At 44.0% G+C, this 288,358-nt stretch overlaps 2 protein-coding genes and 1 non-coding gene across 6 annotated transcripts; 1 reads left to right on the top strand and 2 right to left on the bottom strand.

Moving 5' to 3' along the window:
* Window positions 1–36,549: 36,549 nt before the first annotated feature.
* kcnk5a (potassium channel, subfamily K, member 5a) lies at window positions 36,550–63,818 on the bottom strand. The gene is made up of 5 exons (XM_007910410.2): window positions 63,599–63,818; window positions 47,935–48,046; window positions 45,859–46,025; window positions 45,538–45,706; window positions 36,550–39,783 (listed from the first exon to the last, which is right to left on the bottom strand). Exons 1-5 carry the CDS (start codon window positions 63,782–63,784, stop codon window positions 38,963–38,965), a joined length of 1,455 nt encoding a protein of 484 aa, XP_007908601.2. The 5' UTR covers window positions 63,785–63,818; the 3' UTR covers window positions 36,550–38,962.
* A 26,941-nt stretch (window positions 63,819–90,759) lies between these two features.
* kif6 (kinesin family member 6) lies at window positions 90,760–281,112 on the bottom strand. Of its 4 annotated transcripts, XM_007910407.2 has the most exons (22): window positions 280,967–281,112; window positions 280,130–280,239; window positions 277,323–277,397; window positions 261,404–261,551; window positions 259,471–259,580; window positions 246,845–246,974; window positions 237,403–237,609; window positions 237,057–237,200; window positions 236,234–236,320; window positions 220,600–220,703; window positions 197,663–197,768; window positions 196,726–196,888; window positions 195,413–195,619; window positions 164,708–164,810; window positions 161,223–161,278; window positions 130,322–130,372; window positions 121,158–121,242; window positions 112,070–112,205; window positions 103,576–103,670; window positions 96,497–96,577; window positions 94,965–95,071; window positions 90,760–91,785 (listed from the first exon to the last, which is right to left on the bottom strand). In XM_007910407.2, exons 1-22 carry the CDS (start codon window positions 281,024–281,026, stop codon window positions 91,769–91,771), a joined length of 2,382 nt encoding a protein of 793 aa, XP_007908598.1. In that variant the 5' UTR covers window positions 281,027–281,112; the 3' UTR covers window positions 90,760–91,768. The 4 variants fall into 4 exon arrangements, with proteins under 4 accessions (XP_007908598.1, XP_007908600.1, XP_042188995.1 ...); XM_007910409.2 differs by lacking the exon at window positions 280,130–280,239 and having other exon boundaries at window positions 280,967–280,995; XM_042333061.1 differs by lacking the exons at window positions 277,323–277,397; window positions 280,130–280,239 and having other exon boundaries at window positions 280,967–280,995.
* On the top strand, window positions 109,658–109,729 carry trnaa-ugc. The gene has a single exon. It is a non-coding gene; the product is annotated as a tRNA-Ala (tRNA).
* Window positions 281,113–288,358: the final 7,246 nt, after the last annotated feature.

Genomic DNA, 288,358 nt, shown 5'->3' with positions numbered 1-288,358 from the left:
AAACACTTCCAAAAGAAAACAATGTGGTCACTCAATCCACGACTCTTTGTGGGACACTGTTGTGCGCAATTGGCTGCCGCATTTCACCTAGAAAATATACTGTAAATTCACTTTACAATATATTTGTGAAGCGCTTTGCGATGTCTCGAAGATGTGATAAGGGGCTATATCAAGTTCAAGAATGATTATTATTATATTATTATAAATTGGTTTCTTACAGGTTTTCACCATCAGGAGGTGCGACTAGGGGGGGATCAGAGGCTCTGTTCAAGCCACTGAGAACAGATAAATCTTCATTAAGGAATGCTGGTGTAATTAAGTAATATAAAGCAATTTTCAAATATTCTTTCACAAATAACAAAATAATAATTCTTGCATTTGATATAGCGCCTTTCACATCTTCTAGATTGAAAATGACCAATTTATTATTGTTTTGGAGGGATTATTATTAGGTGTGTGGAATAAGGAAATTTGCCCAAGGTTTCACCCTGCCTGGAATTGAACCCAGATGTCTTGCTTGCAAGGCGAGTGCTCTAAACCACTGAGCTACAGGACTCCACAAAATAGGATAGGTATTTTACCACTATGTTTCTCTGATTGCACAGGAAAAGTGACCAACTAAGAAATCCTGGAGTGTGCCATGCTACTCACAGCACAATTGCGTTTTCAGAATGGAGGACACCAGACTGTTAAAACAGATCTTAACAATTAGCTAAGTTAGCTAAAGTTAGCTCAAACATTGCGAATTAAGAAAGAATGCAGAATTGGTATAAGAACAAGTATACAGAAATATTATCAGCCCGGCTCATTTGGTTGCACTCTTGCCTTTGGGGTGAGAAGGTTCTGGGTTCAAGGGACATATTGGGACTTGAGTTCCAGTCTGTGCTGGAGTGCAGTACTGGAGGAGAAAACGATTGTCAGAGGCTCGACTGGTTCTTCAGATGAGATGTTAAAGTGAGGTCTCGTCTGCATGGTTTTCAGGTCGATGTTAAAGATCCTATGGCACTATGAAAAAGAGAATTACTTCTATGTATCCATTTTCCTTTAAGTCATGGGTAAGCTAATGTCTATGCAGTGTAAGACACAATTACAACCTGAAGGTTATATATAACCTATTGCATCATTCATTGCTCAGGCAATTGAAAATCAACAAACTCTGATTCCACTGAACATCTAGCTTCTATTTTAATAATAATAATAATCCTTGCATTTGATATAGAGCTTTTCACGTCTCTAGACGTCTCAAAGCGCTTCACAGAATAAAGTGAATTGACTGTATATTTGTGGGTGAAACGCGGCAGCCAATTGCGCACATCAGTGTCCCACCAACAGCCGTGGATTGAAAATGACCAATTTATTATTGTTTTGTTTTTTTGGAGGGATTATTATTAGGCGTGTGGAGTAAGGAAACTCGCCCAAGGTTTCGCCCTGCCTGGAATTAAATCCAGATGTCTCACTTGCAAGGTGAGTTCTCTAACCAATGAGCTACAGGACTCCTATTTCTATTTACTCAGAGGACAATATCCAAATAAAATATTCCTTTTAAAATCTAAACATCTTATTTTTCTATAGAACCCTCACAATATCACCACATCATTTGGAATGATCTATGGGAGTTTACTAACTTCCAACACGTGCACTGTTTATGCAAAACAGCTATTGTATGCCCAATCTAAAAAAGAGGTACAGCTGTCCATAAGTCTGATCCACCACCTATAACATAGACATAACATGTATTTAGAGATGAATATTCTTCAGAGAACATTCCAGAGATTCTCCCAGCTGGCCCTTAACACACAGGCTTTGAAACAGCTTTTGAATAACAACTTTCTCTTCAGAAAACAGCTTAATGTGAACACGATACAGGGTGAAAATGCTATAATACAAGGGCAGTCTCCTATGCTACTGCAAAACTTCTGCTAGCAATCAACAACAACAACAAGATTACAGTTGTATAGCGCCTTCACGTCGGGAGGTCATCCCAAGGCGCAATAATGCCTTTAGTTCAGTAATGCCACAACAGAAACTCAAAGCCTCTGCCTTTTAGCTACCAATGTGTTAGGATATGTGCAAATATGTCAATCGGTGCAGACACAGGTGCTATCAAAGAAATAAATTGAAATATTTTAATAAGGAAAAGGAGTTAAAACAGATATATTTTCTTGACCTGGGCTTTTCCCAGTTTCGTCAGCAATCTATCCAGAGATTGGGGGACATGAATGCAGAAAACATACAGAACGTAGTACAATCAGAACTGCACTTCTCAAGGATGAATACTTGCATTTTAACAATACCAGATAACAGCTTTTTGATACAGAGATCAGAGTATTATTCCAGCAGTAGTGAATTTGTGGAATAGGCTCAGAGTCGGGGGTCAGTGGGGAGGAAGTGAAAGGGCTAATCGATGCCATTCAGAGTTCTAAAATGTCCCTTGTTCCCCCCAGATTGGCAAGGAAACAAAAAACAGCCATTGTTCTTGCTGCTGATTGCTACTGTGAAGTTTGTTTATCTGTAGGCATTTAGTGCCACTCTTCTAGAAAACCCGCCCAACTGTCCTCCCAGTATCGCATCAAGTGAAAGAAAGTGGTTTGCAACAGCTACAAGGTAAATGATGAATTAATCTGGGAGATTGTTAGAAAAGCCGTTAGAGGGAGCTCCCGCTTGTTTATTTCATCCATGTCATGGAATCTTCAGCATTCCCCTGAAAACAAGCAGAGAAGATTTCTGTTTAATGTTTCATCGAAATGTGCTCACCCCTGACAATGCAGTGCTCCCCAAATACTTCTCTGGAGTGTTAATATAATACAGAGCTAAGAGTGATTTCAAGGCTGAAATCTTAATGAGGGTTTTGAATGATGCTGCAGAGCAAGCATGGGAGGTTAAGATTACATTGTGTGCTGTCACCCCACCGCAATGTTAGCAATGGATAATAATCCATACCAAGGCTCTAGCATCAGCAGAATGAATGTCAGTACTACTATGGAGTTAAATGACACTTCAGCTCATCAAATCCCTGACTGTCCAGCACCTTGGGACGTGAAAAGCACAGTACAAATATTGTCAAATATTTATTTGATATAGCGCCTTATTAACTCTCTCCTCGCCGCCTTCCCGGCACCTCCCTCCACAAGCTGCAGGTCATTCAGAACTCTGCAGCTCGTGTACTGTCCCGTACCAGGCTTCGGGACCACATCACTCCCACCCTCGCTCGCCTCCACTGGCTCCCCATCCCCCAGAGGATTGATTTCAAGATCCTCATCCTCACCTATAAGGCCATCCACGGCCTTGCTCCCTCCTACCTCTCCAACCTACTATCCCCCTACCTACCTGCCCGTAACCTCCGTTCCTCCGGCTCCGGTCTGCTCCACGTCCCCCGCCCCAATCGCCCTACCATCGGTCGTCGGGCCTTCAGTCTCTCAGCCCCGAGGCTCTGGAACTCCATCTCCCAGTGTCTTCTCCTTGCTTCCTCCCTCTCCTCCTTCAAGGCCGGTCTCAAGACCTTTCTCTTTGACCGTGCCTTCAGCTCCCCTCTCGACTCTCTTCCCCCTCCTCGCTCCCTCCCTTCCCTCCCCTCACCCTGACCATCTCCGCCCTCCTCGCTCCCTCCCTTCCCTCCCCTCACCCTGACCATTTCCCCCCTCCTCGCTCCCTCCCTTCCCTCCCCTCACCCTGACCATTTCCCCCTGCTCGGGTCCTGACTCAACTGTGCAGCGCCTTGGGACGTCCTCCTGACGTGAAAGGCACTTTATAAATGGAATCTTGTTGTTGTTGTATGTCTTTGAGACATCTCAAAACTCTTCACAGAATACAATGTAAAGTGACTATATATTTTGTGGGCGAAATGCAGCAGCCAATTGGCAAGGGAACAAAAATATATGGTGTACAACAGTGTTCGACAAACAGTTGTGGATTGAGTGACCAAATTATTATTATTTTTTGAAACGATTATTACTCTCAAAAAAGCGATCCACCAATCAACTAACAACCTAGGTAAACAGCTTGTGTGGAATAAGGAAACTTGCCCAACGCTTTGTCCTGCTGGGAATTGAGCCTGTGTCCTCTCGCTTGCGAGGCGAGTGCTCTAACCACTGAGCTACAGGACTCCACAAAGTGTAAGGGAAATAGAACTGGAGCTACGCTAATCATGGTATCAGCACTGATGACAGAATAGCAATGCCAAACTGGATTTAACACTGTCAAATCTGTTAGTATTCAGGTAAGGGTACAGACCTGAAGCAGTACTTGTGTCATGTTAAATGTACTAAGCTTGAAGCAACACAAGGTTCTTGACTTGTAGCAGAACTTGTATCGGTGATAACCTTTTGATATTCTAAACTAGTCATTCATTTCTAATGATGTTGCGGGTCGTAATGTTCTGAACATGTGAACAATGACCTATTTGTTTTACCACTGAACACAGTATACAATAGTGTGAACGTACGGCATAGCAAGGCTGGTTACATTATTACAGAGATATTTCATAAAAACTACAAAGCTTAGTACAATGTGTATGAGTAGACCAAGTACACAGAGATGGACCAGCTGGTGTGAGATAAATATGCACCATCAGACTGGAATCTGGAATGTTGCTCACAAACATTTTATCGGGGTCCACATATTTGTCAACCACTGTCTGAAAGCTCTTGTTCATTGTAATGCAGAGTGGGGAGATGTTTGATTCCCAAGCAAGGAGAAACCTTAGGCAAGTTTCCGTACTCCACACGCCTTTGTTTACCTAGCAGGAAGTAGGAATCCGGTCATCAGTTGATTGGCGGATTACTTTTCTGAGGGTAATAATCCCTTTTTTTAAAAAAAATTTGGACGCACAGTCCACGACTGCTTGTGGGACACTTCTGTTGCCAATTGGCTGCTGCATTTTGACCACAAAATGTACAGTGAATTCACTTTACAGTTTATACTTCACTTTCTGTAAAGCGCTTTGATACATCTTGAAGACGTGATAAGGCGCTATATAAAATGCAAGGATTATTATTATTATATGTACCTCCCAGCTTGTCCGCCACTCTCTGAAGGTTTTGGAGTGGTGATGCAGAATGCTGGGTTATTGCTTCATATCTAAGCATAGTGAGACCCTGATCTCAGTAAACGCCATCCTCCTCCACCGCCTTTCCTCCATCATCCACCTCAGTGGGACCGCACTCGCCTGGTTCGAGTCCTACCTCACGAACCGCCAGCAGTACATCTACACAAACGGCTTCTCCTCCCGCTCTCACCTGGTTACTTGCGGGGTACCCTAAAGATCCATTCTTGTCCCCCTCCTCTTCCTAATCTATATGCTCCCACTTGGGGATGTCATCCGCAGACATAGGGTATACTTCCACATGTATGCGGATGACACCCAACTCTATTTTTCCACCTCACTTTGCGACCCCCAGTCCCCTGATGCCTGTCAGACATCAGGAGCTGGATGAGCACGAATTTCCTTCAGCTAAATGTTGACAAGACGGAAGCCATACTCTTTGGCTCTCGTCAACATCTTAAATCGCATGGTTCTCACCTCCTCCACAAACCCGACCTCTTCCTAAAACTCTCCGAACCCGTACGCAACCTAGGCATCAGGTTCGACCCCCAATTATCCTTTCTCCCCCACAGCCGGTCCCTCACCAGCACCGCTTTTTTCCGCCTCCGACACATCGCCCGTCTCCGCCAATAACTCACCCCAAAACCCTGGTCCATGCCTTTGTCACCTCTTGGCTGGACTGTTCAAATGCCCTCCTTGCCGGTCTCCCCTCCACTACCATCCACAAAATCCACGTCATCCAGAACTCTGCCGCCCGCATTGTTATCCGCACCAAACTCCGCTCCCCAATTACCCCAGACTGCACTGGCTGCCTGTCCTAGAGAGGATCGACTTCAAGATCCTCACTCTTGTCTTCAAATCCCTCCAGTGCACTGCACCCCCCACCTCTCTGACCTCCTCTCTCCTCACAACAGTGCCTTCGCTCCACCGGTTCTGGCCTCCTCCTTGTCCCCCAAATCCTCCGCTCCACCCTCGGCGGCCGTGCCTTCAGTCACTACGCCCCGAGGCTCTGAACTCCATTCCTCACTCCCTTCGCCTCTTCCTATTTTCAGGTCTCGGCTGAGGACCGTTCTTTTCGACTGTGCCTTTGGTCACCTCCCCCTGGCTTGGCCCCGGGATCCGTTACTGTGAAGCGCTCTGAGACGCTGTCCGGCGTGGAGGGCGCTGTATAAATCCAAGTTGTTGTTGTAACTCTCTCTGTTGTATATTTCTATGAGTATATATTTCCTTATGTGTGAGATCAGTCGATCATTTTGAGTCTTGAGATCTGGGATCCCCAATCCATCTATTGTACAAAGTTAGAATTTGCTAAGATTGTTGTGAATAACATAAAATAAACACAGTTCAAAAAATGTTTAAGGAAGATTATCCCTTTAAACGAGTGACCTTTGTAGCTTCCTAAAGTATGAGACAGTTAAATATGTGGAGTCCTGTAGCTCAGTGGTTAGAGCACTCGCTTTGCAAGTGAGAGACCTGAGTTCAATTCCAGGCGGAGGGCGAAACCTTGGGCAAGTTTCCTTACTCCACACAGAGCCTAATAATAATCCTCCAAAACCAAAACAATAATAAATTGGTCATTTTCAACCTACGACTGTTTGTGGGACATTGCTGTGCGCAATTGGCTGCCGCGTTCGCCCACAAATATACAGTCAATTCACTTTACAGTGTGTTCTGTGAAGCGCTTTGGGGCGTCCTCCCGACATGAAAAGCACAATATCAAATGCAAGGATTATTATTATTATTATGTGACTTTTAAAAAGGAGAAATAGAAGAATTGCATGTCCCAGAATTGTTTGGTTTGGTGGAAAAGTAGACTTCCCAGGACTTGTGTCTAAAAGTAAAGGTGTTGTGTTTTGTTTGTTGTGTTTTCATGAAATACAGGATAATAAAGAACATTTCTATTCCATGCCCACCTCCATTCTTCTTTTTCCTCTTTGTTACTTCTCTCCCCTCTCCTACCCTCGAGCTGTCTGACCATTTTCATTTCTACTGGGGTAAGATTCTGCTGGTCACTCATTGGTATCTTACCTGATTGGACATTGTTGATGTATGAGATCTTGAGCAGTGCATTTTGACCAAGGCTGGGGGTGGGCTTGTGAGGAAAGGGATCATGCACTAAACCCAATCCTGTCCTCGCATAATATCCACACACATAGACCTTCAATCAGGGGCTTCTAAGTAGCAGCTAGGAGCAGATACCATGGATAGTTTTGTAATACAACAACAATGACAAAATTACATTTGTATAGCACCTTTCATGTTGGGAGGACGTCCCAAGGCGCTTACTTACCAATGTTCCAACAGCTGTCCTAACTGAGATTGGCTAACTCAGCACAGACTGGGATTCCAACCAGCCTTGTATTCACCGGCCATCTGACTGATCGGGGGGAAATCCTAGGAATATTCAAGTGTTAAATGTAACTTATCCAAATCCTAAAGAAAATTCCCTGAATATTTAATGCTTTGATCTATGCAAAGACGAGGTGAATGGATTAAAGTTTAAATCAAAAGTAGAGAAAACAATCAGCTGATTAAAGTCCCTAGTATAGGGTCAGTTTGTACTCACAGTAAAACATGTACTTGCACTGCCAGCTTTATAATCTGATTTATAGTACGCGCAGTAAATTTAATCATGGTTGATTACAGCACAGTGTTGAAGTCTCTCCCTGGTTACACAAAATTGTCCAGCAATAAATTTTGCTTCTTTCAATGCAAGGTGATATCTTGGTCATGTACTGAACCAAACACAGTCTGAGAACTAATTCTTACTTGTCAGCACATGCAAGTAACAAGAGTTGCTTGCATGTGCTGACAAGTAAGAATTGCATTCAATATAGTATCTTATCACATCAAACTGCTTCACACAGTGAAGTTCAACAGAAGTTCAAGATGTGGTGTAGAGCTTCAACCCACGATCTTCATGATCAGAAACAAGTGAGCGACTAACTGATCTAGACAGGCACGCTCACTGGAATGTTGGATACAAGATACCAAACTAATCATTGGATGGTATTTGACAGTGAGATAGGAAGGAGGGTCATGTTTTGACCATCGGTAAATTTACTGACCTTGGTGGGTGAGCGTATCAGGTTCTCCTCAAGTCGGCAAATTTACCACAATCAAAAAATACTCCAACTTCATGCATTAGATTTTGCTTGTTTGCTTGTGGTCTTAACTATTCAGCTAAAGTCTCAGACTGAGCATCATTTTGGAAGTCAGTCTTTTTCACAAATGGAAACCAAACCAGGCTTCAGAATTTATGAATTCTCCACATTAAATTTTAAAGTCTTATGCTGAGACCATCAGAAATTTGGGGCCAATATCTGATTTTTTTAATTTGAGATTTTTAACAGTTTTGTAAACAATATGAACAGAAACTGAAATAACAACATAGTTTCAGGGTTTTTTTAACATTCATAAAGGTGAGACTGGGTGCTTGAGACGTTGTTCACTCCCCTGGCATTAAAATCCCTCACTTTGAGGGGAAGTATATACAAAATAGCAGAACTTGTAGAAAATCTGCTTTTTTAAATGTTGTTTCATTCAATTAAAAGAAATCTTTCAACGTTGGAAAAATGCCAAAAGAAGCCCTCAAAAGAATGCATGTTCAACAGAAATCTAATGAACAAATGAAACTCCACTCTACTTGTGTCAAATCTCTGGATTTACTTAACATTTAACCAATTTTTATGAAATAATTTATTTTTCATGTTATAGTAATAACAATCCTTGCATTTGATGTGAAGTGTAGTGACTATGTATTTTATAGGTGAATGCTGTAGCCAATTTGCACACAGCAACGTCCCATAACCAGCCATAGAGTCAATTTTATTCGGGGGATTGTTGACCAGGACACTAAGAGGAACTCCCTATTCTTTTCAAATAGTACATAAGATCTTCAAAGTCCAGCTGAACAGACAGAAGGGATCTTTGTAAATCAAATCTGTATTTTGAGATCTTCATGCAAGGGTACCTTCAGTATGTATCAGAAAGGGGCTAATATCAGAGATCAGATCTGTGTTGATTCACTCACGACTTATTCATGATGTTGAGAAGCTTCACCATTTCTCCAGTCGTAAAGGGAACTGAGCTGATCTGAGCTTGATCTCCTGATCTGGTAATAATCAAATCTATTTCATAATTTACCATTGAACTGATTTTGCTGTGAAATGGAGTAACTGTGTATTTGTAGGCAAAAGCAGCAGCTATTTTTTGCATGACAAGTCCTAGAATTGCCCATGAAGTGAATGACCAATTTTATTTGAGGGATTGGCCAGAACACTGGGAGAAACTCCCTCTTAACTTTTATTTATTTTGATTACATTTTTTGGTAAGTGCCATCTCCTCAGAGCTGAATTGGCTCTAAGGTGACATGCTTGGCAAAGAAATATTAGAATCAAGACAGCCCTCTGTGGCGGTCTTGGTAGTCTGGTTCCTGAGCCAGGCAGGTAAGAAAATTAAAATGTCTCACCATGGGGTTGTTCTGAGGATGAGGTTGAGCATAACTGTTGGGAGCAGAATATAGCAAGTCTTTTTTTGCAACTGTCTCACGCAGATTATGACCTAAAAGGGCTGGATACAAGATGCTGACACTCTTAGGGGGTCATCCTTCCTCATAAGGACAAACCAAAACAATAAAATGTATCAGGAATTTGAAGCATTGGGTCAAAGAAAGGTCTAATGGAATGGATATTTGTTTTGTTTATCCCTTTTGTGCCAGAAAATAAATAACAAATTTGGGACACTTGATCTTTCTGAGAAACTAAAGGAGGAGACAGCAATTCCTTCTGAATATTGAAAAGATGGCAAGGCTAAAATGACCTGGGAGCACTTCCTACTATGCTTGCACTGAAGGGGCAAGAACATTTTATTCTGTAGTGTGATTGTTTCGAGGTTTTGATGAGCAAAGAACAAACAAGTTGAATGTTAATCACTGTAAGCTTCAATGAATGTCAATATTGTCTAAACCAAGAAAGGTGAGGGAAAGTGGGATTAGTTAATTACTGTCTAGTGGATGAGGAGTTAATTTGGGACCTTTAATGCTTCCCGTCAAAACAAGTAAAGCACAATGTTTATTAAAGATTTTTAAATGCTCAATTTTTTTAATTCCCCTTTAAAATATCTACCACATGTCATCAAAGTTTCCTCTTTCCAAAGAAACAAGCCCAACTTTCTTAACCTCTCCTGATAACATAGATTTCTATAAACCAATAACTGAAAGGGCTCTACTTTCACAACAGTGGCGGTTAGAGTTATGTATTAACTTTCAAAGCTGAAATTGTCAATATGTGTGGGTCTAGTTTTATATTTACTTTTAGACCTTTTGTAGCATTGTAGTTGTTCCTCAGTTTTAATGAGGACACGTGTGGAATTGCAGAGCTGGGGCTGAATGCATGCACTCAACTTCCTTGCAGAAACTTATCACTGTCTCTCAAACTAATTTACAGTAAGGCATTGCCTTATAACTATGTATTGTATATTCATAGAATCATAGAATCGTACAGCACAAAAAGAGACCATTCGGTCCATCAAGTCTGTGCCGGCATATTGGTACATGGATATTCATAACTATATTATTTAATTAACATAGAGTTCCCCCAATTCACACTATCCTCTAAATAAATTCATGCATGCACTATTTTTGAAAACGTGTATTTATTTCACTTACAAATACACAAGTGTGAATCTATACTTTTCAATAATTCCTGTGAAGAGCTTCGAGACACCTTGATGATGAGATAAGGAACTACATCAAATGCAAGAATTATTATTAATTATAGAAATTATATTTTACATGCACATCAACAATTAATGCTCTGTGCTACTGAGTTCCAAACAAAGAGAAGTTGAGAGCCATTTTTAAATAAAAATTTCCCTGGTCATAACTGATTAACTGTCCAACTTTGCTCTCAACATTTAATGCAGATTGCTTGGCACTTGCCATACAAGTGACAAGTAGTGGCACTTTTACACCAAAAATGTTTAAAAGTTTAGGAAAGGAAACAGAAGATTTGAATAATAAGCAACCAAAAAAAAAGAACAGGGAAAGATTGTGTGCTCTAATGTGGTGACCATGTGGAACTATTCCATTTTACACACATTTGATTCTGAATAGATCCTATCATTATACTGAGCCATCTGTATAGGAGTCTGTGTGTCAGAATGTTCATCCAGTATTGTTAACAAAGAGAACCTTGTTGAGATGTATTCCATTATTATCAGGTCTTCTTAGGCAAAAGTTGCTCAAAGGGAGGCGATTTGCCTGTCAACCCAACCACATAAACTGTAGCAAAGGCAAAGAAAGCAGTTTAACACCAATAAATAAGAAATATTTGTATTTTTAAACAAGTTACAATGCTTGTGAAGCATCTTTTTAATCTCTTAAATTAACAATTTGTGCTTCCTTTGGCTAGCATAGCTTGGGAAGGAGGAGAGTTGGAGGGGTCATTTTCCATAATTTATCAGAAAAAGAATAGTACACAACACTTTGTTCATCTACCTCTCCCTTCAGTTATTTCCTCTCTTTTCCTGAAGATATTACTTGACGCATGTTCTCCAGTCATATTACCCAAACGGCCACACTTCATGTGTAAGCTTGGGCAAGGCGTACTGACAGATCACTGGGAGGAATCATTAGGAGGCAGTGTCTTCTTATCTAGGCAGAAACAAGTGAGGCAATCTGCCCACACTGCCATGCACATTCTGCTCCTGGCGATATCTGTCAATTAACAATCCTCCTCCTCTGGGCCCAGGCAAGACCAGTACTGGGCAAGTCTGGTCTTCAACAACAGATCCATGAGGGTATCCTTGGGATCTGGAGGGAATGTTGCATGGAGTTGGTGTCTGACCCAACAGGCCAGAGCAGAGAGCCATCTGCATCTAGGCTGGAAGAACCCACGAAAGATGTTGGTCAAATTGAAGGCCTTATTGACACTCCCCACCCCATCCCCCTGCTGGGAGGCTGTGGTGGCAATGGCAAGGCAGCTGGTGTGGCATCGATACTGAATTCCTAAAAGCTGCTCTGAGGAAGGAGATGGAGAGCGGAGAGGAGCTTACAGGCCCAAACCAGGAGCCCCCAACTTGTCTTCAAGCTGCCCTCATAGCGCTGGTCATTAGGACTCTCTCTGAGGCATGGGTCAATGTTCTAGAGTGCAATTGTGGTTTCTATCCCAAGAAGGATGACCCCGGTGAAACTGCCGCCTACAGATTTCAGTGCCTCTTAAAGTGTTGCTTTGGGTCATCACTGCACGCGTATCACACGCTGTGCAGGCTTACAGTGTGATCAGGAAGGAGCAGACTAGCTTCTGTTCTCATGAGAAATGTGTGGGACAGGTTGTCGCTCTGTATGAGATCGCTCTGTATCAGATCACCGTAAGGCTGAGGGGAAACCCACCTAAGGTGCGTTCATCGACTTTTGCAAGACGTTTAATCTAGGGCCTCATGATAAAACTGGAAACCATGGGAGTACATGGCCAAATCCTGGATTTATCTGGATTGTTTATTCCAGCTCTAAGATCCATATAAGGGTCAACAGTGGATTCACTGAGCCCATCCTTCCAGAAAGTGGGGGGTAAGGCAAGGCTGCATTGTCACCCACCCTGTTTGAGGTGTTCATCGGTGACTCGTTGGATGGCATCAAGGGGGAAGGACATGTTGTATCTGTTCCAGGCCTCTCTGACAGGATTGTGTCTTCTGTTTGCAGATGATATTGCACTGCTGGCGGACTCACTGAAGGATTTTATGTGCTGCACCCGCCATCTTGAACACTGGCCAACTGGTGGGATATAGTGATAGGTGCTCCAAAGTGCGGAATCCTGGTTCTGCACAGCCCAAGCGAAGTCATCGAGGCAAGTGATTGGAAGATACAAGACATCAGGTCCAATCATTGACTCTTATCGGTACCTCGGGATCATGGTGGACACCAATCTCAGCCTGGACATAAATCTGAAAGACCGCGCTGAGAAGGGGTGAAGGGCACTCTGGTCATGCTCATTGCCTGGCAATGGAATGTCGGAATCGAGCCAGCCCTCTGTGGGGATCGTGGTAGTTCTGTTCCTGAGCCAAGTGGGTTTGCAGTATTCAGGGCATTGCTGATGACAGCACAGGACCTGCCAGCTCATCAGCAGGACCTGGAAGGGCAGACTCAGCTCCTGTTAACTCTGCAAACCAAAGCCCTAACAGGTAGGGTGGTCCTAACTGGACAAGCAGCAGGAAATCTTGCTCGACAGCAATATCAATGGCAAGCTATGCTTTTTAGCTGGTTAGACTCCAGCAGTTACCTCAACACACACTCTGGAGATCGCAAGCCTTGGCTCTTGCCAACCTGCGCCTAATAATTTCTGGAATTAGGTAAGCAGGATGCATCCTTCCAGGGAGAGAGTGTGCATTCCATTCCTACAATCTAACCTTGGGATTTCCATGTGCAGATGGGATGCATGGAAATCTCAGCTTGCTTTGGATACTCAAGCATGGTAATGGGTTTCCGCACATGTCTGACACCCGGTTGAGCAAAAAAAAATTGACAATCTTCCCCCTCCCCGGAACATTCTTCACATAGTGAAATTTGATTATGGCAGCCATTGAGATAAGTCTCAGCACCTTTGAGCTTGTCACCCTGCAGTCTGCAGAATTTCAGGGATAGTTCAGCAAATACTGGCATAACTGAACAGAGAAGTTTTGTTCCACTTAAGTTGGGAGTGTTGACAACTAACTGTAGCAACCCAACTGTTGCCTAGGCTCAAATGAGGGAAACTCAGCGCAAATCAGTGAAATCAGCACTTGGGGAAGTTGTGCTGGGATTTATCCACTTGGCTATCAGGATGGCGAGGTCCTTTCAGAGGAAGTATCTATAAACAATAATGTAAAACAAAGACAAAACAAGAAGACCACCAATGAAATTCCAGGTCACAGCGCCAATTATTTTATCCACTAATCTGTCAATTATGAGCTATTGCGGTGACCCTAGAAAAGCTAAGCAACACAAAAAACACTCTCCTATCATCTTTCAAAGCAAATTATTTGTTAGTCAGCCTGACGCAGTGGAAATCCATCACTGTGCTTAAGAGTATCCAAACCAAATTGAGAGTTCCACACATCCCGCCTGGACATAGAAATCCCAGAGATAGATTGTTGGAATGGAATACGCACCCTCTTCCTCCCTGGAGGAATGCATGCTGCTTATCTAATTCTGGAAAGTTTTAGGCGCCGGTTGGCAAGAACCAAGGCTGAGTGTGCACTGCGAACTGCTGGAGTCTAACCAGCTAAAACCGTTAGCTTGCCAGCTAACTAATAACAACAATCTACTCACCACAGTGTTAATCAGATAAGTTCCATTTTACCAGGAGCAGGTCTGACCATAGTGAAACCCAGAAGCTCAGCAGAGATATATGGTGATTTTTATTGTGTTATTTATCTCAGGCGATTTTCTCCTCTCCAGTCCCGAACGCATTAGATTCCTATTTTCCTTCTAAGGAGTACAGTTCTATAGACACCTTCCTCATAACTCACCCAAGTAGCCTTTGCCCATGTGCGAACCTTCGTGGAAAGGGGGAATATCTTAGCAGCAAAGCTGAATCCTCACACAATCCACGTACTCACCTCTGAATAGTGTTCAGGAGAGGCAACATTCACTCGTTTTCCCCCTCTCTAACCTGGGCAAAGGTCTATTGCATCTCCTGCCGTGGCTGCATTCAGCAACCTCAGGACAGACAGGGATCATATCTGCGACCCAACTCTGCCCTGTATGGTTGCCGATCCACAGAATAAACTATCTGAGCCATTGGTAGAGCTCACTGCACTGAAATTATGCAGAGAAATGTTTTCAAATTCATTACCAGAGAGAGAAGTTCAGCTGTGGGATTAATTGAACCCAGCCCTGCACAGGTCGTAGAAATTATCATAAATTAGCTTTAACATGAAAAAAAAACCGAATAGGAAGACCAAAATGATACAAAATAGAGAGTGATAATCATCTGCAAATGTCACAAGTGGAGGGGGCCTGCAGTACTCATATCAACCATATGAGGGCACTGTGTGCATGTGTGTATTTATTTAATAACTTTTTTTTCTCTTGTTTTCCCTGGGCTTTCTCTGGGCACAGGACGATGCCTAACCTTCCCCTGTCAATGTCACTCCGGGTTAGGGAAAATTCTACTACCTTGTTCCACTCCGTGGTGCCAAGTGTCATCACTTCAAAGTGCTTGGTGTGATGTGTCAAGGTCATTGATCTTTATCACTGGTGGTAATTAGCTCTTTACCATAAATTACATTTAAACCAGTTGAAAATTAACAGTAAGCCTGAATCAAAGAAAGTATCATTGGAACACAATGATCTGCAAGATCAAAAAATGGGTGCTGTTAGCGGCTTCACGACAGAAAGCTTTGGGCCGATTTCTGGCTAAACCGTTGCGCCAAAGTCAGTGTAGACACCTGTGGACCAGTCGATAAACACCGAATGGTTTGACAACAAACAAATAACAACAAAGTACATTTACATAGCGCCTTTCAAGTCTTGAGGAGGATCCAAGGCACTGAATTTCTGTGATTTCAACTCTAATTTTCAGTGTTATGATTAGCATGGATGACAATTGTCACATCACAGACACCAAGGGAAAAATCTACTTGCCATCACAATCAAATTGCCCACTTAGCTGCAGAGAATTTCATTTCAACCTACACAGCCTTCTTGTAGTTTCTTCACAATGACATGGGGAGACAAACAACATAGACAAGAATAACCAAATACCCCACAAATCATGCTGGTTCCTATGTTTCTGGGTCAACATCATCTGTGGAAAATGATTGCTTAGAGTTGAAAAACACTGATCGCAAGACCCGGAGAAGAAATAGACATGATAGTCTTATTTTTAACATCAAATTCAAAATATTTTCCTTCAGGCAAAAGACCAATTTCTCAGTCCAACTGAAAGTCAATGGATCCTTTGATTGCTACCCTTTAGTTCTGCCTGAAGACATAAATCTTTGTATAGATACATTCAGCATGTATCAATTGATAAATATATCAATTTATACGCATCCTACTTACCTAATTCTGGAAAGTATTAGGTACAGGTTGGCAGGATCCCAGAGTGTGCATTTGTGTAACTGCTGGAGTCTAACCAGCTAAAAACTGCATAGCTTGCCATCGATATTGCTGTCCTGTAAAGTTTCCCTGCTGCTTGTCCAGCTAGGACCACTCTATTCATTAGGGCTTTAGCTTGCAGGGTTAACAGGAGCTGAATGGGATGACTCCCTGCCCCCAGTGATTGGTCTGCCCTTACAGATCCTGCCAAGGAGCCAGGCTGGATGTGCTGTCATCAACAGTGCCCTGGAATACTGCGGACCCACCACGCTCAGGAACCGAACTAAAGACCATCACTGGATCAATTCCAAATTGTTTTTGCCAGGCATATCACCTTGGAGCCAGTTCAGCTTGAAAGGAGACTGTGCTTATCTAATGAATGTTAAAAATAGAAATCAACAAGAATAAAGGGGAGAACATTGGTAAATGGGAGTGAGAAAAGAATATAATAATAATAATTCTTGCATTTGATTTAACGCCTCTCCCTTCAGCAGGACACCTCAAAGTTCTTTTATTGTAGTTACTGCAATGTATACCAATTGCACTTTTTAGGCGACCGTGGCAGCCAATTTGCAATGTCCCACAAACACCCATGAAGTGAATAACCAATTTTATCTGGGGGACTGTTGAGAACACTGATAGAAACCACACTAAGTAAGATTTTTAAAAAATGCAACTGTACAGATCTATAAAGTCATTTGTTTCCACTGATTGCTCTTTCGTAGTTTCAACACAATGAATTCCATTTCCTTTCACTATTTGGCTCAGTATCTGATTCCAGCCAGTTCATTTAATCATCTTGTCTCCATTGACCGTCAATCAAAAAAAAACTTTTGATTAACGATCAGAAGAAAGAACAAAAAAATTAATAATATTAATTCTTTGCAACTGTTACAAACTGTTGACCATAGTGACATGGCACACAGTCAGGCCACCCATAGTCAGGCTGGCTTTTTTAATGCTTTGATCCAAAGGCAGAATCTGAAACAGAACATCCAAAAGACAATGCCTCCACTGGTCTAACTGTATTTTCTAGTGTAGAGAATAGAGAAGAAAAGAGCTTTTATATTTTTAACACTATCAGGTAGTAATATTTCAAAGGTGGTTGCTGACACCAATAATTGCAGCAAGGTCCTGCAAGTTATGAGGTGAAGTGAATGCCAATTTAACTAGATATGGTTGGCCAATTCAAAGGGAGAAATATCCTTCACTTTTTGAATAGTCCCTTTCCATCTTTAACAACCAACTGAACAGGCATGGGGTTCCCCATCTTAAATTGTGGTCCAAAGGACAATGTGACAATGCAGCACTTTCTGATTACTGCACAGGAAAGCAGCCATCTCATGTGGCACTCAAAATTGGTGATCTCACTCCAAACGGGAAATGTGAATGCCATACCAGTTATAATAATAGTAATCTTTGTATTTGATATCACGTCTTCGAGACATCTCAAAGCACTTATACAGTATACTCTAAAGTGTAGTGACTGTGTATTTTGTGGGCGAAACAATAGGAGGTACTCCTCTGAGGATGAGGATCAGACACATTGTGATCAAATCACACAACGATCAGTAACCCCTTGTGATCATCCTGTTTATAATGGGAAATACTAGCATAAAAATGGAAGGCAAAACAATGTGACAGATATTAAGGAATGGTAAAGGAAGACATTAACTCTCGGTCAATACTGCAATGCTCTCCATACACTTGGTTTGACCTGCAGCTGATTGATTCTGACATCATGCAGAAGTTTCCATTCCCCAGTTCTAAAATTCCCGTTAATAAGCTTAACATTTTTCAAAATTTAAAAAAATTGTATTACATTTAGAATATCTATGATCGAAAACAGCAGCCAAATGGATTGCATTTTATTTTACATATTTGCCTTGGGGGCATTATAAACTATGTATTTTATTTTACAAGAAGAACTTGCTTCGATCTAATCTTTTTTGAAGTAAATTAGTGTGTAACTTCACAGTCATTACCCCTAACATGGTAATCGTGTAGGAACATACAGTTCCCAATGTGAATCAGGTGTTAAAACATGAGACAATAGCCAAGTTCGAGCAGTTCTGTTCCAAAATGAGGTGATTAATCTACTTTGATGTGTGTGCATGCACTATTTATCTTTTCCTTTCTCTCTTTTTCTCCCAAAGGTGGTGTATGGACGCCAGCAGCTGTCTGCACCATTACCCCTACGTAATCCTTGATAGTAAGTGTTGGCAGAGCATTCTTGCATGGGGACCATCATAGTTGAATCAGTCCCTATTGTCACCCAATATTCATACCCATACACACACTTTCTGACAGAGGTGCAATATCAATATAAAATTATTCTTGTTTGTTGAGGTTATTGGATCTGGTGACTAAAATTCCAATTGTTCTTCTGAATAGCGGCACCGACAATGTCGTCAACTACATTAACAACTGTACATTGTCAAGTCATATTAGATGTATCGGTGAACAAATTTCAGTCCTGAGTAGCAAGTTTTTGTCTCTCTTTCCGTAGCCTTGGGTTTGATGTTAATTTTAGTTCACTTCATATTCGGTCACGAGTGGGAGCTGATTCAATAAAGGTAGGCAAAGGAGGTGGGGGGTGCGGGGGTGGGGGGGTGGGGTCAATTTAGTGATTCAGCTCCTCTTCACTGCTGTAAACCTTACGAAGGGAATAAATCATCCGACTATTTTTAGAAGATTGGAAATCAAATCATTTAAAATACTTAAAATGTCCCTCATTGTTTATGTAATTTTATAACTTTAGGAACACTGGAATATACAGAATTGTAAATAAACATTGTGGTTCATCTGTTTCCCCAACATAGCTGTACATTATTCTTTTCCTATACTCCTAAATTGAATTACTTCCAATTGAAGGGAGAGGAAGGGAGAAGGGGTGAATGAGTGGCGAGCAACAACATTCATGTGTATACTGTGTGGAGTCTTGGAGCGGTTAGAGCACTTGCCTCTCAAGCGAGAGATCTGGTTTGATTCCCAGTAGGGAAAAACCTTGGAGTTTCCTTACTCCACACGCCTGATAATAATCGCTCAAGAAAAAAATCAATAATAAATTGATCACTTCAATCCACGACTGTTTGTGGGACATTGGCTGCCACATTTCGCCCACAAATATACAGTCGGTTCACTTTATAGTATATTCTGTGAAGCGCTTTGAGATGTCTAGATGATGTGAAAAGCGCTATATCAAATGCAAGGATTATTATTATCAGTTTTTTTGTGGAATGGGAGCATTTTCTGGGAGTGGACTTAATGGGCCACTGCGCCTTGTTTTTGCTCTTTCCTCTCCAAGTAAAATCTATCAAATAAGGGTCAACATGCGTAAGATTCAGATGTACAGTATCTTTATTGGGGGAGTTAGGTCAAAATGGGGGGAGATATGACATGGGTTCTGTACTGGGACCCCTCCTCTTCCTTGTATATTATTAATGACCTGGATTCAAAACCCAGTGTTAAGGTTGTTACATTTGCAGATGAAATTTGGGGGGGCCATGTGCAATCAGAGGTCTTAAAAGAGAGCATGATCTTGTATGCACGTGGGCTGATAACTGGTAAATGAGTTTAATACAGATAAATGCAGGGCATAACATATAGGTTTCAAGAATAGGAAACGTGTACTCCATGGATGGGATAGAACTCTCCAAGAGATCTAAAAGTGTTGATTGATTCATTACTCACTATCACTCAACCTCTCCTCCAACTACAACTGTGAGGAGATGCTGGATATCCTCAAGACCAAAATTGAGGGGATCCATTCAGCCCCCTCCGCCCACCCAACTGTGACCCCCTCCCCTTCTCTCCCTCACACTTTGGCCCCTGCCCATCCCTACATCCACACCTTCGAACCTGCCTACCCCTCCTCTCTCACCACCAATAAAACCCATATGAAGCCCACCACCTGCTCCCTCGACTCCATCCCCACCCCTCTTCTTACCTCCCAGCTCCACCTCCTCACCTGTTTACTCTCAGACCTGGTCAACCTCTTCCTTTTAACTGGTACTGTTCCCAACCCCCTAAAACCAGCTGTCTTCAACCCTATCCTAAAAGAACCTTCCCTAGACCAATCCCTGCAACCTCCATTTCCTTTCCAAGGTCCTTGAAAGAGTTGTTGCTTCCCAGTTTCGCTCTTTCCTCTCCCGCTATTCCCTCTTTGAACTCTTCCAACCTTAATTGCTACCTACAGCACGGAAACAGCCTTGGTCAAGGTAACAAATAATGTCCTGGCCATCTGCAACCAGAGCTCCCTGTCTCTTCATCCTCCTTGACCTCTCTGCTGCGTTCGACACTCTATCCTCTCCTTCACTGCCTCTCCTCTCACCTTAAACTTCAAAGTTCTGTCCTTGAATGGTTCAGATCCTATCTCTCACACTGGCTCCACTTTGTCTCCACAAATTCTTCTCCTCCAGCTCCCGCACCGTCTAATGCGATGTTCCTCAGGGCTTTGTCCTCGGTCCTCTCCTCTTCCAACTGTACATGCTCCATCTTGGTGATATCATCCACAGACACATGGGTGACACTCAACTCTATGTCTCTGCCACCACCATCAACCCCAGGGTTACTGCTGTCCTGACAGACTGCCTGTCAAACATCAAGTTCTGGATGAAAGCCAACTTTCCACAGTTGAACATCAGCAAGACTTAGGCTTTCCTGATTGGTCATGCCAGCGCCTCCGCACCTCAGGCACTGGCAGCATCAGCATCCAAGGATGCACACTACACCTCACAAAGCCAGTCAAGAACCTTGGCATCTTGTTCAACCCTCAATTGTCCTTTCTCCCCCACATCTGTGCGATGACCTGCTCTGCCTTCCCTCACCTCCACAACATTGCCAGACTCTGCCATTGCCTCACCCTTCAGGCTGCCGAAACTCTCATACATGCCTTCATTACAACCAGGCTCGGCAATGGCTATGCCCTGCTTTTCAGCCTAACAAAACTCTTCCCTCCACAAACTGCAGATCGTCCAGAACGCTCAAGCTCATGTCCTCTTCGACACCAGGCTCTGTGACCCCATCACACCCACCCTCGCCCAACTTTATCTACTTCCCATCCCTCAGTGGATTCAGATCAAAATTCTCACCTTTAAGTCCCTCCATGGGTTTTCCCTTCCTATTTCTCCAACCTATTTGGTCTCCAACCTATCAATCTATCTGCTCCCTCTGCTCAGTATATCCCCCGCCCAGCCCGCCCCACCATTGGCGGTCAGGTCTTGAGCCTCTCTGCCTCCACCTTCTGGAACTCCATCCCACATTCCCTTTGCCTCGTTCCCTCCCTTGCCTCCTTCAAGACACACCTTAAGACCCTCCTCTTTGACAATGACTTTGGTCACATCCTACCCTCTCTGCCCTCCAACATTCCCTGATTTCAACCACCGCCCACTTGGATCCTAATCCCTGACTGTTCAGCGATTTAGGATATCCTCCTGGCATGAAAGGAGCTATACAAATGTAGTTTTGGATTGTATGTCAAAACAGTATGTGTCAGCAATAAACAAGGCAAACAGGATAGTGGGCTTCATTGCTTAAATCAGTTGAGTTTAGATCCCCAGACTTGATACTCAAGCTAGATAGTGCTCTGCTCAGGCCACACATGCATGCAGTTATGGTCACCATGACATCAGGACACTGGACTCATTCAAAAAACAGTTTGGTGATGGTAGGGTGGGTATTCAGGAAGGATTAGATCAGAAGCATCAAAGAGCCTTCTGCATCCAAACTAATCTTGTGATCTTGCGAAGTAACTACAATTGGTGTTAACATCCGCAGGTTAGGGAGGGAGAAATTCAGCCAGGGTTCCTGCTTCTGATTGATATTCAAAATCTCCCTGTGGAAAGACATGGAGTATGTGGAGATAGGGTATAGACAGGATTGGGGCTCAGTTGTGGTCCTCACACACTTGAGATCCTGTCAGTATTCACTGTCAATGGTCATACAGGAAAACCAAGGTGCTTGTGGAAATGTACCCCAGCATGAGAATGAGAGTAGAGGCTAGCAGAATATTGGCAAAAAACATATTTTTAAATGTCTCCAAAGCAACCCTTGTCCAGGTAATAGATTCGCTGCTAATGTTTACACAGCAGCCTGAACACAATCCAAAGATAGTGGTGATCTCCGTACACTTTCTTCCTATCAGACTTTCAGACTGCAACCTAATATTCATTTATAAAATACTAGGAATTATTACCACCAGAAGTGATCCGTCAATCAACTAACAACCAGGTTCCTACTTACTGCAAGGTAAACAGAGGTATGTGGAGTAAGGAAACTTACTCAATGTTTCACCCTGCTGGGAATCGAACCCAGGTCTCTCGCTGGCGAGTGCTCTTACCACTGAGCAACAGGACTCCACTAGGATTGCACCAGCCAGCCATGACACACTGCTCAGAGAACGAACTTGCATTTTTATAGCACCTATAATTCACCAATTATGGCATCAAATATCTTCTAGAGACTGTTTTTGGATACTTTCAAAGTCCCACGAACAACTGATTAAACTGATTAAACTGCTGGCAAGGACACTGGAGAAATTCCCATTCTTTTTGATTTTTAACATTTACCCAAGACAGAGAGCTAACCTCACTTTAACATCATGTCTGAAGGGCAGCTAGTTGATACCTCAGACAATACACTCCGCTCATACATTGCTGGAGTCAGTCTAGGCAAGCAGCTCAAGTCTCAATTGGGAGGAAGTGACCTTGAACCCACATCTTTCTCACCCAGAGGCAACAATACTACTCAGTGAGCCAAGCTAACCTCCAATGCCTGCATTAAAAATCCTGGTGAGATATTGAGTGAAGATACATTTCTAATGAAGTAGCTCCCGTGCTCAATCGACAGAGTTCTCCTCCTGTTCCTGAACTAAGTGACCCAAGCACAAAGCGTGGGAAAGATTCTGTTGTTCCTAACACGATGTTCAGTCTTTGATTAAGAACAAGAACTTGAACCTTATAATCATACCCTGTGTGCGCGGCCGTGTGCCAGGAAAGTTTATTAACTTCACTGGAATTAGGGTGCAGTGTACTGTACTCTTGCAGGGTGATAAATATACACCATGTAACAGGTACAAAGTAGATAGCATTGAAAGGTCTTGGCAAAGAAGAATATTCTTGAAGGTTGGCGAATGACATGCACATAACTGAACAACAATTTCACTTAACACTTTTCACATTGGGAGAACATCTGAAAGAGCTTTACAAAATGGGAGCCCAAGCTGGGAGGGAGCAGTGGTGGTGGTGAGGGAGTGGGGCTAAAAATGCAGTAATAAGGTAGGGCTTTGATGCATTCTGAAAAGAAAAGGAAGGCGTGAGGAAGTGTAATTTCGATGGAGGTTTCAAGGGGACGGGGTTCAAAGTGGCTCACAATTTATCCACCAATTATGGGTGAAGCAGGCCAAAGTTTCCAGAGAAGATGATAGGTTGGGTGGGGCAAGGACATTGAGGCATTTGAAGGTAAGGAGAAGGAAATTAATGTCAGTGTAAATAAAGCAACAGAGATGCCAGCTTGGTTTATTTGCACTCTCACCTCTGGATCATAGGATTGTGGGTTCAAACCTCATGTTAGTTTGATTAACAACAACAACAACAAAATGCCTTTCAAGTTAGGAGGATGTCCCAAAGTGCTGGACAGTCAGTGTTTCCGACACGAGCTGGAGGTCGGCATTGGGGGGGGTGGAGGGCAGGGGGGAAGCAGGGTGATTATGGTTGAAGAGGAGGGTCTTGAGATGGGTCTTGAAGGAGGCAAGGGAAAGAGCGAGGTGGAGGACTGCGGGATGGAGTTCCAGAGGGTGGGGGCAGAGTGGCAAAAGGCCCACCCCCCACAATGGTGGGGCGGGTGAGGCAGGTGACGTGAAGCAAGCCAGAGCCCGCTGAGCGAAGGAAGTGGGCAGGAAAGTAGGGGCTTAGGTGGTTGCAGAGGTAGGGGGGAGCAAGGCCATGGAAGGCTTTGAAGGTGAGGACCAGGATCTTGAACTGTATGCTCTGTGTGATGGGAAGCCAGTGGAGTCGGGCGAGGATAAGGGTGATAGGGTCACTCAGCAACTGAGTGGAACTCCTCAACTTTGGATTTGAGGAAGTCCAGCATCGCCTCACAGTGGATATGAGGATGGGCGAGGCATGAGAGGGTGGGCAGATAAGTTGGTTGGTGACGAAGAAGAGGAGCCTGGGGTTATCCTTGGCCTCCAAGATTGTCTTGGAGTAGAACAACAATTTAGCGGAGGTGACGGCGGTGTGGTAAGATTTGATATGGTCCAGCCAGATCTGCCGATGGACCGTTAAGTTCAATTTAAGTAGTATGCACCTGTGCTTCAAGGGAGTGGCGGTGGTGCTGTATCATGGTAACTTACGTGAGTAGGAGATGGTTTGGAACGTGAGGGGAGCAAAGGAATCGAGAGTGGTGGAGATGGAGTGTGGAGAAGAGGGACTGAGAAGGATAAGTCATTGCGGGAGGAAGCCTAGAGGGGAAGGAGTTCAGATGACTCTACGGCAGCAGAGAGGAAGGGGGGGGAAGATTTTTGTCTAAGGGTGGTAGGAAATGAAGGTGGATTGAGTGGCAGTGGGGAGAGAGATTGAGGAGTTAAGGAAGATGAAGTGATGGTCCGAGATTGCTTTGTTGATGAAGGTGAGGTTCGAAATGGTGAGGCTCCGAGTGATCACCAGGTCGAGGGAGTAACCAGGTCGAGGGAGTGGATGTGGAGGGAGATGTTGAAGGAGGAGATAAGAGACAAGAAGTCAGCAGAGGTAGAGCAGGAGGGGGTGAAGTGAAGGTTGAAGTCGCTGACGTTCCAATGCAACACTGGGGAAGTGCTGCAATGTCAGATGTGCTATCGTTTGGATGAAACATTCCTATTTGTCTGTTCATTTGGATGTTGAAGCTAATAAAAATAATAATAACAATAATAATAAGCCTTACGTTTGATATAGTACCTTTCAGGTAGGGAGATTGTCTCAAAGTGTTCACAGGATATACATCAAAGTCCATCAAACAGTCATGAAGTGAATAATCTATTTTATTTGGGGGTTGCTGGCCAAACAACTCCCTTCTCTTTTCGAGCTTCGCCATGGGATCTTTAACATTCACCTGAACAGGCAGATCGGACTTCAGTTTAAATTCTCATCTGAAGCTTGCACCTCCAACAATGCAGCACCCACCCCTCCCCACACACAGCAATAGAATATCAGCCAAGATCGCTGTTCAAAACAACAACAACAACAAGATTCCATTTATAAAGCGCCTTTCACGTCAGGAGGACGTCCCAAGGCGCTGCACAGTTGGGTCATGACCCGAGCAGGGGGTAAATGGTCAGGGTGAGGGGAGGGAAGGGAGGGAGCGAGGAGGGGGGAAATGGTCAGGGTGAGGGGAGGGAAGGGAGGGAGCGAGGAGGGGGAAGAGAGTCGAGAGGGGAGCTGAAGGCTCGGTCAAAGAGAAAACGCCAAGGGAGTTTGACCCATTGCCCTGTCAAATATTTGAGCAGGTTGAAACATCCTTTTCCTTACTTCACATGCCTCTTAAGTAAGTAGGAATCCAGTTGTTAGCCGATTGGCGGATCGCTTTTCCAAAGTATTGAAGTGCAGTGGCTGAAAGTGCGGCCACCGATGATGGAACAGAGGGGACGAGAGACATGAAGGAGGCTGGAGCCAGTCAAGCGGAAGCAGTGGGTTATGGCTAGGTCAGAGAGGTCTCTACATCTCCAGGGCATGAATTGATTTGAAGTGAGGTGCCAGGGCATGAAGTGATTTGAAGACGAGTGTGAGGATCTTGAAATTGATCCATAGGGCAATAGGGAGCCAGTGGAGCTTGGCTAGAACTGGTGAGATGATGTGACAAGAAAAACAAATTGTATTTACCGCCTTTCATGTCGTGAAGACGTCCTACGGTGTTGGACAATAAGGGTTTGCAATTAGGTAAGCAGGAGGGTTTCTTCCAGGGAGAGTGCTGTCACGGACACCTTGTTTTTATTAATGCTCTATCTTGTTCCAATGATATTTGCTGTAGATAGTCTGTGTATAGAGAGTTTGGGTTAAAATAAGCCGCATGCTTTAAGCGCAATTATGGTTCAGAGACCGAAACTATAATTTAAAGCGGTACTACCTTGAAGACACAAAGTCTGTGACCTGGGTGAGCCCTGCACCAAAAACGGTAGGAAAATGTATCGAGAAATACATTGCATGGGGAGGAGTTAAAATCATATAAAAAGAGGGGCTCATTAGACTAGGAGTCACTCTTCACCTTTAGTGTCATCAAGGAGGTACGTGCCTGACCTGACAGCCTTGTCTCCAGGTCACGATTGTTTTTTCTTTGTTTACTAACTTTCGGTAAAGCTGCTCGTGTCAGGGTTATAGTGTCAGGGTTTTTCTATTTCTTAACGTTGCGACTGTTTAATGTATTATCGGGCAGCGTAAGTTCGGCTTGTTAGGACCAATAAAATACAGTTGTGTTTTCTAAAAGGTGCATCTCGAGTCTCTGTTAAATTCAGGAGGGAGGGAGCTACAGAAGCAGGTTATCGCTGAAGTCAGTAGTCTGGTAGTGCAAAGTATACTGATTGAAGCATTACCACTGTTACGCTATAGAACATTGGGACTACCTGAGGTTGTGTTAATTCTCACATAGTGAAGTTTTATAGAGAGAGGGAACTTGCACGTCACTGAGAAGAATCCATACAGAGGCCACCTAGTACAACAAGAACAAAAACAACAAAATTACATTTGTATAGTGCCTTTCACTTAGGCAGGATGTCACAAATCACCTGGACAATTAGTGTTTCGGACCCAAGCTTGGGGTCGGGATCGGGGTAGACTGAACTCTTTACATAACGCAGGTATAAATTTAGGGGTGAGAACCATCGCACTTGGTAGCCAACGTGGGCTTGAGAGCCCTAAGCAGACCAACTGAAAATTTATTACTACTTATACATAGGGAGAAGATAATGCAGGACACAGCAAGTGACCGTGATAAAATACTAATACACCATATTCCTAAATCCGCACTAAAGTGGGACGAACTCAGTGGGAAGACACAATTTCAATAGGGAAGTGGCTATGCAAACAGGGTATGCTAGTTTAAGACAAAGAAAGCAAAGAAAGGGATTTAAGAGAAATGAGTCGGATTTTAAAAGAAATGCATTTTGAGTACCGAAATTATGATTGACAGAGTATCAGAATGGAGGTAATTGAGGAGATCAAAAAGTTGTAGTTAGCCGAAAGAGTCAATTTAAACACACAAACAAGAGATAATGGGGAAGTTAATACCTCAATCCTGCAGCAGGAAACTGAGGCAATTAGAGGCTAGCCGACCTAACTAGAGAAATTAAAAGAAAGCAGAAAAGAAAAATTAAAAAATAATCTACCAGGGTGAATAGTGTGGGGTCGACCATACCTGGCTCACTGTACCTGAGTGTAGATTTAGAGAATAGGGCACCCTCGGATCACAAGCACCAAACGGTCTTTTACGGGATGGACTGACTGGTCTTGGGATACCGCGTGGGGTTCAGCAAGAGATGAGTTTTTGGGGTTCAAGCGAAGTAATAAATGTACCGACAGCAAACAGGAGAGTGAGGGTTCAAGGCCAGTCAGATGCGGGGAAAATGTCACAATACGGAATTGGGAGGGAAATCACCAAGGAACTCTCAACCAATTCAGGACTTGGGGAAAGAACCTTAGTAAGGCGACTGAGGGGCGAATGATTGTAGACAAAGTTCCCAACACAAGAGTAGATCCATCTCAACAACAAGGCCACCCTTCTCCAGAAGGGAAAAACAGAAGCAGCCATTTTGGCTCTTGCAGCTAGAGTGCTGGCTGGGTTACAGGCCACTAAGAAGTATTGGGACCAAGTAAAAACCCTTGTTAGAGAAACAAAGCTAGAAACTTATATTCAGTTCGATAGATAAGAGAAAATTGTTAATGAAATGAATATATCACTTAGAGAAGCACAGGCAGAGGTAGAAAGGCTGAAAAAGTAGCTTTTATGATCAGAAGGTATAATAGGGCAGCTTAGCCTAAAAAATAGAGCAGCAAGGTTAAATAACAGATTTGAAAAATGAAATCTTAAGAGAACTCACTAACAGGGAACACACAGCGTAGTTAGACATTGCAGCTAAACCTGGTAATTGCACACGGGAAAAAATTCACGCTGTAAGTAAAGACGAAATGCAGGAGAATATTAATACCACAGTGAAAGCATGTTAGGTTTGAAATCTCTAACAGGTGTGATGCCTGATATGAAAGATGCAGAGGGATAGCTGAGTTCCACTCTTGTAATCGCAAACTTAGTTATTTTACCAAATAAAGCTGTAGTCCAAATTTACCTACCATCTGTCATAAATAGACATTGGAAAGATTTAATAAATCCTGAATGGGATAACTTAGTGGTAGAGTTGAACGAGATTAAAAAGAATTATCCGGAAAAAAGGGCTTCCTGAAAAATTGGATCAGGTTAAGGCTTTAGGTAAGCGGCACTCCAGGGTCTTAGCTTTCAAGGCCACTCAGTTATTTTCCAAAGAGTTATGGGGAGAGATGTTCCTTATGACAACGATTCCTGAGCGCAGAGTGCTTGCATCAGAAGTAGATCCCTTGGAACCAGAACAGTGGGAACTGATAGTGAAGTGTGCTGAGAAGCATTATTGGTATTACTATACCCAAAACTTATTTGAGGAAGAGGATAGATGTCAGGATAGTAAAGAAAATAGAAATAAACCATTTAACACAATGGGACCACCATCTATGCGTACACAAGGGTTTAAAATGAAATAATTTAGTGCGGGGCTGCGGCCATTTGGCACTTCTAATGAGGACAATAATCCCCAAACTGGATTTAGATCCAATGGGGCAGAAAAGACTAACGGACAGGCAGGGAGCTCAAATCAAACTGCAAGTCAGTGCTAGGACAGGGGCAATCTCTCGCGAGAAGTAAACTTTGCCAGCAGGCTCTGAATTCCTGTGGTAATAAAGGGTAAAAATATAATGTTCTAGTGGAAATGTGTGCTCAGGTAACAACAACAAAATTACATTTGTAAAGTGCCTGCCATGTCGGGAGGACATCCCAAGGCGGTGAACAGTCGGGGATTGGGACCCGAGTGTGGGGGGACATTGTTGGGATGAGGGAGGGCAGAGAGGTAGGAGGGTGGCAGAAGGCATGGTCAAAAAGGAGGGACTTGAGTCGTAACAGTCTTAAGTAAAAATGTAGCGGGGGGAGAGCCAAAAAATCAGGGAAAGAAACAGTTTGTTGTTCAAGGAGTAGGGGGCTATTTAAGCCTAATATATGAGCAGACAGTGGAGATTGATGATGTAGAACATGCTGAACTAGTCAATAATAATAATAATAATAATCCTTGCATTTGATATAGCACTTTTCGCGTCGGGAGGACGTCCCAAAGCGCTTCACAGAACACACTGTAAAGTGAATTGACTGTATATTTGTGGGCGAACGCGGCAGCCAATTGCGCACAGCAATGTCCCACAAACAGTTGTAGATTGAAAATGATCAATTTATTATTGTTTTTGGTTTTGGAGGGATTATTATTAGGCTCTGTGTGGAGTAAGGAAACTTGCCCAAGGTTTCGCCCTCTGCCTGGAAATGAACTCAGGTCTCTCACTTGCAAAGCGAGTGCTCTAACCACTGAGCTACAGGACTCCACAATGAGGGTTGGTATCAATTCCAAAGAAGCTTCAGAGGAGGTAATTTTCAAGTGCAATTTCCTACAGGTGTAAGTGCAACATTAAAGTATATAGTCTGCACGTGGATGTAAATGCTGCGGAGCAAAAGCAATTAACACACACAATTAAACGCTGATGCTTTACTGAGGTGTTACAAAGCTTTGGAGCCAGCATGGCTAACCATAGGGTTTAATTCAGCACGAGGTTAGGATCCGCGGACATAAACATGACTCCTTTACCTAGTGACTCGATATCAGACCTTAAACTCAACACCTTCCTCTTCGACCGTGTCTTCGATCATCCTCCTACCCCTACCCTCCCTGCCCTCCACACCTTCTGATCCCAACCACCAGTTCAGATTCCTGACTGTCCAGCGCCTTGGGATGACGTGAAAGGCACTATATAAATGTAATTTGTTTTTGTTGTTGATTGCTTCAATTCACATTATATACCAAACACCAATTGCGGTCTCTTGCAGCAAGATCTTTGAAGATCACAGGATGAAGACAAGGGAAATGATACAGATCACAGATTGTCAGTGAATAGAATCACTATCGCTAGGGCTATGGCCAGTTCAGTTAAATGAACGTGCACCAAGCTGCCATTAGCTTGCATTGTCTTCTTCGAGACAAGCTCTAACAGAAAGATTCACATACATTTGTCGGTGTCGGGAACCAATGAAAGTGTGCACACAGCATACAAACACACTAAACTCTGAATGGACAAACAAGTGCGAGTACAGACACGGACATGAAAAGGAAGTAAAAATATTAGAAATCATGAAATGAACAATCCATCAAGTACATTTGTTCCACACATAATTGGTTTGATAGATTACCCTGTGCTTTTAATCCCCAGAGAGAAACCACAACTTGCACTGCTATTACGCTTTTTGTGTAGGGTAAATATCTATGAGTGTTTAACATATATGAGTATCGGGTTGATGTAATCCGTTGTTTAGGAGGATATGATGGCAAGCGGAGAGAAAGTTAGAGGTAGAGATTTTGGAAGAGAGTTCTAGAGGACTGTGTCGTTATTGAAGGCTTGATCACTGTTGCTGAGATAGAGGGAGTAAGGAATAAGCAATAGACCAGAATTGGAGAAATATTCTACATACATTTTTCCAGTGTTCAAAGCTTTGAACAAATAACTAAACAAAGTTTCAAAAAAGAACTGAATGAATCCTGGCAATCAAAAGAATTCAGAATTTTTCAACAATGTGTTGGGAAGTTAAATGAAAGCTAGATGGAACTATGATTATCATGCAACACCACAGGATAATATGGTAATATTATCCTCCCATCTCCACCATTCGACCTAGTCCTTTTCCATTGAGGAAACATACTTCCCAGCACAGAAGTTATGGTACCCTATTATAGGATCATAGGTTGTAAAAACCCCATTAAAAAGCTTCGGAAGATAAGGGCACATTGTTAATATTTTAGATTAATTGGGCTTTATGTCATTTTAAAAACATTTCAAATGATATTTACTTTTGATAATCAATTAGTAATGCATGTGTTACTGTTAAGTAACCTTGATGATACATGATACTCCAACTGCTCAGCACAAACAGAGAGATGTTTTGTTTGATATTTATCAAAACTAGATTGGAACGAGTCACACAGAAATTAATGAAAACATGTCACATGGTGACCATGGTTTTGAATGTCAACATTATTATGGGCGGCTATTAACGATTGTAGCTGTGACCAATACACAATGATTCACGAAATATGTAGTGGAAATTTGTATCTGACGAGTAAAATAGTGGGATGAACATGCAGGGGAACCGCTGTGGGGCAGTACAGACACTGATAACCGTGGAGGCTTGACTTATAACTCAAAAGGCAGGGTTAGGACAACCGTGTGAATTATCCATCACCAGCTAATATTGCTGCATTGAAATGTCAAAGCAGTGGTCAATCTACCTACAGAAATCTTTAAAGCTTAAAGCAATGCTATTTCATAAACGCCAACACATTTGAGGACCAGGAACATGTAATTTTGGTTATAAGAATCTAGAGTTCTTTGAGACATCTTCCCGACATGAAAGGCGCCATATAAATGCGAATTGCATTGCAATCATATATGGCCCAGCGTTGACCAGAGATAGAAGATATAAAAGACATTTAAAACCAACTTGGGAAGTTAAAGTGGATCTGTGGAGAGTGAAGTAAAAGAGAGAGGCTGAAGATTGAAGTGTACAGAGTTAGCAGGCTGTCCTTTCAATTCTATAACGACAACTTGCATTTATATAGCGCCCCTCATCAGGGCAGTGTCCCAGAGCATCTGACAGTGGCAGAGTACGACACAGAGCTAGGGGGAGGGAGAGGTGACCATCGGCACAGTCGAATAGGAAGGTCTTCAGGGCGCGACATGAAGATGGAGAAGGAAGGGGCAAGATGGAGGGATAGAGGAAGAATATTCTAGAGTTTTGGGGCATAGTGGCTGAAAGCGAGGCCGCCAATGGTGGAATGGAGGGCACAAGGACATGCATTTCATTCTACCATCTGGGCTCCAGAAGATGAAGGGCTCCTCTCTCTGAATAAAATGTGACATTAAGAAAGAATAAGAGAGATGGATCTCAGCGGTGCTAGAAGGATCACTTATTCTATGAGCTATTTCCTGTATCAAGAGAGATGCTATAATAGCACTGGTAAATGTGGCTGCAGTATAGAAGTTTTGAATGAACTTGATCTATTAAGAGCAACCTCAATGGCATTTGACTCTTGTAATAAATCATAATAATCCTTGCATTTGATATAGCGCCTTATATTTAGACATTAAGACAGCAATAACAACAAATTACATTTATACAGCTCCTTTCACATCGGGAGGACATCCCAAGGAGCTAAACAGTCAGGGATCTGGACCCAAGCATGGCTTTGGAATTGGTGGGGGGGGGGGGGAGGGTGTGGAGGGCAGGGAGGGTATGGATAGGAGAGTGGCCGAATGCGCAGTTGAAGAAGAGAATCTTGAGATGGGTCTTGAAGGAGGCAAGGGAGGAGCGAGGCAAAAGGATTGTGGGATGGAGTTTCAAAGGGTGGGGGCAGAGAAGCTGAATGCCCGACGGCCGATGGTCGGGCGGGGGACGTGTAGCAGAGGGGAGCCCACTGAGTTGAGGGAGGGGACAGGTTGATTTGGGGTTAGCAGGTCACAGAGGTAGAAAGGAGCAAAGCCTTGAAGGTGAGGACAAGGATTTCGAACTCTATCCTCTGGGGGATGGGGAGCCAGTGAAGCCTGGCGAGGGTGGGTGTAATAGGGTCACGGAGCCTGGTGTGGAAGAGGATATAAGCTGCAGAGTTCTGGATGATCTGCAGTTTGTGGATTGAAGTGTTGGGTAGGCCGACAAGCAGAGTGGCAATAGTCGAGCCTAGGTGTAATAAATGATGAGAGTTTCAGTGGCCTGAGGGGAGAGGCAGTGATGGAGCCTGGCGAAGTCGTGGAGGTGGGGGAAGGCAGAGTGGGTCATGGCACAGATATGGCAAGACAAGGCAAGGCATCTCAAAGCGCTTCACAGGTTACACTGTAAAGTGGATTAACTGAAATTTGTGGTAGAATTTAGTCAACAATTAGTTAACACATTTAATAGGCTGAATGAGTTGTTCAGTGATGGTACAGTGTATTATTCTGTAAACGTTGCTGTGGAAAAGGAATAGATTGTATGACATTCAGCAAAGCCGCATTGGGGGGTTTTACACCAACATGGAAATGTGTCCTATAGCGATTGTGGCAATCAACTTTAAAAACATCACACTGAGTTGTTATAATTGAAGCTGGGACAGAGAAGTTCAGTGTACAAATGTACAAATTCATAGTGATATGGAGTGGAAATGCAGACATGATGGGTGACATAGTCTAATGAACACGCATACTTCCTAATTTGAGACGACAGTACTGAGGCAGACCTGTAACCCATGTAATTATCTAATTACTTATTATGTCCACAGTTATCCTGTGTATAGCGAAAATGAGGAGACCAAATATATTTAGAAGAATTGTTCATTCTAAATTTAATAAGTTAGCTAATAATAATTTGTTCTGTAACTGTAGAAGAGACAAAATTGTAACAATCTCAGAATTAATGTATGGCCAATATTATCCTTGCATTTTATATAGCGCCTTATCATGTCATTGAGTGTCTCAAAGAAGTTTGAGGGATTTACTGTAAGGTCTAATGACTATGTATTTGTTGGTGCACACAACAATCAGATTGTGACAGCAAACAGCTGTGTAGTGAACAAACGTTTTTGTCTTGGGGTTGTTGTCCTGGACATTAGAAGAAACTCCCTTCTTTTTTAGAATAGGTCTGTGGGATATTTCACATTTATCTGAGCAGGTACACTGCCTTAACTGAAGGACAACATCTCAGACAACCCAGCACTCTCCCAGAAATGCATTGGGTTAGCAGCCTGCACTTTGAACTTAAAGCCTCAACCTTCTGACTCAGATCAAATCATTTTTGCTAGCACCTCAATAATAATCTTAGCAGATCTGTTCCATAGAGTTAAACTGTTGTATAATGTTGTTTTTAACATGTTCTACATTTGTACGTTACATCTTGTGGAGCAATCAATCAGCTGGAGCAGTTGGCATTTCTGCAAGCTGTCTCTATGTCACAAGATATGTGGCTACAATTACAATCTACATTTATATGGAGTCTTTCACGTTGGTAAGACATCTCAATACACTTTGCACAGCCTGAGTTACTGAGAGATGGCGGTGAGGGTGGGGGGGGGGGGGGGGGGGGAGCAATGTGTATGTCCCATTGTTACACCTTGCAGTGGTAGCAGAATATTAATGGACAGAATGCCTGGTGAGATTAGCTGCTGAAATGGATGTAATGAATGCGCCATTTTCAATAGTAATGAGATTTGAAGCAAAATGTGTTTTGCTGATCGCCACTGAGGGAAGTTTCAATTTAGCATGGTGGTATCCATTGGGGAGCAAAACAAGTTGCACTTAAAAGTTCACTTCGGCTGCCGAATGTTCCTGATGTGAACCTTAAGACCAAAATGTAAGGTTGTGCTGACGCCAATTTCATTTGAAGAATTTTTTTTCTTTTGTTTTAGGAAACCAGACTTCCAAAGTTATATGGAATTTAAGATTCCAAAATTCTGCACAAACTACAATTTTAAAACAACGGTCCCAATAATAATCTTTGCATTAGATGTAGCACCTTAGCTCGGAGGTGAGACGTCTCAAACTGCTTCACAGAATATACTGTAAAGTGAATTGACTGTATAAGTTGTTGGCTAAACACGGCAGCCAATTGCACACACACAGCAGTGTCCCACAAACAGTTGTGGATTGAGTGACAATTTTTTTAAATTGAGGGATTATTACCCTCGGTTAGCGATCTGCCAATTGACTAACAACCGGATTCCTACTTACTGCTAGGTAAACAGAGGCATTTCGAGTAAGGAAACCTGCCTAAGGTTTCGCCCCACCTGGGAATTGAACCCGGGTCCACTCGCTTGTGAGGCGAGCGCTCTAACCAATATGCTGCAGGACTCACAAGTCATTTCGGGCCCCTAAAAGAAGAGACTTGAGCAATGTTTGCTGTTGTTACCTTGATAGGTTTACAGTATTGTACCATGAGTTTAGCAGAAATAATAATAATTGTAACATAATAATCCTTTCCATTTGATATAGCGCTTTATCACGTTGTTAAGACGTCTCAACGCACTTCACAGAATATATTGTAAGGTGGATCAACTGTATATTTTGTGGGCGTAAAGGAACATCGCAAAGCTTCAACATTTCCAACTGCAAACATTAGTTTTATTTCTATTCAATTATTAACTTTGGATTCAAAGGGGAGCCTGTTTAATAACTAACTCATAATTCAAATTCTCTGCCAACTTTTCTTAACCCACAAAACAGACAAGTCATCTTATAATATTCCACATTGTCACCAGCCAGGAGGATATCAGTGACTGTATATTCAGGGAAGGCTGACACCATTCTAGTAACTTTGAAAGCTTAGCTTTAGAAACAAACAACTTATATTTTTATAGCACCTTATCATGGCAAAATGTTAAAGCACTTCAGTGGTAATTACTCTCAAGTGAGCGGACATATTTGTAGGCAAACATGGCAGCCATTTTTGAACCATTATAGTGCCACATCTTACAAGGTGAATGACAATTAACTTGCAGTGAGTTGGGCTGCATATACAGAAAACATCTATTCCCCTTTCCAACATGATATGGGAACTTTAACATCCACCTCAACAACAGATAGACAGGCTATTTGAGGCCCTAATGTTAACACTGAAGCCTTGATTGCGAGCTCAAGGGCTTGAAAAACCACAAACTTCTAGCTACTCAGCTAAACTAATACAAACAGTGAATGCCAAGAGCCTGAGTTAACCCAACCTCTGAGATGCTTCCTCTCTGTAGGAAGCCTCCATGTGTCAGATGAGGTAACATCAAGGATCTTGTAAGAACTATCACCTAACTGTGCTCTAGTGAAAATCCCACCCATCCATACCTCACATGAAGGCAGAAAATGTCATTATTGTTATACAGTATACTATTTACTAATCCTGTTGTCTTTACCTTCATCAGTACAAGATTGTACCCAACGTGAAGCACAGAATATAATTGCAAGTTGCTGTAACCAACAACACACTCACACAAACCTTTGTTTTCCAGGTAAACTGCCTACTAAATCTACTGCCCATTCTGAGATGAGCCACTTTACTTGTCTTTTTATAGACACAAAAATTAACTTGGATATTCATAGAAAAAACACAAACATTCTTTGGCATTACGTAAAAAAATGTATTTACATTCTGAATGAACATTCTAATAAATTAAGGCCACAATTCAGAGAACCACAAGGATAGATATTCATCACAAGATATTCCAGCAATAAATACAAAGCATATCACACTGAATTACTTATTACATGGAGTGACAGAAAAGAACGTCCATCAACCCTTTAACCTTAGGAGTTCAGCATTCTATCAGTCCAACCTTTCGTTCAAGAGGACACTTTTTCATCCCCTTTGAGTACATAGTGTATAAAATACTAGTGCCATTCACTTAGAATCTCATATTTCATACCATTTAACAGTTACCAGTAACTACATTGAATTAATCTTGCACATTTTACCCCTATGTAGATAAGGAATAGCAGTGAGTGTCTAGTAGTGAGTTTAAGGCAAGTCACTGAGTCTCTGTGTTCTTGGTTTACTCCTCCCCTGGTGTTTTGGGATTCCTTGCCAGATACGGTACTGTGTTGTACATAGTTATACTTAGGCTGCTCTTTAACAAATGCACGGCTTTCCTGGGCCTACATTTCTGGGAATGTCTTCACTTCAAATATTAAAGCATTCCAAATGAATAAACATTTGAAGAACACAAAGGAGTACACGAAAAAAGAGCAGGGAATTGAGACGAGAGTTAGGTCAGCGATGCATCATCTGAGGCGCGATGTGTCAACAGAGATTCTTCTGGATGCAAAGGTTTTGGTAAAAGGCAAAACATTTAACTTTCTGCGACCCTTAAATAAATGATCTTTCCTGCGAATAAGTGTATCCCCCTCCGCCCAGGATAAACACATTCTCTAACTGTTGTAATATAGTGGGGTTTGGAAACATTTTCAAGTGACTTGTCCTTGAATGAAGTCAACAAAAAAAAATGGGAGTGTGTCACATTGATTTGAATGCCTAGAAAAACTTGAGTCAGTGAAAAACAATTAAAGACTAAAAAAAAATTCTTCACTAACTCCGTGAATTATCTAAAATCTCCTACAAATTAAACTTCAATGAAAAAGAAACAATTTAAAAACACAATTGCTTAAATATTCCCATACCTTAACTCAACTGAATGCAAACGTGATGCCATGGTATATGCTTTCACGATTGCCGAATTTTCTTGAAGGAAAATTCTTGTGCCACAGTTTTACACAGTAGCCAGAGATACACTTTTATGCTGGTGAAAGTGTCTTATTTCAAGTCAGTGAAAACGTTACCCTCTCAGTTCTGCAATATCCTTTTCCTCAGGTCACTTCGTATCTTTGTGTTAAAAATGGTAAAGGTCACCAGTGTGAATTCCTGCTCTGAGTTTCCAAAAATTATAGCTAGAAAGCTCGCTCCCCCATGAACATCCAGTATAATCAGTATAATTGGAAATAATTGTGACTTGGAAATACTTGGGAGCTCAGCAATGGGCAACAGGCACTGGCACGTGGCTAAACCCTCACATCTCTTCTTTCCTGCACAGGGTGTTACTGCCAGCCAACCCTGTGCTTGAATGAGTACAGACCAATAAGAACAATGATCACAGTGCAACCACAGAATACGGGAAAAAAATAATCCTATCATAATCCAACTAGAAAACCACTCTTATATATTAAAAAAAATAATTGGGCAATAACTTCTGCAATCACCACCAGCAACAAAAAAAAACTTTTCAAAAACATTATTTATGTGAAATATGGCAGTCATCTGATTTTTAAGTGCATTAGTCAACTGCCCTATTTGTTTAAAACAATACATCATTTACAGCTTTTCTGTATTCTTCTGCAAATTCTCTTTAGGCCTTTACTGCAAGTGACTGAGGGCAATGCCACAGCTGGGCAAACTTCTAACTTCAGCTTTGTTGAAAAGGTTTGACCGTAAAGAAATGAAACAAACGCATACAAAAGTCACTTATAAAGTGAATGTCCATGAGATCATCACATTATGAGTTTCTCCATCTCTTCCTCCAAAAACACAGCGAAATTTCTGTGCTGTCTTCGCACATTGTTCAATCCAGGTCCGAGCAGAACTTTGGTGACAAAGTGGCCTGGAGCCAAGCAGCTGTCTCAATAGAACCCATCATTGCTTCTTCTACTGTTCCTGGCTCAGAAGAGCGTTTAACAACATTCATCACCAGACATAAAAAAACACAAAAAGGAACCATTTTTTACTTTTTAAAAAAAGTTCCTCATTGATGTAGGTCATAGTTTACAATGCCAGTCAATCATTGGTAGGAGACTCTGCTCCTCTCCCAGCTTTGCGAAGCAGCTCTTTCGCCAAAAAGGAATCCAATAAACAATTATACTCATGGCTTGGAGGTATTTCGAATTGTACAGTCCTTTTGAGACTAGTCAGCATTTTCTTTAGTAATTAGCCTCTCATAAAAGGAAAAGGCGTCTTCTCGAATGCCTTTGCAAAGGGCAGCCCAGTTATGTCACCGCCTCAGTGTTGTGCACCTTGTTGTATCTGTTCATCAGCTGTTCGTATTCAAGCGATGACCTGCTGAACCTGCGGATGTTGTAGTCAGAATCATTGGAGTTTGGCGTGGGTGGCAGGATGTCACTGTCTCCGTCATCTGTCACGTTTTCATCGCGGGACAGCTCCACCTTCTCTTTGTCGCTGAGATTCAGCTCATCTGTGAAGGTGATATTGATGTTCTCGAAAAACAGCAGCGGGTGCCTGTGCCCTTCCCAGATTGAATTGTCCTCTCCCCCAGCTCTGTCCAGCTGATTCTCTCTCACTGCCCCATCAGCAAGGTTACCCAGATCTTTTTTACTATTTAGTGGCATTCTGGTGTCATGGTCATGGACAGCTGACAGGTTGGTCGTCTCATAGCAAAATCTCTTCAGTCCTATTTTTCTACACTCATTGGGCACAGGTGTTTCTTCTCTGACCATTTGCTCAGCCAGTGCATCAACTCCCAGGGTTTTACTGCCGTGAGCCTTCAGGGCCTGGGAGCCAATCTGCTGGATGAGGTCATTGTAGCCTTCTTGTTTCTTGGTCAGAAATTGGAAGATGTTGACCTCTTTGGAGTCACGGGGCATTTTGGAACCAAGAGGTTTTTCCTGGTTCGGTTCCAGTTCGAAGGATCCCCTCCTCCGCTTCCTCCGCTTCTTGATGGCCTTGTGAACCTGTACAAACATGCTGACCTTCCAGTTGATGAAGAGGGACAGCCACGCCAAGCCCAGGTAGATCCACAGCTCCACAAAATATCTGTAGAGGACGTGGTAGTTTGCATTTGGGTCAATACCTGTGAATGAAGGACAGAATTAAAGGTTTGTGAACCTGAGTAGAGAATGCAGAGTTACATAGAAAAAAAGCAGATGACATGGACCACAAGCTTTTTGAATGGTGTCTGGGCTCTTTAAATCCACCTGGACACCCAGTCAGACCTTTAATGGACAGTACCTCCATCAATGCAGCGCTATCCCAGCCACTGCACTGAAACATTAGCCTACACTATATGAGTTCAAAGCCCCAATGTGGGGCCTTTTGGCTCAAAGGCTACTAATTGAACCAGACTGACATCAGTTCCTCAATGTTTGAATCTAAGATACTTTCACCCCTCACACCATCACTCGTGACTGCAGCCTCTAATGGGCCTGAGCTCTCACCAAACAGTGAATGACTCACTTACTAGTAAGTTAAGATAATAATAATAATAATAATCCTTGCATTTGATATTGTGCTTTACCACATCTTAGAGACTTCTCAAAGCATCTTATAGAATACACTGTATGACAGCATATTTTGTTGGCAAAACACAGCAACCAATTGCGCAGAGCAATATCCCACAAACAGTCGTGGATTGAAGTGACCAATTAATTACTATTATTTTTTGAAGGAATTATTACCCCCGGATTGGCGCCAATCGACTAACAACCGCCAATCGACTAACAACCAGGTTCCCACTTACTGCGTAGTAAGCATGTGGAATAAGGAAACTTGTCCAACATTTCGCTCTGCCCGGGAATTTACTTGCATTAGTCAGAACAACAACAACAACTTGGATTTATATAGCGCACTCCACGCCAGACGGCGTCTCAGAGCGCTTCACAGTAATAGATCACGGGCCAAGCCAAGGGGAGGGGGAGTAAGTTGACCAAAGGCGCGGTTGAAAGGTCTTCAGCTGAGACCTGAAACTAGGAAGAGAGGGGGTGAGGTGAAAGGAGTGAGGAAGGGAGTTCCAGAGCTTTGGGGCGTAGTGGCTGAAGGCACGGCTGCCAATGGTGGAGCGAAGGACTCGGGGTACGAGGAGGAGGCCAGACCCGGTGGAGCGAAGGCAACGGGCACTGTTGTGAGGAGAGAGGAGGTCAGAAAGGTAGGGTGTTGCATTTGAAGACAAGGATGAGGATCTTGGAAGTTGATCCTCTCTGGGACAGGCAGCCAGTGCAGTCTGGCAAGACTGGGGTTATCAGGGAGCGGAGTTTAGTGCGGGTGAGAATGCGGGCGGCAGAGTTTTGGATGACTTAGATTTTGTAAATGGTAGTGGAGGGGAGACCGGCGAGGACAGCATTTGAATAGTCCAGCCGAGAGGTGACAAAGGCATGGACCAGGGTTTCAGTGGCTTTTGGATTGAGGTATGGCAGAGACGGGTGATGCGTTGGAGGTGGATGAAAGCAGTGCTGGTGAGGGACCGGATGTGGTGGAGGAAGGATAATTAGGGGTTGAACCTGACGCGTAGGTTGCGTACGGGTTCGGAGAGTTTTAGGGGGAGGTCGGGTAGGTGGAGGAGGTGAGAACCATGTGATTTTAGACGTTGACGAGAGCCATAGAGTATGGCTTGTCATATTCAGCTGAAGGAAATTCGCTCTCATCCAGCTCCTGATGTCAGACAGGCAGGCTGACAGAACATCAGGGGACTGGGGGTCACAATGTGAGGTGGAAAAATAGAATTGGGTGTCATCTGCATACATGTGGAAGTGTACTCCATGTCTGCGGATGACATCCCCAAGAGACAGCATGTCGATCAGAAAGGATGGGGTACCCCACAGGTAACCAGGTGAGAATGGGAGGAAAAGCCGTTTGTGCAGATGTACTGCTGACGGTTCGTGAGGTATAACTCGAACCAGGCGAGTGCAGTCCCACTGAGGTGGATGATGGAGGAAAGGCGGTGGAGGAGGATGGCGTGATTGACTGTGTCGAAAGGGGCAGAGAGGTGCACGAGGACAAGGAGGCAGAGGGAGCTCTGGTCACAGATAGAGAGGATGTCGTTTGAGACTTTCACAAGCGCAGTCTCTGTACTGTGGCAGGGTGGAAACCGGACTGGAGGGGTTCGAAGAGGGAGTGGGAGGAGAGGTGTGCGCGAAGCTGATGGGCAACAACGCGTTCTAGGACTTTTGCGAGGAAGGGCAGGTTTGAAATAGGGCAGTAGTGGCTGGGTTTGAGGGATCTAGGGAAGGTTTTTTGAGGAGGGGAGTGATGACAGCAGTTTTGAGGGGGGCAGGGACTGATCCAGGAGAGGGACTGGTTAATGACATCAGCCAACAGTGGGCAGAGGAGGGGGAACTGCAAACAACTCCCCCTCACATGTGCAGTACCTCACATGCAAACAAACTATCAGTTAGGCGCAAGCAAATCCACAGCCAATAAGAGAGAGTGGGGGAGGTGGGGGGGGGGGGGCGAAGGAAAAAAAGAGATAGATAATATTTGCCACCTGTGGTATTGCTTTAGTGGAAAAGTTTATAGTTGTTGAGAATTCAACTTGGGACAGGATTTTCCCTTTATAGCCATTGCTCCAGAAAGTACAAGATATACCTAGAGAACGAGCTCAATAACAGGTGTTATCAACAGCACTTGTTCATGCAACGGGTTAGCTGCTGAATCTTACTAAGAAAACAGTAATTCACTCTAAAAGTGCAAGTACATCAGGAATTTATGCATGAATGAGGTCGAAACTGCAATTACATTGCTTCAATTGTTTAAAATATTAATCAGTTTTGACGCATTTAAAAGAAGCTATTTTGAGTTTTGAGTACAAGATTGAAAGAAAAATAGTAATATTAAATATTCAAATATTAAATGTTCCTTATCTTTTGTCAATAAAGTGCACTCACACAGATCTGTTTTTCTCCTCCCCTAGTTTTATAATAATATTAATAATAATCCTTGCATTTGATATGCATTTACATCTTCGACATGATTGAGTCGTGGAGTGTGTCGTGGACGAGATGATATAGTTGTGGATTGAGTGATCAAGTTATTATTCTTTTTATTGTTTATGAAGGGATTATCTTTCATTATCAGCTCATGTAGCTTTCATTATCAGCTCGTGTACTGTCCCGCACCAGGCTTCGGGACCACATCACTCCCACCCTCGCTCGCCTCCACTGGCTCCCCATCCCCCAGAGGATCGATTTCAAGATCCTCATCCTCACCTACAAGGCCATTCACGGCCTCGCTCCCTCCTACCTCTCCAACCTACTATCCCCCTACCTACCCGCCCGTACCCTCCGTTCCTCTGGTTCCGGTCTGCTCCACATCCCCCGCCCCAACCGCCCTACCATCGGTGGCCGGGCCTTCAGCCTCTCAGCCCAGAGGCTCTGGAACTCTATCCCCCAGTGCCTTCGCCGCCTCCTCCCTTTCCTCCTTCAAGGCCGGTCTCAAGACCTTTCTCTTTGACTGTGCCTTCAGCTCCCCTCTCAACTCTCTACCCCCTCCTCGCTCCCTCCCTTCCCTCACCCTGACCATTTTCCCCCTGCTCAGGTCCTGACCTAACTGTACAGCGCCTTGGGACGTCCTCCCGACGTGAAAGGCGCTCAATAAATGGAATCTTGTTGTTGTTGTTGTAGCTTTCAATGGGAGTGTACGCAGGTGTCTAATTTTGTAAATTTTGTAAAAGCTTTCACAAGTCCTGCAGAGTTCTGAATGCATCTCACACCAATTCGCTGGAACTGCCAGCAGGCGTTGATCTGCTGCCAAGGCCTAAGAGTACCTATTGGCTAGTAAATTCACAGGAGTCAGGAATGAGATTAGTTTCTGAGCAGAGTTCCAGCGGGTTGGCATGACACATCTGGGCACGTGCAGAATGTAATAATGCAAACCGTTTCACAACTTCCCGCAAATTAAACCTCCATCCCCAACCTCCATCCCCAACCTGGAGCAACAAGTGGCACTTGTTGCCTCCAATGATGCCAGCAAATAAATCAAATGATAATGAAGGTGGTTACAGAGATCCCATGACATTCCCTATGTGTCAGGGAAGCTGCATATCAGCCTCTTGAGGTTCCCTCCCCTCTAAAATGAAACCCAAGAAGGTGGCCAAATTCTTTCAACAACAAACAACAACTTGCATTTATATAGCGCCCTTCACACGGGGCAGCATCCCGGAACGCTTCACAGTGGCGGAGTCTGACAATGGGCCAGAGGGAGTTGGGCGGTCACCGTAAGCACGATTAAAAAGGAAGGTCTTTAGGCAGGATTTGAAGGTGGGGAGGCAAGGGGCAAAGCTGAGGAATTTAAGGAGAGAGTTTCAGAGTTTTAGGGCATAGTGGCTGAAGGCACAGCCACCTACCAGTGGAACGGAGGGCATGAGGGACAAATAAGAGGCCTGATCCAGCCGAGCAGAGGCAGCGGATGGTGGAGTGGGTGGTAAGGAAGTGTGGGGTAGGGAAGTGCGAGGGAATTAAATGATTTGAAAACGAGTGAAAGGATTTTGAAGTTCGGTGATTGGGAGCCAGTGGAAGCTGGCAAGGACTGGTGTGATGGGGGATGGATTTTCGTGATGGGGATAGATTTTTGTGCAGGTGAGTATGGAGCTGGGGAGACCAGGAGAAGGACATTGGAATAGTGCAGCCGGGAAGTGACAAAGGTGTGGACAAGGGTTTCAGCTGCAGGTACAGACGGGGGCAGACAACGTGGTGGAGGAAGGCAATGTGGTGGAGGAAAAAAGTGGTCCTGGTCAGGGAACGGATGTGGAGTAGAAAGGAACGCTGAGGATCAAACCTGACTCCTAAGTTGCGCATGGGGTCAGAGAATTTGAGGGAGAGTCCAGGGAGCTTGATGAGTTCAAACCCAACCAGAAGAAAAAAAATGGATATGAGGTGAGGATTGCAAGAGAAGATTGTTAGCACAAAGGGAAGTTGAAGTCACAGGAATGGAGGTCAGATCGCCCCCATCTTGCTGCAACTTGTAGCTAATGTGAGGAAATCAGGGCAAGGTGCCAGTAGCTAACATGAGGAAATCAGATCATGGTGCCAAAGTGCATAAATGGGCATAAATCAGTACAGAAAGTTTTGAATATGACTGTGCTGTGTTCTAGCAAGCGTCAGTGTTGGATAAAAAGTACACACTTCACTTTTAAAGAAATTCTCTGGTGGTAAAGAACATTAATACTAAAATACTTAAAATACTCAGAATATGCATGTGGGAGGGGAGAAAGAAAAAGTAAATTTTAACCCAAGATTTACATTTCTCTCCAAGTTCCTGATCCGAAAAATAATTTAAAAGAACAACCTGAACGATGTGGGAAACTCACACATTCTTTTATAAAGCTTGGTTTTGATGAAATCAGGAATATTACCAGGATTCGATTTAATAGACCTGGCATTTGGTAAAGGACGTTTTCACGTCAGGAAGACATCTCAAAGTGATTCACAGGATTTACTGTAAAGTGCAGGTGATTTGGAGGGAAAGAGGGGTTTGTGAAAAGGTAGGTAAGAAGGAAGACACATGTCAGTGTCTGCCTTCCTCCCCACCCCACCACCCCACACACACACTCTCTCTCTTGTTTGGTTGCTGGGTATTTGTTCGCAGCCTGAACTAATAGTTTGTTTTTGTGTGGAGTTCCTAATGAATTAATAGCTTATTCTCCACAATTGTTTTCAACAGCCATTTTCTTCTTCTAAACAAATCGTCAATATTAGAATACAGATATGAAAAAGATATTCATAGCAAGTGTGGATACAAGCAACTCCTGTACTCTTGTACAGCTTCGAACCCAAAATCACAAAAAGAAAACAGTCAGCAGATTCGCATAGAGCTGGAGAGGGAAGAGATTGCTTACCAGCTACAAAGTCTCCGAATCCAATGGTGGAGATGGTGATGAATGAGAAATACAAGCCTTCGATATACGACCAGCCTTCAGTCACCATAAAGACAAGCGGTGGCATCAGCAGATGAAGCAGAACGCCCCAAAGGATGAAAATGGCAGTGCAGGTAATCTGTGCCTTCCGCTGTTAATTCAATGTGAAAAGTGTTAGCATGAGAAGTGAGAAACTAAATAAACTAAACACAAACTTTTATTTTTAGGCAGGAAGCAAGTTTTCACCCACAGATCTGACCCGAACTTTCTTAAAACTTCAAACATCAAGAGTCAGTTTCTTACCGGACTCACGCCTTTTCGGGTTAACGCTTTGCCCAGCTTCTTGGCACGACCCCCAAAGAATTTTCCTAATGCAGTTATCCAGGAAAGACACAGTGGCACGCCAAACAGCCCATAGAAAATGCAGAAGAGACGGCCCGGTGAGGTTTTGGGAGCGATGTTTCCATATCCTACAATGAATCGCAGACAATGAAAAGAAAGGCTCACACACACACACACACAAAAAGCACACAACCAGAAAAATATCAACTAAACACCCAAGCAGAAAATATAGTTTCATCTAAAAAAGCCTCACGAGAGACTTGGAGAATAAAAGAGATTTTTATTCACTGAGGTAGTGGTGTTTCAGTTAGATGCCTCACTCCTTCAATAAGGACCTGTATAAGAATAGGGTTATGGAATTGGAGAATAGGGAATAGGATTGGAGGTTTATAGTGATGGGTATAGAACAATGTTTCTTTTAGCATCAAGTTAGATGTTAGTCTGGCTCATTTGGAAGCACTTTCAGTCAGAAGGTTGTCAAGACCTTCCTCTTCGACCATGCCTTCCACCCACCCTGATCCTGACGCCCAGCTCATGTCCGAAACACTGATTGTCCTCCCAAAGTGTAATTTTGTTGTTGTTGTTGTTATGGTTTCAAGTCCTACATTGGGATTTTGGACTCAGATAGTTTAGGCTGACATTCTAGTGCAGTGGTGGGATGGTGCTGCATTGTTGGAAGTGGTGAGATATTAAGCCAAGGTAACATCTGCCTGTTCGGGTGGGCTCAAGGATTAAATGTCCAACTGCTGTTCCTATATTTCTTGGTGGTGGCCTCTATATTTTTATTCCAGACTCTCATATATTTTAGGTCCTTATGTAAGACCTATCTTTTTCATTCAGATGCTGGTTGGCCTTGCTCTATTTTATCTTGTTCTGTTTTCACACTGTGTTCTCACTGTCTCGTGCGGTGTCCCTCAGGGCTCTGTCCTCGGTCCCCTCCTCTTCACCCTCTATATGCTCCCCCTTGGTGACATCGTCCACAGACATGGGGTTAACTTGCACATGTATGCGAATGACACCCAACTCTACCTTTCCTCCTCTACCCTCAACTCCACGACCACCGATGTCCTGACAGCTGCCTGTCCGACATCGAGTCCTGGACGAGAGACAACTTTCTTCAGCTCAACGTGTGTAAAACTGAGGCCCTCCTGATTGGCTCACGTCAGCGCCTCCGCACCTCAGGCGCTGACACCATCAGCATCCAAGGCTGCACTCTCCACCTCTCAAAGCAGTCAGGAACCTCGGTGTTCTGTTCGACCCTGAGCTGTCCTTTCTCCCTCATATCCGCGCCACAACTGGCACCGCCTTCCATCACCTCCGGAATATCGCCAGACTACGGCACTACCTCACCCCTCACGCTGCTGAAACCCTGGTCCACGCCTTTATCACCTCAAGGCTGGACTATGGGAACTCTCTCCTTGCCGGCCTTCCCGCCACCTCCCTCCACAAGCTGCAGGTCATTCAGAACTCTGCAGCTCGTGTACTGTCCCGCACCAGGCTTCGGGAACACATCACTCCCACCCTCGCTTGCCTCCACTGGCTCCCCATCCCCCAGAGGATCGAATTCAAGATCCTCATCCTCACCTACAAGGCCATTCACGGCCTCGCTCCCTCCTACCTCTCCGACCTACTATCCCCCTACCTACCTGCCCGTACCCTCCGTTCCTCTGACTCCGGTCTGCTCCACATCCCCCGTCCCAACCGCCCTACCATCGGTGGCCGGGCCTTCAGCCTCTCAGCCTTAGGCTCTGGAACTCTATCCCCCAGTGCCTTCGCCGCCTCCTCCCTTTCCTCCTTCAAGGCCGGTCTCAAGACCTTTCTCTTTGACCGTGCCTTCAGCTCCCCTCTCGACTCTCTACCCCCTCCTTGCTCCCTCCCTTCCCTCCCCTCACCCTGACCATTTCCCCCCTGCTCGGGTCCTGACCCAACTGTACAGCGCCTTGGGACGTCCTCCCGACGTGAAAGGCGCTCTATAAATGGAATCTTGTTGTTGTTGTTCCCTTGCAGTCTGGAAATCTGCACTTGGGGTGGCCTTACCAATTGTGGTGATCACAGTTGCAGCAAAAATAACAGCATTGGGCCAGTTCCAGTTATTGAAAGTCTTGTTGCCCGTGATAGTGACGCCTTGGCCGGCAGCCTTTTCAACATCCTGAGAAGCAAAAGATTACAAACTTTTATATCCTTGTTTTATTTTTATTTTGGTACCTTAATGAGTGTGACTGAAAAGTGATTAAACATGCGGTTGAATTAATAATAATAATCCTTGCATTTGATATTGCAATTATCACGTCTTCGAGACGTCTCAAAGCACTTCATAGTAAACACTGTAAATTGATTTGACTGTGTATTTTTGTGGGCGAAATGTGGCAGCCAATTGCCCACAGCAGTGTCCCACAGTCGTGGATTGAGTGGGAAAATTATTATTCTCTCCCCACCCCAACTTCTGAATACGATTGCTCAAAACAGGATGATAAACAAAATCACTGGGCATTGTCATCTTGAAATTCTACTGAACGGAGTTTATTTGTTAAAACAATGATAGGGAATGGGATTGGAGGTTTATAGTGATGGGGATATATAAATCATCTCGGTTTGTTCCCAGACAACTCGCACTATGTTTGAACAATATCCCCTGAGGAGGCTCAAAAAAGGTTATTTTTGCTGCAACTGTTCAAAAATTATCCCTGATCAACTGGACTCCAGGCCAGTAAGACCAGCATTTTGCAAACAGGTTTGGACACCGTCGCAATTCATAAGTAACGTCACTCATAGCATAACTTAACCTCATTGCTTAAAAAAAGGAATAGGATACATTTAGGAATACCCCAATTTTGACCCCATCATCTGCAATAGGATACATTGGACTCATGATGAGCATCTGGGTTTCGGTGCGGAAGATCAATGATATGTCTGCACCTCCAGATATACCATCTCCACCTTGGGTTAACTGTGGACCTGCTTGGTTTGTCTGATATCTCTCCTCACAGCCAGCTCCATCCCAGGGAGACCCCACTTACGCTTTCTCCCCCCACCCCAATATCTCTCCCCCATGATCCCCCCCCATGTCCCGCCCCTTCTCCCCCTCCCCCTCCCCAAGCTCTCTGACATGAGCTTTTTTTTTACATTTCTTGGCATTAAATGGGGAGAATGAAAGGCTCCTCCAATAGTAAACTGTTAATTCCTTTTGTTTTTTTTATAAATAAGGACTTAATACATCCCTTCTTGACGCATGCATTTAGCTATACAGTGCCCAGTGCATTGGAGACAAGGGCACAATGTAGTGGTTGGTGGTGGTGTGTGTGTGTGTAGAGAGGGGTTGTGGTGGGGGGGAACGACAGGAACAAGAACTGATCACAAGGATCAACATTGCAGAGGAAGCTACAAGACAGATGATGTTCATCTTGAAAAATGTTGCTAAAAGCACACACTATAAAAGGGCAATGTACACTTCCTACAGGAATCAAAAAAGGGCAATGAGGAAATGCACACCCCACAGAGTCAATAGGGAATTGATTTACAAACTTCAAATCCTAAAATTTTAAATTCATTTTTGTCAAATGTGTGCTGCTGTGGCCTCAGACGCAGAGACCAAGGTAGAATAGCAGAGATGGTGCAAGCGTCGATGAGATAGCAAGGATCTTTTGCAATTTGAACAATTGACAACTCCTAGGCTTATGGGGCTAGAAAATGCTTGATATGCAGAATTAGGCCCTAGATTTGGGCCAGAGTTTATACTCTATTCAAGCATCCAATTACATTGTATAATACAGGTCTTCTCATTTGAGGGCTCCCCACTGCAATGTTTACCTGCAGAATTTTCAAAGAATGAAAAATTTATAGCACATTTAACATTGAAACATTTCAGAAGCACTTCACAAGTATTTACTGGCAAGTGTATCGTGACTTTTTAAAAAAAAAACGGAAACCTAGCAGCAATGTCCCACAAATAGCCACAAGTTGAATGACCATCAGCCAGGACACTAGCAGAAACTTCCTTCTCTTTTTGAACAATGTTGTGGAATCTCTAACATTCACCTGAATGGGCAGATGGGATCTGAGTTTAACATCTTATCTGAAGGACTGCACCTCCACCAATGCAGCTCTTCCCCCACAGCGTTTGAATTCAAAAACAAAGTCAAAGATGCTGACATTGCAAATTTTCCTGCTGCAAACCCTGCTGTCACATTCCAATTATACCATTTGAGTGTTCATCTGGTGGGACCCGCACACACCCTACCATTTATTAGGTGCCAAGGAAAGTCCCTGACTGCTGACAGCCAACATACCACAGCATCCTCACCACAAAATGGATTATATTAAAACAAACTTCATAACATTCCTTTAATCCCTAGCAGAAATTGATTACAACTCCTTGGGTTAACATTGCATCCATGCAATATTTAGCACAGCATGTGGGTGGGAGGGCGAGACCAAATTGCTCCCCCACCCCGCCCGCACCTCCACACCATAGAGCCGAAAGCACCAACAGTGAAAGCAGTAGTTCTGCCAAGGTGTACATGTGATCCAGGAGAAGGAGCCATGTTACTTTCTTGGAAAACTTATGGGGTGCAGCACACTTAAGTTTCTCTCTCTCTTTCCCCCTCCTTTCTCTCTTCCCCCGCCTCCACTCTCCCCCTCGCATCTCTGCCCCCCGCCTCGCCTCTCTCACCCGCAGCCCCTGCCTCCCTCTCCCACCTCCTCCTCTCTCCCTCTCCCCCACCCCACTCTGTTGTTCCGCTTGCTTAAGAAATTTCACTTGCTAAATCCACTGCCCCCCCCCCAACCATGTAGAGAAGGCTTATTTCAAACGGAGCAGTGTGCACACATCCTTCATTGCGATGTTATGAGTTAGATGATTTGCAGGGGATTTTGCAGGTATTTGGGCCCAACTGTTACAATTTAGCTGTTCATTGGCTTGTGCAAAGAAATCCAAATGGTTTTGGGGAGAAAATTGAATGGAATTCTGGTGTAGGTATAACAATACAATTTATAAAGAGATGACTCGTGCACATTGTATTCCAACACCTACAACCTCCAAAAAAGCCACCAGCAATCCAAGCGCTCGTTTCAGTGTCAGTAACAGAGATCCATCCACTCAGACTACTAAACACCAGATGAACTTCCACAGCAAGTGGGGGGAAGAGGAGGGGGAGTTAGAGGGAAGGAAGTGGGGGAGAGAAGGAGGGGGTAAAGAGGTGAAGGAGATGGGGGAAGAGGTGAAGGAGGGGGTTGTGGAAGAGGTGGAGGAGGGGGTTGGTGGAGGAGGGGAGGGAGAGAGAGAGAGGGAGAGGGGAAGGAGGTGGGCAAGGAGGGGGGAAGAAGATGAGGGGGAGAAGAGGATCAGGAGGAGGGGGAAGAGGAGGAGAAGAAGGAGGGTGGTGAGAGGAGGAGGGGGGAAGAGAAGGAGGTGGGGGGAGGAGGGAGGGAAGAGGAGGAGGGAGGGGAAGAGGAGGAGGGAGGGATGAGGAGGATGGGAGGAGGGAGGGGATGAGGAGGATGGGAGGAGGGGGAAGAGGAGGATGGGAGGAGGGGGAAGAGGATGAGGAGGGGAGTAGAGGAGGGGAGGAGGGGGAAGAGAGGAGGGGGAGGAGCGGAGGGGGAGGAGAGGAGGGGGGTTGTGGAGGAGAGGAGTAGAGGAGCCTGGGAGGGGATTGCGGAGGAGGGGAAGAGGGGCAGGAGGGCGGGGAGAGGGCAGGAGGGCGGGGAGAGACTGGTGAGGGGGGACGAAGACGAGGAGGGGTGATGAGGAGGGGGGAAGAGGAGGGGGGAAGAGGAGGAGGATGGGAGGAAGGGGAACAGGAGAAGGAGGATGGGAGGAGGGGGAAGAGGAGGAGGAAGGGGGAGAAGAGGAGGAGGAGGGGTGAAAGAGGAGGAGGAGGGGGAAGAGGAGGAGGGGGGCGAAAGAGGTGGGGTGGAAGAGAAGGAGGGAGGGAAGGAGGAGGGAGAGTTGGGTGGGAGAGGAGGAGGAGGAGGGGGGGAAAGGGGAGGGGGGAAGAGGAGGAGGAGGGGGGAAGATGAGGAGGAGGGGAGCAAAAGAGGTGGGGGCGGAAGAGGAGGAGGAGGCAAAAAAGGTGGGGGGGAGAGGAGGATGAGGGGGAGGGAAGGAGAAGGGCGAGAGGAGTTGGGGGGGAGAGGAGGAGAAGGAGGAGGGGGAGGAAGAGGTGGAGGGGGTAGGTGGAGGAGGAGGGGGGAAAGAAGTGGAGGAGTGGGGGAAAGAGGTGGATGAGGAGGGGGTGAAAGAGGTGGATGAGGAGGGCAAGAGGAAGACGGGGGGAAGAGGAGGAAGAGGAGGAGAATGAGGAGGAGGGGAGGATGGGAGGAGGGGAAGAGGAGGATGGGAGGAGGGTGGGGAGGAGAAGGAGGAGGAGAGCGTGGAGAGGGGCAGGAGGGCGGTGAGAGGGGGAGCAGAGCGGGGAGAGAGTTGGGAAGGGGAGGTGGGGAAGAGGGGTGGGTGGGTGGAGAGGATGGGAGGAGGGAGCGGTGGCAGGGGAGGAGGAGGAGGAGGAGGGCGGGGAGAGGGGTAGGAGGACGGGGAGAGAGGGAGGACAGAGGGGGGAGCAGGAGGAGGGAGGGAGGTGGGTAAAGTAGGGGGGTGGAGGGGGAGGGGGGAGAGGAGGAGGGGTTAGGGGGGAGAATGTAGCCAACTTTCAGTGGGTTAAAAGCTAAAACTTTGCAACAGCAAATCAGCCTAGTTCACGAGTTGCAAAGGATCATCATTAAAACAACAAAGGAGCTCAAGATTTTTTTTAACACTGCAGTGTTAAGCACATGGAAACAGTCTGAAGGAGAATCTATAATAGCTTTTAAAAGGATAATTCAATAAATACTTGCAAGGGAAACAATAATAAAAGGGGAAAGGGCAGGGAGACAGGAATAACCAGTTGGCTTTTTCCGAGAGTTGGCACGGGCATGATGAGCTCAATGGCTTCATTTTGTGCTGTAAAATTCTATGATGTGTGAAATTTTTTGGGTCACTTGCAAATTCATCATCAAAATCTACCAGAGGGAAAGATGTCCTGGATATCACAGCGGGGTTGAACAGTGGGTTTGGGAGCAGACATCCATTTATATTTACCCACCTGAAGTTAATGAGTACAGCAGCAAATAAATATCTTCCAGAGCATGGGTGGAGAAGAGGAGTGCAAGCCGTGTATCTATGGCCTTCAACTAGCTGCAAGGAAACAGATTCCTTGTAGATTCAAGGTCCCACTTGATGACTGAACGTTCCATGTGGCTTATCAATGAGACTTGGAAGTTTAGTCATGTACTCAACCCTACCCCCATCCCTCATGCGTGATACAATCATAGCTATCAAGCATAGTATTGAATTTTGTTTAATCATCGTTTGAATTGACTGTCTCATCTATCAAGAAGAATTGGAGCTGAAGACACATCTTTGACCGTGTAAGACAAAACGTTTTTATACGTGAGCCTTGTTAGAGTTGCCAGTTGCCCCAGCAACAACTAACTTCATTTACACAGTGCTTTTCACCTCAGGACAATGTCCCAAAGCGCTGAACAGTCAGGGATCCGCACGTGAGCTGGTGGTTGAGATCAGGAGGGGTGGAGGTTGGGGAGGGTCAGGGTAGGAGGGTGACCAAAGGCACAGTCGAAGAGCAGGGTCTTGAAATAGGTCTTCAAGGAGGTAAAGGAGGGGGTGAGGTGGAGGGACTGTGGGATGGAGTTCCAGAAGGTGGGGGCAAAGAAGCTGAAAGCCAGCCCACGGGCAAGGCGTGGGACGTAAAACAGTCTGGAACCCGCTGAGCAGAGAGCATGGATAGGTTGGTAAGGGTTTAGGAAGTCATGGAGATAGGGAGGAACAAGGCTGTGGAGAGCTTTGAAGGTGAGGACCAAGATCTTGAACTGTATCCTTTCAGTGATGGGAGCCAGTGGAGTCGAGCGAGGATGGAGATGATGTGGTCACGGAGCCTGGTGCGAAAGAGGCCATGGGCTGCAGAATTCTGGATGATTTGCAGTCTGTGGAGGGAGGAGTTGGGGAGGCAGACAAGTAGTGAATTTGTGTAGTCGGACCTGGATGTAATGAATGTATGGATGAGGTCTCGGCGACCTGCGGTGAGAGACAGTGGCAGAGCCGGGCAATGTTGTGGAGGTGGGGAAATGCAGAACAGGTCATGACACAGATGTGGGGGATGAAGGACAGTTGAGAGTCGAACAGGACGCTGAGACTCCGTGAGGTGCAGAGTGCATCCTTGAAGGGGGATGCTGTCAGAGCCCAAGGCACTAGGCACTAACAGGAACAAAGCAGGAGGGCCTCTGTCTTGTTGACATTCAACTGGAGAAAGTTAGCTCTCATCGAGGACTTGATATCTGACAGGCAGTCTGTGAGGACAACAGTGGTACTGGAGTCGAGAGTAGAGCTGGGTGTCATCTGCATAAGATGGAAGTTGACCTCATGTCTACAGATGATGTCACCAAGGGGGAGCATTTAAATGTTGAAAAGGAGGGGACCAAGGACAAAGCCCTGAGGGATGTGACGGTGCAGGAGCTGGAGAAGAAGCCGTTAGTGGAGACAAAGTGGAGACGGTGGGAGAGGTAGGATTTAAACCAGGCGAGGGCAGGTCCGTGAAGGTTGAGCTGAGAGGAGAGGCAGTGGAGGAGGATAGAATAATCATCAGTGTCGAAGGCAGCAGAAAGGTCGAGGAGGACAATGAGAAAGAGAGAGCCCTGGTCACAGATGGACAGAATGTCACTAGTGACTTGGACCAGGACTGTTTCTATGTTGTGGGCAGCATGGAAACCCGATTGGAGGGGTTCATAGAGGGAATGGTGGGAGAGGAAAGAGCAAAGCTGGTACGCGGAGACTTCTTCCAGGGCCTTAGAGAGGAAAGGGAGGTTGGAGATGGGGCAACAGCTGAAGAGTAGTGATGGGTCCAGGGAAGGTTTTCTTAAGGATGGGGTTGATGACAGCTGTTTTTTAAGGGGGTGGGAACAGTGCCAGTGGATACGGAGAAGTTAATAATGTTGGTTAAAAGAGGGGCCAGGAGGTGGAGCTGGGAGGTGAGGAGAGGGGTGGGGATTCGGTCGAGGGGGCAGGTGGTGGGCTTCGCTTTTGAGATGATAGAGGGAAAGGATTCATGGTTGAAAGTGTGTATGGAGGGATAGGTGGGGCCGGGGTGTGAGTGGGAGGTGGGGAGGGGCTAGCAGTAGACGGGGGAGAGGTAGCCGAGTGAATCCCCTTGATTTTAGACTCGAGGAAGCCCAACATCTCCTCACAGTTGGAATTGGAATAGAGGATGGGCGAGGCATAGGAAGGTGGACAGAGGAGGTTAGTGGTGGAGAAGAGGAGGCTCGGGTTGTCTTGTGTCCAAGATTATCTTGGAGTAGAAGGATGATTTGGTGGAGGCGATGGTGGAGCGTCAGGCGTTGGTATGGTCGAGCCCGGATCTGGACTAGTAGGTTTGATTAGATCCTGGTGCATTCAGCGGCATTCACTTGTGACTTGAGGGATTGGAGATGGCTGGTGTACCAGGGGCACCAGCCACCTCCAAGCAGTTCAGGAGGTGATGGGGGCAAGGGAGTCAAGAATGGAGTGGGAGTTGTGGAGAAGAGAGAGCCAAACCGAGCCTGGTATTCTCTTAGTTCCACATATGCTCCTCGTCCTCCCCACACACACACAATTCAACAAAGGGTTAAATAACATAACTCTGATTAGATTTTCTGCTTCCAAGCCCAGGAAGATACTGAGGTCAGTTGTATGGTCAATGACCGCCCTCCGCCCCCTTGCACTTTATAAACTGGTATGATTATAAAATAATAATAATTCTTGCATTTGATACAACACCTTACCACGTCGTTGAGACGTCTCAAAGGGCATCTACTGTAAAGTGGATTGATTGTAATATTTTGTGGGCAAAATCACAATCTAGTGACTAGCTTTTATCTACATGGTTCAGTCACACGTTGAAAAGCAATTTCACCAACTGAGTCATCAGTTCAAAAGTCGAGTCCAATTTGTAGGATTTGTAAATAGCAAATCCCACAGGCAAGCCCTCTGTTGGGATGTTTAGTTCATAGAAGTACACAACAAAGATCAGAATCCATGTGGACCTCCAGAATACCAGTCACAAACCACCCGGAACTCCCTCGTTACTAAATCCTCATTTACTAATCTTGCAAATTTGACACAATTGTGAATGGAATGAAAAGTGTAGGACGATCACAACAGCTGGCTTGGAAATATTCCAAACCCCAAAATGCCGGAAACATTGAAGACACGCACATAGCGGAGGCTAAGTCCCACCCTTGGTTAAGGCCTTGGTTGTTCAAAAAACAACTGCCTGACAAGCTCAGCGAAAGGTTCAAAGCACCAGCGCGTGACATCATTGGTATTCACTGTTCAAACAAGGAAATACTTCAAATGAATGAATGGAGAGGAGACAGTCCCGTATATCACAGCCATTAAGAGTAAATTTACTCCAGATGCTGAGGTTTTCTTTCATTTCCATTTGAAAATAACGATCTTACTTATAAGGATTTTATTATGCGTGTACATTTCTGCTGTTTTCACCTCTGATTTTCTCCCCCTCCTCTCCCAAAGACCTTTGCTAAGATCTCTTGCGGGGTGGTGGTGGTGGGGGAAGGGCTCATCACATTATCCACATGTGTCTCAACAATGAGGAACAGCAGACTGGTCCACCATATGGGCCAGGGGGTGATGAAGGGAAGTCACATCTGAGCCTGATCCTGTATTTGCAAGATGTGCACATGTCGGCACATTGGATAGTGATCAGGAGAAAGGGACATATTTCACTTTCCCTAACCCAGGGAGGAATCCATTATTCAATATATATACATATATATACATCCATATAAACCATATGATTCCCTGGATTGGATTCCAGCCTGTAATCCCTGCGGAAGATCCATTATTCTTTTGGCCTCCATTGAAGAGAACAGATTCCAGATCTAATCCCACCATTTAGGAGAAAGAGAATATTCAAAACAAATCCCAAAGAACCTTCTTGACCCGGAGGGTCAGGAGTTAATAAATAACATCTCCTGGCCTTGAGGAAGAGGGAAAAAATTGAACACATGACAAATTGATTGATTATTTTAAGCATTGAAGCATATTGTAATATTGGTTAAACAGTAATAGGCAAAGGCCAAATAAATTCCCATGCAGTGTCTGAAAGAAATGATTTAAAAACTATATGAACCAATCAGGAGTCTCCACAGGTTTGGATTAGTGTTCTTGTGTGTGTGTGTGTGTGTGCGGTTTCGCACCCGAACTGGTGATTGAGCCAGCAGCCAAACCAACCTTAAGGCCTTCTCGAATTCTGCACACAGTATAACTCTCCGGGTCAAGAAGGTTCTTTGGGATTTGTTTTGAATATTCTCTTTCTCCTAAATGGTGGGATTAGATCTGGAATACTACTGTCAGCAGTCATCTCAGCCTACTTGAGACCTTGCTCCACTGGAACCCCTTCATAAACAATCTGAAAGCTTTCGGAGAGCATTATCGTACAAAGGAAGAAAGAAACTGGGTGTGAAAACAGAGGCTATTTGTGCCAAATCGGGAGCTTGTCAATCTCAATTAAGTCTACTTCAGCAGAAACTGAAACTAATCTGGGTAACAATAAAAGTTTGACCCATTATGAACCTGTTCAATGCTGCAGCTGGAGATGGGGCATGTTCCCATTTCAACATCAAGCACTCCTCAGGTCAAGTCTAGATATGGAGTGAAGCACTAGCAACATAACAACCTTTGAGATCAAAATAAAACCTGTTTCAGAGACTTGTGCAAATGTGGAGTGTACTGCCCCGGAAACAGAATTATTTTGGATATTTAAAGAAAGGTAGATTCTTAATATTAAGAAATATGAATAAAAGCAGGGAAATAAGATTTAAATATTATCAATCAGGCTCATTACCTTTCAGAATCAGATAGTATCTAGGAAGAACTGAGAGAACTTTCTCCATCTTTTCTCCATAGCCTTCAACATTCTTACTTTCTTACTCTCTCTTCCCTGAATACTCTTCAACCCTTGTATTTATGGCCTTTGAATGAAATCCCTTCTATATTTCCATGACCCACTTACAAGGGTGGGGTGCTGTCCACAGTCCTGTCTGTATCCAGGGTCTGTGGAATAAGCAAGCTGTACGGTCAAACGCCCTCTTATTCTGCCAGGCTTACTGGTCTTCTTAAATCATATTCTATATCTAGATTAATGTGCCTCTTAATTGTTTTCATTTGTAAAAAAATATATATTTTATCTCCACTGTAAAAAAGCAAATGCATGACTTTCTGCCTCATCCATTCCATCACAGCTGCATCACAGTGTTACTGCACAAACGTAATCAGATTCTCTTCACAACAGTATCTATGACAAAGCATATTTGACATATTTGATCAAGAGAAAGGATGCATGCAATAAATGCTCGTGGCAAAATGAATCAGAACACAAATTTTCTCAGAATAAAATATAAACATCAACCTCTTAAAAAAAGAACTGGAATAGAGTGATGTGTGGATAGTCAGTCAATTTAAGATACACTTGGCCCCCAAAAGCCAACATTACTGGATTAGTGTAGAATTGAGGGAGTAAATTCAGTAGTAAATTGCAAAATAAAGTCAAGAAAGGATTTCTTTCATTCAAATACATTCGAAGTGTTTGGCACACAGATTCAATACTAAATATATAAATGTATAATGTCAGTGTGGCATTGAGTCATTAACAACCAGGAAAAGAGAGTTTTGAACCACAATCTTGTATTGAGTTAGCTGCTAACAGTAATCTTCCTTGTACTTGCTGCACGTCTCAAAGCACTTCACAGATAATTGCTGCTAAGTGAGGTGACTGTATATTTGTAGGCACAATACGCAAACAACACACTACATTTCATGTATGGCAGCCATGGGAATATAGAATGTATTGCATTACTGCATAATGTGAAACTGAAATTACATTGGAGTTACAAACAATTACAAAGCAATATGATATTGCTAGTTGAAGTATTTGGTTGCAGAATCTTACTACACGGGTTTCAATTGTAAAATTAGAACTAGGATGGTTGGAAGTGAGATAAGAAAACATTTATTCACAGAGGGGTCAGAAAATGCAGGATACGGTGCCCAGAAACGTTATTAAGACCATAAGACGTAGGAGCAGGCGTAGGCTATTCGGCCCCTCGAGCCTGCCACGCCATTTAATAATCATGTCTGATCGTCTAACCTAATTCCATTTACCCGCCCTATCCGCATATCCCTTACTCCCTCTACCTTTGGAAATCTATCAACTTCTGTCTTGAATATGTTGAAGGACTGAGCATCCACAGCCTTCTGGGGTAGAGAATTCCACAAATTCATTACCCTCTGAGTGAAGAAATGTTTCTTCAACTCAGTTCGAAAAGGCTTACCATTGGGAATTTTTTAAATGGAGATAAAGGGAGGCTTGGTGAATAAGAGGCAAAAGGTGGGGGAAATGGGATTAAAAGTTCTGCCATGATCTATTCCAATAAACTGTCGGAACTGGCTTGATAGGCTCCACTCAATTGAAGATTTTCAATCTACAAAGAACTTACTTAAGAAAAGACAGAGGTAACATTTCATCAGACTTCTACTTAGAATAAAATGCCAATGAAGAATCCTCTAGATAAAATGGCTATTCACTTCACGTGATCTGTTTGCAGGATCTTTCTTTGTGCACATTGGCCACTGTGTTTGCCAACAAGTACACAGTGACTACACTCAGGGCATTATAACAAAAACAAATTACATTTGTTTAGCGCCTTTCATGTCAGGAGGACATTCCGTATAAAAATACAAGGATGATTATTATTAGAAGCCAATTTAGCATAAACAGGGATGAATGCTGGCAGCTTGCCTGATGGTTATGATTCAATGTCATGCTGGTCATCAGCACAGCACCTAGCCAGGCGTGAAAACTGGCCGTTCCCATAACATCAAGAATTTTTCAAGTCTCTGTCACATTTCAGAGAATATTAATGCCTTCAACCTGTCCGCTCCTTCTGCTCAGCAGGTTCCGGCCTGCTCCACGTCTCCTGCCCAGCCCACTCCACCATTTGCGGTCAGGTCTTCAGCCTGTCTGCCCCCACCCTATGGAACTCCATCTCACATTCTCTTTGTCTCGCTCCCTCCCTTGCCTCCTTCAAGATGCATCTCAAAAGTACTCCTCTTCGACCGAGCCTTTGGCCACGCTCCTACCCTCCCTAGCCTCCACCTTCCCCCGGCTTGGGTGCAAATTCCTGATTTCCAGCACCTTGAGGCGTCCCCCTGATGTGATTTGTATTGTATTCTTGTAGGACAAAATCAAGAAATTTCAAAGATTTAATGTTTCAAATTGCTTCTTTGATCTATTAAAAAAAATGCGGTAAACTTACTATTTTTTTTATTCCTATTCCTTAAAAAAATCTTCAAGTGTCACTTTAGGCATTTGCCTCCTTCGCAAAACTTCCCACCATGTTCAGATTTCCACTCTGTCTCCAATGAAGCATTTAAAACATTATGTGAAAGGCACTAAAAGTGCAACTTGTTCATTTTGATAGGAGCAATCTGCTTCTGCATTGACATGAAAAGCTCACGGTCAATTCACTTTCACTGCTTTGTATCTACAACAGCAATAAAAATGATCACAATAATCATCTTTACATGTGCTGTAGTTTCTAACATCAAAATGTTTCACAGATAATTGGATTGTTGAGTGGAGTGACTACATTTGTAGACAAGAAGATTAGCTAACTAGGGCACAGAAAATCCCCACAAACCACCATGATCACTTAAAACACAGGAAGACACTCCCTTCCGTTTTCAAGTCTCATAGTGTTTTTGAGACAATCTCGCTCTGCCACGACTGATTTTCACCTCTGTTGAAGTGCCTGCCCTGACATCTCTGCATCAGTGTGAACATGCACATTCAGTTGTGTAAACTCCTATCAGCTTACATGCCTGTTGGCTCAGTTCAGAACACTTTGCAAGTCAAATTGTTTTGAGTTAAACCAGTTGGATCACTGAAGAGGAGGGGGAGGGGATGGGAACGCTGTGTTCTGCTGAGTTTGGCAAAAAGCCATCAATGGCCACTCATCCCCAGATCTGGGCTTAGATCCTCTTCAGAACATTTCACTTATGCTTTGGTGGGTGGAATATGAAAACAAAACTTAAGACATCAGCACTGAGTTTCAAAATACAGTATTCATTTGCAAAGCACTAATGCACAATCTTAATATATTCATGTAAACAGTGATATCAAGATTCCTTGAGCAGGGGTTATAATAATAATAATAATCCTTGCATTTGATATAGCGCTTTTCACGTCGGGAGGACGTCCCAAAGCGCTTCACAGAACATACTGTAAAGTGAATTGACTGTATATTTGTGGGCGAACGCGGCAGCCAATTGCGCACAGCAATGTCCCACAAACAGTCGTAGATTGAAAATGACCAATTTATTATTGTTTTTGGTTTTGGAGGATTATTATTAGGCTCTGTGTGGAGTAAGGAAACTTGCCCAAGGTTTCGCCCTCCGCCTGGAATTGAACTCAGGTCTCTCACTTGCAAAGCGAGTGCTCTAACCACTGAGCTACAGGACTCCACAGTTGAAGGAATGAAGGAACCCAAATGGCAACCCCGTCATATATTATCTCTTCCTTCTCTCCAACCCCTCTATTAATAACCATTTCCATGCAATGAACACAAAACGACTAGACTCCACTTTAGAATCAACAATAACATCCCAGGAGGCCATTCTGCCCATTGTCCCATTAACTTGCTCACTCACCCATCAGTTGACAGCATTCTAGCTGCCCAGTCAGAAGGTTATGGGTTCAAGCCCCATGTTGGCACTTTGAGCTTAGAATCTCGCCTGACACCCCCAATTCACTATCAAAACACAAAAAAATGCAGATGCTGCAATCTGAAACAAATCTGGAATCTTGAAACAAAAACAGAGAGATGTGGGAAAACTCAGCAGATCAGGCAGCATCTATGGAGAAAGGAAAGTGAGTCAACGTTTCGGGTCTGACAAAGGGGTCGTGGACCCGAAATGTTGACTCATTTTCCGTTCTCCATAGATGCTGCCTGATCAGCTGAGTTTTCCTAGCTCTCTCTGTTTTTGTTTCAAGACCCCCAATTCACTGCTGGGGGAGCGTTGCATTGTTGAAGTTGCTATTAATGGAATGAGAGATTAAACCATGGTCCCAAACATTCAGGTGGACATTAAAGACCGCACAACACTATTCAATATAATAATAATCCTTGCATTTGATATAGTGCCTTTCACATCTTCAAGACGTTTCAAAGCGCTTCACAGAATATACTGTAAAGTGAATTGACTGTATATTTTGTGGGCGAAACGCAGCAGCCAATTGTGCACAGCAGTGTCCCACAAACAGACGTGGATTGAGTGATCAATTTTTTAACATTTTATTACCCCAAGAAAAGTGATCTACCAATCTGGTTCCTATCTATCTATCTATCTATCTATCTATCTATCTATCTATCTATCTATCTATCTATCTATCTATCTATCTATCTATCTATCTATCTATCTATCTATCTATCTATCTATCTATCTATCTATCTATCTATCTATCTATCTATCTATCTATCTATCTATCTATCTATCTATCTATCTATCTATCTATCTATCTATCTATCTATCTATCTATCTATCTATCTATCTATCTATCTATCTATCTATCTATCTATCTATCTATCTATCTATCTATCTATCTATCTATCTATCTATCTATCTATCTATCTATCTATCTATCTATCTATCTATCTATCTATCTATCTATCTATCTATCTATCTATCTATCTATCTATCTATCTATCTATCTATCTATCTATCTATCAAGTAATAGATAAACAGAGATGTATGGAGTAAGGAAAGTTGCCTAATATTTTGTCCTATCCAGAAATCGACACAGGTCCTCTCGCCTGCAAGGTGAGTGCTCTAACCTATATGCTACAGGACTCCACAAAAATAAAAGTGTATACAGAATACCTGTTACATTCACCTACAAATTTGCAGTCACTACAGTTACAGAAAACCTATAAAGCACTTTGAGACGTCAATGTAATAAGGCGATAGATCAAATACAATAAACAAATAACAATTCAGCCATGCATGTGGTAGTTCACCTTTCACATTAGGAGGAAGTCTCAAAGCACTTCAGTGACCAAATTATTATTTTTTAAGGGATTATTACCCCCAGAAAAGCGATCTGCCAATTGACTAACAACCAGGTTCCAACTTACTGCTAAGTAAACAGAGGCGTGTTGAGTAAGGAAACTTGTGGAGTCCTGTGGCTCAGTGGTTAGAGCACTCGCTTTGCAAGCGAGAGTCCTGAGTTCAATTCCCGGCAGGGGGCTAAACCTTGGGCAAGTTTCCTTATTCCACACAGAGCCTAATAATAATCCTCCAAAACAAAAAACAATAATTGGTCATTTTCAATCTACGACTGTTTGTGGGACATTGCTGTGCGCAATTAGCTGCCGCGTTTGCCCACAAATATAGAGTCAATTCACTTTACAGTGTATTCTGTGAAGCACTTTGGGACGTCCTCCTGACGTGAAAAGCGCTATATCAAATGCAAGGATTATTATTATTATTATTATTGCCCAATCTTTTGCCCTGCCTGGGAATCATACCCAGGTCCTCTCACTTGCAAGGCGAGCGCACTAACCAATACGCTGCAGGACTCTATAAATATATCCTTACCTCCAGGATCTTTTCCAGAGCAGCTTGTGTCAGGCAGGGATGTGCCTTCAGGATGGCTAACTTTGTGATCTTGTATTGCTCCACAGCTTCTGTCCAGTTCGGTTCTTCCAAGACATGAAAGATTGCGGCCCCGATGGCCAGATAGAAGATAATAGCCGAAGTCAACAAGGGACCCCTGTCTACCATACTTTCTCACAGCTAGTCCCCCCCCCCTAACCTCCCCCACCACCCTCTCAATAAAAGTTCCTTCTCTGTCTACAAACTGTTCTGCAAAAATTTTCCCGTTTGAATTTGGGGCGCTCTTGCCACACATGCGCGCTGGTTGTGCCAAACAGCTTAACTTTGGTGCAAACTTTTTAATCTCGTTATATCTTATTTTTAAAACAATAAAACGCAGATGGCGGAGATCAGACACTGTCTACGTCTCAGAAACACCAACTTGCACACCAAGACCACCATCTGCAAAGTTCATTTCTTTTTAAACTTTACACTTTTTTCAAAAGAAAACGTGGCCAATAAATAAAGTGCAATGCGTTGCTCACTGTGCTCGCTGTCTGCATCCAGGGAAGGCTTTATTGTCGGAGGGGCTTTAGTCTTTGCTTTCCTTTCTCCTTGTTGTTCGCTTGCGATACTTTGCTTTGCCTGTCGACACGTGTGTGTCTGAGCCAAGAGCACAGAGCCGTTTAAATGTGGAGATACGTGGAGAAAGTTAGTTAATATTTGAAGTGGCAATGAGTGAGTTTGGGAGGTGGAGCTCTCCCGCCCCCTCTCTCCTCTCCCTGGTCTCTCTGTCTCCTTCCCACCACCACCACTCTCCCACTTCTCTCCCCCCTTCTCCCCCAACTCATATCAGCTCTCTACAAACGTGAGGCTATCTCCAGACACTGTGGACAAGGCAGCCCCCACCCGGGCTCCGGCTTACGTTTAATGTTGCGGGCGCTGTGAGGTGCGGGACTGTACAGAGCGCGTATCAGGGCTGTAAATGCTGCGTTTCTCCAGTGAATACACAAATGGTGAAGCTGGGAATGGAAATGGAAAGTGGACCCCAACCTGTGGTGGACAGGCAATGATCAAAGGATTTAAAACAATTTAAAATTTACAATTTAAAAACATAGTCACTTTAAATTTTAACCAATTGTGTGTATGTGGACTTTAGTTGAGGGCAATGTGTGTCCTCTCCATTCGAGCCATCAACCCTTCCAAATGTCCAGGTTCATGTATGAGGAATAGCCAGTTGGGAGTTCTGTTGAGTTGCCTGAAGTACTGTACCTCACTCACCCCGAGGCTCTGCTTTCCTGAGGCTCTGCTTTCAGGGCACTATTTGCAAACAACAGAGGCAAAGATGTTATTTGTCATCCCAGTACTTCCGTTGACGTAATGACAAAACAAATGAGTACACCTTCACGTCGAGAAGGATTGATCACTCTTCACAAACAGAGATTAAAATGTTACCAAACTCTTCCACTTGCCAAACCCTGTTGCCAAAACTCTATAGTTACTATTTTGAAAAGAAAAATAAGGCCAGGAAATATACATCAAATAAAAGACCTTAAAAAATATTGAAAAGCAGAAAGACCCAGAGCGTTAATACTCGAGGGTTGCAGTTCCATTAAGCAAACACAGCTACTGCAAAGGGGTTTGAACTGTACAATCTCTTTAGCACCAAAATATCAACACAGGGATATTATGGTTTGTGAGCATTAGTCTCTGGAAGATTTGCTTGTCCATCATCCAATAACATACAGTCACACACTTCACAGTAAAATCCTGTGTAGCGCTTTGAGATATCTTGATAACGTGATAAGGCATTATATCAAATGCAAGTTATTAAGTATTAATATTATTGTTACTTTCTGGTTTCAGATCAGTAAACTAACAGGATGTGTGTAACTACAAAGGCAAAATACGTTTCTCCACCCTAACTCATTGTGCTCTAGAACATTTTCCCAAAGGTATCTATCATTTGTCAATACAGACATAAAAGAGAGATCAAAGAAAGGACAAGTTGTGGCCAGTTTATGGTATCTAAACTGTAAATTGCAACGGTAATTGGGTAAGAACAATAGAATGTTAAAACAATAGGGACAGACCTACAGGAGCCTGCACTGCTTGCTTCCCATAACCTTCAATATTCATCTTTTTCAAACATCCATCTAATTCAGGATTATTTTTTATATGTGGGTCTCGGCCTCAAATGGGATTTCTAACAGAGAATTCTACAATTCAGCTACACTTTGGGTAAAGAAATGTTTTCTAACTTGTTTATGTTTGTGATTAATTTAAATGTGTGCTCTCTTGTTGCTGACCAATGGAAATAGCCTGTTCCTATCTGTTCTATCATAATCCTCTACAGCAGGAAGGAAGACCTTTCACTTAGTCACCCCTTAATTTTCTCAGCAACAGTGACACACTGTTTAAAACACGTTACAAAACCAAGGTAACTTCAGCAAAATTGTCTGGCTAGAACTCTTTGAGGCTTTGGTTCACAAGGTTGAGGATAGCTTTGTACTTCCAACCTACTTGACCCACCAGGTGAACAGGTCAATCATCACCATTATTATGGACATAGATGATTTTGTCTCAGTGGGTCTCCTTATGGTCATACCAACCCCAGTGAGACATTTTGCACGTACCTCCCCCAAGATAACTTTAGATATGGTATGCATTTTATTGATTATGAAAGATGAAAGACTGAATAGATTCACCAGGATTAAAACCCAGAACTTTCCAATCCCGAGTCTAGTGCTCAGCAGACTGAAAGGCAGATTCTGCTCTGAAGGCTCCTCAGCCCAACTACAATTCTGATCTGGCAACGTAACCAGAAAACCAATTTCTTTCTTTACCCTTTTTACTACTTCAATGGAGACACCATTGATGTAGTTACAGACTGATAGTTGGCTGCAGCTGTGCACATTTCATCATTCTTTGATTCCTGATTATGTTTCTTTTCATTTCAACATCTGAGTGAGTTCCAATACTATTCTCCCCAGAGTTCCAATTAAGATATCAATCTCAAGCTAAATTCAGTTTGTTTAGTGTTCACTAAACAGCTTACAGTGTATTGGATGTTGGTATTTCTGCAACCATTGGATAAGGAGCTTCCCATTCTGATACTGTAAATGTGGTTAACTGAGTGTTGAGACTGTCCCATTTCACCAGTCTGTCTATGTCCTCTTGCAGTCTGCTACTATCCTCCTCACTTCAAAAAGCGTACGAGATATTAGGCTTTATAAATAGAGACACAGAAGTTTTCAAAATTATGAGGGGATTCAATTGGGTGAACAAGGAGAAACTATTTCCACTGGCAGGTGGGTCGGTAACCCGAGGACACAGATTTAAAATAGTTTTTTCACACAGTGAGTTGTTCGGATCTGGAATGCATTGCCTGAAAGTGTGGTGGAAGCTGATTCGATAACAACTCTTAAGAGAGAAGTAGATAATTATTTGGGAAGGACAAGTTTGCGTGGCTATGGGGAGAGAGAGTGGGGGAGTGGGATTGATTTGGATACCTCTTTTCAAAGAGCCGGCACAGACACAATGGGGCAAATGGCCTCCTTCTGTGCTGTATAATTCTATGCTTCTATGAAAGTGGGGGGCAGCAAGGAGCAGACTGTTGACCAAATCATTTGATACTGGTCAAGAAAATGAGGCAACAGAGGTACAGATGGAGCAAATAGAAAACTGTTAGGTAGCTAAAGCAGCAGTGTCCACCAGTCACAACCCACCAAAGCCAGGGCAGATTGACTGACATGTTGTCTACATGAGCAGAAAACATTGATGAAGACTGCATAGTTTCAATAGACACCAACTCCCATCCTTCATCCATTCTAAATCCTCTCTGGTCTCTATAACTCAGTCATCTCAGCCTACTGACCCAACTATCAGTCCAGTTTCCTTTCAAACAATTGAGTCAGTATTTACTGTTCTGGATCTCAGATAAAGGTGAATTTAAGCAGTTTGCAAATTGATAATGGAAGTAAATTATCTCAGCAGGCACAAGTGGAAGCGCTAACCATTTGGGCTGAATGCCCCTGGGCTAGAGGCTGGAAGTCTCAATGCAGTTCCTGGTCGTGAGCTCTCTCCACTCTCCTGTTCTAGAAAGTGTACACATGTACAGACATCAACAGCTCAAAATTCCTCACCATCTCTGCTTTATTGAGGCTTCCAAATGAAGGCAGGATGGACTTTAAATTGAAATCCCATCTGCTTCTTTTCAGGTGGGTGTAACGGATCACACGAAACATTTTGAAGAAAGAAGGAAGTTTCTCCCACTGTCCTGGTTAACAATAGATTAGTAACTAACTTTATGGCTGTTGGTGAGTCTGTGTTGTGTGCAAAATGGCATTTGTGATAATAATAATAATAAACCTTGCATTTGATACAGTGTCTACAAAGTGAATTCACTGCATATTTTGTGGCAGAAACGCAGCAGCCAATTGCACACAGCAGTGTCCCTCAAACAGTCATGGATCGAGTGACAAAATTATTATTTTTTCTTTGAAGATATTATTACCCCCAAAAAAGCAATCCACCAATCGACCAACAACCGGGTTCCTACTTACTTCTAGGTAAACAGAGGCGTGTAGAGTAAGGAAACTTGCTCGTTTCACCCTGCCCGGGAATCTGACCCAGGTCCTCACTTGCGAGATGAGTGCTCTAACCACTAAACTACAGGACTCCAGAATAGTGATAGTAACTAGTTATCAATATGAAAAGGTGCTATAAAAATACAAATTCTCTCTATCTTTCTCTCCCTCACAGGAAAAGTTTCTTTGCTGATAAGCCGTCAAATGAGCTCCCAATATATTTCAATTTATAAAGAAACAATAAACAAAAGGCAAAATACTGTAGATGCTGGAAATAATAATAATAATAATCCTTGCATTTGATATAGCGCTTTTCACGTCTTCTCAATGTCTCAAAACGCTTCACAGAAGAGACTGTAAAGTGAATTGACCGTATATTTGTGGGCGAAACGCGGCAGCTAATTGCGCACAGCAGTGTCCCGCAAACAGTCATGGATTGAAAATGACCAATTTATTATTGTTTTTGTTTTGGAGGGATTATTATTAGGCTCTGTGTGGAGTAAGGAAACTTGCCCAAGGTTTCGCCCTGCCAGGAATTGAACCCAGGTGTCTCGCTTGCAAGGCGAGTGCTCTAACCACTGAGCTACAGGACTCCACATCTGAAAAATCTGAGTTCTGACGAAAGGTTTTCGACCTGAAATGTTAACTCGTTTTCTTCTCTCCATAGATGCTGCCTGACCTGCTGCATGTTTCCAGCGACTTGTTTTGCTAAAGAAACAATGTCATGTGTAATCATACATTGAACTGTTCTTTACTGGGTTGCAGTTCTTGACTGGGGTAGGGCACTGGACTGCTGCTGTCTCTTTGCTGGGGATATCAACGTGCTTGGATGACAAGAAATTGCAACTTGGTCAAAATCATTTAATGGTAAATGCGGGCTGGAGCTGGGTGGATGTCTAGAACTGCTGTTAATACTCTGGCCTCTCGGCTGAGAGACCAGTGTTTGATTTCGCAAACGTCTCAGAATTGTGATCTGAGGCCCAAAATTTTACCATGTCTCAGACAAATGTAAGATTGTGTTAGAATTGCGGAAATTTCTTAATTTCAGACTTTGGAAACTGGCTCTTTTTAAGAACTGCAGAAAACTAGATTATTCATCTACCACATATAACTCCAGCAGTCAACCCTCTCTTTCCTTTAAGTGCTCTTTTTTTTAAGCGCTCTGAGACACTACATAAATGCAAGTTGTTATTGTTGTTCTGTGCAAATCATTTTTCTAGCCCCCTTCCCCAACTCTCTCGAAAGAAGGCTAAGGCAAGGTTGTCCACTATCACTCACTTTATTTGATCTAATCAGCAATGATCAATGATGGCAATATATGAAGGTATTAATTGGAATTAAGGTATTGATTGGAATATCCAAGGGACATCCATCCCAATTGTTATAATAATAAATAATAATAATAAACCTTGCATTTGATATAGTGCTTTATCACATCTTCAAGACGTCTCAAAACACTTCACAGAATACACTGTAAAGTGAATTCACTGTGTATTTTGTGGACAAAAAGCGGCAGCCAATTGCACACAGCAGTGTCCCACAAACAGCCGTGGATTGAAGTGACCAAATTGTTATTTTTTTTGAAGGAATTATTACCTCCGAAAAAGCAATCTGCCAATTGACTAACAACCAGGTTCCTACTTACTGCTAGGTAACTGCTAGGTATGTCGTATGGAAACTTGACGAATGTTTTGCCCTGCTGGGAATCAAACCCAGGTCTCTCGCTTGTGAAGTGAGTTCTCTAACTACTGCAATTGTTGACTTGAACATCAATATTCTTGGGCTCACTGAAACCTGGATGTCCCCGGGTGATCCTATCCCCATGATCGAAGCCTCCCCCCCATGGACACATCTTTCACCACACGCCCACCCAAACTGACATGGCAGCAGGGTGGCCCTCATCTACCAAACTTCCCTCGCTCTATCCCCCCATTCCACTGGCTCCTTCCCGTCTTTCAAACAATTAACCCTGTACAATCCCTCACTCTCCTTCAAAATCCTCATTTATCGTCCTCCTCAACTGCCTGGTTTCTTCATCCCTGACATCTCCCTCCTCTCATCCCTGTGTCTCTGCACTGAACAGTTGATCATAATGGGTAATTTGAACATCCACCTAAACTCCCCTTGCCCCATCTCCTCCGACTTCACTGCCCTCCTCTCCACAGTAAATCTCACCCTCCACATAAACTCCCCAACCCATAACCATGGCCATCTCCTCGACCTTGTTATCACTCACTGCCTTGACATCTCTGATCTGTCCATCACAGACAAGACCATCTCAGACCATCTACTTATCTCCTTCTCCTCCCGCATCCCCCTCCCATCTTCCAAACCCTCCACCATCTTTTTCCTAGCTTCCACCCGAGTCCCTCACAAACGCCCTTGTTTCCTTGAATCTCTTCTCCCTCTGGACTTCCATCCACAGTGATCCTGATGCAGCCAACGACCACCTCTCTATGACCCTCAACTCCTTTGGCCCCTGAAATCCAAGTCTATCTCCACATCTACCCACTACCCCTGGTATAACAGTCACCTCCACTCCCTCAAAACTAAAACCCAGACGCTCAAGCGCAGATGGCACAAATCCGACCTCACAATCCACTGCCAGCTATGGCTCAAGGCTCGCCGCAATTATCGGCTCTCCCACTCGCAGGCCAAAACTGCCTTTTACTCCAAAACCATTTTGGAGACCAAAAACAACCAAAGGCACTGTTCTCCACCATCCATCACCTCCCCTGTGCACCCCCCCACCCCCAAGCTACATCCATCCTCACCTCAATCACCAAGTGCAAAGAGGTCCTAGACTTCTTTATATCAAATATTGAAAATATCCGCCTTGGCTGCTTCCTCCACACCTATGTCCCCTTCCGCACCCTCCAGACCATCTACACCATGGCCCCTACCATTCCTCCATCCCTACACTCCTTTGCCCCGATTGCTCCCACCACCCTCTTAACCACCATCTCCCAGATGAAGCCCATCACCTGCTGCCTCGACCCCCTCCCCACCCAGTTGCTGGTCACCCAACTCCCCCTCCAATGCCCCCCTGCTGGCCAAAACAGTCAACCAGTCGCTTTCCTCAGGTTCTGTCCCTCTCCCCATTAAAACTGCTGTCATCACTTCCCTCTTCAAAAAAAACAAAATTGACCCCTCCAACCTCACAAATTACCAACCCATTTCCAATCTACCCTTCCTTGCGAAAGTACTGGAACGTATTGTTGCTAACCAGCTTTGCTCTCATCTCTCCCTCCACTGGCTCCTTGAGCCCCTACAGTCTGGTTTCCTCCCTGACTGCTCACAGCACAGAGATGGCACTTGTCAAAGTAACAAACAACATCCTCTCTCCCTGTGAGGAGGGGTCCCTCTGCCTCCTTGTCCTCCTGAACCTCTCCGCCACGTGCGACACAGTCGACCACGCTAACCTCATCCACCGCCTCGCCTCCCTCATCCACTTCAGTAGGACCGTACTATCCTGGTTCGAGTCCTACCTAACAAATTACCTTCACTTTTATCTCCTCAAATGGTTTCTCCTCCTGCCCTGCCCGGTCACCTGTGGTGTACCCCAGGGTTCCATCTTTGGCCCTCTCCTCTTCCTCATCTATATGCTCCCTCTTGGTGATGTCATGCGCAGATATGGGATAGAAATTATACATGTATGCGGATGACACCACAAATCTACTTCTGCTCCAGCTGCGACTCCAGGTCCGCCGATGTTGGATCCCATCAACTTTTTCTATCCTGCGGCTCTGACCTCCTCAACCTCCAACCGGCCTGTTCCTCAAACTTACCAAACCAGTGCACAATCTAGGCAACAGGTTCGACCCACAGCTGTCCTTCCTTCCCCACATCCAGCCCTGTCTAGGACCACCTTCCTCCACCTCCACCACATTGCCCATCTCTGAACATACCTTACCCCAAACACAGCCAAAACACTCGTCCATGCGTTCGTCACCTTCAGACTTGACTTCTCAAATGCCCTCTTTGCCAGTGTTCCCAGCTCCACTATCCACAGAATCCAGCTGATCCAAAACTCTGCTGCCCACATACTCACCCATACTAAACTCCGTACCCCCATCACATCAGTTCTATCCAGGCTCCACTGGTTCCCTATTGCCGAACGGATTGATTTCAAGATCTTCATACTCATTTCAAATTCCTTCATGCCCTAGAAACTCCCTACCTCTCCGACCTGCTTACCCCCAAACCACAACCTGCTGCCTTCGCTCGACTGGCTCCAGCCTCCTGCATGACCCTTATGTCCTCCAATCCACAACTGGTGGACACTCTTTCAGCCACTATGCCCCGAAACATTGGAACACTCTTCCTCTATCCTTCCCCCTTGCCCATCTTCAGGTCGCACCTGAAGACGTTCCTATTCGACCTTACCTATAGTTTCCTCCCCTCTCCCCCAGCTCAGCCATGCTCTGCCACTGTCAAGCACTCTGGGACACTAGCCTACATGAGGGGCGTTGCATAAATGCAAGTTGTTATTGTTGTATCCATATTCGGTGGCTTAGTGGACACCAACACTTGCTTGGACACTGTCCTTTGGGGTCATGCCATGAAGGGGGTTAGGGCACTATGGTCATTCTCATCTCTGTTCAATTATATCAAATTCCCAATGCAGATTGAGCTTAAGCTCCACGGCCAACAAATGAGGTGGATTTGTGGTAAACAGGAGAAACAATTGCAGGGAGGGCTCTGTCCTGCACTGATTTGTCACTGCGGACCCACCAAGGTGGCTTCAGCTTCAATGTGAGAACTCTTTGCCAGGGCCCTTGAGTCACTGATTTTGTCCACTCAACCCCGTTAATCCTGAAAGTCAAAGCCGTTACGGAGAGGCTTGTCCTATCTGTACAAGCAGCAGGAAACTTACCAGCTATAATGTTTTAGCTGGTTAAACTCCAGCAGAACCCCAATGCACATTCTGGGATTCTCAAGTCACTCTACATCTAATACTCTCTGCAATTAAGTAGGCAGGGTGCATCACTCCAGAAAGAGAGTGCACACTCCATTGCAGATTTCCATGTGTAGGTGACATATATATGTGGAACTCTGTCTGGTTTGGATACTCGTAAGCATCATGATGGGTCTACAAATGTGTCAGACAGCCGGCTGCCGTTCAAATAAAATTATTCTATTCTCTTGTCCTCTTTGAGGAGTTTGGTTTTAACTGATCAAATAAAAAAAAACTGCAGTCTATTGTTGAGTAGCTGAATCCATAGATCGCTGTGAATTTCAGCCTGTCCCACAATCTCTCCAAATCTTGTTGCAGAACTACTTTCTCAATTTAAACTAGGAAAAAGAAAGCTTTATCAAATGCAAGGATTAATTATTATTATTAAGTGCTGATAAAATTTGTTGTTAACTCACTTAAAAGTTATTACATATAAAGGAATCATTTGTTTCTTGCAGCCAAATCTACAGCTCATTCTTCGGGCTGGTAAAGCACATTTTGAGAATGAATTGGGCCGATGAGCCATTTTGTAACCAAATCCCATTGCATTTAATCTGGTCAGTCTACTCGTCCTCACATCTGTGTTTGTGCTAGCTCTCCCACAGGGGCTATCTACTTCATAGCCATTCTCCTCCCCTTTCTCTATCATTTCTGTGCTGGTGCGAGCTCCTCTAATCCAATTTACTGGACCAATCTACAGTGAAGCTATTCCCCTGTGTCTTCCCCCTTGCTCTTTCACACTATTAATTAGGAAGTTTTTGAAAGCTGGTGCAATATTTTCTAACTTATTGAAGAGGATCAGTAAGGTGGATGTAAAGAGTAATTTTGTGATAATTTAAGACTAAAGGACGTGACCATAAATTGAAAGAATAAGCTTTCAATGCTTACAACTATTGATTAAGGAATAGACTGCCATCTAGTGCATGAATATTATCTTAACTGAATAGTGAAAAGAAGAAACTTGATGCTGATGCTGTATCCATTAGAATTATTCAAAAGGCTCTAAAGAACCTTTATTCTCCTTGGAGTAGAGTGGAGATTTAATAGAAGTTTTCAAAATTATGAGGAGATTCAATTGGTGAAGAAGGAGAAACTATTTCCACTGGCGGGTGGGTCAGTAACCCGTGAACACTGATTTTCAAATAGTTGTTAAAAGAAACAGAGGGGAGGTGAGGAGAATTTTTTTCACCCAGCGAGTTGTTCGGATCTGGAATGCATTGCCTGAAAGGGTGGTTGAAGCTGATTCGAAACCAACGTCTAAGAGAGAACTAGATAATTATTTAGTGGAGTCCTGTAGCTCAGTGGTCAGAGCACTCGCCTCGATAACGCCTTACCACGATTGTGAGATGTCTCACAGCAACGAGAGCAGAGAACCCAGCAGCGTGAGATGGGAACTGAGTGAGTTGGAACAGAGTGAGAATTCTGTTAAGGAATTTGGTGAGAGTGGGAATTCGTTGCAAAGGGGAAATAGGTGCTTAATTATAAAAAATATAATATTTATATTAAAATAATATAAAACATATCTGGAAATATTGCAGGGCAGCTGAGACCTGTTGCATGCACAATGTGTGTCATGTGGGAACTCCAGGATGCTTTGTGTGCCCTGGACAGACACATGTGCACCAAGTGCCTGCCTCCGGAGTTCTGGGGCAGGTGGGACCTGTACAATGTGGATGGGTTACACCTGAACAGGGATGGGCCAATGTCCTCGCAGGGAGGTTAACTAGTGGTGCGGGGAAGGGTTTAAACTAATTTCGAGGGGGAAGTGAATCAGGATGTAGCATTAGAGAGGACAAACAAGTTACATAAAGGGCTGGGAGAGACGAATAGCAATATAATAAGGAGTAATCCAGAAAAAGGAGGGATTAGATAGGAGAGAAATGCAGAACAGACTGAGTTGATTTTGGAGTGCTTGTGTGTAAATGCACAGAGTGTGACTAATAAGGTTGGTGAGCTGCAGGATCAAGTTGTCAGATGGGGTTATGATGTAGTGGCAATAACAGAGACCTGGCTCAAACAAGGGCAGAAATGGGAGCTGAATATTCCTGGCTAGAATGTATTCAGGAGAGATAGGGAAGGAAAAAAAGAAGGGGGGTTAACAATATTGATTAAAGACACTGTTATGGACTGGAAAGGAACGATGTGATAGAGGGTTCAAAAACAGAATCTATTTGGTTAGATAGAGCTAAGGGGCAGAAAAGGAGCTCTTACTCTGTTAGGTGTATACTATAGACCACCAAATAGTGGGAAGGAGATAGATGAGTAAATCTGCAAGCAGATTTCAGAAAGATGCAAAACCAATAGAGTAGTGATAATGGGGAACTTCAATTATCTTGACACAGACTGGCAAAATAACAGTGTAAAGGCAAGGAGGGAGAAGGATTCCTTAAATGTGTGCAGAATAACTTTCTGAATCAGCCCAACGAGCCCAACGGGCAAGGAAGCAGTGCTGGATCTAGTTCTGGGGAACAAAGTGGGGCAAGTGGAGCAGGTTTCAGTAGGAGTGCATCTGGACAACAGTGATCATAACATCATTAGGTTTAGAGTACTTATGAAAATGGACAAGGAGCAATCAAAGGTGAAGATACTCAACTGGAAGTGAGTTAAAAAGGGACCTATCCAAGGTGGACTGGAAAGAAAGATTGGCAGGTAAAACAGCGAATGAGCAATGGGAAGCCTTCAAGGAGGAAATAGTTCGGGGATAGAACAAATACATTTCCACAAAAGGGAAAGGTAGGACATCCAAACCTCCCTGTATGAATAAGGAAATTGGGATTAAAATAAAACAGAAAAAGGAGGCTTATGATAAATGTCAGGTCAAAAATATAGAAGATAATCAAATAGAATATAGAAAGTACAGAGGAGAACTGAAAAAGGAAATGAGGGGCAAAGAAATTATATGAGAAAAGACTAGTGGGCAACATAAGGGAATTCTAAGGTATTTTATAAGCATATAAAGAATAAAAGGTTAGTTAAAGGTAGGGTTGGGTCCAATTAAGGACCAATGAGGAGAGGCAATATAAGCTGATGGTACAATCTTAAAGGGGGTGAAGGAACAGAGAGACCCGGGGGTTCATATAAGTAAATCTTTGAAGGTGACAGGTCAGGAAGATAAAGCTGTTAAAAAAGCATACGGGATACTAGGCTTTATAAATAGGGCACAGAATACAAAAGTCAGGAAGTTATGATAAACCTTTATAAAACACTGGTTAGGCCTCAGCTAGAGACTGTGTTCAGTTCTGGGCATCACATGTCAAGGCATTGGAGAGGGTGCAAAGGAGATTTACCAGGATGGTACCAGGAATGAGGGACTTCAGTTATCAGGAGAGGCGAGAGAAGCTGGGATTATTCTTCTTGGAGCAGAGAAGGTTAAGAGGAGAATTAATAGAAGTTTTCAAAATTATGAGGGGATTCGATAGGGTGAACAAGGGGAAACTATTTCCACTGGCGGGTGGGTCGGTAACCCAAGGACACCAATTTAAAATAGTTGTTAAAAGAAACAGAGGGGAGGTGACGAGAATTTTTTTCACACGAGTTATTCGGATCTGGAATGCATTGCCTGAAAGGGTGGTGGAAACCAATTCAATAAAGGGCAAATTTGCAGGGCTATGGGGAGACAGCAGGGGAGTGGGATTGAATTAGAAGCTCTTTTCAAAGAGCTGGCACAGATATGATGGGCCGAATGGCCTCTTTCCGTGCTATATGATTCTATAAAGCGCTTCACAGAATATACTGTAAAGTGAATTGACTGTATTTTGAGGGCGAAATGACCGGCTTTAGGTGTTTCAACATGATAAAACACTGCAGAAATGCAAGCTTCTTCTCTCCTTTGACTACCTTAAGTCATTATCATGTATGTTTTGATGTTATAAGGGTTATATCAAATGCAAGAATTATTTATTATTTTGCGAAAGTAGAGGGCTTTGAATAATAATAATAATCCTTGCATTTAATATAGTCTTCTAGACGTCTCAAAGCACTTCACAGAATAATAATAGACTGTAAAAGGTAATTAATGTAACTGATATGATGTGGGATGCGTTTTGTATTGTTTGATATTTTCACAGATGTATGTACATTCCTTCAGAGGATCCAGTTCAAGATCCTGGTCCTCACATACAAAGGCTTCCATGGCCTCGCCCCACCCTACCTCTGCGACCTCCTAATCCCCTACCAACCCACCCGTTCCCTCCACTCAGCCGGCTCTGGCCTGCTCCACGTCCCCCGACCCACCCGCCCCACCATTGGTGGGAGGACCTTCAGCCACTCTGCCCCCAATCTCTGGAATTCCATCCCCCAATCACTCCGCCTCGCCCCTCCTTAGCCTCCTTCAAGTCCCGCCTCAAGACCCTCCAGTACTGTGAAGTGCTTGGAGACATTGCAAAGACATGATAAGGCACTATATCAAATGCAAGCATTATTATTATTGTTTAATGTTAGCAGGCCACGTGGGTTGAGAGGAATGGGGGGCGGTGTGGAATTACAACCGAATCTGTCCTTGTGTTCTTGTCTGACATCCATTATCCAGATGTTACTGTATGTAATCAGGAACTGCAAAATACCCAGCTAGGTGAGACAGAGTAATACTGAAAGGACCTAGGTGTGGATAGAGGAATAAAAGCTCCATCAGTAATAATGGAGAAGGAGTAGAAAATGTGAGCTTCACAAAAAGATGTGGAAATAATGAATCCTGCAAGTGCCCAGATGTGTCTTGTGCCGACTCACTGGAACTCCACTCCTGTGTTGTTAGATCACAACCAAAAGAAGCTCTTGACATCCAGCAGGATATTGGTATTTGAGTGGAGTTCCAGTACCCAGCGGCAATGGCAGTCTGCAAACTGTCCAACACTATTCTCATGCTAGTATCTTCTGCTCCTTCAATTCTACCTTCCACCCCATCTCAGCCACTACCCTCTGGGACTCTTTTCCAAATTCACTTGCCTTGCTTCCTCACTCACTGCCTTCAGATCTTATCCTTCTTTTGCTTTTGGTCAACATTCATAATTCTCCAAAACGCAAAATACTGCAGATGCTGAAAATCTGAAACAAAAACAGAAGTCGCTGGGAACACTCAGCAAATCAGGCAGCATGTATGGAAAGTGAGTCAACATTTTGGGTCCACGACCCTTCATCAGAACTGGAGCATGTTGGGAGGGAAAGGCTTTTAAGGGCTAACAGAAAGTGGGAGGCAGAGCAAGTCGACAAAGAAGAAAATGAGGTAGAGGACAGGGGATGATGGGTTAAAGAGCTGTTAATGATGCAAAACAAAGGAGGGATAGCAATAAAGCAGGGGAATAGAGGTGTTAATACTGCAGAACAAAAGGGGTGGGGAAGATAGGCAGGCCAGAAAGAGAAAAGGTATGTGTGGGACCAAGATGAAGTGGTAATAGTCAAAGAGGGGGAGGGGAATGTTAGCTGTTATGGTCTGAAATTGTTGAAATTAATATTGAGGCCAGAGGGTGGAAGGTCCCTAGCAGATAAATGAGGTGCTGTTCCTCGAGCTTGCCCTGTGGCTCATTGAACAGTGTAGGAGAGAGGTCAGAATGTGAGTGGGAGGGAGAGTTAAAGTGGCAAGAAATCGGAAGCTCAGGGTTGTGATTGTGGACAGAACGGAGGTGTTCGGCAAATCGGTCACCCAATCTGTTTTTGGTCTCCCCAATGTAGAGACCACATCGTGAGCAGCAAATGCAGTAAACTACACATGTAAATCGCTGTCTCACTTGAAATCTGAGTTTGGGGCCCTGGTCAGTGGTGTGAGAGGAGTGAGGACTAGGGGGATCCTATCATGGTTCTGGGAAGAGGGGGAACGAGTGAGGGCAGAGTTGCGGGAAATAGGGTGGCCACAATCAAGGGCCCTGTCTACCACAGTGGATGGAAATCCTCGGTCGAGGAAAAAGAAAGACATTTCAGCTGCTCTGGTGTGAAAGGTGCCATCGTCATAGCAGATGCGGTGGAGGCAGAGGAACTGGGAAAAGGGAATGGAGTCTTTACAGGAGGTGGGGTGGGAGGAGGTGTAGTCCAGGTAGCTGTGGGCTTGCAAAAGATATCTGTTGATAACCTATACCCCGAGATAGAAATGGTGAATTTGGAAGGAAGGGAAGAGTCGGAGTTGGAAAAACAACAACAACAACTTGGATTTATATAGCACCCTCCGCGCGGGACGGCATCTCGGAGCGCTTTACAGTAATGGATCCCGGGACCGAGCCAGAGGGGCGGGGGGGGGGGGGGGGGGAAGGTGACCAAAGGCGTGGTTGAAAAGAAAGGTCTTCAGCAGAGACCTGAAAATGGGAAGGGAGGGAATGAGACGAAGGGAGTGAGGAAGGCAGTTCCAGCGCCTCGGGGCATAGTGGCTGAAGGCACGGCCACCGAAGGTGGAGCGGAGGACGAGGAGGAGGCCAGACCTGCAGGAACGAAGGCAACGGGTACTGTTTTGAGGAGAGAGGTCAGAGAGATAGGGGGTTGCAGAAGAGTGGAGGGATTTGAAGACAAGAGTGAAGATCTTGGTCGATCCTCTCTGGGACAGGCAGCCAGTGCAGTCTGGCATGTCTGGTGATCGGGGAGCGGAGTTTCGTGCAGGTGTGGGCGGCAGAGTTTTGAATGATTTGGATTTTATGGATGGTAGTGGATGGGAGACTGACGAGGGCATTAGAGTAGTCCAGCTGAGAGGTGACAAAGGCATGGACCAGGATTTCAGCGGCTTTTGTGGGGAGGTATTGGCGGAGGCGGGCGATGCGTCGGAGGTGAAAGAAAGCGGTGCTGGTGAGGGATCAGATTTGGGGGAGGAAGGATAATTGGGAATCGAACCTGATGCCTAGATTGTGTACAGGTTCGGAGAGTTTTAGGGCGAGGTCGGGTAGGTGGAGGAGGTGAGAGCCGTGAGATTTTAGACGTTTACGAGAGCCAAAGAGTATGGCTTCTGTCTTGTCAACGTTCAGCTGAAGGAAGTTTGCGCTCATCCAGCCCCTGAGGTCTGACAGGCAGGCTGACAGAACATCAGGGGACTGGGGGTCACAAAGAGAAGTGGTAAAATAGAGTTGGGTGTCATCCGCATACATGTGGAAATGTACGCCATATCTGCGGATGTCGTCCCCAAGAGGGAGCATGTAGATCAGAAAGAGGAGGGGACCAAGGATGGATCCTTGGGGTACCCCACAGATAACCGGGTGAGAGCGGGAGGAGAAGCCATTTGTGCAGATGTGCTGCTGGCGGTTTGTGAGGTAGGATTCGAACCAGGCAAGTGCGGTCCAACTGAGGTGGATGACGGAGGAAAGGTGGTGGAGGAGGATGACGTGATCGACTGTGTCGAACGCGGCGGAGAGGTCCAGGAGGACAAGGAGGCAGAGGGAGCCCTGGTCACAGATAGAGAGAATGTCATTTGTGACTTTCACAAGTGCAGTCTCTGTACTGTGGGCAGGAGGGAAACTGGACTGGAGGGGTTCGAAGAGGGAGGAGAGGTGTGCGCAAAGTTGGTTGCAAACAATGCGTTCTAGAACTTTTGAGAGGAAGGGCAGTAATGGCTGGGGTTTGAGGGATCTAGGGATACGGTGATACGGTGGAGATTGAAATTGCCCATTATGAGTAGGTGCTCGGAGCAGAGGGACAGGGAAAAGAGGAGAGTAGAGATGTCTGTGTGGAAGGAGCCAGGGGGGCTTATGGGGGCGATAGACAAGGAGGATTTTCAAAGGGAGAGAGGGATGGAAGAGGGTGAGGTGCTCGAAGAAGTGCAAACAGCCAGAGGAGTAGGGGGTGAGACCAAGGGAGGCTTTGGAAATGAAGGCCACCCCACCACCACGTTGGTTTGGACGGGGTGTGTGGTGGAAGGTGTAGCCTGGAGAGGGGGCTTCCACTAGGGGGACGGGTTCATTGGGGGAGAGCCAGGTTTCGGTGAGCCCAAGAATGTCAAGATGCTCGTTCAGGATGAGGTCGTGGATGGTGAGGGCTTTATTTGAGAGGGAACGGACATTTTGGAGGGAAATGCGGGTGGGTTTGCTGGAGAGTGAGGGGAGGGAGGAGAGAGTGGTGTGGAGAGGATTTTGGGTTGTACAGGAGAGATGGTTGTAGAGAGTGATGTGAGTGGAGAGTTGAGGAGGGTATATATGAGGGAAGGGGGAGTTGGGTTTGCCTTAAGGAGGCGGTTTGAGCGGAGGGAGTGAGTGATGGGACATGCTGGGTTGCTGCTCTGGGACAGCCAGTGCCGGGAGCCACGATGGGCCCGGCGGAGGATGCCCAGGCTGGAGCAGAGGGAAGTGGTGATGGGGTCGAGGAGAGAGAGAAGGCGGGGAGGGTGGTGGGAGAGAAGGACAGAGGGGGAGTAGCGGATAGAGGGGGGTGGTACGAGAGACATAGAGTGGGGTGGGAGGAGAGACATTTGGAGTGGAGGGGGAGGCTCGGGTCGGGGCGGCAGCCAAAACGCGCACACAGAGACCAGGAGCGAGCGATCAGCTGGATGGCATCAGCCCTCAGGCTTAGCCTCCCAGGTCATGGCAGTGCCAGGGGCCAGGCCATTGTTGTTGTTGTTGTTGCTGGGCTTCAATTATTTTTACCTATGACGTCACGCCTACATCACTTTGTGAATCGCACCACCCCGTCACTTTCCCCCCCTCCATCCCGCACTCTCCTACCTCCACTCCCGATTGAGTGGCTCCTCACTGGCTGTGCTTTTATACACAGCTGGGCCTCGGCTCCGCCCCGCGCTCTCTTACCTCCGCTCCCATGTTAATATTATGGAGGGGTAGAAGGTGGAAGCGAAATTGGTGAATTTTTCCAGCTCACTGCGAGAGCAGGAAGCAGCCCCAACACAGTCATCAATATATCTGAGGAACATGTCAGGGAGTGGACCTGTGTGGGCCCGGAACAAAAAGGCAGAGCCAGGTGGCCAACAAACAGGCAGGCATAGCTGGGACCAATGCGGGTTCCCATAGCGACACCTTTTACTGGTTCGAGTTGAAGATGAAGTTGTTCAATGTCAGAACAAGTTCAGCCAGACGGAGGAGGGTGTTGGTGGATGGAAAATGGTTAGGCCGTTGTTTGAGGTGGAAGCAGAGGGCCTGCAGGTTGTCCTTATGGGGGACGGAGGTGTAGAAGGACTGAATGTCCATTGTGAATAGGAGACGGTCAGGGCTAGGGAACTGGAAATTGTTGAAGTGGCCGATGGTGTCAGAAGAGTCACAGATGTAGGTTGGTAGGGCCTGGACAAGAGGAGCAAAAATTAAATCCAGATTCGAGGAGATCAGTTCAGTGGGGCAGGAACAGGCTCAAACAATAGGTCTCCTGGGAAAGTCCTGTTTGTGGAAACATTGACTCACTTTCCTTTTTCTATTCATAATTCTCCCTTAATTTCCTACAGCTTGTTGCTGTGTCGTACTTGTACTTTGAGATGTTCATTTCATGTGAAAGGTGGCATATAACTGCAAATTACTGTTGTGGTGTGCATGTAATTTATTGATGGAAAAGTGATCCGTGGTGGTAAAGTGATCCAATCCATGAGTCTGGCGGTTGGGTGGAAGGTAAGCAGTGTTTTCCAGTGTTGAAGGTCCATTTCATAGGAGGGAGAGAGGGTGGTTTCGTGGGGGGAAATCCATTAGTGGGCAGTGAGTGCTGGCAGACTGCAAAATTCTGGCAATATTGGTGGGCAATGATAGATTCATAGGTAGTATAGCTCAGAAACAGGCCATAAAGATCCATGCAAAACGTCTGATATTTACACTCCACACAAGTGCATATCCTAGATCCAACCCATAGTCCCATACCGACAACAAGAAATTACATTTGTATAACACCTTTCGAGTCAGGAGGATGTCCCAAGGCATTGGACAGTCAGGGATCTGCACCCGAGCTGGTGGGTTGGGATCAGGAGGGATGAAGGGAGGGGAGCATAGGGGTAGAAGGGTGACCGAAGTCAAGGTTGAAGAGGAGGGTCTTGAGACGGGTCTTGTGGCGTCCTGTAGCTCAGTGGTTAGAGCACTCGCTTTGCAAGCGAGAGACCTGAGTTCAATTCCAGGCAGGGCGAAACCTTGGGCAAGTTTCCTTACTCCACACAGAGCCTAATAATAATCTCTCCAAATAACAAAAACAATAATAAATTGGTCATTTTCAATCTACGACTGTTTGTGGGACATTGCTGTAAGCAATTGGCTGCCGCGTTCGCCCACAAATATACAGTCAATTCACTTTACAGTGTGTTCTGTGAAGCACTTTGGGACGTTCTCCCGACGTGAAAAGCGCTATATCAAATGCCAGGATTATTATTATTATTGAAGGAGGTAAGGGCAGGGCGGAGGTACTGTGGGATGGAGTTCCAGAGGGTGGTTGCAGAGAGGCTGAAGGCCTGCCTGGCAAAAGTGGGGCAGGCAAGGTGGGGGACGTGAAGCAGGAGGAAGGGAGGGAGTGGACAGGTTGGTAGGGGAAACAACAAAATAGCACCCCTCACGCAGAGTAGTATCCCAAAGTGCTTAACCACCCAATTTTTCCCCCATGTTCCTCAACTTCATTCTCTCATACGTCCAATCTTTTATTGAATGTGTACATGGCTGCTGCCCGAATAACTGACTGTGACAGAGAGTCCCACACTCCTACCACTCTCTGGGTGAAACATTTTTTTCCGAATCTCAATTCCCAATGATTCTGATTCTGAAATGATGCCCTCCAGTTCTGGACTCCCTGAGCAACTCCTGTCATTAGGAAGGTTTGTTCATTGATTATTCTGAATTTGTGCATTTGTCTGTGCCTAATGGCAATAAATAACATAAATAATCTTTTTAACTGTAGAGGAAGAGGTACTCCTTTAACAGTCGAGGAGTTTAGAAAGATCTGGGTACTGTTTATTGCTGACAGTGTTCTGTCCTTGGCCCTATTGACATAAAGAGTTGACAAACTTGTGCCAATTAGTTTAGGCATCTTAACAACTGACTTGGTGGATCACACGTTGTAATGATTGGCTTTTTCTGTCTAGTCAGCAAATGTGGGGATTCTGAAATGTTGACAATAAGACAAATTCAGTTTCATCAGTAGAAAATGTCTGCACGTGTTCTGAACAGTGCCAACAAATTCTGTAAACTGCTCATAGAATCATAGCAAGTTTATCACATAGACAGAGATCATTCGGCTCACCTTGCCTCTCTAATGTCACTTGCCCCATCTACTCTAATGATGATTCCCTACTGTTTACTCACAATGTCTGTGCGGGTACAAGCTCCCTCCAAACCTATTTCATTGCTGTGTCTCCAGAGTGTCTGTGTCAGTGATTGCTCCCCCAATGAGCTCTCTACTCTAATCCTGTTCACCTGCTCTTCCTCTGTCTTGTTTAATATTTTCTCTCAATACTTGTTGATGAAATAACTGTCTCTGGCTCTTGTCCAATCACCAGCAGGTTTTTATGGTGAGAGGCAAGTTGAAATGTAATACTTACAAATAAACTCTTTTGCATTGTCTTAACTCGTAAATAGATATCTCTCCAATTACCCCTAATGCCGTTGTATTTCTCCAATTCTCTTTAATGCTGTTGTGAACATTAAATTGAGCACCAGTTTGTGTACACATTTGGCGCTGAATAATTTAATAATTTTCCAAACTTTTGTGTGCTTTTAAATTTTAAGACAATTTAAAATTTAAGGCTAAGACTATGAGAAATTTCAGGCCTCTGCTATTATTTATAAGGAGAGGGTGACCATTGTGTTGAATAATAATAATCATAATCCTTGAATTTGATATAACCCCTTATCACGTCTTCGAGACACCTCAAAGCGCTTCACAGAATATACTGGAAAGTGAATTGACGCTATATTTTGTGGGCGAAACATGGTAGCCAATTGTGCACAGAAGTGTTCCACAACAGTCATGGATTGAGTGTCCAATTTATTATTATTATTTTTAAGGAATTATTACCCCAAAGAAAAGCAATCCGTCAATCGACTAACAACCGGGTTCCTACTTATTGCTAGGTAAACAGAGTTGTGTGAAGTAAGGAAACTTGCCTAACGTTTCACCCTGCCAGGAATCGAACGCAGGTCTCTCAGTTATGAGGCGAGTGCTCTTACCACTGAGCTATAGGATAAGAGACTATAGAAAAAGCTTGAAGATAAGGGAAGCCAAGAGAGAAATGGAAAGGCACATGGCAGCAAAGGCAAAACATAAATCTTCCAATATTTAAAAAATATTACAACAGTAAGAGGTTGTTTTGGGAAGATGTTATAAACCTCAGGGATTCAAATGGGGTTGAAAAAGAGAATAAACAAGAGATGGCAAATATATTGAATGACTACTTCCTGGAGGTTTTTACCAGGGCAGACAAAGAACATGCCAACAAACTGCGGTAATAGAGACAAGGCAGAAGATTTATATAGCATTGATAGACATCATGAGGGCATCAATCAGGACTGGGGAGGTTCCAATGGACTGGAAGCAGCAAACGTTGTTCCCAACAAAACGATACCTGGCAACTTTAGACCCATTAGCCTGACTTCAATAATAAGAAAAATTATAGAGTCAGCCGTCAGAAAGGAAGTGGAAGATTACCTATATAAAAATAATCTAATAATTAAAGGCCAACATGGGTTCAGAAAGGGTAGGGCTTGTCTGACCAATCAATTTTTTTGTTCCACAACCCAAATTGACTGTGGGAATCATTTGATGTAATATAGATATATATAGACTTCCAAAAGATGTGCAACAAAGTACCACAAGAAAGACTCCACAAACTGTAGTCAATGGGTATTAAAGGCAAGACATGGATATGGATTCAGAATTGGCTGTAGGGAAGGAAGCAGAGGGTCTTTTTTAGGGAAACCAGGTTAAACTGGGCGAGGTACTAGCGGGTGCTTCAGGGGTCTGCACAGGGAGCTCTCCTGTTCCTTGTATATATTAATGACCTGAATTCACAGACACAGTATGAGATAGTTACATTTGAAGATGACAGCTAGTGGGGTGGGGGTACTATGAAATCAGAGGAGGCAGCAAATGTCCTACAGGAGAGCTTGATAGGCTATGTATTTGGGTCAATAACCAAGTGAAGTTTAATACTGATAAATGTAAGGTTCTATATATAGTATCAATTTCGATATATAGACCCATTTCCAACCTGCCCTTCCTTGCTAAAGCTCTGGAACATATTGTTGCTATCCAGGTTTGCTTCTCATCTCTCGCTCCACTCCCTCCTCGATCCCCTCCAGTTTCCATCCTGTCCACAGCACAGAGATGGCGCTTGTCAAGGTCATGAAGGACATCCTCTCTCTATGTGACCAGGGCTCCCTCTGCCTCCTTGTCCTCCTGGACCTCTCCACCATGTTCGACTCAGTCGACCACATCCTCCTCTCCTTCCTCATCCACCTCAGTCGAACCGCACTAGGCCTGGTTTGAGTCCTACCTAACAAACCACCTTCACTTTATCTCTTAAAACAGTTTCTCCTCCCACCCCCACCCGGTCACCTGTGGTGTACCCCAGGACTCCATTCTTGGCCTCCCCCTCTTCCTCATCTGCTGCCGCAGACACAGGATAAACATCTACATGTATGTAGATGACACACAAATCCTCCTTCAGTTGCAACTCCAGGTCCACCAATGTTCTCTCGGATTGTCTAGTGGATATCAGGGCCTGAATGATTGAAAACTTTCTACAACTCAATGTTGACAAGACGGAAGCCATACTCATTGGCTTCCGTCAAAGTCTTCTATCCTGTGTCTTTGACCTCCTCAACCTCCCCGACCTATCCCAGACTTACCAAATCAGTGCGACCCACAGCGGTCCTTCCTATTCCACATCTGGTCCCTGGCCAAGACTGCCTTCCTCCACCTACACCACATTGCCCGCCTTCAACTGTACCTTACCCCAGATGCAGCCGAAACATTCGTCCATGCATTCGTCACTTCCCGGCTCGACTTCTCAAATGCCTTCTTTGCCAGTCTCCCCAGCTTTACCATGCACATGTTCCAGCTGATCCAAAACTCCGCCACATGTACTAAACTCCGTATCCCCATCACACCAATTCTAGCCAGACTCCACTGGCTCCTTATCACTGAACAGAACAGTTTCAAGATCCTCACACTGTTTCAAATCCCTTCATGCCCTGGCACTTCCCTGCATCTCCAACCTGCTTAACACAACCCGCTGCCTCCGCTCGACTGGCTTCGGCCTCTTGCATGTCTCTCGTGCCCTCTGTTCCACCATCAGTGGCCGCACTTTCAGCCACTACACCCCGAAACTCTGGAACACTCTTTATCCCTGCACCTTGCCCTTTCCTTACCCATTTTCAGGTCGTGCCTGAAGACCTTTTTCTTCAACTGTGCCTACAGTCACCTCCCCCTTCATCGGCTCAGCGTCGTGCTCCTCCACTGTCAAGGACTTTGGAACGCTACCTTACATGAGGGGTGACGTGTAAATGCAAGTTGTTGTTGTTGAGTTTAGACATCATTTTTTTGCCTGTACAGCTCTTTTAAACACTGCAGACAGATTCCATAGATCCCCCCACATGCCATCATCTGCAAATGTTACACTGTGTAATCTTACACTGTGTATGGCAGCATCTATGGAGAGAGGAAAGTAAGTTAACATTTCAGGTCGATGACCTTTTGTCAGAACTCACTAAATGATTATTTGACATCCAACAAGCGTGGGTTTGAGGTCTCACTAGGTGAACGGCAGGTACCAGGAACTCCTTGCGACCTTCCTGGTGGGCAACACAGCTCAGCATGAAATGTGGAGAGCATTGCCACCATCTTCCTCCTATGGATCAGACACACGTCCCGTCCCACTGAGTGATGGTCCCACCAGTTGGAGGTGCAGAGCTGAGCAGCAGCTGCTGGCCTCTCTGCAGGCCAATCAATGTGGGTTCCAGGCACTGGATACATGAACATGTGTCACAAACTCGGACTCCAGATAACTTTCCAGCAGCTGTCACCCCAAGACTCAGAGTTTCTTCATCAGTTATCTGACAGACATCTGCCTCCAGCATGGTGAAGTGAGACTGCCATTTTAATGCTGAGTTATGGCTGAATTATGGCTGTGGACGACTTAGAAATGGATGAAGACAGCACCAAACCAAATTCTAGTTCAGAGTAGATGGTCATTCCATCAACTTGGCTGCATCTGAACCAGAGATAAAAGGACACCACTGGACCATCCCATCCCTAAGAAATTTTAGGCTGTTAAGTTGGGCTTGTTGAGGGGGAGAATACTCATCCTGACTGTTCACAAAGCTTAACAAGAGAGATGCACCAAGGGGATAAGGACAGGGAGCAACTTAGAGAAATTTTCATTAGTAGAGAATTGGTGTTGGGGAAACTGTTAGCACTGAAAAGTGACAAATCCCCTGGTCCGGATGGCTTGCATCCCAGGTTTTAAAAGAGGAGCTTATGAGATAGTGGAGGCCTTATGTCTGATCTTCCAAAATTCCTTGGATTCTGGAACAGTCCCCATGGATTGGAAGATCGCAAATGTCACACCACTATTTAAAAAAGGTGGAAAGGAAAAGATGGGGAAATATAGGCCAGTTAGTCTCACATCAGTGATAGGAAAAATTTTAGAATCATTGATTAAGGATGTGGTAGAGCGGTATTTAGGGGAGCACAATATAATTAGGCCAAGTCAACATGGCTTTACAAAAGGGAAGTCATGTTTGACAAATCTCATAGTTTTTTTTGAGGATATTTCCAGTAAACTGGATAAGGGTGAATCAGTGGATGTGGTCTATTTGGACTTCCAGAAGTCATTCAATAAGGTGCCGCATAAAAGGTTAGTCCAAAAGGTTAGCCCATGGAATTGGTGGGAGCATATTAACATGGATTGGGGAATGGTTAACGGGTAGGAAACAAAGAGTAGGGATAAACGGGTCCTTTTCAGATTGGCGGGATGTGATTAGTGGAGTGCCACAAGGATCAATCCTTGGGCCTCAGCTATTTACCATCTACATCAATGATCTATATGAGGACATCGAAGTTAATATATCTAAATTCGCGGATGACACAAAACTAGGAGGAAGTGTCAACACAGAGGACAACATTAAAAATACAGCGAGACATAGATAGGTTAGGTGATTGGGCAGGTAGGTGGCAGATGAAGTATAATGTAGGGAAGTGCAAAGTCATCCACCTCAGTAGCAAAAACAGTAGAGCGGGTTATTTTTTAGAAGGGGAGAGATTGGAATGGTTAGCGTCCAGAGGGACTTGGGTGTCCTTGTACACCAATCACAGAAAGTTAGTCTGCAGGTGCAGCAGCAATTAGGAAGGCGAACGGTATGTTTGCATTCATTATGAAAGGATTAGAGTATAAGAGTAGGGAAGTTTTGCTGCAACTGTATAGGGCCCTGGTGAGACCACACCTGGAATACTGTGTCCAGTTTCGGTCTCCTCATTTAAGGAAGGATGTACTTGCCTTGGAGGGGGTGCAGCGTAGATTTACTAGGTTAGTACCAGGGATGAAGGGGATGAGTTACGAGGATAGGTTGACCAATTGGGGCCTATATTCTCTAGAATATAGAAGAATTAGAGGGGATCTTATAGAAACCTATAAGTTCATCAAAGGGCATGATAGAGTAGATAGTGGGAGACTGTTTCCCCTGGTTGGAGAAACTAAAACCAGGGGTCACAACCTTAAAATCAGAGGCAGCCCTTTCGCACTGAGTTGAAGAAGAACTTCTTCACACAAAGGGCGGTGAATGTATGGAACTCACTATCCCAAAGGGCTGTTAACGCTCAGTCCTTGAACATATTCAAGACTGAGATAGATATGTATCTTATTGCAAAAGGGATTAAGTAATATGGGGATAAGGCAGGGTTGGGTTATTAGCTGGAGTTAGATTAGACGATCAGCCATGATTGAATGGCGGGGCAGGCTCGAAGGGCCGAATGGCCTACTCCTGCTCCTACATGTTATGTTCCCCAAAACTGCACAAAAATATTTGTTTAAAAAAATCAACAAAGAAAACAATCAGTGAGGATAGTAATTTCTATTGGGATAGTGATGAAATCTATTTTCAATATATTGAAATTAACACACGTTTATATCCTTTCTTAACTTAAATAAGTATCCTTGAAAAACTTGAATATAACATGAAGAGTGAAACTAGTTCCACTCACAATGCGATTTAAATATGAAACTTCTACTTAACTGGCCAGAGACCCAAGCTCTTCTTTGCTGCACAACTATTTATGATCTGAATACAGAGATTTTTTTTATACTCAGATTAAAAAAAAAAGTTCATTCTCTAAACTCTTTTCGTAAAAATATATATAATCCTTGCATTTGATATAACGCCTTATCACGCCTTCGAGACTTTGCAAAGCGCTTCACAGAATATACTGTAAAGTGAATTTACTGTATATTTTGTGGGCGAAATGCAGCAGCCAATTGCGAACAGCAGTGTCCCACAAACAGTCGGGCATTGAATGACCAAATTATTATTTTAGTTTTACTTTTTTGAAGGGATTATTACCCCTAGAAAAGTGACTTAACAACCGGGTTCCTACATACTGCTAGATAAACAGAGGTGTGTGGAGTATGGAAACTTCGCCCACAAATATACGGTCAATTCACTTTATAGCATATTCGGTGAAGTGCTTTGGGACGTCTAGAAGACGTGAAAAGCGCTATATCAAATGCAAGGATTATTATTATTATAACTTGCCCAACGTTTTGCCCTGCCCGGGAATCAAACAGTTACATAGAATCAGCATTGAGTTTTCTATTCTTGTCTTTATTTTTGTTTTTCTATGGAGTTGACAAAGTGGTTAAGCCGTGAGTGTGAAAGAGACTGACAGCAGCGGGCCCCTGGCCAGGAGAATCTTAGAACGTCACGGCACAAGGAACAGACAGCAGAATATTTATGTTCATTGACCCAACTCCCATACCCCATACCTCATCCAAGACCCACTTGCTCATCAGCGTGCACCAGCCTGTTTCATATCCCCTGCCCTACCATCAGCTTGTGGGTTCTTCCCCCATTCTCTGGAGTTCCATCCTGGAGTTCTCTCTGACTCGCTCCCTCCCTCACCTCGTTCAAGCTCCGTCTCAAGTCTTAACTCTCCAGTCATCTTTCCCTTCTCGCCTCAGCTCCCATGCCCAGCTTAGGTGCCCAGACAGTACTGTTAAGTGCTTTGGGACACTCTCCCGATGTGAAAGATGTTGCATAAATCTAAATTTATATAGTAGTGTATTGTATGAAGCCTATCTTGGACATTCCAGGGATCATGGGATCAAGATCTTGCGATTTCCCTGCCTCCTCACTGCATCATGTAATATTTCTACTTCCCTGGTATCCAGCCATCTTCTTGAATCCCTCAATCTGTGAGAAAGTATTCATCTTAGCCTAGGTCCTAACCAGTTTTACCTGAGTCATAAAGTGATGTCACTTGTTTTAAAACAACATCCGTAGAAAGGCAGAGATAAAGGAAAGGCTGGTTGAGTTATTGACAATTCTCTGTATACGTTTATGATTATCTTCAAGAAAAATTGTTACTACGAGATATGGAATGATGATCTGACCATGGTGATCTGAAACAGATTCAACTCTAGTTATACATTCCATAAAATCACCATCTTCTTCCTGTGATTGTGAACGGTGTGCGCAGCTACTCCCAGGAAAAGCCTTTCCAGGGGTCAGTTTTGTTGTGCAAATAATTTCAGTGTCCAAACAGCATTTATTTATTCCCCAGACCTGCAAGATAAAAAACACTCTGTTAGGGCCAGCCTTGTATGAATTGTTTTGGAGATTATTTATCAAATTATTGAAACATTTCAAACAACTATATATGTATTTTCTATTGCCAATTGGCCAACGATTTGGTGAGAAGTTTGTGGATTTAAGTCTCAAATTGGGTCTTGAGCTCACAGTGTTAGAATTTACACTTTTTGTATAATGTTAGAATCACAATAGATGTTGCGAACGGGTTAACTTTTAAGCTGGACTGAAACTCCCTGCATGTACACGAGATAACGGACTGTCTCAAGGACAGTGTGTTTGTGTGTGTGAGGCGTGAACCCAGCATGATTTTGATCAGGCGATCTAATGTCCGCACCATGATTGGATGAACATTGGTATAAGAGTTCTGATAACTTTGTGTACGGGGCTGTCCCGGGTCGCAGAGACAAGGATACGCGAGATGGAGCCGTCCCGGTTCTCGGAGACAAGGATACGGGAGATGGAGCCGTCGCGGAGACAAGGATACGGGAGATGGAGCCATCCCGGGTCGCGGAGACAAGTATACAGGAGATGGGGCCATCCCGGGCTGCGGAGACAAGGGTACGGAGATGGAAGACTGAGAGCTAGAAACACTAAGACTGAGGATATCAGATGGAAGATTGAAAGCTGTAAGCAAGAAGACTGAAAACATAAAGAATCAAACTTGTGTGCTGGAAAGACACAGTGTTGAACTCTTGAACTCGAGATATCTATAGTGGTGTTATTCTGTTATAAGATCTGTTGATTGTACCGGCCTTTGGTCTGACCCATCGGGATATTGGGGAATAACGAACGAATAATAATGAAACAGTCTGATATCTGGTTAGAGGAATTAGCGTTATTTCCTTACAGATTTGGCTGATTTTATTTTCTAACAGTTTTGGCATAGTCGGCAGGATTCCCCAGTAAACAGACAAGGGAGGTACAATCAAGCCTTGACGAAAGTTTAATGATGTTGCATGTTTGAATACATCAATGTCTGATTGTTTTTAAAGCTGAATATTTGACTATATTACCTAGGAAGTTTGTGATTGTCTCCTTGAATGTTTGAATACATCAAGTAGAGGACAATAGTTTTCAGTAAGCTGTGGATGCCACACTAAGGTGTAGTCGGGACCAAGCTTCGATAACGGTCAGGCGTTTGAGTACGCTGGCAATCGCACCAGGCATTTAAGTGTGCTGATGTGCGTGTGAACGACATTCGAATATGTTGATATATTGTGTGTCGATGTGGAAATTGTGTAAGTGATGGAGTAACTTTCGGGTGTTCGAACAGTCAGTGGGAAATCCCCTATTACCTCCGGGTATGGCGAGGGACCGGGACCGACAGTAATTGAATGTGTTGTATTTCAATTGTGACTGTGGTCACTGAAAATAACCTGTTGGTTACAACAGAGCTGTGAAATAAGTCAGTACAAACTGAGGGAAGCAAATCCCCTATTACCTCCGGGTGAGGAGAGGGACCAGGACTGATAGTAATTGAATGTTGATTTCAATTGTGACTGTGGTCGCTGGAAATAACCTGTTGGTTTTGACTGAGCTGTGAAACCCGAGAGAAATCTCATTAAGAGAGTTTGCCTCCTGGAAGTACCATCCTCCCTCCCAGGTTGTGTGACCTTTTACTATTTTTCTGACTTTGTATTATCTGTCTTTTTGTACTATCAGGTTGTGTAACCTTGTATTATTTTTCTGATTTTGCATTATATTCTTTTTGTAATTTTGTGATACCTCATGTTCATTCGGTATCAAGGTGGGGACTGTTAGAATTTACACTTTTTGTATAATGTTAGAATCACAATAGATGTTGCGAACGGGTTAACTTTTAAGTTAAGTGTGTCGTGGACAGCTGGACTGAAACTCCCTGCACATACACGAGATAACGGACTGTCTCAAGGACAGTGTGTTTGTGTGTGTGAGGCACGTACACCCCATGAGATGTTCACGTGAAATCAGCATGATTTTGACCCGGTGATCTAATGTCCGCACCATGATTGATGAACATTGGTATAAGAATTCCGATAACTTTGTGTAAGGGGCCATCCCGGGCTGCGGAGACAAGGGTACGGAGATGGAAGACTGAGAGCTAGAAACACTAAGACTGAGGATATCAGATGGAAGATTGAAAGCTGTAAGCAAGAAGGCTGAAAGCATGAAGAATCAAACTTGTGTGCTGGAAAGACACAGTGTTGAACTCTTGAACTCGAGATATCTATAGTAGTGTTATTCTGTTGTAAGATCTGTTGATTGTACCGGCCTTTGGTCTGACCCATCGGGATATTGGGGAATAACGAACGAATAATAATGAAACAGTCTGATATCTGGTTAGAGGAATTAGCGTTATTTCCTTACAGATTTGGCTGATTTTATTTTCTAACAACAGTCTTAGCTAATGCTGCAGTGCAGTGTTGGGTGCAGCACTACATTATTATAGGTATCATTGTTTATGTGACATGTAAAATGTAGTTACTGGTTGAATGTTCTTCAGGTAAACAAAATATCCTATGTCACTACTAGCAAAGAGACGGTTTCTTCTGGTGCCCGGCCAAAAAATCCTCCAGTTAATTTGTTATTTATTTCATGACTGTTTGGTGGAACATTGCAGGCAGAAATTCCAGCTGTGTTTGCCTCAGAAACCACCCTATATTTGATAACAGTTAATGGTTCCTTTTGGTCATCTCCCAGATTTGCTAACTGACATGACCACCCTTTTGCAATGGGGCTTGTATATGGCAGAAAGTGCAACCAGTTTTCTCAAATGAACAAATTTAAACAAAAGTGATTCTAAAATTAAACAAAAATCTCAGAAACAATAATCTTATTCTTTATTGCTGCATCTTGGCTTTGCAAGTTGAGAATATGAAAAACTTCTGAAGGGAGGAAAAGGAATCATTTCCTCACATATGCCAGTGGTTTACAAAGTAAAATGAAGTAACCCACTGGAACAGAGTTTGTTGTACAGAAAGTCGGTGTTGTCATACTCTATTAACACAGGTCCTTATCTCATTTATACAGATGTGCTGACAGAAACTCCATTTCTTTTTGTTATGCATCACTTCCCTTCTGTACCTCCACATTTGTACCTACCAATATGTTACTGGCCATACCATACCATGGCTGTTGTGTTCCTGAGATTTGCATGTGCTTTGTAACCTCACCTTTCTTCTGCATAAGGTTCTGCCGTGCTCGGACGAATGCTAGTATGTCAGCATCGGTTTGCCCGTCTCCAGTCAGGGGAATGGATGAATCCAGGCCTGAACTCGGTCTGGATCAAATGATTAACACAAAACATGGTTAGGAACAAAACTCAACAGTGCCTACCTATACCACCATTAAACATAACTACATCCAGACTAAATAATTTAATATAAAGAGGATATTAAACTATTTCAAACATGATTCCTCAACTATGGAATCTGGAAGGCTGTCACGGTGACTCACGGGATCTCGCTCAGTCATAACCTACTTCTGGAGCAGAGTTCCTGGGACCGTCCTGTTTTTAGAATAATTCCCCACTCGTATTCCTTAATTTAGGCATCCTGAAACTGCTGTGATTTGAAGGAATAATTTGAAGCAAAGAACCACCTGCATTAGGATTTGGAATATAGTATCAAGAGGCTGTGGAAGCCAAGCCAATTATGTCATTTAAAAAGAAAGCAAAGGATTACTTGAAGAACAAAGCCATAAAAGGGTTTTGAAGAAGAAAGGAATTAGAGTAGAAATCTCTAGTGGGAGAATTAGCATGGCCTGGATGGGCTAAATCGCCTACTTCTGTGTTCCTCGCCCGGCTCCACTGGTTTCCCATCCCCCCCAGGATAGAGTTCAAAATCCTTGTCCTTGCCTTCAAAGCCCTTTATGGCCTTGCTCCTTCCTACCTCTGTGACCTCTACACTCCGTATCAACCTATCCACTCCCTCCGCTCAGCAGGCTCCAGCCTGGTCTACGTCCCTCGCCTGGCCAGCCCCACCATCGGCGGTCAGGCCTTCAGCCTCTCTGCCCCCCACCCTTTGGAACTCCATCCCACATTCCCTTCGCTTCGCTCCCTCGACTCCTTCAAGGCACATCTCAAGACTCTCCTCTTTGACTGCGCATTTAGTCTTCCTCCTACCTTTACCCTCCCTGCCCTCCACCCCTCCTGATCCCAACCTCCTGCTCGGGTCCAAATCCCTGATTGTCCAGCGCCTTGGGATGACCTGCTAACGTGAATTACAAATGTAATCTGTTGTTGCTGCAAATTTCTATGATTTCAAGTTGCACAATATAATGCTTATTCCAATGAAACAGGCAACAGAACCCAGTTCTCCTTTGTGACTGTATTACATACTGTATCATTTTTATAGAATGCAGTTATGAAGTACATTTTTAAAATTGATAAACCTTAGTGAATGAATGGCTGAAGCAGTAAGGCTGAAGATTGAGGAGTCTTTAAGCAGTGGGGAGGTAGTATCAAGCATGGACTTTAGAAGTTGTAGGATAGTGGTATTAAAATGAAAAGTTTTAGTTGGTTGGTCACAGTGATGCTTTATCTTGTTGTATAGGGAGTGCACCCCAACAATGCAGGTACAAAAATCATCACAGTTCGATGCGAGGTGTCGGTGACTAGTTATTGAGCAGTGTGTGATGTTGGACAGTGTGTGAAGAGGTTGGTATTAGGAGATCGTAAACTCAAACAGAGTATAAGAGGTCTTACCTCAGATGAGACAAGGAAAGTGTGTGGGGCCTGGAACTGCCTTGTGCAACCGAATCTTCTGTGACATGACCACTACTGGCACTGTTGAAAATAAGGAGTTGGACAAAACACAAAGAAAACAGTGATAATCTTGTTGAAAATGAACCTTCAAAGATACAGATTGTTTTGTATTATTATTAGTAATAATAATCCTTACATCCTTTCAATTCTTCCTTACGTTGGGAGGTAGTCTCAAAACACTTCAAGTTACTGCAAATTTGTACTGACTATATATTTTGCAGGTGAACACAGCAGCCAATTTGCACACAGCATGGTCCCACAAACAGCCATGAAGTAAACATCCAATTTTTTGACATAAATCCCACCCATCCCCAAAAAACACCCATGTGTTTATTTTGTGGATAATAAATAACTTAAATAGTGCAATTACTAGGCTTAGACAGCAGATGGCACTGTCTTAAGAGGTCCACAACTGATCCAGCTGTTAGCTGCACAATCAATAATTCACTTTCCTCACACAGTGAGCAGACCTCAGTCCGGCAGCAAACTACTGCCTTGTTTTGTTCTTGATTGAGGTAATAGTTACATTTATAATTGTGAAAATCAGAGCCGAGTAAGAGCCTCAGAGCATCAGGTCTCCTATACAGAACTGATGTATGCAATGAAATAACCAATAGGTGGCAGCATGCTCATATTCTGCTGCTCCAAGTTCAGAAAATATAACTTGTCATGTGCAATGTTAAAAATAACTAATTCATTGTATATCTAAGGGGCTTGAACCCACAGCTTTCTGACTCAGAAGCAAGAGTGTTTCCAACATTACCCAGAACTGAGAGGTTATACCTTTCAGGAAAGGCTGAACGTGCTTGGACTCTTCTCTTGAAAAGAGGAGGGTAAGGGGTGACCTGATAAGAGTTCTTTAAAATTATGAAAGGTTTTGATAGAATAAACATAGGGAAGATGTTTCCACTTGTGGGGGAGACCAAAACCAGAGGCCATAAATACAAAATAGTCACAAATAGATCACACAGGGAAATTCGATTACATTTCTTCACACGGAGAGTAGTGGGAATGTGGAACATGCTACCATAGGGAGTTGCTAAGGTAAATAGCATAGATGTATTTAAGTGGAAGCTAGATAGATACATGTGGGCAAAAGGAATAGAAGGTTATGCTTGAAGGCTTAGTTGAGGAAGAGCAGGAGACTCATGTGCAGCATAAACACTGGCATAGACCAGTTGGGCTAAATGGCCTGTTTCTGTACTGTATATTCTAATGTATTCTAATGTATTACATATAATATACCCCTGGTTGTGCTGACAGGCCATTTAAGTAGGGAGGGAATAAACAGATGAGATTGAATCTATTCTCCTCTACATCTACTCAAATGGACTTTCAGGTGGGGAGGGAAAGAGATGGGGGAGCTACCCGGGGAATAGACAAGAGCAGGAACTCCACCTTTGTTTTCTCCCTCTTTGCTCATTGATGTTGACGTTATTAGTTGGATGAAACATGGAGCCTTGTTGCAGAGCTCAGCACCACAACATGCAAGTGCAATACCAGTGAGCCATCACAGGAGAGGCACAGCATCCGTGTGTGTGTGTGTTACATAAGGCATATGTAGTTTTGAACATTAAATGTCAAATTATAAGGCTAGAAAATAATATAAAACAAGAAATGACAGTGCGTGAAGCCTCCTCACTAGGTGGTTCTGATAGGTTTCCTATCAGTCGTCTGAAAACCAGAGGCTGCAAGTGTTTCCCTCAAAGTCCAGCTATGACTACTGGACCCAATGTGATTTTAGTTTTGACGTTTCACGATTCCTTCTTCAATATATTTTACTTTAAAATTAGCCATTTACCATTCCTTGGCTTGGATGCCAATCCTGGATTGTTAAGCACATTGTACCCCTGACATGAATGGTGCTATGTAAATGTGTATTGTATTATATTCCTTTGTCTATCTGTTTGATTGATCCCACAGAAATACCAGTGATATCAACATTTTGATACAGAAAAATAAACTGCCTTGGATGGGTTAGAGTGACATACAAAAACACACTGAAAAAGGAATTAATTTTACTAATAATAAATCTTGCATTGATATAGCACCTTATCACATCTTCAAGACATCTCAAGCGCTTCACAGAATATAATGCAAAGTGAATTGACTATATATTTTGTGAGCAAGACACAACAGCCAATTTTAAGCACTGTCTTGCTTGATTTCAAAGAAACATGAGGTTTCCTCCCAGTTATCATCTCCTAATACAATACTGTATTGAATGCTCATCTAATTATTTTGTGGGATGTTGCTGGTAGAGATTAGCTAACCTTTTGGAAGCCTGTAGTGGTTGGAGCACTCGCCTTGCAAGCGAAAGGATCTGGGTTTGATTCCCGGCCGGGCTAAACGTTGGGCAAGTTTCCTTACTCCACATGCCTCTGTTTACCCAGCAGTAAATAAGATTCGGGTTGTTAATTGATTGGCGGATCGCTTTTCCAGGATAATAATTCATTAAAAAAAAGCTGGTCACTCAATCACGACTGTTTGGGGGACACTGCTGTGCGCAATTGGCTGCCATGTTTCTCCTACAAATATAGTCGATTCACTTTTCTGTGAAGCGCTTTGAGACGTCTCAAATGCAAGGATTATTCTCATTATATGAGAATTCACTCCATTTGTATCCAATATTATTTTGTAAAACATTTTATGAAAATTATTATATAATTGCAAGTTATTATCATAACTATCACAAGGAACAAAAAAGGTCCATCTATTAAAATACACTTAAAGATTAAATGCAGATATAAATTTCTGGTTGCAGTCAAGTGCACAGTAAACTGAAATATAATTATATACAGTAACATTTTGAAATTCATCTGAAAACACTTAGGATTACCACTCAGCTGGATAATTCATGCTATGAAAGCCTTTTTTGCCCAGAGCTATACCCCCACCCCCAACCCCACTGCTGACTTACAGGAACATTGCCTAGACTGCAACATGGTGTCTGGTGCTGCACCCCGCTGATGACTCCTTGCCTGATCATTTAAACCAGGTGGCCCAACCTGTTGGCTGGGCGGGCTAGATTCCCTATTTGAGAAAGGTCCACGGCTGCATCCAGCCCAAGACCATTTCCAACTTCCACTCCCTCCCTCCCTCCCTGGTAAACGTCCTCCCAGGGCAGCGGCAGGAGCCGGCAGTTGCGTGGACTCAGTGCCCAGAGCCTTTACTGCAGTTTGTCAGGAAGACAAACTCATCTCTTACCAACCATGTCCTGAGCAACCAACCGCCGGCTCCTACCACACTTCGAAGAGAGAGAGTAGGGGAGAAAGAGAGGAGGGAGAGGGGGAGAGAGGGGGGAAGAGAGGAGGGAGATGAAGAGTGGGGGAGGGAGAGGGGGGAGAAAGGGGAGTGGGGCAGAGAAAACATTCTCTCCTATCTCTCCCTTTATACCCCCTCTCGCTCACAGACTGTCTCTCTGAATTACTCTCTCACTCCATTTCTCACATCCTCTCAACCCTCTCACAATCCACCTCCCCTCCTCTTTTTCACTCTCTCTCCTCTCAACTACTCTCTCACTCCCCTTTTCACCCTCTTCTCTCTCACTCTCTTGTCAATTATCTCATTCCCCTTCTCTCCCACACACACTCTCTAACCTCTCTCAAACTCTCAATATCCCACTTTCTCTCTATTTCTTTCTCTCCACCCTCCCTCACATACACTCCCACCCCCTCACACTCTCTCTCTATCTCTCTGCTCTCAAACACTTTCTCATAGTCTTTGTCTCTCATTCTTTTTCTTACCTCTCTCACAAATATACTCTTTCTCCCCATCTCTCTCTTCCCCTCCGCCCTCTCTACCCACCTCCCCACCCCCTCTCTCCCCGCTCCTCTCTCTCTACCTTCCCTTCTCTTCCCCCTCTCAATCCCTCTCTCTCTCAATCAGCCTCTGCAGTGGCCGCTGCTAAAGACGTGGTTGGTAAGAGACCGCTTCCTTTCCAGACAGACCACAGTAACGGCTGGTATTATTTCCACTCTCCACGCTGCGTCCTCCCAACCACCGGCTCTTGTCACTGCCCTGGGAAGATGTTCACCAGGGAGGGAGGGAGCGGAAGTTGGGATGTTGGAAATGGCCTTGGGACAGATAAAATCACCCACCGAGTCAGTTGGACTATGCTGATGTAAACCACCAAACTGAATGAAAGGAAAGGAGCAAATTCCTTGTCTCTTTTAAAAAAGAACTTTCCAATGGCAGGAGTTGGCTTTCTTCAGTAGCCAGTAGTAAGCAACCTGCAGTGGAGTCCTGTAGCTCAGTGGTTAGAGCACTCGCTTTGCAAGTGAGAGACCTGAGTTCAATTCCAGGCAGAGGGCGAAACCTTGGGCAAGTTTCCTTACTCCACACAGAGCTTAATAATAATACCTCCAAAAACCCAAAACAATAATAAATTGGTCATTTTCAATCTACGACTGTTTGTGGGACATTGCTGTGCGCAATTGGCTGGCGCGTTCGCCCACAAATATATAGTCAATTCACTTTACAGTGTGTTCTGTGAAGCATTTTGGGACGTCCTCCCAACGTGAAAAGCGCTATATCAAATGCAAGGATTATTAAGGAATATGATTATTATTACTACAATCAGACTACTTTAGGGGGAGGCAGGAACTCTTCCCGTTCGGCTCTTGATAACCCTGTACACCACAGACTGAGTAGGTAAGCTGCTTTTTGATGGATCAGCAGCAGGAAGTTGGCCAGACAGTGATATCAATAATATAATAATACTCCTTGCATTTGATATATCACATACTTCTCAAAGAAAACTTCTCAAAGCACTTCACAGAATATACTGTAAAGTGAATTGACTGTACATTTTTTATGAGCAAAATGCGGCAGCCAATTGCGTACAGCAATGTCCCACAAACAGTCGTGGATTGAGTGATCAAATTATTATTTTTTTAAAAAATTTAAAAAGGGATTATTACCCCCGGAAAAGTGATCCGCCAATCGATCGACAACCGGGTCCTATTTATTACTAGATGAACAGAGATGTATGGAGTAAGCAAACTTGTCCAATGTTGCGCCCTGCCTGGGAATCAAGCCCAGGTCTCTCGCTTGCAAATGCTCTAACCACTAAGCTACAGGACTCCACTATCAATATCATATCAATGACAAGCTTTACGGTTGCAGCTGATTAATCTCCAGCAGTTACTCCAATGAACACTGTTTCTGAGGAAGTTGCCCAAAAGTACAATTGAAAAGATTCTTTGGAGTGGTAGGATAAAAGGGTGCAAGGCAAATGGAATTTGTAAGAGTTTTAAAAAATACATAGAGACAGAAAACCTCGCTACCGAGGGAATCAGGAACCACCAGAAGACGTGAGCTGCAGGACGATTGATCTTGATCTATGTTTTATCAGCTGATCTCAGCCACATCAACAGTTGGCCTCCGTGCCCTCAGGGTGTTGGGAAAAGCAAAAGCTCCCCTGATCCTGATTGCTATTCCTTAATCAGCATTTTTGGGAAAATCCTTAAATTTGTTACAATGTTTTTGACTCCTGACTTGTGATCAGACTTGCCAGCAGCAGACTGTGTGGATGTCACAGTCAGCTCATTTGTGAAAGCACCCCAGTGTTTGACGAGGGGAAGACATTTGTAAAGTGACTTTACCATCTACCAGTGGATTCTGACGTTATTCTCTCTTCAATTGGACAGATCTGCACAAAAGGCAGATATCTTCCTCACTCCTCCAAAGTGATGGATGGTGTGGGGAGAGAAGGATTATTCCTGTTCATACTTGAACCACAGCGATTCTTATCCAGTTCCTGGCTACAGGCATTCTGTTCTTTTCAAGTTTTAAATAATTACACAAGCCGATAATGATTATGAGGAAATGCTTTCAACCGAAAACTTCTATCAAAGAGTAATTTCAAATGTTGCAACTATTTTATCTACAAAAATTCCATTCCCACACAATTTCTGCTCAAACATTATTTAAAGTTTACTTTTAACTTTTTTTTAAAAAAGTACCATTAAATGTTGTGCATTGAGTACAATAAAATGTTGTGCATTAAAGGAGGAGATTTGTTAGCAAGGACCTCTTTTAAGAGGGATCTTTGCTGTAATGTCAGAAATCGCTGGGAACACTCAACAACAACCGAAACGTTGACTCACTTTCCTTTCTCCATAGAAGCTGCCTGACCTACTGAGTGTTCCCAGCGACTTTGGTTTTTGTTTCAGATTTCCAGCATCTGCAGTATTTTGCATCTTTGCTACCATTAGGGCTTCCTTCAATGTGGGCATCTCGGCATGAGGACCCCCCCTTTAATTATAAAATAATCCTTGCATTTGATATAGCGCCTTATCACATCATTGAGACGTCTCAAAGCGCTTCACAAGATATACTGCAAAGTGAATTAACTGTGTATTTTGTGGGCGAAAAAAAGAGTCTCACTATAAGTACCCTCTTCAGTGTAGTCTCAACAATTAGAAATGGTCTGGCTCTCTTAGGACCTGATTTAAAGACCTGATTTAAAGAGAAATGATACTTTTGGGCATTCAGCATTCAGAAATTTACAGCACAGAAGAAGGCCATTCAGCCCATCGTTTGATCTTAAGATTTCAAAGCTTAGCCAAGATACAGAAATCTGGATAAGCTGGAGCTTGTGAACAACTGAACGAGGAAGGCTGGCAAGGAGAGCATTGGAAAAATCCCTTCTCAAAAAAAATAAAATAAATAATAATTTGGTCACTTAATCCATGACTGTTTGTGGGACACTGCTGGGCGCAAATGGCTGCCGTGTTTCGTCCACAAAATATAGTCAATTCATTGCACAGTATATTCTTGTGAAGCCCTTTGAGACATCTAGAAGACGTGATAAGGCGCTATATCAAATGCAAGGATTATTATTGTTATATCAAAACCTGATGGTGACAAAGCATTAATGAGAGGTTTGATTGCATTGGGAATGAGAGAGGAGGGGCAGAGACTGCAGCTACCTCTGTCACTGTGAGTATCAAGGCCAATGGAATGCTGTTCATTTTTAAAGGCAAATCATAAGACATCTCTTAGTGTTACCTCACCTACTGTTGTGGAGGTTCATCTGGGATGTTGGTGGAGACACAGGACTCTTCCAGTCCCTTTGAGCGATAGCCTCAGATGCTTGTTCCTGCTGGAGCTTAAAGAAGGCAATATTGTTTATAACCATTTGATTTTCATTTGATTTTCACTTGAATGCAACAAGCTGCAAATAGTGCTGCAAGTGTTCAGTGCTACTTCAGAAGGGCACCTCGTGATTCCAGTCTGCCAATGAACAAACTTAAATGTTTGCTGCACTCCTTTACATATGTGTTGTAATCTTTAATGGGACACAACACAACTTCAGAAAAACAACTTGTATTTATATGGCACCCGTCACATGGTAAGGTCTCGGAATGCTTAACAAGGGAGATCGGCTCTTTTGATCCTACCCTTCCAGAATGAACTTCCGTCCTTTTTTCTTCCCCTTCCAAATCAAATTGGCTCTTAACAGTCCAGTGTCCTGGTGTTAAAATCCCTTCCTGGTAATACCAGCTGTTACTTATACTCTTTGTGAAAAAACACATACTGTCCTGTCTGTCTAAAGTTGTCTTATACACCCATTCTCTCTGGCTCTGTGTGGTCTCTCTGTGCCCATTCTCTCTGTGCCCAGTCTCTCTATGCCCAATCTCTCTGGCTCTGCTCAGTCTCTCTATGCCCAATCTCTCTGGCTCTGCCCAGTCTCTCTGTGCCCAATCTCTCTGGCTCTGCCCAGTCTCTCTGGCTCTCTGTCACATCACCACCCACATCAGTAAAAGGGAAATGAACCTCTCTCAATATCTGACACCTTTTCGCAGTGATTTTGTGGAGTCCTGTAGCTTAGTGGTTAGAGCGCTCGCTTTGCAAGCGAGAGGACCTGGGTTCGATTCCCGGTCAGGGCGAAACGTTGGGCAAGTTTCCTTACTTCACACGCCTCTGTTTACCAGCAGTAAATAGGAACCCAGTTGTTAGTCGTTTAGCGGATCGCATTTCCGGGGGTAATAAACGCTTCAAAAAAAAAGTAATGATAATGTGATCCCTCAATCCATGGCTGTTTGTGGGACACTGCTGTGGGCAATTGGCTGCCGCGTTTCACCCACAAAATATACAGTCACAACAGCATATTCTGTGAAGCGCTTTGAGACGTCCCGAAAACGTGATAAGGTGCTATATCAAATGCAAGGATTATTATTATTATTATTCTTCCATCTCTAAATCTGGCGACTAAAAAAAAAGCTTGTTTTAAATGCAATAAGGCAGATGACTTATTTTTAGGCAAAAGACAAGAGGTGAATAAATGAAACCGTATGCTATGGACTGTCTTATATAGCTTGGTTTACCAAAGCAGATTCTATTATCTGAACCATATTAACTGGTTTAACAAGCAAGACTATGATATCACTTCCTTCATCAGAGCCACAATATTTTATATTTATTTATAATATAACTTGTTTCTTATTTTTCTATTTACTACCCTGTCTTTTCTTTACATCACTTACTTCCATAGAAAATATCTGTCTACCTTTTAAATAAATCAATCAATGCTGCTTTTGCAAATCTTTGGGGAATAATTTCCAAATTCTCTCAGCCAACCCAAGTGCAAAATCCTTGTGGACCTTTCGCTTAGATGATGTATCGTAGCTACTCTATTCAGCAGACCTGCCACAATACAGTAAAAGGAAAACTTAGCCATTAAGTTCAAAAGAAAAGCTACAAACCATATAACATAAAGAACAACAAATGTCTGTCAGTGGCTCCTAGCTGGAATTCAGGTTCGCAGTTCTGTTGACATTCACAAACCTCTCGAGAACTGCTCTTAGGTTATGAAGTCACCGACAGAAGTCACCGTCAGTCGATTGAATTATTGCCTCGTAACTTCAAACCCCTCTGGTCTACTCCTTCCTATCTCTATGACCTGCTAACACCATATCAATCTGTCTTCTCCCTCTCCACGGCCCCCGCCCTAGCATTGGTGGTCGGGCCTTCAGGCTCTCTGTCATCACTTTTTGAAACTCCGTCCCACAGTCCTTTCGCCTCGCTCCCCCCTTGCTTCCTTTAAGACCCGTCTCAAGACCCTCCTCTTCGACCACACGTTCAGCCACCCTACTACCTCTACCCTCCCTGTCCTCCACCCCTCCTGATACCAACCCCCTGCTCGGGTCCAAATCTCTGACTGGCCAGCACCTTGGGACGTCCCAACATGTAAGTCGTTGTACAAATGTAATATGTTGTTGTTGTCGTAACTTGCCGCCAGCCTTCTATTACCATGATATTCATTATATTCCCTGACTGATCTGGTCAGAAAGGACCAAAAGGTTTGCGTGATTTAGATTGGGAAGATGGGTCAATAATTAATCCATTTGTTGCCAATTTACAACTTATTTCCATATACGAAATATGCAGTATTTTTTAAAGCAAATCCAAGTCATGCCAATGGGGCTTCTTCTGCTAACCCGAAATATGTTACACCAACTTGAAAATCTGCTCCAACACAATCTATTTTTGGAAAAGGAAAAATGTTATTAAGAAGCACTGCAGGTTAGATCCTTTTTAAAGTTGCTTGGATATAATTTGTGATTAGAAAACGATTCTGAAGTGCTGATCAATGAGTTGCCATGACTGAAGTTTAATCACACACTCCTGGAGGCAGCACCGCTGTGTGCGAGTGCAATGCTCTTCCACTATTGAGTGAGTCCCAGAGGAAGCTAGCAGGTCTTTGAAGCCATCTCTCACCTGAGGGAATACATTTCAAAGAGACAAACAACAGGAATGCAACACAAGAACCATCTCAAAGCACTTCACAAAGTGGGAATAATTAGAAATGAAGTGAATGACATTATGTAGGGAAACCACACAGCGAATTAGTGTTTGCAATATCTTACAAACAGCACAAAGCTAATGATGAGGCAAACCACGAGAGTAGAACAAAGTATTTTCAGTGCATTATAAAAAGTATCTTCGATCTAAAATCCTGCTGTTGATTTTGACCAGAGATTATTAGTAGCTTGGTACAAAACCGTATTATGTATCCTGTAGGCACACTGAAAGCTCTGCAAAATTGTTCCTTTTCCTGGTCCATTAGGTGACAGAATAAAACTGAAATTGCAATGGTCTTCAATCACTGAGTTCCGTAGTAAAAATTTTACTACATTTCCATAAAATGATGGCACAGAGTATGACTAAAAATACTGCTTAAATTGTTTGCTAATAATAGGGTTCTCTGGACAAATGCATTGCATGATGTGGCACTGAGCCATATTATCCTGGAAGGTCCCTGGTATATGCTGAGTTTGTCTACCTGACTCCAGCATGGATAATGCACTGTCACCCTCAGTCCAGGGAGGAGAAACACTGGCCCCTGCTTCCACTTCTGATTACCACTGAATAATGTCTTCCAGAAGTCTACATGTGTAGACAGGGTTGGGCTAGACTAAAATAGACTTTGTGGTTGAGCAGCCCACTGATGCTCACAAATAAGAAAATGACTAGTTGGGCAAGGCAATGGAGAGTTCACAGCTATGGTAACAGACTCAATGCAGTTCATTACAGGATTTAGTGAAATAGTTCATATTCCCAAACTGAAAAGAGTAATTTGGGCACTTTAATCCTGATACCAACTTTATACAAAGAGTCAGGAGAATATGAATGAGACTGCCTCAGAAGGCCAACGATACAGTCAGTCGAACAGAGAGATCATGGAAATTTATAGCACACAAGGCCATTTGATCTATCGAGTTTGCATTAGCTCTTAGAGCAAGAGGTTCATTCAATCCCACTGCCCTGTTTTAGCCTCAAACCTCTTCAGCCTCTATCTTTATGTCTACTTCCCTCTTAAAACAATGCACAATGGACTCTGCCTCTACCAACAACAAGATTACCCTCTACCACGTTACTTGTCAGAGCATTCCACATCACAACAACTCTCAACATCCCACTGAGTTGGACACAAAACAAATTTAGGAAGTCTGTGACCTTTTTATTCCTACACAATGTCTTTGAAGCCTTGGTGTTCTGTGCCATCCCAGTTATCAGCTGGAACACCAATGAATTATAGAATGTTACAGTGCGGAAACATCCAATTTAACCCATCAAGTCTGTGCTGGTGTTTTTCACCATATGAGAACTGTTGAGCACCTTTCATTTAGTCTTCTCTCTCTTTGGTACATTTCTAGTTAACTACTGCCATGTGTTCTGGGTGGCCTGGTGTTGAACACAGCAGCTAATTTCTGTATAATTACGGTCTCGTTTTCTTACTAACTTTAATTGAAATACATTGAGTACTATGGTGTGGCTCGGTTAGATGAAGCACACTGCATTAGCTGAAGCACACTAAAGAGAATCAGCACCATGTCTCCCAATAGCAGCTGCTATCTCAGCTGAAATCACATTTTGCTTGATGCATGTTTCAATACAATACAAAATTACATTTGTATAGCGCCTTTTACATCGGGAGGACTTCCCAAGACGCTGGACAGTCAGGGATTTGGACCCAAGCTGGGGGTTGGGATCAGGGACGGAGGAGGGCAGGGAGGGTGCCAAAGCCTCGGTTGAAGAGAAGGGTTTCTGAGACGTGCCTTGAAAGAGGCAAGGGTGGGAGCAAGGTGCAGGGAATGTGGGATGGAGTTCCAAAGGGTGGGGACAGAGAGGCTGAAAGCCCGACCGCCGATGGTAGGGCGGGTCTGGTGGGGGTCGTTGAGCAGAGGGAAAGGAGAGGTTGGTATTGGGTTAATAGGGCCTTGAAGGCGAGGACGAGGATTTTGAACTCTATCCTCTGAGGAATGGGGAACCAGTGGAGGTGAGCGAGGGTGGGGGTGAAAGGGTCATCGTGCAGGAGAGGACATGAGTTGCAGAGTTCTGTACGATCTGCAGCTTATGGAATGAAGAGTTGGGAAGGCCAACAAGCAGGAAGTTAGCGTAGTCGAGCCGAGATTTGATGAATGCGTGGATGAGGGTTTCGGTGGCCTGAGGGGTAGGCAGTAGTGGAGCCAGAGCGGATCAAGGCACGGGTGTGGGATAGAAAGTACAGTTAAGGCTCAAACAAGACTCCCAAAAGCCCTGTTCACAGATTAGCTCAGTGAGGTGGAGTGTGCATCCATGGATGGTGATGCTGCCAGTGTCTGAGGTGTGAGGTGCTGACAGAAGCCAAGCAGGAGAGCCTGTCAGGAGTTCCAAAGTTCCTTGCTGTGGGCAGCACAGAAACCCGATTGGATGGGATCGTAAAGGGAGCAGCAGGAGAGGAAGGAGTGAAGCTGGGAAGCAACAACTCTTTCCAGAACCTTGGAAAGGAAAGGGAAGTTGGAGATGGGGTGGTAATAATTACACATAATACATCCAAGGTGCTTTATTTCATTGTATCTAACTGGTACAACCTTCTATTATTGGCACAATGTTGTAGGGTGATAACAACAACAAGAACTTGCATTCATATAGCACCCTTAACGCAGGCTAGCGTCCCAGAGCCCTTATACTCTGAACACAGTATTGCAGAAGCATATGATATGAGTTGAAACATACGTAAGAATGGGCTCTGAGACGCCTTCCAGTGTGGAGGGCGCTATATAAATCCAAGTTGTTGTTGTTGTTGTTGGCTATTCAGATCATCGAGCCTGCTCTATCATTTAGTCTATGCCAACTTTTTAATTCCATTTCCTCCCCCACCTTTTCTCCATATTCCTTAATATGCCAAGTATCTAGTTTAGTGGCAGATATAGTTTAATGAAGCNAAAAATTAGATGATTAATTTTTGTAGAAATTACAAGGGAATGAATGGCAGTAGCATGCAAATCATTGCTTCCCAGCTTCGCTCCTTTCAAATCATTGGTTAGGCCATAACTGTAATTTTGGGCTCCTTGCTTCAGGAAAGATGATAAGGCCTTGGAGGGGCCTGAGAGGAGATTAACAAGAATAATATCAAGGGACAAGGGGCTTTAGTTATCAGGAGACATTGGAAAAGTTGGGTCTATTTTCAATGCAGCAGAGAAGATTCGAGGGTTATTATTATTATTATTATTATCATTATCTGATGCCGGTATTTTGAAAGGAATTAGATTCTCTGTAGAAACAGAGAATCTAATTCTATTGGAAGACTAGATTCCATTGTTATAAGATAGCCCTGAAGCTCAGTGGTTAGAGCACTCGCCTTGCAAGCGAGAGACCTGGGTTCGATTCCCAGCAGGGCGAAAACTTGGGCAAGTTTCCTTACTCCACACACCTAATAATAATCCATCAAGAAAAAAAAACAATAAAATTGGTCACTTCAATCCACGACTGTTTGTGGGATCCTGCTGTGCGCAATTGGCTGCCGTGTTTTGCCCACAAAAATACAGTCAACTCACTTTACAGTATACTCTGTGAAGCACTTTGAGACGTCTAGAAGACGTGAAAAAGCGCTATATCAAAATGCAAGAATTATTATTATAGCCAAAATGAATCTGTATCTAATTTTCCACTGGCTAGCTGTGAGTACATATCTGATTCCCTAATGTCCAACAGTGAGTATGTATCTAATTCCATAGAATCGAGCAGTAGGTATCCATTACAGGTTTAGCTTTCAAAAGGGAACAAGTTAGATATTTATAAAGGAGTACACCACAGAATATGGGAAAAAGGCAGGTAAGTGGTGTTGAAAAGATTGCTCTTTAAAAGACCCAGGGTATATGCGGTATCCCAATTGCTGCCTTCTTTGTGGGTAAATGTCTATGTTCTACGGCTGTCTAATGGAGCCTTCCCTAATTCTTATTATTTGTTAAATTTGTTTTTTACACCTACAATTTGATTCAGGCCAGATTCTACTCCAAATGGAACAGCTAATGCTTAACTCACACTTCTTACTGAAATAGATTAGCATTGTGACCCTGTAATTTGATGACCTATTATCATAAACACTGCATCAGCCTACAAGTCAGATAGGAACCTTTGTGGTTCTTCAGACATTTTTATTAAGTCTGTTTTTGTCTCTGACCACCCACAGTTTAATCACATGTATTGTGGTTAGTAACAGGCATGTGCCAGGTGCCTCATATCTGTATTACTTGTAAATCATTTCATATTAATCATTGAACAAAATTTAGAGACTAGTTGGGTGAAAAGTCATGTTTACAAACACAACGTGACAACAAGTAAACATTGTGCAGGGTTTCACATGCTGAACCCGTCAGTCAATGCTTTATGTAAATTCTTACATTATTTAATTAACAATTTATACAGGTTAAGCGTCTTCTGCTTAGTTTTATGATGTTCTTTAAAGTCTTTCCCTATTTAAATCCCACAGATACTGTCCCCTTGACTAGAGGAAGAATGGCAGATCTAATAATAATAATAGTAATCTTTGCATTTGATATAGCGCTTATCAAGCCTTCAAGATGTGTAAAAAGTGCTTCACAGAATATGCGATGAAGTGTAGTGACTGTGTTTTGTGGGTGAAACGCGACAGCCAATTGCATAACTGTCCCAGAAACAGTCATGGATTGAGTGACCAAATGTTTCTTTTAAGAGATTATTACCTCTGGAAAAGCGATCTGCCAATCGACTAACAACCGGGTTCCTATTTACTGCTAGGTAAACAGAGGCGTGTGTAGTAAGGAAACTTGCCTAACGTTTCACCCTGCCCGAGAATCGAACCCAGGCTTGCGAGGCGAGCGCTCTAACCTCTATGTTACAGACCTGTTAGTGGTTAACTAGTTAACTGGTTAACTAGTATTAGCTACAATAGGGTGGAACATGGACTTCTCTGCCACAAAGCATGATTTTCTTTAATAAAGATATACTTAAATACACTATGCAGAAACTATGAGCCAAACAGCCTGTTTCTGAGCTGTATCATTCCATGATAAGGAGGTAATTTCAGATGGCTTGAATTAAGCAGTTTATTAATCTTTCCTCCCCACTCATGCAGGACATCATGACTTCCTTTCCCTGGCTTTATTTGAGATCAGAGACTCAGCAGGTCTAATTGATGCTGATAGTTAAAATTTGCAATTGTTTTCTCTTTAATGGGAAGTTCTAAGATGGTTATTTTTGGCTACCAGCTTGAATTAAATCACCACTCGTGGAGAGTTGTTGACATTAACTTGCTTGTACCTAAATGCAGTCACAGATACCTGCATAATGTGTTCTATGGGTTCGAGGGCTAGATTCCATTTGGTAAATACAGTATCTTGAATATGAACCAGTACACTTATAAATTAACTCTAACACATGAAATATATTTCAAATTTACATCTTTAATGTAATGGAATTTGTACTTTACAATTATATTTGAGTTATTTATAAGTGCAAAGAGTCAAATTAAAAATGCAACTAAAAGTCAAATGAAAAGTGATTTTTTCCCCCATAACTTAAAAGCAAATTAGTGGTGTAAACCACAAGTGACAGTAAGTGCAGAGACTTCTTGTTTGTGATCTTTGCCCTTAGACCCTCCTTGTGAATGCACAACTGTATTGGATAAAGATTATGGCCAGGATTAATATATAATATTGCATTTGTTACATATGCATAAGGGATTTTGCTGAAAAATGTTACCTGGAGCTTTGTTGCCTCTTCAGACCACCAGACCTCGAAATCCTTCTGCATCTTCATCTTAGCCTTTCCCAGCAGCAGCTGCAAATGTTCAATCTCGGTCTTCAGCCCTTTCAGTCGGGTAAACATCTTCTTGTAACTGATCAACAATTAAAAGCAAACTTGTCACATTGCAATAACAACAACCACTTTATATAGCGCTCTGTAAATAATTGGGATTATATTATAAGAATCATTATTATTGATCATGCAGTGAATAGATGAATTAAGTAGAATGAATTAAAGAAATAAAAACTGCCATGTGACACACACAGTCCTAGTAAACAGGCACCGAGCTAGGAGTACAAGGGCATGTGACCCATGGCCAGGGAAGATCAGGATAGCTGGATCTAGAGATTGGATGGCCATCTGCGCTTACAAGGGCATGTGACTTACAGGCAGGAGAGATAGGAACCTGGGATAATGGACCAGGAGAATGGATGGGATACAAACTAGCAAATAAAATTGAGGAAAAACTTAAAGTGAGTAGGTCCCATGGACAGAGTTAGAAAAAGGACTGAAACTTCAGGGGCACAGAGTCAGGTGGTTTGGTCAGGCTAGATAAGATGGAATAAGAGGAGTATTGTTCTCTTGCAGAAGATACCGCGTGCGCACTATGGCTGCCGCTTTGACCCGAGCCCCCTCAACCCCTCCCTCCTCTCTACCCCCAAACCCTCCCCCTTCTGCATCTCTCCCGCTCTGTCCTCCTCTCTCTCCGTCCCTCTCGCCTTCTACTTACTGCTAGGTAAAGAGAGGCGTGTGGAGTAAATAAACTTGCCCAACATTTCTAGTCACTCAACTCCCCCTCCTCTGCACAATCAACCACTGTCAAGCGCTCCGGGACGTTACCACAATGAAGGGCGCTGTATAAATGCAGGTGGCTGTTGTAGCAAGCAATGCTTAATAGAAATGGAAACAGTACTCTTTCAAAGTGTTCTGTTTTACTGATCAAGGCAATAATTCCTCCACAGTGGAAAATAGTCCATGATCTATTTAAATCTACAAGCTTCAAGCACTCACAACGTTCTTCACGTCACAAAGCCCTTCTTGGCATTCATCCAAGACACACAATTCACTTTTTTAAAATAATTGATGCTACAACCTGCTCACTAAAAACTGGTGTGTGTGCCCTATGCTTAAACTTTGTGCTGCTTCAACAGACAGAGAAAACAATTTGTAGAAATTGCTCAGGTCACAGCTATAAACAAAGCACTCCTTTCTTCTCTGCAAAGACTCTTTTAGTTCTGCTGGGGCCTATTCTATATTTTTCTTTTGCACAGCAATTTCCTGATTTCCAGTGTCCTGAATCCTTGAACTGATTCCAAAATTTGGGCAATTGAGTCTTCAAGCACACGTTAGATACATCACTGCCAGTAATAAAGGACCACTTCTTCCTAACTTGCTTTATACTGGTGTAATACTGGGGGAGTGCCGCATTACTGGAAGTGTCATCCTTTGGATGAGAAGTTAAACCAAGGTCCCACCTGTTTGTTCCTCACATGGACATTCAAGATCCCTTGACACTATTCAACAACAAAAGGGAGTTTTTGCTGGTGCTTGCCAACAATCCTGTTCACCTCTTCATCTCCAACTCTTCAGTGTTTTCTTAGCTGCTTTCTTGCTGTGTATGAACCATTATGATCTGTTACGACTCATCTCCAAACTCTGCTTAACTTTACATCAAAAGCAAAGGTGAATACCATTTATTTTGGTGGTCAACTGATACAACAGCTTTTGACAATGAAAAGCTGAATTGGGCAAGGTTTTTAACAAAACGTTCTACTCACTATCTGATAACTAACTTACAAAATACTTCCAGCACTGGCATGATTTTAAATCAAAGCAACTGCTTCGAAATATATCATTTTAAGTTAAAGTTTATTAAATCTAAGTCTCACTCAACCCAGCTGAATGAAAGCCTTTGTTTTACCTAGTTATGTGCTTAAGAACAAAATCCTGAACAGTACTTTCACGTATTCTTAGGCAGCAAGACAGCAAAGCACAGGTTCAAGGTTCTGAAGGACCAGTTTATGACAGACATCAAGAATTGTTTCTTTGCATTAAGGGCAATCAAAAACTGGAATATGTTAATGAGAACAGTTGTCAAAACCAGGACATTGGACTCATTTAAGAACCCTTGATGTTATGGTAGGAAGTCAGTAGGATTGGTAATTTGGAAGAATGTGATCAAATTTTGTATAGTCTATATATTGAATAATAAAGATTAAGAAATAATAATAAGAATAATCCTTGCATTTGATATAGCGCTTTTCACGTCTTCTAGACATTTCAAAGCACTTCACAGAATAGACTGTATTTCTTTAATATAAAAATATAGCATTTCTTTAATATAAAAAATATGAAAATGCAAATGTAGTGTAACAGACTTTGGGTCTAGCATTGTAATGACCAACTGCAGTGTATATGAGAAGGGTGGCTGGAGCCTGGGTGGTATAAAGACATAAACCAATCTAGTCCCCAATCTCTCTTACTCTGGGAATGGATGAAGAAAGTCTCTGGCCCTTAGTGTTAGAAAGAACAAAGGCAGCCTGAGAAGCCTGGAAACAGATCTGTGACTATTATGCATGGTGTTTGAGAGACTGTGAGTATCTGAATGCGGATTGGAATTTGTGATTAAGGGGGAGGCATAGCGGGTATGCAAGTACACTGAACACATACCCGGGCACCTCTAACCCCCAACTTTCCTCCACCACCTCCCCCTCCCCAGGTCTACAGTGTCTGCCAAGGATACCTGGATGCCTTCTCCCCAGGATAATAAACCTTGAGTAAAGAGCCAACTCTATCTCCACATGCATTTGGTTTCTGCCTGGTCTGATAGAGGAGGGGAGTTAGAGTAGGACTAATAAAAATAATATGAACCATTCCTGAGACAACAGCTTTATAATTGCTTTTATACTGAATCATGGATTTTTATATGTTCTCCTTATGTCATCTTCCAGGTCAGAGGATTCCAATGTAATAGCTTGTAATACTAATTATAGCCAATTTGGCGCTAATGACTTGTTTATGTTAGAAGTAGGATTTCAACAGCTTAAACACAAGTTAACCCAGGACTCCTACTGTTGACAGAAGAGGAAACATTTATCCCAAAAGTTATCAGATGAATTTGAACTAAAATTCCAGAGGTGAATGGACAGAATTCAAACCCACTACATCACTTAAATCTGTCTCTATGTGTATTTCAATAATCCAAATGTTTGCATTCCAAAGATTTAAAAGTTTTGAAAGAAAAAAACAATTTATTTCCAAAAAAAATCGACAACACAGGCAACCCAGTACGACTGCTGCTACAGTACAACTAGCAATCAGTAGTACCACACTGGGGATTATTTTACTATCCGACAGACACATGCTCCACAACACCTTGGCTTTTTGAGAAGCATATTCTTAAAATCATAATTTCACTGCTTGTCACAACAACAACCGGCACTTATATAGCGCTCTCCACGCAGGGTAGGGTCTTAGAGCACTTAACCTCCCCCAGGGCTCACATCAGGGCCCACCATGGTCCTGTTGGGTTGGCTGCCCCAGCCCCAGCCCATGGGATAATGTTTCCATCCACCTGACCGCTCGCTCCTGGTCCCCGCGTGCGCACTATGGCTGCCGCTATGACCCATGCCCCCTCACCCTCTCCCTCCCTCCTCTCTACTCCCAAACCCTCCCCCCCTGCATCTCTCCCACTCTCTCCTCCTCTCTCTCCGTCCCTCTCACCTTCTATCCCCACTTGACCCTTCTACAACCTCCCTCTGTTCCATCCTGGGAATCCTCCGCCCGCCGGGCTCACCGTGGCACTCGCGCGTTGGCTGTCCAGCAGCAGCCACACTGACTGCCCCATTCCCCACCACACTCGCCACCCACCCCGGACACAGACCCGGGGAGCCAACCTCCCCTCCCTCATCCCCATTTCCCCCACCCCTGCCTCACAACCTGGACACCCCTCCCCTCCCACACACCCTTCTGTCAACCGCTCCCTCCACATCGGACTGCAAAACGTCCGCTCCCTCTGTAACAAGGCCCTGGTCATCAACGATCTCATCCTTGATGAGAGCATTGACATCATGGCCTTAACGGAAACCTGGCTCACCCCAGGCGACACCTTCCCCCTCACGGAGGCCACACCACCCGGCTACACCTCCCAGCACATCCCTCGCCCCAACCGCTGTGGTGGTGGTGTAGCCCTTATCTTAAGGACACCACTTGCCTTATCCCCCTACTCCTCTGGCTCTTTCCCCTCTTTCGAGCACCTCACCCTCTCCCACCCCTCCTTCCTCTCACTCAAAATCCTCCTCCTCTACCGGCCCCCTAAAGCCTCTCCCACCTTCATCTCCGATATTTCGTCACTTCTTACATCTCTCTGCCTCTGCTCTGATCACCTCATCATCCTGGGCGACTTCAACCTACACTTCACCCCCTCCTGCTCCATCTCCTCAGACTTCTCTTCCCTGCTCTCCTCGCTCAACCTCTCCCTCCACATCAACTCCCCCACTCGCAGTCACGGCCACCCACTCGACTTGGTGATCACCCTCAGTGTCTCGGATGTCACTATCACCGTCAAGGCCGTCTCCGACCACCACTTCATCTCCTTCACCACTTCCACCCCCCTCCCCACCCCACCATACCCACCACCATCTTCTACCGCCCCTGGAAGAAGTTACCCCTTCAATCCCTAACCGCTGCCTTGGAGTCCTCTGAACTCCTCTCCCTCTGGCCTTCAACCCTCACTGACCCTTCTCCTCTCACCCTCCTCCACAACGCCCTCTCCTCCACACTCGGTACTCTTGCCCCCATCACCTCCCGTACTGTCTCCTACTCCCGCTCCTCCCCCTGGTACACCACCCACCTCCGCTCACTGAAGAGCCAGGTGCGGGCCGCTGAACGCACCTGCGTCAAATCTGGCCTAACGGTCCACCGACAAATCTGGCTGGACCTCCTCAAAATCTACCGCTCCACTCTAGCCTCGGCCAAGTCGTCCTTCTACTCCAGGATAATCCTGGAGGCGAAGAACAACCCCAGGCTACTGTTTTCTACCACATCCCGACTCCTCCGTCCCCCCGCCACCCCGCGCAGGTCATCTCCTCCAACCTTCACTGCGAGGAGATGCTGGATTTCCTTGAATCCAAATCAAGGGAATTCGCTCCGCGGTCACTTCCCCTCCAACATCCACCCACACCCCACCCCCTCCCTCCCACACTCCGACTCCTACCCATCCTCCCCTACACACTTTCGTACCCGTTTCCCCACCCTCTGTCACCAAACTCATCCTATCCCTGAAACCCACCACCTGCTCCCTTGACCCCATCCCCACTCCACTCCTTATCTCCCAGCTCCACCTCCTTGCCCCACATATCACAGACATCGTCAACCTGTCCCTCTCCTCTGGCTCTGTTCCCATTCCCTTAAAAACTGCCACCATCACTCCCACCTTGAAAAAACCCTCCCTTGATGCGTCGCAGCTATCAAGCTACCGGCCCATCTCCAACCTCCCCTTCCTGTCCAAGGTCCTGGAACGAGTTGTCGCCTCCCAGCTGCGCTCTTTCCTCTCCACCCATTCATTATTCGAACCCCTTCAGTCGGGTTTCCGTGCTGCCCATAGCACAGAAACTGCCCTGGTCAAGGTCACCAATGCCATCCTGACCATCTGTGACCAGGGCTCCCTCTGCCTCCTCGTCCTCCTCGACCTATCGGCAGCATTCGATACGGTCGACCACGCTATCCTACTCCACCGCTTGTCCTCCCACCTCAACCTTCAAGGCCCTGTCCTTGAGTGGTTTAGGTCGTACCTCTCCCACCGTCTTCACTTTGTTTCCACGAATGGCTTCTCCTCCACCCCCCGCACTGTCTCGTGCGGTGTCCCTCAGGGCTCTGTCCTCGGTCCCCTCCTCTTCACCCTCTATATGCTCCCCCTCGGTGACATCATCCGCAGACATGGGGTTAACTTCCACATGTATGCGGATGACACCCAACTCTACCTTTCCTCCTCTACCCTCAACTCCACGACCCCCGATGTCCTGACAGCTGCCTGTCCGACATCGAGTCCTGGACGAGAGACAACTTTCTTCAGCTCAACGTGCGAAAAACCGAGGCCCTCCTGATTGGCTCACGTCAGCGCCTCCGCACCTCAGGCGCTGACAGCATCAGCATCCAAGGCTGCACTCTCCACCTCTCAAAGCCAGTCAGGAACCTCGGGTTTTGTTCGACACTGAGCTGTCCTTTCCCCCTCATATCCGCGCCACAACTGGCACCGCCTTCTATCACCTCTGGAATATCGCCAGACTACGGCACTACCTCACCCCTCACGCTGCTGAAACTCTGGTCCACGCCTTTGTCACCTCAAGGCTGGACTATGGGAACTCTCTCCTCGCCGGCCTTCCCGCCACCTCCCTCCACAAGCTGCAGGTCATTCAGAACTCTGCAGCTCGTGTACTGTCCCGCACCAGGCTTCGGGACCACATCACACCCACCCTCGCTCGCCTCCACTGGCTCCCCATCCCCCAGAGGATCGAATTCAAGATCCTCACCTACAAGGCCATTCACGGCCTCGCTCCCTCCTATCTCTCTGACCTACTATCCCCCTATCCTCCTGCCTGTACCCTCCGTTCCTCTGGCTCCGGTTTGCTCCACATCCCCCGCCCCAACCGCCCTACCATTGGTGGCCGGGCCTTCAGTCTCTCAGCCCCCAGGCTCTGGAACTCTATCCCCCAATACCTTCGCTGCCTCCTCCCTTTCCTCCTTCAAGGCCAGTCTCAAGACCTTTCTCTTTGACCGTGCCTTCAGCTCCCCTCTCGACTCTCTACCCACTCCTCGCTCCCTCTCTCCCTTCCCTCCCCTCACCCTGACCATTTCCCCCCTGCTCGGGTCCTGACCCAACTGTACAGCGCCTTGGGACGTCCTCCCGACGTGAAAGGCGCTCTATAAATGGAATCTTGTTGTTGTTGTACTACTAGTTGGTAAAAGGAGAAACAAATTGAAGATAGGAAAAGAATGCCTGGGAAAGTGCAGAGAGTGTGAGAAAGAAGTCTCGGGAATGAGTTAGAACGTAGAAAAAAGGGGTATGAAAAAGGGTACAAAAATCGATAGCCAAAACTAGTTGAGAGAGCAAAAGAGAAGAAGAGTAGAGCTGCGGGAAGAGCCACGGGACAAGACTTGGAAGAGCCTCGAGAGGAGACTCGAGAAGAGCCTCTGAGGAATCTCTGGAGAGTCTCTGGAGAGTCTCTGAGGAGCCCCTGAGGAGGAAGGTAGAAAGAGGAGAAAGGGAGAAAGAGAAGAGAAGCGGGTAGAAGGAAAGAGGATAAGTCCAGCTCTTGCCGGAGTGGACCGCAAAGAGGACAAGTTCAGCCTTAGACGTTTGCAGCCAGCACCAAGCCTGAGACAGTGTTTAATTTTTGTGCCAGCCTTAGAACTTTGTCACGACTTCCTGCCTGTTTGGTAGTATCTCTCCTACTTATTAAAACACACACCCAATATACATACAAAACAGTTGGAGATGATTTAGGCACATTTCATATATCACATAATTTTTAAATATATATTTAGAATTTAAGTATTAAGTGCATTTTGTTAAGTAGAAATTTAGTATGCTTTAGTAATGTATCTTGTTAAGATAGTGCTTTAGTAGTCATTTAAGTGCGACGAGTAATGATAATGCATCAGGTGTCATGTAATGCTTATGCTTGTGTGGTTTTATATTTGCTAATAAAACATTTTAATAATATCCTTGGTGTGGTTTCTGACAAACGCTTGAACTCAAAAATTTCACAGCCCTTCACGTGGGGCAGCGTCCTGGAGCACTTTACAGTGGCGGAGTCTGACCCTGAGCCACGGGGAGAGGGAGTGGGGAGGTGACCATAAGCATGATCCAAAAGGTAGGTCGATAGGCGGAATTTGAAGGTGGGGAGGGACGGGGTTGGGCAGTGGGATTGAGGGAGTGAGTTCCAGACTTACGGGGCGTAGCGGCTGAAGGCACGGCCACTGATGGTGAAGAGGAGGGGACGAGGAACGCACAGAAGGCTGGAATCAGCCGAGCGGAGGCAGCGGGTGGTAGAGTGGATTAGGGTAAGCAAATCGGATAGGTAGAGAGGTGCGAGCGCATGAAGGGATTTGAAAACAAGTGAGACAATCTTGAAATTTATCCGTTCAGTAATTGGGAGCCAGTGGAGCCTGGCAAGGACTGGTGTGATGGCGGATGTTCCAACACACAGCAATGAAATGAATAACAATTTTTAAATACAAACAAGCAATATGATCCCGTTTCTGTAGTTTTGAACTTTTAAGGAATAAAAAAGGTACAACAACAACAAATTACATTTATATAGGTACTTTCACATCAGGAGGACATCCAAATGCACTAGACAGTCAGGGACAGTCAAGCTGGAGGTTGGGATCAGGAGTGGTGGAGGGCAGGGAGGATAGGGGTAGGAGGGTGACCGAAGGTGCAGTCTTGAAATGTGCCTTGAAGGAAGCAAGGGATGGAGCGAGGTGAAGGGACTGAGGGATGGAGTTCCAAAGAGCGAGGGCAGAGAGACTGAAGGCTGATGATGGGTGGGCCGGGGATGTGGAGCAGGACGGAGCCCACCCACCATCGCCGGTATTAGTATTAGTATTACATCCAGGCATAAGTGCAAGAACGATGTGTAGATCTTGTACTCAATCTGTACAGTGCTCTGGGCAAGCTGCTGTAAACATTTCTGGTGTTTATAACTTGAGACAACTGTTCAAACCTTACAGGCAGTGCTGAGGAACTAACAACTCAGGACCTTATAGAGATATATAAAACACCAAATTAAATAGAAAAAGTAAACTCAGAACAATAATTTCTGCCATGGCAGCAGGGCAAATGGGCACTTTCAGGGTTGTGAAGGAAAAATTTAGAACAGGCAGCAGGAAATATGGATGGAAATATGGATCTTCTGGATGGAGAACAATAGAAAGTACCAGACTGGAGTGTCAGCCTATAACTAGGAGCTCAAGTGCTGAAGGTGGGGGGGGCTAGAACATACAACTTTCTCATCAGGAACAGGACTAAGCCACAAACCTTTTTTTTTCTTCGTCAATTTGTTTTCGAAGTTTGTCTTCTACCTGGTCAGGCTCGGTGATGTTTGCTGAATCACTGGTCACACCTAGAAAAGTATTGCAGAAGTGAAGGTGAAGATAATAGAAGGAACTTGCAATTTTATAGCACCTTATTGTGTCAAAAAGACACACAGAGTTACAGTAATTAGTACAATGCATCAGTTGAGTTAGGTTGGTATTTGCTGACCCAGCATAAGAAACTGCAAAGCAGCAGGAGCAAACGCACTACCAATGACTGCACCTATGATCTTTGGGTGCAACCAATGAAATAAAGTGAGGGGTAGGGCGCAGTGGGGAGAAGAGGAGCCCTGTAGCTTAGCAGTTAGAGCACTCGCCTCACAAGCAAGAGGACCTGGGATCGATTCCAGACAGGACAAACTGTTGGGCAAGTTTCCTTATTCCACACGCCTCTGTTTATCTAGCAGTAGGTCGGAACTCAGTTGTTAATCAATTGGCGCATCACATTTCCGGGGGTAATAATCCCTTCAAAAAATAATAATAATAGTAATTTGGTCACTCAATCCACGACTGTTTGTGGGAAACTGCTGTGCGCAATTGGCTGCCACGTTTCGCCCACAAAATATACAGTCAATTCACTTTACAGTATATCCTGTGATGTGCTTTGAGACGTCTCGAAGACATGATAAGGCGCTGTATCTAACACAAGGATTATTATTATTAAGTTTGCTCCTATGGTGTGTATCAAATAACTTCTCAGGAACAGATTTCCATGATGTGATAATCACATCTTAAACTGCATTGAAAAGAATTCCCAGTGTTTTAATAGGGGTGCGTAAACTACTGTTGCAATATTCTTCAGCCACAGGAAGACATCGGATATAATCTGGGGTATTTCACAATCCCTAATGAGGAATCTGAAGTCATGCAAAAAGCTATTTCTTAGAACAGGATTACAGTAAAACTGAGTTGTAACGTTATAATACAGATGGGGTGTGGAGCCCAACATTTGCTATGCCCAAAAATGCAATATGTCCACTGGCACTTCAAATTACTGGCCCTACCCAGGAAGTCAAAAAAGACTGACTTCTGGCTTATCAGGTTGCCACTGATGTCAGTTCAAGTGCTCAGTAGTGAGCATTTTGACTTCCTACATGTTGGAAACATGTTGAAAAGCACTTCACAGAATATGCTGTAAAGTGAATTGACTGTCTATTTGTGGGCGAAACGCGGCAGCCAATTGCGCACAGCAATGTCCCACAAACAGTCGTGGATTGAAGTGATCAATTTATTATTGTTTTGTTTTGGAAGATTATTATTAGGCGTGTGGATTAAGGAAACTTGCCCAAGGTTTCACGCTGCCTGGAATTGAACCCAGGTGTCTCACTTGCAAAGCGAGTGCTCTTACCACTGAGCTACAGGACTCCACAAACATGCTCTATTGCAGCGCTGGTTGGAATTTTATGGATCCCGACTACTTGTACTCCGCTGCCCTAACCCTCACCCGTACTAAGCTTCATACCCCCATCACCCCAGTCCTTGCTACGCTCCACTGACTCCCTATTGCAGAACGAATCAATTTCAAGATCCTCACACTCGCCTACATATCACTTGTTGCCCTGAAACCTAACTCTCCGACCTGCTTACATCCCACTCCTCTACCCACTCACTTCGCTCAACTAGCTCCAGGGATCTTCTGCATGTCCTTCGTCCCCTCTGCTCCATTATTGGCAGCTGTGCTCTCAGCCACTAAACTACAATACCAAAAATCTGGAACTCTCTGCTTGAATCTCCCAACCTTGCCCCCTCCTTGCTTATTTTCAGATGCACCTGATGACCTTCCTCCCCTCTTTCCCTGACTTGGGGTCAAGCTCTACACTGTAAGCGCTCCGAGACGCTACCCAGCATGAATGGTGTTATTTAATGCAAGTTGTTATTGTTATGATGGAGCAGTACTGTATGTCACCTGACTAATGGGAACTTTAGTCAATCACAATTTATTGTGGGAATTCTGCAAATGAGACCCGTTTATCACGCCATCATTGTGGGTACATTTCAGAGTTAAGAATCTTGAGCGCTATTATGCAGTAATACAGAATGCAGAACGAATAATTTCAAACACAGGTTATGTGGACAGAGTCATCATCAGGTTTGCAGCTGATTCTCAGACCATCCAGTCACATAATCATCTGTTCTGGATAGCCTGGTGTTGTCTGAAAATATCAACTTAGAACCCGGTTGTGAGAATTTTTGTGCTATAAACCTAGGATCACTTGGAGCTTTCTCTTGAATCTTTCCACATAGAATCATGAGATACAACACAATAAGAAGACTTTCATACGATCAGTGATTTGTGATATTAAGTTAAATAAGCTTATACCGGGGAGGGAGGTAGACAGTATTAAAGGTATTAAGGGCTGTGGAGAAAAGGTAGGAAATGGGATTGAAAGAGCTGCTATGATTTGATAAACTGATGAAGCAAACTTGATAGGCCCCAATCTCCACTCTGACTGAGATCCAGCCCAGTATATAAAAATCTATTAATTTCTGGTCTGCAAAGCTTAGTGTTGCACTAGCGTTAATTATTCCTTTATTCTGATGATGTCCCCAAATTCAAGTTGAAACAAGTAACTTATGGGTGGGTGATATTGGAGAGCTGCAAAAGAAACACAATACTTAAAAGAGTAAAGGAACATAAGCAAAGTCAACTTAGGTTCAGCAGTTATCATAATGTATGTCCCTTTTGCAATGTTGTGGAGAACTTGTGGAGTCCTGTAGCTCAGTGGTTAGAGCACTCGCTTTGCAAGTGAGAGACCTGAGTTCAATTCCAGGCAGAGGGCGAAACCTTGGGCAAGTTTCCTTACTCCACACGCCTAATAATAATCCCTCCAAAAAACCAAAAAAAACAATAATTAAATTGGTCATTTTTCAATCTACGACTGTTTGTGGGACATTGCTGTGCGCAATTGGCTGCCGCGTTCGCCCACAAATATACAGTCAATTCACTTTACAGTGTGTTCTGTGAAGCGCTTTGGGACGTCCTCCCGACGTGAAAAGCGCTATATCAAATGCAAGGATTATTATTATTATTATTATTAATGTTCTTGCTGTGTCTGCCCACAAAGTCCTCGACAGAACAAATATGGAATCACAGAGAATGGTTTGAAATACTGGTCACTGTTCAATGATCCATATCTTCTTGCTGAAGTGCTTTGAGATTACATACATGAAAGGTGTTATATAAATGCCACTGATAAAGTGCCACTTTCATTTACAATATTAATAATCCTTACATTTGCTATAGCATCTTTCATGCTGGGAGGTCATCTCATTGTACTTTCCAAGACATATTGTAAAGTGCAGAGACTGTGGGTGAACTCGGCAGCCAATTTGCACACAGCAATGTCCAACAAATAGCCATGAAGTGAATGACTAACATTGTTTGGGAGGGTTGTTGGCCAGGACACCAGGAGAGAGAAACTCCCTTGCCTAAATTAAATAGCCTAAAAATTAATTTCTGCTGTTCACAGGAGGAAAGAAACAAGTTGATAGTGGCTGATAATTTTCTCCAGTTATTAATCCAATGTTATCAGTTGGAACTTAAGCAAGCAGTCACACAACTCGAATGGATAAAAGCATAAATGGATCAGAAGAAATGTACAGGGAGCAAAATCACCTTGTTAAATTACCTCCTGTAGCAAGACGCGTCCTAGGAATATAATGAATGAGTTTGAATGGTGGAATATGCAACATAATCCACTCCTGAAAGAGGCTACATATCTCATGAACCTAAAAGGTAAATGAGTTATGGAGTCTGAAGCCATGGGTATATTATTCTGTGTACTCCACTGCTCCAAGTAATTCATTAAGTACTTTGCACTCGCATGAACTGTTAACAGAAGTAATAAATCTGAAAAAAAGAAATGAAACACACTTCTAGTACGGATGAGAAGCTGGTCAGGGGGAACAGCTCAAACAGGCTGAAAGGATCCAGTTCAGTCTGAGAGTGGCGATGAACTGCACTTTTACAGCACCTTACATAGTCAAAACACCTTAATGTGCTTTGCAATAATTATTGTCAAGTGTAGGCAAACATGGCAGCTAATTAGCATACTGCAAGATCCTACAAATAGCTGAGGGGTAACCAATTATTCTGGAGGATTGTTGGCCGGGTCAGGGTCTTTCAACAACTGCCAACTGCTCTCCCAATTCTGCATTGGTGTAAAGTGTGGGCTCATATCATGATGTTGGGCTTGAAGGGTCAGAGACGGAGGGCAAATTTTATTTACCTGCATGCAAGTCATTTTGTTTTCTAGCTCAGGCAAAGCTGGGATACAAAACCCCTTCAGCCACTGGCTGGTGAGTTAATGGAATTTTCCATTCTTGGTGCAAATGGTGGGATGAAGAGAAAGGTGTTACCGCTTTAAATTGTTCAGTCTCAAAATATTGATTGAATAGGTATTGAACTTTGGGTCGGTGGGACATTAACGGCGATGGGGCTCAGGAAAAGCTACAGATCTAGTTACAAGTTACAGCTATCTATCTATCTACCTACCTACCTACCTACCTACCTACCCACCCACCCACCGAGCCACCCACCCACCCACGCACACCCATATCTATCTATCTATCTATCTATCTATCTATCTATCTATCTATCTATCTATCTATCTATCTATCTATCTATCTAATCTATCTATCTATCTATCTATCTATCTATCTATCTATCTATCTATCTATCTATCTATCTATCTATCTATCTATCTATCTATCTATCTATCTATCTATCTATCTATCTATCTATCTATCTATCTATCTATCTATCTATCTATCTATCTATCTATCTATCTATCTATCTATCTATCTATCTATCTATCTATCTATCTATCTATCTATCTATCTGCCTGCCTGCCTGCCTGCCTGCCTGCCTGTCTGTCTGTCTGTCTACCGACCTACCCACCCACCCACCCACCTAACCACCCAGCCACCCACCAACCGAGCACTTTATTGCTCTCCAGGCAATTTATCAAGCCCCCGTAGTCCTCGACTTGATTTGTTTTACAGAAAACGTTTGGTCTAGGTCCTTTTTTGGGGGTTGAAAACTTTAGGAATGCAAATCCTGCCAAGTTTGAATCAGATGGAGAGATAGCAGAAAATCTGGGAAGCAGAACCTGGTCCTCAGGAATGTAATTTGGCAGGAATGACAAGTAATACGTCTCTCTCTCTCTCTGTCACCAAACAAGTTAAAATTGTTAATCTTTTACAGTAACAGAGTGTTTCTTAAACTGAGTTTGAAAACCACTCAGTGCGTTGAGCTGTGTTTTGAGGTCAAGCACTACTATGGAATTGTGCACTCCAGAATGCTGGAGGAACAGATACTGTAAATCAGGTTAACAGTGAAGTGGAAAGGAACTCTGCAATACAAATGTTTACCTTTCCTATGCCTGTGTTCATTAAGACCAGAGATGAGAGCCAAGGAATGGAGACTTGTCTAAACTGACAAGATCTTATAATATAGGTTTTCAGTCTTTCCCACTTCCAAGTCAGAGTAACCAGAATTCTCGAGGTTACAGGATCACGATTGCCCTGGAGATCACATCCTGAACTTCAGCAAGTGGACATGTGGCCTCTAAAGCAGCTGTCTATCCAAAATGTTGTGAAATTGTAATGAATTACATTTATGTGGTGCCCCGTTGGGAGGATGTCTCAAAGCTCTTTATAAATCTAATTCAACCAGGATGGGGGTAGCAGCAGAGGGTGGAGGAGGATGACTGAAAAGAGTGGTCAAAAATATAGCTTTTAAAATAGGCTTTAAAGGTGGAGGGGGTGAGGTGGAGGGACCGTGGGTGGGAGTTCCAGAGAGTGGGCTAGAATGGCTGAAAGCTCACCCAGATGATGGTATGAAAGTTCTGGTGAGGAACACAAAACAGTTAGTTGAGGAAGCGGCCCAAGGTAGCTTTGCAGGAGGTTGCTGAGGTAGGATGAGCAAAGCTGTGCAGGGATTTGACTATGGATGTAATCCCAACTACAAGCTGCTGCATTGTTTCTGAAAAGCTTAGTACATGCTAATACTTGACGACTTCTGGGTCAGACAGAATGCCCTCAGGGTATAATAAGCTGTGTTATTATAAGCGAATGCGTGTTATAACCAGGTGTGTGATAATGGGGTTTTACTGTATTCATTTGAACTTGGACAGAACAAAGGTATACATACAACAAAGCCAAGAACTGTTAAGTGAAACAACTGAACAGATCCTTACTAAGCGAGAGACCTGGATTCGATTCTCGGCAGGGTGAAATGTTGGGCATGTTTCCTTACTCCACACTCCTCTGTTTACCTAGCATTAAGTAGGAACCCGGTTGTTAGTTGATTGGTGGATCACTTTTCTGGGAGTAATAATTCCTTCAAAAAAATAATAATAATGAAATGATAACTCAATCCACGACTGCTTGTGGGACGCTGCTGTGCGCAATTGGCTGCCGGATTTGACCCACAAAATATACAGTTACTTCACTTTACAGTCTATTCTGTGAAGTGCTTTGAGACGTTTCAAAGACGGAATCAAGCTTTATAACAAATGCAAGGATTATTATTACTCTATTCAATTAATGTTTTAAAATATTAAAATGAAGGGCTAGCGTGCATTTCTAGGTCCTTACTTCAAAGTCTTATCTGTTTCCATGCCAGATTTCTCTTTCCTACAAAACACTTGCCTTAAAGTTTGTGGATTACTGACTTTACTCAATGTTACAAGTTAAGATGGTTGGGAATTGGAAATGCTCTACTTGTGTATCAGAGAACACACGCTTCTGAGGTTGGCGTTACAAGTACATTTTTAGAGGCAGCGCAGAAGGAACTTGATGTTGTTTCTGTGTGCAGCAGGTGAAAAAGCGCTTCACTCTCTTAAGCACTCCGAGATGCTTCCCTGTGTGAAGGGCGCTATATGAGTGCAAGTTGTTGTTGACCTCCAACAATTACAGAACACTCTCCCCCAAAGTATATTGTGATAATCTGTTGGAGGTTGTCACCAATAAACGAGGCAAACAGAATGCTGGGTAAATTGCTAAATCAGTTGAATTTAGATCCCTACACATCAAGTTGTATTGTGCTCTGATTAGGCCAAACGTATAGTGCGTACAGTTCTGGTCACCGCGATATAAGTAGGCTGCCTGAGCCCTAAAGGCAGTGCAAAGAAGAGTAATGATGATGTTCCCCAGTGTTAAATGGTCGCCTCCCCCTTTCTCCTTCTCACTGCACAGGCTCCATGCCAGCTTCAAAGATGGCTGCCATGTCCTCCTCACCCACAGAGTCCTTAAAGAGGTGAGCTGCAGCCAGATCTGGGGAGAGGGGCTGAGACCCCAGCCCTATCTTATGGGAATGAGCTATGAGCAATTATTCAATAAGTTTTCAGAGAAGACAACTTGGTGGGACCTCACAGAGGTGAATGCAATTTTAAATGGAATTGAAAAAGTAAACCCAGAACAATACTTTAGGATGTAGCAAAGCAGTAGAGTAGAATAATAGGACATAGGTTTAGAGTTGGAAAGAGTAATTTCAGGACAGATAAGTTTTTCTTTACCCATACAATAATTAATGACTGGAACAGGTTGCCAGGAAGGGTGGTTGAGGCAAGGACATCTCATTTAAAAAGCAGCTTGAGGCTGTGATGGGAGGACGATTGGATGGGTGTTCTGGATGGATGAGATCAGATGGGCCGAAGGGCCTTCTTCATCCCGACTAATCTTGTGATCGATTGCTGAAAGCCAACATTACATTACTGTGATAAACCATCTAGTATTGTCGCTGCCCAACATTTCAGTTAGGAACAATTCATATCAGTATATCTACTGAACTTGTTTCAACTACATAGTGTGATTAGAATTTGAAGCAGCTCATTGATTTTATGCAGGTAACTTATACATCCGTCTGACCCTACTAAATCCTTCCCCCTCCCCACACGGCTGTTGGTTGCTCTTTAACTGGTCATGAGGAGTGTGTATGTGCCTGGGGTTTCATTATCTCCTTCCCAAGGGGTAAACATCTGGCAAATGCTGGCTGCCAATTTCCTCCACCTCTGGTCCTATAGCAGAGATTCGAAGTTGACTGCTTGGGAAATCAGATGCTCAGCTTGTCAGGGTTTGAATACACTGCCGACTTCAGGGTTGAAATTAAATAATTCCCATTATTTGTGTTGACAGGGTCTGACATCCCTTACTATATGAAAAAGGTTTCTTTTTCCAGCTATGTCAATCTTCAAAGATGGGAGTGCAGGTTAGTAAAGACCATAAAAAGACAAATGGAATTTAGGTTTTATATCTAGGACATCGAACATAAAGGAAAGAGGTAATGTTAAATCTGTACAAGATGTTGTTCAGTTCACAGTTGGACTATTGTGTGCAATTCTAGATATCCCATTACAGAAATGTTACCAGAGCTATGGAGAGGGTACAGGGTGGCTTCACATGAATGATACCAGAGATGAACAGCTATAGTTAGGAGATCTGTAGCCCTCCATGGCCTTGCTCCTTCCTACCTCTGTGACCTGCTAACACCATATCAACCCATCCGCTCCCTCCACTCAGCCTGCTCCACGTCACCTGCCCGGTCCTCCCCACCATCGGCAGTCGGGCCTTCATCCTCTCTGCCCCAACCCTCTGGAATTTTATCCCACAGTTCCTTTGCCGTGCTCCCTTGCCTCCTTCAAGGCACGTCTCAAGACCCTCCTCTTCGACCGCACCTTCAGTCACCCTTCTACCCCTACCCTCCTTGCCCTCCACCTCTCCTGATCCCAACCCTCTGCTGGGGTCCAAATTTCTGACTGCCCAGCGCCTTGGGAGGTCCTTCTGACATGAAAGATGCAGTGTAAATGTAATTTGTGTTGTTGTTGAAAGGTCTTCAAAATTCTGAAAGTTTTTGACAGGATAAATAATGAAAGATTATTCCTGCTGGTGGATCTCTGTTGAATCTATAATTATAATCTCACAATTGAAATAAGCAGGAGTTTAAAATAAACATTTTCACATAGAGGATTATTAAAACAATTATGGGGACAGTGCAGGGGATTGACTGGGAGCATAAGCTGGATGGGCCAAGTAACTTCCTCGTGTTTTGTAATTTCTCTGATTCTACATTGCTAGCTGTTGAGAGAGATTGATTGGGTCACTTACCGCAGGCTGCCCTCTGCATCTGTCTCTGTTCTATCTGAGCTTTCAGTTGGTCTGTAATACAATGAAAGTTATTAAGGTCAGACAGCGCTTAACCAATTGATTCTGCAACAGAATCTGTATTGCACTAAGTATTCCATTGTTATAACATTTCAAAACAGAGCAATTGCAGCAAAATAAATTACATAGGCACCAATATAATAAAATAAATAGGTCATGATGCAGCTCCACCAATGGCTCAGTGGGTAACCACAATACCTGGATGCAACTAAAACGAACATTAAGAGGATTCACTCAAATCTAGGTGTGATTGGCAGTTCAACGGACATCACCAAGTGTGACCAACATCAAGAAAAAATCAACAAAGAAAACAAGAATTTTGAGATTTGTTTTCGATCGCCTCTGGCGTAGAAGGTTGAGGGTTGAAGCCCTGAGAATCTGTAATGCACTCTTTCAGTTGAGACATTAAATTGAAGTCCTGCCTGTTCTTCGGGTAGATGTTAAAGATACTATCTAAAAAATAAAGGGAGTTTCTCCTGGTGTCCTATCCCAAACTCCTCCAGATTAATTGTATTCACCTCACGCTGTTTATAGAACACTGTTGGTGATAATGAGTGCCTACAAAGCACTATACTCAACAGTAATTATTTGTGAAATCCTTTAAAACATTTTAACAACAAGTTTATATTTATATAGTCCTTTCATGTCGGGAGGATGTCCCAAGGTGCTGGACAGTCCAGGTTTTGCATCCGAGCTGTGGGTGGGAGCCAAGGGGTTGGGGGTGGAGAGGGAAAAAAATGATCGAAGGTGTGGTTAAACGGGAAGGTCTTGAGGGAAAGGGCGAGTCGTAAGCAACCGAGATTGAAGTTCCAGAGAGTGGGGACTATTTCAACCTGATAAAGTGCCATATCCTATTTCACGGATGTATAATATCATTATTGTGTATATTATACAACTTTACAATATTCCAATACACAAATAGGTACATACATTTATAACGACACTTCAGGGTACAATTTTTAAAAATGATTTACTGCTCTCAGTTCTAAACTTATCTAAATGTTTTAATTAATTTTTCATTGAAATTGTTTGGCTTCGGTACGTCTCCACTAAGTAAGTGTGCACTTTCAACGGATGTTAAGCTTGGCTTCCTTTCTTTTGACTGCACTGCACATTGTCTTCTGGCATGGAAAAATCAGCACTTGCGGCAGTTAGCAACATATCCACCAGAGGCAAGCGTTGCTGAAAAACATACCAAAACAAAGTGTGCAGGAAAAGCACAGTTAGCGAAGAAACAGGCAGAAAAATTGCAACCTAGTTTTGGTCTGTGAGTTGGGAGCCAAAGATATAGACTTTTAAATTTAGTTCAGGATAGTTTTATTAATAATAAAAAAACCTTTAGGACTGCCTCCTCTTGGCTAGGAAAGTGGAGGGGCAAGCCAAGTGCTTTAGAGTTTCAGTGTTGGTTACTGTTCATTGCTCAAACCAACGGAGGCATAAGAAAAATTAAGATTGAGGATGAGAGGTGCCACGTCTTTTCTGTGCTGCTGCCAAATTACCTTGGACACTCGCAAACGTAGCAACATCATTTGAAATGATGCACATGGTAGGGCAGGTGGGGCGGGAGACATGTAGCAAGCCAGAGCCTGCTGAGCGGAGGGAGCGCACTTTCGCTCAACAGTGTGCGCTTAGGTTGATTTGATTGAGTTTTTTAAGATGACAAAGGGATTTGATATGGTAGATATAGAGAAGCTATTTCCTCTGGTGGGGGAATCCAAAACAAGGGGGCATAGTCTTAAAATTAGAACCAGGCCATTTAAGAGTGAAATCAGGAAGCATTTTTTCCACTCAAAGGGTGATAGAAATCTGGAATTCTCTCTGCCAAAAGACTGTGGATGCTGGATCACGGAAAAATCAGGTCAGAGATTTAGGAAGGGGCAAGGCCGTGTTTGGCTTTGAAAGCGAGAACAAGGATTTTGAATTCTAATCTGAGGGGTGGGGAGCCAGTGTAGCCAGGCAAGGGTGAGGGTGATGGGGTCATAGAGCCCGGTGCGGACACGAGCTGCAGAGTTCTGGAGGGAAGAGTTGGGGAGGCTGACAAGGAGGGAGTTTCCGTCGTTGAGCCTTGAGGTGATGAATGACTGAGGGGTGAGGAAATGGCAGAGTCAGGCAATATTGCGGAGGTGGGGGAGGGCAGAGCGGGTCATGGCATGGATATGGGGGAGAAAGGACAGTTGAGGGTTGAACAAGATGCCCAGGTTCCTGACTGGCTTGACGAGGTGGAGTCTCTATCCTGATGCTGCCAGTGCCTGAGGTGAGGAGGCGCTGGCGTGAGCCAATGAGGTGGCCTCCGCCTTTCAGCTGCAGAAAGTTGGCTCTCATCCAGGATTTGATGTCTGACAGACAGTCTGTCAGGACGTCAGCTGTCCTGGAATCGAAGATGGAGGCAGAGAGATAGAGTTGGGTGTCATCCACATACATATGGAATTTGACCCCATGTCTTTGGATGATGTCACCAAGGGGGAGCATATAGAGGTTGAAGAGGAGGGGATCGAGGATAGAACCCTTAGGAACACCGCACAAAGCTGTGTGGGGGCTGGAAGAGAAATTGTTGGCAGCCACAAATTGGAGACGGTGTGAGAGATAAGACCTGAACCATTCAAGGACAGAACCTTGAAGATTGAGGTGAGAGGAGAGGCAGTGGAAGAGGATGGAGTGGTCCACGGTATCAAAGGCAGCAGAGAGGACGAAGAGGCAGAGATCACAGATCACAGATGGACAGGATGTTGTTTGTCACCTTGACCAGAGCAGTTTCCGTGCTGTGAGCAGCACAGAAACCCGATTGGAGAGACTCGTGAAGGGAGTGGTAGGAGAAGAATGAGCAAAGCTGGGAAGCAACGAATCTTTCAAGGACCTTGGAAAGAAAAGGGAGGTTGGAGATGGCCGGTAGTTAGAAAGCAGAGATGGGTCCAGGGAAGATCTTTTCAGGATGGGGGTCATCATAGCCGTTTTTAGGGAGATGGGAACGCTGTCAGATGATAGGGAAAGATTTATGGTGTAGGAGATAGAGGGGCAAGGAGGTGAAGCTGGGAGGTAAGGAAAAGGGGTGGGAATGGGATCAAGGGAGCAGGTGGAGTATTTCATGCTGGATATGAGAGAGGAGGGGGAGATAGGTTCAAAAATGGGGAGGGAGAGATGGGTAGGGGTCAGAGCATGAGGGGCAGAAGGGGAGCTGAATAGATCCGCTCGATTTTAGACCTGAAGAAATCCAGCATCTCCTCACAGTCAGAGCTTGAGGAGAGAATGGGCAAGGCGTGGGAAGGTGGACAGAGGAGCCGGTTGGTGGTGGAGAATAGGAGCCTTGGGTTGTCCTTCACCTTCAAGATTATCTTGGATTAGAAGGGTGATTTGGTGGAGGCGAGTGCGCAGCAGTACGTTTTGATGTGGTCCAGCTAGATCTGCCTATGGACCGTTAGGTCAGATTGAGCCAGATGCATTCGGTGGCACTCACCTGACCCTTGAGAGCAGAGGTGGCTGGTGTACCAGGGTAAGATTTGTGCGTAGGACGCGATTTGGGAAGTGAGGCAGGCAAGGGCATCAAGAGTGGTGGGGAGGCAGTTGTGGAGGAGCGTGAGCGAGGAGGATAAACCAGCGCGGGGTGTAGGCCAGAGTGGGAGGAGTTTAAATGTCTCCAGGGCAGCGCAGAAGGATTGCGGGAAGATATTTTTCCAGGAGCAGGAGGAGATGGAGGTGGGTTTGGTGGTAGTGGGAAGAGGGATTGAGGAGTTAAAAGTGATGAAATGATGATCGGAGATGGCTTTGTCTGTGATTGTGATATCCGCGACACTGAGGCCCTGAGTAGTCACCAGGTCGAGTGAGTGGCCATGAACGTGGGTGGCAGAGTGGATGTGGAGAAGAGGTTGTGAGAGGAAAGAGAAGTCTGAGGAGATAGAGCAGGAGGGGGTGAAGTGAAGGTTGAAGTCGCCAAGGATGAGGTTCAGAACAGAGGCAGGGGGAAGGCAACAACAAGATTACATTTGTATAGAGCCTTTCACGTCGGGAGGATGTCCCAAAGCTAGGAGGGTGGAGATGTCAGAGATGAAGGAGGGGGAGGTTTGGGGGGCGGTAAATGAGAAAAATTTTGAGGCAAAGATTTTTAGAGTTAAAAAGACTGCTTATGATTTAGTTTGTAAAAGAGCCAACAAATGGAGATAAAATCTTGGATTTGATAATGAGTAACAGGGACGACCAAATCTCCAACATAAAGTTGGGAGAAGCATTAAGCAACAGCGATCGCAATGCAGTCACACTTGACACCACAAGAACTGGTGAGGTTACAAAAACCCAAACAAAATTGCCAAATTTCAAGAGGATTGATTTGTGCGCTTGAGAATTCTAATCGGAGTGGGCCAGGCAGGCTTAAATATGGCAAAGGGAATGGAGGACCTGTGGAGTTCCTTCAAGGAGATGATTATGAAGGCAATGGAACAATGTGTACCCATGCAAAGCAAAGGTACGAACCTTAAAGGCACTCCTGTTTGGTTGGACGGGGCCTCAAAGCAACTCATAAAGAGGAAAAAAAGGAATTTAAGGCCATGAAGGAAAATTGCACACAATTAAGTCGGATTCAATACCAGAAGGCATGCCAGGAATGCAAAAAAAAGGCATCAAAATGACAAATAGAAGCTTTGAATTGAACATGGTAAGAGATGTGAAGGATAATACAAAACATTTTTTTAGTTACATTAAGAGTAAAAGAAAAACAAGCAATGGAAAGTGGGTTTGGGTGAAGGTGGGTTTGGGAGAGAACATGACAAATAATGCTGCACAGGCTTCAATAGTGCTAAATACGTTTTTTGCATCAGTCTTTATCAAGAAAGAGGCGGTTAACCTATCTGATTTGGAAAGAGAACTCAAGGATGTCGCAGAGGAAAGTTGCAACACTATTCATATCACTACTAGCATGGTTGCCAAACAGCTGTGCAAACTTAAGGTAAATAAATGTCAGGGACCGGATAAGTTGCATCTGAGGATCCTTAAGGAACTAAGAGAGGAACTCACAGAAACGCTGGCACAAATCTTTCAGAAATTACTAAATACTAGAGATGCTGGGGGACTGGAGAAGGGTATATGTTACTCCTATTTTTAAGAAAGCTAAACAACAGCTTCTCTGCAACCCTCAACTCCCTTGCCCCACTGAAATCCAGGTCTGTCTCCAAATCAACCCGCTGCCCCTGGTATAAAAGTCACCTCCATTCCCTCAAAACTAAAACTCGGACGCTTGAGCGCAGATGGCACAAATCAGGACTCACAATCCACTGCCAACTGTGGCTCGAGGATCTCTGCAATTATCGCCTCTCCCTCTCTAATTGCCTTTTACTCCAAAACCTCCTCCGCTTACCCCCCTAAGCTGCCTCCATCCTCACCTCCATCTCAAGTGCAAAGTGGTCCTAGACTTCTTCATGTCCAAGATTGAAAACATCCACGATTGTTTGTGGGACACTGCTGTGTGCAATTCTGCTGCTTTTCACCCACATAATATATAGTCATTTCACTTTACAGTATATTCTGTGAAGAGCTTTGAGAAGTCTCGAAGACGTGATAAGGCACTATATCAAATGCAAGGACTATTATTATCTTGCTGATCACAATCCAGATAATGGTTGGGACTCAATTGATCTCAGTTTCCCTGAAATAGAATGGAATAGTCACCGTAGTTCTAACTTGGCAGCTACGCACTGTGTTTATGAATGCTGCAGTGTTGAATACCACTTCCTTTGGAGACTTGGTGAATCAAATTGATAATGTTACAATATATAAATAGCATGCTAGATCTTAGTGGGCTGCTCTGGTTTGATCTGTTTACGTAAGTATAAGAAAGTAATCAAGTTATCAGAGCAGCGAATGAACAGATCATTTTCTATGGCCTCATTTCTGAAAGGGGATCCAGGCAGTATTTTCTAAAGAGCTTTTTATTTACTGAGATGATTTAGTGTTTCATGGAGGAGGAGACAGCAAGTTCCTAAGTTGTGGTTTTGGAAGCGAATCCAACATTTGATGAGAGTAAGGAATTAGTTGTTTGCTGAGGCTCAGAGCTGGCAGATGGACACTTATAGTGCCTCACGAACCCAAAGTGAAACAGAAGTGGGACAGATGCCAGATCAATGTCTCCGTAGCTCCCATCTTCTCACACTTTGTGTTTCTTGAGAGAGAAGGGATTAAGGATAAGGTAAGAAGTAGGTAAGTGGGAGTTGAGACCAGTCAAAAAAGGACAGGTTTATCAAGCCCAATGGCTGTTTCCTGTACCTATATGTTTTCTGTTTCCTTCATCTCTTGGCTCCATCCCCATAGTTATATGTTTAGGTGAGTCAGCTCACCCTCACAACAATTATTTGGATATGAAAGCTGCAGCTGGTAGTGCTAATCCTACCACTTCTACAGTGTTACTTTGCAAATATATTAAATCTTATTTCTCATTGGAACATTGTCAGATATGGCTCTGAATTGCTGAAATAGATCAGGCCTGAATTTTGCATGGAGGTATGTGTTTGTGTCAAAGTAACCAGACATGTATGTGGTTGCCCCAATTACACAAAGCGAATGAGGATCAAACACACAGCAATGTTTAACAGGAATCCTTCCAGTAACTATAAATATGGCACTTTGACTTGGAGTAACTTCATTCTGAAAGTAGATCACATGAGAGTGGAGTTATCACTACATTCAGTGTGATATAATTACTGTTTCTTTATTAAGGAATCCCATTAAATACTGCCAAAGATTAGACATCCCCCACTTTGTTTCACACATGGTTCAGATCTAGGCAACAAATTAGCACAAGTCATTGTTGAGTCCATTTATATTGTATGGTACTGATTGCATTTCCAACAGTTCTGTTAACAAATCTCAAAATATGGGTTCATTGCAGTCTATCAATGGCTGATGACTAACTTGTGATGATCTTCTAGTGTGGAGGGGGTCAAATAGGGTGATGTGTTTTGAGTGAGCAGTCATCTCCGCTCACTCAAAACACAAACCCACATGCTCGAGCACAGATGTCAGCAATCGCCTCATGATTCACCGCCGGCTGTGGCTCGAGCACCTCCGCACCTACCGCCTCTCCCATTCACAGGCCAAAAACAACTTTTACTCCAAAGTCATTGTGGAGGCAAACAACAATCCAAAGACTCTGTTTTCAACCGTCCATCCTCCTCTATCGGCTCTCCTCCCTCATCTACCTTAGTGGGACCGCACTCACATGGCTTGAATCCTACTTAATCAACCGCCTCCATTTCATGTCAACAAATGGTTTCTCCTTAGGCGCCCGCCCGGTCACCTGTGGGGTACCCCAGGACTTCATCCTTGGCCCTCTTCTTTTCCTTATCTATATGCTCCCTCTGGGCGATGTCATCCGCAGACGCGGGATAAACTTCCACATGTATGCGGATGACACACAAATCTACTTTGCCTCCTCCAGTACCAATTCCAGGTCTACCGATGCTCTATCAGCTTGCCTGGATGAGTGTAAACTTCCTGCAGCTGAATATGGACAAGATGGAAGCCATACTCCTTGGCTTCCATCAACGACTTCACTCCTGTGGATCTAAACTCCTCAGCCTCCCTGGGCTCTCCCTCAGACTCACTGAACCAGTGCACAACCTAGGCGTCCGGTTTGACCTCCAGCTGTCCTTCCTCCATCACATCCAGTCCCTGACCAGAACCGCCTTCTTCCTCCTCTGCCACATTGCCCCTCCTCTGACTGTACCTTATCCCAAATGCAGCCGAAACCCTCGTGCTTGCGTTTGTCATCTCCCGCTCAGATTACTCCAACGCACTCCTCGCCGGTCTCCCCAGCTCTACCTCCGCTCAATTGGCACTGGCCTCATGCTCATTCCTCGCACCCTCCGCCCCACCATTGGAGGTCATGCTTTCAGCCATTACGCCTCAAAACTCTGGAACATTCCCTCTCCCTCAATCCCTCCGTCTTGNCCCCCCTCTTCCCTCTTTCAAGTCCCCCCTGAAAACTTTCATCTTCGACCGTGCTTACGGCCTCTTTCCTCCGGCTCGGAGTCAGGTTCCGTCACTGTTAAGCTCTCTGAGACGCTACCCTGCGTGGAGGGTGCTATATAAGTGCAAGTTGTTGCTGCTGTTGTTATTGTTGTGCCTTGAAACCAGAGCTGAGCCATGGTCACTCCAGATATGCAAATCTCATTGATGAACCCAATGGGGTACATCAATGAGATTTTTATATCTGGAAATGTGATTCTTTCTACTTGACTCCTGACAAATCTGGAAGCAAACATCCTACTGATTGGACAGCTCTGCTGAGGAAGCAGTGAGAAGCTTACCATTGCAAAAAAATAACAAACAAACCAAATGTGCAATGCATGGTAGTACCGAGTGAACTGACAGTTAAAAAAATAACTGCAGTGATTGGATTTGTGTAGCTTGGATAGCAATAAACGAGGGGCAGAGACTGGAGAGCTGTTTGGTAATGATAAAATAATTCTTGCATTTGAACCAGATTATTTCAAGCTTCACAAAACAAGGCAACAAATGCCCCTGCAAGGAGACAGTAAAATGCTTTGGTTATTTCCAGCCTATAAAAATACTAGTTATTAGTGTTTTGCTAATAACCCCATACTGGGTTCCTCTTACCCGTAGGTTGTAAAATCTATACAGTAAAGATTACTACATATCACACACGGCAACTATTTCCAACAAATATGATCCTTTCATTTTGTGAAACACAGTAATCACAGTCCTGATTTTTTAAAATCTTTGACGAAGTGGCATTTTTGCAGAAACTTGTGTATTATACCTGCTCTCCAATGTTTTGACATGTTGCTTTCCAAACTGATCAAACTTTATGCATGCAGTTGAAGCAGCAAATTCAAATGGCTTATGAAGGAAAACTTATTGGCGTTTTAAGGGCTAATTTTAATTTTCAGCCAGTGATGCCACTCTATATGAGAGGCCGTAAACTCCCCCTTGCCTTAGCTTGTAAGATCATCTTGCTTAATATGAAGACTGCACAGAATCCTGGAGTTGTTTGAAATTCAGTCTTAATTTAGTCAACAATTTTCAGCATTTTTTTATTCGCCCACAATATATACAGTCAATTCACTTTGCAGTATATTCTGTGAAGAGCTTTGAGACATCTCGAATATGTGATAAGGTACTGTAACAAATGCAAGGATTATTATTATAGTTCTTAAAAAGAACGTGCTTCCAAAATAAGATTGAATTGAAGAATTTCCCTGAATAGTCAATGAAGAAACAATTGGTGAAATATTATAACATCTTTTCAGACTGGAACAATAACAATGGATCAATGTGATCCAAATTTGTTAACAAAAGTTCCATGTCTGGGAGGAAAACATTTGTAGTCTTTTTGACAAACTTATTGTGAAACTAGTTACAATAATTTTAACCCTGCCGCCTTGCCTTCAAAACCTCCCTTGAGCCCTATCTTTTTGACTGTGTTGCTGGTCACAACACCCCCAGCCCCCCACCGCCACCACCATGCCTTGAACTCCCAAACTAATGTGTCATCTTTGATACGTCATGCCGATGTGAAACATGCTATAACTGTAAAGTGTTGTTGTAACTATAATAATTACTCTTGCATTTGACACTAAAGCTTTAAAGATGGATCAGGTCTAATATGTTTCTCCAAAACTTCTTTCAAACCAAAGCTTTTATTTGTAAACTATTCTATTTCACAAATCTATTGCTGAGCAGGCTGGTACTTGGCTTGCTCCCAGACAATACCAATGTTATCTGTAGTGGGCTATTAGAAGGAACTAAGTTGTGCCTCTTGACCTCTTCCCGTCTCCCCAAAGATGCTTGAGATATAACTTTAGCAACAATCCAAACTATATTGGACCCTCTATGGCACTGGCATTAGAATTCTGATGCTCCGAATGTTTCCATTGTTGTTTCTGAATACATCGATGGAGACATTAAGCAATGTTTCCCCACGTGTACTTCTTTTAATCCCATTTCAGATAATTATATTAACTGTGTCCTTTGGTAAGAAAGGTTTTGTTCCCTTGCTGTAATTACATGTTCAGCTGTATATTTTGTTTTTCAATTCCCACCAGCATGAGTTTATATATTGACCCCAGAAAGCCCTGCTCTATTGCTGACAGCCACATATTAGTAACCACATCAGTATGTTGCTTCAGGTATTTTCCTCTGTTTACCTGGAAATAAGTAGCAACCCAGTTGTTAGTCGATTGGTGGATCGTATTTCCGGGGGTGATAATCCCTTTTAAAAAAAATAACACTGTGGTCACTCAGTCCATGACTGTTTGTGGGACACTGCTGTGTGCAATTGGCTGCCACGATTCGCCCACAATATAGACAGTATATTCTGTGAAGTGCTTTGAGAGGTCTTGAAGACGTGATAAGATGTTGCATCAAATGCAAGGATTATTTTTATCACAGGATATATTCTAAAGTGTAGTGGCTGTGTATTTTGTAAGCGAATTGGCTGCCTGTTCACTTACAAAATACACAGTCACTACAATTTACAGTATATCCTGTGAAGCGCATTGAGATGTTCTAACAATGTGGCAAGACTCTACTTCAAATGCAAGGAATATTATTATTGCAAAAATTTTCCAAAATTGTGCACAATCTTAAATTTTAAGCTAATGGCCTCTAGAGGGGACTGAGAATTAAATTTTATATCACCATTTTTATTATAAGTTGTTACTTCATTTTTTTAATAATATATTTAATATTGTGGTACACAAATTACTTAATTTTACAGTATTTCCTGTGAAGCGTTTTTGGATGTCCGCTCGATATGAAAGGGGCTATACCAAAAGTGTAACTATTATTGTGAATATAACAGAAGGGCCATTAACCAACAATGACCTTAAGGGAGTATTTCTATCTGGGGTTTCTGCTGACATTTATAATAAATAAATTACTATTGTCTTCTGCCATATATCACCATATTTCATCTACAAGAAATCTTAAATGGTTAAGCAAAATACTGTAACTCTCTAGTCATGCTGTTACTTTGTGGCCAGGTCACATTCCATGAACGTAATTGGCCAGTCTGACTTTTACATTACTTACAGCCTTCCACTGTCAGTTCCTTGTAGTTTAAATGCTCAGACCAAGGTCTGGGTTAGTTTAGTGTGAACCCCTCGCTGTTTGATCAGCCAGACTTATTAGCTATCCCCAGTGAGTCTCACTGTTTGGAATTTTTCATGGCAGTCCCTGACCTTTTGGATTAGTCAGTCCTGAAGCTCTATCCCAATGATTGACGCATCAAACCAACGCATATTTGTGCTGCTAAAATTGTGCTCTCTCTTACCTCCCTTTTCACTCTGTCAGTACATCTAATAACATTTTCCTTTTTCAAATGTTCCATCTGTGCCCCCTATCAGAAAGTGTTGAGATAAGCACGATCTCATTGAATCTGAGCTGGCAACAAGGGAATAAGCCAGTTGGGTATTGTGCAGGTGAACACGGCAGTATATTTGCATCAGCAAAGTCCCTCAAACAGCTTTGAAGTGAATGACCAACTTTACCTGGGGGATTGTTGGCCAGGACACCATGGAATCTTTAGCTTCCACCTGAACAGACAGGTGGGACCTCAGTTTAATGTCTCATCCAAAGGATGGCACCTCTTGATAATACAGCGCTGTAGCAGCACTGCACAGACCTGCCATCCTAAACTGTCAGCTCCTGACATGCTTCTCTTCACTCTGCAATATAATTCCTGTCAAAAAAAATCATACCTTAAGACTTCTGGTGAAAACTAATGTAGTTGCCAAGATACGTGTACTTAGTTTTGTTCAGCTTGAGCTGGGGAATAAGTTTATTTCTGGTAAGGTAAGTTACACTCTCCCTCCTCTCTCTCTCTCCCCCACTCTCTCCCAAGTGTGGGTCACTATCTTCTGTGGTAGGAGCCGGCGGTTGGTTGCTCAGGACATGGTTGGTAAGAGATGAGTTTGCCTTCCTGACAAACTGCAATAAAGGCTCTGGGCACTGAGTCTACCCAACTGCCGGCTCCTGCCGCTGCTCTGGGAGGAAGTTTACCATGGAGGGAGTGGAAGTTGGGATGTTGGATATGGTCTTGGGTCGGATAATCACCCGCCAGTCGGGTGCAGCCCTGGGCCGCCTGTTGGATCACGCGGATCTACAATATCTAGTCTCTTTAGAATTTTAAAAACCACAATCATATTGCACCTCAACCTTCTCTTCTCCAGTATGAACATGCGTAGTTTATCTAATCACTCCTCGTAGTCCAGTCCCTACATCCCCTCAATCATTTTGGTTGCCCTCCTCTGTGTCCTCTCAATCACAGCAATATCTTTTTTATATTGGGGTGACCAGAAGTGCTGTCACACCAGTGTTTTATAAAGTGGCAGGATTACCCTACTTTTTCTGCTCAATATTGCCCTTTTAATGCAGCCTGGCATCTGATTTGCTTTACCCACTGCTACTGAGCTCACGCTGCTGAAACCCTGGTCCACGTCTTTGTCACCTCAAGGCTGGACTATGGGAACTCTCTCCTCGCCGCCTTCCCGGCACTTCCCTCCACAAGCTGCAGGTCATTCAGAACTCTGCAGCTCATGTACTGTCCCGCACCAGGCTTCGGGACCACATCACTCCCACCCTCGCTCGCCTCCACTGGCTCCCCATCCCCCAGAGGATCGAATTCAAGATCCTCATCCTCACCTACAAGGCCATTCACGGCCTCGCTCCCTCCTCTCTCTCTGACCTACTATCCCCCTACCTACCCACCCGTACCCTCCGTTCCTCTGGCTCCGGTCTGCTCCACATCCCCCGCCCCAACCGCCCTGCCATCGGTGGCCGGGCCTTCAGCCTCTCAGCCCCGAGGCTCTGAAACTCTATCCCCCAGTGCCTTCGCCGCCTCCTCCCTTTCCTCCTTCAAGGCCGGTCTCAAGACCTTTCTCTTTGACAGTGCCTTCAGCTCCCCTCTCGACTCTCTACCCCCTCCTCGCCCCCTCCCTTCCCTCCCCTCACCCTGACCATTTCAGGGTTGGGTCTGCTCGGGTCCTGACCCAACTGTCCAGTCCTGTAGCTCAGTGGTTAGAGCACTCGCTTTGCAAGCGAGAGACCTGAGTTCAATTCCAGGCGGAGGGCGAAACCTTGGGCAAGTTTCCTTACTCCACACAGAGCCTAATAATAATCCCTCCAAAACCAAAACCAATAATAAATTGGTCATTTTCAATCTACGACTGTTTGTGAGACATTGCTGTGCGCAATTGGCTGCCGCATTCGCCCACAAATGTACGTCAATTCACTTCATAGTGTGTTCTGTGAAGCGCTTTGGGACGTCCTCCCGACGTGAAAAGCGCTATATCAAATGCAAGGATTATTATTATTATTTGGGACGTCCTCCCAACGTGAAAGGCGCTCTATAAATGGAATCTTGTTGTTGTTGTTGTTGAGCATTGTTGCGAGAGCTTCAATTTACTATCAATCAGGACCCCCAGGTGCTTTTCATTTTCCATACAAATTATTTACTTTCTATTTAAATAATAGTCCTTCCTGGATTTTTTGTCCCCATGTAAAACACTTTGTATTTCTCTACATTGAATTTCATCCATTATCGATCTGCCCAATTCCCAAGTATGTTCAAGTAACTTCATGTAACCAATGGGATTTTAATCCCAATCCCCTGTTCTTTTATAATCCTTGCATTTGATATAGCGCTTTTCACGTCAGGAGGACGTCCCAAAGCGCTTCACAGAACACACTGTAAAGTGAATTGACTGTATATTTGTGGGCGAACGCGGCAGCCAATTGCGCACAGCAGTGTCCCACAAACAGTCGTGGATTGAAGTAACCAATTTATTATTTTTTTTGAAGGAATTATTACCCCTGGAAAAGTGATTCCCCCAATCGACTAACAACCGGACTCCTACTTATTGCTAGGTAAGCAGAGGCATGTGGAGTAAGGAAACTTGCCCAGCATTTCGCCCTGCCCGGGAATCAAACCCAGGTCTCTCGCTTGCGAGGCGAGTGCTCTAACCACTGAGCTACAGGACTCCATAGTCCTTTTCCCATGTCTTTTAATATTCTTTCTCAAGCATCTATCTAATTTCCTTCTGAATGCTGTATGGAATCAGCTTCAACTGCCATTTATCGTAAAGGAGTTCCCAAATTCCCATATCCTGCTGTATAAACAAAGATTCTTCTAATTCTCACTATTTTTCTTCTGGTGATAATCCTCAGTTTTTACCCTATTGTTTACTAATTCACCGACCAGTGAAAATTAGTTTCCCTCAATTTACCCTCTCAGAAACAAAATATATTTGAAAACCTCTACTGATTCCCCTGAACCTTTCCTGTTTCAGCAAAACAGTTCCAACTTTGTAACAGAGCAATGTATTTATCTGAGTTATAAATTTCAGATAAAAGTTGTTTATTTAACTTGTAAACATCACTATGTCAAACAAATGAATTTGATATATTGTATGTACGACAACTGTGCTCACATAATCTGCATTTTCAATGCTCGTTTTGAGTCTATATTCAAACCCTTGAATGGAACAAATTCTAGTTACAAAATACTTTTTTAAAATCTCCACGCCTAATAATAATCCCTCCAAAACAAAACAATAACAAATTGGTCATTTTCAATCCACGACTGTTTGTGGGACATTGCTGTGCGCAATTGGCTGCCTCGCTTCGCCCACAATTATACGGTCAATTCACTTTACAGCATATTCTGTGAAGCGCTTTGAGACGTCTAGAAGTCGTGAAAAGCACTATATCAAATGAAAGGATTATTATTAATATTTTTCTCTTCAAAGCCAACAATTCATATTGAGATATAATAGTGCACAAGCACGAATCAGCAGCTTCTAGGTGTCAATTCGTCATTTGTGAGCCTTGAGGGTATATGTAAGGTATTTGACATGTAGGGCGAAAACAGCCGAGACATTTCCTCATACACATATATTTCCAGTAAAAAGGGGTGGGCGGGGAATGGTAACTGGATAGTGATCAGGAGCAGATTTGTTTTTCTCCCTCATACAAGCTAAGTGAGGTTGGCTCGTTCTCACTGGTTCTCTTTGCTGTACACCACAGACAGACACAGTACATGGTTGATCCTCAGTGAGGCTCGCTCACTGGTGGCACAACACACAATACAGTGAGACAGGTATGTTACTGTTCCACAGCATGGCTCACTCATGCACTAACACACTGTATTACAGCACACAGAAACGGTTCCTCATCTGAGACCATAATTATATCGTCTATCGTTATTTCGGTTTCAACTAAAGAACGGGGAAGAATAAAATAAAACAATTAATGTGTGATGCATTGTTTTGGTTTCCCTAATGCTTTGACAGTGACTTTGAAAAAAGGAAATATTATCCTGGGCTGATCTTATGTCGCTGTCAGAGGTTATTCCCCAATGGTGATGTTGTTCTGTGTTTTTCGGCTGTCAACTCTTTCGCCAGGAAACCTTACCAGTTTCAACAATCTACACCTTGTGCGAGTTGATCTTCTGAAAGGTCTCCAGTGGAGCGTAACTTGCTGGTGGCCCAAAGGTGTCATACACAATATTTGTGAAGCTCAGCTGCGCTGATAATACAGTGTGAAGTTATGGGGTAGGAATGAAACATCCCTCATTGCCACACGATGACAGAAAGAAGAATTTTACAATGAAGGCGGTTTTACTTGGAACCATTGAATGAAACTACCATTTTAGGGAAAAAGTTGTCAGATGGAGAAACATGAGGAGGAGAAAATGAGAAAAATCACACTAGGAATGTGGAACATTCCACAAAATATGCTGCACTTGACAGCACCAGGACCAGAAATTAGCTTTTGTACAATGTTTTTGTCTGACTTCTCTGCAGCTCATTTCTCCAGCATTTTCAGTTTTTATTTCAGACTGCAGCATTTGTGTTTTATTCCTTCTAATTGTAGATACTCTGCATATTAGACATACATTTGCTTTTTCGATTTGATATCAGAAGTACTCTGCATATTAGACATACATTTGCTTACATCGATTTAATATCAGATACATAATAGCCCATTTTACAATAATAATCCTTATATTTCATTAAGCACTTACAATAAATATAATAATAATCCTTGCATTTGATATAGCGCTCTTCACATCTTCTAGACATCTCAAAACGCTTCACAGAATATACCGTAAAGTGAATTGACTGTATATTTATGGGTGAAACGTGGCAGCCAATTGCGCACAGCAGTGTCCCACAAACAGTCGTGGATTGAAGTGACCAAATTTTTTTTATATAAAAAAATGTTTTCTTCTTGAGGGTTTATTATCAGGCATGTGGAGTAAGGAAACTTGCCCATGGTTTCGTCTTGCTGGGAATCAAACTCAGGTCTCTCGCTTGTGAGGTGAGTGCTCTACAACAACAACAAGATTACAGTTGTTTAGTGCCTTTCACGTCGGGAGGATGTCCCAAGGCACTGGACAGTGTACAGCATTTCAGAACCGAACTGGGGTCAGGGTGGAGCAGGGAGGGGAGGGGAAGGGGGGTGACCAATGGCATGGTCGAAGAGGAGGGTCTTGAGGTGGGATTTGAAGGAGGCTAAGGAGGGGGCGAGGCGGAGTGATTGCGGGATGGAGTTTCAGAGATTGGGGGCAGAGTGGCTGAAGGCTCTCCCGCCAATGGTGGGGCGGGTGGGTCGAGGGACGTGGAGCAGGCCAGAGCCGGCTGAGCTGAGGGAGTGGGCGGGTTGGTAGGGGATTAGGAAGTCACAGAGATAGGGTGGTGCGAGACCATTGAGGGCTTTGTAGGTGAGGACCAGGGTTTTAAACTGGATCCTCTGAAGGATAGGGAGCCAATGGAGTCGGGCGAGAAGGGGGAGATAGGGTCACAGAGCTTGGTGCGGGAGAGGTCACGGGCCGCAGAGTTTGGGATTATCTGCAGCCTGTGGAGGGAAGAGTTGGGAAGGCCGACAAGCAGGGCGTTTGCATAGTGGAGCCTAGAGGTGATGAAGGCATGAACAAGAGTTTCAGCGGCCTGAGGGGTGAGGTAGTGGTGGAGTCGGGCGATGTTACGAAGGTGAGGGAAGGCAGAGCAGGTCGTGGCTTGGAAGTGGGGAAGAAAAGGCAGTTGAGAGTCGAACAAGACACCGAGGTTCCTGACTGGCTGGTGAGTTGAAGTGTGCAACCATGGAGGTTGATACTGCCAGAGCCTGAGGTGCAGAGGCGCTGGCGCGAGTCAATCAGGAGGGCCTCAGTCTTGTTCACATTCAACTGTAGGAAATTTGCCCTCATCCAGGACTTGATGTCGGACAGTGGTCCTGGAGTTGGAGGCAGAAAGATAAAGTTGGGTGTCATCCACATACATCTGACCCCATGTCTGCAGATGATGTCACCAAGGGGGATCATGTAGATATTAAAGAGGAGAGGGCCAAGGACAGAGCCCTGGGGGACGCCAGACATGACAGTGCAGGGGCTGGAGGAGAAACCGTTAGAGGCAACAAAGTAGAGACAGTGAGAGAGATAGGAATCGAACCAGGCAAGGGCAGGTCCGCAAAGATTAAGTAAGGATTGGAGGCGGTGGTATGAGGATGGAGTGGTCGACAGTGTCGAAGGCGGCAGAGAGGTCGAGGGCGACAAGGAGGCAGAGGGAGCCCTGATCACAGATGTTCAGAATGTCATCAGTGACTTTGACCAGGGCTGTTTCCGTGCTGTGGGCGGCGCGGAAGCCGGATTGGAGGGGTTCAAAGAGGGAAGGGCGAGAGAGAAAGGAGCGGAGCTGCGACCGACGACTCGTTCCAGGATCTTGGAGAGGAATGGGAGGTTAGAGATGGGGCGGTAGCTGGAGAGTAGGGATGGGTCCAGGGAAGGTTTTTTCAGGATGGGGGTGATGACGGCTGTTTTTAGGGGGGGATTGGAACTGAACCGGTTGACAAGGAAAGGTTGATGACGTCGGACAGGAGAGGGGCCAGAAGATGGAGCTGGGAGATGAGGAGAGAGGTGGGGATGGGATCGAGGGAGCAGGTGATGGGTTTGAGTTTGCTAACAATCGCGGAGGGAGGAGGGAGAAATAGGGTCAAAGGAGCATAGGGGGAGATGGGTGGGCGGTGGGTCATGAAGGAGAGGTGATGTGGGGGTGGCTGTGGACGGGGCAGAGGTGGAGGAACGTATCCCCTCGATTTTGGTTTCGAGGAAATTCAGCATCTCCTCGCAGTTGGAGTTTGAGCAGAGGATGGGCGAGGTATGGGAAGGTGGACGGAGGAGACTTGTTGTGGTGGCAAAGAGAAGCCTGGGGTTGTCCTTTGCCTCCAAGATAACCTTGGAGTAGAAGGAGGATTTGGCAGAGGCAAGAGCGCAGCGGTAGGTCTTCATGTGGTGAAGCCAGATCTGCCGATGGACTGTTAGTTTGGAATTGGTCCAGGCACGTTTAGCAGCTCGAGGGAACGGAGGGAAGTGCCTTGAGGGAACGGAGATGGCTGGTGTACTAGGGAGATTTATGGGAGTATGAGGCAGTACGGGAGGTGAAGGGGGCAAGGGAGAGCAGAATGGAAGAGAGCTACAGGACTCCACTATAAAATTGAGTTGTCTCAAGGTGCTTTATAGGTAACTGATTGCAAGTGCATTGAATGTTTATTCGCAGGCAAATACTGCAGTCAATTTAGGTACAGCCCATAAAGTGAATGGTCCACGAAAAGCCATGAAGTGAATGACCATTGTTTATCTGGAGACCAGGACAGGAAGTCGAAACCTCAGTTTAACATCCCATTTAAACATGTAATATTTCCACACTGAGAATCAGCCTGGACTGAATGAGATCAAGTTCAGCGACCGGCTATCTGGCCAGTGTGAAATTCCAATATAATCATTCAATGAAATTTTTTTTCTTTTGTTGTTCAGCCGGGGTTCTGACACATGCGGAAACTCATCACCATACTTAAGAGCATGAACACCAAGCTGAGATTTCCATGCCTCCCACCTACACATGGAAATCCCAGAGATAGATTGTTGGAATGGAATGTACACTCTCTCCCTGGAGGGATGTATTCTTGCTTATCTAATTTTGGAAAGTATTAGGCCAGATTGGTAAGAGCCAAGACTTGGGGTCCCCAGAGTGTGTGTTGGGTATTGCTGGAGTCTAACCAGCTAAAAATGCATAGCTTGCCATTGATACTGCTGTCTGACAAGCTTTCCCACTGCTTGTCCAGCTAGGACCACCCTATCCATTGGGGTTTTGTCTTGCCGGGTTAACAGGAGCTGAGTGGGATGACTCCCTGGCCCCAATAACTTGTCTGTCCTTCCAGGTACTGCCAACGAGCCAACCTGGCTGTGCTGTCATCAGCAGTGCCCTGAAATACTGCGGGCATGCCTGGCTCACAGAGGGCTAGCTTGATTCCGACATTCCATTGCCAGGCATATCACAGGAAGACGGTGGCAATGCTCTCACAAATTTAATGCTTAGCTGTATTGCCCACCAGGAAGCTCGCAGGGAGTTCCTTATACCTACCGTCCTCCTAGTGAGGTTCAAACCCGTGCTCGTCAGATGTTGAATGACCAACTAGTGACTATCCTCCTTAGAGGGGATGTAAGTGGTGTTTCCTTGGAGCTGAACTGGCTCCAAGGTGACCTGCCTGGCAATGGAATGTGGGAATTGAGCCAGCCGTCTGTGGAGGTCTCTAGTCCTTTCCTGAGCCAGGCGGGTCCGCAGTATTCCAGGGCACTACTGATGACTGAATGAGAGATTTGCTTGTGTTAGGAAGCAACATCTGATAGAGCCTCAAATTGATGTTCTTGTNAAAAAATTGAATCACTTCATCATGATAAAAACTTTTGTATAAATTCAGCAAGTGTTTTCCCACCATCAATGGACAATTGTACATCTAACCCACATCGAATGCATCATTGTTCAGCTAACCTATCCATCCAACTTTCCAAAGGACTCCTTTGATACACCTGACTCATCATCTAATAACCCTGAATCCTTTTCATTTAATTTAATTTCCAGGAACTTGTCTAGACTGTCCATCCAATAAAAAAAACTCACTGCATTAGCTGACAAAGCTCAGAGTAAAAGGTAAAAGAGCAAGAGAGAACACGATAGAAGAAAGAGAAAGAGGGAAGGAGGGAGCGAGCACATTTTAATTGGAAACAGATTCTTCATATCAAAGCAAGCTACCATTCAAGTGTTACCAGAATCTGATAATTGAAAATCTGATATACTTGGAATTCTGGAAATATGTCACTGTCACCTGATTAGATTAAAAAGACCACAATTCAAACAAATTTACAAAAAAACCTTTTGTAAAACCTTGCTCATGTAGGCTTGTGGTTTGGCTGCTCCGCCAAAACAAATACATTTGAATTTTACTTTTTTTGCAGACTTTCATGCGAGCTTAATGAGCCAAGAAATTAGCGAAGAAGAATCTGAAAACTTTAAATAATTCTGGACTGGCAGCGCATGGGATGAAATGCAGGGGCAGCACTGCACCAACAGAAGCATGGGAACAAGTGGGGATCATATTAGAGCTTGAAACAAACTTTCACCAAGGTTTCATACTATAAAGAAGCTGCACGCTCACTCGTGTCCAGGATGGCCATGAATTTTGTCTGTAATTCTTTTGAAGTGTATTTTAACTTTAAAAAACACACTGCATTTCAGATCCTTCTTGGGGGCTCCCTGTTCTATGCATCGCTTCTCACGTAGGAAAATTGTTCCTGGGTACCCTCCGAAACTCAGGAGACCACACTTGGCAGTTGCACAACAGTAATCTGGATTAATTTATAGTCTTTTTGTACTTTTCTCTGCACCACTGCATAAGCAACTGACTATGTGACTATGTGAGAATTAAAACACAAATAGCTAAGAACGTCTTTAGAAAAAATGTCTGGGCTAGCGACAAATGGATAAAGATTCATAGAAATGGCTGTTATCGAATCGGACTTCACTGCCCTTTCAGGCAGATCATTCCAAATTCGAACAACTTGCTGAGTGAAAAAATTTCCTCTAACCGCCCCTCTGGTTCTTTTGGTAGATATCTTAAGACTGTGACCACGAGTCACAGACACAACTACCAGCGGAAACAGGTTTTCCCTATCTAGCCTGTCGAAACCTTTCATGATCTTGAAGACCTCTATCAGGTCCCCGCGTAACCTTCTCTGCTCTAATGGGAAAAGTCCTAACTTTTCCAGCCTGTCCTCATAGCTAAGGTTCCCATTCCTGGTATCATTCTCGTGAATCTCCTCTGCACCCTTTCCAGTGCCTTAATCTCCTTCCTGAGGTAAGGTGCCCAGAACTGGACGCAGTACTCCAGCTGAGGCCTAACCAGTGTTTTGTACAGATTAACCATAACCTCCCTACTCTTATACTCTATGCCCCTACTAATGAAGCTCAGTACACTAAATGCCTTTTTTACTGCCTTATCTACCTGCCCTGAGTGACCAAATTATTATTATTATTTTTGAAGGAATTATTACCCGTCATCGACTAACAACCGGGTTCCTACTTACTGCTAGGTAAACACAGGTATGTGGAGTAAGGAAACTTGGCAAATATTTCGCCCTGCCGGGGAATCGAGCCCAGGTCTCTCGTTTGCGAGGCGAGTGCTCTAACATTACGTTACAGAACTCCACTCTAATCCCAATCCTCTCTTTTATATGGTTTCTATTCAAATTATTTGCTTCACTAAATAATTTAATAAGTAATGATTTAACTGAATAAAATTAAAGTTAATGGCTAAATTGACAAATGATATGAGTTGTATATCCTCAGATAATCTGTCAATGTAGCCACAACTTTGACTATAAATCAGCCAAAATTGTAGGCAAAATCAGTGGTTACATTAACAAATTATCTGAGTTTGTTTTCCCTCTCACATGCAGTGCCTGCTCTTTGTTTCTCTCATGCAATTCTATTTTGCATCAGCTGCAATCTGGCTCTGACACCAGTCATGATCAATTAGAGGAAGGTATGTGTGTATGGATGAATTAGGCCCTGAGCAAATACTCCTAATACATGCTATATGCAAGGTAACAATTCCTGTGAATCTACTGCTGGTCAGAATTATGTCCGTAATAATAATCCTTACAGTTGGCATAGCGCTTTTTACGTCGGACGGATCTCCCAAAGCGCTTTATAGGACAAACTGTAAAGTGCAGTGACNTTTTTTTGTGGGCAAACTGCACTGCACGTCTAAGTGTACTTTTCAATATCCATATATCTATAGTGGATATTGGGTTTCTTTCACTCTATCACTCTATCATATCACAGACATCGTCAACCTGTCCCTCTCCTCTGGCTCCGTTCCCATTCCCTTAAAAACTGCCACCATCACTCCCACCTTGAAAAAACCCTCCCTTGATGCGTCGCAGCTATCGAGCTACCGGCCCATCTCCAACCTCCCCTTCCTGTCCAAGGTCCTGGAACGAGTTGTCGCCTCCCAGCTGCGCTCTTTCCTCTCCACCCACTCATTATTCGAACCCCTTCAGTCGGGTTTCCGTGCTGCCCATAACACAGAAACTGCCCTGGTCAAGGTCACCAATGCCATCCTGACCATCTGTGACCAGGGCTCCCTCTGCCTCCTCGTCCTCCTCGACCGGCAGCATTCGATACGGTCGACCATGCTATCCTCCTCCACCGCTTGTCCTCCCACCTCAACCTTCAAGACACTGTCCTTGAGTGGTTTAGGTCGTACCTCTCCCACCGTCTTCACTATGTTTCCACGAATGGCTTTTCCTCCAGCCCCCGCACTGTCTGGTGCGGTGTCCCTCAGGGCTCTGTCCTCGGTCGCCTCCTCTCACCCTCTATATGCTCCCCCTCAGTGACATCATCCGCAGACATGGGGTTAACTTCCACATGTATGCGGATGACACCCAACTCTACCTTTCCTCCTCTACCCTCAACTCCACGACCACCGATGTCCTGACAGCTGCCTGTCCGACATCGAGTCCTGGACGAGAGACAACGTTCAGCTCAACGTGCGCAAAACTGAGGCCCTCCTGATTGGCTCACGTCAGCGCCTCCGCACCTCAGGCGCTGACAGCATCAGCATCCAAGGCTGCACTCTCCACCTCTCAAAGCAGTCAGGAACCTCGGCGATTTGTTCGACCCTGAGCTGTCCTTTCTCCCTCATATCCGCGCCACAACTGGCACCGCCTTCCATAACCTCCGGAATATCGCCAGACTATGGCACTACCTCACCCCTCACGCTGATGAAACCCTGGTCCACGCCTTTGTCACCTCAAGGCTGGACTATGGGAACTCTCTCCTCGCCGCCTTCCCGGCACCTCCCTCCACAAGCTGCAGGTCATTCAGAACTCTGCAGCTCGTGTAGTGTCCCGCACCAGGCTTCGGGACCACATCACTCCCACCCTCGCTCGCCTCCACTGGCTCCCCATCCCCCAGAGGATCGAATTCAAGATCCTCATCCTCACCTACAAGGCCATTCACGGCCTCGCTCCCTCCTACCTCTCTGACATACTATCCCCCTACCTACCTGCCCGTACCCTCCGTTCCTCTGGCTCCGGTCTGCTCCACATCCCCCGCCCCAACCGCCCTACCATCGGTGGTCGGGCCTTCAGCCTCTCAGCCCCGAGGCTTTGGAACTCTATCCCCCAGTGCCTTCGCCGCTTCCTCCCTTTCCTCCTTCAAGGCCGGTCTCAAGACCTTTCTCTTTGACCGAGCCTTCGGCTCCTCTCTCGACTCTCTACCCCCTCCTCTCTCCCTCCGTTCCCTCCCCTCACCCTGACCATTTCCCCCCTCCTCGCTCCCTCCCTTCCCTCCCCTCACCCTGACCATTTCCCCCCTGCTCGGGTCCTGACCCAACTGTACAGCGCCTTGGGACGTCCTCCCGACGTGAAAGGCGCTCTATAAATGGAATCTTGGCTTGGTGTTGGAAAGGGGAAGATGGAGGGAGAAGCTATATCAGTGCTTAGGTCAGATAGCATTGTTGATGCTGGGAGCCAAAATTCATTTGCTCATCGTATGTCAGAGGAACGAAGCAACCAGACAAAATGGCACATGTCTTCCACACAAACATCCGCTGTCTGCTAAGCAAACATGTCATCAAGCACCCACATTACCTTTAGCAATATGTGCACTGTACTTGAAGAAAGAATCATATCCGGTGTTAAACCGAGCAATACACAGGTTGGAATAAGAATAGCAATCCAACACTTGCACTTCTGCTAGTTACATAAACCAGTTTTAAGACATGTTTACCTAAAAATTCATTTTTAAATGGAGCATCAAGTGGAAACGGCATGAAAATGAGTGACTTGTCATTGTGGTGTCTGCTTTTCAAGTCAAGTCTGCTAAATAAAAGTGGTTGGGGGAGACACTTTTAAGGTCCTCAATAAAATTGGAGAGCATGTCTTATATTCAATAGATTTTCTGTTATTTAGGCCACTCATAATGATATATGTAACATATTGTCCTGGGTTTGTCTGTGCCTGTAACATAACATAATCAACCAAGACTCCTTCAAAATGCAAGAATCCCACTTTGTGTTATCCTAACTAAAGTATAGTGTGAAGCTGTTGGAAGCATATTAAAATTAATACTTATTGAATTCAACAACAACTCATTTTTATACAGCACCTTTCATAGATATATACTTTAAAGTGGTTTACAGAGATGGAGTGGTAACCCAAGATGAGTGGGAGATGGGTGGGTGGAGGTGGAGGGGAGAGAGGGAAGGAAGTGGTTGATGACCAAAGCTGCAGGGAGAAAAAAGTAGGTTTTTAGAAGGCTTTGAAAGTGGAGAGGTAGGACACAAGGGAGGGGCCTTTATGGATAGTTCCAGTGAGCAGGGGCAAACTGAAGGCCCAGATCAGGTAAATGGAGCAAGCTAGAGTGAACAGAATGGGGGGAGTAGGCAGTAGAATAGGACCGTAGCAGATCAAAGAGGTGGGTTGGGGCAAGGACATGGAGCCTCTGAAAAAATTAGAACAAGGATCTTAAAGTCAATCCAGTAGAGCCTGGTGAGGATTGAGTGATGGGATTGTGGAGCCTGATATGCAAAAGGATATTGAGTGTGGAGTACTGGATGATCTGAAGCTTGTGGAAGGTGGAGTTGGAAAGGCCGGCAAGGATGGCATTGTTGAAATAAAATTTGGAGGTGATGAAGGTATGGGTTAAGGTTTTGGTTATGTTGGGGATGGAAGTGGACAATTTTGTGAACCTGGAGGAAAGAGATTAGGTCTCAGAACAGAAAAATCCACGTAATACAATTGCTAAGGGAGTGTTGGGGAGTTATTTAATAAGCACATCCAAACCTGATCAGAAAATGGACCGCACAGACACGTCTTTGCCAAAGAAAAAAAACTTTCTTTGACTTAATAAGCTTGGGATTTTCTATAAGTATTTACATCTTGGTGAAAATTTTATATAGTGTTTATACTGTATTGACTGAATGGACAGTCAGTTTCTTTTTAAAAAGTAACCATCATCCTGGAGAAGAATGGTTCTGGAAGGGAGAAGCATTGGGACATACTGCTGGAAACATTGTGGACATGCCCTACACACTACACACAACAGTTTGAATGTTCAAACTCTCCTTTACGTGTTCAAAATTGGATTCTAGGTAAATTCCAGGTCTCTTTTGAAAAATCCCTGCCCTCCGTGCACTTTCATTTTGAGTTTTTCCTTAAGTTTTTTAAAATAATCAAACACATTTTTGAGTCCTGTAGCTTAGTGGATAGAGCACTTGCCTCACAAGCGAGAGGACCTGGGTTCGATTTCCAGGCAGGGCGAAACGTTGGGCAAGTTTTCTTACTTCACACGCCTCTATTTACCTACCAGTAAGTAGGAACCTGGTTGTTAGTCAACTGACGGGTCACTTTTCCGAAAGTAATGATCCCTTCAAATTTAAAAAAAGTTGGTCATTCAATCCATGAATGTTTGTGGGACACTGCTGCCGTATTTCACCCACAGAATATACAGTCAATTCGCTTTACAGCATTGCTTACTGTGAAGTGAAATAACTGCATATTCACTGCTTACAGTGTGAGCAAAGAGCCCAGCAACGTGAGGAGGGAACTGAGTGAGGTGGAACAGAGTGAGATTTCTGTTAAGGAATGTGGTGAGAGTAGGAATTCGGTGCAGAGGGGGGGAAAGAGGTGCTTAATATAAAATATATAATATTTATATTAAAATAATATAAAACATGTCTGGGAATATTGCAGGGCAGCTGAGACCTGTTGCATGCACAGTGTGTGTCATGTGGGAACTCCAGGATGCTTTGTGTGCCCTGGAAGTGTAGGAAGTGCCTCCGGCTGCTTGAGCTTAAGCTCAGGGTTTCTGAGCTTGAGGAGAGGTTGGTATCACTACGAGGCACCAGCTTACGGGAGACTGAGGAGTTCACGGATCGAACATTTCAGGAGGTGGTCACCCCACAGCCACAGAGGGTTCAGAAGGAGAGTGAATGAGTGAGTGGGTGACTACCCGGCAGGTTAGGAAGAGGGGACGGGCAGTGCAGAAATCCCCTAAGAGTGTGACACTCACAAACCGGTTTGGTCACAAACTGTACTGGTCAGGATGATGACACCTCTGGGGAGGGGAATCAAAAGCAAATGGATGCACAGGGAAGAGTGTCAATGCAATTGTCATTGGGGACACAATGGTGAAAGGAGTAGACAGGCATTTCTGCAACCAAAGACATGACTCTCACCTTTAAGGCCATCCACGGCCTTGCCCCCATCTACCTCTCTGACGTGCTGACTCCCTACCAACCTACCCGCTCCCTCTGTTCAGCGGGCTCCGGCCTGCTCCATGTCTCCCGCTCGACCCGCCCTCGTGGCCGGGCTTTCAGCCTCTCTGCGCCCACACTCTGGAACTCCATCCCATGGTCCCTTCGCATCGCTTCCTCCCTTGCCTCCTTCAAGGCCGGTCTCAAGACCCTTCTCTTCGACCGTGGCTTTGATCTCCCTCCAACTCTCTGCCTTCCCTCACCCCTACACCACCCCTCCCCCATGCTTGGGCCCCGACACCTGACTGTTCAGCGCTGTGGGACGTCCTCCCAACGTGAAAGGTGCTCTCTAAACGTAATTTTGTTGTTGTTGTTGTATGTTGCCTCCCTGGTGCCAGGGTTGAAGACATCATGGAGCGGGTGTAAAACATTCTACAGGGGGAAGGGAAACATCCAGAAGTCGTGGTCTATGTTGGGATCCATGATGTAGGGAAAAAAATGGCTGAGATCCTACAGGGAGAATATCAGAAGCTAGGAAAAAAGTTAAAGAGTAGGATCTCAAAGGTGGTGATCTCTGGATACTCCCAGTGCCTCATGCAAGTGAGTATCAAAACAGCCGATCAAACACATGAATGCATGGCTGGAGAAATGGTGCCGAAAGGAGGACTTCAGGTTCCTGGATCATTGGGACCAGTTCTGGGGCAGGTGGGCCTGTACAAGGTGGATGGTTGCACCTGAACAGGGCTGGGACCAATGTCCTCGCAGGGAGGTTAACTGTGCTGTGGGGAAGGCTTTAAACTAATTTTGCAGCATCAGAGAGGACAAACAAGTTACATAGAGGGCTGGGAGAGATGAACAGCAATGTAGTCAGGAATAATAATAATAATAATAATAATAATAATAATAATAATAATAATAATCCTTGCATTTGATATAGCGCTTTTCACGTCGGGAGGACGTCCCAAAGCGCTTCACAGAACACACTGTAAAGTGAATTGACTGTATGTTTGTGGGCGAACGCGGCAGCCAATTGTGCACAGCAATGTCCCACAAACAGTCGTAGATTGAAAATGACCAATTTATTATTGTTTTTAGTTTTGGAGGGATTATTATTAGGCTCTGTGTGGAGTAAGGAAACTTGTCCAAGGTTTCGCCCTGTGCCTGGAATTGAACTCAGGTCTCTCACTTGCAAAGCGAGTGCTCTAACCACTGAGCTACAGGACTCCACATGAATAATACTCTACAGGAATAATCCAGAACAAGGGATTAGACAGGGGAGAAATGCAGAACAGACTGAGTCGGTCTTGGAGTGCTTGTGTGTAAATGCACGGAGTGTGACTAATAAGGTTGGTGAGCTTCAGGCTCAAGTTGCCACATGGAGTTATGATGTAGTGGAAATAACGAAGACCTGGCTCAAACAAGGGCAGGAATAGGAGCTGAATATTCCTGGCTAGAATGTATTCAGGAGGGATAGGGAAGGAAAAGAATGAGGGGGGGGGGATGCGGCAATGTTGATTAAAGACACGGTTATGGACTGGAAAGGGACGATGTGCTAGAGGGTCCAAAAACAGAAATAATTTGGTTAGAGTTAAGGAGCAGAAAAGGAGCTGTTACTCTGTCAGGTGTATACTATAGACCACCAAATAGTGGGAAGGAGATAGATGAGCAAATCTGCAAGCGGATTTCAGAAAGATGCAAAACCAATAGAGATAATGGGGAACTTCAATTATCCTAACATAGGCTGGCAAAATAACAGTGTAAAGGCAAGGAGGGGGAAGGATTCCTGAAATGTGTGCAGGATAATTTTTTGGATTAGTATGTATGCAAGTTCTGGGCACCACACTTTAGGAAGGATGTCAAAGCATTGAAGAGGGTGCAAAGGAAATTTACCAGGATGGTACCAGGAATGAGGGATTTCAGTTATCAGGAGAGGTGAGAGAAGCTGGGATTATTCTCCTTGGAGCAGAAAAGGTTAAGAGGAGACTTAATAGAGGTTTTCAAAATTATGAGGGGATTCGATAGGGTAAACAAGGAGAAACTATTTCCACTGGCGGGTCAGTTGATAACCCGAAGACACCATAAAATAGTTGTTAAAAAAACACAGAGGGGAGGTGAGGAGAATTTTTTCACACAGTAAATTGTTCGGATCTGGAATGCATTGCCTGAAAGGATGGTGGAAGCCGATTCAACATCAACTTTTAAGAGAGAAGTAGATAATCATTTGGGGAGGACAAGTTTGTGGGACTATGGGGAGATAGCGATTGAATTGTATAGCTCTTTTCAAAGAGCTGGGAGAGACACGATGAGCCGAATGGCTTCCTTTTGTGTATAATTCTATGAAAGTGCCTACAGAAAGATGGGTAATAGAAGATATTGACATCAACGTACAACACAGTTTCAGTTTTTGTGAGCATTGTCTATCATGGTGATTTAATGAACGCTGATTGAATTTGTTGTAATATACAGGGAGAAACCAATTTATTTAAGTGTGCAACTAGCCGTGATTTTGAGCAGCCATTTGCAGACAGTATCAGTGGAAGTCACCAATTTTCAGTGAAGATTCTATTAAAACGTTCTGTTTACAGATAAAGAACACATTACATCATGAGTCCCAGGACTGTTGTGTTCAGGCACTAATTTAAAAAGATGCTTAATTATCTTGAATACTACAAAAAATCACTCCGGGCACTGGAGAGAATCCACAAATGAAGCAGACAGCTTTCCTCTGAAGTGCAACTATATTTTTTTGCATTTGGTCAGTAATGGAGTCCTGTAGCTCAGTGGTTAGAGCACTTGCCTCACAAGCGAGAGAACTGGGTTCGATTCCTGGCAGGGCGAAACGTTGGGCAAGTTTCCTTACTCCACATGCCTGTTGACCTAGCAGTAAGTAGGAACCTGATTGTTAGTCGATTGGTTGATCGCTTTTCCAGGGGTAATAAATCCTTCAAGAAAATACTAATAATAAATTGGTCACTTCAATCCACGGGTGTTTGTGGGACACTGCTGTGCGCAATTGGCTGCCACGTTTCGCCCACAAAAAATATACAGTCAATTTACTTTGCAGTATATTCTGTGAAGCACTTTGAGATGTCTAGAAGACTTGATAAAGTGCTTTATCAAATGCGAGGAGTAATTATTTATTTTTATCATAGTAATCTTTTCACCAGTTTGCCTAAAGAATGCACTGTCAATCTGGCGCATTTGGCAGCAATCTCGTCTCTGAGTCAGAAGGTTGTGGATTCAAACCCTACATCAGGACTTGGAATTCATATAGTCGAGCAGTGCAGTGCTGGGGTGTGCTGCATTGTTGGAGGTATCGTACTTTGGATGAAATGTTAGCCATGGTCCTGTCTGTGCGTTCAGGTGGCTGTTAAAAATCCAGTGGCATTTTTCGAAGAGAAGAGAGTTTCTCCCTGGGTCATGGCCAACAATCCCCCAAATAAAATCAGTCACTCACTTCATGGCTGTTTGTGGAAAATTGTTGTGCATATATTGGCTGCCACATGCTCCCACAAAATACACAATCACTTCACAGAATATTGTGTGAAGTGCTTTGAAATGTCCTCAGATGTGAAAGGTGCTATATGTTTTGCCCACAAAACATACAATCAAATTCCCTTTATAGTATATTCTGTGAAGCGCTATGAAACGTCTCAAAGAAGTGATAAGGTGCTATATCGAATGCAAGGATTATCATTATTATTATAATATCAAATGCAATGTTTTTTTATTGCAATGCCATATCAACTATGCATCCAAGTATTTAGTGCATGGTGTACATACTCCTGTTGGATATTTGGATCTAAATTGCCGGAGTCATAAAAGGCTTCACAAATAGCAAATCCCAGATTTATTTTAGATGGTCCCTTCGAATTTTGCTCAGAACTAATCTCAGTGTCAACTTCTGCGTATTTCCACAAGAGTCGGCCACGACACATTGGGATTTGATATTTGTGAACCTTTTTGTGACTCCAGATATTTTGATTCTACAAAACAAAGGATCTAAAAGTTACCTATCTTGGACAAGTTATCAGGGCAATAAAAACTAATGGTTAGTGTAGCTGTCCACCCATTTACGATGAAAGATAAACTTGGTTATTATGTTTAAGAAACATACAAGATACCTTATAACAAGTCATCTGCATTGAGCCAATATTGGAAATATCAATACTAATCAATTTTTATTTTCACAGCCCAAGTTGCTAGCACTGTGGCCCCTATGATGTGATGTATTACAGCAGGTACTTACTGATCTTATTCCTTGCCTCATTCACATTTTCTCCAAGTGCTTTGGCTTCAGCAAACCTGGTGAAAACAGTACACACAAAAGACAAGTAGAATGGATCAAAGAGATAGTTATAATGTACCAATATTAAGTATTCACCCCTAGATAAACAACATCTTGTATATTTCTGTATTATCTTGTATTATCTTGTATTAGCTTGTATTAGCTTGTATTATCTCTGATTCCCACTTACAAGGCTTCCTGTCCTCCATTACCTCAGTCAATCTGTGGAAAGCTAATCACCTTTGATGCCTTCCTCACAAGATTGGTTCGGATGAAGAAAGCCTTACGGCTTATTTTAGAAACATAGAAGGAGCCCATTTGGCCCATCAAGGTTCAGAATGGTTGAATGCTCGTCCACAGATAGTCCAGCGAGGTTCATGGTTGAGGAACATGAAGCTGCTGCTTTTAACGGAGTGGAGCAGTGGCCGGGTCGATAGGTTGCAGGAAGTTGCAGAGGCAGGATGGGGTGAGGCTGTGGAGGGATTTGAATGTGAGAATGAGGATCTTGAATTTGATGTTGCAGAGTTCACGAAAAACAGAGTGAGTGGGAGCCCAGATGTAAGTTGAACAACACATGGCGGTTGAATAAAACACCAAGGTTTTGCACCAGCTCCATGAGTTGGAGTGAGGATCCAGGCAGGTCAATGTGGTCAGTGCCTGAAGTGAGGAGGTGCTCTCACTGACATTCAACTGAAGAAAGTTAGAGTTCATGTAGAACTTGATGTCTGACACGCAATTGCTCAGATCGACAATGGTGCTGGGGTAAAGGTAGTTAGTGGCAGAAAGATTGAGTTGGGTAGACTTCTGCCATCTTTTAAAATGTTTAAAAAGATTAGAAGAATGGTAGAGTTTAGCTGCAAAGTGATCCAAGCCTCTTAATCCCAATTCAAAAATGCAATCAAACACAAGATAATAGTACTGGAGCTATAAACCTAAACAAATAAATGAGAACCCAACCAAAGTCCTTACAAGTTTGAAAGCAGAATTAAGATATTCCTTATTAAAACAAGGTCATTGTTAACATCAAACAGGCTCAGAGTTGGTAAACATATGCCCATTTACCAAAAGCCAAGTATCCAATGGACGGAAAGTACCTCGAGTTACAGTGTGCATTACAAATGAATCAGATATAATGAATTTCCCATAGCTTTTTAATGGAAAGATTAAGGACCTTTAATTCTATTTTGCAATAGAATTACAATTGTGGTAATGATAATCTGACCACAATAATTTACAGACATCATTATGCCTGGGATTTAACATAACAGAATCCATGATACATCATGAAAGGTTCTGAATTACAAATATTGTGTAGTTTTAAGTGCAGCTGGCAGCCTGGGATTGAATTACTGATGTGGGGATGAACCCCAGCAGACTAGCTCTGACTACTTTATCATTTCCTCCACTGAACAGAGCATCATTTTTCTTAATATTTTCTATAAGTCTCAGGTAATTGCAGATCTAATTAGTTGACCATGTTAGCTTCCAGCACATTGACTGCCACCACGCCCCAAAACTTTGGAACTCTTTCCCTCAATCCCTCTGTCTTGCCCTCTGCTTAACCATTTTCAGATCATGCCTGAAGACTTTCCTCTTCAGCTGTGCTTATTGTTACCTCCACCCTCGCCCTGGCTCGGCACAAGGCTCCAACAGGGTTAAGCGCTCCAAGATGCTATCTTTCTTGAGTGGCGCTATAAAATTTTTAATTGTTGTTGATTGTCATTTTGCCTTTCTGGGCGAGTACACAGTGAACGTGACAGTTGTGAACATATAGAGTGAATGTGACAGCTGTGAACATATAGAGTGAACGTGACAGTTGTGAACATATACAGTGAACGTGACAGTTGTGAACATATAGAGTGAACGTGACAGTTGTGAACATATACAGTGAACGTGACAGTTGTGAACATATACAGTGAACGTGACAGTTGTGAACATATAGAGTGAACGTGACAGTTGTGAACATATAGAGTGAATGTGACAGTTGTGAACATATAGAGTGAATGTGACAGTTGTGAACATAGAGTGAACGTGACAGTTGTGAACATATAGAGTGAACGTGACAGTTGTGAACATAGAATGAACGTGACAGTTGTGAACATAGAGTGAACGTGACAGTTGTGAACATATAGAGTGAACGTGACAGCTGTGAGAGCCAACTGTGCTCTGATAAACTCCAGCAGTATCACACTTCACTCTGCGGTCCCCAAGCTTTGGCTCTTATCAACTTTTCTCACCTAACATATCTCGCCTGCCACTTTCTGGAATTAGGTAAGGCAGGGTGCGTCTCTGCAGGGAGAGAGGCACATTCCATTCCCGATGGAACTCTCATGCTGGTTTGTATACTCTTAAGCATGGTGATGGTTTTCCATGATCAAAAAAAATCTGCATACACCTTAATTTTTAGCCTTTTAAAATAATTTATGTAATCTGCCTCAGCAATGGTTTGAGTTATTTCTAAGTGTACAGGGACACATCTGCAAAATTGACCAAGTGGGGTGGAATAATGCCTAGCCTATAGCAACAAATTTACTGTGTGGAGGGGATGGCAAAAACCTCTACTGATTTTGTTTAAAGCAGAATTTATCCATTTAATGTATCTTTTCAGAAAACCTTGGTTTAAAAAATTCACTTGTGATGTGTTTATTCCCTTTTCTTTTGAAAAATTAGCCTTTTGCAGATTGTGCTGATGTTGCAAAACATATGACTGATGTTGTATCTTAATCCTAGAGATACAGTTACCTAAAGCGACTAACCTAACATCTTACCAGGTGTCAGCCTGGCTCAGCTACTCGCACTCCTGCCTCTGCATCAGAACGTTGTGGGTTCAAGGTCCACATCAGGACTTTGATCAGTCCAGGCTAACAGTCTAATGCAGTGCTGGGGTGCTCTACATTGTCGGAGGTACCTTCCTTTGGATGAGATGTTAAACTGAGGTCTCATCTGCCTATTCAGATGGATTTTAAAGATCCTCTACCACTTCTCAAAAGGGGAGTCTCAGCCGAGTCCATTGATTGGCATTTCCTTTCATGATAACACTGTCGATTGGTGATACCCTTTTCTCGGTAAAATAATTCTTCCACAAATAATAATAATAATTTGGTCACTCAAACTACTATTGGCTGCCACGTTTCACCCAGCAAATAGTCACTATACTTTACAGTATATCCTGTGAAGCGCTTTGAGACGTCTCGAAGACGTGATAAGGCATTGTATCAATTGCAAGGATTAAGAATTATTGTGTACAACTCTTTGAAGTTCTGTTTTCTGATAATGGAGAAGTTGGGAACCACTATTATTTTCAAAGGTTATTCATCTGCAGAAGAGAATTTTGCATAATGTGTCAAAGACCCCCATCAAATACTTCATCATAACTTTTAATTTAAAATGCATTAATTAATCATTTGCTTCTTCCTGCTCTTAGGCATAGTCTGGACATGACTCACCGCTGTTTCAGAAGCAATTTGTTGTCATCAATAGTCCCACTATCAGCAGAGTCTGTCCTGAAGATTTCAAAAGCTTCCTGACGTCCAAATGACATTTGTCCTTCTGTGGGGAGAAGAGGCAGAGACACTCTGTGTAAATACCAGCACACAGACATGCTATTTGGTGCTGGTTGTATAAATACCTGAATCTAAAAAAAAACCTGAAAGATCATCTGCTAATTAATAAGTGTGAAACGTTACCTTATCCATCTGCAATCTACTGCTAAGAGCAGTAGAGATGTTTTAAGCTCTTGTTCAATTTATAGGGTACAAAAGCACAATCTACACTTTCAGTTACATTTCTAGTGTTGAAAACGTTTTGATAATAAGACTTGTGTTTGATGCAGCACCGCGTAATGTAAAAAATGTCATATAAGCACTTCACATAGTGTTGCGCTTTGAAGTTTAGTGATTGCCATTGTGCAGGCAAACAAAGCAATGTGCTTCAAAATGCAATGAGATGAATGACTGACTCATCAATTTATGAGTGGATTAGGATGGAGGAGCACAGGAAGTCTTCCAAAAGTGACAGCAATTAAACACAATTAAGAGGCTCAAACCACAACCTGAAATTTGGAAATCTACAGATGGGAAAAGTGTATTTGCCCAGTGAATCTGATGATAGATGAGATGTGTATTCCCAACTGCACTGATCCCATAAATTAAGCTGTTGGGACTCACAGCCTGAGAGTCTGCACGCAGACCTTCCCATTAAGACCTAGAGAACCACAGCAGGGAAGTGTGATCAGGAGATCAGTCAACTTTTAATGGACTCACAGCTTTTGTATCCACTCCAGTAGATCCTGGAAGCAGTTTGTACAGATCCCTCCAAACTCCCTTATAGAAATGAGACCATGTCAATTTTTGGAAAGGTCCAAAAGGCTGGATATATGTGAGATATGAGGCAATGGCTCAACTCCCGAGCAGGACATTAAAGTTCACTTTGTATTTTTCTCCCTTTCCCCTATTGTTAAAACAGATGAAAAGCTTAATTTACACTTTATTTAATTCATACAACTTGGGTATTTGCTACAATAACATAAGAATATAAGAAATGCTAGACGAAAAAAGACCAAGGTCCATCTGGTTTGACTTCCATCTTCCTGCCGGTCGCATGCACGTATGTCCCAAACTATCTATGTATTATATCCCATAATGTTATTTCCTAAAAGAAAACTATCTAATCTGTGTTTGAAAGAATCAGCACTTTCTGCTTCAACCATCTCCCCAGCGAGCTGTTCCACAGGTTCACTATTCGCTTACTGAAATAGTGTTTCCATAGATTCGTTCTGAATTTATCCCCCTCCAATCACAGGCCGTGTCCTCTGGTTTTACTGTTCTGGACTAGTTGAAACAGCCTGTCATGGTCTATATTGTCTAGCCCCTTTAGAACCGGGAAAAACTGTTTCCACTGGCATGTAGGTCAGTAACCCAAGGACACCGATTTAAGATAGTTGTTAAAAAAAACAGAGGGCAGGTTAGGAAAAATTTTTTCACCCAGCGAGTTGTTCGGATCTGGAATGCATTACCTGAAAGGGTAGTGGAAGCCAATTCAATAACAACTTTTAAGAGAGAAATAGATAGGTATTTGGGGAGGACAAGATTGCAAGGCTATGGAGAGAAAGCGGGCCAGTGGAATTGAGTTGGATTGCTCTTTTAGGAGCCAGCGCAGACACAATGGGCCGAATGGCCTCTTTCTGTGCTGTATGATTCAGAAGGAGGCCATTCAGCTCATCATATCTGTGCCGGGTCTTTGAAAAGAGCTTCCAATTCAATCCCTGCTCTTTCCCCATAGCCCTGCAAACTTGTCACCAAATAAATAAAAGTTGTTATCGAATCGGCTTCCACCACCCTTTCAGGTAATGCATTCCAGATCCGAACAACTCGCTGTGTGAAAACATTTCTCCTCACCTCCCCTCTGCTTCTTTCAACAACTATTTTAAAACTATTTTAATATGTACTACATTAAAGTGAGCAAACAAAAATAAATGCTCTAGGAAGCATGCATCAGTGGAAATCACATATTGTGTGTCTCAGATCCTGCCGAGTTTGCTTTGTGTCCGGCTTCAATAGAGGAAAGGTTCACAAGTACAATTCTTGTTGTGAATGCACTGTTCCTTCACTCTCTGTATATGGGGAGGAGATATTGCTGATTACTGCCAGGGAATTTGCAATGTGACCCCAAAACTCTACTTTCACTCTCATGATACCAGACCTTTACAACACGGTCACATATTACCACAAATATTTGGCTTTAAAACCAGCCTCAGTGGGTTGTGGATTGCATGGAATTAATGCAAGAAAATCAAATCAAGTGCTAATAGAATCGGTTTCATTTTAACACAAATCAGATTGATTATATAATGACCCTACCAGCATACTAACGGAGGGTAAGGAAAAATGAATAAAGAAATGGACTGAGGGAGGACGAAACATGGTAGTGGCAGGTATGAGGACAAACAATATTCCGTTTCTAGAAGCTTAGCTTGCTCTCCTCAAGCTGCTATATTTTTACATTTTATAGTTTTATATTTGGGGGTGAAGTTAGCAGTACATTTATCACATTGTGTGGGGGAAAGGCCCACTCCCTTGATGCTTCTCTTGATGTTTTCAACAGTTTTCAACCTCTGCAAAGCCATGTCTGCAGCACTGCATTGCCAGCTATGGTTTTTGATTGTTCAGTTAACCAGACATTGGATTTTTGCTAAACAAAAATGTAGACTGTGGTATATGTTTCTGCTTCTTATATCTCATCATAATTATAAGCACACTGCATGCTCTCTTCAGTAGAAGATAGAATATTAAAATAAAATTGTCATTGTTTATTACCATTTGATGTTTTTTCCCATCCCATTACCTGCGGAGTGCACCAAGGTTCCATCCTTGGCCCCCTTATTTTTCTTATGTAAATACTCCCTCTCACCAATGTAAATAAGGAAATAATAATAAATAATGTCAATAATGTAAATCTAGAGATATAAACCAGCTACAAGTGATGATATTGAAATGCAGTGTAGATATTTGCCTTGCCCCTTCCTTCCCCATCTTCAGGTCACACCTGAAGACCTTCCTCTTTGACCGAGCCTACAGTCACCTCCCCATCCCCCCCCAGCTCGGCATTGTGTTACGCCACTGTCAAGCATTCTGGGATGCTACCCTGTGTGAGGGGCGCTATATAAATGCGAGTTGTTGTTGTTGTTGTTGTTGTTGACATTCATAAAGTCCTCTAGCTTAGTGGTTAGAGCACTCGCCTCGCAAGCGAGAAACATGGGCTCGATTCCCGGTAGGGCAAAACAGTGGGCAAGTTTCCTTACTCCACACGCCTCTGTTTACTTAGTAGTAAGTAGGAACCCGGTTAGTCGATTGCTTTTCCGGGAAAAAACTAATTTTAAAAAATAATAAATTGGTCACTCAATCCATGACTGTTTGTGGGACTCCGCTGTCTGCAATTAGCTGCCACATTTCGCCCACAGAATATACAGTCAATTCACTTACAGTATATTTTGTGAGAGCTTTGAGATGTCTCAAAGATGTGATTATATCAAATGCAAGGATTATTATTATTATCATCATCATGCTTGGAGCCCACAAAGGCTGAGGGATTTGAAGCAGGTCAGTGCTTGTTAAGTGAAGGGAGTGGCTGGGTCGTACAGTCGAAGGAGGTCGCAGAGATAGGGTGGGGCAAATCTGTGGTGTTGAACAACAAGGATCTTGAAGAAAATTCGCTGGGAGATAGGGAGTTAATGGGGCTCATTGAAGATTGAGGTGATAGGAGATGATAGCCCCACATTGGGATTTGGATTGGGTGTTCAATTGTTTACACTCTTGACTGGTCACAGGACTAGAGATTTAAAACAACAACTTGAATTTACGCGGGTAGCATCCCAGAGCACTTAAACCAGCTTCAAGCAATGATACTGAAATGCAGTATACAGAAATTTTCCCTATATCCACTGCCACATTCTGGATTCTCTCTGGATGAAGATAAAAGCCACTAAAATCAAATAATATGCTGGGTGTGTATAATAATAAATAGTATTATCTGTTCTTATTACTGTCATTTGTTACATACTGAATTTCAAAGGAAAATTCTACATTTATAATCAAGTTAGATCATATACTTTACTTATGATATGAATAGAAATTCTCCATTTAAATTAAGATGGTATAATAATAAACATTACATTTGATATAGCATAGAGAGGAGATGGAGCTTAGGTGGAAAGAATGAGATTTGAAATAACATGAAGCGTATTTCATGAGACATAATTGTTGACCACACAACCTTGGCACGGTTGTACACAATTCCAAGTTATTCAGTGTCTTGAGGGAAGGAAACAAAATCACAGTTACATTTCTCCTGATTCACTAAGTAATCAAGCAAAATCTCCACAATGTCAATCTAACATTACAGCAATGATTCAGTGCTGAGTAGTTGCATTCCACAGATTGTATTCTTATGTGTTTGGATGTATTGAAGCCATAGCATTGAATATACAGTAATAATGTACTTTACTTTCTAAACTAGTGTAACTAATGTAATGTGTGTAAACCTGGCGCATTGGTAGCACTCTCCTGAGTCAAAAAGTTGTGGGTTCAAGCCCCACGTCGGGATTTGGAATCACACAGTCTAAGCTGACACTCCAATGCAGCGCTGGGGGTGTATTGCATTGTTGGAGTCCTTTGGATGAGAGGTTAAACTGAGTTTCTCTCTGCCTGTTCAAGTGAATGTTAAAGATCCCATGGTACTATTCGAAAAGAGTAGTTTCCCCTGTGTCTTGGCCAACAATCTCCTAAAATAAAATTGGTTACTCACTCCATGACTGTTTGTGGGGCATTACTGTGCACAATTGACTGCACGTTAAGCTCATGAAATACAGTCAATCCACTTCACAGTATATTCTGTAAAGCGCTTTGAAACGTCTCAACGACATGATAAGGCACTATATCAAATGCAAGGACTATTATTATTAACTAACCTTCAAACTACTTAACAATTAGAAATCAATCCGCCTATTTTAACAAAAACAATATTAATTTGTTCCATTAAATTAAGACGTGAAAAATTCTACCTGATTAAATCGTGTCGATTACTGTATGTATTTGTATCTTTTAGTTCAGATTGAATGAGTATGTGAATTTACATTCATGTATCCAGGTTATCCAGGCTTTTTAATACTTCAAACATTTGGATCATTTCCCCTTTTAAATTTGTTTCAATGAAAACAAATCCCATGCTGCCATCCGATCTGTACAACTGTATAAAGCAGTAGGAGGGAGAGAGAGAGAGAGGAATGAGAGGAAAAAATAGAGAAGGGAAAGTGAGATGTGCGGGGGGGGGAAAGAGTAAGGGAGATGGATAGAGGTGTAGAAGGAGAGTCTGTTGGTGGGGCATTATTGTGTGAGGAAAAGACAAAGGAAAAGAGACAAAGTAAGGTACAGGGATGACCAAATTCACAAATAAATAAGCTGTTAAACTGAGGGTGGAGAATAAGTGGAAAGGTGATGATGGGAAGCAGGCCTGGAAATTAGTTTTGAATGACATTTCATAAAAAGATTTCTGTTATTGTTATTCTCTATCATAGGACAACCATCAAATAATAGGACATCCAAACCAAAAGGGTCAGGAAGGAAGGGTTTGAAGCTGGATATTGTTAATGGAGCAGCTCATAAATAACCCTTGAACCAAACTACTTCATCAAGTCTGGCACGTGGGTGAGGTTTAAAGCAAATGAACACCAAGCCTGTCAATGTACCCAACCTTCCAATGATCTCAGAGGTGCTAGTTCTCATTCCATTTCTTCCTTTTGGCTGGAATGCATGTTTTGAAAGTACTATGCCACTCTCCAGCCTTTCATCCTAGTAAACTGTATGCTTATACTTACATTATAGCCAAGATAGGGGATTATATTTAACATTTTATACCGGGTGAATTAACCTTGTTTTGTGAATCCATACAACACTTAGAAATATAAAAAGAGTGACATAGTTTAAAAGCACCACACCCTTTATTACACCAGTTAGATTTACAGATTGTCTAAAAAAAAATCTAAGTAACTGCTCATTTGATCAAAGCCACTATTCATCCAAGCAACTCAGTTAGCTGGAATGTTAATATGTATAAACCACAATAGACAGATGGTGTCCAGCCCAAGTCTCCCCCTTATTAAACATAGATAGGGCCTTGGAGTGGTTTCCAAATCTTAGGTTAAGAGCCCGACCTCCCGACGTGAAAGGCGCTCTATAAATGAAATCTTGTTGTTGTTGTTGTTGTAAGAGAAAACTTACAGCATGCTAGCAATTTCCTGCTTTCCAGCTGAATGGAGTATCATCAGTACTATTTCAGTTGTAAAATCTTGACATTTTCCACTGGTAGGAGAGTCAGTGACCAGGCGCCCATTGTTATAAGATAGTCACAAGAAGAATGAAAGGAGAGCTTAGGAAACATTTTTGCGCTCCAAGAGTTGCCCTGCCAAGTAAAGTAGTAGAGGCAGATTCCATTGTGGGTTTTAAGAGGAATGTAGACTGGTTTATGAAAGATGGAAGCTTGAAGGGGTTTGGGGCTAAACAAGGGCAGTGGGATTGATTGAATAATAATTCTTGCACTTGATATAGTGACTTATCACGTCTATGAAATGTCTCAAAGCGCTTCATAGAATGTACATAAGGCGCTATATCAAATCCAAGGATTATTTATTATTTATCAGGCGTCAGACGAAAAGTCAACTCACTTTCCTCTCTCCATAAATGCTACTTGACCCGCTGTGTCCCCAGTGACTTCTGTTTTTATTTCAGATTGATTTCCAGCATCTGCAGTATTTTGCCTTTTGTTGATCCCCCAAATAAAATTGGGCATTCATTTCATGGCTGTTTGTGGGACATTGCTGTGCGCAAATTGGCTGCCATATTCGCATATTAGTCTCTAAATTGAATATTAAACACAAGGGGTCTAATATGCGATTTAAACATAGTAATTCAGAATGTACACAGATGTGCAAGCACACTCCCCACATCATTCTTGATTCCGAGATCCATGAAGAGGTCACCTATTCTACTTCAGGTTAGCGATATTTCATTCTACATAGTAGGATCAAGCCCCCTCTGACTATTTGTTTACTAAAACTAAGCAATATTTGTTCAACACTTCATGTCTTTCTCTCTTCAACGTTTGAGAATCTTTCTTCCTTCAACATTAACCTCTGATACCCATCTGGTGCTCTGCTTTGCTGGCATTCTCTCTTGTTTATTCCTCCTGGTTGGAGGTTTACCCTTTCCCTGTGTGTTTTCAACATCTCCCTGCCCACTGGTGAATGACAGAATGATACAGCATGGAAACAGGCCATTCCGTGCAACTGTTCCATGCTGGTACCAATCACGTAGATTCCATAAAAATCTAAGACATAATCGGGAGACCATTCAACCCATTATTTTAGCATCCAAAAGCAAAATACTGCAGATGCTGGAAATCTGAAATAAAAACCAAGGGCTGGGAACACACAGCAGGTCAGGGAGCATCTATGGAGAGAAAAAAATTAGTTAATGTTTCAGGTCTTTGACCTTTCGTCGGAACTGAGGGATGTTGGAAGGGAACAGATTATAAGAAAGGTGGCGGGGAAAGAAAGACAAAGACAAAGGAAACATTTAGGTGGAGGACAGAAGATGAGGAGATCAGAGGTGTTGATGTTGCAAGGCAAAAGGATGTAAGCGAGAGGATCTGGGTTTGATTCCCAGGCAAGGTGAAATGTTAGGCAAGTTTCCTTACTCCACACGCCTGTTTACCTAGCAGTAAGTAAGAAGCCATTTGTTAGTTGGTTGGCAGATTGCTTTCCAGGGGTAATAATCCCTTTAAAAAATAAATTATAAAATACAGAATAATAATTTGGTCACTCAATCCACGGCTGTGCACAATTGGCATTTTGCCCACAAAATACAGTCAATCTACTTTACAGTATATTCTGTGAAGCGCTTTGAGATGCCTCAACAATGTGATAAGGTACTATATCAAATGCAAGGATTATTATTATTATGCTGGAGAGGCCAAATTAAACAAAGAATCTTTAGCGGTTTATAATGTAGTTGAATATCAAGATTTGCCGCCCTGCTACTTCTTTGGAAAATAATGTTAAATTGTAGCTCGTACTGCAGATTAATGATAAGGTTGTCATTATTCAAATACATCTTATCAGGAAATAATTTGTGGTTGATTACCAGGAAACCCTTTGGCCAGTTTATATTATAAAGGATGANTTTTTTTCTGTTTTACAGCAGATTTACAAAACAATTAAGCAGCTCATACAGATTATTAATAATTTATAGTGTTCCAAGCCAATCTTACGTGGCAGATGTAATATTTAGCATATTTCTAGCGGAGTTATGCAGAACCATATGTTTGAATAGTCTACTTTTGAGATCAGAAGTTTCAATCCAGTGCAGATAAATGGGATGTAAATATTCCTTCTCTGAAGGCTGCTAATAATCTGAGTGAAATGAGTTTGGACAGTTTTGACCCAGTGGCCTTAAATTGATGATAGAAATCTGCACTCCAATTCAGCAAAAATGTTTCACATTTGAAGAAGTCACGAGAATGAAGTGTGCCAGAAATGCAAATGTTACCCTGGAGAAATCCATCTAGATTAGGATAGTTATATACTGTCAGAACAATGCAATGCACTGTCTCCTCTATGCACCTGATCAAAGGTCTGAATACCATATTTGGGGTCAACAATCTTAAATGACATGAGTTTCTCCCCATCACTTGATGAGTTTCATTGTGCTGAAGTATAGTAGTGCTCGGAAATGGGGCAATTTCCCATTTAGAGCACTCTTAGGACAAGTACAGCAGTTAGATATGTAACTAAACTATTTCTGTTCCAATCCAACAATGCTCTCAGCTCCAACATCAAAACAACACTCATTTGACATGCACATCAGCCACCTTGCTGCTTCTTTGTGTGTGACCATCAATGTATTCCTGTATTAGGGGCAGTGTTTTGTACTGTGGGCACCTGTTAAACACTGCTTGTAGCTGCACACAGTTGTTTCATATTGAGCATTTAGTGCCAATACACAGGAAACTTTAATCTATACCACCAATCTTGACTAGATTAAAGAGATTCCAGAGGTGAATATTTAGTGTGTAATACAATTTCTCAGTCAGAAATACCAAGCATCAAGTAGAAATGTTTTGATTCTGCAGCATGAAAATAAACCCTTAAATAGATCATAGAGAACCATATAGCACAAAGTTATAGAAAGTTAAACAAAAAATAACAATTTACAATATGTCTGAGGTCTGGGATGCATTCAGCAAAAGGCAGTCCTGTTCACTGATGCAGTGTTGTATGGGTTATAAAACTCAGTCACTGGTATGTTGTCCTTACATAAGAGGAACGCTTTCCTCTTACTCTAGGAAATTAGTGATGATACCTTGCACTTAAAGGGGAAGCCACTCTCTGTGGGGTGTTTGCATGGATCACAATGAGCTCTAGTGGTTCTGGACATTCCTATTTTGATGCAAGATACTGTCTCTACTGATGGAGTCAGGTAACATTGGGACAACAGTCCTGAATCTTTCTTAGCAGCTCGATAGGCCAGAACTGAATAAGGCATGATTTGAGTTTCTAGCCACATCTGGAATTGAAATGAATGCCAATGGAGGCATCTGAGGACAGAGTCCAGACTGTTATTAGCTGTGCATATGTTAGTTCCTGCACTTGAATTATCATGTCTCTTTAGGCACATTGCATGGTGCCTGTAGGGGCAACTTCTAACAGCATTGGGGTCTTTTTTACACTCATAAAAATAACTTTTCTTTTGCTAGATCTTTATGACGGATTGTAATCTTAGTGGAGTCTATTTAGTGATCGGCATTTAGATAGATTTTACTGTAGATTTATTTGTAACTGACATTGCAGAGACATAAAAGCAGGAAGTATTTAATACAGAATGTTCTTTTCCACAGAGCATTGTTCCATTCATCAGAGAAACAGGCATATTCAACTCACAGAAAGACAGACCACAATCTACACTTCAATGGAACCACAAGCAATGATGAGACCTGTGGAATGGAACTGTTGTTCCTGGCTTGCCAAAGGTGGAGCTGGCAGTGATTGGGCACAAGGAAAACCTGCAGTTGGTGAGACGCCCCACAGGGCATGCAGCATGGCACACCATATTTATAAATAAATATCTGTAGTACAGGCAAAACTAGGCAAAAGCCAGAAATCACACAATCTGCTTTTTACTTGCCACACACCTCATTTGTCATGTGCCTCCGTATTATTTTTGTACTGAAATGGAGCATATAATATACTGAAGCACAGTGATTTAAAAAAAACACATACATAGGAAGTAGTGTAGGAACAAATGCTATAAATGTATTATAAATTTTCGGGGGTAAACAGAGCCAGCAGGGCTCCAAATAATATCAAATAATGCAAAATCACACTAATGTTGGGGATGATACTAAGTATGTAGCATCTTCACATTGCATTCTTTTTCCTTCTAGGCTGTTTCCAAACTTCTGCCAGTGCTGCAACATTCACTTCTGTACCGCTCTGAGACGAGAGTTATGTTTTATTGGTTTGAAAGAATTATTATTGAGAACTCAAATAACTGTACTTTTACTTTTGGAAGTGAACCCAACTACCACTGCGATTTGCAATGTTGGTAAGATACAAAATATTTTGTTGAAATATGGGAGCACAAAGTATGAAATGAACTGCAGACTACCAATCCTGTAACAAAAACAGAAGTCGCTGGGAATAATCAGCGGGTCAGGCAGCATCTATGGAGAAAGGAAAGTGAGTCAACATCAACAATCCTGTTGTCATTATTGGGGAAGATCATGAGTAACCTTGAAGAAATGGAGTCTAACTTTGTGATATTTACAAACAGAACTCGACCAGCTAATTGCAACTTCTGGTTATGAGTTATGAAAGCCAAAACAGTTAATTAGACATTATGAAAGCCCATGTACGGACACCATTGTGTTATTTTTCTCCTTGGTGTTCTTTTGCATTTTGCAAGGCTGCTCTCTCTGTGTCTGTCTGTCTCTCTCTCTCTCTAGTTGCATTTTACGACAGCTGAAACCAAGTTACAATACAATTCTCTGCCTTTGGGGCATGCCATAGCTGTTCTTAGAGTTTGTGATGTAAACATGGGTGTGATTAAAAAATACTTCTGTTCTGTATTAATGACAACTCTTACATTTGATGAGTATAAATTTAGCACAATATTTTTTTAAAAACAAAATTGTAGCAAGTCACTTTAGAGTGAATAATATTCAGGAAAATAGAGCTTCAGAGGAATAAGATTCAAATCTCAGTGGCAGGACAACATTTAGCTTGGCAAGTGACTGCAACATAAATCATATTTACAACATTTTTTTCCAGCGATATAGTGATACATTTAAGTTCAATGACTGTTGCAGGTTAGATTTGACAAGATACGGTTAAATATTTGCACCATTGTGTTTTAATGAAGTTTAACGGTATGCGCTGATATAAAAACTTTGGTTAGAACTACATTTTTCACCTCTTACTCAGCTTTACTTGGTCATTATTCAATTTATACGTGACAAAACATGCAGGCGGGGTACTTTTAAAAAAAAGGGCAAAACACTTCAAATGAAAACCTTATGTGTTTTTATTAAGTGATTAAAGTCAGTGCCTGGTGATTGTACAACATGCTACCTAAGACAAACAAAAACAAGTCCACTGAAAGCAATTATTAATGAGTGAATATTTTGATGCGTTGTTACTCTACGGTACAGTTAATTGCTACATTATTAACTTGATGGTATTGGATTTTGGAGCACTTTCAAATAATTAAATAAACTATAGTCAAAAGTAATTTTTTTGTACCTTTCAATTGGTCTGTGCCCATTCTGCCTTTCAGTTCTGTAAAATTAACTGCACCAATTTCCATATTTCAATGAATGGAAACCTGAAACTGACAGCATAATCTGGCACATTGGGGGAGTGGACCATGCTAAACTCTTTGTACGCTTCAAGTGCTATTTTGAGGTGATACTTTTGAAGGCATTCAGCAAAAGTAAAATATTCCACACTGTACCAAAAACTCAAGACCCATAAATAGGTGTCAGCTTGACTCAGTTGGTAGCATTCTCATCTCTGAGACAGTAGGTTATGATACCCTCATCGGGTATTTGACGGCGAATTAAATTGCATTGTTGGAGATGTCATCTTTCACATGGGACACTAACCTGAGGTTCCAACTGCCTGTTCAGGTGGACATTAAAAATCCCATGGCATTTTCATAAATAGAAAGGAGTTTCTCTTTCCTGGAGTTCTGGCCAACAATCCCCCAGATAAAACTGGTCATTCACTTCATGCCTGTTTGTGGGACATTTCAGTGTCCAAATTGGTTGCACATTCATCTACACTTTACAATAAATGCTGTGAACCACTTTGAAATGTGCACCCAATGTGAAAGGTACAATATCATTTTTTATATACTGGGATCTATTACTTTAGGCTGAGAAGTGCAATCCTTTTGATGAGACATTAAACCAAAATCTTGCTACTTCTTTTGTTAAATACGTCTATTGACAATTCTCCAGATAAATTTGTCATTGAGCTTGTGGTTGTTTGTGGGACCTTGTTAACTGGTACTTTGTATCAAAGCTTTGTACAGTATATGGTGATCAAGATGTCCAGAAAAGTTAGCATTGTAGACTTCAGCATTGGGGAACAGCAAATACTGGTTCCCAACAGAGTCCAACATGCATGGTTCTTTGGTAGAACTCTCGTCTGAGTCAGAAGCTGTCATTCACTCCATGGCTGATCGTGGGGCATTGCTGTGTGTATTTTGGCTACCATGTTTGCCCACAAAACACACAGGCTATGCACTTTATAATGGCCTTTTGGGTTTTAACTAGAAGATGTCAGACAAGGCTTGTGGCAATGTGACTTTTTGATATTCAATGACGACTCTCCCTATCATTGTGAAGTGTTGGGTTGGGATTCCGAGTTGGTTCAGACTGTAACAATACAAATTAGTTCTATAGTACTGATGATGTGTTGTTACAATAGCACAAGAAACATTTAAAAAAAGGTATAAAATCAGGAGGCAGTTTTTCACACAAAGGGAAAATCTGGAACTCTCTCCCCTGGATCCAATAAAATTTTCAAGACTGAGGTGGATAGATTTTTGTTAGATAAGGATATCAAGGGATAGGGTCAAGGGCAGGTAATTGGAGTTGAGGTACAGATCAGCCATGATCTTATAGAATGGTGGAACAGGCTCGAGGGGCTGAATGGTCTACTCCTGTTCCTATGTTCCAATGCAATGGTGATGGAAAGATGCAATCTGGATCAGTTTGCCTCTGAAAGGAAGTATTGAGTCCTCTTCAGAAGCTGGTATGAACATTGGCAGGCATTACATCTACAGCATTTCTTCGTGATGAAACTTGCCTGATATGAAGCCATCTTAATTTGGAAAGATTCCTAGGAATTTTGTTTTGTGTTAGTGTATGGTCCCTGGAGGCCTCAGAATATAAGTATGGTTGCCGACAGGAACGTAGTGAAGCCAATCAGGGTCCAGAATGGATGCACCTTAACCTGGTATTCTTTTAGCCAACAAAAGTTATATCAACATGACATGAATTCACTGTGTAGATAACTAATTTCACAAATGGATAACTTCAGAGAAATCTGTGAGAGCGAAAGCAAACAAATCCTCTTCAATGACTTTATTCTTTCCATTCAAGTTGTGGCGAAGGGCATCTGTTAGATTTTTCCATAGTTCCTAGTTGTTGGGAGGCAGAAGTTGCAATACGAAGTTTAACATGGAAATCTGCCTGATGGCAAATTTCTGGAAAATTGAAACTTTAAGGATATTTCCTAACTGCTGGTTAAAATTTCTGGACTCCACAGCGTATTTTACACATGATTCTTCCAGTAAATTAATATATTGCCTTCGGCATATGCTTTTTCTTTGGCATGAATGGTCATAAGTGGAGAGTCTATTGACTGAGATTTGATGTTATGCTCAGGACAGCATTGAGTATCCTCTGCGGAAAATGCAAGATGTAACATTATCATGGCAAAACTCTGCTGAACGCTAGAAATGCATTTGTAATATAAAAATATATAATAATCCTTGCATTTGATTAGCACCTTATCATATCTTCGAGACGTCACAAAGCGCTTTGCAGAATATACTGTGAAGTGAACTGACTGTATATTTGTTGACAATGGAACCCATTGAGGACTTCAGTGCCAGTATTCCAGCTGAGGCAATTTTCCTTCGCATTAAACTCTTAAGGTTTAAAATTCCACCTAGTCTTAGATTGACCAGAATTAAAGAAAATTCTTCATTCATTCTTAATTTGGAAGCCAGTTTTCCACAGTTCTTAAAAACAATGGATCAAAATGAATACTGAATTGAAGAATCTTGCAGACAGAACGGAAGTGTTCAGTAAATCGGTCACCCAATCTGGGTTTCGTCTCCCCATTGTAGAGGAGACCACATCGTGAGCAGCGAATGCAGTAAACTACATTGGTAATACATGTAAATTGCTGTCTCACTTGACATCTGTGTTTGGGGCCCTGTTCAGTGGTGTGGGAGGAGGTGAAAGGGCAGGTATTGCAAATACTGAGCTGGCATGGGAAGGTGCCGGAGGGAGGAGAAGAACTGTTGGTGGTGATGGAGGAATGAACCAGGGAGTCACGGAGGGAACAGTCCTTTCGGAATGCTGAGAGGGGAGAGGAGGGAAAGATATGTTTAGTGGTTGGTTCTGGAGATCCAGAAATGGCGGAAAATTATTTTTTGGATGTTGAGGCTGGTGGGGTGGAAGGTGAGGAACTGGGAAAGGGGAATGGAATCTTTACAGGAGGTGGGGTGAGAGGAGGTGTAGTCCAGGTAGTTGGTGGGCTTCTAAAAGATATCTGTTGATAATCTATGCCCCGAGATGGAATTGGTGAAGTCGGAAGGAAGCGAAGGGAAGGGTCGGAGAAGGACCATGTGAATATTATGGAGGGATGGAAGGTGGAAGCGAAATTAATAAATTTTTCCAGCTCACTGCGAGAGCAGGAAGCAGTCCCAACACAGTATCTGAGGAATGTATCTGAGGAACAGGTCAGGGAGCGGACCTTTGTAGGTTTAGAACAAAGAGTGTTCCAGGTGGCTAACAAACAGGCAGGCGTAGCCGGGACCAATGCGATACCTTTTACTTGGAGGATGTGGTTGGAGTTGAAGATGAAGTTGCTCATTGTCAGAACAAGTTCAGCCAGACGGAGGAAGATGTTGGTGGATGGAGACTGGTTCAAGGTGGAAGCAGAGGGCCTGCAGGCTGTCCTTGTGGGGATGGAGGTGTAGAGGGATTGAACATCCATTGTGAATCGGAGATGGTCAGGGCCAGGGAACTGGAAATTGTTGAAATGGCAGAGGGCGTCAGAAGAGTCACAGATGTAGGTTGGTAGGGCCTGGACACAAGGAGCAAAAATGGAGTCCGGATACGAGGAGATCAGTTCAGTGGGACAGGAACAGGCTGAAACAATGGGTCTCCTGGGACAGTCCTGTTTGTGGATCTTGGGGAGGAGGTAGAGGCGGGCTGTGCATGGCTGGGGGCTATGAGGTTGGAGGCTGTGGGAGGAAGCCCCCCAGAGGAGATGAGGTCATTGACTGTCTCGGTGATGATGGCTTGGTGTTCAGTTGTGGGGTTATCGTCCAGGAGGGGGTAAGAGGAGTTGACAGAGAGTTTGCGTTCAGCCTCTGCCAGGTAAAGGTCCTAACTAGTTTTGAAGCTCGAGGAACAACACCTTAGAGCCCTCTGGCCTCAATATTAATTTCAACAATTTTGGACCATAACAGCTCACCTTCCCCGAAACATTGACTTACTTTCCTTTCTCCATGGATGCTGCCTGACTTGCTGAGAGTTCCCAGTGACTTCTGTTTTTTTTTCCTTATCTGGTTCACTGGGACTGCACAAGCTGGAGAATAGTTCTTTGAAGTCTTCCATTCTGGAAGCTGGGAAATTTCTGCATCAACTCAACCTTTGTTTTCTCGAGTAAATGCAGATTTGAAGTCCTGGAGAATTGTAAGGAATAGAGACAAAGATGGACAAAACGCTCCAGAAAAGACTGGCCATCAGGTTGATCATTCAGGAATGGCTGAATGTACCAATGTCAAGTTGTTTGGTTTTGTTTACCAGTGCGGATGAGATTGAAACTCTGATATTGCCAAAAGCTGATCAAAAAAGCTTGAGAAATAGTTATTGGAAAGTTTCTCTTATGTGGAAATATAAGAATACAAGATCAAAACCTACCAATACCCAAACTTTGGAAACACAGTATTCATTTTGACAAGAATGTTTATATATTCACACAAATTGGTGAGGAGCCAAAAACAATTTGCCAACAAGAGAAAATAACTAATGGGTGCAGCCCAAGGACAGAGTTTATATACTGTACTGGGATATAAAACATATCCATGAAATAATGTCTTAAAGAGACAGTCTTTATGTTTTTACCCCTTGACTGATATCTAGGGATAATTATGCAGAGGATAATAAATGAAGGCATTCATATCAGGTGGCTGCAAACATGTTTAGCATTTTCACTCATTTTCACTAATATTCATTTTCTAAGACAAAAATAGAATACTCTCTTCACACAGAGAGTAGTGGGAATGTGGAACATGCTACCACAAGGAGTTGTTGAGGCAAATAGCATAGATGTATTTAAGGGGAAGCTAGACAGGTACATTAGGGAGAAAGGAATAGAAGGTTTTGCTTGAAGGCTTAGTTAAGGAAGGGCAGGAGGAGGCTCATGTGGAGCATAAACATCAGCATAGACCAGTTGGGCCAAATGGCCTGTTTCTGTGCTGTATATTCTAATGTATTCTAATGCATTCTAAGTCACTGGGACTTGGTGAAGAAGGCAAGGAAGGAAGGGGAAGAAGATATGCTAGTGCTGTAGTTTCAGATATGAGTACAACTGAGTCAGTCAAGTGACTAGAATAGAGAAACATTTCTTCATTTTATAATGAAGTTCATATTTTTACAAACTAGTTAAGACAATTTCCATGTGTAGGTGGGATGCATGGAAATCCCAGCTTGATTTCGATACACGAAGCACAGTGATGGGTTTCCGCATGTATCAAGACACCCGGTTGACGAAAGAAAAAAAATCATTTAGCAGGCAATGTTGAGTGAATGGTCCAACTCGACTCTGACATATATGTGGGGAAATTCAAAATCACCAAGCTCATTGCACTATTGTACCACTTCCTGAGGACTCCTGGAATGTGGTTTTGTGACAATGAGTATTTTGACTCTTTTTATGTGTGAAGCTCTGTATTACTGGCCAGTGAGATACATCAAGAAGTTTTTGAGTAGCCACGCAACACATCTTTCCGTCAGCTGGATTGTGAGGGTAGCTCTGATGGGGTTAATGATTATGGCACTCAGCAGAACAAAGTAATAGTTGGCAAGAATCATTGGAGATGGATTGGACGGCTTGATTGAAAATCTTGCCAGGCAAGTAACAAAAGGAGGCAAAGACTGGCAGAAGACGACATTTGTGGAGTCCTGTAGCTCAGTGGTTAGAGCACTCACTTTGCAAGTGAGAGACCTGAGTTCAATTCCAGGCAGAGGGCGAAACCTTGGGCAAGTTTCCTTACTCCACACGCCTAATAATAATCCCTCCAAAATCAAAAACAATAATAAATTGGTCATTATTAATCTACGACTGTTTGTGGGACATTGCTGTGCACAATTGGCTGCCGCGTTCGCCCACAAACATACAGTCAATTCACTTTACAGTGTGTTCTGTGAAGCGCTTTGGGACGTCCTCCCGACGTGAAAAGCTCTATATCAAATACAAGGATTATTATTATTATTTGTGGAAGGATTTGGATCAACAAGGAAATCAGACTATTTTGCTTTCAATCTCAAACTCTGTACCACACCACCCTCTTGCAGCCAAGGAATTTGAGCAGTTTTGTTTTATGGACTCAGGCCTACTGGCAATGAGTTAGGACTGAAAACCAGTCAATGGTATAAAATAAACAGAAACCAACCCTTAGAATTAGACAATATTTGTTAAATTGATCTCAGATGTCGCAAGTTAAAAATAATTGGTTTACCACACAATAAAACATTTTAAATTAAAATATTTTTCAATTTAAACCAGTGCACAAAGTGCTGTACAGCTGGGAGCAAGATGATCTCCTTGATGAACTCCTTAGTTTACCAGGTTTTGAGGAAAACTTCAAAATAGAAATTGGAAATCACTATTCTGCACGAATGCCTGTGTTATTTGTGGGGACCACCTCAGGGCATGGAGAATATTACCTCTACTCCCCCTCGTGACTTTCTTCAAATCATGTAAAATGGCTAAATAAAAAATACTGTCAGTCACATTTGTTCTAATTAGGATAACACTCAGTCAAGCTGTGTAAACCTGACTTTTTTTTCACATGTTTAAATAGCAGTAGGACCTAAGAGAGTTACCAGCACATTGCTGTGGCAGAATTGTTTTAATAATACGTTTCACCCACAAAATATACAGCCAATTCACTTTACTATTATTATTTTGTGAATCACCTTGAGACGTCTCGAAGACGTGATAAGGCACTATATCAAAGCAAGGATTATTATTATTGTTATTATTATTACAAGTCCAATAATGCCAAGTTACTAATTAAATGTATTTTATAACTAACAGAGGAGCAGCACTCACTGCTGCTATCTGACTAGAGCTGTCCTTTTGCAGATGCTGAGCACACAGCAGCTTTGCTTTCCCACTTATCATGGAGCCTGATCCACATCCTCAGTAACCCATAGTCTTGGGCCAACAACTGCCATTCCACCTGACATATACAGAGATGAGTCTAGGAAACGTTTCCCTAATTGTTTTACAATGTTTTTCAAGTATATTTACAAGGTCTAAAAATTACAATTAAATATTGCACAAAGTTAAATTAAATAAAATGCAGGATTACCTAAATCTCATTATTTATTGCACTTTGCTACTTCTGAAATCTGAGCAAAACTGAAGCACTGAAGATTAATTTGGGGATTTTTTTCATTCAAATAATAATTCTAATGAACTTTGTCTGAGTAACACTAAGCAATTTAAAGAAAATGATAACCTGGAATAAGATGTAGGAACATTGATGAGAACATTGATACACAAGACATTGGTCACTGCAGAAATTCAAAAGGAATGACATGGGAGTGCATTACCTTTCAAAACCTGAAGCATTAATACGAACAAACCACATCTATATGACAAACCAGGAGAACTGTCTTGGTAATCATGCTCCAAATATCCTGTTCTTCAAAAAATATGTACAGGAATGTTACGGAATATTGTAATGCTATTTATCTGAAGCAATATTGAAAAAATCTGGGATTTCGTTTTTTTTATTGACGATGCAAAATATTTGAAGTGTTGTTCATCTGCTTCCAATCCTCAGTTTAGCAAGACATTATTTCCATGTACAACAAGGGAACACAGGCCCAGCTCACAAGGAAGCTCAACAGCCAGTCTACATTTAGAGGATGGTGAATAATAATCCTTGCATTTGATATAGCGCTTTTCACGTCTTCTCGACATCTCAAAGCGCTTCACAGTATTCTTACCTATTTGCTGGAAAGTGAATTGACGTTATATTTGTGGGCGAAACTCGACAGCCAATTGTGCACAGCAGTGTCCCACAAACAGTCGTGGATTGAAAATGACCAATTTATTATTGTTTCGTTTTTTTGAGGGATTATTATTAGGTGTGTGAAGTAAGGAAACTCGCCCAAGGTTTCACCCTGCCTGGAATTGAACCCAGATGTCTCGCTTGCAAAGTGAGCGCTCCAATCGCTGAGCTACAGGACTCCAAAAATATGTTAATGTGTCAGTCTGGCTCAGTTAGTAGCACTCTCAACAAAAGGTTGTGGGTTCTAGCCCCACGTTGGGATTTGGAACTGACACATCGATGCAGTGCTGGGAGTGTGCTGCATTGTTGCAAGTGGATGAGACGTTAAACATTAAACCGAGACCGTTGTCTGTTCGGTGGCCATTAAAGATCCCATGGCACTATATGAAAAGAGAAGAGTTTCTCCCGTGTCCTGGCTAACAATCTCCCAAATAAAATTGGTCACTCACTTCATGGCTGTTTATGGGATATTACTGTGTGCAAATTGTTTTCCCGCGTTTGCCCACAAAACACAGTCAGTGCACCTCACCATATATCCTGTGAAGGCTTTGGGAAGATCACCTGACGAGAACGGCGCTATACTAAATGCAAAATTATTAATAATCCTTGCATTTCATATAGCACCTTATCACATCATTGTGACATGTCAAAGATCTTCACATTTATTCATTTATTTAGAATTATTATTATAATTGAGATGCAATATATTCTGTACTAGAACAGTCTGTGGTGAAGTGTTTGAAATCGAGACACAATTCTGGAAACAATGGGTTATGTAAATAAAACCAACATTTCCGTTTAATAATTATCCTTTTAATATTTATTTGAATATTGAAGCTCTCATCCTCTTGGTTGCAATATAAGCTATCAGACGTGAAAGCAGCTGGTTGACCTATTTCGATGAAGCTACATCACAATGCTCATCTGCATCACAATGTGAAATATAATCTATTCTGTGTACAAACATCCAGCAATGTGCTTTTGTTATTCAACTTGGTTACATTAGGGCTGCCAGCTTCTTTTGTTTTGAATTATTTTCTAAATATTCTTATAATTAATAATGATTACACTTTCCTGTTTTTTTAAAAAATGGCAAATAAAACATTAATTATGTTACCATTCAAGGCTGGCAGTCATCTCATGCTTAGATGCACTACAATAATTATAATGGGCTGCTGTAGCACATACAAAAACAAAACAACAAATTATACATGTACGGTGTCCGTACATGCTCAGGCGCCGACACCATCAGCATCCAAGGCTGCACTCTCCACCTCTCAAAGCAGTCAGGAACCTCGGTGTTCTGTTCGGCCCTGAGCTGTCCTTTCTCCCTCACATCCGCACCACAACTGGCACCGCCTTCCATCACCTCCGGAATATCGCCAGACTACGGCACTACCTCACCCCTCACGCTGCTGAAACTCTGGTCCACAGCTTTGTCACCTCAAGGCTGGACTATGGGAACTCTCTCCTCGCCGCCTTCCCGGCACCTCCCTCCACAAGCTGCAGGTCATTCAGAACTCTGCAGCTCGTGTACTGTCCCGCACCAGGCTTCGGGACCACATCACTCCCACCCTCGCTCGCCTCCACTGGCTCCCCATCCCCCAGAGGATCAAATTCAAGATCCTCATCCTCACCTACAAGGCCATTCACGGCCTCGCTCCCTCCTACCTCTCTGACCTACTATCCCCCTACCTACCTGCCCGTACCCTCCGTTCCTCCGGCTCCAGTCTGCTCCACGTCCCCCGCCCCAACCGCCCTACCATCGGTGGTCGGGCCTTCAGCCTCTCAGCCCCGAGGCTCTGGAACTCCATTCCCCAGTGCCTTCGTCGCCTCCTCCCTTTCCTCCTTCAAGGCCGGTCTCAAGACCTTTCTCTTTGACCGTGCCTTCAGCTCCCCTCTCGACTCTCTACCCCCTCCTCGCTCCCTCCCTTCCCTCCCCTCACCCTGACCATTTCCCCCCTCCTCGCTCCCTCCCTTCCCTCCCCTCACCCTGACCATTTCCCCCCTCCTCGCTCCCTCCCTTCCCTCCCCTCACCCTGACCATTTCCCCCCTGCTCGGGTCCTGACCCAACTGTGCAGCGCCTTGGGACGTCCTCCCGACGTGAAAGGCGCTCAATAAATGGAATCTTGTTGTTGTTGTTGTTGTCTTTCATGTCAGAAAGACGTCCCAGGATGCTGGATAGTCAGGGTTTTTTGGACTCTGACAGGTGAAAAGAGCTGTTGAATGAAAGGCACCTTTGACTGAGTTTGGCTTCAGTTTGCCACTGAAGGTTTACAGACATGTCACATCTGTTGTGGGTACAAACAAATAAGAGTTTTGAAAGCACGTTGTGCTCATCTACTCCACCAGCTCAGTCTGCCTGAAGACGCCAGAAGATTGATGATGTATCTTAAATGCTCGACCACATTAGCAAAACACCAAACACTTCACTTCAAGTAATCATTGAATCATAGAATCATACAATTATACAGCACAAAAGGAGGCCATTCGAGCCATCGTGTCTACGCCAGCTCTTTGAAAAGAGCTATCCAAATCAATCCCACTCTCCCGCGCTCTCCCATAGCCTTGCAAACTTGTCCTTCCCAAATAATTATCTACTTCTCTCTTAAAATTTGTTATCGAATCGGCTTCCACCACCCTTTCAGGCAATGTATTCCAGATCTGAACAACTCGTGAAAAAATTTCTCCTCACCCCCCCTCTGTTTCTTTCAACAACTATTTTAAATTGTTGTCCTCAGGTTACCGATCCACCCGCCAGTGGAAATAGTTTCTTCCTGTTCACCCTATTGAATCCCCTCATAATTTTGAAAACTTCTATTAATTCTCCTCTTAACCTTCTCTGCTCCAAGGAGAATAATCCCAGCTTCTCTCGCCTCTCCTGATAACTGAAGTCCCTCATTCCTGGTACCATCCTGGTAAATCTCCTTTGCACCCTATCCAATGCCTTGACATCCTTCCTAACGTGTGGGGCCCAGACCTGAACACAGTCTCCAGCTGAAGCCTAACCAGTGTTTTATAAAGGTTCAGCATAACTTGATGAATTTTGTATTCTGTGCCCCAGTTTATAAAGCCTAGTATCCCGTATGCTTTTTTAACAGCTTTATCTACCTGTCCTGCCACCTCCAAAGATTTACTTATATGAACCCCCAGGATCTCTGTTCCTTCTGTCCTTTATTAATCCATATTTTTCTTCGTGAAAATTTAATTTGTCTGGATTATAGTCTCTAGAAGTTTCCCCACTACTGACGTTAGGCTGACTGGCCTGTAGTTCCTGGGTTTATCCTTCTGCCCCTTTTTGTACAGGGCAGTAACCTCCAGTCCTTTGGCACCCCCGGTGTCCAAGGGGGTTTGAAAGATTGTGGCCAGAGCCTCCGTTATTTCCACCCTTACTTCCCTCAGTAACCTAGGATGCATCCCATCCGGACCGGGTGACTTATCTACCTTGAACACCGACAACCTTTTTAGTACCTCCTCTCGGTTTATTCTTATCTTATCCAATTTTTCTACGTCTCCTCTGATACTGTGGCATTCGCTGCATCTTCTTGTTTTGTGAAGACAGACGCAAAGTACTCATTCAGTACGTCTGCCATGCCCTCTGCCTCCACAAGAAGATTTCCTCTTTGGTCACTAATTGGACCCACCCTACTTTTAACTTATTCTGTATGTGCTTATAAAATACCCTAGGGTTCCGTTTTATGTTGCCCACTAATCTTTTCTCATACAATCTCTTTGCTCCTCTTATTTCCTTTTTCAGTTCTCCTCTGTACTTTCTATATTCTATTTGATTATCTTCTGTATTTTGGACCTGAAATTTATCATAAGCGTCTGCTTTCTGTTTTATTTTAATCCCTCTTTCCTTAGTCAGCAGGGAGTTTTGAATGCCCTTTCCCCTATATTTGTTCTGTCCCCAAACTATCTCCTCCTTGAAAGCTTCCCATTGTTCGTTCGCTGTTTTACCTGCCAATATTTATCTCCAGTCCACCTTGGATAGGTCCCTTTTTAACTCACTGAAATTAGCCCTCTTCCAGTTGAGTATCTTCACCTTTGATTGTTTCTTGTCCCTTTCCATAAGTACTCTAAACCTAATGATGTTGTGATCACTGTTGTCCAGATGCTCTCCTACTAAAACCTGCTCCAATTGTTCCACTTCATTCCCCAGAACTAGATCGAGCACTGCGTTCTTCCCCATTGGGCTGAAAACATATTAATCCAGAAAATTATCCTACACACATTTCAGGAATCCTTCCCCCTCCTTGTCTTTACAGTGTTATTTTGCCAGCCTATGTTAGGATAATTGAAGTTCCCCATTATCACTACTCTATTGGTTTTACATCTTTCTGAAATCTGCTTGCAGATTTGCTCGTCTATCTTCTTCCCATGATTTGGTGGTCTATAATATACACCTAACAGAGTAACAGCTCCTTTTCTGCTCCTTAACTCTAACCAAATAGATTCTGTTTTTGGACCCTTTAGCACATCGTCCCTTTCCAGTCCACAACCGTGTCTTTAATCAACATTGCCACATCCCCCCCCCCTCATTCTTTTCCTTCCTTATCCCTCCTGAATACACTGTAGCCAAGAATATTCAGCTCCTATTCCTGCCCTTGTTTGAGCCAGGTCTCTGTTATTGCGACTACATGGAGTCCTGTAGCTCAGTGGTTAGAGCACTCGCTTTGCAAGTGAGAGACCCGAGTTCAATTCCAGTCAGGGCGAAACCTTGGGCAAGTTTCCTTACTCCACACGCCTAATAATAATCCCTCCAAAAAAAACAATAATAAATTGGTCATCTTCAATCTACGACTGTTTGTGGGACATTGCTGTGCGCAATTGGCTGCCGCGTTCGCCACAAATATAGTCAATTCACTTTACAGTATATTCTGTGAAGCGCTTTGGGACGTCTAGAAGACGTGAAAAGCGCTATATCAAATGCAAGGATTATTATTACTATTATAACTCCATGTGGCAACTTGAGCCTGCAGCTCACTAACCTTATTAGTCACACTCCGTGCATTTACGCACATGCACTCCAAGACTGACTCAGTCTGTTCTGCATTTCTCCACTATCTAATCCCTCCCTTTTCTGGATTACCCTGATTACCTTGCTATTCGTCTCTCCCAGCCCTCTAGTAACTTGTTGACGTAGAGTAATGAGCATAGATTTCAGTCATCCAATGAAAACTAGAATTGAACAAAGGCAAATAGAATTTAAATATAGCTCGGTCCTGGACAGTCTGTTCCATGTCTACAGTGCGTATGAGAAGAGTGGCTGAAAACAAAATCATCTCAAATTGGAAGTTACAACTTGAAAATGATGATTTGCAGTTTGTGACTGAAACTAAGTAATCTAGTCAAATTCTTTCAATAACTACTTCTGTCTATTTAAGAGAAAGCCACGTTGGCAAACATTTCATGACTGGGAAGCAATTGATATATATTGTAACTCACCACTGTTATTTCATTTGTACGAAATGAGGTAGCAAATTACATTTTGTTTCTGTGACTAACACAGCTCCAACGCAAACCATAAAAAATAAGTGTTTTATGGAAACACTGTCCTGGTTCCCTGTTTGTTGCCCCTTCGGCTGAAAATTAAAGCTATTAATGATTTGGTTAGTAGAGAATTGCAATCATCCAAAGTATGCATTGAATCATCACAGGCACAATACATTAATAACTGCTGCATTTTTGTTCTTTCTACTGTTTCCAGGTGTCTACTTGGAAGAAATGTACAATTAAAAATGAGCCTCAAACCATGGGCGTTTTAAACAGCAGTGTGGCACAATGAGTCAAGACCACCTCAAAACTAAGAGAGCCACATTATTTCTACTGAGTGAAAATCATATAGAAACCATGTCTTCAAGAGAGGAATTGTAGCCTACTTGAGCTCTTACAGGATCTATTAGCAAACCAAATATTTGTACATTACTTTCACCTCCGCCATTATTTAAAACTCACTTGTCTACCAGCTGGTGAGAACCATTAAAATGACACAAATAAATACACAACTATAATAATCCTTGCATTTGATATAGTACATTATCACTCTGTCAAGATTTATTATAATAATTGATATAGCTCTTTATCACATCTTCGAGACGTCTCAAAGTGCTTCACAAAGTATACTGTAAAGTGAATTGACTCTATTTTGGGGGCAAAACAAAACAAAATTAAATTTCTAAAAATGCTTCACAGGATTCTACTGTGAAGTGCAGAGATTGTATTATAGGCAATCGTGGCAGCCAATTTGCACAAAATAATCTCCCCAAAACAGCACTGAATGGCCAATTTTATTTGGGGTATCTCACTGGAAGAAACTCTTCTCTGTTTGAGTAGTGCCATGAGGATAATAATAATAATATTCCTTGCATTTGATATTGCGCTTTTTACGTCTTCTAGACGTCTCAAAGCGCTTCACAGAATATACTGTAAAGTGAATTGACCGTATATTTTGTGGGCAAAATGTGGCAGCCAATTGCGCATAAACAGCCATGGATTGAGTAACCAAATTATTATTAATTTTTTGAAGGGATTATTTCCCTAGAAAAGCGATCCACCAATCTACTAACAACCGGGTTCCTACTTACTGCTAGATAAACAGAGGATCTTTATTGTCCACAAGAAAAGTCAAGCGGGACCCCTCGGTTTAATGTTTCCTCCCCCTAAACTATACAGTCAGCCTGGACTGTCTCTTCAATGGGGCTTTGTAAAGAGGACCCACAACCTTGTTACAAAATGAGCTGGGCTAACGCTGCTTTGTTCAACTGAATGTTCCTTGTTAGAATTCTAACTGCAGCTGGCAAGTCAACAATAACTTATGCAATGTCTTGTGTGCAAGATGAATGTTTCGAAAGATGATGCAGATCAGGGAGCAAAGAAAAGCGTGTTTGAAAGTGTTGACCAAAGACATGCTCAAAGATATATCTATAAGATTTGGAGGCAGGAGAAAAGGAAAAAGAGATGAATCATACTCTTATTATTAGAATTATTACTCTAAAGTGGCAAAGTTGTCAATTCACTTCTACTCAACAACCTGCACTTATTATTATTATCATAATAAATAATAATAATAGCCCGTGTATTTGATATAGTGTTCTTCACATCGGGAGTATGTCTCAAATTGCTTCACAGGATATTCTGTAATGTGTAGTGACTGTGTATTTTGTAGGCAAATGAGGTAGCCAATTTGCACACAGCAATGTCCCACAAACAGTCATGAAGTGAACGTCCAACTTTATCTGTGGAATGTTGGGAGAAACTCTCTTCTTTTTTCAAGTTGCGCCATAGGATCTTTAATGCCCACCAAAACCGGCAGACATACAATATAAAGCATCCAGCCGGGCGGGGGAAAGAGATGTTGACCAAAAGCACGGTCAAAATACATGTTTAAGGGGAGTTTGAAAGCTGAGGGAGAGAGAGACAGAAAGAGAGAGAGAGTTGAAGGGGCATTTGATGAGAGTTCCAGCAGTCCAGGATATAGGGGCTGAAAACTCAACCAGAATTGATGGAATGGAGGAAGTCAAGTATGAACAGTAGACCAGAGGCAGAAGGTATGAGCAGGATAGAAAAGTGTGGGTAGGATTTAAATGTGAAAGTGTATCCGATTTCTCCCTGTACTCCAGTCTATATCTATGATGATATATCTATATCTGTGCATCGGTTTAGCAGCCTTATGTTTTGAGTTTACAAGCCCAGATTATAATACTTCAGTATTCTACCTTCTATTTCCACAATTTTCTATTTTGTTATTTCAACAATTTTCTGACATACAACTGAACAATACACAGTATTTATCGAGTTGTCAAAATCAATTCTTAACACACATTCCTTGGATGCCCAGTTCTAAAAGGCACACAGGTGCTGGAAATGCTTAACCACATAATGGGGCCTCAAAATATTGACTGTATAGAGCTCCATTGTTTGTTTAGGTGTGGGGGACCAAGCACAAGCACACCGTAGTAATTGTAACAACAACTTGCTATCCAACTGCAGTCCCCTGATTTTAAATATGTCTGACATTTTTACGATATTAATATAAATATNAAAAAATATAAAACCCTTCACAAAATGAAAATAACTTAAAAATTAAATGAACACAGGCATTCAAGCAAACAAGACTAGTCTCTCTTTTCTCAACTTGGTTAATTTGAAGGTTTTTTTCTGTATGCCGTTTTTGTACCAATTTTTCTTGGTTGCATGTGTTTTGTTCGATGGTGAGCGTGATGAGTGGGTGAGCTAGTTCAGGGGATTTTATAAGATCAAACAAGAGATTCAGATGAAGAAGGCCCTTTGGCTTATTTGAACTATTTGTACCAAAATAATAGTCTTACTGTCTTCCCATTCCATCAAGCTTGTTCTGTGGAGTCCTGTAGCTCAGTGGTTAGAGCACTCGCCTCGCAAGCGAAAGAACCTGGGTTCAATTCCTGGGCAAGGCAAAACGTTGGGCAAGTTTCCTTACTCCACACACCCCTGTTTAGCTAGCAGTAAGTAGGAACCCAGCTGTTACTCGATTGGCGGATCGCATTTCCATGGCTAATAATCCCTTCAAAAACAATAATAATAAATGGGTCACTCAATCCATGACTGTTTGTGGAAAACTGCTGTGCTGCCATGTTTCGCACAAAATATGCAGTCAATTCACTGTACTTGTGTTAAGCGTTTTGAGAAGTCTTGAAAACATCATAAGGTACTATATCAAATGCAAGGATTCTTATTATTAATATAATGGAACCTCAAAATATGGACTGCATAGAACTCCATTGTATGTTTAGGTATTGGGGAACCAAGCACAAGCACATCGTAGTATATATAACGACAACCTGCTATCTAACTGCAGTCCCCTGACTTTAAATATGTCTGACATTTTTACAACTTTAATATAAAGTTTCAAAACCCCTCACAAAATGAGAATAATTTAAAATTAAATGAACACTGTTATTCAAGCAAACGAGGCAGGTAATTTGTGCCGGCAACATCCTACAAAGTACGAGATGATAGCAAACTTGTCTGAAATGTTGTGAGGTGTGAATTCGGATGAGGGAAGGCTGTTAGCCAAAACAACCAAGCAAAATTCCCTACATTTTTTTCTAAATAGCAGCACAGGATCTTTTAATGTCTACCTGAATCTCAGTTGTGTAACAGATCATTCAAAAAAGGATTATGATCTGAAATAAATAAATAATACTTGCATTTAACATGGGCATTGTCAAGTCAGCATTGTTTCAAACAAGTTGTTCTGAAGTGCAGTCAATGTTATGTACCCAAATGCAACAACCTCCTGCACCATTGAAGTTCTACACAGAACGTGGAGTTAAGTGGCCAATGTATACTCATTATTCTCTTTGTAAAGCTCACCAACATCAGGAGCTTGCCAAACGGGATGTGGAAAGCAATTTAGAGGTTTTAGTTGACTCATCACTCACTATGTCAACACACAAGGCAGCAGGACTTGTGCTGGACGAGAATGCCAAATCAGTGTAGCTCAGACCCCAAGAAGTCATCAAGCTATATAGTGTTCTGGCCAGGCTGAACGTCCAGCGAACAGTTCTGGTTATCGTGACGTATGGGAGCTGCCAGGCTGACAGGCAATGCAGCGGAGAGCAATGAAGATGATCTCTAGTGTTAGAGAAATGAGTTATGAGCAATAAACCAAAAACAACAATTAGACAAGCTAGGGTTCTTTATTCTTGAGAGATGTCTCAGAGTTATATAACATTTTATAGAGTTGTATAAAATTTTAAAAGGGCCTGAAAAAAACAAACCCAGAGCAATACTTTACTTTAACCCTCCCCACCAACAAGTTAACGTCTGGGAATCTTGATATCGCAAAGTGGCTTAGAATACTTGGCACTAAGAATGTCTGTAGAAGTTACATGCCCCCCAGTTATTTGCACTAACCTCAATGTGCACTCATTTATAATAAAGAAATCTCTCCAGATTCAATGGCAATAGTTGTGACGAGAGCCAACTTTCTACAGTTGAATGTCAGGAAGACCGCGGCTCTCTTGATTGGCTCGCGCCAGCACCTCCACACCTCAGGCACTGGCAGCATCACCATCCACCAATGCACAATTCATCTCACCAAGCCAGTCAGGAACCTAGGTGTCTTGTTCTACCCTCAACTGTCCTTTCTCCCCCACGTCCATACCATAACCCGCTCTGCCTTCTCCCACCTCCACAACATCTCCCGACTCCGCCACTGCCTCACCCCTCAGGCCACCATAACCCTCATACATGCCTTCATTATATCCAGGCTCAACTATGCCAACACCCTGCTTGTCGACCTCCACAACTCCTCTCTCCATCGGTTGCAGATCATCCAGAACTCTGCAGCCCGTGTGCTCTCCCGCACCAGTTCTATGACCCTATCATTCCCATCCTCACCCAACTCCACTGGCTTCCCATCACACAGAGAATACAGTTCAACATCCTGGTCCTCCCTTTCCAAGCCCTCCATGGCCTTGCTCCACCCTACATCTGCAAACCCCTAACCCCCTATCAACCTGCCCGCTCCCTCTGCTCAGTGGGCTCCAGCCTGCTCCACGTCCCCCACCTCACCCGCCCCATCATTGGCGGGCAGGCCTTCAGTCACTCTGACCCACCCTCTGGAACTCCATCCCACAGTCCCTCCACCTCGCCCCTCTCTTGCCTCCTTCAAGACCCATCTCAAGATGCTCCTCTTTGACTGTGCCTTCGGCCACCCTACTTCCCCCTCTGCCTTGGGATGTCCTCCTGATGTGAAAAGCGCTGCATAAATGTAATTTTGTTGTTGTTGTGTATGGAGAATGTTACTTTGGTACATCATTCAGAGGGCTGAATATCACCCAGGCAAACAGAATACACAACCTGAATGAAAAATAATTACCTCATGAATAAACTACCACTGATGCCCAGGTAAACAGTTACAGAAACTCCAAAGAATGAAAATCAGAAATCCTTAAACTTCAATCAGCAGATTCAAAGCCCAAACCCAATGGTAAGGGACCTACCTCTCCTCTTGTGAATGGGATCAGCTTCAGGTCCTGAGTTGCTTACGGTACTAGTAAACCTCACTTCAGAAGCTTGTCTCGACATCTGACTTGACCCTGAGGACAGGGCACTATTGGGAGGCGTCAGTTCCCCATTCTCCATGTTTAGTTTGTTGATGGCATCTTGTGCCTTCTTCTTCTCTTTCTTTAACATACTGACCAGGATGTCTGTGGCATTGGCTCAAGAAAATTTGTATCTTTTGTCCAGAAAATCCAGATTTATTCCAAGAAACTATCTATCACCTTGTTAGCCAAAAGTTCTGACATTCTAAACTGCTGTTCCCGACTGGTCAAGAAGGCCCAGTGACCAAATTTTTGTTTGAAAAAAATCCAAATAACATAACATGTAGGAGCAGGAGTAGGCCATTCGGCCCTTCGAGCCTGTCCCGCCATTCAATCATGGCTTATCTTCTAATCTAACTCCAGCTAATAACCTAACCCTGCCTTATCCCCATATCCCTTAATCCCTTTTGCAATAAGAAACCTGTCTATCTCAGTCTTGAATATGTTCAAGGACTGAGCGTCAACAGCCCTTTGGGGTAGTGAGTTCCATAGATTCCATACAAATATAAAGGTTCAGATGGAAAAGTCAGAGCGATGGTACGAGTAGTGTGATTATCTCAACAAGGGAAGAGAAAAACAAAAAAGCAGTCAGGGCTACTTACTTCTGAGGATGATATTTTTCAGTCTTAGCCTTAAGACCACTGTCTTGCAAATTAAGGGAATGCAAAATTTTGCAAAATTCTTAAATTCAGTTAATTCAGAAGTTGGTTTTGAATGTTTCTTGATTGGACGTGACTGTAACGTCCTCCAGAGTTACATAGCCTGTCAGTCCTGCTAGCCCAGGTTCAGTATGTGAAATGCAATATGATGAAACACCTCCACGGATGGTGCCTGCCACTAATCAAACTGCTCTATCAAGGTAGTCAGCATAGAATTGCCCTATTTGTTCTGCAGTATTACCTCTATTCCCCTGCTTTGTTGCAATCTCCCCCCTTTGTTTTGCATCATTAACACCTCTTTAACCCTTATTGTCTACCCAATTTTCCCCTTTGTCTTCCTTGCCCTGCCTCTCCATCTCTGCTAGCCGTTAAAAACCTCTCCCTCTCAACATACCCCAGTTCTGACGAAAGGTCATGGACCCGAAACGTTGACTCACTTTCCTTTCTCCATAGATGCTGCCTGACCTGCTGAGTGTTCCCAGCGACTTCTGTTTTTGTTTTCAGATTTCTAGCATCTGCAGTATTTTGCATTTTATAAACATAAAAGGATACTGATTTCATTATCTCGTTGCTGTAGGAGGTCTGTTAACTTTTTCATCTCTGTATTACTGGCTGCACTGCCTTCTCTGAATGCGCCGCCGTTCAGGTTAGAGGAAGAGAGACCACTATCTAACAGCAGGCTAGGAATGGAGCATTTCAGTTCATTTGCAAATTGCTGGAATGAAAGGTTAAAGACCATTTTCTTTAAAGTGGCTTCCGTTAGATATTAACTCGGCCCATCAGAACAATATGCTCATTTATATTTGCCTTCTTGGAGGATGAAGTTGTCAGATTTTCACCATTGGGTTTGTAAGAAGAAATGGCACTGTGGTTGATTCATTAAAAAAACACAGCATCATCCAATTGCACTGCAAGCTCTGTGCTACAGTGCCACAATACCAAAGTAACAGAATCTATCACTCAAGAATATCCCAACCACAGTCAATACTTGTTTCATTCTGCTATCTGACTGTGTTTTTAAAGTGGGAATGATTTTCCCTGCATTATACAAATGACAACTTGCTTTGTGACATCAGTGAATGAACTCTCAATACAGATTCAGCAGATAGTTTAAGGTGTAAATGGTTCCAAATGTTAATTCACACTTGAAACCCACCTTTTGTCATTCTTGCTGTTGAGGGCTATTAGCTCTTATTTTTAAACAAATGTAATATCTGATATTCAGCATTATCCTGGGACCTTTCTATGGTGTCTAAAATAAAAGTTGAACATCCCGTAATGTTTGAACATATGGATCAATCTACTACTGTTTTGACTATTGCTCATTGATGCCACCCATAGAAAACTGCTATTCACCAGTATCAATTTGGGAGGCAATACAATAAATATTGAAAACTTCATTCTAACATGGGTCTTTCAGTCAATCGCATCAACGTATTGTAATGCGTGGATCAGATTTAAAACAACAGCATTCTTACATAGTGCTGACCTTTAATCGCTGGAAGGAATGCTGAATCTTCCTCATGTCAGCTCCAACTTCAAGTGTGGCCTCAGGGTCAGTGTCTTCCAGAAATACTTTGATCAGTTCTTCTAACCTTAGGTAGGAGGTTGCAGAATGCAACAACAATAACAACAACAACAACAAGATTCCATTTTAGCGCAGTACAGTTGGGTCAGGACCCGAGCAGGGGGGAAATGGTCAGGGTGAGGGGAGGGAAGGGAGGGAGCGAGGAGGGGGAAATGGTGAGGGGAGGGAAGGGAGGGAGCGAGGAGGGGGGAAATGGTCAGGGTGAGGGGAGGGAAGGGAGGGAGGGAGTGAGGAAGGGGGAAATGGTCAGGGTGAGGGGAGGGAAGGGAGGGAGCGAGGAGGGGGGAAATGGTCAGGGTGAGGGGAGGGAAGGGAGGGAGCGAGGAGGGGGGAAATGGTCAGGGTGAGGGGAGGGAAGGGAGGGAGCGAGGAGGGGGGAAATGGTCAGGGTGAGGGGAGGGAAGGGAGGGAGCGAGGAGGGGGGAAATGGTCAGGGTGAGGGGAGGGAAGGGAGAGAGCGAGGAGGGGGAAATGGTCAGGGTGAGGGGAGGGAAGGGAGGGAGCGAGGAGGGGGAAATGGTCAGGGTGAGGGGAGGGAAGGGAGGGAGCGAGGAGGGGGGAAATGGTCAGGGTGAGGGGAGGGAAGGGAGGGAGCGAGGAGGGGGTAGAGAGTCGAGAGGGGAGCTGAAGGCACGGTCAAAGAGAAAGGTCTTGAGACCGGCCTTGAAGGAGGAAAGGGAGGAAGCGGCGAAGGCACTGGGGGATAGAGTTCCAGAGCCTGGGGGCTGAGAGGCTGAAGGCCCGGCCACCGATGGTAGGGCGGTTGGGGCGGGGGATGTGGAGCAGACTGGAGCCAGAGCAATGGAGGGTACGGGCAGGTAGGTAGGGGGATAGTAGGTTGGAGAGGTAGGAGGGAGCAAGGCCATGAATGGCCTTGTAGGTGAGGATGAAGATCTTGAATTCGAATAAGATCTGTCAAACACACAGTTGGGGTTTAACTTACACTGATCACTAAAATAGCCACCTTGCAATTGGATTCCCCATTTTTGTGAAAACAATGTTATTTTTAGTGTTCAGCACAATCTAAACCAATTGTTTACCATTATCTTTGAAAACGGCATTGTGAAACAAGATGATGTTGCATTGGATTTCTCTGAGCACTCACAGCAGTGTCTAACTCACTGACATCACAACACATACATGCCAATATTTGAGGAGACAAAAGATCACATTTCTTTCTGGAGGAGGAAGAGCATGGGGGGAGAACAATAAGCCTCCCACACTTACAAGACTGGTGTTTGCCTTTAATGTTATTAAAAAGCCTTTAATTCATAAATAATATTAAGAAACTGTTTGCTAAAGCTTCCATCAAACTACAACAACAACAACTTGCATCTATATAGCGCCCTTCAGCCAGAGCACTTGGTAACAAAACACTTAATTGGACAATGCACTGTTTGGTAATTAAATTAGTTTGTTTTTTATATCGTGCATATTAAAATCCCAACTGAATCGATCACCCATTTCTGCTCCAATTAAGATTCACACTAGAATTCAATCCAGTTTAACAAACCTATTGAGCATGTTAAATGGTAATCTTGAAGGCAGAAAGTGGTATGCTTGTACTACAAATGCAAATAAACACATCGTGGCCAGTTTGTTGTCTTACTCATAAAATAAAATTTTGAGATTATAATAATATTGATGTTAAAACACAAACATTTTCCAACAATAAGGGTGCGATATAAAATCCTCTGCTTTATTCTAAAGTTTGAATAAGACGTTTTTATGAATTTTTCTACTGTGAAGTGAAGCAACTGTGTTGTGGGTGAAACGACAGGGGACTGAGCACAGTTTGACTAGTTTATATTGCTTGGGTGCAGTGTTCCTGTAATCTCCCTCCTCCAGGTGGCACCAGGAGCAAGACAGTGATTAGCTCTACCTCAATACTCATTCATTTAGCAGTGAACGTGCAGGATTTATTGACGGACCTGCAAAGGAATCAACACAGCAAACTAACAAATCACATTAACTGAAATATTGTATCAGTCACACAGACAATATAGCAAATTGTGATGGGAAGAATGGGCACTATGATATAGGTGTCTGAAATGCTGTACACTGTCCAGCTCCTTGGGACATCCTACTGACGTGAAAGGCGCTATACAAATGTAATCTTGTTGTAGTTGTTGTCATACAAACCAAATTGTTTCCTTTATATTCAACAATCAGTTCCACAAAGTACTGAATAATCAGTGTTATCTGGGTCATCTGCCAACATGTTGAAGCAGGATGGCCATGTGTGGATCCACAGGGTTCTTACCATGTAAGTGAATTATCTGTATAAGTGGGTGTCTTATAGCAAGGTTCAACTGTCTCAACTGTTTAACTAAGTTTTGTTTCACTCCTTATGGTACCTTCTCTCACCATTCTCTCACCCTGTTGCACCTGCTGAAATGGAGTACTGTACTGTTGATGTGGGTAAACTAGCCCACAGGGTGAACTAGTATCCAGAAAATAGTACCACACACTTGTAGAAGTGAGTTGAGTCTGTGTTGAGTCTTGGTAGTCAGGTTTCTGAGCCGTGCAAGTTTGCCCTCTTCCAGAACACTACTGATTGACAGAACAGCCTGCCTAACTCATCAGCAGGACTTCGAGTGGCAGATGGGTTTCTGGGGGCAGGAATTCTTCTCATTTAATAATAATAATAATCCTTGCATTTGATATAGCGCTTTTCACGTCGGGAGGACGTCCCAAAGCGCTTCACAGAACACACTGTAAAGTGAATTGACTGTACATTTGTGGGCGAACGCGGCAGCCAATTGCGCACAGCAATGTTCCACAAACAGTCGTGGATTGAAAATGACCAATTTTATTATTGTTTTGTTTTTGAGGGATTATTATTAGGCGTCAGAATGACATCAGAAGCTATGAGAATACATGGCCAAATCTTGGAATGTGTATTTCAGCTCCAAAATCCATATAAGGTTTGATGGTGGACACACTGAGCCAAGGCTGGCCATTGTCACCCATCTTATTTGATGTGGCCATGAATGATGTGCGTTGGATGGCTTTGAGGGGGAAGGACTTGGTATATGTGTTCCAGGACTCTCTGACAGGATTGTGAAACTGCTGTTTGAGGACGATATTGTGCTGCTGGCAGACTCACCTGGGGACCTCATACAGTGCCCTCACCATGCTGAATACTGGGCTACAGAGTGAGACATGACGGTTGGCTCACATGCTGATTAAGCTTGGTACACGGCATTGGACTTGGACCTCAAGAACATCAAGTGGCTGGAATGTCGCTGTGCTGTAAAGGTGCTCCCACTATGCTGATGACAAGTCTCTCACATAACTGAGAGGAAACTCATGAGGAAAGTCTGAGGCTTGGAACGACAGCTGCTAGACAATGTCACCTGGAGTCTGAGTTAGTGACCAACCGTTCGTATATCCAGGGCTTGGATTCCAGGGCTTGATTGGTTTGCAAAGAGGTAAGCATCCGCTGTTCAAGCTCTGCACTTTCAACTGATGGATTGCTCAATGGGACGGGATGTGTGTGAGCTGTGGGTAGAACGATGATGGCAATGCTCTCATACATTTCGTGCTGAGCTGTGTTGCCCACCAAGCTCACAGGGAGTTCCTGGTACCTACTATCCACCTCCTGAGGGCTCAAACACGCGCTTGTTGGATGTCCAATGACCAACTAGTGACTATCCTCCTTGGGGGTTAGGTATGCAGGGCCTCCTTGGAGCTGAACTGGTTCCAAGTTAACATGCTTGGCAACGGAATGTCAGAATCAAGTTACCCTCTATGGCGGGCTTGGTAGTCCACTTCCTGAGCCATACCCTTTCAGGTATTGAAAGCTAATATGGATTCTGACTTAATCACGTCTCCCAGCAGAGCATTCCATATCCTTGCGATTCTGTGTCTGAAACAAATTCTCCTTAGCTTCCATTTGCTCAATTCCTAACTATCTTGGGACGTCCTCCCGACGTGAAAGACACTATACAAATGTAATTTTGGTGGTGTTGTATCTTGAATTTATTCTCTGATTGTGAATACATGAAGTCCCAAGGCGGTGGACAGTCAGGGGTTTGCCAACAAAGGATTTTGAACTCTATCCTCTGGGGGATGGAGAGCCAGTGGAACCAGGCGAGGGTAGGGGTGATGGGGTCACAGAGACTGACAAGCAGGGAGTTGGCGTAGTCGAGCCTAGATGTGATGAACGCGTGGATGAGGGTCTCAGTGGCTTGAGACAGAGTGGCGCAGCCGGGCAATGTTGTGGAGGTGGGAGAAGGCAGAGTGGGTCATGGCACGGATGTGGGGTAGAAAGAACAGTTGAGGGTCAAACAAGACAACAAGGTTCCGGATTGGCTTAGTAAGATGGAGTGTGCATCTCAGTTGAAGTTGAAGGAGGGGATGGGTGAGGCATGAGAGGGTGGGCAGAGGAGCCGGTTGGCAATGGAGAAGAGAAGCCTGGGGTTGTCATTGACCTCCAAGACTATGTTAGAGTAGAAGGATGATTTAGTGGAGGTGAGGAATGTGATCCAGGCAGATCTTTTGATGGATTGTTAAATAAGATTTAAGCCAGGTGAGCCAGGCTTATTAAGCCTTGGGTTTTGACAAAGGGTCATGGACCTGAAATGTTGACTCACTTTCCTTTCTCCATAGATGCTGTCTGATCTGCTGAGTGTTCCCAGCGACTTGTTTTTGTTTGAGCCAGGTGAGTTCGGCAGCACGCACCTGTGCCTTGAGGGAGTGTAGATGGCCGGTGTAACCAGGGTGACTTGCGTGAGTAGGACACAGTTCATTATAAAGACATATCAGTCTTTATATTGCAAAGTAATGTTTACACTACAAAAGTAAACCTTGTCTGAGTTACTCAGGAGGCCAGCCTGTGCATCACTATGTAGGGACTTTATTTGGCTGTAAAATGAAACAGTTTTATTGAAAATAAACTTACTTCAACTTAACACTTCTGTGATGAGATTGTACGGTGAGGGAAGGAAAAAGTGGCCAGGGTTTGCATTCGTCACGATTCCACAAGCTTCCTGGGAAGCGTATTATGTGAATATCAGGTGAAGATAGGAATAAGGTTTGCCTGAGATGTCCCCAGGTTGATTTCACCTTTGATAATGGCATTTGGCACATTTGTGCAGATTCAATGGGATAAATATTGAACATGTTGTTAAATTCTCCCCAGTGTCATTTCTTTCATCTCACCTGAAATCTCTCCCTCAAAATCCCTGTCAGGTGCCAGCTCTTTGCTATTATTTCCTACGTTTTCACTTAATGGCACAGGAACTGCAAAGCATTGACATGCTAGGATGCTCACTTTGTGGGAGAAAGTTCTGATGAATTAGTTGCATATCATTCACAAACAACGTGCAGTACAAACATAGGAAAGCCATTTTTAATAAACCACAGAACTAAGAACTATCTATTTTGTAGAGAGTGTAACACCACTTGACTTCCGATGCCAAGTACGAAGAGGTCCTGGACTTCTTTTTCTCTAAGGTAGATAACATCCACCTGGCTGGATTCTCCTCCTCCCCTCCCATGTCATCTACCACTCCCCCCCCCCATGCCTCCTTTATCACTCTCTCCTCCCACCATTGCCCCCATCCTAACATTTCCCCACCAACACTCATATGAAGCCCACCTTGTATTTTGCTTTTGATATAGTGCCTTATCACATGTTCGAGATGTCTCAAAGTGCTTCACAGAATATACTGTAAAGTGAATTGACTGCATATTTTGTGGACGACATGCGGCAGCCACTTGCGCACAGCAGTGTCCCACAAAGTCGTGGATTGAGTGACCAATTTATTACTTTTTTTGAAGGAATTATTGCCCCCGGAAAAGCAAACCGCCAATCAACTAACAACCAGGTTCCTACTTACTGCTAGGTAAAGAGAGGCGTGTGGAGTAAATAAACTTGCCCAACATTTCTAGTCACTCAACTCCCCCTCCTCTGCACAATCAACCACTGTCAAGCGCTCCGGGACGTTACCACAATGAAGGGCGCTGTATAAATGCAGGTGGCTGTTGTAGCAAGCAATGCTTAATAGAAATGGAAACAGTACTCTTTCAAAGTGTTCTGTTTTACTGATCAAGGCAATAATTCCTCCACAGTGGAAAATAGTCCATGATCTATTTAAATCTACAAGCTTCAAGCACTCACAACGTTCTTCACGTCACAAAGCCCTTCTTGGCATTCATCCAAGACACACAATTCACTTTTTTAAAATAATTGATGCTACAACCTGCTCACTAAAAACTGGTGTGTGTGCCCTATGCTTAAACTTTGTGCTGCTTCAACAGACAAAGAAAACAATTTGTAGAAATTGCTCAGGTCACAGCTATAAACAAAGCACTCCTTTCTTCGCTGCAAAGACTCTTTTAGTTCTGCTGGGGCCTATTCTATATTTTTCTTTTGCACAGCAATTTCCTGATTTCCAGTGTCCTGAATCCTTGAACTGATTCCAAAATTTGGGCAATTGAGTCTTCAAGCACACGTTAGATACATCACTGCCAGTAATAAAGGACCACTTCTTCCTAACTTGCTTTATACTGGTGTAATACTGGGGGAGTGCCGCATTACTGGAAGTGTCATCCTTTGGATGAGAAGTTAAACCAAGGTCCCACCTGTTTGTTCCTCACATGGACATTCAAGATCCCTTGACACTATTCAACAACAAAAGGGAGTTTTTGCTGGTGCTTGCCAACAATCCTGTTCACCTCTTCATCTCCAACTCTTCAGTGTTTTCTTAGCTGCTTTCTTGCTGTGTATGAACCATTATGATCTGTTACGACTCATCTCCAAACTCTGCTTAACTTTACATCAAAAGCAAAGGTGAATACCATTTATTTTGGTGGTCAACTGATACAACAGCTTTTGACAATGAAAAGCTGAATTGGGCAAGGTTTTTAACAAAACGTTCTACTCACTATCTGATAACTAACTTACAAAATACTTCCAGCACTGGCATGATTTTAAATCAAAGCAACTGCTTCGAAATATATCATTTTAAGTTAAAGTTTATTAAATCTAAGTCTCACTCAACCCAGCTGAATGAAAGCCTTTGTTTTACCTAGTTATGTGCTTAAGAACAAAATCCTGAACAGTACTTTCACGTATTCTTAGGCAGCAAGACAGCAAAGCACAGGTTCAAGGTTCTGAAGGACCAGTTTATGACAGACATCAAGAATTGTTTCTTTGCATTAAGGGCAATCAAAAACTGGAATATGTTAATGAGAACAGTTGTCAAAACCAGGACATTGGACTCATTTAAGAACCCTTGATGTTATGGTAGGAAGTCAGTAGGATTGGTAATTTGGAAGAATGTGATCAAATTTTGTATAGTCTATATATTGAATAATAAAGATTAAGAAATAATAATAAGAATAATCCTTGCATTTGATATAGCGCTTTTCACGTCTTCTAGACATTTCAAAGCACTTCACAGAATAGACTGTATTTCTTTAATATAAAAATATAGCATTTCTTTAATATAAAAAATATGAAAATGCAAATGTAGTGTAACAGACTTTGGGTCTAGCATTGTAATGACCAACTGCAGTGTATATGAGAAGGGTGGCTGGAGCCTGGGTGGTATAAAGACATAAACCAATCTAGTCCCCAATCTCTCTTACTCTGGGAATGGATGAAGAAAGTCTCTGGCCCTTAGTGTTAGAAAGAACAAAGGCAGCCTGAGAAGCCTGGAAACAGATCTGTGACTATTATGCATGGTGTTTGAGAGACTGTGAGTATCTGAATGCGGATTGGAATTTGTGATTAAGGGGGAGGCATAGCGGGTATGCAAGTACACTGAACACATACCCGGGCACCTCTAACCCCCAACTTTCCTCCACCACCTCCCCCTCCCCAGGTCTACAGTGTCTGCCAAGGATACCTGGATGCCTTCTCCCCAGGATAATAAACCTTGAGTAAAGAGCCAACTCTATCTCCACATGCATTTGGTTTCTGCCTGGTCTGATAGAGGAGGGGAGTTAGAGTAGGACTAATAAAAATAATATGAACCATTCCTGAGACAACAGCTTTATAATTGCTTTTATACTGAATCATGGATTTTTATATGTTCTCCTTATGTCATCTTCCAGGTCAGAGGATTCCAATGTAATAGCTTGTAATACTAATTATAGCCAATTTGGCGCTAATGACTTGTTTATGTTAGAAGTAGGATTTCAACAGCTTAAACACAAGTTAACCCAGGACTCCTACTGTTGACAGAAGAGGAAACATTTATCCCAAAAGTTATCAGATGAATTTGAACTAAAATTCCAGAGGTGAATGGACAGAATTCAAACCCACTACATCACTTAAATCTGTCTCTATGTGTATTTCAATAATCCAAATGTTTGCATTCCAAAGATTTAAAAGTTTTGAAAGAAAAAACAATTTATTTCCAAAAAAAATCGACAACACAGGCAACCCAGTACGACTGCTGCTACAGTACAACTAGCAATCAGTAGTACCACACTGGGGATTATTTTACTATCCGACAGACACATGCTCCACAACACCTTGGCTTTTTGAGAAGCATATTCTTAAAATCATAATTTCACTGCTTGTCACAACAACAACCGGCACTTATATAGCGCTCTCCACGCAGGGTAGGGTCTTAGAGCACTTAACCTCCCCCAGGGCTCACATCAGGGCCCACCATGGTCCTGTTGGGTTGGCTGCCCCAGCCCCAGCCCATGGGATAATGTTTCCATCCACCTGACCGCTCGCTCCTGGTCCCCGCGTGCGCACTATGGCTGCCGCTATGACCCATGCCCCCTCACCCTCTCCCTCCCTCCTCTCTACTCCCAAACCCTCCCCCCTGCATCTCTCCCACTCTCTCCTCCTCTCTCTCCGTCCCTCTCACCTTCTATCCCCACTTGACCCTTCTACAACCTCCCTCTGTTCCATCCTGGGAATCCTCCGCCCGCCGGGCTCACCGTGGCACTCGCGCGTTGGCTGTCCAGCAGCAGCCACACCGACTGCCCCATTCCCCACCACACTCGCCAGCCACCCCGGACACAGACCCGGGGAGCCAACCTCCCCTCCCTCATCCCCATTTCCCCCACCCCTGCCTCACAACCTGGACCCCCTCCCCTCCCACACACCCTTCTGTCAACCGCTCCCTCCACATCGGACTACAAAACGTCCGCTCCCTCTGTAACAAGGCCCTGGTCATCAACGATCTCATCCTTGATGAGAGCATTGACATCATGGCCTTAACGGAAACCTGGCTCACCCCAGGCGACACCTTCCCCCTCACGGAGGCCACACCACCCGGCTACACCTCCCACCACATCCCTCGCCCCAAACGCTGTGGTGGTGGTGTAGCCCTTATCTCAAGGACACCACTTGCCTTATCCCCCTACTCCTCTGGCTCTTTCCCCTCTTTCGAGCACCTCACCCTCTCCCACCCCTCCTTCCTCTCACTCAAAATCCTCCTCCTCTACCGGCCCCCTAAAGCCTCTCCCACCTTCATCTCCGATATCTCGACACTTCTCACATCTCTCTGCCTCTGCTCTGATCGCCTCATCATCCTGGGCGACTTTAACCTACACTTCACCCCCTCCTGCTCCATCTCCTCAGACTTCTCTTCCCTGCTCTCCTCGCTCAACCTCTCCCTCCACATCAACTCCCCCACTCACAGTCACGGCCACCCACTCGACTTGGTGATCACCCGGGGCCTCAGTGTCTCGGATGTCACTATCACCGACAAGGCCGTCTCCGACCACCACTTCATCTCCTTCACCACCTCCACCCCCCTCCCCACCTCCACCAGACCCACCACCATCTTCTACCGCCCTGGAAGAAGTTACCCCCACAATCCTTAACCGCTGCCTTGCAGTCCTCTGAACTCCTCTCCCTCTGGCCTTCAAACCTCACTGACCATTCTTCTGCTCTCACCCTCCTCCACAACACCCACTCCTCCACACTTGACACTCTTGCCCGCATCACCTACCGTACTGTCTCCTACTCTCGCTCCTGCCCCTGGTTCACCACCCACCTCCGCTCACTGAAGAGCCAGGTGTGGGCCGCTGAACGCACCTGCGTCAAATCTGGCCTAACGGTCCACCGACAAATCTGGCTGGACCTCATCAAAATCTACCGCTCCACTCTAGCCTCGGCCAAGTCGTGCTTCTACTCCAGGATAATCCTGGAGGCGAAGAACAACCCCAGGCTAGTGTTTTCTACCACATCCCGACTCCTCCCCCCCCCCCGCCACCCGCGCAGGTCATCTCCTCCAACCTTCACTGCGAGGAGATGCTGGATTTCCTTGAATCCAAAATCAAGGGAATTCGCTCCGCGGTCACTTCCCCTCCAACATCCACCCACCCCCAACCCCCTCCCTCCCACACTCCGACTCCTACCCATCCTCCCCTACACACCTTCGTACCCGTTTCCCCACCCTCTGTCACCAAACTCATCCTATCCCTGAAACCCACCACCTGCTCCCTTGACCCCATCCCCACTCCACTCCTTATCTCCCAGCTCCACCTCCTTGCCCCACATATCACAGACATCGTCAACCTGTCCCTCTCCTCTGGCTCTGTTCCCATTCCATTAAAAACTGCCACCATCACTCCCACCTTGAAAAAACCCTCCCTTGATGCGTCGCAGCTATCAAGCTACCGGCCCATCTCCAACCTCCCCTTCCTGTCCAAGGTCCTGGAACGAGTTGTCGCCTCCCAGCTGCGCTCTTTCCTCTCCACCCATTCATTATTCGAACCCCTTCAGTCGGGTTTCCGTGCTGCCCATAGCACAGAAACTGCCCTGGTCAAGGTCACCAATGCCATCCTGACCATCTGTGACCAGGGCTCCCTCTGCCTCCTCGTCCTCCTCGACCTATCGGCAGCATTCGATACGGTCGACCACGCTATCCTCCTCCACCACTTGTCCTCCCACCTAAACCTTCAAGGCACTGTCCTTGAGTGGTTTAGGTCGTACCTCTCCCACCGTCTTCACTTTGTTTCCACGAATGGTTTTTCCTCCACCCCCCGCACTGTCTTGTGCGGTGTCCCTCAGGGCTCTGTCCTCGGTCCCCTCCTCTTCACCCTCTATATGCTCCCCCTCGGTGACATCATCCGCAGACATGGGGTTAACTTCCACATGTATGCGGATGACACCCAACTCTACATTTCCTCTTCTACCCTCAACTCCACGACCACCGATGTCCTGACAGCTGCCTGTCCGACATCGAGTCCGGGAGGAGAGACAACTTTCTTCAGCTCAACGTGTGTAAAACTGAGGCCCTCCTGATTGGCTCACGTCAGCGCCTCCGCACCTCAGGCGCTGACACCATCAGCATCCAAGGCTGCACTCTCCATCTCTCAAAGCAGTCAGGAACCTCGGTGTTCTGTTCGACCCTGAGCTGTCCTTTCTCCCTCATATCCGCACCACAACTGGCACCGCCTTCCATCACCTACGGAACGTCGCCAGACTACGGCACTACCTCACCCCTCACGCTGCTGAAACCCTGGTCCACGCCTTTATCACCTCAAGGCTGGACTATGGGAACTCTCTCCTCGCCGCCTTCCCGGCACTTCCCTCCACAAGCTGCAGGTCATTCAGAACTCTGCAGCTCGTGTACTGTCCCGCACCAGGCTTCGGGAACACATCACTCCCACCCTCGCTCGCCTCCACTGGCTCCCCATCCCCCAGAGGATCGATTTCAAGATCCTCATCCTCACCTACAAGGCCATTCACGGCCTTGCTTCCTCCTACCTCTCCGACCTACTATCCCCCTACCTACCTGCCCGTACCCTCCGTTCCTCTGGCTCCGGTCTGCTCCACATCCCCCGCACCAACCACCCTACCATCGGTGGCCGGGCCTTCAGCCTCTCAGCCCCCAGGCTCTGGAACTCTATCCCCCAGTGCCTTCGCCGCTTCCTCCCTTTCCTCCTTCAAGGCCGGTCTCAAGACCTTTCTCTTTGACAGTGCCTTCAGCTCCCCTCTCGACCCTCTACCCCCTCCTCGCTCCCTCCCTTCCCTCCCCTCACGTTGACCATTTCCCCCCTGCTCGGGTCCTGACCCAACTGTACAGCGCCTTGGGACGTCCTCCCGATGTGAAAGGCGCTCTATAAATGGAATCTTGTTGTTGTTGTTGTTAACAGTGGCGGAACCTGACTTCAAGCCGTGGGTGCGGGTACGGTGGCCATAAACACAATTGAAGAGGAAGGTTTTCAGGCTGGACTTGAAAACGGGGAGAGTGGGGCAAGGCGGAGGGATTGAGGGAGAGTGTTCCAGAGTTTCGGTGCGTAGTGGCAAAAAGTGCAACCTCGGATGGCGGGGCAGAGGGTGCGAGGGATGAGCAGGTGGCTGGGTGGTGGATTGGAGAGTGAGGTCGGAGACGTAGGGAGGAGCCAGAGAGTGCAGGGATTTGAACACAAGTGTGAGGACCTTGAAGTCAACCTGTTCGGTGATGGGGAGTTAGTGAAGCCTGGCCAGAACCGGTGAGATGTGAGTACGGAGTTTTGTCCGGGTCGGTATGCAGGCAGCAGAATTCTGAATGAGCTGGATCTTTTGAATAGTGGAGGGGGGGAGGAGTGCATTTGAGAATTCGAAGCGGGAGGTGACAAACGCATGCACAAGGGTTTCAGCTGTATTTGTGGTAAGGTACAGTTGGAGGCAGGCAATGTGGTGGAGGTGGAAGAAGGTGGTCCTGGTCAGGGACCGGATGTGGGGGAGAAAGGACAGCTGGGGGTCGAACCGGATGCCTAGATTTGTGCACTGGTTCAGTGAGTATGAGGGAAAGTCCAGCAAGGTTGAGGAGTTTAGATTTGCAGGAGTAAAGAGGTTGACAAGATCCAAGGAGTATGGCTTCCATCTTGTCCACATTCAGCTACAGAAAGTTAACATCATATACATTTACTATATTTCCAGGCGTATTAATATCCCAGTTACTATTATGACCCACTCAAAGTTCTAAATTGCATTATTACTTTGATTTTATAAAGATTCTTTATCTACATTTGTGGACCTGGCAGTATGTTATTGATCTAAGATTGCATAAACATTGCATAGCTTTGCTCTCCATTCTGTAAGGTCTCACAGTGGATATAAAGTAAGAGGACAGGAGATGTGCACATTAACTTTTTGGCTTCTGTCCCATTTTTGATGTGGACCTGTAAATTCCTTCAAGAAAGCATGACATGTATCAGATTTCAATGCCTCTGTTTTTGTGGGTCTGCAAGATCCCAGTTTACTGCAAGGGCATCCAGTGCCAGTGGCAAATACATTGTTGTTTAACATATACTCCTCCTCCTGCTTGGCTCCCGTCAGCAACTCTACACCTCAGGCAATGGCAGCATTACCATCCAATGATGCACACTCCACCTCACTGAGACAGTCTGGAACCTTGTTGTCCTGTTTGATCCTTAACTGTCCTTTCTACCCCACATCCATGCCATGAACCCCTCTGCCTTCCCTCACTTCCGCAACATCACCCTGCTACGCCACTGCCTTACCACTCAGACAGTCAAAACCCTCATCCATGCATTCATCACATCTAGGCTTGACTATGCCAACTCCCTGCTTGTCAGCATTTCCAACTCTTCCCTCCACAAGCTGCAGATCATCCAGAACTCTTTCCTGCACCAGGCTTCATGACCCTATCAACCCCACCCTTGCTCAGCTCCTCCACTGGCTCCCAATCTCCTAGAGAATAGAGTTCAAAATCTTCATCCTTGTCTTCAAGGCCCTCCACAGCCTTGCTCATTTCTACCTCTGTGACCTGCTGACCCCATATCAATCTGTCTGCTCCCTCCGCTCAGCAGGCTCCGGCCTGCTCCAGGTCCTACACCCGGCACACAATCGGCGGTTGGGCCTTCAGACTCTATCTCCACCTTTTGGAACTCCATCCCACATTTCTTTTGCCTCATTCCCTCCCTTGCCTCCTTCATAATAATAATAATAATAATCCTTGCATTTGATATAGCGCTTTTCACGTCAGGAGGACGTCCCAAAGCGCTTCACAGAACACACTGTAAAGTGAATTGACTGTATATTTGTGGGCGAACGCAGCAGCCAATTGCGCACAGCAATGTCCCACAAACAGTCACAGATTGAAAATGACAACAGCAACAAAATTACATTTATGGAGCGCCTTTCACATCAAGAGGAAGTCCCAAGGCCCTGGGTAGTCAGGGGTCAGGATCCGAACATGGGGGAGGGGTGGGAAATGTAATTGATGCAGTGTGTAAATGTAATTTTGTATTGTATGTTCCAAAATGAAACAAATACTGATTGTAACATAATACTGTACAGATTGCCCACAAAGTCTTCTTCCACCTCTTCCACCTCTCCCTCCACCCCTCCCCCACCCCGTTTCAAAAAACATAACATAATAACATAACATGTAGGAGCAGGAGTAGGCCATTCGGCGCTTCGAGCCTGTCCCGCCATTCAATCATGGCTGATCTTCTAATCTAACTCCAGCTAATAACCTGACCCTGCCTGACCCATCCGCAAACATGGGGTTAACTTCCACATGTATGCGGATGACACCCAACTCTACCTTTCCTCCTCTACTCTCAACTCCACGACCACCGATGTCCTGACAGCTGCCTGTCCGACATCGAGTCCTGGACGAGAGACAACTTTCTTCAGCTCAACGTGCGAAAAACCGAGGCCCTCCTGATTGGCTCACGTCAGCGCCTCCGCACCTCAGGTGCTGACACCATCAGCATCCAAGGCTGCACTCTCCACCTCTCAAAGCAGTCAGGAACCTCGGCGTTTTGTTCGACCCTGAGCTGTCCTTTCTCCCTCACATCCGCACCACAACTGGCACCGCCTTCCATCACCTCCGGAATATCGCCAGATTACGGCATTACCTCACCCCTCACGCTGCTGAAACTCTGGTTCACGCCTTTGTCACCTCAAGGCTGGACTATGGGAACTCTCTCCTCGCCGCCTTCCCGCCACCTCCCTCCACAAGCTGCAGGTCATTCAGAACTCTGCAGCTCGTGTACTGTCCCGCACCAGGCTTCGGGACCACATCACTCCCACCCTCGCTCGCCTCCACTGGCTCCCCATCCCCAGAGGATTGATTTCAAGATCCTCATCCTCACCTACAAGGCCATTCACGGCCTTGCTCCCTCCTACCTCTCCAACCTACTATCCCCCTACCTACCTGCCCGTACCCTCCGTTCCTCTGGCTCCGGTCTGCTCCACGTCCCCCGCCCCAACCGCCCTACTATCGGTGGTCGGGCCTTCAGCCTCTCAGCCCCCAGGCTCTGGAACTCCATCCCCCAGTGCCTTCGCCGCTTCCTCCCTTTCCTCCTTCAAGGCCGGTCTCAAAACCCTTCTCTTTGACCGTGCCTTCAGCTCCCCTCTCAACTCTCTTCCTCCTCCTCGCTCCCTCCCTTCCCTCCCCTCACCCTGACCATTTCCCCCTCCTCTCTCCCTCCCTTCCCTCCCCTCACCCTGACCATTTCCCCCCTGCTCGGGTCATGACCCAACTGTGCAGCGCCTTGGGACGTCCTCCTGACGTGAAAGGCGCTCTATAAATGGAATCTTGTTGTTGTTGTTGTTGCCTTATCCCCATATTACTTAATCCCTTTTGCAATAAGAAATCTATCTATCTCAGTCTTGAATATGTTCAAGGACTGAGCGTTAACAGCCCTTTGGGATAGTGAGTTCCATACATTCACCGCCCTTTGTGTGAAGAAGTTCTTCCTCAACTCAGTGTGAAAGGACTGCCTCTGATTTTAAGGTTGTGACCCCTGGTTTTAGTTTCTCCAACCAGGGGAAACAGTCTCCCACTATCTACTCTATCATGCCCTTTGATGATCTTACAACCTTATCCCCCCTTACAACTTCTCCCGTCTCTGACTGAAGTGGACCTACACTTACCCTCACTAGCCTATTCCTCTTAATATATTTGTAAAAACTTTTACAATCAGACTTAACATTCCTAGCTAGCTTACCCTCATACTCCTTTTTCTTGCTCTTAATGAGTTTTTTAGTTTTATTTTGCTGGTTTCTAAAACTCTCCCAATCTTCAGATTTGCTGCTTTTCTTGGCAGTTTTATAAGCCTTTTCTTTTAATTTGATGCTTTCCCTAACTGCTCTAGTTAGCCACGGATGAATTGCTTTCCCTGTCGTACTCTTATTCCGCAAGGGACTATGCGACTGCTGAGAATTTTGCACTACGTCCTTGAATATTTGCCACAGTTGGTCTACATTTTTACCTCTTAATCTTATTCTCCAGTCTATTTTACCCAAATCTTTCCTCACACCTACAAAATTGGCCCTACTTAGAGTCAGAATACTTGCCTCGGATTTAACTATATCCCTCTCTAACTTAATGCAGAATTCAATCATATTGTGATCACTCTGCCCTTGAGGAGTCTTAATACCTACACTGCCAACTAGCCCTGTTCTGTTACACAAAACAAGGTCTAGGATGGCCTGTCCCCTAGTTGGTTCCTCGGCTGCTCTAGAAAGTTATCTCTCATACACTCAATGAACTCTTCTTCTGACCTACTTTTGCCAATTTGGTTTTCCCAATCCATGTGGAGATTGAAATCACCCACTATTATCGCTTTACCTTTCCTACATGCTCCACTGCTTTCTTGATTGATACCCTGTGCTATATTGTGATCGCTGTTTGGGGGTCTATAAACCACTCCCATTAATATTTTCTGCCCTTTATTATTTTTTATTTCCACCCATATTACTCAACCTCCTGGTCATCGGAGTTCAGATTCTTCCTCTCCACTGCTTTTATTTCATCCCTAATTAACAGGGCTACCCCTCACACACACACCCCCCCCACCACCTCTTTTCCCATAGTGTCTATCTTTCCTGTAAACTGAGAACCCTGGAATATTTAATTCCCACCCTAGATCTCCTTGTAACCGTGTTTCAGTGATGGCTACTAGATCGTACCCATATGTGTCTATCTGTGCTTTTAATTCATCAGTTTTATTCCGAATGCTTCACGCATTCAGATATAACATTTTTAATTTCCTACCATTTCCTCTACTCTGATTCCTTATCTACTTATCTACTTTGCCAAGTTAACATATTCCTATTATGTGGCATGCTATTCTGCACTGTCATCTTTACTTTTTCTAGTGCGAACTTATGGTTTCCCTTGCCTATATATTCCACCTCCTTACTAGTTTAAATTCCTATTTATTTCGATGTTAATTCGTTTAGCTAGGACATTTGTCCCAGCACGATTTAAATGCAGCCCTTTTCTCTAAAAGAGCTCTCTTTTCCCCCAATACTCGTGCCAATGGCCCATTGAAAGAAATCCCTGATTTCCGTACCACTCTTTTAGCCATGCGTTCAAGTCCTAAATTTGTTTGTTCCTGTACCAATTGTCGTATGGTACAGGCAGTAGTCCCGATATTACCACCTTCGATGATCTCGACTTCAATTTGGACCCCAGCTCTTCGAATTCCCTTCTCAAGTCATCTTGGCCAACTCTACTGATGTCATTGGTACCTATGTGAAGTACCACCAATGGATCCTTGCCCTCATATTTTAAAACAGTGATATGAGTCTCTGGAGGAGCTGAAAAAGCTGTCAGACGCATTTCACCTCGTCACTCCATCTCACTCCATCTGTTACGGGAGATGTCACACCGAACATGGTGACTGATCATTATCTGCCATGAAAATGATGGCGCTCACACCATCATGTGGAGTCCTGTAGCTCAGTGATTAGAGCACTTGCCCCACAAGCAAGAGGTTCTGGGATTGATTCCCAGGCAGGGCGAAACATTGGACAGGTCTCCTTACTCCACACAGCTCTGTTTACCTAGCAGTAAGGAGGAACCAAATAGTTAGTTTATTGGAGGATCGCTTTCCCAGGGGCAATAATGTTTTTTAAAAAATTGGGTCACTCAATGCATGACTGTTTGTAGGACACTGCTGTGCGCAATTGGCTGCTGCATTTCGCCCACAAAATATACAGTCAATTCACTTTACAGTATATTCTATGAAGCGTTTTGGGATGTGTAGAACAACAAAAAAACAAAATTACATTTGTATAGCGCCTTTCACATCGGGAGGATGTCCCAGGGTGCTGGACAGACAGAGCTGAGGATCGGGGGAGGGGGAGAGGGTGGATGGCAGGGGGGGAAGCAGGGAGATCAAAAGCACGGTCGAAGAGGAGGATCTTGAGATGGGTCTTGAAGGTGGCGAGGGAGACGAGGCGGAGGGACTGCGGGATGGAGTTCCAGAGGGTGGGTGCAGAGTGGCGGAAGGCCAGCCCACCGATAGTGGAGCGAGCAAGGCGGGGAACGTGAAGCAGACCGGAGCCCGCTGAGCGGAGGGAGCGAACACCGTGATAGGGGGTTAGGAGACAGGAGAGGTAAGGGGGAGCAAGACGTGGAGGGCTTCGCGGTGAGGACCAGGCTCTTGAACTGTATCCTCTGTGTGATGGAAAGCCAATGGAGTTGGGCAAGGATGGGGGTGATAGGGTCACAGAGTTTGGTGCGGGAGAGGACAACGGGCTGCAGAGTTCTGGATGATCTGCAGCCTGTGGAGGGAGGAGTTGGGGAGGCCGACAAGCAGTGAGTTTGCATAGTCGAGCCTTGATGTAATGAAGGTGTGTATGAGGGTTTCGGTGGCCTGCGGTGTGAGACAGTGTCGGAGCCGGACCTGAGGTGAGGAGGCGCTGATGGGAGCCAATCAGGAGAGCCTCGGTCTTGCTGACGTTCAACTGAAGAAAGTTATCTCTCATCCAGGACTTAATGTCCCACAGACATTCAGTAAGGACAGCAGTGGCCTGGAGTCAAAGGTGGAGGCAGAGAGGTAGAGTCATCCGCATACATGTGGAAGTTGACCCATATCTGCGGATGATGTCACCAAGAGGGAGCGTATAGATATTGAAGTGGAGGTGACCAAGGAGCCCTGAGGAACGCCGCACAAGACAGTGCGGGGGGTAGAGGAGAAACTGTTTGAGGAGATGAAGTGCAGGTAGTGTGAGAGATACAATCTGAACCAATCAAGGACAGTGCTGGGGAGTTTGAAGTGAGAGGAGAGGGGTGGATGAGGATAGAGTGATCGATGGTGTCGAAAGCAGCAGAGAGGTCAAGGAGAACGAGGGAGGCAGAGGGAGCCCTGGTTGCAGATGGATAGAATGTCATTTGTCACTTTGACCAGGGCTGTTTCTGTGCTGTGGGCGGCACGGAAGCCCGATTGGAGGGGTTCGAGAAGGGAGTGGCGGGAGAGGAAGGAGCGAAGCTGAGAAGCAACAACTCGTTCCAGGACCTTGGAGAGGAAGGGGAGGTTGGAGATAGAGCGGTAGTTAGGGAGTAGGGGAGGGTTTTTTAATGATAGGAGTGATGACAAGAGTTTTTTTTTAAAAGGGGTGGGAACGGTACCAGAGGACAGGAAGAGGTTAACAATGTCAGTGAGTAAAGGGGCAAGGAGATGGAGCTGGGAGGTAAGGATGGGGGTGGGGATGGGGTCGAGGGAGCAGATGGTGGGTTTCATACAGGTTATGGTGGTGATGAGAGAGGAGGGGGAGATAGGTTTAAAGGTGTGGAAGGAGGGATGGGTAGGGGCTGGGATGGGAGGAGGAGATGGGGAGGGGGTAGCAGTTGCAGTGGCAGAGGCAGCTGAGTGGATTCCCTCGACTTTGGATTCGAGGAAGTCCAGCATCGCCTTGCAGCTGGCATTTGCATTTGAGGTGAGGATGAGTGAGGCGTGAGAGGGTGGGTGGAGGAGCCTGATGGAGAAGAGGAGACTTAGCCTCCAAGATTGTCTTGGAGTAGAACATCGATTTAGCGGAGGCGAGGGCGGAACAGTAGGACAGCCAAATCTGCTGATGGACCATTAGGTTTGATTTAAGCCAGGTGCGCTCAGTGGAACATGCCTGGGCTTTAAGGGAGTGGAGGTGGCTGGTGTACCAAGGTGATTTTCATGAGTAGGAGACGGTTCAGGAAGAGAGGGGAGCGAGGGAATCGAGAGTGGAGGAGAGGGAACTGTGGAGAAGGGTGACCGAGGAGGTTAGGTCATTGCGGGAGGACGCCCAGAGGGGAAGGAGTTCAGATGACTCCAAAGCAGCCGAGGGGGGGAAATTTTTTTCCAGGGGCGATATGAGATGGAAGTGGGTTGGGTGGTGGTGAGGAGAGGAATTGAGGACTTAAAGGAAATTAAGTGATGATCCGAGATTGCTTTGTCGAAGATGGTGAGGTCCGAGACGGTGAGGCCCAGAGTGATCACCAGGTCGACGGGGTGACCGCGGACATGGGTGGAGGAGTTGATGTGAAGGGAGAGATTAAGGGAGGATAAGTCAGCAGAGGTAGACCTCCTGGAGGTGAAGTGAAGTTTTAAATCGTCTAGGCGTTCAGAACAAAGGGAGAGGGAATAATAATAATGGTGGAAAGATAGGATATATAGAAGACATGATAAGGGGCTATATCAAATGCAAGGATTATTATTATGATGGTATGGAAATAATTATTAGAAACCTATTGGTTATGGTATTTAATCTGAAAGGTTCAGACTAACCTCAAAATGGTAATAAAGAAATTCATGATATTAAACAGCTTGGGTAGCTCTTGGTTAAGCTTGAGATGATATGTTTAATAGAATCTCATGCATTGAACTGGCCCTGAAGGGGCAAGCCTGGGAAAGTGATGTCCATAGTGATCCAAAACATTGTTAATGGCTCATCGAAGAAGGCGTTGACATATCTTAAACCAAAGCCCTAAAATTTGAGCTGGACAAGTGCCAAGGACTGTGGAGGTACAAATTTATTTTTATAATCGGGTTCATCCAGTGAAGAAATTGTGTATTTAACAGGACCCTGTAGTTTAGTTTGCCACAATTCTCCTTCCGGTCATTAATACCTGTCCAGTATTTCATTAGTGCAGGCATTTTCAGTGTGAGGAATGTGCTATTTGCGAAGCTTCCGTCTTATCTGCTTATTTTCCAAGAAAACCTGCATTCAATTTAGCTCAAAGATGAGCTGACAGTTTTACATCCACATGCTTGTAACTTGATTTACACCAATTGTATCACTGGCTAATCTTAAAAAGTTCATTGGCATATATTTGCAAAATGTTCACTGTGTTGTTTCTCTGTGAAACTCCTAGGCAGGTCTTTGCTTCAGGTCTTTGCTGCAGAGGTGGTTGCTTCAAAAACTCCCATAAGGTTGTGGCCTACATTTCTTTTTTGAGTATCTGAATGTCATAAAAGTAAAATAGCTAACAAATCTACTCAATACTTTTTCTGCAAATGGTTAATCCTTGTTAAACAATGGCGGGAACATGAGACCGTTCATTTGTATTATCAAATGTGCATCGCGGTGCGATCTGACAGATCCAAAAGCACAGAAGCTTAGAATTCAGCAGAAGGGGAAAATTGATAGTTTGTGACAGATTTGTAACATGACATTTTATGCATCAGAATGTTTCAGTGTTTTGCACAAAAAATGACTTTGTAGCAAGTGATGTTTGTTATTCTAGCAAATCTGGGTGAATTGACACAATCTACCCCAGAGCCTCCTCGGGTATCCCGTATATCTACCCACTCTTTGTGGAAAATATTTAAATCTGAGCCTGGCTTACCTTTTCTCTTCTTCTTGATCTTTTAACTATATTAAACATATTATAATAATAATAATCCTTGCATTTGATATAACTCCTTATCACTTCTTCCAGACATCTCAAAACGCTTCACAGAATATACTGTGAATTGAATTAACTATATTTTGGGTTCAACCGGGTTACTATTTCCTGCTAGATAAACAGAGACGTGTGGAGTAAGGAAACTTGCCCAATGTTTCGCCCTGCCCAGAAATCAAACCCAGATTCTCTCGCTTGTGACACGAGTGCTCTAACCACTGAGCTATAGGATTGTGCACTGAGCTACTGTAACAACTATAACAACAACTTGTATTTATATTAGCACCCTTCACACGGAATAGCATCTCAAAGCACTTTAAACCCCAAGGGAGATCGAAATGCTCATCCAAGATGCGGTCGTGGATAGTGAGAGCTTTGTGGTACAAGGAGCGGAAAGTTTGGAGGGCAATGTAACAGTGGGCAGTGATGAGGGAGCGAGCAGGAAGGAGTTGTGGTTTGTGGGGGGAAGGCAACTGTGGAGTTTGGGGGAGGAAGAGAGTTAGGACATACATGAGAGAAGGGGGTTATCTTCTGGAGGCGGGGAGGAGGGTCTAGCGGAGAGACTTCAAGATTGAGTAGTTGGGAATTCCATGAAAATAATATCTCAGGATACAGTATATAGTTTGGGACACATGTCCAGCGACTGCCAGGATGGTGGAAGGCGAACTAGATGGACTTTGGTCTTTTGCCTAGCAAATTCTTATGTTCTTATGAAAATAACGTATATTTTATAAGTTCTGTTCAGCACATTTAATAATAATCCTTGCATTTGATGTATGTTCTCAAGTCCCAATTTGGGGTTGCAACTAACAACCTTTTGCCCCTTTTGATAGGGTGAACAAGGAGAAACTATTTCCACTGGCGGGTGGGTCGGTAACCCGAGGACACCAATTTAAAATAGTTGTTAAAAGAAACAGAGGTGAGGAGAAATTTTTTCACACAGCTAGTTGTTCGGATGTGGAATGCATTGCCTGAAAGGATGGTGGAAGCCGATTCGATAACAACTTTTAAAAGAGAAGTAGATCATTATTTGGGGAGAACAAATTTGCAGGGCTATGGGGAGACAGCAGGGGAGCGGGACTGATTTGGATAGCTCTTTTCAAAGAGTCGGCACAGACACGATGGGCCGAATGGTCTCCTTCTGTGCTGTAAAATTCTATGATTTTATGACCCAGAGATGAAAGTGATACAACCAAGTTAAGCTGAAAGTAAAAGTAGAAAAAAAACTAATTGAGTAATCAAGAATATAATCACTGTTGTTCGAGGTAAAAGGAAAATTACTTCTGCTTTTCTTCCTGTGAGAGGTTGTCTGTTCTCTGCTGTCCTGTGATCATGACTAGCTCATCCTTCAGCTGCTGAATCTCCTTCTTCAATCGAATAATCATCTATAAAACAGAGAGAAAAGGCACAACTGGATTCAGTTTTGTAATGTGCTTTGAAGGAGTTTGACTCTGAAGTAAGCAGAATTTTGGCTTCATTAGTGACGAGATAAACAAAAAAATTATTTTGATAACTATTATGGTTACTGAAATAAATCCATTTTAAGGTTATAATAGTATACATAATGAAAGTCAAATTGGAAATCATAAATCACATTTGCTTATGTTACTTATTGCATACAAGAGAGTAACATTCTTAGATGGAAGCAGCTTTTGTACAGTCAACTCCCATTAATTGAACATAAACCTGTTTTATTCACTTGTCAGGATTCATTTTATGAACACACACATTGATGCATTATTGTGCTACAAAGTGGAATCCTCTTGCAACAGTCTTTTGATTCTCTTCCACACGCTGAAGGTGAACAAACACAAGATTCATATGAGTTTACAATGACTCCCACATACCCCAAAACACTTACTTTTCCAAAATACCTCCCTGAACAAGCCACCCATGAACTTTCACAAATCTACTGATCACCATGGCTTCTTACTGTGAATACTGACCTCCCTAACCCTTCCAGCAATCACAGTACTCAATGACACTCTACTCTGACTATACGACTGACTACATTCTACTGATCCTGCAGTGCCAGCCACATCCTGTCTGAACTAGTGTCAGCTACAATCTGTGTGCCTTATGCTGTTAGCCATATTCTGCCCTCTGCATAGTGCCAGTTGCATTCTGCTCCCATTATAGCAACCATGTTCTGATCTCACTATGTTGCATTTCCTGCCTGTGCTAGAGTACCAGATATATTCTGTCCACATAATGGTGCCAGCAACACTCTTCCTCATTCTGGTGTCAGCCACACACTCACATCAGCGGGACTCACATCAATCAGTCATTAAACCTGTTCAGTTAAACTTCCACAATGTTACACATTCATCTGAACAAATTGCACACCCAAAATACCTGAACATTTTTAGAACTACAGAAGTAGTTTTTTTTAATGTATATGTGACCTTTCTAGCTAAAGGAAGATGTAAATCTATTATGAATCTATAATGAACATGTTGCATGTGCACCCACCAGAAACGTTGCCCTGAATGCACACTGGATTAAAAACACTTGCAATCCTCATTGGTACAAATGCTGAATACAAAGCCAGAGACTTGCAACAGGTTTCTGAAAATGTGTGATACAATTCTCCCACTACTTTTACCAAAGAACAAATGTCAGAACTTGCATTTAGCATGAATTCAAATAGGTTCCATGGTATAAACTGAAAGCCTGGCTGTAAACCCAAGGGAATCAAATTGAGTTCAGGTCACCATGCTCCAAATTAATGCAAGTCCCTGAAGAGTTGACTTACCTTGTTTAGTTCATAAAACTATTTCAAATTTCTAAGTGATTTGAACAAATCAAATGTTATCCCTGCCTTTCCTTCAAATGTCTGAAACTTTTTCCTTCTACTAGGGTAGTTTTACAGATTCCTCTAGTTGGTATCTCAGGGCGAAACCTTAAGCAAGTTTCCTTACTCCACACTCCTCTGTTTACTTAGCAGTCAGTAGGAACCCTGATGTTAGTTGATTGGTTGATTGCTTTTCTGGGGCTAATAATCCCTTCCAATTTTTTTTAAAAATAATAATTTTGTCAGTCAATCCACGATTTTTGTGGGTCACTGCTGTGTATAATTGGCTGCCGGTTTCGCCCACGAAATATACAGTCAATTCACTTTACAGTATATTCTGTGAAGCGCATTGAGACGTCTAAAAAACGTGATAAAGCCCTAGATCAAATGCAAGGATTATTATATTATATAGCTATACTAATAAAATTAATATTATATATCTACACTAATTATTTATAATACCAATGTTTGTCTGTGTGTCAGCCAAGATCTCAATAACAGATTGACATAGAGACATGATTTATGCCTCATTTGAAAGGCCTTGCATCTGGGAGTGTCATGGGTATATTTTCTTTCAGGGATCTCATATCGTTGATGAGTTATGACTTAAACAAGTTCAACACACATGTATGGCAGTTTTGTGTTGCAGTTACAGCTAGTGGCCACGTCGACTCCCAGTGGCGCTCTGACATCATGTGTCACAGAGCACATATGCACACCCACACACTCAGACAAAGCCAAGTGGCAGGAACAAGATAAAGATACCTAAGCGAACATCAAAGAACCATTCAAATCCATCGTCACACAAAATCCTCCATCCATTTCCCCAGCTCCCAGGAATCCTCCCCCTCTGGAGGCTATTAACCAATATATCGAGATAATGTCACTATTAAGACTCAGAAAGTTTCACTCAAATGCCTGATGTCACCTATTCAAACTGCTCTGATCTCCTGAAATATATCTACCAACTTTGCACAACAGACACATTCATCAACAAGGCAGAAGCTCTTATTCAACCTGGATTTCCTCTCAGATATTCTCTCTCCTTATGGAAATGTGGATTTTCCCAAACTCATCCAGGAACTTGAGACAGAAGAAAAACTGACAGTGACAGAGGTATGTGTGTGTGTGTGTGTCTGTGTGCATGTGTGTATGTGGTGTGGTAAGGTCGCTGTATCAAATGCATGGATAATTATTTGTGTGTGTTCACTCAAACCATGACTGTTTGTGGCACGTCGCTGTGCGCAATTGGCTGCTGCGTTTCACCCACAAAACACACAGTCACTATACCTTACAGTATATCCTGTGAAGCGCTTTGAGGCGTCTCAATGACGTGATAAGGTGCTATATTAAATGCAAGGATTATATTATTAACAAGCTTTTCAAGTACAAATAAAAATGCCAGACAAAAGAAAGAAGATTAAATGAAAGTGAAGAACAAAGAATAGCACGGCTGTAATGCAATAACTCGACGACCTGTCAGATCGCACAGTAAACGCTTTTGGCTAACGTAGATAAGATCTTCTATCGTTGATGAGCTATGACCCAAACAAGCTCATCGCACATGTATGGCAGTTTTTCTTAATTATACCAATACACACTGTGTTCACGGCATGTTAAATGGTTTGTGAGTGGTATCACTGAAATCTACATTCCATATCGGATCCTTTGGTTACAAGCTTAGCTGCAGTTGGTACAGCTAGTATAATATATAGTGAATGTCCTCTGAGCGGGGTTTTCTTGGAGGTGAAATGCTTGGCAATGGAATGTCAGAACCAAGTCAATCCTCTGTGCCAGTTTTGGGTCACCCTGTTCCTGAACCGGGCATGTCTATAGATCTCCAAGGCATTACCAATGTCACAACAGCCAACCTGACTCATTGGCTGGACCTGGATGGCCACCCCAGTCACTTGATGCAGTGATTCGTCCCACTCATCTCCTGCTTACTCTGCAAGCCAAAGCTCTAATACGTTCCGAGACACTATACGGTATGAAGGGGGTTATACGCAAGTTGTAGGGTGGTCCTAGCTGAACAAGAAGCAAGAAGCTTTGTCAGACAGTACTTTCAATGGTAAGTTATGCTACTTTAGCTGTTGACCTCTAACAGTATCCCACACGCTGGAGTCCCCAAGCCTTGGTTCTTACCAACCTTTGCCTATTACTCTCTGGAATTAGGTAAACAGTGTGTGCCTCTTGGAAGTGAGAGTGCATTCCGTTCCAAGGTAATTTCTATGTGTAAATGGCATACATATGTGGAACTCTCAGTTTGGTTTGGATACTCTTAAGCATAGTGATGGGTTTCCACATGTGTCAGACAGCTATGACATTACAGGACATCATTCAAACCTGCCACCCCCTGGTCAGTGAAGTCCAGTGGTTGCAGACTGGTATCCATGAATTACCCACTGATAACCACTAAACTTTCCTAACCGGTCTCCACTAGGGGAGATCCAACCTTCTCGATTTCTTCCTGCTGGCCTTAGAGTGGATATAGGGGGAGGAGACGGGTGAAACCACACAAGTAGTTATGAGTCAGCTGTTGATGAATTTGATATAATACCAGGGAGAAAAAAATGTGGCTAGCGATCCATAAAAGGCACAAATAAGAAAATAAATAATAGTCCTTGTATTTGCATTTGTTAAAATAATGCCTTATCATGTCGCCAAGATACCTCAATACAAATCTAGAATCTGGATTCAAAATCTGGAATCTAGAAGAACAAGTTAAAGTATAAACTTTTACTTTTTTTCACAACGTTTTCTGAATTAAGGCATAAAATCATGTTCCTCAATACATATTAAGTTTTGAAAGATTGTGAAGACTTTGAATACTTGCAAATGGATTATTATCTGATCTGGGTTTGAGCCTTCAGAGGGAGAAAGAAGCACCTAGACAATCAAATCTGAGTGCTTTTCTTCCGGCTTTAAATAGAAAAAAAGCTCTTTGATGGCGATTGTTGTAATTTGATCTGAATTTGATTACAAAATTTATCCACAAAACCCTTTCTTTACACAGAAGGTGGTTGGAATGTGGAATTCTCTGCCATAAATCATTGTTAAGGCAGAATCCATACATTCTTTTAAAAGGAATTAGCTAAATGCTAGAAGAGGAGGAATATTCAAGGGTGATGGAATGAGCTGGATTTGACTGGGTGATTTGTATGGAGAAAAACATCATGAGCCAAATAGCCTGCAAAATATCATTGTTGTATGGCATATCACAAGCAATAATTTCAATTGATCTCATCAAAACTTGTCTTATCCAGGGGTAAATGAAAACAGGAATGTGTTATCAACAATTTGGAAAGTAAGTGATATCACGACTAAATTATCCAGGAGTCAAAGGTGAGTGAGGATTGCAGTCCTAATATCATGAACTACTGCAGTTAATTTTCCAGTAAAACGGGACGCACAAATTATTTAGCTATTCTATTCCACTGGTAACATTAATATATTTCTATTTGTTCTATTCCACACTGCTCACATATGACATGAAATAGGCTGCACTCTATTACTTTACTGAAATGCTCTGAAAGGTTGAAAAACAATGCATAAAACTGTTGCCTCAGTTTTAAAATGTACTCTTTTGAGTCCCCTCCCCAATGTGAAAGACTATATAATTGTATATTGTATTGTATTAATTTAAAAATGCCAAAAGAAAATCCAAACTTTTACAATCCTAGTCAATCTGTATTACAAATATTGTGTCAGGCTGGTTCAGGTGGTAGCACTCTCATCTGAGTCAGAAGCTAGTGGGTTCAAATCCCACTTGGGATTCATATAGTTTAAGAATGTATTCCAATGCAATAATGGGTGTGCTGCAGTGTTGGAAGCGCCATCCTTCGGATAAACAGGTCGATATTAAAGATTTTATTGCACTATTCAAAATAAGAAGGGAGTTTCTCTTGTGTCCTGGCCAACAATCCCCAAATAAAATTGGTTATTCACTTGGAAATCTAGAAGGCTGAGCGCAAATTGGCTGCTATGTTTGCCCATAAAATATACAGTCACTCCACTTTACAGTATATCTCGTGAAGTGCTTTGGGCTGTCCTGACGTGAAAGGTCCTATACCAAATGTAAGGATTAATATTATTATTACTGCTGCTGTACATAGTTGGGCTCTCATGTTCCCCTACAAATAGTCACTCCACTTCATAGGAAATCCTGTGAAGTGCCTTGAGACATTCTCTCAATGTGAAAGATGCTATACCAAATGTAAGGATTATTATTATTAAGGTTCATCAATGTCATTGATACCTTAAGTCTCTAATTTGGAAAACTTAGCAAAAAAAAAGTAAAATGGTTAACATAAAGGATGAATATAATTTTAAAAGACGCTCAAAACTTTTAAGAGCTGTCATACGGTGTATATATATATATTTGTATAAGCTGCTGTCTTCATTGGCAAAGTTTTGCAGGGGTAGAAGATACTTAACATTTGCTGGAGAGTTAAAACTTCAGTAAATTAAAGAGAGCCGCAGTCAAACAGAGAATCTTTACCTGCTACAAAATGAATGGACTGTATTCGAAGCCTGTGTTGCAGACTGAGATTGATAGATTTAACGAAACTGAGAATAAATGAGCTGCAATACTGACACAGGCATATATAATAATAATCCGCCTTATCAGGTCTTCGAGACGTCTCAAAACGCTTCACAGAATATACTGTAATATATATGCTTACAGCAAGCTTGTGGTCTGATCAGGCTTTTCTTAACTGTTATCAAACCCAAATTTACTAGGTTCTCAGATTATTTAAGGCTGTGAGTTTAAAACAGTGCTTGCCAGGTAGTTTTCAGTTTCCCTTGTGTTTTGGATGTGCTGGCACTTTCTGATGTGCATGCACAGAAGTAGTAAAGGCCCAGTGATGTTGTGGCAGTTTTATTTTAATCAGGGGACAGTCAGGTGTAATTGCCACCAGCTACAGAATTTCAGACATTAGAACTCGAGCAGTGATAACACCAACTGAATGCTGTGGCTATTTATTTTTAAAATCCCCTCATAAATCGCTAGTCTTGGTCTCAGTGGGGCAGGACTCAAAACTGTTCAATTCGCTGCAATCAGAAACAAGATTTTATTATTTTGCATTACATACTTAACCCACTCACCATATGCCTACACTTACCCTTGCTGCCAGCAGTATTCCTCATCTGAGCTGAAGAAAGGACTGACGAGTGCTAGTGGAGAACTTTAATATTTAATTTGAAACACTGACTCTCTCCACCTGGAAAATGCTAGAGCAGAGACCAAAATGGATTTTGGTGCGTTGTATGGCCACATAGCATAAGAATCCCCCAGGCACTGTATTAATTTTTTTAGGGAGGAATGGATGGAAAACTCGATGCTAACTGTCAACCTCAATTTTGTTGTTAGTTAACCTGCCTGTTGTTCACTATATTCAAAAAATGTGAGGCAATAATAAACAAAGCAAACTCAATGATGGGTTACATTGCCAAATTAGGAGAGTTCAGAACTTGAGAAGACATGCTCAACCTATAGAGTCCTCTGGTTAGCGCTCCAAGACACATATAGCGTGAAGGGCTCTATATAAACGCAAGTTGTTGTTGTTAGTTTGGCTGAATGTGGAGTGCTATGTACAGTTCTAGTCACCACAACACAAGGGAACCATTTAGGCTCCAGATACCGACAAGAGCAACAAGGTTGATGTCGAGTGTTAGAGGAATGAGGCATGATCAAAGACGAGAGAAGCTACAGTTCTTGAGATTAGAAAAGTGACTTTTCAGAAGAGACCTTGTATACAAGATGCTAAATAAACCCAGACCAATATTTACAGATACTCCAAAGCAGCAAGATGGCAACATGAGATCAAATTGGCTGAAGAATACTGTTCATCTGACGTATTCTTATGATGTTATGAAGTTATATAGACAGCCGCCTATAAATAAATGCATCATCAATCCAAGCATCAATGCCAAAAAGCACAAACCGCTTCTCCGTTCACTTCCATTAAGTTTAATTTTTCAATCCAAGCACAACAATTACATTTTAAAAATTCCTGACCCATACAGAAAATGTTCCTGGCCATCCTGTTTTTATCCTCTGCACGTTAACATGTACTTGGGCCAACTGTCAAAATTCACCTGGAGACTGTAGTTCACTTCAGAAATATAATCAATTTTGTTTAAAACTGTTTTTATTCTGTGGTTGCCTCACAGATTAAACTGCTGAATGAATGACTAAAAATCATCTGGTACTAAAGTTTGGCAATCGGTTGTTTTCAACCGCACTTGACAGAAGTCGAGATCCTAACAGGACATTTCTTGGCAGAGAACATTCATCAGAAATAATCAGGTTCCCCTACATCTGATTGCTTTCCATCCTGGAAACCGAATGAAGGTTTCAACTTGGATGGAGATATATATTATATTTAATATAATTATCTAGCAGTAAGTAGAACCGGTTGTTAGTTGATTGGCAGATCACTTTTTACAGGGGTACTAATCTCTTAAAAAAAAATTGCTTACTCAATCCACGGCTGCTTGTGGGACACTGCTGAGCGCAATTAGCTGCCGCGTTTCGCCACAAAATATACAATCAAATCAATCCACTTTACAGAAGCGCTTTGAAACATTTCAATGACATGATAAGGCACTGTATCAAATGCAAAAATTATTATTATTATTATCAACTGTGTTAAAATGCATTTTCTGTTCAGTCCATGATTGCTGGGGCATTTCTTAACTTGAACGAAAAAGCAAAGTGGAAAAGGGAGTGATGCCCCTTGCCACAATTCTACAAACCGTTGACAAATCAGCTTTTGGAAATCATTCAGAAAGTATCTCAAGGTAATATAAAGATAAGGAGCATAAACAAGAAGGAAACCTATGTGTGTGTTTTTGAAAACAACTGTATTGAGACAGTGATGGATTTGGATATTTCCATGTGGTGGTTTGGTCTCAGCCCCTACCGTTGTTGGGAAGGGAGGTGTGCCACAGGCTCCTGCAAAGAGAACCACACCCCATGACAACCCAATGTTTCATGGTCTTAAATCCAAGACCATTACCTTCAAATTTTAAACCATGTAGCATTTTGGAACAATCTTAAATTTAGTTTCAATTGGGGAACTGATTTGCGACAGTCCTTTTTATGCACTCCAAACAAATCAACTTCCAAATAAAGATTGAGGTTAAGAACTTCCATAATTCTGTGCATTCTTAAATTTTAAGACGATGGTATTAGGGCTTAAAGACAGCGAGGAATTTTGTGCCTCTGATATTTTTCCATTTTGTGGTTTAAGCCATGTATGTACCAAACCTATAAGATCGTCCTCATGTGTAGTAATTTACATTCCCCCTCAACACACAATGGTTTGTGAAGCATACAACCAGGTATAAATTCTGTATTTTTTATAAAAACAACTTTAGGTGTGCATTTTAGTGTCAACGAGTTTGACACAAGGCACACAGGTCTAAACAACAACAACAAAATTACATTTGTAAAGCGCCTTGCACGTCGGAAGGACATCCCACGGTGCTGAACAGTCTGGGATCAGGACCCGAGCATGAGGGGGCAGGGTTGGGATGAGAGAGGCCAGAGAGATAGGAGGGCGGCTGAAGGCACGGTTGAAAAGGAGGGTCTTGAGTCGTGCCTTGATGGAGGCAAGAGAGCGAGCAAGGCAAAGGGATTGTGAGATGGAGTTCCAAAGGGTGGGGGCAGAGAGGCTGAAAGCCCGGCCGCCAATGGTAGGGCGGGTCGGACGGGAGACATGGAACAGGCTGCTGAACAGAGGGAGTGGACAGGTTGATAGAGGCTCAGCAGGTCAAAGAGGTAGGAGGGGGCAAGGATGCAGGACCTTGAAAGTGAGGATGAGGATTTTAAATTTTATGCTCTGAGGGATGGGGAGTCAGTGGAGCCGGGCGAGGGTGGGGGTGATTAGGTCATGTCGCCTGGTGCAGGAGAGGACACGAGCTGCAGAGTTCTGGATGAACTGCAGCTTGTGGAGCGAAGAGTTGGGGAGGCCGACAAGGAGGGAGTTTCTGTAGCTGAGCCTTGAGGTGACGAATGCATGTATGATGGTTTTGGCGACCTGAGGGGTGAGGCAGTGGAGGAGTTGGGCAATGTTGCGGAGGTGGGGAAGGCCAAGCGGTTCATGGCACGGATATGGGGGAGGGGTTTCTGACTGGTTTGGTGAGGTGGAGTGTACATCTGTGGATGTTGATGCTGCCAGCATCTGAGGTGCGGAGGCGCTGACGGGAGCCAATCAGGAGGGCCTCAGTCTTGCTGACACTCAGCTGTAGAAAGTTGGCTCTGACAGGACATCAGTTGTCCTGGAGTTGAGGCTGAAGACAGAGAGAGAGAGTTGAGCATCATCCACGTACATGTGGAAGTTGACCCCAAGTCTGCGGATGATGTCACCAAGGGGGAGCATGTAGAGGTTGAAGAGGAGACAGAGGAAAGAGCCCTGAAGAATACTACATGACTGCGTGGGGGCTGGAAGAGAAATTGTTGGCGGAAACCAATTGGAGACGGGGTGAGAGATAAGGCCTGAACCATTCAACGACAGAACCTTGAAGGTTGAGGTGAGAGGAGGCGGTGGAAGAGGATGGAGTGGTCCACAGTATCGAAGGCAGCAGAGAGGTCAAGGAGGAAGTGGAGGCAAAGGGAGCCCTGGTCACAAATGGGTAGGATGTTGTTTGTCACCTTGACCAGAACAGTTTCCGTGCTGTGAACAGCACAGAAACCCGATTGGAGAGGCTTATGAAAGGAGTGGTAAGAGAGGAATGAGCGAAGCTGAGAAGTAACAACTCTTTCAAGGACCTTGGAAAGAAAAGGGAGGTCAGAGATGGTCCAGCAGTTAGAAAGCAGGGATGCACCCAGGGAAGGTTTTTTCAGGATGGGAGTGATTATGATTGTTTTTAGGAGGATGGGAATGGTGCCAGATGATCGGGAGAGACTGATGGTGTTGGAGTAGAGGGGTGAGGAGGTGAAGCTGGGAGGTAAGTAGAGGGGTGGGGATGGGATCAAGGGAGCAGATGGTGTGTTTCATGCTGGATATGGTGGTGATGAGAGAGGAGGGGAGACAGGTTTGAAAATGTGGAGGGAGGGATGGGAAAGGGTCGAAGTGTGGAGGGGAGATGGGGAGGGAGTGGCGGTTGGAAGGACGGAACAGATCCTTTCTATTTTGGATTTGAGGAAATACAAAATACCCAGTCACTATACCTTACAATAAATCCAGCGAAGCGCTTGGAGCCGTTTTCTCAATATGAAAGACGCTACATCATAATTAAGGATTATACATATATACGGTAACTTTGGTCTTTCACTTCTAAGAGACGCCCAGAAACTTTGGAGGACCAGGACAGAAGATTTCTGATTGCCTATGTCCACAGTTAAAAGCTCACACAAATGAAGTTTGAATTGCCTTGCAGGCTCTCATTGTTCTGGATGGTGCTGTTGCTTACAGATAGTAACTAAAACTAAACCAGTGTATTATATTCTTCTAAAGTTCACTTTGTTACAATTCTAAAAAGTTTTTCAAAACTTTCCTAGTGTTTGTTTCAATATGCATGTAATTCACAAAAGCAAACCCTCTTCTACTATGAATCAGAAACACATCTTTATAGCAATTTTTGGCAATTAATCACATCTACTTAATACAATGCAATACAATATTACATTTGTATAGCGCCTTTCACGTAGGAAGACGTCCCAAGGCGCTGGACAGTCAGGGATTTGGACTCGAGCAACGGTTGGGATCAGGAGGGGTGGAGGGCAGGGAGAGTAGGAGGGTGGCCAAAGGTTCGATTGAAGAGAAGGGTTTTAATGCGTGCCTTGAAGGAGGCAAGGGAGGGAGTAAGGCGAAGAGAATGTGGGATGGAGTTCCATAGGGTGGGGGCAGAAAGGCAGAAGGCCCGACTGCCGATGGTGGGGCGTGCTAGGCGGGGGACGTGGAGCAGCCTGCTGAGCGGAGGGAGCGGACAGGTCGATACAGGGTCAGCAGGTCGCAGAGGTAGGGAGGGGCAAAGCCGTGGAGGGCTTTGAAGACAAAGACGAGGATTTCGATATGTATCCTCTGGGGAACCAGTGGATCCGGATGAGAGTGGGGGTGATGGGGTCATGGAGCCTGGTACAGGAGAGGACATGAGCTGCAGAGTTCTGGATGATCTGCTCACATAGGGGTCCAATTATGTGTAGCTTCATAAAAGTATTTCTATATATAAAATCCTACAGTTATCCAAATGAGTCTTATGCAGTAAAAATCACATAAATCTTATCTTTATGAATGGTATGATCGCCTAAGTCGTACATCCACCCAAGTCCCATTCAGTTTCCTATCAAAGCCACTTAGGTTTCTTTGTACTAGTCGTATTTATCACCTAGTAACTGGCCTATCTTACAGCTGCATTGAATTACGGGAAATGACATCTTGTCCTGCGTACTTAGGCTGCATTGAATCATGGGCAACATAGTTAGAATCTGTCGACACACACACAGAAGAACTTAATTTCCCGCGATTCAAAGCGATTCCAATGCATTGATAATTGTGCATGTAGCAACAGGTCACAACACATTCAATCGCGGGAAACATAGTCTTGACCCGTCACCACATGCGAACTTACCAGCTGCTTTGAATTATCAACGTGCAGAGTAGATTATTGATCAAATCATTTTTTAAAATCCGCAATTCAGACTTCACATCAGTCATATTAAATGTTATGGTCCGGACTGATACAACTTACATGAGCTTTACTGTACTAACACAACAGAACTTCATTCAAACCCTGATACCATGGAGTCTTCTTTGGCCATGACCTGATCAGGCTTCACAGAAGTCAGAAATGAGATCAATGACTTGAGCGGAGTTCCAGCACACTGCTGTGAGATGTATTTGAGATGCTTGCAGTGCACCCTATCTTTCTCAGTACTACAAGACAAATTACCCCTATGTGAAGGGCGCCAGATAAATGCAAGCTGTTGTTGTATATTTAGAAATCCTTTTACAAATCATGAATGTTACACCAATGATGTTCTCATCAGAAGTGGCCTTCTACGTATTAAACTGTGGAGCAGCCTTCATCAGTTATCTTGGACTGAAAAGCGATCAAGATTATTTTCCCCTCTGATCTCACAATAACACTAATTTATTTGAGATAAATAGTTAACATTCTTTCAATCAACACATAATCAAGTTAGGACTATTAAAATTATAGTGATTTTTTCCTGTTATGAAGCATCACATTTTTCAACCCTAATATTTGAGGACATCGGATGGTTACACACTTTGGAAATCAATCAAAGTTCGATAAAGAACATTTAGTTCTTCAACAGTGGCAAATGCAAATTTTTATTTAAAAAACATTTATAAATATTCCATATACTTGGCCTGAACAAAAGTTTTCCAAAAATATCCAGACAAGAGACACTTTTCTATTGATTATACCTCCTTTTAAAAAAATATGTTCCCTGTAGATCTCCCTATGGTACAACATTGCTCAGCTAAAAGAGCAGACATTACCTGGTCATAAGGTAATTATGACTTTTATTAATGCAATGTCATAAACCAAAGCATTATTTGATTCTGTCCAATATGTATTTTGTTCAGTCCTCAATGAAATGAGAGTTGAATTAAATCACTTCACTGTAGGCAATGCGCTATTGGTGGAATCAATGTGCTAAGTGTAGTACCCAATTGCTCTTTAAAGCCATTATTTGTAGCCATTATTTAAAGCCATTATTTGTAGGCCATTGTTACCATCACTTTCAGCAAAGTTTTCAGTCACATTTAATTGCACTTCCAATAACTTTCAATTTCACTTTCTTTCTCCTAAATAATTGAATTCTATTGAAATTGCAAAAGGGTTAACAGATATTGTTAGCCCTGCTTAACCTTACTGCTTCCCACTGCACTCAATCCTAACTTCATCTCTTGCAAATATCCATGTCAGCAGTGTAGCAATCTTATTTTTCAAGCTAATGCTTAGAAGCCCTGGAATGTTTGTTTGTTTGACTCTTTCAATACAGAACTCTGTCTGTGACCCTTCTGTGTCTGCATTCCATGTATAACTTCATGCTGGTAATTAGTGCTCCAGCAAATAATCAGACCTATTTCTTTTTCAGTTTTAAACACAAGTCTCCAAAATCCAAGCCATAAAAATAATGACTCAACAGAGATGAGAACAATTTGCGGACACACATCACACAGTGTGCACATGGCTTTGTGTTGCAATTATAGGAAAACTTGTAGCTTTTCCAAAGGAATTTCCAAACATTCTGTGAACTTAAAGCTCACCACCGAGAACGCTATAGAGTATCTGCATCTGAAGCACAGTCCTAAACACAGTTGATGCTTGTGTTTGGGTCTAGCTGTCAAGAATCATTAATGTACATTTTGTAATGTGTGGCACTTGGGCATTTTTCATAACTACAGTAGAAAGAGATTGGGAGTGAAGAATTTTGACATTCTTTGAGATTAAGAGCCAAAGAAAGCTTGGGGTCAACCATTCTGAAGCCTTCAGTGTGAAGGGCCAAACCACCCTGAACGGTGCTGAATGGTTAGGTTTGTGCAAGGAGAAACATTCATATATTTTACTTAACCAAAACCATGTTCCTAACCAAAATAACTTATTTGATTTCAAATTCTTGCATTCTTCCCGATGATTTCGACCACCCCACCAAAGAACCTGAATGTTATACAATCTCTTTCAGCCCAAGTCAATATAGTAGATGCGCTGTGCTTCACCACAACTCCAACAGCTAGTTCTATTAATTGTTTACCTAGCACAAAGTAAACTCAGCATAGGGTGGTTAGCCTTAAGAAGCTTCTCAAGATACATAGTTAAGTTGGCAAATGATGACATTCATCACTGGGATTCAACGGTTCAAATCTGCAGGGTAGCATGATCTGTGATGGAAATGCAAAGGTTCTATACTGGAATAGAGGATTGTAAATTTATAAAATAGAAGATAACATTTGAAAATATAACACAATATACATTTTCATATGAGTTCCTGTTACTGTATTGTAGCTTTTCATTGGGGTCTATTATGCAATATGTGTTAAGGTATGTGTGCAGAGTGAATTACGGGTGCCCTAGATAACATAATAGCATCAGTTAATAAGTAAAGCATTTCTATTAGTTGTTGATTGCATAATTCAGTAACTTCTAATTCCCTCTTCATACATGAGTTCACATGTGCTGTGAAATACCTTTTATCAATTTTAAAACTGTCGTTTGCTGCAATGGACCATTCAAAGTCCTACAGCACCCTGAGGTTCTTATGTTTGAACACGTCAATTATCACTGATGGTAGCACAGCCAGCCTGGCTCATCAGCAAGACCTGGAAGGGCAGACCAGTCACTGGGATCCCACTCAGCTCTTGTTAACCCTGCAACCCAAAGCGCTAATGGGTAGGGTGGTCCTAACTGGACAAACAGCGGAAGATAGAATTTAATACAACAAGTCAACTCTGTTACTACTCGCTTGAAGTCCTGAGGCATAAAAATTACAGTAATAGTTCAGTAAATGTTTTGTATCCTCCTCTCAAAGACCTCTAGGAAAGAACTAGGCCTTAAATTATTTGTAGTCTTAGCCTCAACATGATCTGCTAAAATTGTGCAGAACTTTTGAAAAATATAAAATTTAGTCTTGATTAAGAAGCTGGTTTTCTTAAAAAGATTTAATAATAATCCTTATCATGTCTTTGAGGCGTCTCAAAGCACTTCACAGAATATACTGTAACGTGTAGTGACTGTATAGTTTGTGGGCGAAATGCAGCAGCTAATTGCATACAGCAGTGTCCCACAAACAGTTATGATTGAGTGACCAAATTATTATCATTATTATTTATTTTGAAGGGATTATTACCCCCTGAAAGTGATCCGCCAATCAACTAACAACTGGGTTTCTACTTACTGCTAGGTAAACAGAGGCATGTGGAGTAAGGAAACTTGCCCAACGTTTCATCCGCCCAGGAATCAAATTAGGGTCCTCTCGCTTGCGATGCGAATGCTCCAACTACTAAGCTACAGGACTCCATTTAATCAATTTCAATACTTCTACAAAACATTGCATTTATAAACAATGGTCTCAAGCCTAAGACTGTGAGAAATTTCCATAGCCTTGATACTTCTGTTTTGCACAGATATGTGGAATCTTACCAATCTAGGATCTATTTCTTCATTCAATACAGCTTCATTCTTGATAAGTGCAACTCTCTGTGCAAATCGACATGTCGAAATAGATTCCTGCAATTACAGAGAATGGATTGAATAATTATTATTATTTATTTTGAAGGGATTATTACCCCCTGAAAAAAATAAATCATAAATAATAATAAAAGCAAAGCTGAAACAGAGTGATATACAACATTGGCATTGTCTCTTTGACCGAGCCTTCAGCTCCCCTCTCGACTCTCTTCCCCCTCCTCGCTCCCTCCCTTCCCTCCCCTCACCCTGACCATTTCCCCCCTCCTCGCTCCCTCCCTTCCCTCCCCTCACCCTGACCATTTCCCCCCTGCTCGGGTCATGACCCAACTGTGCAGCGCCTTGGGACGTCCTCCTGACGTGAAAGGCGCTTTATAAATGGAATCTTGTTGTTGTTGTTGTTGTTGCATTAGCTGACCTTAAAGATGACAGATAAAGTAACAAGAAGCAGTTTATATATTGTGTGTAAACAAAACTGGATTGCTGGAAATTCACAGTAGGTCAATCCCCATCTGAGAAATATTCTTCAGATGCTTTGCAATACATGTAATAATACACCACTTTCTTTGAGTTTTATTTGTGATTAATATTGTAGCAGCTATAATAATTAGAGGCATTGTTTTCTTCTGAAATGGCAATGGTTATTTAAGACAGAGATAGAGAAGTACACTTTAAGAGATATAATGGAATGAGAGAGAGCTACCATAAACTAATAAAATAGAAGATAGCTGATTGACCCAAATGGCTTATTCCTATTCATATGTTCCTATGAACATACTTCCATGTTCCTCTTTTCCACAGATATTGTCGCAATCATTGTTGTCATGCAGTTTCCTCCCAGACTGTCTCGCAAAACAGAAGTCATCATTGAGTTTCGATATGGAATATGGGTGCGATTCTTTTCTGCAAGTGCAATAATAACCTGCGTTTGAAAAACAAAGCACATCGTTTTAGCTCTTCTGTCCGACACATAGTGTCTAATGCACACGTTGACATAAATAAAGTCAAGGATGGTCCCCTCACATTGGTAGAAACCGTTTTTTGTTTTTGAAGAGATGAATAAGATAAGTATTGCCTGAAGTTATTACCATTAGACTAGTTTAGCATAGACTTCAACCCCCTACCTGTTCCAGGTAACTCAGCGAGAGGTTGATGTATTTAGCCTCCGTCAGTAGCTGTCCTCCAACTCCACTCTTTGTAACACGCTCTGAGCCAGCCAGATCCACCAGGTGTAACTTGGAACGACATATAGTAGCAGAGCCAGACTCTCGACTTGAGATATGAATAGTAAAAATGCAGTGGGAGCGGGTTGAGGCCTGGTTCATCGGAGTCTTGACAATCAAAAAACAAAAAGTACAACTTGATCAAATGGCAGATCACCAACCACCAAAGTCTTCTTCATTCTCTGAAAGATGTTCAACGTACAATTACAAATAATACTATCCATTGAGAAAATCACATGGGACACAGTCCCTTTAAGAAATATGTGCCTTGTATTGTCATTTGTCTTTTGAGGGGGTCAGCTAGATGTCTTAAGCATGGCGATTCATTTGCACATGAGTCAACATTTTCAAATCAAACTACTGAGAGTTCCACATATGTATGGACATTTTCCTTTTGCTGGAATGGACATACTCTCTCTGTAGGGATGCATCCTGCTTACCGAACGAACTCCGTAATGTGGTAGGCCCAGGTTGGCAAGAGCAAAGGCTTAGTGACCATAAAGTAGGCTTTGGCTTGTAGTATTAACAGGATCAGAGGAGGAAGAATCCTTTTCCCAGTGTCATTTATCATATAAAAATCTCCCATGCCTGAATATAAGGCCTTTTTCAGGGACATGCCTTTGATTATGTTTTTTCCATCATGACAGCAGGATTATCTCTGGTGCTTCCTGTGCCAGAAAACATTTTGATCGATGACTCACATAAAATGTTACTACTACTAATAATAATCCTTGCATTTGATATAGCGCTTTTCACGTCGGGAGGACGTCCCAAAGCGCTTCACAGATCACACTGTAAAGTGAATTGACTGTATATTTGTGGGTGAACGCGGCAGCCAATTGCACACAGCAATGTCCCACAAACAGTCGTAGATTGAAAATGACCAATTTATTATTGTTTTTGGTTTTTGGAGGGATTATTATTAGGCGTGTGGAGTAAGGAAACTTGCCCAAGGTTTCGCCCTCTGCCTGGAATTGAACTCAGGTTTCTCGCTTGCAAAGCGAGTGCTCTAACCACTGAGTTACTTTATCTGATGAGTGGACTTTACATACATTTATATTGCACAGAAAGTACTCGTAATCTAAATACATTTGGGAGAAATTTCAACTGAGTGCAGATATACTCCATATAACATTTTAGATCATCAAAAGTTTGGCAAATTGTTGAATTCAGCTTTTTTTAAAAAGAAATCATACAACAAATTAGCTTCAAAATTAACTAATTAAAAACCTGCCAAATTCTGGATGCTACATTCTAAAATGCAACATAAGTAAATCTAGACCCAGGCGGAATTTCTTTCCAATTGTCTATTACAATGCAGACTTGGCCTCAGAAAAGATTAACTGGTATTCCAGAACTTTGAAAGATCAGAATTATAACATAGAATCATAGAATTTTATAGCACAGAAGGAGGCCATTCGGCCCATCGTGTCTGTGCCAGCTCTCTGAAAAGAGCTATCCAAATCAATCCCACTCCCCTGCTCTCTCCCCATAGCCCTGCAAACTAGTCCTCCCCAAATAATTATCTACTTCTCTCTTAAAAGTTATCAAATTTTTTTGAAAATATGAACTGAGAGACATTCCACCTGAATCCAGAATTACTCTATATTCTTAGTTTTTCAGAACATTCAGAATTTTGCAAATTGTTGAATTCAGACTTAATTCTGGTGTCAGTTTTTTTGTAGTTCTCAAAAATAACTTACAAACTTAAATAACGTATGTCTTTAAAATTAAGAATTTTTCTAAGAACCTGCCAAATTTTGGAGATGGAAAAATGCAATATCCAGACCCAGATAAAATTTCTTCACAATAGTCAGCAAAAGCATGCTTACACTTACAAACAATATTGTTGTTGCTTCCAGCTACTCCTAATCAGAAGCAGGAAAGAACCAGTTTCAGGATTGTGGGCACACAATGAGAGATTATTATACCTCATTTACACTGGCGATTGCCAGCAAATAACATCATTGTGAGCATGACACTGCAATCAGATTCCCTTCACTGTTAGAGCTGTGAATGTGGTGCTAAAAGATATTCACACAATTGTCAATTAACACAATCACAGTGTTAGAATCACAGTGAGATTGGAACTAAATTTCAAAGCAATTGGATACCTACCAATTTGATGTCGTGGGCTCAGGCCACACTTCCCTATTGAGCTCATGTCAGCATGAAAACAACCTCAGGAGGTGTGCATTCCAGTCAGTATGAAATTGGAATGTGGAATTCAAGAGGATTTTTTCCAGCTGGTTTATCCATGCCAAATTCATCCTGTCACAATTTTGGCGAACATATGGAGTGTAATAGAGATGTATTTAATTTGAAGGTAACATGGTTGTACAGCCCAGCTCTTGTACCAACAAAATGTGTCATTTCTTTGGTGGGCATATCCACGACAAATGTGAAAAACGATCTGTGCCTACACATGAAAATGTCTCTGTGTCTGGGATGGAATGCGTACTCTCTCCCTGGATGGATACACCCTGTTTTCTCAATTCCAAAAGGTAGGATGGAGAGAGCTAAGGTTCAGAGACCCCAGAGTGTGTATTGGCTTACTGCTAGAGCTTAAGTGGCTAAAACTGCACAGCTTGTTATTGAAACTATGGAATCTACCCACTGCTTTCTTCCCTCTCCCTTTGCTCCGAATGCCTCCTCATCCTTGGCAATTTCAACCTTCACTTCACCTCCTCCTGCCCTACCTCTGCTGACTTTTCCACCTTATCTCCTCCCTCAATCTCTCCCTCCACATCCTCTCTGCCACCCACGTCCACCCCCTCCCCATCTCCTCCTCTCACCCCAGCCCCTACCCATCCCTCCTTCCACATCTTTGAACCTGTCTCCCCCCACCTCTCATCACCACCATAAGCCGTATGAAACCGACCACCTGCTCCCTCGACCCCATCCCTACCCCTCTCCTTACCTCCCAGCTCCACCTCCTTGTCCCTCTATTCACTGACATTGTTAACCTCTCCCTGTCCTCTGGTACCATTCCCACCCCTTTAAAAAACGCTGTCATCACTCCTATCCTTAAAAAACCCTTCCTGGACCCTTCCCTACTCCCTAACTACCTCCCCATCCTCTCCAAGGTCCTGGAACGAGTTGTTGCTTCTCAGCTTCGCTCATTCCTCTCCCATCACTCCCTTCTCGAACCCCTCCAATCGGGCTTCCGTGCCGCCCACAGCACAGAAACAGCCCTGGTCAAAGTGACAAATGACATTCTGTCCGTCTGCGACCAAAGCTCCCTCTGCCTCCCTCGTTCTCCCTGACCTCTCTTCTGCTTTCGACACCGTCGACCCGATTAATGAATCTATCCTCATCCCCCGCCTCTCCTCTCACCTCAACCTCCACAGATCTGTCCTTGAATGGTTCAGATCGTACTCTCACACCACCTGCACTTCATCTCCTCAAACGGTTTCTCCTCTAGCCCCCTCTGTTTCGCCCCCTCCCTTGCCACCTTCAAGCCCCTTCTCAAGACCCTCCTCTTCAACTGTGCTTTCGATCTCCCTGCTTCCCCCCTGCCCTCCACCCTCCCCCACCCCGACCCCAAGCTCGGGTCCATAACTCTCTCTGTCCAGCACCTTGGGACGTCCTCCCGACGTGAAAGGAGCTTTACAAATGTAATTTTGTTGTTGTCGTTGTTGCTTAGTCTGCCCCCTCCCCGAGTTAGGGCTTTGGCTTGCACAGTTAACAAAAGCTGAGTGGGAAGAATCCCTACTCTCCTTAGTAATAGTAATCCTATATTTTCTATAGTGTTTTTCACATCAAGAGGAGGTCCCAAAACGCTTCGCAGGATATGCTGTAAAGTGTAGTGACTGTGCATTTTGTGTCCTGTCAATCGGTGGCTGTCTATCAGCAGTGTCTTGGAATATTGCAGCCCTGCTTGGAAAATGAACCAAACTACCAAGACTACCACAGAGGTTACCTTGATTCCTACATCCAGATCTCACTTTCCCCCCACCGGCCCCTCCCCAGGGAGTGCTGAATTATCAAAGGTTCTGTCCTTTGGATGAGATGTTCTCATAAGATGCCCATTCATGTAGATGTTAACGTTTTCCCATGCACCATTCAGTAAGAGAAGCGTTTTTCCCACTATCCAATGATCTTCGAGATAAATGTCACCAATTCATGGAATGGCAGGTGTCAAGATTGCCTCCAGTTATTGTCAGACCCCAAGGATTGCTGTTCTGTCGGGGATAAATTTTGAGCTAAGTACAGACACATCTGCACAGGGTGAAAAGACAGAGAACGCACGTTGATGGGAAGTCAGCCTCTTCTATTCTGACTCATCCTTTCATAGATGCTGAGAAATTGGCAGAAGAGTGAGGGCAGTTGCCAGTCTGCCCATTCAGAAAAAAATTAAGTGCAGCTCTGAATTGCATTACTTCTTAGAAACTGCAGGTGTCAGCTTGACTCAGTTGATAGCACTCTCTTACCCCATAGCCAAAAGATTGTGGTTTTGAGTTTACAGTTTATGTTGACAATCCAGTTCATTAACCAATGTCCTGTTCTTTTGATGAGACATTAAACCAAGGTATGATCCTGTTTCCTTGCTCACATGGACACTATCATTCCTATGAACTACTCAAAAATAAAATAATTTCTCCCAGTATCCAACAATTTTCCAGATAAATTTGCACAAATTGGCAGCCATATTTGCCTACAAATACACAGTCACTACATTTGGAGTCCTGTAGCTCAGTGGTTAGAGTACTCGCCTCTCAAGCAAGAAACCTGGATTTGATTCCCAGGAGGGCAAAACACTGGCGAACTTTCCTTACTCCACATGCCTCTGTTTACCTAGCAATAAGTAGAAACCTGGTTGTTAGTTGATTGGCGGATCGCTTTTCCAGGGATAATAATTCCTTCATAAAAATAAAAAATAATAATAAATTGGTTACTTCAATTCACGACTGCTTGTGGGATACTGCTGTTTGCCATTGGTGACACGTTTCGTCCATAAAATACACAGTCAATTCACTTTACAGTATATTCTCTGAAGCACATTGAGACATCTCGAAGACATAGTAAGATGCTGTAGCAAATGCAAGGATTATTATTATTTGATAGTAATTCCCTGTGACATGCTTGGAGACATTGATTTTAAAGTCAAGGATTTTATTATAAAAAGTGATTATTGGGATCTTAGTGCATATCAAAAAGGCAAAATGTGCATGATAAAATGGCAGTTCTTAGCTGATATTTCTGTAAGTTTTGTGCAACGGTTTTGGCCAAGTTAGAGTGCAGGGGTGTGATCTCCAGCCAATAAATGATGAAGGATCAGAAAAATATTTTAAAACAGAATGGAACGGTAAAAAGGGTTGATATTTTTGTTTTAATTGGTGCCAATCAGTTCTGTTTGTAACACCATTTACACAGTATCTCTGGTAATCCCATGAAACAGTCATCGCACTCTTGCGTGCTTGGACATACTACTTCAATTGTGTTCCTTCACTCCTGTTTTGCCACTTGCAAATCATCTATCATGCACAGAAAGAGTTCAAAATCACAGACGTGGGCACAACTCAGTTTCTGTAACAATTGGCTACTCAGCAACGACAATATTTGCACCCTTGTGTGTATGTTAGAAATGGCAGATGATTCCCCATAACAGATTTTTATGTAACATATCATATACAGAAATAACAGTAAGAGTGAGGACCTCGACTTCCAAGATCCTCAGTCTTGTGTTCAAATCCATTCAGTCCCTGGCACCTCCCTACTTCTCCACCCTTCTCATTCTCCAATCCACCACCTGGCGCCTCTGCTTGGCTGGCACAGGCCTTCTGCTTGTCCCTCACACCCTCCGCCCCACCATCGGAGGTCGTGCTTTCAGCCGCTATGCCCCAAAACTCTGGAACACTCTCCCTCAATCTCTTCGCCTTGTCCCCTCTCTCCCCTCTTTCAAGTCCCGCCTGAAGATTCTCCTGTTCGACTGTGCTTTTGGCAGCTCAGAGTCAGGCTCCGCCACTGCTAAGCACTCTGAGACACTACCCTGCGTGGAGGGCACTTTATAAGTGCAAGTTGTTGTAAACAACTCATTAAAAAAAACTCACTGATTCAATGCTATTAAATAAGTGTTTCAGGCCGTTTCCTAGTCTTTAAAGCAAAATAAAATCCACCATCAACCTGAGGTTTTAAACTTATTTTGACAATCTCAGCTGATTATATTACTAATACTAATACATAGGCATCATCAGATATCTGAGGACAAGGGTGGGCATGCTAGATTGTCACTGCATACTTTTAGAAACTGCAAAATGGGAGTAAAGATAACAGATTGTCACCTCTTACTGAAGAAAGTGTTAATTGTTTATAAATGGTTACTGCAGACAGCATAACAGTCTCCACGTGATACTATGCCACATAATCCAAAATCGGTAAAATATATCAGTATTCTGGTGCCAACAGTGAACCCAGATGGACTGATTGAGTTTGATACAGTAATAAAAAGTGGCCAGGAACAACAACAACAAAATTACTATTATAGCGCCTTTCACGTCGGGAGGACATCCCAAAGCGCTGAACAGTCAGGTGTCGGGGCCCGAGCATGGGGGAGGGGTGGTGTAGGGGTGAGGGAAGGCAGAGAGGTGGGAGGGAGACCAAAGCCACGGTCGATGAGAAAGGTCTTGAGACCGACCTTGAAGGAGGCAAGGGAGGAAGCTATGCAAAGGGACCGTGGGATGGAGTACCAGAGTGTGGGCGCAGAGAGGGTGAAAGCCCGGCCACTGATGGTAGGGCGGGTCGGGCGGGAGACATGGAGCAGGCCGGGGCCCGCTGAACAGAGGGCAGGCTCATAGGGAGTCAGCAGGTGAGAAAAGTAGGAGGGGGCAAAGCCATGGATGGCCTTAAAGGTGAGGACGAGGATCTTGAACCCCATCCTCTGGGGGATGGGGAGCCAGTGGAGTCGGGCGAGGGTGGGAGTGATGGGGTCACGGAGCCTGGTGAGTGAGAGTACACTCTTTGTGGAGTCCTGTAGCTCAGTGGTTAGAGCACTCGCTTTGCAAGCGAGAGACCTGAGTTCAATTCCAGGCAGAGGGCGAAACCTTGGGCAAGTTTCCTTACTCCACACGCCTAATAATAATCCCTCCAAAACCAAAAAAACAATAATAAATTGGTCATTTTCAATCTACGACTGTTTGTGGGACATTGCTGTGCGCAATTGGCTGCCGCGTTTGCCCACAAATATACAGTCAATTCACTTTACAGTATATTCTGTGAAGCGCTTTGGGACGTCCTCCCGACGTGAAAAGCGCTATATCAAATGCAAGGATTATTATTATTATTATTACACGAGCTGCAGAGTTTTGGATGATCTGCAGCTTGTGAATAGAAGAGTAGGGAAGGCCGATGAGGAGGGAGTTCCTGTAATCGAGCCTTGATGTGACGAATGCATGGGTGAGGGTTTCAGCAGCCTGAGGGGTGAGGCAGTGGCGGAGTCTAGCAATATTGCGGAGGTGGTGGTAGGCAGTGCCAGTCATGGCACAGATGTGGGGGAGAAAGGACAGTTCAGGGTCAAACAAGATACCCAGGTTCCTGACTGGCTTAATGAGGTTGAGTGTGCAGCAGTGGAGGCTGATGCTGCCAACGCCTGAGGTGCGGAGGCGTTGGTGAGAGCCAATCAGGAGGGCCTCGGTCTTGCTGACGTTGAGTTGGAGAAAGTTGGCCCTCGTCCAGGACTTGATGTCAGACAGACAGTCGGTCAGGATCTCAGTAGTCCTGGAGTTCAGGGTGGAGGCAAAGAGATAGAGTTGGGTGTTATCCGAATACATGTGGAAATTTACCCCATGTCTGCGGATGACGTTACCAAGGGGGAGCATGTAGAGGATGAAGAGGAGGGGACTGAGGACAGAGCCCTGAGGAACAGCGCATGAAACAGGCATAATATCTGACCATAAAAGTAATGTCTTCATAACAGATGGGAATCATTTTGTCCATCTTAAATAAAACAAAGATGATGCTGTATAAAGGTAATGGTTTTGTTCAACTCAGCAAACCTGCTCTTAACATGAAGGGCAGAAAACTGAATGGATATTTCAGCATTATTTATTAGCATTCTAACTGTGCACCACATCTTGCACCTCACGTGGTCTACATTTAGAAATTCCGTCACTTCCTGCCTCCTGCACATGTATGGTAATGCCACTGATGTCATTTCCTGTGGATAGAGCAAATGTGCATAACACATAGAAAGTGACAACAGCGATGACACGACAACCCTAACAGCCACCTTATAACATGAGGGTCTGAGACCCACAACAGCATTTATATAGCACGCAGGGTATCGTCTCAGAGAGCTTAACAGTGACGGAGCCTTGACACCACTAAGTTATCATGTGTTTGCGTTGCATTCAAGAGTAAATTCACAATCATTCTAACCTGAATGCTGCTTCAGTCTGAATGTTGAACGCACAACCTGGCTTCACAGGTGTCGGTATTAAGAACCGTGTCCAGCGAGGAAGAAGTACACCTTCAGTATATCTAGGTGGATTCCTATTTGATACTTTTTGAACTCTAAATTACAAGTGTATTTTAGATCTTTATATCTCATGTTCAGCTTTCATTTCATCTTGAGTTGCTGGTACAGCTCTGACTTAATTTGGTTTCATTTGTTTTCATAAAAATAAAATGACAGTCGTTTTCCTCAGACTTCTTATGTGCCTTTTTCCTTGGCCAATAGTGCAGAAAATATTATTTGTTTGTTTTTCATCCCTTCATTTTGCTTTGCTGTGTAACATGGCATCTCCAGCAAAGACAGCAAACCAAGCCTGACAACTAATCCTTCGCCATTGTCCCTGTATAATCGACCACAATCGAGTGCACAAGGGTGCCTCAGGGTGTCTTGGCATCTGACCCATCCAGGCTTTCTGTGAAAGATTCTTGGCCCCTAAAGAGCACATACTCTAATACGAAAGATAAGATCTTGAAAAAAATATAGATTGCAGCCTGTAAAACCACTACACACTACAGAATACAACTCCATCTACTAATTGCCACAGCTCCAGAAGCTGTCAATTGAAGAGCAGGTGCTTCTGCAGGTGGCATGAAAAATTGACAGGAAGGCCAATAAATTGCCAACACTGGCAAAGAACCTCAACTAATTTGCCCACTCACACCAGACACAGCATGTAAGATGATCATGTTTTTCAAAGACGCACGTTGATATGACTTTGCATTCTCGGATCACAACATATTTAATTTCCTCCACAGCTTAAGTTATGAACATCAATAGCATTTTGACAATTTAATTGGATGTCTGACAAAGAAAGAAGCATGCCTCATAATCAAAACAATGCAACACTAAATTTTAAAGCAAAGAAAGTCAATGGATCACTGAAGTGCTTACCTCAGCAATCATCCTGTTAGTGTCACCCAGGAAAAGCAGGTTCAGAGATTCTTCCTCATTAGTTGCCTGGTGATTGGAAAGATTCTTCAGGTGAATGTTCTGATCAGCATCTTCCATAATGCTCACCTTACTGCACAATAAGAACAGAAGGATCAATTTCACACCTTATTGATCACGATTTTAATATCTGTTCTGCTATTGTCATTTCTGCAGCACCATTTACACTGCTGTACACAGCCCTTTACACTGCTGTACACAGCCATTTATACTAATGCCTGATGTATCGTTTGCTTTGGGATCCATCCAAAATGCAACAAATAGGTTGATGAGAAAACTAAAGTACCCTTCACCACTTCTCAGCACAAATGTTGGTGTCTACCACAACCACAACATCCAACTACCGATGAATCATTCATTAGAATGGATGACGCTTGCATCTTACACTCAATACCTTCAAGGTTTTCTCGAGAGCCATTACACTGCACTTACTTTTCTGTGCTACACGGGATCTCCAGGAAAGACATTAAACCAAACATTAACATGATAAGCCACTATATCAAATGCAAGGATTATTATTAATATAAGTGCCTCACACACTCCCCAAGAGAACATAATCTAGCTTGTTCCTTCCTGATCAAACAGTGAGCCTCCAATGTATCCGACGTATGTACATGGACAGAGAAGAGAAGCAGGTGATTTAAACCAAGGTGAGTTAGAACTATATTGTTCTCAGAAACTCGATTATTTTGTTTTTCTAAAGTTTTTCAGTATAACTTGTTGGGAAATGGGATTTAATTGAGTTGAAAATGTCTGCTCAACATAGTTTAACAACAATGTTGCCAAGTGGCACAGCACACTGCAGCTATAATATGCTCGCCAAAGAGTAGATTGCATATTAATTTCTGTTATTCCCCACAGAAATTGTTCCTCATCTTGGCAATACCTTCTCCGATAAGTTGACCAAATGCCAGCCACTTCCTATGTAGGCACCGGATATTGGGAAAAAAACTATAGGGCATCACCCCAGGGTTCTTACACCACAAACGCAACAGCAGCAAAGCCCTGGGGGGGCAAACTATCTGTGTAGCCTCAAGTACTTTCCACATGTTTGTATTTGTTCAGTAGGAGTCAACAGTGACATTTCAGGAATGACTTTCTGTTGCACAACATCTCACAGACTTTTTTTTCCAAAAAAACTATCATGTCGAAAACGTTTTATATGGTTATTTAAACTTATAGTCGGGCAATGTCCTGTAGTTCTACTCTCACTGTCTAAATCAAACAGCATCTTAATCTGCTATAATAGACTGTCAAAATAAAAGACATGCACGTAATGGCTGTTTGAAAAGAAATCAAGCAAATATAAACTGCATTCGTACATTTCTAATCATTTATCAGCTATTGACTTAGTCAGATGTAAGTGGGGTCTCCTTAGAACTGAGCTGGCTCCAAGGTGACATGCCTGGCAATGGAATGTCGGAATCAAGCCAACCCTCTGTGGCAGTCTCTAGTCCTGTTCCTGAGCAAGGAGAGTCCGCAGTATTCCAGGGAATTGCAGATGACAGCACAGCCAACCTAGCTCATTGGCAGGACTTGGAAGGGCAGACCAGTCACTGAGGGCAGGGAGTCAACCTACTCAGCTCCTGTCAATCCTGCAAGCCAAAGCTCTAACTGGTAGGGTGGTCCTAGCTGGACAAGCAGAGGGAAAGCTTGCCAGACAGCAATGTCAATGACAAGCTATGCAGGTTTAGCTGGTTAGACTCCAGCAGTTACCCCAATGCACATTCTGAGGTCCCCAAGCCTTGGCTCTTGCCAACCTGCGTCTAATACTTTCCAGAATTACGTTAGCAAGATGCTTCCCTCCAGGGAGAGAATACACATTCCATTCCAACAATCTATCTCTAGGATTTCCATGTTTAGGTGGGATACATGGAAATCTCAGCTTAGTTTGGATACTCTTAAGCATGGTGATGGGTTTCTGTATGTGTCAGACACCCGGCTGACTACAAAAAAAAGATGTATACTAGTTGGTTCGCAGGAAGACAAATTCCGTCTTGGTAAGTCTTGTCCCCAGTACATCTCTCAAAAACAAATTTACTTTCACTGCTTCCAATTTAACTCTTTGACTATATATCAATGAACATGGAACATAAAAAGCCATTTGGCCCATCAAACCTACTCCTTCCACAGAATACAAAAAAATGTATCCTAACATGGGCTTCATAAAGATTCCCTGAATTCCAACAGTGAGACGTTTTAATTTTAAAACATATGCCCACTAGAACGGCAGCTTAGATCAAGTGTATACAAAAATATACATATCATAGTTCTGCAGTTGGCAGAGTTTGAATGCTTTTAGGAGATGAGAGGCCATAAATAGCTTTGGTCTTACTACCCTGTGGGTTGTTCAACCTTTAGTTATGACGTAACCTTCAGATTCAAGTGTTCTCTATGAAATAGTTTCCATGCAAAACAAACAGTAAGATGCCTGGAAAACATAAGTGCTGTCTTGCCTGGAATGTTCCTCGCACTTACGCAACCTATGGTATGTAGTCATTTTACTTCTAATTATCATTTGTGGTAAAACAAAATATTCAATCTTTTCTTTTCCACAAATGATACATTATGAAAATAGACAATGCTTTTTAACATATTTGGTTTATATTCTGCCTCAACAATTACACCATCAAATGTCCACTGCCAACTGTGGGACATGAGTCCTATTTGGCACAGTCCTGAATGGTTCTCATTTATGCAAATTCCTACTTTTTTTTCAGATTAAAAACATTCCAAGAGTCAAAACATTTATGTCAGAAAAAAGGTTTGAGTAAACAGAACATTTAGTGAACCTGAAAATCTTTGTTTTATTAGTACACATACACAGATAATAAAGGAATGTAGCCATAAATGAATAATTTTAATATAAAATAGATGTGTGTTGGATGTTGGTAGGAATGTGAAGTTGCAACCATTTTGGTTTCATTTCAAAATGCAACTGATTCCAAACTATAGATGTATGGCTGCAAATGATAGGACAGCTGCCATCCTCATGGTTCACAGAGCCATTTGGTTGAAGATAGCTCTTCAGCCCCTTTGATCCCATTCTTCCCCAATACCAGCTCCTACAATTTTTGCTTCTTGCAATGGAAGAGTTGGGAAACACACCCAAAATGGAGATACACCACCATAACTCTGTCTTCTTGTCACCGTCCGTATTCAAGAAACATGACAAATGGAAATGTATCAATTTGTTCTTGAACCACGGAGATGAAAATGCCACCAATTACTGAAAGGGTAGGAGAAAACATATGGAACCTGGTTGTCTGTCAATATACACTTTGGGGTAATCGAGGGGTTGGAGACACAATACTCCTTCTCTTGTCCAATGGAGGGACATCTCAACTTCCAGCAAGGGAGGTCTCACAAGGCTTGAGGTAAAACTAGGAAAAACTGTAGCCTTTTTACAGTTCTATGTCACATGACAAATGTTGTTGGTAATAAGCAACATAGAAGCAGAAGTAGGCCATTCAGCCCCTTGAGCCTGTTCCGCCATTCTATAAGATCATGACTGATCTGTACCTGAACCCTAATTACCCGCCCTTGCCCCGTAACCCTTGATACCCTGACCTAACAAATATCCATCCATCTCAGTCTTGAAAATTTCAATGGATCCAACATCCACAGCCTTTTGGGGAAGAGAGTTCCAGATTTCCACTCCCCTTTGGGTGAAAAACTGCCTCCTGATTTCACTCCTAAATGGCCTAGCTCTATTTAAGATGATGCCCCCGTTTTCGATTCTCACACCAGAGGAAATAGTTTCTGTGTATCTGCCCTATCAAATCTCTTTATCATTTTAAAACCTCAATCAGATCACCCCTCAACTTTCTAAACACAAAGTAATACAGATAAACTTTATGCAACCTATCCTCACAATTGAACCCTTTTAGCCCTGGTATAATTCTGGTGAATCCACGTTACACCCCCTCCAGGGCCAATATATTCTTCCTGAGGTGCGGTGCCCAAAGCTGAACGCAGTATTCCAGATGGGTTCTGACCAAGTTTCTATAAAGCTGAAGCATCATTTCCTCTCCTTATATTACAGTATTACAAGTGTTACAAGTGATATGCACGTTTTATTTTTGTGATGCAAGGGTTTCCCTTCCCTTTTTCTCCGTTCCCCCGTCCTAAAGGAATCTATTAAGTGATATCATATGGAAATGTAACTCAACAGTGGAACATTTTGAACGGGCATAGACAACAAGAATCTGATCACGATCATCTTGCTGTGTTCAATCTAACACACCAATCAATGCTTACCCTTTGAAACCTTTTTATTGAAGCTGCAATTCCTGTGGTTCTACAATTAAGTCATCCTCTTCTTAAAGCCTAGCCCACGTTACACTGCTCAAACCTCTCGCCCCCAACACCCTTCCGAGTGCCCCTTTGGGAGCTGAAACCAGTTTTCACTCCTGTGGTCTGAACTGTGGAGCCTGGGCCATTGCTCATACCCTCAGATGTTCTGGCCATGACCATGGTCTCCCTGAGTCCTCGGCATGCCAGCGTGCTCCACCCTGAGCCTAATTGGAGACTTCCACAAGTCCTGAAGTAAAGCTTCTTTCTGACACATTGGCCACTGAAAAACCATATGACCTGGGTCACTCTTAATAGCAATGTCTAAATTTCCCCCTTGTGGCTCCCCTGAGTACTTTGTCCGCAGCATGTTAGAGGATTTCCACCAGCCTTGATAGTGCCACAGTTTCTTTGAAGCAACCTGTTTGTTCCTCATTTCAGTGAAGCTGCATTCTTTAGCATTGCCTCTAGCTGGCCATATAGCCATCCAGGACTTTCCCCGCTCTTCAGAGTCACCACTTTTACAAAAGAATGCCTTTTATATGCCTCTAGTCTCCTAGAGGCATATAAAAGGCCTCTACAAATCACTATTCCACAGGCAATACTTTCCAGAATTAGGTAAGCAAGATGAGTCCCTCCACGGAGAGAGCATGCATTGCTTTACCACAATCTATCTTGCGACTCTGCTTCTCGCATCCACTAGTGCACCACCCATGATCTAATTGAACTTTCATCCTCTGCAAGTTATAATTGAATAGATAGATGAATTGATAATTCTTGTGGTTGATATAGCACCTCAGCATATCAAAATGTCTTAAAACGCTTCACAATTCTTTTCTGTAAAGTATTGTGATTTTGTATTTGTCGCCAAGCATGATAGCCTATTTGTATGAAGCAATAATAATAATACAAAATAACAGCAATGTCCTACAAACAGCCATTGCTCTTTTAAAGAGCCAATACAGGCATGATGGGCCGAATGGCCTCCTCTGTGCTGTAGGATTATAAGATTCTATGAATTACTGATTTTTTATCTGGGGGTTTTAAACCACTACCTTCTGATTCAGAAGACGAGTGGAATGGGACTACACTGAGCTAAACATGGCAATATCATTGATCGTATAAGCACAATCAAAATGCTTTATCAACAGAGCATTAAGCAGAAAGGCTTTGACTACTAGACATTTTTAGTACCAACTGACAGATAATTTCATTACAGCTCTTCCTTCCATTTTCAATTCATTTAAAAATGGTGATGGTTTCCTCTAAGGTTTAGATGGGAAATCTGGAATATAACTGAGCCATATGGAGCAGAAATGTTCCAGTATATTATCAGGATTGGCTGTAATGTTTACTCTCTCTCTACCCTCCTCATCCCCAGTCCAACAGTCTGATGACACTCAGCTTGTAAGAACTGCACATGAAATATGGATTGAGATAATGCAAGGCATCTATAAGTCTGTAACTAAACACACTTCAACATGTTAAATATTTCTTCTAATTAACACCATATAAATGCTGTGAATCGGATCCATTTACCACTTGCTATCAGTTTCAAGCATAGTTGAGATATAGCACACTCAAATGTAGAATAAAGCTAGTTTTACTCTGCCCAAGAACATTCCTTAATCCTAACCTCAGAAAAGCACCAACTAATGCCGGCCAGTGTAAATTCTTTGCCTTCCACACTAGCTATAATTATGGACTCCTGAATTAAATTAGCAACTTGTGGGTCCGCGCCCACTTGGAACTGGGTTAAGGGTGTTCAAATCCACTTCACTATGTAAGCAGAGAAAGACTTGCATGTCATCGGTCTGGGATGGATTTAAAACCCATTGCTGAGATGCAGGAAAAGTGTGCTCATCACCTCATCTCCTGGAAACTTTGGGTTCTCAAAACTTTTTATATTCATGGATTGTGCACAGTATCTTGAAATGAGATGTAATGACTTGTTAGAAAGAGATAGCAGCAAGGCTTTTCTCCAGTTGTCACAGTCTGTTTGTTTTAGTTATCATCTGTTTCTTTCGATCATAGAGAGCTCGGTCTTCCAATAATTCTTGCATTTGCTTTGATCCTTCCTTTATCACATTGTTGAGACATCTCAAAGCGCTTCACAGAATACACTGTAAAGTGAATTGACTGTATATTTTGTGGACAAAATGCAGCCAATTGCAAACAGTAGTGGATTGAGTGACCAATTATTATTTTTTATTTTGAAGGGTTTATTACCAACCCAGAGAAGCGATCTGCCAATCGAATAACAACCGGCTTCTTACTTACTGCTAGGTAAACAGAGGCATGAGGAGTAAGGAAACTTGCCCAGCATTTCGCCCTGCCTGGGTATTGAACCCAGGTCCTCTCGCTTGTGAGGTTAGTGCTCTAACCACTAAGCTACAGGACTCCACTTATTCCTGACAAGTATTAACAGCTAGTCTTTTGCTAACTTCAGCAGTTCACTTTGGGTCTCGTCAATCCCCATAGCTTATTGATTCTTCATGAAGGTGACGCGTCCCCTCTGCAATGCACAGTAAGGCCACGAAAGCCCCAGATAAATAGTATGCCCTTTTGTTACATGCCAAAATTGAGACATAATACCATTGATGGAAAAATGTGTTCATTTAGGATTCGAATTGTGCTCCAGTGTAATAAACAAGAAACTGAAACTTAGCATGTAAGAGGGACATAACACTGCAATAACAGAAACTTTGCCATGTAAACTTTAGATCTGGCTAGCAGCTTTCACTTCCCTGTGGAAATATTTACAGGAGACTTAGGGCTCTTTGAGGCAGGATCTTTAAAGTTTTGCTGGCAAAGATCATTCAAACGGACACAAACTGAAGGTTATAACAACTGAATCAGGGTGGATAGGAATGAATTACACCAGCAAAAAGAATGAGAATTCAAACATACGGGACTGGTTAACAGGAAAGGTTGTTTTTGAAGTTTAATAGTTTCTAGTAACAGCCTAGTTGCAGACTATTTTTATAAGGAAAATTGCATTCTTCAAAACATTTATAGGCAATTCTTTCGAAGTTTGACTTTTTACTTGTTGCTCCACATAGCACTAGGGGAGCAAATAAACTGCACCTGATGTCAATGTTCTGTGCATCAGGTGTTACATTTTAATACTGTTGAAGAGTAGGTGATGTGATAATTCCTGGGCTGTTAGAAATGCGTCCTGAAAGCTTTCAACGGATCACAGGGTTCAGTTCGATTCATATCTTCTGCATTTATACCATATCCCACTCCTGAAGCCACATCCCTCAGCTTGTGTCAGAAGAGATGCTCCAAGTCAATTCATGCACATTCCATACAACTCACTCTCAAACTTGAATGCAGCCCAACACTCAACACTATCTGGATCTTGGTGCTACTTTTAATAATTATATTAATAATAATCCTTGCATTTGATATAGAGCCTCATCACGTCATTGAGACATCTCAAAGAGCTTAATCATTTTGTACACAGTAAAAAGTTTCAAAGTAGAAATTTTCCACCCACCTGAAATAAGAGCTTTGAAGAGATAAATAAGTTTTAGCCACCTGAACAATTATGTCCCTGCTGTCTAGTGACTAATTCCATACAAACAAAAATGTTTCCTATTTAGATTTTTTTTTGAATTTCCCTTTCTTCCTTAAAATGCATTTATTCACTATAGGGAAGAATATATTGTAATGAAAGCCCCAGTAAGATTAAAAACAGATTGATATTTTGATTGCTGTGGACACATTGTTCAGCTACAGCAAGCGCCATGACATCACTATGGCCTGATGACAAACTCTCTCTCCAAAGCTATTATTGGATGCTATTTGGCAAATGAGAAATGCTGTTTACTGTGCAGATGAAATGATAAATACAATACGGTGATAGTCACTAGGTAACAGTGGAGAGCTTTGTATATTAACCAAAAGCTGCTGGAGTTTTCTTACAAAATATTAAGACACTAAAGCTCTTCAGACTTTGATGTATTAAATCCTGCATTTTAGGATTTGGTACACTAGTTGCACAGGCTTTTTCAATTTTGTGAAAATAATTCTGTAGTTTGAAAAAAAAACTTTTTATAGTATATCCAAACTTTCTGCTGCCAATTTTTCTAATTATTTTTGTAAAAGAGCTGCCAAAGTGACAAATATGTAAAGTGTTCCTCAATATGTCACACATTTACTTCATTCGCTTCCAAGCTTCTCTGAATAATCTAGTGAAATAATGGGAGTCAATTTTGCAGGATTTCTTAATGGGATTTCTTAAATAAGCAATGAAGGTGGGGACTGGATTATGCAATAGTAATAATAATAATAATCCTTGCATTTGATATAGCGCTTTTCACGTCGGAAGGACGTCCCAAAGCGCTTCACAGAACACACTGTAAAGTGAATTGACTGTATATTTGTGGGCGAACGCGGCAGCCAATTGCGCACAGCAATGTCCCACAAACAGTCGTAGATTGAAAATGACCAATTTATTATTGTTTTTGGTTTTGGAGGGATTATTATTATTAGGAGTAAGGAAACTTGCCCAAGGTTTCGCCCTGACTGGAATTGAACTCAGGTCTCTCACTTGCAAAGCGAGTGCTCTAACCACTGAGCTACAGGACTCCGTAATGTGAGGGAATGCCACTTCAAAATTAGATCAAGTTAGATTGACATTTCCATGAATGGGCATCGTAGCATTCTAGCATTCATAACTAATTTCTTAATTAAGAAAACATTTATTTCTTCCCACATAGTGGTATTTGCACATTGATTACGAACAGTACTTCATATTTTTAATTTAGATATTTCTTATAAAATGTTCATATTTAATCATCTGCCATATGGAACAAATTAAACTTTAGCTTAAACTGCAAATAAACCTCATGTTTAGTTGCAATGCTTATGTCCACCTGAATAACGTTGCTGCCATAAGAATTTTGTGCAACTGCACCAAGACCCCAGAACAAGCGAGGGCGAAACAGTCCATTAATAATACATGGTAACAACACTATAATGTGGTTCGCTGAGTCCAATCTCACAGAGGTCGTATGAACAAAGTGCGAAAAAATAACTGACTTTTTGGGGGTCTTATGAACGTGTGTACTTGTGTGACTTATTGACCACTTATAAGGCGTTTCAGGGGAACCTCATTATAACATGGTCCTCTGGATCCATTAGTTCAGAGGCCATGTTACAAAAGAAGTGGCCAAGCAGGAAGTGACACTAGTGTGTGCATGTTGTGCAGGAAGTGAGGCCACACAGCAACCTTGACGATCCGGATATTGGCCATTTCTTAGCAAATGAAACGTCTGAAGCAGGTGTTTTGACAGCTTTTGGTTAGCACGGGTCCACAGAACAACAGCGTTTAGATGCTGCTATACCATGGGAGGGGGGGATTATTATGAGAATCCTCTATATATAATACTGATAACCTTTGCATTTGATACTGTGTCTATAACATCAAGAACATCTCAAAGTTTCAGTAAAATGCGGTGACTGAACAGTATAGGTAAACTGATTTTAATTTCACTAGGGGAAGAAGAGTTTGTGGGATGATATATTTAAAGCCTACATTTGTATAGCGCCTTTCATGTCGGGAGGACGTCCCAAGGTGCTGGACAGACAGAGTTACGTACCCGAGCTTGGGGTCGGGGAAGGGTGGAGGGCAGGGGGGGGAAGCAGGGAGATCAAAAGCACGGTCAAAGAGGAGGGTCTTGAGGTGAGTCTTGAAGGTGGCGAGGGAGGGGCAAGACGGAGAGACTTCGGGATGGAGTTCCAGAGAGTGGATGCAGAGTGGCGGAAGGCTTGCCCGCCAAGAGTGGGGCGGCATGGCAGGGGACATGAAGCTGTCTGCCCGCTGAGCAGAGGGAGCGAACAGGATGGTAGGGGGTTAGGAGGGCGGAGATTTAGGAGGGAGCAAGACCGTGGAGGGCTTTGAAGGTGAGGACCAGGATCTTGAACTCTGTGTGATGGGAAGTCAGTAGAGTTGGGCAAGGATGGGGATGATAGGGTCGTGGAGCCTGGTGCGGGAGAGGACACGGGCTGGAGAGTTCTGGATGATCTGCAGCCTGTGGAGGGAGGAGTTGGGGAGGCCGACAAGCAATGAGTTTGCATAGTCAAGCCTCGATGTAATGAAAACATTATGAGGGTTTTGGCGGCCTGCGGTGTGAGACCGGATTTTAAAAATCCTACGCAATTTGAGACATCTGACAATGTAACAATTTAAAATCATCACAACAGTGGAAAGTTTCATCGAGCAATCATCACAGGCTTTTAAGTAAAATTGAGTGAGTCAGGAAACAAAAGTGGATAGAGGCAGATATTGAGAGACGGATTACCTATGAAATGATGCATTATTTCTATCTAGAAATACCATAGAATAAATGGGAAACACTCCCTAGATATAATAGTAATTTATTTTGGTATAGCGCCTTATTACATTGTCAATTGAATTGCTTTGTATGATTTTACTATGCAGTGTAGTGACTGTATTTGGATGCAAACAAGGCTGCTGTTGCACACAGCAATGTCCCGCAGCAGCCATGAAGTAAGTGACCAATTTTATTTGGGGGATTGTTGGCCAGAAAACACTGGGAGAAACTCTTTTCTTTTTGAACAGTTTCATGAGATCTTAAACGTGCACCTGAACAGGCAGATAGGGCTTCAACGTAGTGATTCATACAAAGGGTGGTACCTCCAAATGTGCAGCATACCCCAGCACTGCACTGGAGTGTTAGCCTAGACTGTTACCAGACCAAAGCTACTTTAACAAAACACAATAGTTCTTTGCACTATTAACACCTCTTCTCCCCAGTTTTGATTCAACCTTTTGTGTTACAACCCCCCTTTTGTTTTACGACACTATCACCTCTTGAACCCATCAACTAATATTCTCTACATTCTCTCCTTTGTCTTCTTTTTTGTCTTCTTTATCGTCCTTGTCCTGCCTCCCCCTCTCAAATTGTCCTTAAAAACCTCTCCCTCCCAACATGCCCCAGTTCTGACGAAGGGTCATGGACCCAAAACGTTGACTCACTTTCCTTTCTCCATAGATGCTGCCTGACCTGCTGAGTTTTCCCAGCTCACTCTATTTTTTGTTTCAAAGCTACTTTAAACTAAATGGAGCTGCTCTGGGACCGCTGTAAACTTCCAAAATGGGGATATGTCGAAAATAGTGTGTAGGTTTTGAATCACTTACGCTTTATAGAGAGTTAAGAGATTGTGTAGGAAAATAAATTCTTGTCACGAAAAGAGGACACCAAGCTTATCTTAGCATAGGGGTAATGAGAGAATTCCATTTGAGATGGAGGATAGAGGAGATGGTAAGGCCTAGAACACGGACAGGGTTTAAGAGTGGAGCGTCAAAGACAAAGGTGTTCAACAGAATCGCAAGAGTCAGAAATAAACTCTTCAACAAAGTGAAAAAAGCAAGATCATCATCCATTGAAAAGGCAAGGAGCAAATACCCATACATTTGCACTGATGCCATGAGACACCTCTTAAAGACATTAAGGGAAACCAAAAGCATTGTTTCACAGCAATGCAAAAATAGATAAAAAGCCACGGTTTTGGAGGAGAAGTGGTGGTGGGTTGGCATATTTCATGAAGAGGCCCCAGAGCAAGTCCATTTAGTTTAAAGTAGCTGGGCACTTTGGTCTGGCAAGCAAGTTGATTGGGAACAACCCAAGCCTGGGAAAGGTCATTATTGGCAGAGAAACCATTTTATTATCATATCCACTCCACACTTTGAAGTAGATTGTTTACAGCGACTAGTACATGCTCTTTCTTCTGGTGAACAGAGCAATTCAGTTTTACTTTCAAATGGAGATATAAGAAAAAGTGGACCTCAGAATGAAATCAACACATAAAATGGTTAGCTGAAAAATGACACATGTCTAGCAACAAATGCCCAAGCCATGACTGACAGGTTTAAGGGCATTTCTACACTTCTAAGTCAACCATGAATTACTAAAGAACAATATGAATTTAGCAGCATATCTCCTCAGAACCGGTTCTTCCCAGGGAGATTCCTCCCCACTCCCAACAATACCCCTGAGGAAGATTTAGTTTTTAACCACATAGAAACACACACTATAATCAGGATTCTTCAAAACAATAGGTTTTAAAGTCATAAACATGCAATTGTGCTGCAGACAATAAATATCTTAAAACAAACATTCCATTTGGCTTTTTCTTGCAATTTATGAATGTCATAACCTCAAATGAACCTTTTCTCTTAGTAAACAAGGGGATAAAGAAAAAAACATTCACCGTGAAGAGCATCTGAAAGTAATTGAACTCACGGCAAGTCTTCCAGTTTGGAGGCTTCGTGACGTGGATCGAGAAGATCGTAACCACATTCGTTGTAAATTTCCAAATAGGAAATGTGGGTTGTGTAGATTTTGCTGCTATCCTGCTCCAAGGGAAATCAAACAAATTATAAATAGCAGCCAAGCCCAGCTACAATTGAATAATTTACTCTCGTCATTCTCCACAAGTTTTGCATTGCAACTTTTAAGTCTGACTGATTCTTGCATCAATTTTTCAAACCTCAGAACAGGAACAATCCTTTCAATCAAAAGGGCACGCAAGAAAAAAATAAACTAGGGCTAGGTTTTCATTTCAGGGATTTTCATGCAGAACATAGGACTGCTCTCTGAAGTGTTAAAACTGAAATAAGTATGACATGAGAGCTGAGTGATGGTTGATGGTTTGTGCTGTGGAGTTAGGACCCAGGTTCTCTTTCCCTGGTGATTATTGAGGTTTAAGGTCCAATGGCCCAAAGGGTTAAGGTATAATTTAACTGCTGAGCACTCCTAGCAGAAATGTGAACAGCCCCCAAATTGAGAATGATCCATACTACAAGGCACAAGGAGTTTACAAAGACCCAATAGTGGGGTGAAAATAACTCAAAACCTCAGAATAGGTTCAGCACAAACCTAATAAAATTCAACCATTCACTTATGTTCAGCACCATACAGGTTGCTTAAGTCTCTGGACATGTACACCATTCAGTGTTCAGTGTGACAAGAGCAAATATTTAGAGATTAAGACGAGTAATAGAGTGGCCTGAATCAATCTGACCAGCATCTCACATAAATGCACCAGTCTTAAATATGGTTTTAACAGTTCCAATACAATGAATGCTATGTCCAAGCTTTATATCATGTGTACTGTAACTGGGGACAAGGATTCTTCACTCTCAGCTCTTGTTAACACTGTAAACAGGTAGGGTGAATCTAGCTGGACAAGCAACAAGAAACTTGTGAGACAGCGCTTTAGCTTTTTAAACCCCAGCAGTATCCCAACAAGCCTTTTTCTCACCAATTTACATCTAATATCTCCAGAATTAAATAAGAATGATGCATCCCTCCAAAGGAGAGAGTGCAGATTCCATTCCAGAAACAGAAGAAATTGCATGTGAAGATGCCATCCAAACGTGTAACCCTCAGCTTGGTTTGGATACGCTTAAGTGCTGGAACAACATGCTTGGAAGAGTCACCGGCATTCAGAAGAGGAGAACAAAATGGCAGCAAAACAAATATGAATTTAGTAAAGGACTTAGACACTAAAAATACACTCACAAGAATTATGAGGAGGTTCAACTGGGATGATTTCAGTGGTAAGGAGAACGTTGAGGGTAAGGAAAGAAACCCTGCCTCCTCTTCTACACAAGTACATAACCAGCATTCCCTGCAGCTCAAACACCTACACAGCTATGTATGTGAATATGAAGTTAAAAGCGCACATAAGCACAAACGCACCATTAGTCAGACTGGCATCATTTTATTTTTCCAGGCGGGGACGCCCCCGCCACTGAGCGAGCCTCATTGACGTTCACATCTTCATAGATGTGGTTTAGACCTTTGGAGAGTTGCCTTGAGCTGGGGCCTGGATCAACGAGGAGAGTGGTTTGATGCTTTGCTGCATAACTTTTTTAAAAATAAACAAGCGAACAAAAAATCTAAAAATAAAAATCCAAACTAAAATTAAATAAAACCACATGATGTTTGATCTGAATTTCTGCAGTCATTTTGCTGCCTTTTTCTTACCATTTGGTTTACAAGCTCATTTACGAGACTGTTGTAATAGATTTCCTCATGTAGCCACTTTATTACTTGGACCCATTTCAATATTTCGTCAACACTGCATTTCCATTAGAAACAGAACCAAGCCCCCAACTGCTTCAGTATTAGCAGCAACAGTCAGTACAAACTAACAGATGGGATACGGTACCTTCTGAAACTGTTCAAACATATAAGAGAGAATCCTGGGAATGATTCCTCGGTCACTATATCGCTCTGCTCCTCCAGTAACAGTAAATGTCTTCCCACTGCCTGTCTGTCCATAAGCAAAAATGGTGCCATTGTAGCCTGCAAGTGCACTGGGGAGGAAGAGAGAAAAATAAACATCAGTTTGCAGTACCTGAAATCTACAACAGAGGTTAATTTACCCTAGAGAATAATTATTGATAATAATCCTTGTATTTGATTATTGTGTCTTTCACATTGGGAGGACATTTCAAAGCGCTTCAGTGTATTTATTATATATATTTTGTACGTGAACGCGGCTGCCAATTTGCATATAGCATTATCCCACAAACAGCCGTGACACGAATGACCAATTTGTTACATAATCTATACTTAATAGATACAACAAATATATAGTATACATATAATATAATCAAAGAGCTAGAATTTAGCGTAAGCTATCGTTTAATACTCCCCCTCCAATTTCTAATTTCTAGATCCAAATTCCAATTTCAATGATCTTTCTGTACTGGTTAAGATCAGTTAGTATTACTCTTACCTCTGTACAGATTTGTTAGCTCCCTTATGTTAGCATAAGTTTGAGTCTAATTTCTGGGGCTCTGAACACAATTGATTTATCAAGATAGCTTAGCATCCTTTTTGCATTGTTTATTGTCGTCTCACATTATTGACGATGAGTCAACTAACACCCCAAGATCTCTTTCAGCTTCCGCTTTGGTAAGTTCTAAGGAAGTGGTGGACAACCTGTGGACCAGAAGTGGCCCGTGGGACTGTTAAGAGCAGCCATCTGAACACTGGCATAAATCAAGAAAGATTCAATCAAGAAAATTTACACTATTTTAATAATAATACTTGCATTTGATGTAGCACCTTATCAGGTCTTCGAGGTGTCTCAAAGCACTTCACAGAATATACTGCAAAGTGAGTTGACTGTATATTTTGTGGATGAAACACGGCAGCCAATTGTGCACAGCAGTGTCTCACAAACTGTTGTGGATTGAGTGAACAAATTATTTTTCCTTTTTATTTATGTATATATTTATTTTTAAAGGGATTATTGAACAGAAAGCAATCTGCCAATTGACTAACAACCAGGTTCCTACTTATTGCTAGGTAAACAGAAACGTGTAGAGTAAAGAAACTTGCCTAACGTTTCGCCCTATCCGGGATTCCTCTCGCTTGCGAGGAGAGTGCTCTAACCAATACGCTACAAGATGCCTAGGTTCTAAGCCATCGATGGAGTATGTGTTTCCTATTCATACTTCTTATATGTAGTACCTTGCATTTATCTGTATTGAGATGGGTGAAGTTTCCTTCATATAAATATGTCTTGCAATATTTCACCAGCAAAACCAGCAAAAACATTACACTGCTCTATTCAAAGAGCTGGCACAAACTCGATAGGCCGAGTGGCCTCTTTTTGTGCTGTAAGATTCTATGATTCTATGAAAACAAGTAGCATTCATCTTAAACTTGAGTTTGAAAGTGGAGTTGAGAGCTGATTTCCAAGTATCAGCAGTGTGAGAACTCATTCAACTTGGAAGGGGTTCCAAGCAACTGACCCATTCAGTGCAAATTACAACATCTTACAGCAAAACTAAACAATATCCAAAGGGAATCAAGTAACTATTTCATTAATTTACACAAACAGAATATCTGTAAAATTGATTGTGGAAAAAAATCTCAATCAGTAAAGGAGGGAGTTCTGCCAAATCAGACTATTTGGATCCAAGATTGACATGCTGTACAAAACCGACAGAACATTTTCCTGCGGAAACAAGATATTCTTTAAGAGCCTAAGTGCACAGCTTCTTTGCAGGATCATTCCACAATCACATGGAAATGATTTAAAAGACATTTTCAACAGAATCATATCATTATTGATATTACTGAAAAGTTTAAACAAATAACAGTCTTTGTTAATTCATTATAGTTGTGATCTTTCTATACATACATTGCTTTTAATCCATTCATCATGTCAATGTTTTTGAACTGAATGAAGCTTTAATATTTTGGTAATCTCCGATACTGGATTCCTGTCTCTCTCACACACTAGATGATTTCCTGCCAGCCATCAGACATTTCTGTGTCACCTCAATGATACGGAAAGAATCCAAAATCTGATCCAGACCCAATTCCTCATTAAGCAAAGAAACATGAAATGCACCAGAGAGAAAGAGGACAACTGCAGCATTGAGTCCAAACTTGGAATTTGTAAAATGAAATTTGAAGTTTCTACAAACATTTTAGGAATTTGTTTTGCCCTCTGTACATCTGTAAGTCACCTCCAAACACAATAGCTGGAGAGGTAGCTGAGCCTCTATCCACTTCATCAGATAAGCAGCTTTTACAATGTGGTACATGACTTGCATTCTAGTTTGGCTTCAACTTGGCTGTGGCCTCTGGGTCAGAACTTTGGGCCAGTGTTGGGTGTTCCATCCCTTCCAATGAGAAGCTAAGCTGGGAGGGGGGGGGGGGGGAGGGAGAGGGGAATATCAAAAGACACGATTAAATAAAATAATTTCTCCCTGTGCTCTGGCTGACAAACCTCCAGAGTAACCATCCTTCATCTCATATCTATTTGTGGGATTTTTCTGGGTGAAAATAGTTGCTCTATTTGTTGATAAAAACAGCAACGACACTTAACATCTCAAGTTCCACAAGATGTTTGGACGTTGTAAGGCACTCTATAAAGTTCTTGTTCCCAATTTTATCTCTTTCATTGGAAATTCTCAACTTCAGCTGTTAAGAAGTGATTGATAACCAAGAGAAATTCTAATATACAAGCTTTTACTTTAACATTAAGTGTCCCACTATCATTTAAGTCTCATTTTGACTCTAGCACTTGGTAACTTGGTATGGGGGAGGGAAGGAGAGGAGAAGAAGCAAAGTAGTAGTCAATTCCAGCTTTCAGTATACCTTGTTGTCATGAAGCTACCAATTCTTCCAAAATTGATAAGTTGCTTCTTATTAAATTAAATAGAAATGACATTTAGAGGTAGTCTTACATTATATCCTTTTATAAACTAGCATTGTACAGAGGATTAGGATTCATTTCAATGCACGTTCCGGGTGGGGCCGGGGGAGAAATATTCATTTGTGTTATTTAAAATAGATTTGTTTAAACAGAGAACAGTAATACCAATATTTGTGGAGTCCTGTAGCTCAGTGGTTAGAGCACTCGCTTTGCAAGCGAGAGACCTGAGTTCAATTCCAGGCAGAGGGCGAAACCTTGGGCAAGTTTCCTTACTCCACACGCCTAATAATAATCCCTCCAAAAAACAAAAAACAATAATAAATTGGTCATTTTCAATCTACGGCTGTTTGTGGGACATTGCTGTGCGCAATTGGCTGCCGCATTCGCCCACAAATATACAGTCAATTCACTTTACAGTGTGTTCTGTGAAGCGCTTTGGGACGTCCTCCCGACGTGAAAAGCGCTATATCAAATGCAAGGATTATTATTATATTAGGGATTAATTTTTAGCCAAAGGTTGTGGGTTCAAATTCCTGGTGACACTGAACTCTTCATCTTTTCAAGCTCAATAAAATGCTGGACCAAACACATCATTCTCCAGGAAAGGGAAGAAAAGTGCGAAATGTCCTCTATTTAAAGTGCCAGAGGAAACATGTCTCACAAATCCATATAAATCCAAGGCATTCTTCATGATTCCATCAATTTGCATGAATCATTTGTGACATTCATTTGTGAAAAGCATACGTACTCTCAACCCCTGCAAGAACATGCCAGGTAGTCCTCCCTGGACAAAGCCCCTGACACTTTCCAATGCTTTGTACTGATCAGATGAATGGGGGAATTATCCTAAAGGCATTGATTGCAATGTTCAAACTAAGAGAAATTTGCATTACCTAAATTGGGATAGATTGCAAAATCTGTTGAGTTCAGATCTCAAGAAGTCATGCTCAAAGTTTAGTGTTCTAGGGAGGCTGCACCTATATAGTTTATACAAATTTGGTCACTGTGCTTATAAGGGGACTAGTCCAGGCTCTGGAAGCAGAGGAATGGACTATGAATAATGAACAAACAAGCAAGCTCTCTTCATCCTTGAAAAGAAAGGACCCTGCCTCAGATCAGACCTTATAAAAGCATCTAGGATATCAAATGCAATTGGAAAAGTACTCAGAATAGATCGAAGTTGCAAGCAGCGATTTTAGAAGAGGCACCAGGAAGCATTTCTTTCTCAAAATGGTAATTAATGACTGGAAAGGGGCTATCAAGAAGGCTGCTTGAGTTCAGGATGCTGGAGTCATTTATGAAACGGTCTGATACTGTAATGGGAGGATGTTAGGGTGGGTATTCTAGAAGAATAAACTTTGAAATATGGATTAGGAGAGAATTCCTTATGAAAAAGTTTTAAAAATCTTGGTTTATTTAATGCGCTAGAAGAGCCAAAACATCACACAAATGTTATAACGGAACTCATTTTGGTGGTGCAAAGGCACCACTGGGCTATCTGTGGAACCTTGAATGAGGTTATAAGTGGAACAAGAGGTTAGGTATAGCATACAAACAGCAATATTATAGTCTAGTAAAAGAATCAGGCAATCATTCCTTATCGGGTTATGTCTGTTTGTAAGACAACTCTATGTGCAAATTGGTTGCCGCGTTTCACATACAAAATCCAGTTACTACACTTTACAGTAAATCTTGTGAAGAGCTTTGACATGTCCACCTGATGTGAAAGGTGTTAGATCAAATGCAAGGATAATTATTATTAAAACTCAGGTTTTAATAGCAGCAATTAGGGGAAAGCAATGGGATCAGTAATGGAAAATACAAACTGCAGCTGCAGCAACTTGAAAAGGAAAGCTGAGCAACACAAAAAAAACTAAAACCTTCCGCACACCTGAACCCCAGGAACAACAATTGTAAACCATTCCAGCTTTGATCTCTCAATTTAGGATATCATCCAAGCCTGGTGACTACCAGGAGTGCACTGCAGCCTGGCAAAACTCCCAGTCATGAGCTATTCACAGCACGACAATGAACATAAGAATTAGGAGCAGGAGTAGGCCATTCGGCCCTTCGTGCCTGCTCCGCCATTCAATAAGATCATGGCTGATCTTCTCACCTAACTCTGATTACCTGCCCTATCCCCATATCCCCTAATCCCTCTATTTTTCAAGAATCTATCAGTTTCAGCCTTGAAAATGTTCAAGGACTGAGCATCTACAGCCTTCAGGGGTAGTGAATTCCATAAGTTCACTACCCTCTGAGTGAAGAAATGTTTCCTCAACTCTGTTCTAAGAGACTGACCCTTAATTTTAAGACTGTGACCCCTGGTTATAGATTCTCCTACCAGGGGAAACAGTCCCTCTGTGTCTACTTTATCCAGCCCTTTAAGAATCTTATAAGTTTCAATAAGATACCCCCTAATTCTTCTGTACTCTAGAGAGTACAGCCCTAGTTTATTCAGCCTATCCTCATAGGTCAGTCCCCTCATCCCAGGAACTAACCGAGTGAATCTACGCTGCACCCCCTCTAGGGCAAGTCTGTCCTTTTTTAAATAAGGAGATCAAAACTGCACACAATACTCTGGTGCGGTCTCACCAAAGCCCTATACAGCTGCAGCAAGACTTCCCTACTCTTATATTCTAAACCTTTCAAAATGAACGCTAACATGCCGTTCGCCTTCTTAGTTGCTTGCTGCACCTGCAAACTAACTTTTTGGGACTGGTGTACAAGGACACCCAAATCCCTTTGAATACTAACCCTATCTAACTTCTCCCCTTCCAGAAAATAATCTGTTCTTTTATTCTTGCTACCTAGGTGAATAATTTCACACTTGCTAACATTGAATTCCATCTGCCACCTACTTGCCCACTCCCCTAGCCTATCTATATCTTGTTGCAATCTTTTTGCATCATCCTGAGAGCTCACTCTGCTACCTAGTTTAGTATCATCCGCAAATTTAGACACATTACATTCAATGTCCTCGTCCAGATCATTGATGTAAATGGTAAATAGCTGAGGCCCAAGCACTGATCCTTGTGGCACTCCACTAGTTACATCTCCTGCCAATTCGAGAATGATCCGTTTATCACTACTCTCTGCTTTCTACCCGATAGCCACTCTTCTATCCATGTTAATATTTTCCCATTAATCCCGTGGGCCTTGATCTTGAGTAACAGCCTTTGTGTGGCACCTTGTCAAATGCCTTCCTAAAATCCAAATATACCACATCTACTGGTTCCCCCTTATCCAACCTGCTGGATACATCCTCAAAAAATTCTAAAAGGTTAGTCAAGCATGACTTCCCTTTTGTAAAGCCATGTTGACTCTGCCTAATCTTTTTATGGTCTTCCAGGTATCCCATAACTACGTCTTTTATTAAGGACTCAAGAATTTTCCCTACAACTGACGTCAAACTAACTGGTCTATAGTTTTCCCTATTTTCTCTCCCACCCTTCTTAAATAGTGGAGTTACGTTTCCAATCAATTGGAACTTTTCCAGTATCCACAGACTTTTGGAAGATTATAGATATGCCATCCACTATCTCAGTAGCCACCTCCTTTAAAACTCTCGGATGCAGGCCATCCGGTCCAGGGGATTTATCGGTTTTAAGACCCGACAATTTACCTAGAACCATCTCTTTACTAATGTTAATCTCCCTTAGTTGCTCGCTAACATTGTCTTCTTGGTCCTCTATTTTTGGTATGTTTCCAGTGTCTTCTACGGTGAAGACTGTAGAAAAATACTGGTTTTATGACTCTGCCATGTCTTTGTCCCCTATTATAATTTCTCCGGTCTCTGCCTGTAATGGACCCACATGAAATTCATACCATTGTTCCAGCCCACAGAGACAGGGGCAAAGGAACAGTTAGCACATATTCTTAATCAGAGAAAGAAAATCTCAAGGCTCAAGATTTTATCTTTTTATAACGTCTCAGAGAATGATGAGTTAAGTAGATAAGTTACAAATGTCATAAAGTGAAATAAAATGCTGGGTGGTGAAGTTGATAAACTCAGGATAAAGGACAATCAAATGTGAGAAAATAACTGTTTCCAGTCCAGTAAAGCAGAAATGGACTCTTACAAATGAAAATTAAATGCTCTTGACACTTTAATTCCTTCTTAAACCTGCAAAAGTTTCAATGTTTAAAAATATAGTATTGTAAATCAAAAACAGATTTCATAACTGTCACCATTATTGTTAATGCTGTTATGGGATTTGGACAAAGGACAAAAATTGGGTCAGCAATCATCCAATAATGTTATCACCTTGATTATGAAACGCACGTAACTCAGGTTGCCCAGTCCTACTTGCAATGGTCTTAATAGGCCTAATAACCTCTGACTCATCGCCCGTCTCCGCCAATACCTCTCCCCAAAAGCCGCTGAAACCCTGGTCCATGCCTTTGTCACCTCTTGGCTGGACTACTCTAACGCCCTCCTCACCGGTTTCCCATCCACTACCATCCATAAAATCCAACTCATTCAAAACTCTGCCGCCCGCATTCCCACCCGCACGAAACTCCACTCCCCGATCACCCCAGTCCTTGCCAGACTGCACTGGCTGCCTATCCCAGAGAGGATCGACTTCAAGATCCTCACCTTTGTATTCAAGTCCCTGCACTCCTCTGCACCCCCTACCTCTCTGACCTCCTATCTCCTCAAAAAAGTACCCGTTGCCTTTGTTCATCCGGGTCTGGCTTCCTCCTCGTCCCCCGAGTCCTCCACTCCACCCTCGGAGGCAGTGCCTTCAGCCACTTTGCCCCGAGGCTCTGGAACTGCCTTCCTCACTCCCTGCGTCTCGCTCCCTCCCTTCCCATTTTCAGGTCTCTGCTGAAGACCTTTCTTTTCGACCGCGCCTTTGGTCACCTTCCCCCGCCTCCCTCTGGCTCGGTCCCAGGATCCATTACTGTAAAGCACTCTGATACGCCGTCCGGCGTGGAGGGCGCTATATACATCCAAGATGTTGTTGTAGTCAGCCTTAGAGTGCTATTTGGTGCCTAGAATCAAGATCCATACCAGACACTGTGTGTGCACTGAGGCCCAGTTATATTAAAGGATAGAAGGATTAAGGGATATGGGGATAGCGCGGGTAAATGGAATTAGGTTAGAAGATCAGCCATGATCTTATTAAATGGCGGGACAGGCTCCAGGGGCCGAATGGCCTACTCCTGCTCCGACGTCTTATGGTCTTATTAATTCTGCAAATTTTTAAGCGAATAAATTTGGGGCATGCAGGTTGATCTCTCCAGTATGCATCATCCAACAATATAATTCGACGACAAAATCACAGAGGAGGTTTGGATGACGACGGCTCTAAAGCCCATTTGATCTCACCCTTCCAGGAAATGCAAGGATTATTATTATTATCATCACTATATATGTCATGCAATCATTAAATGATCCATTATGATCCCGTTTCACCCACAAATATGCAGTCAATTCACTTTACAGTATATTCTGTGAAGCGCTTTGAGACATCTAGAAGATGTGAAAATCGCTATATCAAATGCAAGGATTATTATTATGGGATGTGGAATCTACAAGCCAACCCAGCTTTGCAGTAAAACTGAAGTTGAATACTCTCAAAACCAAATTAAGGTGACATCTTAAACGGTTCAGAAATACTGTAGATGATTACTTTGCAAGTTTGAAATGGGAATTCAGATCCAACACAAATCCCAAAGCCCAGCGTAGCCAAAGTCACAACAATTTGCACTTATAAAGCGCCCTCCACGCAGGGTAGCGTCTCAGAGCGCTGAACAGTGGCGGAGCCTGACTCCGAGCTGGGGGAAGGGGGCCTTAAGCAGGGGCAAAGAGAAAAGTTTTCAGGTGGGACTTGAAAGATGGGAGAGAGGGGGCAAGGCGGAGGGGTTGAGGGAGACTGTTCCAGAGTTTTGGGGAGTAGTGGCTGAAAGCACAACCTCCGAGGCAGAGGGTACGAGGGATGAGCAGGAGGCCGGTGGCAGTTGAGCGGAGGAGTTGGGTGGTGGATTGGGGAGTGAGGAAGTCAGAGAGGTAGGGAGGTGCCAGGGAATGAATGGATTTGAATCCGAGTGTGAGGACCTTGAAGTTGATCTGTTCGGTGATGGCGAGCCAGTGGAGCCTGGCTGGTGAGATACGGGTCGGGGGCAGCAGCCAAGATGCGCACGCTGGGACAAGAGGCGGCGGGTTTAATAGGACATTGTCAGGCTGCACGAGGCTATGGGAGCTAGAGGTGGAGCAGAGGGGAGAGGGCGCTCATTGTGGTTAGGGGAAGGACAGGGGAGACAGACAGACAGAGGGTGGAAGGGAGGGAGACACTGGTACAGGCTATACTATGCTGTAGCTGCTACCAGTCATTCAAACCTGGCGGGTGGAAGTGACGTCACTTGGAATGGCGGGAAAATCTGAAAGTCCAAAATGGCGGCTCCCCCTGACCAGGTAATGGCCGCCGCTCGATCTCTGCGACACCCGCCCCACCTCAAGGTCCACGAGACTCCCGGCCCAGCCTGCAGCTACCGGCCCCTGCCTCTGGATAACGCCGGCCCCAATCCACAGGACCCCGACCTTGTCTCGAGCTATCGCCGGCCACGATCCCCAAATATAAGGTGTTAACAGTACATCAAGTGGAACAGTGGTCATATATACAATTGCATTGATTCTTTCCACAAATTTCAAAAACTAAATTGTAAAAGAAATATATTAAACCTCTACAACAGTTCCCAGTTCTGAGTTTTACTAAATCTTCTGTTCTGTACCGGAAACATCAAGAAAGTTTTTTATGCTCTAGACTTTTATTATAAAAGTCTGGTTGTGTCTAAATTTTCAACCAATTTTCCACAAATGACTATGCGTCAAGAAAAGCACGGTGCTTTTTATTATATTTCTGCTACCTAAGATAACACATTGGTTGAACTGAACCCACATACTGCATGGTAGATCGGGACTATAAAGGAACAGGGGCTGCAATTCACAGGTTTTTCATTACAGTGGTCACAATAACCTTGCCCTGAACACCATGTTTGTTGCCTTTAGACATTATGTAATCTTTTTAGTTGTCTATAGCCAATGGTTATTTTGCAAACAGTTTGTAAAACCCATGTAATGCAAGAGATTATTCCCAAAGTGTCACACTTTCTCCCTCCCTCCTCCCACGTGTCATTGTGAATTACGAAACAAGAATTTTTTTAAAAAAACTTATTAAAACCAGCAGGCAGACAAATGTTTCTATTTACCACAATGAAACAGCTGGGTATTTTAATCACAAGGTTGACGATAAGTAAAAGGATCCAAAATTAACACTGTGGGACACTAGACTTGCTCTCGCTTGAAGTCACCAAAGCCACAAGCAAATGTGTCTGCATCAATCTGACCCCGAAGCTCATTTTGCTTATCCACCTCAGAATGGGTATGAAGAACTAGTTTACAGTCTAACCTGATTATCTTCTGTCATATTTAAGGTACATTGTACGTCAATACTTTCGACAACTGGCACGATAAGTTTTTGCTCTATTCAACTCCCCAACTCAGCTTCTCAGCTTGACTCCCAAACTCAGATCCCACTGTGCTGCCCCAGCTGTGCTGGTGGTACTATCATATGTATTTTAAGTTTATACCTTGCTGCTTTATTTAATTCTCCTAATTTACCGCCCCCCACCCCCAAATCCTCGCCCACCTTCATCTCTGACATCTCCACCCTTCTAGCTTCCTTCTGCCTCGGCTCCGACTGCCTCATCATCCGAGGCGACTTCAACCTCCACTTCACCCCCTCCTGCTCCACCTCCTCAGACTTCTCCTCTCTCCTCTCCACCTCTCCCTCCACATCCACTCGGCCACCCGCTTGACCTGGTGATCACCCGGGGCCTCAGCGTCTCGGATGTAACCATCACCGACAAGCTCATCTCTGACCACCATTTCATCTCCCTCAACTCCTGTATCCCTCTCCCCACTGCCTCCAAACCTACCACCATCTCCTACCACCCATGAAAGATCTCCCCACAATCCCTCTCCACTGCTCTGGAGTCCTCTGAACTCCTCGCCCTCTGGCCCACCTCCCGCACCAACCCATCCTCTGCGTTTACTCTCCATCACAGCACCCTCTCCAACACATTCGACGCCCTTTCCCTCCTCACCTCCCGAACTGCCTCCTATTCCCGATGCTCACCCTGGTCCACCAGCCACCTCTGCTCGCTCAAGGGCCAGGTGCAGTCTGCCGAACGCACTTGGCTCAAATCCGGCCTAACAGTCCACCGGCACATCTGGCTGGACCGCATCAAAACCTACCACTCCCCTCTTGCCTCGGCCAAATCGTCCTTCTATTCCAGATTAATCCTGGAGGCGAAGGGCAACCCCAGGCTCCTGTTCTCCACCACCAACCAGCTCCTACGCCCTCCCCACCACGCCTCGCACCTTCTTTCCTCCGACTCCCACTGTGAGGAAATGCTGGACTTCCTTGAGTCCAAAATCGAGGGAATCCACTCAGCTGCCACTGCCCTCCCACCCCCTTTCTACTCCCCCCCCACACTCCGATCACTACCTATCCCTCCTTCCACACCTTTGAACCTGTCATCCTCCTCTATCATCGTCACCATATCCTCCATGAAGCCCACCGACCTGCTCCCTGGACCCCATCCCCACCCCTCTCCTTAAATCCCAACTCCATCTTCTTGCCCCACTACTCGCCGACATCATCAACCTCGTCCTGTCACCTGGCACTGTTCCTATCCCACTCAAAACAGCCACTATCACCCCCATCTTGAAGAAACCTTCCCTTGAATCATGACAGCTAACCAGCTACCGGCCCATTGCCAACCTCCCTTTTCTGTCCAAAGTCCTTGAGAGAGCAGTTGCCTCCCAGCTTCACTCTTTCCTCTCCTCCCACTCCCTCCATGAGCCCCTCCAATCAGGTTTCCATGCTGCTCACAGCACGGAAACTGCTCTGGTCAAGGTCACAAACGACATCCTGACCATGTGTGACCAGAGCTCCCCCTTGGTGACATCATCCGCAGATATGGGGTAAATTTCCACATGTATGCAGATGACATCCAACTCTATCTCTCTGCCTCCACCCTCAACTCCAGGACTACTGGCGTCCTGACTGACTGCCTGTCCGACATCAAGTCCAAGTTTCTCCAGCTGAACATCAGCAAGACCGAGGCCCTCCTGATTAGCTCACACCAGCGCCTCTGCACCTCAGGCGCTGGCAACATCAGCCTCCATGGCTCCACATCAGGAACCTGGGTGTCTTGTTTGACCCTGAACTGTCCTTTCTTCCCCACATCCATGCCATGAGGGGCACTGCCTGCCACCACCTCCACAACATTGCCAGACTCCGCCACTGTCTCACCCCTCAGGCTGCCAAAACCCTCACCCACGCATTCGTCACATCAAGGCTCGATTATGGAAATTCCCTCATCGGCCTTCCCAACTCTTCCCTCCACAAGCTGCAAATCATCCAAAACTCTGCAGCTCATGTAATCTCGTGCACCAGGCTCCGTGACTCCCACCCTGCCCGACTCCACTGGCTCCCCATCCCTCAGAGGATCGAATTCAAGATTCACCAACTGACATACTAATTAGGGTAGGTGCCAAGTCCTGCATATATTAGAAACATTGAATGCAAAAGAACATTTCACATAATAAATACTTTTAAACATGTACAAAGTTGCCAAGTACTCAAATCGAATATGGTTCCCCTGAAAAATCCCGAGATCTGGCATGATGGACAAAATTCTCATAGCCATTGTCTTAAAAATGAAAGATTGTGCAGAAATTTGAAAAGATCTCCGATTTAGGGAAGAACTTTCCAAACTTCTGCACAATCTAAAATGTTAAGACAATAATACTTGCATTTGATATAGCGCCTTATCACATCTTTGAGACGTCTCAAAGTGTATATTTTGTGTTCTAAGGTTCCCCCTGTTGGGGGAGGAGGGGCTTCTGGCCCACACAATATCTACCCAAGTATTAAAGAACTTTGGGACTGAAATTAGTGAATTGATGTACAGTTGCTAAATTCCAGAGTGATTTCTGAAGACTGACAAGTAACTATCATAACACTATTACTTAACACTATTACTTAACACTATTACTTAACACTATTACTTAAAGAAGAATCAAGCGACATGGCTGGAAACTTTTGACTGTTAAGATTTAGGGATCATCTTTAACTGATTTGAAGAGTGGTTGAATACATGGAAAAGCATCAAAGGAGAGACTAGGGTTCAATTCCCGGAAAGACGAAACCTTGGGCAAGTTTCCTTCATTATCAGGCAAGCGCCTGATAATAATCCTTCAAAATTGACAGTATTATCAATAGCAAGCTATGCAGGTTTAGCTGGTTAAACTCCAGCAGTTACCAGTCAATTCACTTTACAGTCTATTCCGTGAAGCACTTTGAGGCATCTAGAAGACGTGAAAAAGAGCTATATCAGGATGAGGACATCGAAGTTAATATATCTAAATTCGCAGATGACACAAAACTAGGAGGAAGTGTCAACACAGAGGACGACATTAAAAAAATGCAGCGAGACATAGATAGGTTAGGTGATTGGGCAGGTAGGTGGCAGATGAAGTATAATGTAGGGAAGTTGCGAAGTCATCCACCTCAGTAGCAAAAACAGTAGAGCGGGTTATTTTTTAGAAGGGGAGAGATTGGAATGTGTTAGCGTCCAGAGGGACTTGGGTGTCCTTGTACACCAATCACAGAAAGTTAGTCTGCAGGTGCAGCAGCAATTAGGAAGGCGAACGGTATGTTAGCATTCATTATGAAAGGATTAGAGTATAAGAGTAGGGAAGTCTTGCTGCAACTGTATAGGGCCCTGGTGAGACCACACCTGGAATACTGTGTCGCCTTTTAGTACCAGGGATGAAGGGGATGAGTTACGAGGATAGGCTGACCAATTTGGGCCTATATTCTCTAGAATATAGAAGAATTAGAGGGGATCTTATAGAAACCTATAATAATAATCCTAATAATAATAATCCTTGCATTTGATATAGCGCTTTTCACGTCAGGAGGACGTCCCAAAGCGCTTCACAGAACACACTGTAAAGTGAATTGACTGTATATTTGTGGGCGAACGCGGCAGCCAATTGCGCACAGCAATGTCCCACAAACAGTCGTAGATTGAAAATGACCAATTTAATTATTGTTTTTAGTTTTTTGGTGGGATTATTATTAGGCTCTGTGTGGAGTAAGGAAACTTGCCCAAGGTTTCGCCCTCTGCCTGGAAATGAACTCAGGTCTCTCACTTGCAAAGCGAGTGCTCTAACCACTGAGCTACAGGACTCCACAAGTCTATAAGATCATCAAAGGGCATGATAGAGTAGATAGTGGGAGATTGTTTCCCCTGGTTGGAGAAACTAAAACCAGGGGTCACAACCTTAAAATCAGAGGCAGTCCTTTCACACTGAGTTGAGGAAGAACTTCTTCACTCAAAGGGCGGTGAATGTATGGAACTCACTACCCCAAAGGGCTGTTGACGCTCAGTCCTTGAACATATTCAAGACTGAGATAGACAGATTTCTTATTGCAAAAGGGATTAAGGGATAATGGGATAAGGCAGGGTCAGGTTATTAGCTGGAGTAAGATTAGAAGATCAGCCATGATTGAATGGCGGGACAGGCTCAAAGGGCCGAATGGCCTACTCATACATGTTATCAAATGCAAGGATTATTATAAGGATTATTATTAAACTGGGAGACTGGGTGAATTGATAGAAGTTCAAGATAATTAGGTAGAACATTTTAAATGTTCACTAACCTGTTATTACAATTAATACGGCACACAAAATGCTTAAGCAGCAATCTATTGAATATTCCATTCAGCAACTATGTCTGCTAATTAATAAATGTCTTTATTTACGATAGACATTCCAGAAGCCTGCAATGTGCTAGAAATCCTTGGAAGTGCTAACAGGACTCAGCCATTGGAACTCTGAAACAGAGATTCGATAACCGGCTAGCCGTCCAATTTTCCCTTGCTCCTTGTTGAGAAGCACCTGACAGAACTGCTATTCCAACCACTGTTTCCTCCAAGGGTTTCCAGAATATTGGAGCTTCTGAAATGTCTATCGTAATGTGATTAGATTTTTTATTAATTAGCAGACATAGTAAGCTATGGAATATTCAACAGTTTGATGATTAAGCATTTTGTGTGCCGTATTAATTGTAATAAAAGGTTAGTGAACATTTAAAATGTTTTACATAATTACCTTGAACTTCTATCAATTCACCGAAATATCATGCATGAACTAGCAAAGTAGAACACTGCATATTTGTTTCATACAGCGTCAACACAGCCTGCTAACAAATGCATAATTTCAAACAGAAGGAACTAATCTTGATAAAAGTTTAAATAAACACATAGATAACGAGCAATTAACAAACATGGAAGACTTCTAAGGAATGGATCACATGAAAAGTTTTGAATGAAGAAGTCCCTTCTTTCCATTTGATCTCGTTCTTCCAGAATATCGTCTCATTATAGCCACCAAATGAATGTCGATCATGAAATCAGTCTCCTGCCTTCAACCATCCTTCCTTGGTAACTTCCTGGCACTATTCTAAAATTGCCCTTGTATATTAAAGGTAACTCAAACATTCTATAAAAACTTATGATGAATATAAATCAGATTGAAAAATTTAACAAATGTTCAATTTGACTACACAAGCATAGAAAACTTGTAAAGTTCTCAGACGCTATCCTGCGTGAGGAGCGCAATATAAATGCAAGATATTGTTGTTATTTAAATGGTACATAGAAAGATGCTTCCAATCATTAAGGAGGCAGGGAAATGGGAAATCATAACTATACACACATTGGGGCCACCAACTCCCCCAACAACAACAAATTACATTTGTATAGTGCCTTTCACGTCAGGAGGACGTCCCAAGGCACTGAAAATATATAATACTAAACCTCACCTTTCTGCAACAGGTTTGGCAATAATATCAAAAACATCCTCTTGTTTTGCATCTTGATCAAAGATTTTCTGGAATCTGTAAAATAGAAAACAATAGTAACATCCAAACTATATGATCATTTATAGGATTATGCAATTGAAGCAATTTCCTAGTTTATATTAGTACTTGGATTGTTTTTTGGAACATGTTCTTTAACATGTTCTACAAAACATAACTAGGCTTATTACCTCCAAAAGACTGTTGAGACCTAATTCAGATGTGTCTGAGTAAGTCACTTTGCAAGGAATTTTCTATGATCTTAGTTCCAAGATCATAAGTTACAGTTAAGAGCTTGTTCACTGAAGCATTCACACGTAATTGCTTTGTTTATTCAGATCAGATTCAATACAGAGTATAGTAGGTCTGATGAATCTTACATACATAATGTGGCTAAAAGCTAAAATCTTCAACAAATACAAATTTAAAAAACTTTTTTCCTCCAATTGTACTAATATTTTCACAATTTAATCATTATCTTTTAAGAATTAAGCCTTTTGTCAAGGGCTTATATGCATTCACCTAGTTTCAGATACTGCACACCTCACCACTGGAAATCCCTCCTTCTCTCCTGCGTCATGCCTTCAAAACCTACCTCTTTGCCCACGTCTAAATCACCTCTCCTTTCTCCCTTGCTTGGTGTCAGACTCGGCTTTGTAAAGTGCGCCAAGACTCTCCTTCATGAAAGGCACGATATAAATGCAAGTTGCTGTTGTAATGTGAACTGAAATTAGTCCTTGTGTTGGGAAGCAGATGAGAGATAAACATCCAAGGCTCTTGATTATTTAAAAGTTCTCAACAAACCTATTTCCATTAAAGCTCACCGCTCCAATTGCATATCAGAAAACCTATACTACATGCAGGAAGCACAGGAGATGTCACTTCCTTTGTGAAGTGATCTCAGTGGCAAACTGATGACCCAGAAGTCGACCATATTTTAAGGATGGGAAGAGGCTCCTCAGCACTGGAAGCCAGATGTCTGCTTCTGGTTAGCATGGGTCTACAGAATCATACAGCACAGAAAGAGGCCATTCGGCCCATCGTGTCTGCGCTGGCTCCTAAAAGAGCAATCCAACTCAATCCCACTGGCCCGCTTTCTCTCCATAGCCCTGTGATCCTGTCCTCCCCAAATACCCATCTACTTCTCTCTTAAAAGTTGTTACTGAATCGGCTTCCACTACCCTTTCAGGTAATGCATTCCAGATTCGAACAACTCGCTCAGTGAAATTTTTTTTCCTAACCTCCCCTGTTTCTTTTAACAACTAACTTAAATCGGTGTCCTCGGGTTACATTATAAGCAAGGTAGTATTATTACAAAGGAAGCTATACAACAACAACAACAAAATGACATTTATAGAGCGCTTTTCACGTCGGGAAGATGTCCCAAAGCACTGAACAGTCAGGTGTCGGGGCCCAAGCATGGGGGAGGGGTGGTGTAGGGGTGAGGGAAGGCAGAGATGTGGGAGGGCAACCAAAGGCACAATCGAAAAGAAGGATCTTGAGACCGGCCTTAAATTTTATTATCAAAGGAAGTAGCAAAGTAGCATGTTAAACCTCATATCAGAACTCTCACATGCTCTGTTTTCCTCACCTCTGCAAAACATCCACCTCCACCATAACACTGCCCCTAGAATCCTGAGACCCTTATCCACTTTCCTCACCTCTAGCCTCAACTACTCTTGTGCTATGCTTGTTAGACTCGCCAGTTCCTCCCCACATAAACTGCAAACTATCCAGAACTGCAGCCAATGTCCTCTCCCATTCCAGGATCTGGAAGCCCATCACCCCCATCTTTGCCTGGCTACACTGGCTCCCCAGCAGATTGAATTCAATATTCTTGGCCTCACTTTCAAATTCCTCTATGGCTTCACCCCACCCTGAACCCTAAATACAATCCAAATGTCTTCAATCTGGCGATTAGATATAAGAAACATAATAATCAAGTCAAATGTAAAACAAGCTAGCAAAAAATGAAAATGTTTCTCAATCCTAATGAATCATTTTGTACAGTAAATCTTTCACACTGTATTAAGACCTGGGTTTTGTAAGTGCAATTCTTTTTGATCAGAAACCATGACGTGAACCCAAAAAATTCAATATTTTCCTGTTATGTAAATTTGACATCAAAAGGCTTCAGGGTTGTTCAAACGTGAAGCAGTAAAATCTGCTACTAGACTCAAACAGATGCTGACATGAAATCAAGAGGTGGTTTGTTAAATAAATCATTATTTATCGCATCAATGGTTATTATAAAGACTCAAGTTTCTAATCACAGCCATCAGTTTCTCTGGCTCAGGGATGAATCTGCACCTGCTCCCCAGTCCCAACCAAATGAGTTCTGAAAAGGAGGTACACCTGGAATAATTCTCATTCTGAAGTGGTGACACTGCCACAGATATACAGCACAAACACAGTAGGTAGATTTCATTCTATTATATTTCACTTTGGAATTTTATTCCAACTTATTAATGTAATCAGAGTAAGTCAACCCATCCTGCCTTCCCACATCCTGACAAAAATTTAACAAGTGGGTGATCTTGCTCGTGTATTTAATGAATACAGCAAAACAGGAAAATTAAAGCAAAAGTTTGTTTTTCAAAAAATGTCAAACTGTTCAAGTTCCTTACCTAAGTGAGCTGCCCTTATGAATATAAAACTAAAAATGTAAATTCCCACCTCAGTTTAATTCTAATCTTTTGCCTTCCAAGGTTTATCAGCGTAGTAGTCCACTTCACTCTGATACAAGAGGAATAAATAATCACTATACTTACTTAAATTTATAGCTTTCTCGTTTATTGTTTATATATCCATCAGCAGAGTTGTGTGGCACAACAAACTCCAGGAGTGGATTTCCATTATCTTCTTCATCTATGGAATAAGTCTACAAACAAATCTGGATCGTCATACATGTGGGACACTGCTGTGTGCAATTGGCTGTCGCATTTCACCCACAAAACATACAGACAATTCACTGTACAGTCTATTCTGTAAAGCACTTTGAGACGTCTCGAAGACTTGATAAGGCGCTATATAATAATAATAATAATAATCCTTGCATTTGATATAGTGCTTTTCACGTCGGGAGGACGTCCCAAAGCGCTTCACAGAACACACTGTAAAGTGAATTGACTGTACATTTGTGGGCGAACGCGGCCGCCAATTGCGCACAGCAATGTCCCACAAACAGTCGTAGATTGAAAATGACCAATTTATTATTGTTTTGGGTTTTGGAGGGATTATTATTAGGCTCTGTGTGGAGTAAGGAAACTTGCCCAAGGTTTCGCCCTCTGCCGGGAATTGAACTCAAATATATATATATGAAATGCGAGGATTATTAATACTATCTACTATTTATGCTCTTGTGAGGCAAACGCTCTAACCACTAAACCTCCACCTATACAGTCAATTCCCTTTACAGTACATCCTGTGAAGCGCTTTGAGACGTCTCAGCAACGTGATAAGATGCTATAATAATCATAATAATTATTATTATAATTTCATTAGTGTGAGTGTACAAAGTGGCTGTGAACGGCGAGTGGTCAGGGGAGTGCACAGGGGAGGGGAGGGGAGGGGGGAGTGTCCCCACAGCCCCTCACTGTGACACTCACCCCAGTCGGGCTGTTGGTGGGCCGGAGCCGCGCGGAGATCTTGATAGTGTGTTTGACCATTGCCGGAGGCAGAGCCACAGCGCCCACACAGCGGCACAGCGGCACAGCGCGCGCTGACCTGACTCACACACACACACACAAAACACGCACACGCGCCTCCTCCAACACCAAATATCCTCCTCGCCCATTGGCTGAGCGTGTCCGCCCTCCAGCACCGAGCGCGCTGATTGGTTTCCAAGGACTCGGCGGCAGGTGCGCGGACACTGTTTGGGGAGAACACGATCCGCAACGGCAACAGCGACACCCAAACCCCCACACCCCCCAAAACAGGACCCCCCCACACCCCCACCACACAGACCCCCCCCACACCCCCCAAACCCCCACACCCCACCACACAGACCCCCCCCACACCCCCACAACCCCCACACCCCCACCACACAGACCCCCCCCACACCCCCAAACCCCCACACCCCCACCACACAGACCCCCCCCCACACCCCCAACCCCCACACCCCCCACCACGACCCCCCCCCAATACCCCACAACCCCCCAAAACAGGACCCCCCCCACACCACACCACACAGACCCCCCCCCACACCCCCACACCCCCCAAACCCCCACAACCCCCCAAAACAGGACCCCCCCCACACCCCCACCACACAGACCCCCCCCACACCCCCACACCCCCCACCACACAGACCCCCCCCCACACCCCCCACACAGACCCCCCAACCCCCCACCACACAGACCCCCCCACACCCCCAAACCCCCACAACCCCCCAAAACAGGACCCCCCCACACCCCCCACCACACAGAACCCCCCACACCCCCAAACCCCCACACCCCCAAAACAGGACCCCCCCACACCCCCACCACACAGACCCCCCAACCCACCACACACAGACCCCCCCACACCCCCACCACACAGACCCCCCACACCCCCACCACACCCCCCAACCCCCACAACCCCACACCCCCCAAAACAGGACCCCCCCACACCCCCACCACACAGACCCCCCCACACCCCCAAACCCCACACCCCAAAACAGGACCCCCCACACCCCCACCACACAGACCCCCCCCACACCCCCAAACCCCCACACCCCCCAAAACAGGACCCCCCACACCCCCACACACCCCAAACCCCACAACCCACCCCCCACAACCCCCCCACACCACACAGACCCCCCCAAACCCCCACACCCCCCACCACACAGACCCCCCACACCCCCACAACCCCCCACCACACAGACCCCCCACACCCCCACACCCCCACCACACAGACCCCCCACACCCCCACACCCCCACCACACAGACCCCCCAACCCCCACCACACAGACCCCCAACACCCACACCCCAAAAACAGGACCCCCCCACACCCCCACCACACAGACCCCCCACACCCCCAAACCCCCAAACCCCCACACCCCCCAAAACAGGACCCCCCCCACCCCCACACCACACAGACCCCACCCACACCCCCACACCCCCCAAACACCCATAACCCCCCAAAACAGGACCCCCCACACCCCCACCACACAGACCCCCACACCCCTACACCCCCAAACCCCCACACCCCCAAAACAGGACCCCCCCCACACCCCCACCACACAGACCCCACCACACCCCCCACACCCCCCACCACACAGACCCCCCCCAAACCCCCCACACAGACCCCCCCACACCCCCACACCCCCCAAAACAGGACCCCCCACACCCCCACCACACAGACCCCCCCCACCACACAGACCCCCCCACACCCCCACACCCCCAAACCCCCACACCCCCAAAACAGGACCCCCCCCACACCCCCACCACACAGACCCCCCCCACACCCCAAACCCCCACACCCCCCAAAACAGGACCCCCCCCACACCCCCACCACACAGACCCCCCCACACCCCAACCCCCACACCCCCCAAAACAGGAACCCCCACACCCCCACCACACAGACCCCCCCACACCCCACACCCCCAAACCCCATAACCCCCCAAAACAGGACCCACCCCACACCCCCACCACACAGACCCCCCAACCCCCACCACACAGACCCCCCCCCACCCCACACCCCCACCACACAGACCCCCCACACCCCACACCCCAACCCCCACAACCCCCAAAACAGGACCCCCCCACACCCCACCACACAGACCCCCCCCACACCCCACACCCCCCAAACCCCCACACCCCAAAACAGGACCCCCCCACACCCCCCACCACACAGACACACCCCCACCACACAGACCCCCCCCACCCCACCACACAGACCCCCAACCCCCACCACACAGACCCCCCCACACCCCCACCACACAGATCCCCCCACCCCCACCCCCACCACACAGACCCCCCACACCCCACACCCCCCAAACCCCCACACCCCCCAAAACAGGACCCCCCACACCCCCACCACACAGACACACCCCCACCACAACAGACCCCCCCAACACCACCCCCAACCCCCACCCCACCACACAGACCCCCAACCCCCACACCCACCACCCCCACCCACAGACCCCCCCACACCCCCACACCCCCCAAACCCCCACACCCCCCAAAACAGGACCCCACCCACACCCCCCACCACACAGACCCCCCACACCCCCCACCACACAGACCCCCCACACCCCCACCACACAGACCCCCACACACCCCACACCCCCAAACCCCCACAACCCCAAAACAGGACCCCCCACACCCCCACCACACAGACACCCCCACACCCCCACCACACAGACCCCCCCACCCCCCACAACCCCAACCCCACACCCCAAACAGGACCCCACACCCCCACCACACAGACCCCCCCCCACCCCACCACACAGACCCCCCACACCCCCACACCCCACCACACAGACCCCCCCACACCCCACACCCAAAACAGGACCCCCCCCACACCCCCCACCACACAGACCCCCCCACCCCCCACCACACAGACCCCCCACCCCCACCACACAGACCCCCCACACCCCACACCCCACCACACAGGCCCCCCCCCACACCCCCACACAGACCCCCCCACCCCCACCACACAGACCCCACACCCCACACCCCACCACACAGGCCCCCCACACCCCACCACCCCACCACACAGACCCCCCACACCCCCCACACCCCACCACACAGACCCCCCCACACCCCACACCCCCCAAACCCCCACCCCCAAAACAGGACCCCCCCCACACCCCACCACACAGACCCCCCCACCCCCACCACACAGACCCCCACACCCCCACACCACCACACAGACCCCCCCACACCCCACCCACAAAACAGGACCCCCCCACACCCCCACCACACAGACCCCCCACCCCCCCACCACACAGACCCCCCACACCCCCCACACCCACCACACAGACCCCCCCCACACCCCACACCCACCACACAGACCCCCCCACACCCCCACACCCCACCACACAGACCCCCCACACCCCCACACCCCCCAAACCCCACACCCCCAAAACAGGACCCCACCCACACCCCCCCACCACAACAGACCCCCCCACACCCCCCACCACACAGACCCCCCCCACACCCCCACCACACAGACCCCCCACACACCCCACACCCCCAAACCCCCACAACCCCCAAAACAGGACCCCCCACACCCCCCACCACACAGACACCCCCCACACCCCCACCACACAGACCCCCCCACCCCACACCCCCAAAACCCCCACACCCCCAAAACAGGACCCCCCCACACCCCCACCACACAGACCCCCCCCCCCCCACCACACAGACCCCCACACCCCACACCCCACCACACAGACCCCCCCCACACCCCACACCCCCAAAACAGGACCCCCCCCACACCCCCCACCACACAGACCCCCCCCACCCCACCACACAGACCCCCCACCCCCCACCACACAGACCCCACACCCCCACACCCCACCACACAGGCCCCCCCACACCCCCACACCCACCACACAGACCCCCCCCACACCCCACACCCCACCACACAGACCCCCCCCACACCCCCACACCCCAAACCACACCCCCCAAAACAGGACCCACCCACACCCCACCACAGACCCCCCAACCCCCACACCCCCAACCCCACACCCCCCACCACACAGACCCCCCCCCACACCCCCCAAACCCCACACCCCCACCACACAGACCCCCCCACACCCCCCAAACCCCCACACCCCACCACACAGACCCCCCCCACACCCCCACACCCCCAAACCCACAACCCCCAAAACAGGACCCCCCCCACACCCCCACACACACAGACCCCCCCCACACCCCCACCACACAGACCCCCCACACCCCCCAAACCCCACACCCCAAAACAGGACCCCCCCACACCCCCACACACAGACCCCCCCAACCCCTCCAAATCCCCACACCCCCCAAAACAGGACCCCCCACACCCCCACCACACAGACCCCCCAACCCACACCCCCCCACCACACAGACCCCCCCCCACACCCCCCACCACACAGACCCCCCAACCCCCCACCACACAGACCCCCCACACCCCCCAAACCCCACAACCCCCAAAACAGGACCCCCCCCACACCCACCACACAGACCCCCCCACACCCCACACCCCCAACCCCCCAAAACAGGACCCCCCACACCCCCACCACACAGACCCCCCAACCCCCCACCACACAGACCCCCCCACACCCCCACCACACAGACCCCCCACACCCCCACCACACCCCCCAAACCCCACACCCCCACACCCAAAACAGGACCCCCCCACACCCCCACCACACAGACCCCCCCCACACCCCAAACCCCCACACCCCAAAACAGGACCCCCCACCCCACCACCACACAGACCCCCACACCCCCCAAACCCCCACACCCCCAAAACAGGACCCCCCCACACCCCACCACACAGACCCCCCCCACACCCCACACCCCACCACACAGACCCCCCCCACACCCCACACCCACCACCAGACCCCCCACACCCCACACCCCCCACCACACAGACCCCCCACACCCCACACCCACCACACAGACCCCAACCCCCCACCACAACAGACCCCCCAAACACCCACACCCCCAAAAACAGGACCCCACCCCACCACACAGACCCCCCCACACCCCCAAACCCCCAAACCCCACACCCCCAAACAGACCCCCCACACCCCCCACACACAGACCACCCACACCCCCACACCCCCAAACACCCAACCCCCAAAACAGGACCCCCCCCACACCCCACCACACAGACCCCCCCACACCCCACACCCCAAACCCACCACCCCCAAAACAGGACCCCCCCACACCCCCACACACAGACCCACCCACACCCCACACCACCACACAGACCCCCCCAAACCCCACCACACAGACCCCCCCCACACCCCACACCCCCAAAACAGGACCCCCCCACACCCCCCACCACACAGACCCCCCCACCACACAGACCCCCCCACACCCCCACCCAAACCCCACACCCCCAAAACAGGACCCCCCCACACCCCCACCACACAGACCCCCCCCACAACCCCCAAACCCACACCCCCAAAACAGGACCCCCCCACACCCACCACACAGACCCCCACACCCCCAAACCCCCACACCCCCCAAAACAGGAACCCCCCACACCCCCACCACACAGACCCCCCACACCCCCACACCCCCAAACCCCCACAACCCCCCAAAACAGGACCCCCCCCACACCCCCCACACACAGACCCCCAACCCCCACCACACAGACCCCCCCCCCACCCACACCCCACACAGACCCCCCACACCCCCACACCCCCAAACCCCCACAACCCAAAACAGGACCCCCCCACACCCCCACCACACAGACCCCCCCACACCCCACACCCCCCACCCACACCCCCAAAACAGGACCCCCCCCACACCCCCACCAACACAGACACACCCCCACCACACAGACCCCCCCACACCCCACCACACAGACCCCCCAACCCCACCACACAGACCCCCCCCACATCCCCACCACACAGATTCCCCCCACCCCACACCCCCCACCACACAGACCCCCCACACCCCACACCCCCCAAACCCCCACACCCCCAAAACAGGACCCCCCACACCCCCAACCACACAGACACACCCCCCACCACACAGACCCCCCCAAACCCCACCACACAGACCCCCAACCCCCACCACACAGACCCCCAACCCCCACACCCCACACCCCCACCACACAGACCCCCCCCACACCCCCACACCCCCAAACCCCACACCCCCAAAACAGGACCCCACCCACACCCCCACCACACAGACCCCCCACACCCCCACCACACAGACCCCCCACACCACCACACAGACCCCCACACACCCACACCCCAAACCCCCACAACCCCCAAAACAGACCCCCCACACCCCCCACCACAACAGACACCCCACACCCCCACCACACAGACCCCCCCACCCACACCCCCACCCCCACACCCCCAAAAACAGGACCCCCCCACACCCCCCACCCACAGACCCCCCCACCCCCACCACACAGACCCCACACCCCCCACACCCCACCACAACAGACCCCCCCACACCCCACACCCCCCAAAACAGGACCCCCCCCAACACCCCCCACCACACAGACCCCCCCACCCCCACCACACAGACCCCCCCACCCCCCACACAGACCCCCACACCCCCACACCCACCACACAGGCCCCCCCACACCCCCCACACAACCCCCCCCACCCCCCACCACACAGACCCCCCACACCCCCCACACCCCACCACACAGGCCCCCCACACCCCCACACCCACCACACAGACCCCCCCACACCCCCCACACCCCACCACACAGACCCCCCACACCCCACACCCCAAACCCCCACACCCCCCAAAACAGGACCCCCCACACCCCCACCACACAGACCCCCCACCCCAGTCAGATTCAAATGCGAAATTTGTGCGACTTATTGGGACTGATCAAACTATAATTTTTTCTATTGCTCAACACAATGACAGGCCAGATTGAATCATTTGGTGGGCTGGATATGGCCTGCGGGCCATCTTTTGCCTACCCCTGAGTTATCCCTGTGTGGTGTGGGGGGGTCTGTCCATAGTTGGGGGTGTCTTGTGTTGGGGTGGTCTGTCAGGTGTTGGGTGGGGGGGGGTCAGTCTGGTGTTGGGGCAGTCTGTCTGGTATTGGGGGAGTCTGGTGTTGGGGGGAGTCTGGTGTTGGGGTGATCAGTCTTGTGTTGGAGGAGTCTGTCTGTTATTCGGGCAGTCTGTTGGTGTTGAGTGGGTCTGTTTGGTGTTGGGGAGGGTCTGTCTGGTATTGGGGGGTGGTTTGTCTGGTCGTGGGGGCTCTGTCTGATGTGGGGTTTGTCTGGTGTGGGGGGGGTCTGTCTGTTATGGGGGGGTCTGGCTTGTGTAGGCGATCTGTCTGGTGTGTGTCTGTAGGGGGTCTGTCTGGTGTGGGGATTTCTG

This window comes from Callorhinchus milii, unplaced genomic scaffold (assembly GCF_018977255.1).
Source record: "Callorhinchus milii isolate IMCB2004 unplaced genomic scaffold, IMCB_Cmil_1.0 Scaffold3, whole genome shotgun sequence".
NCBI classification, from domain to species: domain Eukaryota; kingdom Metazoa; phylum Chordata; class Chondrichthyes; order Chimaeriformes; family Callorhinchidae; genus Callorhinchus; species Callorhinchus milii.
This window is presented reverse-complemented; position numbering and strand designations above follow the sequence as displayed.

What these genes read in the sequence shown, in the direction of transcription:
- kcnk5a (XM_007910410.2), bottom strand. Translation starts at nt 63,784, where the DNA reads ATGGTAGACAGGGGTCCCTTGTTGACTTCGGCTATTATCTTCTATCTG. An exon ending in CTCTGGAAAAGATCCTGGAG is followed by an intron (nt 48,047 to 63,598) that starts GTAAGGATATAT and finishes TTTGCTTCTCAG; the next exon opens with GATGTTGAAAAGGCTGCCGG. An exon ending in CCCGAAAAGGCGTGAGTCCG is followed by an intron (nt 45,707 to 45,858) that starts GTAAGAAACTGA and finishes TTGAATTAACAG; the next exon opens with CGGAAGGCACAGATTACCTG.
- kif6 (XM_007910407.2), bottom strand. Translation starts at nt 281,026, where the DNA reads ATGGTCAAACACACTATCAAGATCTCCGCGCGGCTCCGGCCCACCAAC. An exon ending in CGCTGAGTTACCTGGAACAG is followed by an intron (nt 237,201 to 237,402) that starts GTAGGGGGTTGA and finishes TTTCAAACGCAG; the next exon opens with GTTATTATTGCACTTGCAGA. An exon ending in CTTTCCTTGTCTCATCTGAG is followed by an intron (nt 95,072 to 96,496) that starts GTAAGACCTCTT and finishes CATTTGATCCAG; the next exon opens with ACCGAGTTCAGGCCTGGATT.